The following is a 256,473-nucleotide window of genomic DNA, read 5'->3' as shown; positions in this document are numbered from 1 at the left end:
CTCCGCTAGTTCTAAGGGAATCGATCGTCGCAATTACCAAGGTAAAAAAATGTATTTTTTATTTTAATTTTAGGTCATTTTTTTGCAATGTAAATTTTTGGGAAAGTAGATACCGGTGTTCGTTGGGTGGGATTGGTGCCTAATACCTTCAAATCCAGTAACGTGATCTATGGACCCATTTTTTTCATAGATCAATACTTTTTTATTTGTTTTGAGTCATGTTTCGATTCCTAGATCGTAAAACTAGGTGGCGACTCCCAAATATCAAAAAAACAGATCTGCACACGCGGATCCAAGGCACTTTCAGACCCCTTGAGCAAGAAGTCCCCTGGCCCTGATGGCCACATCAGAAGGAATCAAGGTGGCGTCTTGATCCCCTGAGATAGAGTTTTTCTTCTACCTCTTGCTCTGTTGTACATAGCTAGTTTGGGTGATTTAGTCGGCCAGGTCACCATTCTTTGTGATGGAGGAAGGACGGGAAGGGGTAGGGATGGAAGAAGGGTCAATAGGGGAAAAAATGCATATAGAGGTCACGGTAGGTTCAACAAAGTCGATCGAGCGCTTGTAGACGAAAGGTTTTCAAGTGATTAGCTAGGAAGACATATCTTCCTCAGATTTGAAATCTAGAAAGATTGATGGAAGAAGAAGTAGTGGAAGAAAGTAGGTTGGTCTGGGAAGGATGGGAAGGGCTCTTTCCTAAACATAAGGTGGTAGTAGGGAAGAGAGTCGGAGAAAATGAGGTAAGCCTTTTTTCTAAATTGTTTGTCATTGAGAATGGACTCAAGGAAGGGAGTTAGAGACAGGTTCTTGTCCTTTATGCCTGCAAAATTAGTAAGAAATAAGTCAGTTTGGGTAACTAGAATAGAAAGTTTAGAATAAAAGAAGTAAGAGGGAGTTTTACTCGTCCAATTAAAGTAATGATTTTTTAGGGTAGGTGCAGACTACCCATCGGCATACTCTTAGGAGCCCGTAAGCCTAATAGGGTAGATGAACTACTCCTTGTCAATTTCAAGAAGTTGGAGTAACACCTCCTGACCCTGCAACTTCAGTAGATAAAAGAACCTGAGCCTTTTAGGGGTGTTGCAAAACTTGTATTATGCTTGGATGTCAACTAGATTGAGATTTTGACCCTCAGGGAATCAAGAGTTATCAACTCGATCATGAAAATCACACAAAAAAAGTTCCTCGTCATTTGCCAAAGTGATTTGTGGTAGAAGTTGAGGACCTCTCGGGTCAATGGGGAGAGCGGGACCTCTAAGGCCAACTTTGAACTGACTCTAAAGGGCGACGATTGTATCCCTATCCCAGGTCTCATCAAGAACAGGGGATTCGCACCATTCCAAAGCCATAAACTCTGGAGTAGAGCATGTAGCTCAAAACTCCTCCATTGAGGGCCTCATAAGGATGTAGGATTTTTTACTCGTGGATTTTAGGATTTTTAAAGTGGTCAAAATAGATGAAAAAAGACAAAAATAACAAATAGGGGCTAAAAAGAAGAAAAAGAAAAGATAGAAGGGGTACCTGAGATAAAGAAAATGTGAGGAGGAAGTGAACGGAGCTTTGATTGGAAAATCAAATAGAAAAGGAGCTTAAGTTCTTGAGAACAAAATGGAAGAGAGGAAAAAAACAATAACACTTCAATAGGGAAATGGAGAAAAATGAGAATGAGAGAGGAATGAAAGGTATTTATAGGGGAAACACTTGAGATGTGTGACCTATCCTATGACCAGAATCACCCGGAATAAAATGGCACATGATGGGTTGTCTTTGCCATCAATGCGCCCAAAAAATGAGGAAACTAAACACCACACCCCAAGCTAGGACAATAAGAAAGTGCCACACGGAAGAAACTAACTACTTAGGAGGTCAAACGAGGACATTAAGTGCGTTCTCATAAAGAAGTGACAACTTAATGCTGCAGAACAATCAAGGCAAGACACGTGGAATGACTATTTAATGCACGCATTGGGAACACGCAACTAACTTAACTCTTGTTGTTTCAAAAATTCAAAATCGAGAATTGTTCGCTCGAGGGTAAGATAGTATAATTTCTTTGAAGGCCAGGTTGCTTTCAACCTTTCGAGAGGGGACATTGTGGATGGATAAACTCTCTGACCTATGAAGCAACGACACATGTTACTAAAGAGTAGAATAATTCACTGAGAACATTCTTCTTGTAGATACATGATTTTTTATTTTCAAAGATTACTTCTACGAATGATTAGAGTCATCACCATTCATTTTGTAAAAGGGTGTGAATGGTCACCCGGGATGTATTTTTTGAAATAGTGTTGTTTTGGTATTTAGTGACTCTCGTTTGGATAAGGTACCAATTAACCTAAGATTGGGGTAAGCGGCTCGATTAGAGAAAATGGAAGGTGTTAGTGTAGACACCCCATTTTTGCACTCGCTCGCCTGATTAATCAATTCGTCAACCCAATCGCAATGGTTCCCAATGATGGATGTCTATTCCAATGCTTTATTTTGTTACCAGATATGTTTCAGAAATCCGGATGAGGTATCTCGAACTAACAAAACTTAGAAATTACGCAACGCTAGGAAAATATGACCCTAGAAAACATAGAAATCATCATCTTGTAGACCAAAAAGAAGCTTCACGATAAAAATCATTAAAAATGACCAAATTACCAAAATACCCCTAACATCAAAACAACCCTAGAGCCTACGTTACGATTAGGAAAACTCATTCAAACACATAAAATAACAAATCGAAACCAAATAAATCATTTCGCCAATTTTCACAAGATTCGACAAAATTATGAAAATGCCCCTCATAAAGTTCACGACCATTTCATACAAAAAAACTTCATAAATGACAAAAACCAACATTCCCATCGAATTCCTTACGAAAAAATGATTCCAAAACATCCTGGACCATTGAAAAACGACTTAAAACGTAAAAAATCCTCTCCGAGGGCAAAACGATAATTTTACAATTTTAATAATTAAAATTTTTGAATTAATAAATAAACCATTAAATAATGTAAAGTGAAACATTAATAAAATTAATTTAAAATTTAAATAAAAAAGTCGATCAATCAGGCTTTCAAGCAAAAGTGTTAATGGTTGCCAAGATATTTATTCAAAGACCCCTCCATCTAGGGGCCCAAAGAATTAAAGATATAATAAAAAGGGGGCTCTCCAAAAATTAAAGTCAATCAAGTAAGACTAAAGTCAAGATATTAAAAGCCAACCAAGAAAGACTAAAGTCAAAGTATTAAAGTCAATCTCATAAGATTAAAGTCAAAATCCTAAATCAAAACCCTAATCTAAACTAATAAAGTCAATCTCATAAGACTAAAGTCAAAACCCTAAATCAAAACCCTAATCTAAAATAATTAAGTCAATCTCATAAGACTAAAGTCAAAATCCTAAATTAAAACTCTAAAGACTAAGTCCATCTCATAAGACCAAAGTCAAAATCCTAATTAAAACTCTAAAAAAAACCCTAATCAAACCCTAATGCTTATAAAAAACTTTATAAATAGGAGCCTCCACACCCTATTTTCGTATATAAAAAAAACCCTAGAAAAAGTAGGTGAAGAAGCCTCCACAACCTCTCAAAAATCCTAATTTTGGAGTCCCAACTCCTTACCTAACACCCCTACTTCAATTTTAGCCTAAAAAATACCCAGAAACCTTTCAAAAACACCCCAAAATCCACAACAAATTCGAAGCACCCAGATCCAAGAAGGAGATACCTTGCCTCGGAGATCAGAAATCAGATCCGGAGATAGAACAAAGTAAGGAGTACGGTACAAAAAGCAGTTCCACCAAATCTGAGGGAATAGAACATTTGCAGATCGAATGTAAGATTTTTATTATTCTTTTATCTAGGTTTTGTCATTAGTGATGTAGTCTTATTTGGGATAAGTAGAGACCGACATTGGCCGGGCGGGGTTGGTGCCTAACACCTTCCAATCCCGTAATATGATCTCCGGATTCAGTTTATCTGTAGTATATTAGTTTTTTTTATCCGTTTTAGAGTCAGTTTGGTTCCTAGACCATAATAACTAAGTGGCGACTCCCAAACCTCAAGGGTCAAAAGCGGATCCGCGCACCCCGCGGATCGAGGGCGCTTTCAGTAGCGATTCCACTAGGGACATTGAGGATCAAACTTGAAAAACCCCAAGTATGGGAGTATCGCTAAAATAACCTAGATTTTTTTTATTTGTTCTTTGTTTATTTGTTTATTCATTATTTGCATCTTTGTTTTTCTGCTACTTTTTATTTTATTTTATTTTATTTTTTCGATTATTGAGCATGTGTTTTGATTTTAAATATTTGGCTTCGACATACTATTCTTGTGAGTCAATCAAGGGTTATCGAACGTGATCCTAAATAATGAAGGGTTTCAGAATGGTTGGTTTTATTGAAGATAGTATGATGATTGGTGGATCATGACGCTTGATTTTTTTTACGTGTATAGATTTTCTTTTTCTTTTTCTTTTTATTTTTTTAGAGTGTAAGCGATTGATCATTGGACAGCGTTTTATTTTCTTAGTTTTATTTTTTTAATTTTTAAAGAAAAAAGAGTATGTAATTAACAGCAAGAAAGTAGTGCTGTTAATTGAATTTATTTTTTCTAAAAGTAGTGCTGTCCATTGACAACAAGAAAGAATAAAAAAAAAATTCAAAAACAAAAAAAGGAGTTTCTTCTAGGTTCTGTCAACAGCACAAAGTGCTGGAATTTTGGGTGCCCCTAGTACTTTTTTTTTATTTTTTTTTCACACCCGTTAACAGCATTGACGTGTTGGTGTGCGATAAGTAAAAATCATGATTTTCTATCCCCACATCGTCTTCTCAAAAGAAAATGTTGGTTCATATAGAAATCGATTCGGTCTCTCTGTTCAGCCGATTGAAATCAGCGAAGATCAACAAAGAAAAATCGATTTTTTTAACCACATCATCTTCTTACAACGCTGGTTCATATGGTCTCTTCGTTATTAACAAAGATCAATTCAGTCTCTCTGTTCAGCCGATTGAAATCAGCGAAAATCAACAAAGAAAAATCGATTTTTTTTAACCACATCATCTTCTTACAACGCTGGTTTATATGATTTCTTCGTTATTAACGGAAATCGATTCGGTCTCTCTGTTCAGCCGATTGAAATCAGCGAAGATCAATATCAAAAATTGATTTTTTTTAAACCCACATCATCTTCTTACAACGCTGGTTCATATGGTTTCATCGTTACAAACCGATTTTTTCTATGTTCGTTTGTATCTAGTTCGACCGAATCACCAAATCGTTTGATTTAAATTGGTGATCATTGTTTCGGTTTGAGTTTTCTATGAATTTTCTTCCCCAAACTGAACCTGCTGATTTTTTTTGTGTATTCATCGATGTGTATAAAGTTTTTAGGATCTGGATTTCATTGACGATTTGGATTGAATTACGAAGGTGTTGTTTGCAAAGTTGGAACCATCCGATGAAGTTGCCATTCTAATTTACAGGATTTAAATGTGGAGACATCTTTGGGTTTTGAAAAAAAATCAAAATAATACGTGTTTTGATCTTGGCCATTCTTTAACTTAGTAGTAAAAAATTGTGGGTGTTGATTTTTGTTTTATTTTATTTTTTAACCTGAAATTAGTCCACTAAAATACATTTCACAGAATTCTTAAACATGCACTCCAAATCCTATTGAACACGTGGAATCTTTATTCCATCATCGGCACTAATTAGAACGCGTGTTCGATCAAACATGAAAATAAAAAATGGGGATTTTTGCAATCAAAGTTTAAAATTGGATTTTCTACACCATTTGTTGATTTTTAATTAAGAAATTTCCATGTGAAAGTCGCTTTGGGGTGTGTTGGTTTTTTTTTTTTTTTCTCTCTCTTTAATAAAAAAACCGGTTTATAGGCTGGATTTTTGGCCATTTTAAATTGGGATTTTTTTTTTTCTTTTGTTTTAAATTTTTTTTTTTCAATTGGTCGAGTCTTGTAAAATCACTATGTGTTCCAACAATTACCATTCTATCCTTAATTCGATATTCTCTTAAATCTCAATTTATTTGAGGTCACTCAGGTAATCCTTGATTGAAACACATAACGAAATATGTCGGATTAAATGTTTGCTTCTAACATGGATATATGCTTGATATGCTTCTCTTTAATCACGTGATTAGAATGTTGTTGATCTTGATTAAATATCTATGTGATTAGAATGGTGTGGGTCTTGATTAAATATTCATGTGATTCATGGTATAATGATTGGTTTGATTGGACCCATGGGCCCATTTGTTTGAAAAAGGCCCCGGGCACACCCCACCTTGTTTTGCACACACCACATGCACGTTTACTGTTTTACTCACTTACACATCCCATATAGCCAACGTGGCACTAATGCGTGGCCCGGTCTCTTCGGAGATGCGACGTCATTCATGAAAACCACAACTCCAGTCATGTACCTTAGGGTAAATCAAACTGGGGCATCAATACCATCTGATCAGGTGATTCTGAGAGGTATATTGATGCACCCAGGCTGGAGCGACCTGAGCCTTTTACCTTTTGTGAGCCACACAGTCACATGTCTCGATTGCCAACATAGTACTAGTACGTGGTCGGTCCCCTCGTAGGATGCCAAACCATTTATGAAAGCTACAACTCTTGACTCGTACCCGTAGGTATAAAAGATAATCTAAGTATATCAATTGCACTTCTTGGTCAAAATCGGTGCCTAAGCGAGATCTTGCCCCGCTGTACCCTACTGTACGAGGGGGATAGACTACGTCTATTCTAGACGAGAGGTATTTAAGTGGGCCCTTACTCAGTATTGTGCGCCACCTCTCAACTGGAGATCAAACTGGCTGTTTTTGGCTTCAGAGAAGTGAATTGAGATTTTAGATTATCACCTATACGGTATATCAAACCAAGTCACCACGTATCGAGAGGTATATAGGTATGCTTGAGCAAGGGTGGCCAGATAAAAATGTATTGCACGTAGTAAGCTTAGAGTCTAGAAACCTTCCCTATAGGTCACGACTCGAACTTATCGTGGGTGTTCCCAGGTTGTTTATTGAAAGGAATGTTATGAGACTTTGTGATTGATGTGAATGATGTGGATGATGAATCGAAATGTATGACGGCCCTCAAGGATTAAAGTTTTTTTTAACTGATTAAAATGGGTGCACCAACCCAGTAAAGAATCCACTCTTTTATAATAATGACCCAGTCCATCCCAATCCAACAATCATGATGGACCAGGTCATTTAAATCTAAATCGAATTCAAATTTTCAAAGAAAAAATAGTTTATAGAAAGAAAATATTTTCCAGAGAATAATGTTTTCCAAAAGAAGTGTTCTTTGGAAAAAATATTTTCCAAAAATGTTTTCCATAAGAACAAGGTTTTCTGAAAGGAAAATATTTTCTAAAAGAAAATAAGGAGAAAATTGATATTTTACATGGACCTTGGAAGAGTACTAAAATACCATTTTGTGTCAAACCAGGATGCTAGTCGCAGGCGATAACCCAATCGATCAGTTAGTCAAAACAACCGTTATAGGGATGCACCCTGTAGAGAAGATCAATTTTGGGAGATTCATGTTGAGGAGTGCTCTCTACTTCCACGAGTTTGAGATAGACTGGAACCTCTTACGCCCTATGGCTAAGCGATGGAACCCCCATTTTCATATATTCCATATAGGGTATATGCATTTGTGCCCCACTCACGAGGATTATTGTGACATCATGGGGATATCCACTTCAGGACCTCTAGTCAGGCCCTCATTGAAGACCGGATATTCTGGTGACCTCGCCACAGGACTGAACATTTCCAAGGAAGGAGCTAAGGCCTTAGTTCATAACGGAAGATTGGACTTAGTACCTTTACTGGGCCCGTATCGCTCTCGCAGTCACCCTATCAATGTAAAACCCGAAGCCTGACGAGCTACTAGAGATTATCGATTGTGCCTAGGAATCCTAGTCCAATACATACTGACCTCCAATAGTGATGGCCAAACTATCCCTGAGTCCTTCATAGATATAGCCTCTCAACTCTCAAGGAAAGCCAACCCGGTACCTCTCATCCTAGCTGAAACTTTCTCAGGTTTAGATGCCATAAAAAATGGTAAGCGGAAAAACTTCAAAGAAAGCCCCTACTTACTCTATATGTGACTTTGTGATCGTCTCAAAATCGTAGATGTTCCCTCAAACCTCGAATATGGGCCAGAACATTTTTTCAAAAGAAACCTGTTAGTGCGTCACAACTTAGTCAAAGCTTGGAGCAAATGGTTAGACTATCGCCTTGCCTGTCATATAGGTTTTAAGTGCCCTTGGTGGATGACTGATTCCCCTGTTCTAGGAACCAAAGGATCCTACTATGTCCGTCTGATCGATTTAGAAGAAACATCTTTTTACCATCCTAATCTGATCCCAGAACAATACAATGTACCCATAGAGTTATATTTACCTCAACACAAAGCTTTCTTTCCCCCTGAGCCTTTGACTGAAAGGTTAGTACACCTCACGAGAAAGCTTGGAACAAGCACACCTTAGGGTATCCAGACTGACCAGCAGAATTCAAAGAGTCAGTTGTTAGAGCCAAGAGGGTCAAACCTTACAACAATCCTGATGACCATCAAAACAAAGTCAAGCGTCCATGTAAAATAGTTCTAGTCAAATTTGTTGAAAGTTGTTTGTCAATCATTTTCAATAAAGCTATTTTTCTTTCAAATAAATATTAATTTCTTCTTTGAATATTCATTATGTTAATGGATTAATTAATGGATTGGTGCACAAACCTCAATGAAATGATTCTTTAAAATGTTATCAAGAGGGTAATACTGAAATTGACTAAATTTACCTTTGGTGGGGTCATATAGGATTATCATTGCGTCCAAACTAAAGCATCCACCTCCTAGTTGGAATCGTAAGTCCAGTCGGTTAGAACGAGCTATAGTACCAAGTCAACAAGCAGAGATGGCTTCAAAATCTGAACTTACAGAGATCCGTAAGATTTTGGCAGCCTTTGCCAATGATATCAACAATATAAAAGGCAAAGTGGAAGTGTTAGAACAGACCTCGAAATCAACGGGCAATCCCCTAAATGATCTAAAAGGAAAGAAGGTAGAAGAGAGACGTCCACGTGAAGTCTTCGAACTCGACGGAGATGAAGAATATGTTGATGAAAATCCGATGTTAGCTAACAGAATGTCTCAATTAGAGTCGGCTATGAAAAGTATAAAAGGCATCGATGAAATTGCAGCAGGTATTGAAGCTCTGAACCGCATCCCTAGAATTCATTTGCTTGAGAAGTTTGTGATGCCGGAAATGGACAAGTTTAGTGGTATAGGGTGTGCAAAAACACATCTTAAGGTGTATGTTACTAACATACGCACGATGGGGCTCAACGACGAACATATGACGTTGTTGTTTCAAAGAACTTTATCAGGATCAGCACTATGCTGGCTAATGTCTCAAGATCCAGTTACTGTGGGCACCTAGGAGAGCATGTCAAAGGCCTTTTGGCATCAGTATAAGTACAGTACCGAGATTGAGAATTCAAGAAGAGATTTGGAGGCAACTAAGCAGAAAAATGGGGAGACATTTACTGATTTCATTAGCCGTTGGAGGGCCAATGCTACCCAAATGTGAGATAGACCTTCAGAGAAGGAACAAGTAGCGATTATCCTAAAGAACCTCTCACAAGGATATGCTCAACACTTAGTGGCCCAATATCTCCCTACTTTTGAGTCTTTGTTACAAGCCGAAAGCCAATTTGAGGACGCTTTTGCCTCTGAGATTCTCTCTAACCCCTCGGATAAAAAGCTTAAGAAGCCCTATGTTTCTAAACCTAGCACCAATCATGTCTATATAGCCAACACGTCAGCTATCCCAGCTCAACCCCCAGTCCAATCTAATAACCAGGCTCACCCAAGTCACCCTCGAACTCCGCATCAATTTACCAATCTAGGGATGAGTCTCACTGTAGCTTTCCACAAATTGGTGAAAAAAAGACTTCTTACCCCTATCCAACCCCGACCTCTACCTAATCCCTTGCCAGCTAGACACAATTCTAACTTGTTCTACGAGTTCCATCAAACTGGCCATCACACGGATCGATGTTTCACCTTACGCCATGCCATTCAAAACCTTATTGACAATAAAAAGGTCACAATCCCTAGCCCACCAAATGTCACCACTAATCCCCTACCCACCTATCAACCTCCACCAACCCTGAACATAGTTTCTCACATACCATTGTCATTCGACCCTGTCTCTCTTATCCATCTCATCCAAGTCAAACCGCCTAGTTACCCCCTTGTCGGGATAGCCTTCACTGATGAGGTTTTCACCACAAACTATGAACCATTTGATTTAACCTCAGATGATACTTATTGTTTATCCTCATCTCGATACAGTAGCCCTGCATTCACTAGTTACTTGTTGGCTCAAATGAACTTGAAAAGTCATGTATCTTTGACAGATGAAGATCCATACTTGCTAACTGAAGAAGATGAGCCCTACTCTCTCTCCTGTGATGAAGTTAGACATATGACTCGAGGGGGAAGAGTTTTTAAGCCACAAGAACTATGTGTTGATAATCCGGCAGTCCTAGCAAGAAAAGAAAGAGAAGATCCTATCAAAGAAAATATTGAAGAAGATAACTCCGTGATCAAACAATTGAAGAAATCAGGAGCTAATATCTCGGTTTGGGGTTTACTTATGGCTTCCACTGCCCATAGGGAGGCTGTTCTAAAAGCATTAAGTACAGCCCAAGTCTCCCTTGATACTTCTTCAGATCAACTGGCCAACATAGTAGGGGCGACTTATGTGAAAAATATCTTATCCTTCTCAGACTCAGATCTCCCAAAAGAATGAGCAAGCCACACTAAGCCATTGCACATCACAGTTGACTGTAACGAGATGAGGGTACCTCTGGTATTGATCGATAATGGGAGTGCATTGAATGTTTGCCCTTTGAAGACCGTCACTTGCCTTGGGTTTAAAACTGAAGATCTCAAGTCCACTAATCAAGGGGTTAGGGCCTATGATAACACCAAAAGGGATGTATTGGGAATTTTGTACCTTCGACTGTCCACAGGCATAACTGAATTTCCTGTGGAATTTCAGGTTATCGATATCCAGTCCTCTTTTAATCTGTTATTAGGAAGACCGTGGCTACACCAGATCAAAGCTATCCCTTCCACACTGCACCAGAAGGTCAAGTTTATCAAGGATGGGCTAGTGATTACTCTCCACGGAGATGCTAAAATTGTAGGGATTATAAACAGTACTGAAACTAAGGATGAGCCGTTGCTTGAGATTCAACCAGAACAACAAGGAGTAGAGCTCAGTGGGTTCGAGTTCGAAAAGATATGCTCAGTTCAATGGGATCAAGCCATGAAAGAATATTTTCCAATGGAAAATACTTCTAATTGCTACATGACCAATATATTCAAGAAAATGAGATTTTTCCCTGATATGGGCTTAGGTCGCAAGCAGCAAGGTATTAAAGAGGCACCAGTGATTAAAGAAGTCATCGGCACATTCGGACTAAGATATAAGCCTACTAATGAAGATTGGGCCCAATACTGGAAAACAAAGCGGGACAAGGCAATTACGAAAAGGCAAAGACGCACCACGGATCTCATCAAAATGAAGTCCTATCGTAAGACCCTTAATAGTTATTTTGTGAAGGAAGGAGAAGATTTCCGTTACTGTGGGTTCCTAGAGTCATTCATTGACCACATCACAGGTACTCGTATGTCGGGGTTTGAGATCTTTTTTGGTATGGATTGGCCTGAAAAGGAAGCAAGCACAGAAGCTGAAGAGAAGAAAATTGAAGACTGGCAGCTCAATCTAGACTCCCTCAACATTGATCAGTTATTCATTGAAGATCACAGTGTCTTAGTGTTGTCAACTGAGAAGGGGATCCCAAATCCTCAGTCTGCAATCAAACCCGCTGTAGGGTGTCTCTCTAGCTATCATGTAATTAGTCATGTGTTGCATGTCAAGACTGGGTCTGTCAGTCCCCTTAGTCTTGTTCAGTCTGACATGCTAGATGAGTCATTCGTTTTTGCTGAGTCAAGTAAGTCCATTATTTTTGCTAAGTTAAGTGAGTCGGTCAAGTCGGTAATGAGTCCTGTTACCCCATCTCCTTTTAATGAAATGAAAGAAATTTTTTATTACTCCGAGCGCAATAATAATTTAACTAATAATCTGACTTCGGAGGGAGAATCTTCTGACGAAGAACCTCCCCCTGAAATAATCAAATTACTTGAACAAGAAAATGAATGTCAGGCTCAACCTCTAATGGAAGAAGTAGAGGTTATCAATATTGAAACAAAAGAAAGTCCTCAAGAGATTCAGATTGGGATCACATTATCCTCCGATGAACACAAAGGGATAGTAGACTTGCTCAGAAAGTTCAAAGACGTGTTCGCGTGGTCTTACGAGGATATGCCGAAAATAAGCACATACATTGTTCAACATCAAATTCCGTTATATCCGGATGCTCGACCCATTAAACAGAAACTTCGACGTATGAAGCCGGAATGAAATTTGAAAATTAAAGAAGAAGTTACGAAGTAGATTAACGCTGGATTTTTGGAAGTAGTAGAATACCCTGAGTGGATTGCCAATGTCGTCCCGGTGCCGACAAAAGGATGGAAAAGTCAGAATGTGTGTGGACTTTAGAGATCTAAACAAAGCAAGCCCAAAGGATAGTTTTCCTTTACCACACATAGATGTTCTAGTAGATAGTACAGCAGGGCACGCTTTATTGTCCTTCATGGACGGTTTTTCGAGGTACTGTAGACACGTGATTTCGTCATTACGATGACCACATCTACAATGGTTTGGAGTCGCCACCATTCATATTATAAGTGGGTGTGAATGATCACCCAATGTGCATTTTTTGAAAAAGTGACATTTTTGACGTTTTAGTGACTCTCGATGGATAGGAACTAATCAAACAATGAGATTCGGGGTAAGTGGCTCGATTGGAGAAAAGGGAAGGTGTTAGGCACCCTTTTCTCCCACTAAAGAGTGGTAACCTCAACTCAACTCGGTCATTTTTTATTTAAAAATGTGTGAAAGACAACGTACCACGTGGGTGCATTTGTACCCTAGATAGGGGTTCATTTTCGGCTTGATCATAGGGTCATTCCATTGATGGAAATGACCCTTATAGACCTTTAGCCTTGGGGTCCATTCATCCTAAAAATAAAATGAAGGGGAGAGGGATGATAGAAGAGGGAGGAGGAGAGGGTGTAGAAGAGAGAGGGGGGGTTGCCTTGAACCCACCTTGTATCTTCTTTCTTCTTTTCTTCTTCTTCTTTGAGTCTTCTTGAGTCCTTAGTATTTTAAGCAAATACAACTCTTTTTTGGTTGAAGGAGTAGAGAAGAGATGATGAGAGAGATGAATGTAGTATGTGATTTTTTTTATGAGACTTGGGGAGGATTAGTGTGAGGGAATTGATGAGATTTTTCTTAGTGAGTGGGGTGATAGTTGTTAGTAGAGAGAGAGTTGGGGAGAAATTTTGTAGTGAAAGTTGGGGGCCCTTTTTGGAAGAGGAGGAGGGTATTTATAGATGTTGAGGAGTTTTTTTTTTAGGGATATAATGGGGTGAAGTAAAGAAAAAGGATAGAATGGTTATGAGTTTGAAAGAGAAGTGGGTGTAATTTAGAGGAGATTGGAGGGTATTTAGGTAAGGGGGGTTAAATGGGTGAGTTTTTGACCCAAATAATTTGGATCCTACCCAACCCATTTGGGTGGATGTTTGGTGAGGTGAGTTTAAGATAGTGGTTGTGATTAAATGGTATTTGATTTAAGAGAATGGAGGATTTAAAGAGGTGGTTGATGATATTTTGGGAGGATGAGGGAGATGATGCCATGTGTCAAAGTGGGTGGAAATGAAGGGTTGAGATAGGTTGATAGGAGAGGTTGAGTGTTTGACTTGAGAGGATGGTGTAGGTTTAGGTTGTAGATGTGGGTTTTGTAGGGAATGATGAGGGTAGATTATGGGAGGTATAGGTTAGGGGTGTGGGTAGATGTGTTTGATTTGAGAGAAAAGGTGACGAATTGATGTGTGGGTAGATGGGATTTAAAGCAAATTAATGGGGTAGGTAGTTGGGTGAGGGAGGTGAGATGGGTGATGAAATGTGTCATCTTTGATTATCAAGATGGTGATTGGTTGATGTGGGTAGTGGTTGATGGGTTAGGGTTGTGGGTTGGATATGAATTGGATATGGATTTGGGCTTAGGGACTTTGGAGTGTTTTGGACTTGGGTTATGAAATGGTTTTGGATTTTAGGAATTGGTTTGGGGGTATTTTAGAATGAATTTTGAGGGTGTAGGTTGGTTTTAGATTTTAGGTGATATGGGATTGATTTTAGGTTAGGGGTAAGGTGAGAATTGATTTAGGAAAGTGGTGAGGGCTTGTGGGCCTTAGGTGGGTTTAGATTTTTTTGGATTCGGAGATGGAGCGGTGGAAGGTATAGGAGGTGGTAGGCATCCCAAGTCTCGTTTTTTTAGTTTTATTTATTTTTTTGAGATTTTTGAAATCATTGGTTTGATCGAGATGCCACGTGTTGGCAAATCGGGCATTTTAGGCCCGTTGGAAAATTTCATCGAACATTCGGGTATTCTTAGATACAAAGGCGGAGCGGTGATGGTTTAGACAAAATAGAGAATAGGTCAAACCCTTTGGTGGGTCCTTTAGACCATTGAGAGGTCTCAGGGGCCTCGGTTTAATTAAAACATCACTTTTTAGTGATTTGGGCTTTTGAAGCCCGTTGGCCAATTTTGTCGAAAATCGATGTTTTGAGTGGAGCGGGGTAGATGGGAGCATGCCAAATCTTTTTGGTAGACCTATTAACCCATTGAGAGGTGTTAGAGGTTTCGATTTGGTCAAAATGTCACTTTTCAATGACTTGGGCCCTTAAAGCCCGTTGGCCCATTTATTTGGAAAATCGATATTTTTGGGCCCTTTCGAGTAGTAGCCCGGTTCAAATTGGGGTGTCTACAGCTGCCCTTCTTTGCAGGAATTACTTGCAAAGAACTGCAAAGAATAGACTAAACCCCTATTTGCACGAAAAATACGACTACACTGAATTTCAGATTAAATTGATGAATTTTGTGAAAAATTGTGCCTCAAGCACGGGGTCTAACAGAGTTCTGCCTTATTAATTCCTTGATCTCGATGGCGTGATGCTCGTGTGAGATCTTGGATTTGATGAAAATTTGATGAGTTTTGAAATCTGACTATTTCTTCGATCGTGTTTTGACAAATCAGAGTTGAGTGCAACTCGAAAGATTTTTGAAATTCTTTTGATTTTTTTTTTTTGCCTTCTTTTGTTGATCTTGCTCTGTTTCTATCATAAGCTAACCCTCTCAATTCATGCATTGTTTCCTTTGATCCTTTCAACGGTGCAAGCACTGAGGTTGTTAGTAGTCGCCACAAATCCAAGAGAGAGTTTTGCTGTTTAGAGCACAAGCAATATGGTTGTTAACTGTTGTCACTGATCCAAGAGAGAGTTTTGCTGTTTAGAGCACAAGCAATATGGTTGTTAACAGCTGTCACTGATCCAAGAGAGAGTTTTGTTGTTTAGAGCACTCGCAATATGGTTGGTAACAGCTGTCACAGATCCAAGAGAGAGTTTTGCAGTTGGAACTGAATCGACCAAGTCATGTTGCATCGGTGCTACTCTCTTGCAGTATCAACATACTATTCCGCACTTCTTGATTCATTATCACACTAATATCTCTAGCTGGCATGTCACTTGCCAGGCGTTTGCACTGTCAATCTAAAGTAGCAACCCATCACTTTGTTCCTAATCCAAGGTCAGAGTTAATCAGCATTCTATATGTACTGTGAACTGCTTTGTCATCAACTTTTATATGTTCGACCCATATGACCTCGGAGTGACCATTTGACATTTCTTGGATTAACCACCCTGATGGCCTTCTTCGACACCTTGATATCGGGCTAGGATACAATGATCCAAGGAAACATCGACCACCATTCAACCCCCCTCGGCATGTTGTTTACAATACCTACAAAGAAATTTTCTCTCAAATCAGAACCAGAGGTGAAGGGACTTGAAATTCTGCTGTCATCACTTGAAGGGCTCCATTGTAGTTTTCTGCTACGCTTGTTGATACGACCTCAAGAAGTCATCGCTCTTGAAACAATGCTAGAAAGTACGGTGGACTACTGACTCACATCCATAAGGATCTCAACAAGGTTAATGTGATTCATGATAACAACGGTCGTTTCTCGAGAAGCTTCTGACTTCAATCCAAATGGTTTTAGTCCAATTTCCCTCGGAATGTTTGCATGTACTCATCTTCACTTAGAATCTCATAAGCATGATCAAGACTATGCACTCACAATGATTTCCTTAGTTGGACCATTCTTATAACTCTTTTTTTTGCTGCAACTACGAATTCGATGATCAATGGTTTATCTACCTCAGTCAGCCCGGAGAGTAATCTTAGAAGGGGCTCGCTCGGGGTCCCTGCTTCGATGCCCTTTGCGTCTTGTCTAGTGAGTCATGATACTTCGAACGCTGAAAAATTGATGATGAGTCGGACTGCCCGGATCCATGTTTTGTAGGAATGCCTTGACTCTTTTTTTTCATGATGTTTGATTGATTGCGTTGTATTAACTCTTTTTGTATTTTCTTTTCATTACAAAATGTTGAAAGATTAATGCAAAGAAAATAGGTTTTGTACTTACTTGGCCTCAGGTGTATCTAATGCTTTGAAAACTTGAAGTTTGAATAAGTCCTAGAATCTTCATCATCGGTCAAAATAGTAGTTCTCTTTTTTGAAATTTTATGAAATATCTTTATCAAATGAGTACGATAAATTCAAAGTTTGTAAAACCTTTGGTTGCGACGATCTTGGTGTTTTTGCCAATCACAGAAGATATAAACGTCAATTACTCTTTTGATTCCTTTAGAGTCATTCCCAGTGCCATGGTATTGGAAGACTATTTTGGGTCTTGGGATTTTGAAAAGATTTTGTCGTTCACAGTTTATACTCTTGCGGGCCAGGAGTTTTTTTTTTTTTTTTTTTTTTACCCTTTATTGCCCCTGATGCCGATTACGATTTTCATCATACCCGGTTTCCACATTTTTACGCATCGACGTCCTTTTTGGTATTTTCATCGTGCTGGTGGCTTTGATCTTGCCATAGTCTGATTCTTTTACTCATAGCGCCCTTTCAGGTTTTCACTATGCCCTTTCAGACTATGCTTGTATTTTTCTAGATTTTTCATTGCAATTCTGCTCGGAGTCTCCGTGTCTTTGTGGCTTGGTGACTCAAGTTGAGCTGCAAGATCGACGACTATACTCTTGTAGTGGTACTCTTTCTTAAGTAATAGATCTAGATTCCCCTCTCAAGCTTGCTGACGATTATTCGTGGTTCGACAACTCAAGTTGAGCCGCGAGATCGACTACTCTACACTTCGAGTACTCTTTTTTTTCGAATATCCTATCTGGATTTCCCTCTCAAGTCTTCAACGACTGACAAGACTTTGAGGTCCGGACCAAGTTGCAAGATCATTGGTGCTGCCACTGTCGTTATGTTGCCCTAGAATATTTCCTGATCAAAAGGACTTTAAGTAGGACGAACGTTGGCTTAGGCTTATGGTAGTGGAAGGTTACAAAAAGGTTAAGGTCTGGGTTTTAGTTTATAAACATGGGGTTCGTTTATTTTTGTTTCGGAAAAGTGATCTATGTCTCCTCCCAGCGTCTCTCGAACTTGTTTAGGCGGAGAGGATTGATCGAGCCAAGATCAAGTGTTCGAGTATTTGACTTTCTTGATTTTTTTGTATTTTTTTAGCCATTCACAGTTTATCCTCATGCGGGCCAGAAGTACTTTGATGCTTTTGATTTTTTTTTTTTTTTTTTTTTTTGTAGTTGTTGACTTGCCCCAGTCTTAGGTTAAGAAATGAAAGTGATGGCTCAAAAGGGTTGACTAGGGTGTGATGGTTTGTTTGTGATAATAAAAATGGCCTTTCGTCATCTCAGGATCAGGTCTTAAGCGTAATATTTCTTAACAGTGTCAGCATTGATCGATTGCGGGAAGACTTGTCCGTCTATTTCTGTGAGAATCAGAGCTCCTCCCGTCATTACCTTTTGTACGATGAATGGTCCCTCATAGTTTGGTCAGAACTTTCCTCTAGCATCTTCTTGAATTGGCAGAATCTTCTTTAAGACCAGGTCTCCTGACGAGAAATCCCTAGGCTTAACTTTCTTGTTATAGGCACGAGCTATTCGTTGTTGATAGATCTGTCCATGGCAAATGGCTGCAAGGCATTTCTCTTCAATTAGATTCAACTGATCAAACCGAGCTTGAATCCATTCAGTCTCATCTAACTCTGCTTCTTTTAAGATTCGGAGGGAGGGAATCTCAACCTCTACGGGTAAGACTGCTTCCATTCCGTAGACCAATGAATACGGAGTTGCCCCAGTCGAAGTTCTGAACGAGGTTCGGTAGGTATGTAGTGCAAAGGGCAACATGTCATGCCAATCTTTGTATGTAACAGCCATCTTCTCGATTATTTTCTTGATGTTCTTGTTGGTTGCCTCGACTGCTCCATTCATCTTAGGTCTGTAGGGTACAGAGTTGTGATGGGTGATCTGGAAATCTTCGCACATTTTGATCATATCTTTGTTCTTGAAGTTCTTAGCATTGTCAGTTACCAATCCGCTTGGAAGTCCATACCGACAAATGATGTTGTTCTTGACAAACTTCATGACGTTGCTCTTAGCGACATTGGCGTATGAAGCCACTTCTACCCACTTGGTGAAGTAATCGATAGCAACATGGATGAAACGATGCCCATTTGCAGCTTTTGGCGAGATCTGCCCATTGACGTCCATGCCCCAGAGTGAGAAGGGCCAAGGAGTAGTCATATTATGTAGTTATGAAGGTGGGGCATTGATCTTGTTGGCATATATTTGGCATAGATGGCATTTGCGGACATGTTGATAGCAGTCACTCTCCATTGTCGACCAATAATATCCCATCCTCATGATCTTCTTAGCAAGCATATGACCATTCATGTGAGGTCCGCAGACTCCTCCATGTACAGTCTCAATTAGTCGTTTTGCTTCTGTTTCTGCCACACACCTAAGTAAGATCTCATGGTGCGACTTTTTGTACAGAATACCGTTGCTCAAGAAAAATTGTCCTGCTAACTTCTGAATGGTCCTTCTATCATTTGGCGTTGCGTCTGAGGGGAGTGTTCAATCTTCAAGGTATGCCTTGATGTCAAAATACCATAGCTTTTCTTCGGATTCTTCTACTTCGACAGGTAAGCAATAGGCTGGCTCATCTTGAATTCCAATCTCAATAGGGTCGATGATTAGGTCTTCCGAGATGTTGATCATAGATGCAAGTGTAGCTAATGCATCTGCAAACTGATTCTTAGCTCTCGGCATGTACGTGAATGAAATCCTATCAAAGTACGAGCTTAGTTCTTCTAGATACTCGTGGTAAGGGACCAGTCTCTGCTCTCGGGTCTTCCATTCTCCAGTCGTCTGATAGACTACTAAGCTTGAATCTCCGAAAACATCGATTTCATCTACCTCGAGATCCAGTGCTGCCTTCAACTCTGCTATGCATGCTTCGTATTCAGCCTCATTGTTGGAACATTGAAATTTTAGTCTGATTGCGATTGGCACGTGGGATCCATCTGGCTTGATCAGAACTGCCCCTATTCCGTTTCCTTCTGATGGGCTGCTCCGTCGAAGTACATTTTCCAGCCTGGTTCATCATTATCGTCTTCAACCTCAGTGATCAGTATGGCTTCATCAGGAAAGTTTGTTTTTAATGGCTCGTAGTCAGGCAACGGGTGCTCGGCTAGGTGGTCGGCGATTGCTGTCCTTTGATGACTTTTTGAGTGATATAGGTGATGTCAAACTCAGATAACAATAGTTGCCATTTTGCAGTGCGACCTGTTAATGCTGGTTTTCTCGAATAGGTATTTCAGGGGGTCCATCCTTGCTATTAGCATAGTCGAGTAACTCAGCAAATAGTGACGTAGTCGTTGAGATGCCCAGACTAATGCGCAGCAAGTCTTCTCAAGCGTTGAATATTTGCTTCGTACTCGGTAAATTTCTTGCTGAGATAGTAGATGATGCCTGTTCTTTCCGTCCCGATTCATCGTGTTGCCCTAGCACACACCCCATTGACGTTTCTTGCACCGAGATGTACATCAGCAAAGGTCGCCCTAAGTAGGAGGGACTAGTACTGGTGGATTGAGCAGATATTGCTTAATCTTGTCGAACGCTTCCTGACAGTCTTTGTTCCACTTCTTTGGCGTGTCTTTCCTTAGTAGCTTGAAGACTGGCTCACAGATAGGCGTAAGCTGAGCAATGAAACGGCTAATATACTGTATCCTCCCCAAGAATGCCCGAACATCTCTCTCTGAAATGGGTGCTTTCATCTCGAGGATATACTTGGTTTTTGTCGGATCTATCTCGATGCCTCTTCTATACTAACGATGAAACCCAGTAGTTTGCCCGATGTTGCCCCGAATACACATTTTGCAGGATTTAACCTTAAACTGTATTTCCTCAACCTGTCGAACAACTTCTTTAAATTTACCAGATGATCTTCTTCAATGCCAGATTTAGCAATCATGTCGTCTACGTAGACCTCCATTTCCTTGTGGATCATATCGTGGAATAGTGCGGTCATTGCCCGTTGGTAAGTCGCCCCTGCGTTCTTCAGTCCGAATGACATGACTTTATAGTGAAAAGTACCCCATGGTGTGATAAATACAGTCTTTTCCTGGTCTTCTTCCTCCATTTTTATCTGGTTATAGCCTGAAAAGCCGTCCATGAACGAGAACATGCCATGCCTGCCGTACTATCGACTAGAGTGTCAATGTGTGGAAGTGGGAAATCATCCTTAGGACTGGCCTTGTTCAGGTCCCGATAGTCAACACACATGCGTACCTTCCCATCTTTCTTGGGTACTGGGACGACATTAACCAACCACTCAGGGTACGTAGAGACTGCAGGAAATCCGGCTTCGAACTGTTTCATGACTTCGTCCTTGACCTTGAGGGTCCATTCTGACTTCAATCTTCTCAATTTCTGCTTGATTGGCTTACTTCCGAAGGCAATTGGTAACTTGTGCACAACAAGATCTGTGTCCAATCCCGGCATATCCCTGTACGACCATGCGAAACGTCCTGATAATTTCGTAAGAGCGACCATTTCTTCTTTCTGTTGCGACGTTAATAAGGCTCCGATCTTGACAATTCGTGGGTCCTCTTCGGTACCAAGATTGATTGAATCTGTATCCTCAATGTTTGGCTGAACACCTTTCTCGTGACGTTCTACCATGTTTTTGATTTCTTTAGGCGGTACGGTACTCCATTTCGTCCTCAGACTCTTCTTCGATCCCCATGAGGTCAAAGTCGAGTTCAAGATCGAAATCATACTCATCCCTTTCAAATTCTGTTTTATCTGGGTACTCATTTGATTGAGACATATCCCTTGAAAACTTTTTTTTTGACTTTTGAAAAATATCTATTTTTTTGCAACTTTGAAAGCTTTTTGATTTTTTTTGACTTTTGAGAAATTTTTGATTTTTTGCTTTTTGAGGAATATTTATTTTTTTGTTATTTTTCGAATACCTGAAATAAGAAGAACAATCATGCGAATTCATTAATAAAGATAGGGAGCCCTCAAAACAGTCTTTACCCGAGGACGAGGGCTCGTTATGATCCTCGGGCAAACTAGATTCGTTTAACGGCGTTTTTTTTTGGAGGCCTCAACAGCCTCAAGGGTCAATGGGAATTCCTCCCAATTTTCAGAACTTCACCTTCTCTGAGGGGGCGGATGAGATGTGAAAGTTATGTGTTGGGTGATTTGGTTGGTGGTTCGGAGATAACCATGATCTCCGATTGATTTTTGTCAGATGGGGGCATAGTCCCTCCCAAACTCGGTGGGATGACGACTGATGCCCAGTCAATGCCCGTTGGAAAGGGTGATTTGTTCCCTTGGCTAGTAGTGATTTCCACTTTAGTTGATTCTGGAGTCGTTTCTGATAGACTTTCGTCAGAATCCCCATTGAATAAGACATCAATGCCTTCTATGAAGGATGATTGGGACTCAACGACTAAGTCTTCTTGACTGTGCACGGGTTTGAAATTTATCTTTTTTGGTCTTTTTGCTGGTAGTGGTTCCGATAGGCTGTCGGGTCTAGTATGAGATTTCGGGAAGCTAATGCTGATATGCGGAACTCTGCCCAGATTCCAGATATTTGGTTCACGGTTTTGCTTTCTCGCTAGTCGAAGCTCTTTTTTCTTTTCATTCATTTCTGCAATATCCCTTTTTGTGGGCCTGAACCCGAGACCAAAATAAGGAGTATGCTTTTTGGCTTCAACCGGTGTAGCTCTTCATCTTCCTCCTGGTCCCAACCCTTACTTGGGTCGATAACCTGCCCTTTTCATGATTAGACCAACCATCAGATTTGGTCTTGATAGTTTTGCTTTTACCTTCCCTTGCCCCTTTTCAATATGATTGACAGCGACGAATTGATAAGAGTGATAGAGTGTTTTGTCCTTCGTCATCTCAATGTCGATAAATGGCACATCCGGAACTCTTCCAGCCGGGATAAGATTTTCTGCCAGCACTGATATCATTCTCTGCCCCATGATGAACTTGACCCTTTGGTGTAGAGAGGACGGTACTGCCCGGGCAATATGGATCCATGGCCTACCCAGCAGTAAGTTGAAGGTCGTCGGTATTTCCATGACTTCAAACGTTACTTCGAATGTACATGGGCCTATTGTAACAGGTAGATCCACTTCTCCTAAATAATCCCTTCTCGAACTATCAAAACCTCGGATGACCTTATTGTTGGGCTTGACATGTGACCAATCAGCGTTAAGCTTTCGGAAGGTCTCAAGCGGACAAACATTAAGCGCTGAGCCGTTATCAATTAGCACCCTAGCAACCATCATGCCCTTGCATATGACCATGATGTTTAGTGGCTCGACGTGTCCCGTTCCTCCAGGCATAAATTCATCTTCAGTGAAGATAATGGGATTGGGGGCCATTATCTGGCCATTGTTTGTTCTAGTTGCGCGCGGGTGAGGTAGTTGCAGGTACATGCGATTTTCCCAAAACTCTCAGTAATGCCTCTTGGTATTCTTCTGATTTTTGCATCAGACCCAGGATACTGATTTGAGCTGGCTGTTTGTTCAATCTGTCCACTATATTATGCTCACTCTTGAGAATGAGCTTAATGAAGTCTGCAGCTTCCTTATCCGTCACTTTCGCCTTCTCTTCTTTCTGTTCACTCTCATTTCATTTTGTCCTTTCCTTTTACTTTTCTTTTCTCTTCATCCGTCATGCCTTTTTTTGTTTCTTCAGTCTCTTCCTGATGCTTACCCCCTTTTTTAATATTTTTTGTATCGCCCTGCCCTTGTCATATGCCCAATGTCGACCACCATTGCTTTCTTCATGGTTTCAACCCCGGAGGTTGTAGTGATGGTTGTCTCGTATACTCCAGGGAATGCCTTGGATAGAGTTATAGGGGAATGGTTTGGGTGAGTGTATGGTCATGGGAGGCGGCTCGGGTTTTACATTGATTGAATAAGGGGTGGTGGCGATGATTTGGATGAAACGGTAGTAGGAGTAGTTGATGGAGTGTATGGGAGGATGAGTGGTGGACGTGAAGATGCGGTGTATGGTATGTGAAGGGGGTCGAGTCATATACTGAGAACCTTGCAATGCATATGGTATAATGAAAGGCGGTCGAGTAGCAGTATTGGGAGTTTGAGGAGTGGGATTGATGGTGAGGTCTGACAATCTGAGAGGTGGTAGTGAATTTTGGGATGAGTTTGTCGTGTGGTGGTCGACTGTGTTAACCGTAGGTGCTTTTGGTTCCTTTGTTAAGTAGACTCTGATTTTTGCTCCGATAGGCGCTATTAACTCTGAGGGATTGAAGTCAAGTTCTCCATAGAGAACATTTACCCTGTGCCCACTCCCCTCTCCATTGTGAGTAGGTAGGGGGTTTTGATTGATATTCTGTTGTTGGGGCGGGTTGGCGGGTCCATCCAGGATGAGGGCCTTTTTATCGATCAGGTTCTGTACTTGATGCTTGAGCTGCCAGCATTGATCTATGGAGTGCCCTGGTGCACTCATGTGGAATTCACAAAACAGGTTAAGGTTGTACCCTGGTCCTTTTGCAGCCTCAGGATTTGGTGGACGTTTTACCAGATATTCGCCTCTGAGTAAGAGTGGCAGTAATTCTGATAGTGTCATGGGCAATCTGGTAAATACTCTATTTACCCTGTTAGGTCATGCCTGCTGGTTTTGCCCATACTGTGGTGCTGGTTGTGCTTGCAGAGGAACTGTCTGAAAGGGATTCTGCGGTGCTGGAGCCCAAGCAGCTCGAGGTACTGGCACCCAAGGGACTTGTGGTGCCTACGGCCTCTGAACTGGTGCCTGAATGAAAAGAGGTTGGCTGGGTTGTATATTGTTAACTTGGGTTTCCTCTTTCTTTTTGACAAAAGGCACGAACTTCTTCTGTGCCGATGTCCCTGCCCCTGCCGCTGTACTTAGGGCTGTGAAGTCAAATATTAAACCAGTCCGGATCCCGTCCTCGACCCGGTCTGCCATTTGAACTAAATTTGAGAAGGTGCCTGTGGTGTGTCCAACCAGATGAGTATAAAAGGCATGCCCTAGTGTTGAGATGAACGTGGTGTTCATCTCTTGTTCAGTCATTGCAGGCTTACTTGCGAAGCAGACTCCCGCCATCTCTGGGCGTACTCTTTTACTGTTTCCCTTTGCTTTTTATTCATCTTGGCCATATCATTTCGATCCAAACCTACATCTGTGTTGAACCGATAATTATGCCAGAACATTTCAGCCAAGTCTTGCCAACTTTTGATAAGCGTATGGTCCAATCCGAAAAATCATTTGAGTGCTGGTCCTGTCAAGCTTCTTTGAAACAACTGCACCAGTAACCTATCATCTTCGCCGTATTGGCACATGGATCCACAGTATAGTTTTAGATGTGACAGAGGACACCCCACCCCACTGTACTTCTCAAACTCCGGACATTTGAACTTCGCCGGCAACTGTGCATTAGGATAAAAGCAAAGGTCCCTGAATCTTGTCCCTCCTAAAGTATTTGTACCCTTCATCCGTCTCATTTCTTCTTGGAGAGACTCTATCTACTACTGGGCCATTTTGTTATCAGTGGCATTTTTGGCCTCAGGCACCCTGAAGTCACACTCATCATCTGGGATTACCACCGGAGGTGGTTGATTCTGTGGGATGTAAAGTGGAGGGCCCTGATACACTGGCACCGTAGGAGGTGAGGTGGTCTGTTGATCTGGTCGTGTCTGTTCAAGGGGTTCCGAATTTGATCTAGATGCTTGGTGCTGAGCGGCTTGCGCTTGTAGGAAGTTAGTATTACTAAAAATAGCCATCAACATTTGTTCTTGTCTTTTTGTTGTTTCTACTAGCTTCGCTATCATTGCATTAGCTTCGGCAAGTTCACTTGTCGCGGGTTGTGGGTCCTCTGAGTTGCTCATAGTTGATGTAGATCGAAGGAAATACGGAGGCTTCTCAGGGTGTTTGTACTTCTTTCGTTTGGCCACCTTTGGGTACAGAAGACCAAGCACTACTATCTTGTTTACAAAAAGAAAAATGCCTGACATTTTATTAAGTAGGGTAAAGTTATTTATTTTAAAGCGAACGAGTTTTAAAGAAAGAGTTCTTTGGTTCGGAGCCGACATTAACGCATAGTTGGCATCAACACGGGACTGGAAAAATATTTTGAAAAAAAATTACATCAGCACGGAGCTGGCATCGACACGGAGTCGGTAAAATTAAAAACGATTTCATCAGCACGGAGCTGGCATCGACACAGAGTCGGTAAAATTTAAAAGCGATTTCATCAGCACGGAGCTGGCATCGACACGGAATCGGTAAAATTAAAAATGATTACATTAGCACGGAGCTGGCATCGACACGGAGTCGGTAAAATTAAAAAGATTTCATCAACACGGAGCTGGCATCGACACGGAATCGGTAAAATTTAAAAACGATTACATCAGCATGGAGCTGGCATCGACACGGAGCCGATAAAATTAACAGTGATTACATCAGCATGGAGCTGGCATCGACACGGAGTCGATAAAATTAAAAGTGATTACATCAGCACGGAGCTGGCATCGACACGGAGTCGGTTCAAATTAAAAAAATGATTTCATCAGCACGGAGCTGGCATCAACACGGAGTCGGTAAAATTTTAAAAACGATTTCATCAGCACGGGGCTGGCATCGACACGGAGTCGGTAAAATTTAAAAATGATTACATCAGCACGGAGCTGGCATCGACACGGAGTCGGTAAACTTAAAAAGATTTCATCAGCACGGGGCTGGCATCGACACGGAGTCGGTAAAATTAAAAAAATGATTACATCAGCACGGAGCTGGCATCGACACGGAGTCGGTAAACTTAAAAAGACTTCATCAGCACGGAGCTGGCATCGACACGGAGTCGGTAAAATTAAAAGACGATTTCATCAGCACGGAGCTGGCATCGACACGGAGTCGGTAAGAAGGACTTTAAAAAAGAAATTTCATTTTGAATTTTGTACACCAACCCATTAAACAATTCATTTATGCCATGATTATCCACAAATAAACAGAAAGAAATTTCATTGATCTATTGAAAATTTGTTTGACAAATAGGATTTTCATTGAATAACAACTTTCAATAACTCTAACTTAGACTTTTTTACATGGACGCTTGGATTTGTTTTGATCGTCATCAGGATTGCTGGGACAATTAGGCTTGCTTCTTTCGGTTCTAACGACTGACTCTTTGAACTCTGCTGGTCCATCTGGATACCCTAAGGTGCGCTTGTTCCAAGCCTTCTCAATGAGATGCACTAACTTTTCAATCAATGGTTCGGGAGAAAAGAATTGTTTGTGTTGAGGTAGCGAAAACTCTATAGGTACTCCATATTGTTTTGGGATCAAAGCAGGTTGATAAAAAGATGTCTCATCCAATCCGATCAAACGAACATAATAGGATCCTTTAGTACCTAAAACAGGGTAGTCCGTCATCTACCAAGGGCATCTCAAACCAATATGCCGGGCAAGGTGAGAATCCAACCATTTGCTCCAAGCCTTAACTGAGTTGTGACGCACTAACATGTTTCTATTGGAAAAGTGTTCTGGCCTATACTCGAGGGTTGAAGGAATGTCCACAATTTTAAGACGATCGCAAAGTCACATATAAAGTAGGTGAGGGCTTCCTTTGAAATCCTTTCCCTTACCATTTTTTATGGCATCCAAACCTGAGAAGGTTTCAGCTAGAATGAGAGGTACAGGGTTGACTTTTCTAGAGAGTTGGGAAGCTATGTCTATGAAAGACTCAGGAACAGTTTGACCCTCACTTTTGAAAGTCAGTATGTATTGGGCTAAGATTCCTAAACACAATCGATAGTCTCTAGTAGCTCTCCAAGCTTCTGGTTTTACATTGATGGGATGACTACGAGAGTGGTATGGACTCAATAAGGGTACTAAATCCAATTTTCCGTTACGGACTAAGGCCTTGGCTTCCTCCTTTGAAATGTTTAGGCCTGTGGCGAGGTCACCCGAATATTCTGTCTTCAATGAAGGCCTGACTAGAGGACCTGAAGTAGATATCCCCATGATGCCACAATAGTCTTCATGGGTAGGACACAAGTGCATATGCCCAATGTGGAAGATGTGAAGATAAGGGTTCCAACGCTTAGCTATAGCGCGCAAAAGATTCCAATCTATCTCAAACTCGTGAAAGTACAGGGCGCATTTCAACATGAATTTTGCAAAGTTGAATTTCTCTACGGTGTGCATCCCCGTGATGGTTGTTTTGACCAATTGGTCGATTGGGTTATTGCCTGCAGCCAGCATCCTGAGTTGACATAAGAGAATAGTTCAGTACATTTCCAAGGTCTATGTAAAATTACTTTTCTTTTGAAAATCTTTGTTCTTATGGAAAACACTTTCTTAAAAACACTTTTTTTAAAACATTTTTTTTCTAGAGAACACCTCTTTTGGAAAACCTACTTTCTGAAAAATATTTTTCTTTTGTAAATCACTTTTCTTTTTTGAAAATTTGATTTTCATTTTGATTTAAATGGCCCGACCTATCATGATCATTGGATCGAGATGGACTGGGTCATTATTAAATTTTTGCAAGAAATGGATTCTTTATTGGGTCGGTGCACCCATGTTAATTTCTGAAAACAAAATTTTGATCCTTGAGGACAATCATAAACTCTGATCTCATCATTCACATCATTCACATACATCAATCATCAGGTTCCATTCAACAACCCGGGAACACCCGCGACAAGTTCGAGTCGTGACTTACAGGGAAGGTTTCTAGACTTTAAGCTTACTACGTGCAATGCATTTTTATTTGGCCACTCTTGTCCAAGCACACCTATATACCTCTCAAGCGTACTCAATCAGACGGTACGTGGTGACTTGGTTTGATATACCGTATAGGTGATAATCTAAAACTTCAATTCACTTCTCTAAAGTAAAAAACAGCCAGTTTGATCCCCAGTTGAGAGGTGGCGCACGATGCTGAGCAAGGGCCCACTTAAGTACCTCTCGTCTAGAATAGACGTAGTCTATCCCCCTCGTACAATAGGGTACAGCGGGGCACGATCTTGCTTAGGCACTGGTTTTGACCAAGAAGTGCAATTGATGTACTTGGATTATCTTTTATATACCTACGGGTACGAGTCAAGAGTTGTAGCTTTCATAAATGATTTTCGCATCCCGCGAGGGGACCGACCACGTACTAGTACTACGTTGGCAATCGGGACATGTGACCGTGCGGCTTACAATAGGACAAAGGCTCAGGTCGCTCCAACATGGGTGTATCAATATACCTTTCAGAATCACCTGATCAAACGGTATTGATGCCCCAGTTTTATATACCTTACGGTACGTGATTGGAGTTGTGGCTTTCATGAATAACATCGCATCTCCGAGGAGACCAGGCCATGCACTAGTGCCACGTTGGCTATTAGGGACATGCAAGCGTGCAATACAGTAAAGTAACGTGCTAGTGGTGTGTGCAAATAGGATAGGGTGTGCCCGGGGCATTTTCCAGATGAGTGGGCCCGTTGGCCAGATCATAGCCTTTTAGATAATTAGTCCATAAGGGTTGCACATTCATAGTTAAGCATCAACCAATCGATTTTTTTTTCATCATTTTTTTTCAATTTTACGAATGAACTAATCATAAAAGGACTTCTCTTTTTATTTTTATTTTTTATAGTCCAACCGATGATCACTTTGAATTTTCATTTTGATTAATCAAAAGTGGTGAGCGGTACGCCCTGAGTTTAAAAAAGATGATCCGTTTGATCTTTTGAAGCTTTAAAACTTAAAATAAAAATAAATCCCAAGAGGAAAATTTCCAAGACTGATGTAAGGAACAAGTTGAGCAAAATTTTTTTTTTTTTTTATTTTAATTATTATTTTTTAATTATTTTTTTTTGTGCTCATTTTGAGGCACATTGCCTCTGGTTTTTGGCTTGGTCCAAATTTTTTTTCTTTTTTTTATGCTCTTTTTCCCTACTCATTTTGTATCGCGATGAGACGTCAAACGGAAATGATAGCGTAAACGATAGTAAATGAGCTCAAAAATCGATTCTAACTTGTCAAAATGTTGCTGATTGTATCACATTTGGTAGAAAATTTTGTTCTACCCCCAATCGATATGCACTAAGCTAATCGGAGATCGGACGAGAAAGTTACGATCAGTTTAAGTTCGACTGTCCATTCGGCCAAAAATGAAGAAAAATGATTTTTTTTTATTTTTTTATTTTTTTATACCCATTTTGAGGCACATTGCCTCTGGTTTTTGACTCGGGCCAAAAAAGAAATTTTTTTTTTTCATTTGTTTGATGATATGCATGCTTAAAAGGACATAATCGGATAAATAAAGTAAAAATCGGATTTTTTTTTTTCAAGTGAGTAAATAAATAAAAGAAACCTACCTAAAAAATAAATACAACAAACACAACAAGTATTGTTAGCTTGCAAAATAAAAAAAATATTGAAACCTTTCTTTTTTGTTCCAAAATAACCGAGTTGACACGAGGGTAGAGCCTTTACTCCCCAGTGGAGTCGCCAAGCTGTAGACACGTGATTTCGTCATTACGATGACCACGTCTACAATGGTTTGGAGTCGCCACCATTCATATTATAAGTGGGTGTGAATGATCACCCGATGTGCATTTTTTGAAAAAGTGACATTTTTGACGTTTTAGTGACTCTCGATGGATAGGAACTAATCAAACAATGATATTCGGGGTAAGTGGCTCGATTGGAGAAAATGGAAGGTGTTAGGCACCATTTTCTCCCCACTAAAGAGTGGTAACCTCAACTCAACTCGATCATTTTTTATTTAAAAAGGTATGAAAGACAACGTGCCACGTGGGTGCATTTGTACCCTAGATAGGGGTCATTTTCGGCTTGATCATAGGGTCATTCCATTGATGGAAATGACCCTTATAGACCTTTAGCCTTGGGGTCCATTCATCCTAAAAATAAAATGAAGGGGAGAGGGATGATAGAAGAGGGAGAGAGCGGGGGTGTAGAAGAGAGAGGGGGGTTGCCTTGAACCCACCTTGTATCTTCTTTATTCTTTTCTTCTTCTTCTTTGAGTCTTCTTGAGTCCTTAGTATTTTAAGCAAATACAACTCTTTTTGGTTGAAGGAGTAGAGAAGAGATGATGAGAGAGATGAGTGTAGTATGTGATTTTTTTTTATGAGACTTGGGGAGGATTAGTGTGAGGGAATTGATGAGATTTTTCTTAGTGAGAGGGGTGATAGTTGTTAGTAGAGAAAGAGTGGGGGAGAAATTTTGTAGTGAAAGTTGGGGGCCCTTTTTGGGAAGAGGAGGAGGGTATTTATAGATGTTGAGGAGTTTTTTTTAGGGATATAATGGGGTGTGAAGTAAAGAAAAAAGATAGAATGGTTATGAGTTTGAAAGGAGAAGTGGGTGTAATTTAGAGGAGATTGGAGGGTATTTAGGTAAGGGGGGTTAAATGGGTGAGTTTTGACCCAAATAATTTGGATCCTACCCAACCCATTTGGGTGGAGTGTTTGTGAGGTGAGTTTAAGATAGTGGTTGTGATTAAATGGTATTTGATTTAAGAGAATGGAGGATTTAAAGAGGTGGTTGATGATATTTTGGGAGGATGAGGGAGATGATGCCATGTGTCAAAGTGGGTGGAAATGAAGGGTTGAGATAGGTTGATAGGAGAGGTTGAGTGTTTGACTTGAGAGGATGGTGTAGGTTTAGGTTGTAGATGTGGTTTTGTAGGGAATGATGAGGGTAGATTATGGGAGGTATAGGTTAGGGGTGTGGGTAGATGTGTTTGATTTGAGAGAAAAGGTGACGAATTGATGTGTGGGTAGATGGGATTTAAAGCAAATTATGGGGGGTAGGTAGTGGGTGAGGGAGGTGAGATGGGTGATGAAATGTGTCATCTTTGATATCAAGATGGTGATTGGTTGATGTGGGTAGTGGTTGATGGGTTAGGGTTGTGGGTTGGATATGAATTGGATATGGATTTGGGCTTAGGGACTTTGGAGTGTTTTGGACTTGGGTTATGAAATGGTTTTGGATTTTAGGAATTGGTTGGGGGTTATTTTAGAATGAATTTTGAGGGTGTAGGTTGGTTTTAGATTTTAGGTGATATGGGATTGATTTTAGGTTAGGGGTAAGGTGAGAAATTGATTTAGGAAAGTGTTGAGGGCTTGTGGGCCTAGGTGGGTTTAGATTTTTTTGGATTCGGAGATGGAGCGGTGTGGAGGTATAGGAGGTGGTAGGCATCCCAAGTCTCGTTTTTTTAGTTTTATTTATTTTTTTGAGATTTTTGAAATCATTGGTTTGATCGAGATGCCACGTGTTGGCAAATCGGGCATTTTAGGCCCGTTGGAAAATTTCATCGAACATTCGGGTATTCTTAGATACAAAGGCGGAGCGGTGATGGTTTAGACAAAATAGAGAATAGGTCAAACCCTTTGGTGGGTCCTTTAGACCATTGAGAGGTCTCAGGGGCCTCGGTTTAATTAAAACATCACTTTTTAGTGATTTGGGCTTTTGAAGCCCGTTGGCCAATTTTGTCGAAAAATCGATGTTTTGAGTGGAGCGGGGTAGATGGGAGCATGCCAAATCTTTTTGGTAGACCTATTAACCCATTGAGAGGTGTTAGAGGCTTCGATTTGGTCAAAATGTCACTTTTCAATGACTTGGGCCCTTAAAGCCCGTTGGCCCATTTATTTGGAAAATCGATATTTTTGGGCCCTTTCGAGTAGTAGCTCGTTCAAATTGGGGTGTCTACAAGTACAATCAGATAAAAATGGATCATCGGGATATGTAAAAGACGTCGTTCATCACACAGTGGGAAACCTTTTGCTACAAGGTTATGCCTTTCGGTTTGAAGAATGCCGGAGCCACCTATCAAAGAGCAGCCACGACTCTACTACATGACATGATACACAAAGAAGTTGAAGTCTATGTAGATGATATGATTGTCAAATCTAAAAAACAACTAGGGCACGTTGCTGCTTTAGAAAAATTTCTCACAAGGATTCAAAATTATAAACTTCGCCTCAACCCACAGAAATGTGTATTTGGAGTAACTTCTGAAAAATTATTGGGATTTGTGGTCAGTCAAAGAGGGATTGAAGTAGACCCTGTGAAGATTAAAGCTATCCAAGAGATGACACCGTCGAAAACTGAAAAGCAAATTCAAGGTTTTTTAGGCAGAATCCAGTATGTCAGCAAATTCATCGCTCAACTCACCAATGTCCGCGAACCTATTTTCAAGCTTCTCAAGAAGAATGAACGAACAGTTTAGAATGAGCACTGTCAAAAGGCCTTCGACCAAGTCAAGGAATATCTCTTGAACCCGCCTATTTTGGTTCCACCCATATCGAGTGAACCACTTCTTCTTTATCTGTCAGTCACAGAAGAAACTATGGGATGCATGCTTGCACAATATGACAAAGATACTCGCAAAGAAAGGGCTATCTACTATATCAGTAAGAAGATGTTAAAGTATGAATGAAAGTATTCAGCCCTGGAAAAAACTTGCTTGGCGCTAGTATGGGCTATTCAGAGACTTCGACACTATATGCTATCTCATTCAATTATCTTGTTATCTCGGATGGATCCTCTCAAGTATCTTTTCGAGAAATCGACACTGACAGGGAGAACCGCACGATGGTTATTGTTGTTATCAGAGTTTGACATCACGCACGTTACATAGAAATCCATCAATGGGAGAGCTGTAGCAGAATACTTGGCAGATCACCCGGTAGCAGAAGGAATAAGGCCTGTTGATCAGTTCCTAGATGAGAACATCTTGCATGTTGAAGAAGAGCCTCAGAACCAAACATGGCAGTTGTATTTTGATAGAACCGCCAATCAAAATGGGTATGGAATAGGGGCAGTCCTGTTTTCTCCGGAAGGATGCCACATTCCGATCGCTATTAAGTTAGCATTCTCTAACACCAATAACACAGCCGAATATGAGGCATGCATCGTTGGACTTGAAGCTGCTTTGAATCTAGGCATTACAGAAATTGAAGTTTTTGGGGACTCAGCCTTGGTCATACACCAGTCATTGGAAGAATGGAAGACTAGGGACGAAAAGTTGAAGCCTTATCATGAGTATTTGTTAAACCTAGTGAGTAAGTTTAAAGTAATTCTGTTCCAACACGTTTCAAGGGAAGATAATAGATTTGCTGACTCGTTAGCCACTCTATCTTCAATGATCCATTTGCCCCCTAGCATGGAATTAAGGCCAATCACTGTCGAAGTCAAATACAAACTTGCATATTGCTGTCAGATCAATATTGCTACTCGACTACCTGATGGAAAGTCATGGTACACAGAGATTAAAAAGGTGTTGAAAAAACAAGAATTCCCAGAAAAAGCATCGAGGAAGGAACGACAAGCCTTACTAAGATTAGCATCTCAATTCATCCTGTGCGCAGGAAGTTTATACAAAAGGTCTTATGATGGGATTCATTTGTCATGCGTCGATGAAGATCAAGCTGAACAGATAATGGTTGAACTACATTCTGGAGAATGCGGCCCTCGCATGAGTGGGAAAATGCTAGCTAAGAAAATTATGAGACAAGGGTACTACTGGCCTACGATGGAAACAGATTGTCATCACATGGTTAAGACCTGCCACAAATGCCAAATACATGCAAATCTCATACATGTGCCACCTTCTCGATTAGTTGGTCTGACTTCACTATGGTCATTCTCAGTTTGGGGAATTGACATTATTGGTAAAATATCACCTAAAGCATCAAACGGGCATGAATACATGTAGTTGCTATCGATTATTTTACTAAATGGGTCGAAGCTGCCTCTTATGAAGTCCTCACTGCTTCTCGAGTTGCAAAGTTTATCCAAACGAACATCATCAGCCGGTACAGGATACCTTCGGAACTAATTTCTGATAACGGGTCACATTCCAAAGCTGAGGTTATTACTTTGTGTTCAAAGTTTAAAATCTCACACCACAAATCATCTCCTTACCGCCCTTAGACTAATGGAGCAGTCGAAACAGCTAATAAGAATCTTAAGACTATCATCAGGAAAATGTGTCAATCACATTGAGATTGGTCTGAAAAATTGCCATTTGCACTATGGGCATATCGAACTTCAATTTGATCCTCTACTAGAGCTACTCCCTACTCCTTAGTGTATGGCATGGAAGCGGTCTTGCCAGTTGAAATGGAAATTCCATCTCTAAGGGTCTTGTTGGAAAGTCAGTTGTCAGAAACAGATTGGGTTCGCCAGCGGTATGAAGAATTGAATTTGATCGAAGAAAAACGACTGAGAGCTTTGTATCACGTGCAAGCTTATCAAAGAAGAGTCGCCCGTGCATTTGACAAAAAGATCAATGCCCGTCACTTACAAGTCGGGGATTTAGTACTCAAAGATAATCGGGCACCTACCTTTGACCCTAGAGGGAAGTTCAAACCAAATTGGGAAGGTCCGTACATCATCAAGGAAATATTACTAAGAAAAGCTGTCAGGCTTCAAGATCATGATGGAATCGAGTTACCAGAACCAACCAACCTTGACCAAATCAAACGGTACTACATTTAAGGAGGCCATTTTTGGCCGAATCAATTTTCCTACTACCTAGTTCATTATCTCCTTTCTCAACCCCTTTGCAGCCTGTTCAAAAAGAGAAAAAATACGCCTTTTATTTTTTAGCCTGATTACCTAACCCAGGGGAGGGAAAAATTTGAACTACATTTTGGTCTGATCCCAAAATTCTGGGGTACGTAGGCAACCTGAGAAGTTACATTAGGACCGACCACATAAAAAAAATATATTCCTTGAAAAAATCTAGAAAGAGTTCAAAAGGAAAAAATATCTTCAAAAAGAAAAGAAAATTCAAGAAAAAAATGTTAAATGAAATGCCACACAAGGGGCATTTGGGTTTTTGAGCCTCAAAATTCATTTCTTTTTATATCCAGTCCTAAGCTCACCTATAAAAGTCCTCCTAAGTACCGTACAAAAAGTCAAGGAAGATAGCAAAGCATGACCAGACAGTAACTCTAGAAGTTCAGAGGAGAAGAAAAAGATTAAAAAAAATGATGAAGCCTGCTAAGTTGAAAATCCGAAAAGGGCGACTTAGGCAAAAATTAAGGCAAGCTCGCAAAGTTGAAAATCTGAAAGGACAACTTTGGCAACAATCAGAGCCAAGAAAAAAAGAAAAAGCTCGCTAGATCGAAAACCTGAAAAGGTGATCTAGGCAAAAGTTAGAGCAAGCTCGATAGATTGAAAACCTGAAAAGGCGATCTAGGCAAAAGTTAGAGCAACAAAAAAAAACAGAAGAAAATCCCAAGCTGAGAGCGATCCGAGCTGAAACATCAGAAGTCCGAATAATCAAGTTCAATACTTAGCTTAAACTAGGCATAGATTCAGAAGCCACAAGTATCTTGTCTACGATCGATCTGAAAATTCTTAATGGAGAGAAGGGTGAATTCTATGATGAGTCTCAAAAGGAAATATTTTGTTCTCTTGAGCCTGACTCAAAATCTTCAATAAAATTAATCAAAATTAAAAGTTGGATCTTTATTGCGCTTGTGGTAATCAAATATTTCAAACCTTCATACAAGGGGCATTTTTTTTCCTCTAAATATGTAATTTCCCCCCTTATACCAGGGACATTTTTTAATGATGCGTTTAATTATCTTCAATGCCATGTTTATGTCAAACTAGGGACATTTTGTTTTTGAGCAATGTTAATCCTAAAAGATTATGGGAACCCCAAACTTAAGGTTACCCTCTGGATAACAGTTTTTCGAAAAACTCTTGAGGTTCAAAAGAAATAAAAACTCAGGTTTTAAATTCATAAAACTTTTGGATAAATCATTGAGGTTCAAACAAAAGCATTTTAGATCTCACATAGGAGATAGGGCATTCATTCTGTCCCAGATCTATTCATTCCCAGATTCAACCCCTCTTTTCCAGAATAATTTTCAATCGTTCTTTCCCAGATTTATTCCTTCATTCTCAGTTTTACTCAACCAGATGCCACCGAGGCTTTTCTCGAAATTATGCTCAGTTGCCACCGAGGCCTTTCTCGAAACTATGCTTAGATGCCGTCGAGGGTTTTCTCGGAACTATGCTCAGATGCCGCCAAGGGTTTTCTTGGAATTATGCTCAGATGCCACCGAGGGTTTTCTCGGAACTATGCTCAGATGCCACCGAGGGTTTTCTCGGAACTATGCTCAGATGCTGCCAAGGGTTTTCTTGGAATTATGCTCAGATGCCGCCAAAGGTTTTCTTGGAATTATGCTCAGATGCCGTCGAGGGTTTTCTCGGAACTATGCTCAGATGCCGCCAAGGGTTTTCTTGGAATTATGCTCAGATGCCGCCGAGGGTTTTCTCGGAACTATGCTCAGTTACCGCCGAGGGTTTTCTCAAAATTATGCTCAGATGCCACCAAGGGTTTTCTTGGAATTATGCTCAGATGCCGCCAAGGGTTTTCTCGGAACTATGCTCAGATACCGCCAATGGTTTTCTTGGAATTATGCTCAGATGCCGCCAAGGGTTTTCTTGTAATTATGCTCATATGTCGCCGAGGGTTTCTCGGAATTATGCTCAGTTACCGCCGAGGGTTTTCTCGGAACTATGCTCAGATGCCGCCAAGGGTTTTCTCGGAACTATGCTCAAATGTCGCCGAGGGTTTTCTCGGAATTATGCTCAGTTACCGTCGAGGGTCTTCTCGGAATTATGCTCAGATGCCGCCGAGGGTTTTCTCAGAATTATGCTCAGTTACCGTCGAGGGTTTTCTCGGAATTATGCTTAGATGCCGTCGAGGGTTTTCTCGGAATTATGCTCAGATGCCGCCAAGGGTTTTCTCGGAACTATGCTCAGATACCGCCGAGGGTTTCTCAGAATTATGCTCAGTTTAGCTAAATTTATATTCATTTTGCGCTCAGATTTTACTCAAACTCTTTGAAATCTATCTCAGATTTTGAGTCCACACACTTGCACAGTTGTTACATCAGTCAAGAAGAATTTTCTAAAATTCAAGGATCTAACACTGCCGGTGAGAGCTCGCGCTCAAGGACCTGACATTTTTCTAGTTCGGGGAGAGTTTTACCCTCAAGGATCCGAACACCCCGACGAATTGCTAAATCAGGCTGCAAAATGAACTGTCACTAGCTTTGGCATTCGGATACCGCACTATCTACCAAAATAGATTTGCTATCTAGTTTGCTTCAACCCTCTGCCAAAGAGGGGCATCTGTAGACACCCCATTTTTGCACTCGCCTGATTAATCAATTCGTCAACCCAATCGCAATGGTTCCCAATGATGGATGTCTATTCCAATACTTTATTTTGTTACCAGATATGTTTTAGAAATCCGGATGAGGTATCTCGAACTAACAAAACTTAGAAATCACGCTACGCTAGGAAAATACGACCCCCAAAAAATAGAAATCATCATCTTGCAGACCAAAAAGAAGTTTCACGATAAAAATCACTAAAAATGACCAAATTACCAAAATACCCCTAACATCAAAATAACCCTATAGCCTACGTTACGATTATGAAAACTCATTCAAACACATAAAATAACAAATCGAAATCAAATAAATCATTTCGCCAATTTTCACAGGATTCGACAAAATTACGAAAATGCCCCTCATAAAGTTCACGACCATTTCATAGAAAAAAACTTCATAAATGACAAAAACCAACATTCCTATCGAATTCCTTACGAAAAATTGATTCCAAAACATCTTGGAACATTGAAAAACGACTTAAAACTTAAAAAATCCTCTCCGTGGGCAAAACGGTAATTTTACAATTTTAATAATTAAAAATTTTAAAATTAATAAATAAACCATTAAATAATGTAATGTGAAATATTAATAAAATTAATTTAAAATTTTGAACCAAAAAATCAATCAATCAGGCTTTCAAGCAAAAGTGTTAATGGTTGCCAAGATATTTATTCAAGGACCCCTCCATCTGGGGGCCCAAAAAATTAAAGATATAATAAAAAGGGGGTCTCCAAAAATTAAAGTCAATCAAGTAAGACTAAAGTCAACCTTAAAGTCAATCAAGTAAGACTAAAGTCAAGATATTAAAAGCTAACCAAGAAAGACTAAAGTCAAAGTATTAAAGTCAATCTCATATGACTAAAGTCAAAATCCTAAATCAAAACCCTAATCTAAACTAATCAAGTCAATCTCATAAGACTAAAGTCAAAATCCTAAATCAAAACCCTAATATAAACTAATCAAGTCAATCTCATAAGACTAAAGTCAAAATCCTAAAGACTAAGTCCATCTCATTAGACCAAAGTCAAAACCCTAATTAAAACTCTAAAAGAAACCCTAACCAAATCCTAATGCTTATAAAAATTTTTATAAATAGGAGCCTCCACACTCTATTTCGTATCAAAGAAAAAATCCTAGAAAAAGTAGGTGAAGAAGCCTCTACAACCTCTCCAGAACCCTAATTTTGGAGCCCCAACTCCTTACTCAACACCCCTACTTTGATTTTAGCCTAAAAAATACCCATAAACCTTTCAAAAACACCCCAAAATCCACAATAAATTTGAAGCACCCAGATCCAAGAAGGAGATACCTTGCCTCAGAGATCAGAAATCAGATTCGGAGACAGAACAAAGTAAGGAGTACGGTACAAGGAGCAGTTCCACCAGATGTGAGGGAATAGAACCTTTGCAGATTGAAGGTAAGATTTTTGTTATTCCTTTATCTAGGTTTTGTCATTAGCGATGTAGTCTTATTTAGAATAAGTAGATACCGGGATTGGTCGGGCGGGATTGGTGCCTAACACCTTCCAACCCCGTAATATGATCTCCGGATTCAGTTTATCTGTAGTAGATTAGTTTTTTATCCGTTTTAGAGTCAGTTTGGTTCCTAGACCATAATAACTAGGTGGCGACTCCCAAACCTCAAGGGTCAAAAGCGGATCCGCGCACCCCGCGGAGCTAGAGCGCTTTCAGTTAGGCACCATTTTCTCTCCACCAAGTGGTGGTAACCTCAAAATAATTTGGTCATTTTGGATAAAATGCAAATAAAATTAAAATGCCAGGTATTGACGAATTGTTCCCTAAATAGGGATTTGCTATCGACTTAACTTATAAGGATCATCTCATTAAAGGAGATGATCCCTATAAACAATTAGCCTTGGGAACTACATGTATTTTTTGAATAGTATTGGCTATGGTTATGGGTCCATTCTTTTGAGTTGAGAAGGACTTGAATACCGATTGCCTCAAAATTATTTGAAAGGTTTAAAATCGATTTTATTTTGAAAGTGGTTACAACTCCTATATTTTCAACCGAATAGAAGTTCAATCTACCGGAGATAAGGGAGCGGGAGAATCATATCTTAAGTCTTTCTAAAAGAAAAATTAAAGAAGTGAGAGGGGGGGGTAGAAGAGGAAAATAGAGAAGAGGGAGAAAGGGAGTACAATACTTCCTTTGTCCCACCTTGAGGCCTTAACTCGATCATTCTTTCATTTCTTTTTCTTCTTCTATGCTTTCTCCTTCTAAGAGTCTTTAGTGAAATATAATAGTGTATTTTTAGAAGATAATATGAGAATATAAAATAGAATAGAAGAGAGTTGAGAGAAGATTTTTTAGTCTAAGACTTGGGTGCCATTTTAGAAGGTAAGGGGGGTATTTATAGGTGTTGAGGATTGATTTTGAAGGTATAATAGGGTGAAAAAATAGAAGAGTAGAGAATGATATGGGGTTAGAGAAAGGGTATTTGTAAATTAAGAGTAGTTGAATGGCATTTGTATAAGGTAGTTTAAGTAGGTCATTTGTGACCCAAATGAGTTGGATCCTTCAACCCATTTGGATTGAGTGTTATGTGAGGTAAATAGGAGTGGTGTTTGATTTAAGAGAATGAGAGTATAAGAGAGTGATTTGTTGATGGAGTGTTAGGTAGATTGAAGGGGAGTGGTGTTTAGGTTAGGAGAATGGATTGTGTAAATGATTGGTTGATTGAATTTTGGAAGGGTGAAAGAGGTGGTGACATGTGTCACAAATGAATAGAGATTAGATGTTTAGATGAGTTGATTGGAGAAAATGAATGTTTGATTGGAAGTGAAAGGTGTGAGTTTGATTTGTGAAGGTAGATTTGTAAGAAATGATGGGGGTATATGATTTTTTAAAGAAAGGTGATGTGGGTAGGTTAAGGAAGGGTATGAGTTGAAATGTGGGTAAATGATTTTTTAGAGAAAGGTGATAGAGGTAGGTAATTGGATGAAGGAGGTGAGTTAGGGTGATGATATATGTCCTATTTGATGATCAAAGGGTGATTTGTTGATATAGATAATGGTTTGTGAGTTAGGATTATGGACGTAGATGTGGGTTTGAATTGGTTTGGGCTTTAGTGTGTTGGACTTGGGTATGAAAATGTTTTAGGTTATTTGGGATTGGTTAGGATATATTTTAGAATGAGCTTTTGAGGGTTGGTGTGTTTTAGGGTTTAGGTGATGTGGGATTAAGTCTAGGTTAGGTTGGATAAGGTGAGAAATGATTTTTAGAGAGTTGAGGGTTTGTGGGTCCTAAACGGGCTTGGGATATTTTTTATTTTAAGGGTGAAGCGGTGAAAGGTAGGGAAGGTGGTGGGTATCCCAAGTCTCATTTTAAATTCATTAATCCTTTTACGGGTCTTAGGAATTCTCGGGTTAACCAAAATGTCACGTTTTGATGAATTAGGCTTTTTAGGTCCGTTGACGAATTTTATTGAAAAATCTATTTTTTTGTCCTTTCAAGTGGGGGCCTGTTCAAATTGGGGTGTTTACACTTCTGACCGTAAGTGAGCAATCGTTCGGTAATTCACTAAGAATGTAGGGCTTGGATATGGTTCGGGAAAACAAAAGTCCGTAAAAGGAAATGACTCCTATCCCTAGGATTTTAGGATTTAGGTAAATGAATTAGAAATGACTCTTGGGAAGAAGATCCTACACGATTCTTATCCCAAAATAGCAAGAGATAAGGTTGGAAGTGCAAAATAAAAATTCCTACTCTATAAATAAATGAGGACCACTACATCTAAGGTACACAAAATTTTCTACACTAAAACTCTGTTACAATTTCATTAGGATTAACTTCGGCATCGGGGGCTCTGCGAAATAAGGAGCAGGGACGATCTCGAGGAGCTGCAAGTCATCCGATCAAAGAAAGAAAGATCTCGAGATAATCTCAAAAATCAACTTTATAATTAATAAAAAATTATTTATAAGAGTATTTTGATCAATGTAAAATTACTTACTGTAGCATTTAACCTTATTGTGAATATTACTTTAAAAAATGATCCATTTTTGCAATTATGTTATTTTTGTGGAATGGTTAGTTGTTGGTGGGCTGAAGATGAGGGCATATAGATTATTTTATATTAATAAGGGCAATAAGCGATGCAACTCAAGGTTGAATTTGTCGCAGAAGTCCTTGACTTCCTGTCAAGAGTTTGAAAACATAGGGAAGGGGTATCACTAATAGTAATACAGGTGGCGTAGAGCAAAATTGGGTAAAACGATAGTCATTCCTCGTTAGTTGAACTATCGGGTCTGTAATAGACCTAGACGAGGGTTAAATATTTAAAGAGAATCAAAATTTGAGAGAGAGAGAGAGCAGAGCACCTCTTCGTTCATCTTTGCATCTGCTCATGCGATGATGATGATTATGATGATGACTACGACGACGATGATGATGGGTATGGGTATGGGTATGGATATAGAGGAAGTGCAGCATCAGCAGCAGATATCTCCAGCAAATCTAAATCCGAATCCTTCAGGAGGGAGTGGGAGTGGAAAGGAACAACAAGCAGCAGGAGTTGGCATACTTCTACAGATCATGATGTTGGTCCTCTCCTTCGTCCTCGGTCATGTTCTTAGGCGTCACAAAATCTACTATCTTCCTGAAGCCAGCGCTTCTCTTTTGATTGGTACCAATTAATTTTCTTCTCTTCAATTCAACAATCGATTCTCTCTCTCTCTCTGTTGATTTTTAATTGCCATCTATCCATCTATCTTTGTTATTTTATTGAATTGGGTTGACAGGTTTGATTGTTGGTGGACTTGCTAACATATCAAATACAGAAGCAAGCATCAGGTGTCCACTTGTCTTTGTGCTTCAATTCTTCATTCGTTCCATGTGGAATTCTTATTGATGATGTTGCCTTTCTTCTTGATGATGATGATGATGCAGGCCTTGGTTCAACTTCCATGAGGAATTCTTCTTCCTCTTCTTGTTACCACCAATCATATTATATCCAAACAAACTTTAATTCTAACTTCCCAATTCTTTTATTTGTTAGTTGTTTCGAGATAAATCATCATTTTTCTTGATCTAGATATTTGTTTCTCTTGACATTTGCTTGCTTGCTTACTCAGTCAGGTTTCAGCTTATCACCAGTAAGTACCCACACTTTTTCTTCTTAACTTCATAAATATTCTAAAATAAAATAAAAGAATGCTGGAATTTACTTCTTTCATATTTGATTGATGACTGACATGTGGATGATCACATATTTGTCTGCACATTGCAGAAACCCTTCTTCTCCAACTTTGGAGCCATTGTCACATTTGCAATTGTAGGGACGTTTATTGCTTCAGTAGTCACTGGAGTTTTAGTGTAAGTATTCATATTTTTTTTTCACCACGACCACCCTCCTTTTTAAAAGATAAAAAAGATAATAATAATTATGGTTTACTTTCTTCTATGGCTTCATTTTCATTTACAGTTACCTTGGTGGTGTGACGTTCCTCATGTACAAACTTCCGTTTGTTGAATGTCTGATGTTTGGTGCTCTCATCTCCGCAACTGATCCTGTCACTGTATTATCCATATTTCAGGTGCCTTATTTGCTTTAAGTTTTCCATTAAACCATATTAGTACCAAGAAACTGCCAATCAAATGAAAGGTCATTGAAATCAAGAACTGGCATCCGACATCAAATGATGAATGATCCCTATTGCCTCTTTTTGTTTTTTTTTTTTTTCGTGCGAGAATTTAATAAAATTACAATCCCCTATAATGTACAGATACGATAACCCCATTAGCTAGTTGCATCATCTAGTTCTTCACATAATTGGGATGCCAGACATATTTATTAGCCCCTAAAGACCTATGAAATCCCATAGGGATTGTTCTTCCTCCCCATTTCTCTGGATTTAGATGGAAAAAGGCTCCTACTAACATTTTACCCAAATGTCCACTGGCTAAGTTTGGGTCATGGTTGGTTTAATGTGCTCGATAATACTGTGACCTTGGCTCGGCTTGACAGGGCCGGTACAAGCATAGTTATAGAGGTCCATATCCTTCAATCTGGGGTCCACATGATCCAAATAAATTGTGTCACTAATGGACCTTTATGGAAAGCTTAATTGGATGAGTTCAATGTTGACAGTTTGTGAATCGAAGTTTTGTGCACGATGGACAGATGTTTCATTATTGAGATGCCCCAAAACCTTAGCATCCACTTTAATGAGGGGTGCTTGCCCACCCCCTCCCCATGACCATTCTCTTGGCCATTCTTGGACATTTCCTTGCACAGCCCCAGTTGACTCAGGTTGATCCTGGAGGGCATCATCCTGAGTTCCCAAGGGAACATGACATATCTTGGGATGGTATCACATGTGGGGATGCTAAACTAGCATCCATGATTTTTTATTTTATTTTATTTTATGAGCTTCGTACATTTATGTGATTTTCGGTAAGGATGTCTCGTACCATTGAGCCTCCAACAACCACTACCTTCGTTGAACCTGTCACCATGAAAGTGATAGGTTTCATGGCTTAGGTACACCATTTGCTTAACGAGTGTTCTATTTGCAGGAACTTGGCACAGACACTAACCTTTATGCCTTGGTGTTTGGGGAATCTGTTTTAAACGATGCAGTATGTCCTTTGGATTTCTTATCTTTGGAACTCCATTATTCTTTAATATATTGGTTAACAACTGACGTATTCATTGCTCAACTTTTTCTTGCTTGCATGGGAAATCTCAAGATGGCAATTTCTTTATACAGGTTTGATTTAGTGGCTTGAAGTTTGTCATAACTATCTGAATATGAGCAGATTTTGGAATCTTTATCGGACTCAATAGTGCATTTCTATGCAGGACAATGTCATCAGTAAAAAGTCATGTTTCATCCGGGCAAAACTTCTTTCTGGTTATCTTCAGGTTTCTTGAGACATTTGTCGGCTCAATGTCAGCAGGTAAAACCCAATTTCTTTTTGTTTTTACAACCTTACTGTTCCTAATCAATTAGAAGCACAATATCATCATCCTGTTTTAAAAAAGGTGAGCATTAGCCCAAAATTAAAGATGTTGTCTGGGTTGGTTTGTAACCCCTCCAAAAAAAAAAGGAAAAAAAAAAGATTGAAAAAGAAAAGAGTTGTAAACAAACTCCAACTTTATTGGGAATTCTTATCTTGATTTAGCCAATAGTTAACTCTCTTGTTTCTCTTTGCTTCTTTTGGTTCTTTTGTATTTAGAGAGTCATTCTCTTCCATGTAATCTCATTCATTTCAATGAGAAAGGTGTTGAGTTTTGGTTTCCATGTTTATTTCAGTTTTTCTGGAAATGGAAATATTTCTATTGGTATAGAAATTTATCCAATTATCATGGAAATACTGAAGGATGGAAATAATAAGGATTTTTTTCATTAAAACTCCAGGAAATTATAAAACAGACATGAGATCACAATGTGTTTGGCAAAACATAAACTAAAGGCTGACATGCAGACAGATCTCTTACACCGTTACACGTGTTGCACTAACAATATTTTAGTCTTTTTAAATCAGAAGTTCAAAAAAAAATGTGGAAAGAAAATCAAGAAGTTTCTTTACAGCGGAGAGCTATTCAGTGCCTTTATAAATATAAGCAGGTTCATAAGAATTGAAGAGCATCAAACTACTACAGTAGTATTTTCACTACTAAGTAAAGTATCGTATAGAGGATGGTAAAAGTCCTAAAACTGTTGTATAGTCACATAGGTTGTGTGAAGCAAAACATAATTCCTTTCTGCTAGTTCTGTGCTTATGAAAAATGGTTCAACTAAGCCACATGATTAACTGCAGTTTAGTTTTGTTTGAGATGTTCAATTTTTGTTTCTTTAGAAGTGTCTTATCCCTAATATATATATTTTAGATTTTTGTTTTTCTTACTCCTCAATCTCATTGACACTTACACTTTGTACAGGGGTTGGAGTTGGGTTTACTTCTGCTTTGATATCCTTTTGAATTTTCTTTTGCTCATTGACATCAACAAACCTAGGTTTAGTGCTTGACTGGTAAATGTGTTGGAGACCTTAACCGCTCAGAACCTTTTTAAGTATGCAGGTTTAGATATTGACAAGTGAGTAATTGCGGTTATTTTTTTTTCCTTTTACATTGTCAATTTGTGGTTCACAATTAACCAAACAATGTTTTGACGATGTTTTTCATACCATCGCACTGCAGTCTTCAGAACTTGGAATGCTGTCTGTTTGTTCTTTTTCCTTATTTTTCGTAAGTGATCTACTTGGCTGTAATCTTTCTTGTTCTCTGGAGTTGTTTTTAGTTGTCCCTTGGAATTGTAATACGTTTAATGTAATACCATCCTACCTTTAGGTACATGCTAGCGGAAGGCCTTGGCCTTTCTGGTATCGTCTCGATATTGTTCACAGGAATAGTAAGTGTGTTTCTGGTAACATGGCAGCATAATAATGTCTCCTTGGGTGATGCAGTATTAAGGCACTATCGTTGGTACTCTTTTTCAGGTCATGAAGCACTACTCATTCTCAAATTTGTCGGAAAAATCACAACAATTTGTTTCTTCTTTTTTCCATTTGATTTCATCATTGGCGGAAACATTTGTGTAAGTGAGCTAGTCACTATGGTTGCTTAATTTCTGTCATGTGCTTAATATTATCGTCTGTAACTCTATATAACATCGCAGTATGTCTTGACTTGGTCACGTTTATCTGCAGATTTATATACATGGGCTTCGATATAGCTATGGAACAGCATAGCTGGTCGCATGTTGGGTTCATCTTTTTCTCAATTGTATCCTTGTAGTCTGAGTATTCAGAGGGGTTCATTATATATTTATATTGAGATTTTCTACTTGATCTTACCCTCTTCTGTTCCTTAACTTTGCTCCTTCATGATTACTCCAGCTATTTATTTGCGTTGCAAGGTGTGTTTATAAGCTAGCAGACCTTTTAAATTGATTTGACATATTTATTAATTTAAAATATTTTTTGTGCAAGGATGTCACTTAGATGAGTTTCACTTCTAGTGCCATTGCAGATTTATTTTAGTAATATATTTGATTCATTTCCGATTACCCTGTAATCTGAAGATCAGTAATTTTATTTAACTTTTACAACTAGCACACTGAAAAGCAAAAAAAAAGTATAGTTGTCAGTACTCCAAAAGAAAGGAGACAATCCTTTTCTCAGTTGTGTTTGTTTCCTTACTTTCATTTAATCTTTTTCTTACTTTTGGAGTACTCGCAACTATACTCTTGTGCCTCTCTTTTTCCTTTTTTCTTTTTTTCTTTTCTCAGTTGTGTTTATTTCCTTACTTTCATTTAATATTTTTCTTACTTTTGTTTTTAAAATAAAATATTATGGGTCATACACCTGAGTGTATTTATCTGCTTGCCTCTTCTTACTAAAAGAAAAGCATATTTTGCTTTTCATCTTCAGAACCAATTTGCTTCAATTTATAATGTAATATCTCGCATAAAAAACTATTAACCAGTTTGGGTAATCTTTTCCTGAAGGGCGGCAAATGTTTTTTCCTGTGGATACTTGGTCAACTTGGTTCGACCTGCAAACCGACAAATACCTTTGAAACATCAAAAAGCACTTTGGTATAGTGGTGAGAGTATAAGCTTTTGTCAAATATTTGCTGGAATTATTCATTTGGGTTCTTTCTAATTAGGAACATTTACGTAAGTGAGCAGGACTTAGAGGGGCTATGGCTTTTGCCCTTGCTCTGCAATCAGTTCATGATCTCCCAGAAGGACATGGCCAGACGATATTAACTGCAACAACTGCAATAGTGGTTCTGACAGTAAGCAGTCTTACATATGATCTTGATTGTTTGATTTCCAAACCCACTTAGAAATATGTAGTGTGTCAAGTACTTAAGATACATATTTTCCCTCATACACCTTCATGGATGCATTTTCTTGGTAATAAGATGCTTCTTAATTCAGAAATTAGTCGCTTTATCAATATGTCAGGTTTTATTCTTATAAAGAGAAATATTTGATTATCTCAATCACCTTTACAGAAATAATGTTTCTGATTATAATTCTTCTGATCTCTCTTTTATGCCTATATAAGGCCATAGATGGATGTTACATACTTACGGAATAAAAAAAATGCCCGCTGTTAGAGAACGTAGCTTTAGCCTACAACAAAGGTGCTTAAGCTGTAAATATGCTCCTTAGAAGAGCTAGCCTAGGAAATGATAAAATGCAACCATGACATTCTCACATTAGCTACCAACATTCTAAATGGTGCAAAATGTGTGGACTTACTGTTCTCTGATTCAACCTGACTGTTTCCTCATCACACCATTGACATTTCTCACTTTAGCTACCGTTGCAACGTTACCGGGTAATTCCTCTAAGGATTCTGTTAATACATACTATGTGTAGATTCTTCCCGGCTTCTCAAAATTCCTCTGTATTTATGTTCCTTTTATTTGTCATTTGTTATCATGAGTATATGTATTATTCTTCAGTGCAAATCCTAAAGAACAAGTGATAAATGCTTTTGATCAAGCTTTTAGGCAGCTGATGGATTTCTTATTTTGAGCATATGAAGATTTGCACTTATTTTTCTTTGTATTTTTTCTTTTGCTGTTTTATTGTTTTGTCACTTTTCCTGTTTTCACTGTGGCTTATGACTGTGTTTCAAATATCACCTGATATTCACTTGTTTTGTGTTTTATTTTTTATGGAACTGATGCAGGTCTTATTGATTGGAGGTTCAACTGGTACTATGTTGGAAGCTCTTCAAGTTGTAGGAGATGGTCATGATGGTCCCTTGGGTGAAGTAAGTTCATAGAAAGTTGATTGAATTTGAATCTATTGTCTAAGAAGTTCCATGATTATTTCTAGAACTCCTTTGGCATCCATACCAGAGGTGAAATCCACATTGCTCAGCCCCGCCCCTACTCGGCTATAAATCCTTTTTCTTGCAGATTTCCGTTTTTGTCAACTCAAGAAAGTTAGTGAAAGCCACAGATGATTATGATGATTAATCCTTCTTCAGTAGTAGCTTAGTTATACTGTTTTCATTATGAGGATACTTTCTATCTAGCTTGGAATATCATCATCTTATAACATACTTAACTTAAGGTCCTATTGTACATAGTCTTTATTTTGGCTTTATAAAATTTCTTATCAATAAAAAAATAATAATATTAGCTTCTACTTTTCATAAAAGCTGATTTTGTTGCTTATCTATTCAAATATATGCATGTTGACTCTACTGCAGATCACCTTGGTTAAAGACCCTTTCAACTTTTGATAAGTTATTTGACTGCAATGTGAATGTTTTTTTTTTTTTTTGTTGTTGAAGATTTTGTGTTTGGATGTCATGGAATTTTACTTTAAGTGGGGAGGGGTAAGTATGGGGTATTCCTTGGACTTTACAATATCTAGGTTGATGTTGAGGAGTTTCATAGGGAGTGGTTCTTAGATTATCTGTCCAACTGGACTTTTGTGGCATTAATTCCTAAAAGACTAAGGCATAGAAGATATTTGATCTAAGGCCAATTTGTTCGGTGGGTGCGACGTATACAATCATCTCTAAAATGCTTGCTTCCAGGATAAAGTGCTTCAAGTGATTATTGGTCCAACCCAGGATGCTTTTGTTGGCAGATAGTAGATGGGGTTCTTATTGCCAATGAGTGCATTGATTCCAAAATAAAATCAGGAAGGTAGGGTGGTGTGCATGTTTGATTTAGAGAAATCCTTTGATCATGCAAGTTTGGGCTTCTTACGGTACTTGGTGGTGTGTATGGGTTTTGACCTAGGTGGATTCAGTTGGTTGTGATGTGTCTCCTCCCCATCCTTCTCTGTCTTAGTTAATGGATTGGGTTTGAGGCAAGGGGATTCTTTGTCTCCATTTCTCTTCATTGTGGTAGCCAAAGCTTTAGGGAGGATGTTGGCAAAAAGGGGTCGTAATGGTGATTTATATGACTTTGCAGTTGGCTCATCGAGTCCTATGGTATCTCACCAACAATTTGCAAACAACTTTAGTGTTACTTGAGGCATATCCAAGGCAACTGTGATCATAGACACCAAGTCAGGATTCGGTAATAAGTCGGCAAGGGGAAAATTTGGTAAAATTGGGAAACATCGGAAAAAAAGTCGGGAAAAAATCGAGTTAGGTTAGGGCTATGTAATTGTTCCTACTAGCAAGTGTTTTCATGTTATATCATCAAGTTCCATATTAAACTAGAATGATAAATCAAGAATTCACACGTTGATGTCATTTATGCATCCACAACAAGTAACCACAGATTCACAACATATTCAAGGTTTATACAATTCAAGATATAAAAAAGACCATAATCATGAGTCCGAATTCGGATTCATTAACTGATCAAAAACATCAAATCAATGTCATTCTCATTTGCATCCTCATTATTTTTCACATTATTCGTGATTTAATCACGAAGTTTGTAAAAGTCGTGTATTATTAGAAAGGTCGTGATTGAATCAGTGATAGAAAAAGTCAAGATTTAATTGAGACTTTTTCAATAAGTTGGAGACTTTGGTGACTATGATTGTGATAAATTGGAGGGATCTTGTGTTGTTTCAGGGCCATCTTGGGATTACCTGTGAATTTTAGAAAGAGCAAAGTCTTCGCTTTTGGGTGTGTGACACGTGGATTTGTTAGTGGTTTCTTTGGGGGCCAGGTTGGCCAATTGCCATCTTCTTATCATGGTCTACCATTGAAAGCGGCTTGTAATGGCGATTTGGGATCCGGTGTTGGAAAGGGGTAAGTAGGAGATTGAGCTCTTAGTAAACAAGATTCCTTTATAAAGGCAGTGAGCTAATTTTAATTAAGAGCGTGTTATTTAGTACCCCAGTCTGCTTCCTTTCCCTTTTTTTTGATTCCTAGAAGTGTAGCATTAAAATGAGATAAATTATTTCCTGATTTTCCTTGGAACGATAAATAGGGGTAAAAGAAGTTTCATTTGGTATATTGGAGGTGCATTTGTATTCTAGAAGCTGGGGAGGGGGACTTGGGTTTAGAAGGCTAGACTTGTTGAATTTAACTTTTTTGAGGAAGTGGATTTTGAGGTTTGGGGTGGAGGAGAGTTTATTGCAGAAAGTTATAGATGCAAAATTTAGGATGGATTATTTCGGTTGGATAGAGTGGAAAAGCTCAGTCATCTTACAGATGTAGGTTTTGAAAGGTATTTTAAAGGTTCATTTTTTTTCATAGAAGAGTTTGTTTCAGAATTGGAAAAGAGGAATAAGGTCTGCTTTTGGAAGGATCATAGGTGCAGGGATATGCCTTACAAAGATCAGTTTCTTTGTCATATGAGTTCTCTCTAAAAAAGGGATTTTCAATATCTAACTTCATTTTCAGTTATTGAGGGGAGTTGTCTTGGGAGTTTGGGTTTTAGAGGCTCTTCAATGATTGCGAGGTGGATGAGGTCGTGAGGTTGATTGCTTCTATCACTGAAAATTCTGAGGATTTTGAGAAGAGATTATAGAATAGTAACCGGGATGGTCGATTTTCTATGAAATGCTTCAATCTTTCCTTGACTAGAGTGGGACCTTTGTCATTTCCGGAGGTGGCAATTTGGGGGGTCCAAGATTTCCATTGAAGGTTGCTTTCTTTATTTTGACTGCAATTTGTGGTTCTAACACAAATGCTATCTATACCTATCCAAAGGAAAAAAAAAAAAGCGTTTCATTTTTAATTGTTCAAATTCCGAAATATCTCCACCAAAACATTCCGAAATGAAATGAAATTTTGAGCCATGCTTATTAGTTACTTTTATTGTTCGTTTTTTCTTTTATTGGTATTTATTGATGCTACTATTAGAAATAGGAAAAAAAGCAAGGGTGGAGAGGAAAGAGGGAACTAAAGATACAAACATTTAAATTTAGGGAAAATTACAAAAAGGAACCTGGCGGAGGGACTTTTTTCTAAGTAGTCTCTAAGTTTTGGGCGGTCTCTTAGTAGTCCATTTAGTAAACTTTTCTTTTCTTAACAGTCCATGGACCTCATCTCCCACATTTCTCACGATTGAATGCCCTAACCATTCAAACTCATCGTTTTCATCCAAAAAAATTAGATTTTTGGCATCGCAATCAGGTTTCGAAGACTCCATTCCGTCAGAAAGGATTTAAGAAGGAAGAAGAAGTTATTTTCAAACATTTTGAAGATGTATGTAAAAAACTATGGGTTTTTCACTTTTTTTTCTTAGTTTTTGGATGAAAATTGAACAAGAATGGCTCTTTTGGGTTGAAATCATCTAAACAAGTCGTTATCTCAAGTTTTTAGTCAATCTTTCCATGTATTTTAGTTGAAAAAACTCGAAAATTGAAAATGGGTGGGTTTTACTAGTGTCAAGTTCGACAGTAAATAAAAAGTGTTGAACTCGACAGTAAATAGTCGTGAGTTCGACAGAAAAAATTGTGAACTTCGAAGTCGACACTAAATAAAAAAGCATCAAGTTCGACAATAAATAAAAAGTGGTGAACTCGACAGTAAATAAAAAAAGCAGTGAGTTCGCCAATAATGAGGGAACATTAAGAAATAAACAGTTTACTGAATGTCCTATCAAGCTACCACGCAAAACTTAGGGACTATTTAGAAATAAATCCCTCTGCCAGGGTCCTTTTAAGTAATTTTCCCTTAAATTTATAGGAAGAGGGGACTGGGATGGTCATAGCGGAGGCTAGGTTCCACATCTCTGATTGTATGTGCAAAGTCACCAAGGAGTTCCTTCTTTGTCAGAACGTGTTACCTTAGTCATCTTCTACAACTTTCGCAGTTCAAAATTTTTATGGACCTTACTTCTACTTCCAAAATCTTTCTATTCCTCTCTTAACCAAAGACCCCATTTAAGACCTGGAAGCTTTTCTTCCAATAAACATGACCACAACAGAAAAATTGTGTATATTGCATTGTGCTTTAGTTTTTATTGTGCATGATCAGGTGATACAAGTTACATGCAAGGGTTTATAACCCTGTAAAGTATTTCCTGTTATCTTGTTTGGATATTTTCTTTTTTATTTGCTGAACCCAACCTTTGGCATAAGGCACGGATTGAAGGTGATGATTTCTATTTTTGTACATTTATTTATTTATTTGCTAATCTTTGCTGTTAAATCTAATGCTCCTTGTAAACTGCTATTGTCATAGGAGTGTTCCTTTGTAAGTTTACGAAGAACATATGAACTCTCAGTAGTGCTAATTTTTGAAGAATGGAATTCCGGGTGACATCTTTGTTTTCTAAGGTTTTATGCCCAAGTGGTCGCCTTTAACATGGAGATGTAGAAATTCTCCATCTAGTTTAGCTGTCTTATCATCAGGTTTCATGCAGTCACTTATATACTTGTGCATCCCCAATTATATGGCTTGGTATTTGATGTTTCTCCTAACATGCCCAGAAACTAGTGATGGTTGACTGACTTGCATTGCCTTTTGTCTTCTTCTTCTCCCAAATCAAGAAATGTTTCAGTGTCGGTAGTTTTGTGTGGTAGCACTACAGCACATTGTTGTTTGCATTAAACTGTGATGTTTCTTCTAACATTGTTGGACAATGTTTCATTCTATTTAATATATTTCTAGGCTGCATTTCACGCTGGCCAGTCTCTCTAGTTGAATTGTCTGGAAATTTCTTTAAATTTTCCACAATTTCAGATCTATAGAGTTTATTGCTTTCCCAAGTTTTAACATTTATCCTATCTGGTTCCAGAGCTTTGAAGGGAATAATGGCTACGTTGCACCTTACGATGATGAGGGAGCTTCATCAGGAAACAGACTGAAGATGAGACTCAAAGAGTTCCACAAGAGGTATCATTTGGAGTTTACCACTATTTCTGTAATAACCTAATCCTTTTTTTTTCTCATTTATGTATAACTGATCCAATTCTAAATTCATGCTGCAGCACTGCATCTTTCACTGCATTAGATAGAAATTACCTCACCCCGTTCTTTACGACTCAAAATGGAGAGGAAGAGGACGATCGTGGTAAGATAAAGACATAGTAATCACTCTTTTGTTCTTTCTCACACTGGAGAATGGTTTATAAGGTTTCTGCCCTCAGTAAACTGAATGACAATACACACACTAGTTTCATCCTCAATGTTCTTGAGGAAAAATTTTAAGCGTGCACCACATTTACGTACATATGCCATCATTGGAAAGAAAAGAAAAGAAAAACTTCTGAAGCATGGTTTAAAGCGAACTGTTATAACGGTGTAACGGATAGGTGTTTTATCATTATGGTGGTTCCACTACAGATAATATTGAAACATTTTTTTACTGCTTTGCTTATCAAGTTTTGATAAGTTCATCTTCTCTTTCTTCTTGTCCATGTCAACAGTTCCGTGCTCTGTTTGATGTACTATTATGTTAATTTCCTATCTGTTCTTTAGTGCGAGTATTTTAAAGAAAATGGAGTATGATTCTTGTTGAGGTCTAAAAGATAATCATTCAAGGGAAATGGTATTGATTCAAAGAAGTCTAGACCTTCAATTCCAAGTTTAAAATAACAAAAATATCAGGGTTTGGGCGATGAAACCCAAAAATCTGAGTCGCACTGCTCACCTCCTGCTGTCATGGCTATAAAATTTTGATCTTTATTCTTTGATAGTTGCTTACGATTCTTTTTTTTTTCTTTCCCTTTGATGCTAAACAGATGAGACGGCACCCAATTCTAGAAGAGGCAGAGGATTCCGTGGCCAGGGTTAATTGTTGGGGTGAATAACTGATTAAAGGAGCTCTGACAATGGAAATATACATATAGGTGAAAAGATGAAGAACCAATAGAGTTGCTGGGTTGACCAGTAGATAGAAACTTATCACCACAGATTCTGATAACCTCGCTACATAACCAAATCTTGTTACACCATTATAGAAGTGTTACAAAGGAGAATGGATTATTGGTGGCAGCATGAACTGCGGCTATTGAAGTGTAGTACCACACTTGTACATAATTTTTATGGGACATTGTCATTGAATAAATAGTAAACTCCCCCTCCAAATCAATCTCTTATATCTGAATTACACTTTAGATATGATGTTTGTCACCGAATTCCCCATATTTCCTAAACTCACGTGAGACCTGAAATGCAATAGAAATGTATTTGAATTTATTTTAGATATGGTGTGCTTGAGTTTTTTCTTTCTTTTGGGTGGAATTCTGAATTTATAGAAGGTTTGCATAATTAGCAATATTTGTATTCCTTACTGGGGACTTCCTCCCTATCGAGGGAGTCTTTTGGTTAATCATTGGTCTTCATAGAGTTATTCCGCTAGTGTAGAGCTCAAACATGCCCTGGGCGACATTGGCTTATCTTTGAATTTAATACCTGTCATTGCTAGACTCAATTTTGATGTTTCGTGTTAGAATATAACGCAACCATCCACCAATGTATAAGATTTTTCCGAGATCATACATTCAACATGTTGGCATACATCAATCTTGATCATGAGAGCCCAATAAGATTCCATAGGAGCGCATCCCATTGAGACAAGATTGTTTATGGTTTATGGTTTATAACAATTAACCTTGGAGGGATTATGTGATGTGGTGGAAGCATGTGAATCAATAGATTCGATAGATTATGTTCAATAGAACACTTTAAATCAATTTGAATAAATAAATTCAATTGATAAATAAGTAATAACTTAAAAGAAAATATAGCATAAAGATAAAAGTAATTAAAAGAGAAAAGATAATTGAAGTGATTATTGATTATTTAATTTTTAGATTTGGAGTTCATTATATAGATAACTCCATCATAACAACTTGTAATCCACTAAAATATTAAAAATTAATAATTTTAATTTATTTATAACATAATATTAATTTTCTAATCCTATTAAAACTCAAATTGAATACTTCTAAGCATTTCTAATTATAATTTAAATAATAAAAACGAATTTAAAATAAATTAGAAACTAACAAGAAATTGTATTCTTAACATAATTATGAAATATAAATCATACTAGAAGTATAAATAGAAATCCTACTAAAAATAGAAATAAAAATAAAAATAGAAATAAAAATAAAAATAGAAATCTTAATAAAACTTAACTAGGATTGTAGATGTCCTACATCACTATAGATCTTTCCAAATGGTAATCAAAAGATATTTGTTCTCATAAGTATACCTCTCATCGTTCTGTTCTTGAAGAAGAATAATTCTGACACTAGATCCATCATAAGCCAATATACCCTCCCACATGGCTATAAAATATCATGCTGCTATGAAAGAAGAATTGTCAAGTTAGAATGATATAATGATACCATAGTAGGTCACTGCGTTGGTTATCTTGCTCGATTATTTAATTTACTCTCAAGAAAATGACTTTAAGCATACCATATGAGAATCTCTAAAAAGTGCTAGCATTAACACCACCCCCACCCAAAAAAAAAAGAGAAAATTACTTTAAGGACCCTGATGGAGGGATTTCTTTCTAAATAGTCCCCCAATGTTAGGCCTAGCATGATAGTTCATTTAGTAAACATTTTATTTCTTAATGGTCCCTCATTATTGTCGAGCTCACCACTTATTATTTATTGTCAAAGTCAACATTTTATGGTCGAGCTCTATGTTATCCGATTCGTTGCTACTAAGTCCAAACCATGAATCAGTATGAAGCATACAAGTTCATGGTACTATTTGTAAAATCAAGCAAAGCACAAGCCTAATGAATTTAGTTTCTATTCGGTGGCTCAAAACATTTGGTTTGGTAAACCGAATCATTTTTTAATTAATTTAGTGAACCAAACCAATTTATTATATATTTTCATTGTTAATATTTAAATTTTGAATTATTTTATTAATTTATTTCTTTCTAACTTAAATTTTTTTAAAATTTTCATTGTATTTATAACTTGTATATACTTAATTAATATATATATATATATATATATATGGGCCAGGATCCCTAAACATATAAAACTACTCATAAAGCTACAATGTGTTTTCTCTTATATGGGCAAAAAGATTTGGAATGGGCTTATTTTTTTATGCGGATGATCTCTATGATGAGGGAATCATTCTCATAAAAAATCAGCCTATTCCAAAACTTATAATCCCATAAAAAGTGGTTTACAAAAAAATGGATGGTCAAGAATTCAACTTGTAAACATGGGACTAAAAGTTTTAGATTGAGCTGATTTTGGGTGAGGATGATCTCCTCACCATAGAGATCATCCTCACAAAAAATCAGCTGATTCCGAACCTTTTTGCCCATATAAGATAAAACACGTTGTAGCTTTATGTGTCTACAGATCTTGACCCTATATATGTATGTGCACAAGTGAACGAATTATCTCTACCTACCCTTACAAACCGGGTTCATTCTAAAGTGGCGAACCCTGAATAGAATTCAAATCGAGCGAACTTGTAGACACCCCAATTTGCACGAATCCATTAGGAGAATCCAAATTTCCTCGAATTGATTTCGATTTAGAAATCAAGATTTTCGACAGACCTGCATTGCCACTTGTCATCATTTTTCATGCATACATGCATATATGCATCAGACCACATAATTTTGCATATTCAACCTTGTCCCTAACTCGGTCTAAATCCGCTCCACCTCTATACTCTAATCCGGATCTGTAACCGTTCTCCATTCACCGCCCCATTACCTATACCACAACCAAGGTCCATTTCCTAAACCAACCTAAACCCAAGACAAAGCCTACCTTCTAACCCAAATTCAAGTCCATTTTTTTAGCCCACCCTTAAAGTCCATAGTCCATAACCCAAGTCCATTACCTTAGTCCAATACCAAGTCCATTCCAAGCCCATTCTTTCACACCCCCTCAAAAGATGACACATGTTGATCTCCCATAAGCCCTAAATACCAAATGCATCATTTAATTGGAGAGTCAACTCTTCCTTGTGAAAATTCAAGAATGTCCTTCCCAAAAAGATTGGTCAAACCAAAAAGGTTCTTGGGTCTTTGGTAATAATTTATAAAGTTGAGAGAATTTCCAATCATGCCCTTAAAAGGTGGGAATCTTCAAGTACATACATGGAGTTCTCCCATTAATCCATTTCAAAATTATACTTCCACCCCTTGCTTTATGTGTTATTTACAAATGAACCAAGGTCTACTTTTCACCTACCACTTTACCTTTACACATGTCATTCTCCTACTCACCCTCCCAAAAGTACTTTTGTTCTCCCATTGGTCCATTTCAAAAATATACTTCCACTCTTGCTTTATGTGTTCTTTACAAATGAACCAAGGTCTACTTTTTACCTACCACTCCACCTTTACATATGTCACTCCCTTATTTACCCTCCAAAAAGTACTTTTGTTCTCTCACCTCTATTTACCAAAAAACCAAAGATCAAATAATGCTTTTAGAATTTCTTCACAAATGTTATCTTTTCCCTCATACAAATGAAAAATCAAAAAAGAAATAATCTAAATCTCATGTCCATTTTCTTTATTTTTAGGGTTGGACTACTTTATTCCCAAAAGTTCTCCAAAAACTATATAAATACCATCATTTTCTAAGAACAATTCATGCTCTCAAGCCCCCATCTTTCTACCTAAAACTCTACCAAAATCTCTATTCATCTCTCAACCTTCAACTTTCTCAACCCTCAACTATATCCTTCAACTCTCAAGTTCATTTCTCAAGCTCAAGTTCATTCAAGATCTCCAAGGGGACAAGGTGGGTATAGTAGTTATTATTTATTTATTTTTAACTTGCATCTTCTTCTTCTATCCCTCTATTTTTTCTTTTTAGAAACCTTTAGGATGTGATGGAAAACCCTCCTTCATTTTAAGTAGATTGAATCTCAACCTTGGGTATAGAATGTTTTAGGCGATTTGGTCGAAATGATGGAAGTTGAAGCCCTTCTTTACCCACTTTTATCTCATGCATCATAGTGTACACCATTCACACACACCACACATGCTTGGCAATGACGAAGAATTGTGTAGCTCTCTTGATGGGGCTAAAACACTAAGTTTCTAGCTAAGCATGCATGCATTAAGGTTGTGGATCTAAAGGGAACTCCATTCATGGAACTTCTCCAAAATCCTAAACCAACATTCCAATTCATGTAAAAATGTGATGACTTTATGGGATATCCTCTTCTATAGGATATTCTTCATGTCTACACAAACATTAAATCCTCTTTCAAAAGGGGTACATACACACTATGTGCACCCACCCACTTCATGCATCCCATGCATTTTATTTGTTATGCTAATCTATTTTCAAAAATGGCCAAATCTAAAGGTAACCACCTTAGGTGGAGAGAATGGGGTGCCTAACACCTTCCCTATTCTCTAACCGAATCCCCTTACCTAGATCTTAGATAGACCATATCTTTTCCATGATTGAGAGTCACTACAATGCCATGAAAAAATGATTTTCAAAAGAATCGATTCGGGTGCCCATTCACACCCATTTCCAAAAAAGAATGGTGGCGACTCCAAACAACGTAGCATTGAGGTTCAAGGATGAACATTCTCATGTCTACAGAACTGACGAACGAGGTAGCATAGGTGGAGCTCACCACTTTTTATTGTTGTATTCAACAATTTTTAAAAATGTCAAACTCAACAATAAAAAGTGATGAACTTGACTTGATATAACGACTTGTGTAGATGATTTCAATCCAAAAGAACCATCCTCGATCAATTTTCATCCAAAAATGAAGCATAAAAAATTGGAAAAAAAAAGTCCTAATTTTTTTTACGTACATCTTCAAAATGTTGAAAGAGCCCTTAAAAATAGATTCTTTCTTCCTTCTCAAATCCTTTACATTAGAATGGAGTCCAAAACTATATTGGGATGTGAAAAATCCAAATTCTTAGATGAAAATGATGAGTTGAAAAGGTTAGGGCACATTTCACGTTTCTATTGTGAGAAATGTTGGGAGCAAGGTTACCCATATCGTTAAAAGGGAATCGAACTAATTAGTAGTAGGGGTGCAACTTGGTTCGGGTTGGTTCGGTTTAGAGCATAATCAGAACCGAACTGACCAAGGTCGGTTCCATTATATAGGAACCAGAATCGAACCAACCCAAACCGACCTTAATTTGGTTTGGTTTGGTTTGGTTCAGTTCGGTTCCATGGGTTGAGAAAAAAAACACTCATCTACTTTCCTTTGGAGAAGAAGAGCTTTTGGAGCTAGATTCAAGGTGAAATCGGTTTGAAAGTTTATCACCACCACCTGTTGTAGATGAAAAATTTAACACACCTATGGAACAATAGCCTGGATCTGATCCACAAAAGATCGGAGAGGCAGAAAGTGCTGTAAAACCAACAGAAACACCACCAGAATCTGACACAAAGGGAACTAGTAGTGGATCAGAAGATGCCGGAAAATCTGACACTCTGGCCATACCTTTAGTCGAAGCTAATCCGTTAGATCCTGCGGAACTAGCAGTCGGCAGCCTCACGCCGTGAGTGAGAGAGAGAGGGAACAAGAAGCCGGTGGCACTATGGCCGTCGGTGACAGTCTGTGGTTGCAAGTTGCAGCTATAGAGACGAGAGAGAAATGAGAGACGAGTAGAAGAGGGTTATGTTTATATATATAAAAAAATGATTTTGGTTCGATTATTTATAAATCCTGAACCAAAAATCGAATCGAACTTATCGGTTCTTATTTTGTTTAACTCAAAATCCAATCGTTTTTAATTAAAACCAAACCAACCCAATCCAAAATTCACGGATTGGTTCGGTTTGAACCGAATTAACTTGCACCCCTAATTAGTAGTACGGTTAGTGAAAAGTAGCGAATTAGAAGAATTCCATTTCACCACTCACATGTTAATAATATTTCAGATATCCCCCCAAAATTTCAAACTATCACGTACGCCTTTGACCATCGTCTTTTCTAAGACTAATGAAAAATGATCAAATACCCTCATGCCTATAAATAATTAAAAAAAAAATTGATTTATTCTTCCCAAAATCTGTCATTTTGAATCTCGTTTTTACTCTATACTTTTCTTACTTCAACCTTCAAATCCCCTAATCTCTGTCTACTCCAACGAACCGGGTTCATTTGTGTGTGGGGGAACCAACCACGAACACGAATTCGAACTAAGTGAAAATGGACTATTAAGAGAAGTCCTGCTACAACTTAAGAGTAGGGGTGTCAATGGATAGTCGAAATCCGAATCCGAATTCGAATTCGAAAATCGGATATTATCCGAAATTTTCAGATATCGGATTCGGATTCGGATGTTATTTTAACATTTGAATGATTTTCGGATACGAATTCGGATATTACTAAATCCGATTCGATAATATCTGCTCCGATTATAAATACATGTGTTACGTATTCATGTAACACAACAAAACTTATTTCTATCTATATATTCTCTCATGTATTCAAGTTTCACAACGAAATATAACTTAAAATGTTTATCTTCTCAACCAAAGACGCAGAACCAGTGGGTTTCGACGGTACAAATTCCCCGTAGCCACCTTCTTCCCTGGCCGGCGAACACCGAAGTAGGTATTTCCTCTCTCTCTCTCTCAACCAAAGATGTAGAACCAAGTGGGTTTCGACTTTCGACCGTGGGTTTCGACTGTACAAATTCCCCATAGCCACCCTCTTCCCCGGCCGACGAACACCAAAGTAGGTATTTCCTCTCTCTCTCTCTCACTGTAAAACCTTATATTTTATTCGAATTTTTCATTTTTTTTTTCAAAAATCAAAGTTTTTTTGATTTTAAAATTTTCAAAAATCAAAGCGTATTTGATTTTAAAACTGAAATACGTTGAAAATTGTAATTTTTGAAATTAAAAAAATTAGGAAAATCGATTTGATTTTTGCTGATTGAAGAGGTTGGTGTACATCGAATCTAATTTTGTTAGGGTTTTTATCGAATCGGATATTCGATATACTTTTCGAATACGAATTCGAATGTTGGTTAACGATATCTGATCGGATTCGAATTCGAATTCGGATATCAATATTTTTTTTTCGGATTCGAATTCGGATATAGCATTATCCGATCGGATAGCTATCCGTTGACAGCCCTACCAAAGAGAATAGGTCGAAAGAAATCCATCTGTCAGGTCCTTAAAGTAATTTTCCCTTTGTTCATGTTATGTATAAAATGGTATCTCAAAATCGACCGAGAGGGACTTGGCCGAGTCAAATCGCTAATAAGAGTGGTGAGAGAGAGAGAGACCCAAGCAACTCGTTCAACACTCGGAAGGGTATTGGACAGCAGAGCAGAGAGATGAAGAAAGAAGAGTTAGTTACGGTTGGTATGGAAAGAGCAATAACCGATTAATAGATCCATCGATCGATCGATTTCAGTGGTTAATAGTCCCTAACGCAGCAGATATGATCGAGAACGAGAGCGAGAAAAGAAGAATGTTAGCGGGGGCATCGTCTACTTGTTTATTTTTAGGGTTGGCAGTTTCTATCGCGTTCGTTGCTCTCCTTGTCCATCAATTTTCACTTAAGCAGCAGCAGCTTCAATCGGTTAGTAATAGTTTCTGGTTTAGATTATTCTATCTTTCTTTGAGTTTGATTAAAGATATTTGTTTCTTAATGTGTTTAGAGGGTGTGGAGCACAGAAGAGCTGTCTATGCACAATGGGACTGATGATAATTTGCCCATCCTCTTAGGAATTCTCGGGTCTTTTTTTTTTTTTTTCTCTGTATTATTAAAATATAATACATCTTGTTTCATCAATGTCAGTTAAAAATGATTCTTGTTTTTGAGTTCAGCTCTGTGTTTGATGTAACAAAAGGAAGATCCCATTACGGCCCAGGAGGTGGTTACAATCATTTCGCTGGCAGGTTTGTCTTTTCATTACTAATTTATTTATATCATATATTTGCATCCCATCCCATCCACTTGTATTTACTGATACTTGTTTGCCTCAAAATTTCAGAGACGCTTCACGTGCATTTGTTTCTGGAAACTTTACGGGTAAATTATGTTAATGTTATCCTAATTCTTACCAATTTTCCATGGATTTTTCAAGCACTCTCAAATCAAATGATATCTTGTTCAGTGGACAAACGACTACAGTTTGGTTGTAGTACCATTTCCTTTCTACCACATTATGATAAAAATAATACAATAGTTGATAATCAAAATTGATTTCAAGGTCCTCCTCAGGTTGAAAAAAGGAACCTTTTCTGTTCCCTGAATTTGGTTCTACTTAGAAGCTTTGAATTTGTATTTGGGAAAAAGGCTTGAGCCAAACCCTTGTTTCCTTGAGGGATCGGATAGAAGAGAGGCAATGAGAATATCTGTTATCCATAGAACAGGTGCAGCAAGCACAACCAATATAGGAAGGACCCCAAAAAAATTGTCAAAAGACCTAGCAACAAGTCCTGTCCTGTCCTGTCCTTTAAACATTCCAATTCCATGTGAGGGTTTCGGAAAGTGGAGAAGAGCAATAGTCTGTGAGATTTCAGGTGGAAATGAAGTGTGAAAGGAGGCTCAAGAAGCACTAAGATTTATTACTGCTCACCCATGACAGAAGGTTGTTTATGGTGCTGAATCACAATGTTTTCTCTTTCTTTTCTGATCTTAAACTGACATCAGTCTGGGATTCCAAATTTTTGTTCAACGTTGGTTGAGAGGGAAATATAGATAGAGCTGACTGGGCTACCTTTCAAAATTCAATACTATGCTCCTATATTGTTGGCTGTAGAAGAATTTTACAATAGTGTCGCTTCTTTGTTGGCATTTTATTTCCCAGTTGGACGAGTCTTGTCCTTAGTTGACGGTGTGATTCCTTCACTCTTATATCAAGTTTTGAAATCTTGTCTCAAGGAAAAATCTCAGTCGATAAAATCAAGACCATCCAACCGAAACAACCCAAAACATTCAATATTTTGGGTTCCATGTTTCATTCCAATCTCAGCCAAAAATGGAATACCCCCTTGGCTGAAATGGTACAAAACTTTAAACTATGATGATAAGTTCAATGCACGTCATCCCCCTCCCTTCTTTTTCTAACTTTGTTCCACGTTCTGTTGCATATATTTTTTTTTTCCAAATTGTCTATGCTTCCATCTAGCAACATATAACCGTGTTTTTCGTTTTTCATGATACAGGAGATGGCCTTACAGACTCATTGCATGGTTTATCCAGCGTTGAGGTAGTAATTAAGCTTTTACTTGTTCCTCGTACTTGTTAAAGTCAGATGATTTATGGCTTAAATACTCAACTCAAAAAATTTATAATCAAGGAATTGGATTCTTATGTCTAAATCCCATTTGATGAAAACACTTCGATTTCCATGTGAATCTTATGATTCAAATGTGGTACACCATTCAAAACTTAAGAGTCTCTCTAATTTTATGACTTAGAGAAACATATCCACATTTTTGGGTGAAAACCATGAATCATGTTAATGTTTTATGTTTTTTCCTATAAACTTTAAACAGTACAAAAAAGAAGTGGTGTTTCTTACTAACTACCTAACAGCACCTGACATAGATAACAAGAAATGCATCTCCTTGCACACAATTTAAAATATTAATTATTGATGAAGGAAACTTTATATATATATATGATGGAAACTTATTTTAATTTGGCGTTGAAATGACGATACATAATTTTGATGGTACACTACTTAAATTTGTATGACAATAATGCATAGTAGGTTTGTTAGGTGAATTACTTGTCAAGCTTTTATTGTTTGTATGAAACTGTCATTATAAGATGGTTTATTTATGGTGAACTTAAGCCTTATTATATATATTTTTATGTAATTTGAATGTTATTTCATAGATTATTGTCTCTTAAAAAAGACAATATTTTATGATTCTTATTGTCCAACAATTTGAATCATACTATGAATTCATTATTATTCAGTTCTATCAACATTTTAAAAAATGTAGACAGAAAAGTTGATATACATGAAAATCATATGAATGATATATAGATAAAAAATATGTGGATTAATTTAGATTTGTTAAAAAATATGATGGTTTGTTTTCCACAAATGAGTATGACATGATATTTGACACAAAATTTTTAGAAAATTTTTTTGTCCTTGTTGCATAAGGTTTATTATCTTATTTTTTATTTGCTTGTTTCTCAGATGAAGAGTATTGTTGACTGGCGGGATTTCTATGTCAAAAACTACATGTGAGTTTCATATTTGTCTCTTTTCTTGTATCCAAAGATTAATTTTCTAGTAAAAAGATGCCATGTCTAAGTTTGTGATTACAATAAGGGAAAAAATATTTACAAAACTAGCTCAAGTTAGTCTTGCTTTTCTCTAAAAATTCTAGTTTGGGGAAAAATTAATTGTTTTGTTGGTTGATTTTTTTTTTTATGGTTGAATTTTGGAGGAAAGAAGAGAGGATTTGAGAATTATTTTCCCTTGAGAGACTTTGGGTAATTAAGTTGGGACTTGCTCCCCAGCCCAACCTTCATTTCACTAGCGTGATTTTGTTCCGCTTTGTATCCGTTAACATGGACAATGCAAAATGTCTCAAGTGGTATGAGAGTGCCTTCATTCTTTGTGTCACAACATTCCCTCTCAAAGAGATAAAGACCTATGTTAGGCAAGTTTCTTTTTCAAGAAACCATTAATTTGAAATCGAAAATCTCACAATGCTAGTTGAAATTCTTATGCTGCTAGCATCAAAACTACGTTAAAAAAAAAAAATACAATTCTTAAATTCCAGACAATCCTTAAACATTGAACAATCGTTCAAATGATGGTTCACTCCCGTCATTTGGCAGATTGTGCCACAACGAAGAAGATATAGTTGTTGATGGGCCAAAATTCCATGGATAATTAAATCCAGAGGAATTCTTGGATTGGGTGAATGGTTTGAGATGAGGAATTCTCGATAGTTAGAGCAGCCAGGTTGTATGAAGTTGAATGTTTACTAGTCATATAATATGTGTTTGTTAAATGAGCATAGCTGAGATGGATTAGTGATGAGAGGTGAACTTGGTAATTAATGGATATTTGGATAGCCCCAATAGGAAATACAGTAACGAAGGTTGATTTAACTGGTTTGGGCATTTACAATGAAATGAATGACAACACATTGAGGACCGTTTTGGTGCAAGTCAAAGGCTCTAAACAAGCAAGATATAGCTAAAATTGACATGGATGGAGATGGTAAGAAATGATATGAAACCCGTGTATTAACTGCTGATATTGCTCTAGATAGAATTCAATAGTGAAAGAGTTCACTATAATGTATAGATGATGAAAGGATTATATTTGCATGCTAATAATCTTAAGAAGTGTAGCATATGCATGATGTATTATTGTATGATTTTTTTCTACTTCTAATTAAAAATAATTTTTGTAGTTGTGAAATTTGATGGTATGTTTACTCAGATGGGATCTTGTTTGTAATTTAGGAGATTAGTTGCTCTTTCTTTTTGGTTCTTGTGTTTGTTTTTCTTTCGTTTTTTTCTGTTTTTTGGGACTTTTCGTCCCAGCCGTTTCTAATAAAATTTCAACTTATAAAAAAAAAAAAAAAAAAAAAGCAAAAATGCTTGTTTTGGTCATTCTGGAAATGGAAATATTTCGGTCAATGTGGAATTAATATAGTTTTGTTGAAATGATGGAAGTGTTGTTGACATGGAAAGCTTGAAATTTTTTTCTTGAAATTGTAGAAAATGATAAAATGGATATGAAAATACACTGGTAAGTCATCAAACTACAATAAACAACCATGTAGAGTGGAAATGAAGATCAATAGCTCTTGTTGAGGCAGGTATTTGAGATCTTGGTTATCTAAAACAACTATATTTTATTTGGAAATGAGAATAATAATGTGACATAAGCTACATATACCTTACTCTGCTGACACTTACTTAAATGTCGATACTATTAAGAACTATATTAACTCATTTTACTATAATACCAAAATATCCAACTAATTAGAACATGAATGCTTATGTGTATGAGCTTTTATGTACATGTTTATATGCTTAAAATACAGCCTTTTGTGATTAGCATGCTCATATACATTATATTAGATGATATATTGATACTTAACTAATCATAATTCATTTACATTAACGATTGAATTTTATTTGTAATTTACAAGTCCTTTGTGTAAGTAATTTATATATACTTTTTATTTTTATATAAAATTTATCATTTTGTTGGAAATAATTTTTCACAAAAAGAAAAGAAAATGTGGAATCTTCAATCTGAGTAGAATGCCTGATACTTCTTTAATCTTGTCCACATGTCAGATTTGTTGGTAAATTAGTCAGTCGGTACTACGATAACTTAGGAAACCCTACAAAGTATTTGAAAGGAGTTGAAGCAAAGGCTGCTAGAGGTGCCCAACTTTTGGAGAAACAGAAGAACGAAGAGGCTAAACTACCTAGTTGCAATTCAAGGTGGAGTCAGCAAGAAGGTGGTGAGGTAAAGATATCCCTCTACTTGAATTGATGAGTTCTCATTCTCATTCTCATTTTTATGATGATTCATCTAATGACATTGAGTTCATCCCGCCTCGAATATTCTCTTTTTTCACGAATCAGGTGATCATAGCCATACAATCTATTGTAATTTCTGAAGGGATCATCTCTAACATTTAACATGGCATTACTCATAATCTAATTCCAAAACCTACATAGGAGCACATACCTTCACTGTTCATTTGAACTCATATTATCCTTGTTGTGGTCAGGTTTGGTGCGATGTAGGCTACCCAAGATTAGTTCAGAGACCGCTAGAAATTGCCTTGACGGGGAAAATGAGCAGACGCTGTGCGTGCTTTAAAGAAGAGGAGCTTAGCAAGCCAGGCTTGGAGGTCTACGAGGGTTGTGATTACCTATCGAATGTTTGCGTTGTTTAAATTAAGGACAATGATTTCATGACCCCACACTCCCCAATAATCCTTGGACTCATACTGACCTCGTGAAATGGAACCACACACCAACCAAAAATCTTTAGTCAGGTAAAATTATTGTCCCCTAGGGGAGGGATATGTGTAGATCATACTTATGTTGATCTCATGAAAATTTATACGAAATTAATGGCTTAATTAAAACAATTTTTTTTCAAGTTTAATTATAGCAGTTGGGCTTTGTAAAATTTCACATCGACCTCTGATGATGGATGTCAGTTCAGGAAACATTACTACATGTTTGAAATAGGAAGCAAATGTGAAAGCAAGGCAGAGGCTACAGACAGGTGAAAGTTCTAGAAAAATTGAACGGGAGTGGAGTACCATAATTAATTGACCTAATATCACCTAAGGGGGGTTTGCTTCCCAGGCCGGTTCTTTGAATCTCAACATGCCTCTCCATAGAAATGTGACTATTTAAATGCCGTAACATGTGACATGGTGTTGGTGTTGGATGGTGTGTGTGGCCCTCTATGCAGATTAATCTCACCAAAGGTGGGGATACTCCCTGAGCTACCCAAAATAAAAAAAAATTGACCTAATATCAGAGATCCAAGGAAAGAGTAGAGCCATGGATCAAATGAACTTCCAGCTGTTAAATAACAGGAGTTTGATAATTGAAAAACTGTTATTCTAAATCATAAAACAATTATAAGTTGTTAACACAATGAATATTTTCTAAAAGAATTCTCCAAACCACTTTTATTATAAAGTTCGAAATATACATTTGAGAGAAATGAAATTTAATATTGATTTATATATATGATTATGATCTCTATACACATAAAACTACTAATAAAATTACAATATTTTTGTCTTATATGGGCAAAAAGGTTCAGAATAGTCTGATTTTTTGCGAGGATGATCTCTATGGTGAGGAGATCATTCTCACAAAAAATCAGCCCATTTTGAAATTTCTAACCTTATGTTTACAAGTTGAAGAACTATGGACCGTCCATTTTTTATAAATTATTTTTGATGGGGTTAGAAATTTTGGAATGGGCTGATTTTTTGCAAGAATGATCCCCTCACGTAGAGATCATCCTCATAAAAAAAATTCAGCTAATTCCAAACCGTTTTGCCCATACAAGACAAAACACGTAGCTTTACGTGTCTACAGATTGTGACCTATATATATATGTCTTCGGAATACTTTTCACATTTTGGTGAAAATTTTAGATGTCCCATATGTTTTAAAACTAATGGCATGCCCCTTGACCTTGATCTTTTCATATTGAATAATATAAAATGACCTAAATACCCTTACCTTCAACCTCTAAAAAATAAAAAAATAAAAAATCTTCAATTGTTATTTTAGTATATAACATTTTAACTCTTATGGTTTGATGTAATTCTATCTTGACTTCCTAACATTTTAACAATTGCGCCTACATCCCCTATCACAAAAGATGTTACCATTCAACAATTCAATCTAGATTACAAAATACCAGAATGATCAACTTAGATTACATCACATCAACTCCCATTTAAATAGCAAATCCTTGAAGAAAATTACCTTCCATTCCTTAAAGGCACTAGTCACATAGAATAAAAATCCTAGGATTGAGATGAAATCTTGAGTGGAGAGTTTCGTATCAATCAAATACATGAGTTTCTTTCATTCTCCACACCCTAACCCATAAAAGACTCCTCAAAGTCTTTTCTTCCATTCTATTGCTATTGTCTACTAACCTTTAAAGAGATGTCCGTCTATCCGATTAAAATTAAATAGGATTAGTTAATGTAAGATTGAAGACCATGTATTTTGAAGAGATTAAAAATAATTTAATGTAGATTGAGATTGATGAAGCTGGATTTTTGGAAGAAAAATCAAGGAATTTTTATTTTATTTTGGAGAAAGGAGATTGAAGTAAGGGTATTTAAGTCATTTATAATTATTATAAACTGTAGCAAGTTGGGTTACATAATTATTATTAATTTTAAGTTTTTTGAAAGGGAAAAAAAAAAAAAAAAACTCCCTTTGGATTTGGACTTGGACAGGCGGCATTACATAAATTTGCTTTTTAATAAAGAAAAAAAAGGTTAAAAAAGAGACGAGTACAACTATCATCTGCTTTTTTTTTTTTTTTATATGCTAGAATTTGTTCTGTGGTGTGGTGTGGTGAGAGAAAGAGAGAAGAATGGATGCATCTCTTCCTGAAGGTGATACAGTGATGGGTGAGGCGGCGGTGGCGGCGGCTCCTCCTCCTCCAGCTCAACCTCAAGCTGGTGTTGGAATGGAGAGTATTCCAGCGATACCGAGTTATGGTGGACTGTTCATACAATACAACATATTCGGAAACATATTTGAGGTCACCTCCAAATACAAACCTCCAATCATGCCTATTGGAAAGGGTGCTTACGGTATCGTATGGTACGAACATCTCCCCTTTCCCCTTTTCTCCCATCTTTTTTATTTCATCATATTTTGTAATTAATTACTTTATTTTTTCATTTAAAAAAATAGTTCCGCTTTGAATTCGAAGACTAATGAGCAAGTGGCGATAAAGAAGATCGCCAATGCCTTCGACAACAAAATTGATGCTAAAAGGACTCTTCGTGAGATAAAACTCCTCCGCCACATGGACCATGAAAACGTCAGTGAGTGATAATTACTGGTTTTTTTTTTTTTTTTTCCCTCTTTTCAAAAATTGACTTTATGTTGGTGAATTCTTTAGACTAAGTTAATTCACTTTCAATTGATGCTTTTTAATTTCTATTGTATCCATGACATGAGTGAGAGTTATGACAAAAAGAAAAAAAAATACTGTTTCCTTGTGAAATTTGTGCATAACTGGAAATGGGTGGGTCTTATTAAAATCTTAGTTCTGTATTTTCCAATTTACATAATTACTGTAATGAAAATCTGGTGTTGATTGATGAACTTGTTTTGGTCGTGTATAGGTTGTGGCAATTAGAGATATAATACCACCACCTCAGAGAGAGGTTTTTAATGATGTTTATATTGCATATGAACTCATGGACACTGACCTTCATCAAATAATTCGGTCCAATCAAGCATTATCCGAGGAGCACTGTCAGGTTATACTTCCTATTTACATTTGTTCTTCACTTTTCATGTGGAATTTGTTCTTGGATAAACCTTCAGATCAAGGGATTCCTTCATATAATTTTTTTTTAATGACAAGTTGAGTCGAATTACAGTAACTGTAAACTCAAAAATTCAAAATTTAAGAGGCATTCAAAAGAAAGAAGGGTGGTTGAGATGAACATCAACGTCTTATTTATGTTTCCTTTTTTTTTTTTTTTAAGATAAACATTCCATTTCTATTTTAGTAATACTCTCACCACATTTTTCACTGTTAATCAATGATATTTTATTGGGATAGTTGTCTTTCTTTCCCCCTTGAAGTTAGGGAATACCACAAAGGGAAGAATGTACCGTCTTTGTCCCACTTATTTTATCTACTACGACATGCACTTCGTGAGTAAAAATGATTGTGGGCAGTACAACAAAGATACACTTGACTTTAGATAGAATTTAATGAAGGAACATAATTTGTGTTGTTGAACCCATGTATTCTGATAAGAATTATAATGTAGTATAACAGAAACATAAAAATTGGTTAAGCAGGTCTAAAATGTACTAGACATGTTTCATTTAATCATATGTAAAACCAACGTTGAGCAATGTTGTAAATAGCATATGCGAGTATGCAACCATGTGCGACCAGCATGTGCTGTTTGCATATGCGATTTCGCACATCGCATATGCTGCAAACAAAAAAATAAAAAATAAAATTCTGACCATTGGACAGTATGCCATCGGACTACAAGTTGCGTCTCATACAAAAATATGCCATCGCATGGTTGGCCGATATCATATTTTTGGATTTGCGATGGTAGCATATGCGATTTTGTTTTTCAAATAACATATGTGACCACATTTGACAACACTGACTTTGAGTTTACGATGTTGGAGGAAAAGTAGTTTGACATCACATTCTATGATAGATCTAAGTTTACAATTTCTTTGAAGTCAAAGTCACAGAATAAAAGAATTAATATTGGGAATCTTAGGCCAAGACTCAATTATGGGGTAAAATCACCTTTCGTTTATAACATATTTGGAGGAAATATAAATTACATGATATTCTTGTGTAGATCTAAGCTTTTCTAATAGAAGTGAATAAAATTACTTTTTTCAAAGTTTGAATATAATAATCAACTTAATGTGATAACAAGCTTTGCAATTGGTGCAATACTTGTGGAGCAGCAGTGATCCTAGGATGGAAAATCCACTTAAATAAAACCCTTAAAACTTGTATCATCTAAGGTGTTTCACAGAGTACGTACTTTATTTAGAAAAAATATTGGTTTATGTCGTATTGATAAACTACTATTGATGTAAGATGGTGGAGCCTAACCCAAACTGATGAATCTAAGACCAAGTTGACCACGAATAGCAATTCTAACATAAATCAAAAGCTCATGGAACCGTAAATCACTAAGAAAAAATAGTATGCAATTAAACTAGATCCTAGGGCTATTGCAATCCCACAATAAAAATCCTTCAAGTGTTTGAATCGATCGATGTTGCCATCCGCGAGATACTTGATAATGAAAATCCATTTACAACCAACAATTTGTTCCCCAGATGGAGGGGAACAAACTCCCAGGTATGATTCTTCTGCAAAACATCCATTTCAGCGGTCATGGCTCCAGTCTACTTAGGGTCATGCAAAACCTCTGATACAAATCGAGGAACTCGAATAGAGTCAGTGGCAGTAAGGTAGGCTTGATAAAAAGGAGAGAGTCTCTGATAGGAAACAAACTAGGCAATAGGATGATCAGTAACGTACCCCCGCTTACCTTTGCAAAGTGTTATAGGCAAGTGAGAGTCAGAAATAGAAGGAATAGGAGTAGGAGTAAAAGGTTGTATACCTGAGTCAAAGGAGGAAGTTGGCAAGGTTGGAAAAGGGCGAGGGCGACGAGAGTGGACCTTTAGAGGTGGCAAAGATGGAGATGGATCCTGCAAAGGAAAAGAGTTCTGTAAAGAAGATGAAGATGGGGAGAAAAACAGAGAGAGTAGCGCTGTAGGAGAGGAATCCTGCGAAGGAGAAGAGTCCTGCAAAGATGTACAAAAATTGGGAACATTTTAAAAAAAAGTGACATCCAAAGAATGAATTACACGATGAGAAAGGGGATCAAAACAACGATACCCCTTTGAAATTGAAGAATAACCAAAAAAACACAACGAATAGCTTTGTCATCTAATTTTGTGCAATGAGGAGTCTTGAACAAAACAAGTATACTCAAAAACTTTAGGTGTAATGGGGAAGAGAGTGCTATCAGGTCGAAAAACATGAAGATGCACTTGCCCCCCTAAGGTGCAACTCAGAACACGGTTAAGGAGAAAAATCGCATCGAGGACTACCATATTCTAATATAACTTGAGAACATACATCCTTTTAAAAAGACATCGGACAATGTTCATAAGATGATGATTCTTGCGTTTCGCCACCCCTTTCTGTTTAAGAGTGTAGGGACAAGTCAACTAGTGGAGCATTCCATGCTCATGAAGATGGGATTGAATCCTATCAGAAAGATATTCCCCTCCGTTATCAAACCTAAGATATTTAACAGTGATGTTGTATTGGGTCTGAATCATTTTAAGAAAATTAACAAAAATATGGAGTACTTTAGAACGAGAACACATCAAGTAAACCTAAGTACAACGAGAATAGTCATTAATAAATGTAATAGAATATCTATGACCATTAAAAGCAGTAACAGGGGAAGGTCCCCACACATTAGAATGGACTAAATCAAATATTGTATTTAATCGATGCATGCGAGGAATATAAGAAGTATGTGTATGTTTAGAAAGTTCACACATATAGCATTGAAACTTGTTTACACTATAAGAAGTTTTTAAAGCGGGAAATAAAGAATATAAGTGCTAAAAATTAGCATGTCGTAAGCTAGCATGTCATAAATCTAAAGTTTGAGAGGAAAAAGTATGGCTCCCAGATAGTGAAAACACAGACGCCGGAACAACAGTAGGTTGAGATCCAAATAGGTATAGTCCATCTCTCTCATACCCTTTATAAAAAATCCCCCTCGAAGTCCGGTCCTAAAAAGTACAGTGAGTAGGAAAAAAAGTTACGGAGCAATTTAAAGATTTGATACTACTCACTGACAAAAAGTTAAGAAATAGGTCAGGAACATGAAGCACAGAGCTAAGAAAAAAATCAGAGGATAAGGGGATGGTACCCTTGCTGTGGATAGGAGTAAGGGACCCATCAATAAGGCGAACTTCCTTATGAGTAGTAGGAAAAATGGAATATGTAAAATGGCTAGACTCACCGATCATGTGATCAGAGGCACCAGAATCAATTACCCAAGTTAGAGGAGCAAGGTCAGATTGAGTAACATGAAAATGCATAAGATGTACCTGGGGGCATGACAATTGAGGTCATAGTCAACGATGAGTGAGTCTGAGTATGGATCTGATTCCGCACAATAGCAGAAATCTGAGTTTGGAGTTGTTGCAATCAATAGTGCCAAAGGAAGCAGAAGAATCAATAAGAGGAACTAATGATGCCTCCACAACAGTAGCATGGGGAGCAGACTGTCCTAAAGAGGGAGTGGTAGAAGATCGCAACAAATGGGGATAGAGCTGAAAGCAGCAAGCCTTCTCATGGTGAATCTTCCCACAATGACTGCAAGTAAGACTACTCCCTTAACCACGACCACGACTCCCAAATCCTTGAGTACAAGAGTCAGAAAAATCCGAATTGGTTACTAGAGCCATTTGATCTATAGTTGGAGTAAAAATAATGCCAGGGCCTGAGTTTGAGAGGGAACTACACGGTGACGACACTATCATTATCATTGGTCGCAAATGTCTCAAATAAGGAGGGTAAGGGTGTGGTGTTAAGGATCTGTGTCCGAAGTGCCTCCAACCCAGGACGTAAACCCATGAGAAATTAGTATGTCTGGTGTCTAGCAATCCGTGTAACCACAAACCTAGTTGCCTCTGCAGACAGCTCAGCCATAGACTCATAATGAGAGAGCTCCTCCTAACGAGACTGAAGGAATCCAAAGTAGTCAGCTACACTCTAAGTCCCCTAGGTAACCTAGGCAATGTCTCGATAAAGCTCGTAAATTCCTCGAGTAATTCCAAGCATGCACATATGTTTGAGTGAGGGCTGACCATAACGAAGAGATAATCTCGTGATGCATGAACATGATGTAATGCGTTGTTCCATGAAGTTAAAAAGCCATCCAAGGATAGTGCAATTGTCAATCTCTCATTGTTCAATTTTGGGATTAGTAAGGGGTGGCTTATTAATAGTGCCTAAAAGCCATTAGATTTTCCTTTACCCCCCAAATAAAGTCCAACTGACTGAGATCAGGATTAAAAATTCCAACCATCTAATGGAGCATTAGTAATGCGTTGGGCTGGGAGGTTTGCTCCAAGAATGGTGTTGGAGTCCTTGGTCTCTTGATGTGATGTCATTGCTTAGTACGAACAAAGCAGTTGAAACTTTGGTTTGAAGGGAGAACACTGTGGTCCTAAACACAAAAATTGTTGTAGTCAAAAAATTACCAAGGAGCCAAGTCGAAATTACCACAAAGCAGCTCCCTTGATGTTGTCATGGGTCAGAAAAGGGGCCAAGTTGCTGTCATAGTCCCTTACACAACCCTAGTTGCTGTTGCAGATCACCAACTAGTACACCACCAAATAGCAGATTGAAGGACTCCACACAGCTCTAGTTGCTGTCGTAGGTCACCCAACAACACCTTACTGTTGTCATAGGCCACAAAACACCACCCTAGTGACTGCCGCAGATTACCCAACAGCACCCTGCTACTGTCGCAGGTCACAAAATTCCACCCTAGCTGCTGTTGCAGGGTTCAACACAGGCCTAGCTACTGTCGCAGATCACCCAACAAAACTATATTGCCGTCGCAGGTCACCCAACAACACTATATTGATGTCGCAAGGCTTCACACAGCCCAATAGTTCTGTCGCACCACCCAACAACACTCTCATATGGCAGCAGCAAGGGTAGAAACCCTATCAAAGGCACCCAACAATACTTTGACAAATTGATCTTAGATAGAAACCCTAGCGTAGGGCAGAAATCGAATCAAATAACCTATGAAAGGCAGAAAACCCTATCGTTGGGCAAGAACACGTCTCAAAAATCTATTGCAGCATGTGAAAAGACTAATAAAATTCCTATCACAACATGCAATTAAGGGAATAAGAATCAAAAGAAAAAATTCCCTTGAAGAGAAGACTTTCTAATCAAGTTGCTGTTAGGTTATTAGGTGTTAAGATCTAGAAGTGTTGGTGAAGGAAGAAGAGAGAAGAGAAGTTAGGAGAAGAGACTTCAAAATCCCAAAAACCGAAGAGGGGGTCCTCTAGGGCTTTGATACCAAGAAGAATTGTAGAAAAGTAATTGTCAAGTTTCATTATGAGAGTTTGGCATATATATATATATATATATTAATAAAAGATTAAATGGACGTAAATGCCCTTACATAGAAATAATAGAAGAGAAAAATAAAAAACGGTAAACATTATTATTTCCAATAGAGAGAAGAGGAGAGAAATGGAGAGAAACCTTTTTAAAATATTTTATAATTCCAACTCTGCCCCTAGATCTCTTTTAAGATATTTTAAAACTCCAAAGTTGTCCCAAGTTCTCTCCTATCAATCCAAAAATGGTGGAGAGAAATTGAGTTTCCCTTCTCTCCACTTCTCTCAATCCAAACATAGCCTAAAACAAAATAGAAAGCATGTAAAACTCCAATAAAACTGTCCCAAGGCCCCTCAAACAAACTAAAGAAACCAGAAAATTGGAATCTAGCTTAAATCTAAACAAATCTGGCCAGGTAGACCTATGATGTCCTCATCAACTATATGATGCCAAAAAGATAATAGAACAGTATCAAAACATGTTTACACGTATGTATTCTTTTGGCAACTGTTGATACCACGAAATACTAAGGTGTATGGAGCCAAGCTTTAAACCATGAATCTGATATGTTTATGTGGTATGCTCAGTCCTCATCAGATTTAAAGTTTTGTGAACATCTCAGAATGTCAAGGCCGACATGTCTCTGTTTCTAGCATGATCGGAGTGAAATGTTGATTCTCTCAGCTTTCTCAGAAAGTCTGTTTATTTTGATTGAGACAGTCCGAAATTTTTGTCACTACCAACAATCCATCAAGACAAGTTTAAACCTTGGTCCTCTAAATGGGATAAGAGATGCATCTTAGATTTTGATTTTGATTTGGGTTTGGGTTTCCTTAGAGATTCTATTTTTTCTGAATCAATAGGACCATTTAAAAATCTAATGGTCATTTTTTTGGTTGTGTCTGCAATTTTCTAATTCTTGATAGTGACAGATGATTTTTGTGGGATATTTTATTTTTTAACCTTTATCCTTCTGACTTCACAAGAACAATTCTTTTGGAATTAAAAATAACCTGTCTTTTTTTGTGCAGTATTTCCTTTATCAAATCCTCCGGGGATTGAAATACATACATTCTGCAAATGTTCTTCACAGGGACTTGAAGCCTAGCAATCTCCTCTTAAATGCCAATTGTGATTTAAAGATATGCGATTTCGGACTTGCTCGTATCACATCTGAAACTGATTTTATGACAGAGTATGTCGTTACGAGATGGTATAGGGCGCCAGAGCTGTTGTTGAATTCATCAGAATATACTGCAGCTATTGATGTATGGTCGGTAGGCTGCATTTTCATGGAATTGATGGACCGAAAACCTTTATTTCCCGGCAGGGATCATGTGCACCAGCTACGTTTACTATTGGAGGTGAAAGCACAAGCTTTTAAATCATTTTTCTTATGTTATTTTCTAGCATTTTGGTATGAGGAAAGTATTGTCTACTACGGGTTCTTTAATCTTTGACAGACTGAATGAGCACATGAACAACTTGGGCCACTTACGAGTTTTAGTGCATGAATTGAAAATAGTGCAGCCATATGCATGATTTGAAATCTCGTTTTGTCTCTGAATGTCTCGATGTCGGAGTTGACAAAAAGGACGAGAGATTTTTCTTGGTATTTCTTTGGTTGTCTCTTCATGACTAGTGCAAGATGTCTCATTTTTTCAACTGACCGAGATATAGACCAAGAACGAGACTTTAAACCACGGCGGTCTAGTATGTACGATCAATAAACATTTATTCAATATGTACTCATTAAGTAGCACCATAGTATTAAATTTCAACATATTTCCACGAAATGTACCAAGAAATATTTCCATTTCCAAAAGATCCAAAGCGAAATTTAACCGATAGTTTCTTTTTGTAAATATTTCGATGTAAATCGCTATTCATTTTGCAAAATATTTTGGTGAATGGTAACTTCGATTGAAATATTTTATTTTGAAAAAATATTTATAAAACTGAGTGAGGAGATATGACCATTTGAATTAACCATCACTTTTCTAGTTTATCAATTTTTTGAGTCTTGTGTAGAAATCATCATTTTTCTGTATGTTATGGAACTAATAATAAACTGCTAATAAAAAGGACTTGTAAATTACATGTAATAATAGTGTCTATGTTTTAAAAAATTGTACCTAATATTCATTAATTAATATAAATGAATTATGATTATTGAGTTATTTATATAACCTTTTTATTTATTTATTTTTTCTTTTCTGTATATTAGTACGATCATATAAGCATATACACAATCATCTATGTTTTAATTAGTTAGATACATTATTAATATGTTCATGCATATTAAAAAAAATTAGAAATATGATAGCACATGAAGGCTGTACTTAATAGTTTCTCCATTTAAGCAAGTGTTTTACATGGTATGTAGTTATTACGATACTATTGTCTTCATTTCCATGTATAGTACTATTACTTTTCCCCGTTGTGCTCTCAAATACTTCCACATATATTTAGCAGAACGTTGTTGATATTCATTTCAAAACTCCATGTGGTTATTTATTGTATTTTGCTGACTCAGTGAGTTTGTTTTAACCCCTATTTTATCATTCTCCGCAGTTTAAATGAAAAATTCCTCTATACATCATTTCCACAACATTTCCAGTAAATGTATTAATTTCCATATTTCCATATCCAAGATTACCGAAATAGACACCGAAATTGAAATTTAAAACCTTAAGTAGCATCATATTTTTTCGAGTATGTTAAATTCTTCACAATAATAACTAGTTAGATCTGTGTTGTTTTTATTTGACTATCATTCATTACAGAACAACATATGTACCCCCTCCCCCCCACACCCACACCCTCACACACACCTAAAACAAATACTAAGAGTGATGGAATAATAATTTATTAATAAAGATTACACAGATTGTTTCCCTAACCAATTGTTTTGTTCCGATGGAAGAAAGCTCAGGGTAAATAAATTTGAGGACTTGAGTTCCACTCACTATGATACCCGTTGTGGACATGATGCATACACTTAAACTGGAATTGTCAGATACAAAGACGACATCCATTTTGAATAATTTGGGTGTCAAGCCTCTTGTTAGTAATCTCTCATTTAATTCTTTAAAAATTCACGAAGTTTTCATTTTTTTCAATGAAAGTACAATTCTCCGGATTATTGGACTATTCTGAATAATTCACGTATTTTACAATTTTTACAAATTTTTATAAAACTCGGTTGGAAAAAAAATTGCTATTGTAAGTTTTTGTATGTTGCAAAGTGTAAACTTGTAAGTTGTGATGTGTATAACACAAGTCGACTTTGAAGCGGCATGCTTCAAAATTTTGGAGGACTCCATCTTTTTAGGTGACAAATGTCCCTTTTATCTTTGAAAAAATAATGACAATATTACCGAATTTTTTACTTTTGAATGTTTGAAATGAGACAAATAATACATGTATGAAGCATATGCTGCATATTTTCCATTTATCGAATTTTCAACCGGATTTTTGCAACCCACAATTGAATAGAACTTGAATTTTTCACATATCGAATTTTTTCCGTATTCTGAATTGCTAACAAGGGCAAGCCATTTCATGAAGAATGCTTAAAGGTGGTTACAAATATGTATGAAAAAAGAAAAAATAATCTAAAGAAAAAAAACACTAAATTCTGGTTTCCAAGAATTCTCAAACCTGTGCTGTCATGCTATAGGGTGGAAGTGAAATTCGTAATACTTGGGTTTAGAAGTCTTAAGACTTGAAACATTGGGTGTGATCGATGACAAGACGTGGAAATTCTGAAGTCTTGGTTGAGTTGCTTCTGAGTATGGCATTGGAATTTTGCTGAGTGTAATGGCTGATAAACCATTGGAAGGCCCTGAAATACATCCCCAAGCATTTTGCCTCATTCGTTCCTTTTTATTCTCATATATGAATACATTCGATTTATATTCGCGGTCTTACAAATCTTTGCAAGATGAGTGATATATGCATATTCATGCATGTTTATCCATACTTCCAGTCTGAGCAATTCGTGAAATACATGGCAGCTGATCGGCACCCCAACTGAGGCTGATTTGGGGTTTGTGAACGAAAATGCGAAGAGATACATACGACAACTTCCTCATTACCTTCGGCAATCATTTACTGAAAAGTTTCCACAAGTTCACCCTGCAGCCATAGATCTCGTTGAAAAGATGTTAACATTTGATCCTCGGCGGAGGATTACAGGTGAGGTTCTGTCCTGTCTTGTTCTATTTTGGCATTTTTTGTCAATTGGTATAAGGAAAATGCTATGGATGAAATATATTTATGCATGAAATAGGTGAAAAGAAACCCTCACTTTCCTATACACAACAAATAAATTAACAATTATTGTCCTTCAAACAATCAATTGACCAATATTTAAAATCTTGTCAAGGGAAATCGTGCATACTAAAAAGGTTACTTTTGATGGAACCTTTGTCAAGCGTTTCAATCACCACATATGGGCCTTGGTAGATTCACTCCAAAAGGTAGCACAATCTTGCAGTCATGGTTCAAAGTTTTGATCCGTTTCGGAATGTTTTGACTGAACATTCAGGATTTTTGACTTAATGGAGTGGACGTTCACTAATTTCAAAAGTATATCGATGTTTCGGAATGTTTCCCAATGTTTCTTAAAACACATCATATGTAATATTTCGATACTAAAATAACCATTAAACAAATTTGTAACTTCTAAGATTCATTTCATCAAATAAAAGAATGTTTACAACATTATACATGTATCAAATGCTTTCTTGATTCCTTTATTTGTTTTGGAATGTCTTTGAGCATTTCTAATGTTTATACATATGAAAAATATAAAACTTTCCAAATGCTCCAAAAGGCTTCAGTTCCATTTCATTCTATTTTTGGTGTGTTTTTTCATAGATATTCTATTTTAGTTTTTGGATAAACTGAAGCAACTGAAGGATACAAGATTTTAAACCTTGCTTGCAGTTGTTATATTTTGTCAAGTAATCCATGAACAAGATTTTACACCCTTCATCTTCTTCAAGCAAAGCCTATCCGCATGGTCTCAAACATCACAATTGCTCCACCTTTAAGTCACGTGGAAGGGCTAGAATAGTCAATCACATATGTAACAGGCAACCCTGTACCCAACCTTTGTAGAAATCGACAATGTTGCAAAAGTCCAGACTTGATTTGACTCTAGTTGTCTAGCAACTGAAGGATACAAGATTTTAAACCCTGCTTGCAGTTGTTATATTTTGTCGAGTAATCCATGAACAAGATTTTTCTCCCTTCATCTTCTTCAAGCAAAGCCTATCTGTATGGTCTCAAACATGACAATTGCTCCACCTTTAAAGTCACATGGAAGGGCTAGAATAGTCAATCACATATGTAATGGGCAACCCTGTGCCCTTTATAACCATTGTAGAAATCGACAATGTTGCAAAGTCCGAACTTAATTTGACTTTAGTCGTCAAGCATCTAGTTGGCTTGCACAACAATGATGCAAAAAAATCAGTCGAACAAACCTTTTTAGCTGATACTAATAAAAACTTGGTGCTTAATGTCCTCCAACATAGGTGATGCTCTATGCCCATTGCCTCGTTATTATTGTCTGAACATCACCACCTTAGTGATTTGGAACTCATCTTCACCTTTAGGGTAAAGCCTTGTTTTTTGTTCCTCCTTATTTGGTTTGTTGAAGAATAATAATTCATGAGTTTTGATTCGACAAATAACATAATTTCTTGCTGTTAGTCCACATAATTTCTCCTATGCTATGTTGATGATTGAGCCCACAATGGAGCCTGGACTTTAGCCACTATAAGACCCAAAAGAGGTCATGATGGAGCCTACATTTGAACCATTTTAAGGCCCAAAAGTGTCCAACTAATCTTGTCACATTTGAGTTGATTAAGCCACATGAATACAGAAGAATTTTAGAAGAGAAAAATCAAGTCTCATAATGAGAGCTTGATAAATATTTATAACCCATAAGAAGGGAATGGACATAAATGCCCTTACATAGAAAGAATAACATAAATAAAACCATATAAATCAAACTAGAACTAACAATCTATTCTAATATTTCCAATACTCCCCCTCAAGCTGGGGCAAATATATCAACTAGGCCCAGCTTGGCGAGATGAGAGTTTGTGACAGAAAGTCCAACAGACTTTGTAAGCATATCGGCTAGTTGATCTGAAGAAGAAACAAAGATTGTCTTAAGTACACCAAATCGAACTTTCTCCCTGAGAAATTAAACATCAACCTCAATGTGCTTAGTTCTTTCGTGAAGGACTGAGTCAGATGCAAGCATGATAGCAAACTTGTTGTCACAGAACAGTGAGGAGGAATCAACAGTAGGAAATCCCAACTCTGTTAGCAAAGATCTAAGCCAAAGAATCTCACATGTGCTAAAGGCCATAACACGATACTCAGTTTCAGAAGAGGAACGAGAAACCACACTTTGTTTCTTACTTTTCCACGAGATAAGATTACCGCCATAGAAAGTACAGAAATCAGATGTAGATCTCCTATCTGTAAGAGATCCCGCATAATCGACATCAGTGAAACATGACAGATGTGGCTGAGCAGTAGATGAATAAAATAAGTCTAGACCCGGACGAGACTTCAAGTAGCGAAGGATACAATATACGGCATCAAGATGAGAGGTACGCGGAGCATGCATAAACTGACAGACTATACTAACTGCGAAGGTCAAATCCGGTCTAGTGTTAGTCAGATAAATCAAACGGCCTACGAGTCTCTGGTAAGATGAGGGATCAGATAAAAGTTCCCCAGATTCAGTATGAAGGCGATGATTTTGATCCATTGGGGAAGAGGCAGGACGACAACTAAGCATACCAGTGTTTTGAAGAAGATCCAATGTGTATTTACGTTGAGATAACGAAATACCACGGCGTGAGCGCGCTATCTCTAATCCTAAAAAGTACTTGAGGGGACCTAAGTCCTTAACCTCAAAAGCACTACCCAACTACTTCTTAACCCTGTCAATCCACTGCGTATCATCTACAGTTACTATAATATCATCTACATAAACCAAGACAATGGTATTGTGGCCATCTACTCCTCGTCGAATAAAGCAAGTATGGTCAGAGTGGCATCTGAAAAATCCGATAGATAAAATGACCTCAGAGAAACACTGGAACCAGGCTCGCGGAGATTGCTTTAGGCCATACAGAGATTTAAAAAGGCAACATTCTTTCCCAAAATACTCCCCCTGAAGACGAAATCCAGGAGGGGGATCTATATAAATGACTTCTGTCAGATCACCATTTAGAAAGGCATTCTTCACATCAAGCTGGTGAAGATGCCATGAATGACAGGCAGCTAAAGAGATAAGTAAACGAATAGTAGACAGTTTGGCTACAGGGGCAAATGTGGCTTCAAAGTCCTTTCTTGGAGTCTGCGTAAATCCCTTAGCGACAAGTCGAGCCTTGTAGCGATCAACAATACCATCTGCGAGATACTTGACTGTGAAAACCCATTTACCACCAACAGTTCGCTCCCCAGAAGGAAGAGAAACAAGATCCCAGGTGTGATTCTTCTGCAATGCATCCATCTCAGTAGCCATAGCTCTAGTCCACATAGGATCACGTAAAGCCTCAGATACAGACCGAGGAACCTGAATAGAGTCTGTGGTGACAAGATAGGTGCGATAGGACGGAGAAAGACTTTGATAAAAAACAAACTGGGCGATAGGGTGATTAGTAATACACCCCCGCTTACCTTTGCGAAGTGTAATAGGTAAGTGAGAGTCAGAAATAGAAGGAACAGGCGTAAATGTATAAGGAGATATACCTGAATCCAAGGAAGAGGTGGGGGGAGGGCGACGAGAGTAAACTTGCAGCGGCGGCGGCGAAGATGAAGATGGAGAGAAAACTGGAGATGGTAGCACTATTGGAGAAGAATCTTGTAAAGGAGAAGAGTCCTACAAAGAAGATGAAGTACGAAAATATGGAACATTTTCAAAAAAAGTGACATCCAGGGAATGAATAATACGATGAGAGAGGGGATCATAGCACCGATACCCCTTTGACATAGAAGAGTAACCCAAGAAAATACAACGGGTAGCTTTGTTATCCAATTTGGTGCAATGAGGAATTCTATCCTGAACAAAGCAAGTACACCAAAAAACTTTAGGTGTAATAGGGAAGAGAGTGCTATCAGGTTGAAGAACATGAAAAGGCACCTGTCCTCCTAAAGTGTGGCTCGGAACACGATTCAGGAGGAAAGCAGCAGTAAGAGCTGCCATATTCCAATATGACTTGGGAACATGCATCCCTCGCAGAAGGCAACGAACGATGTTCATGAGATGGCAATTCTTACGTTCCGCCACCCCGTTTTGCTCAGGAGTGTAGGGACAAGTTAATTGATGAAGCATACTACGCTCATGGAGATGGGAGCAAATCCCATCAGAAATATATTCCCCGCCATTATCTGTTCGAAGAAATTTGACGGTAATGTTGTATTGAGTTTGAATCATTTTAAGGAAATTAACAAAAATAGGTAGTACCTCAGAGCGAGAAAGCATTAAATAAACCAAAGTACAACGAGAATAGTCATCAATAAATGTAACATAATATCTATGACCATTAAAAGCAGTAATAGGGGAAGGCCCCCACACATCAGAATGAACTAAATAAAAAATAGCATTAACTATATGCATGCGAGGAATATAAGAGGTACGTGTGTGTTTAGAAAGCTTACACACAGAGTACTGAAATTTGTGTTCACTACAAGATTGTTTTAAAGTAGGAAATAATGAACATAAGTGCTGAAAATTAGCATGTCCTAAGCGAGCATGCCATAAGTCTAAAGTTTGAAAAGAAAAAGTATGATTTCCAATGAGTGGGATCACGGAAGCTGGAGCAGCAATAGGTGGAACTTCAAATAGGTACAGCCCATCCCTCTCATATCCCTTGCCAAAAATTCTCCTCGAAGTCAGGTCCTGAAAGACACAGTGAGTGGGAAAAAATGTTACAGAACAATTAAACAATTTGGTAATACTACTCACAGACATAAGGTTAAGAGATAAGTGTGGAACATGGAGAACAGAATCAAGAGGAAAACCGGGGGTTGGAGATATAGTACTCTTACTGTGAACAGGGGTAAGAGACCCATCAGCAAGACGAACCTCCTTATGAGTAGTAGGTAAAATAAAAGAAATAAAATGATTGGACTCACCGGTCATGTGATCAAAGGCACCAGAATCAATGACCCAGGTCAGAGGAGCAGAACCAGACTGAGTGGCATGAAATGCAGAAGAGGTACCTGGAGGAGTGGTAACAGATGCGATTGTCGAGGATGAGGGAGTCTGAGCCTGGAGTTGATCTCGTACAATAGATGTAATCTGTGTCTGAAGGTATTGCAAATCAATAGTACCAAGAGAAGCATGATCAACAGAGGTTGATTCCACAACAGCGGCACGGGGCTGCCCCCCAGAAGATCTCAACAAGTGGGGATAAAGCTGAAAACAACGGGCCTTCTCATGGCCAATCTTCTCACAATGACTACATGTAAGACCACTTCCTTTACCACGCCCACAACTCCCACGGCCTCGATTCACGGATCCTTGAGTACGGGAATTAGAATAACTCGAATTGGCTGCAAGAGCCATCTGATCTGTATCTGGAGCGGAGATAGTGACAAAAGACTCAGTCTGAGAGGGAATGACAGGGCGACGACGCTCATCGCTATCAATAGTCGCAAATGTCTCAAATAATGAAGGTAGAGGAGTGGTATTAAGGATTTGGGTCCGCAGTGCCTCAAATTCAGGGCGTAAACCCATGAGGAACTGGTATGTTTGATGTCGAACAATCCTCTTGACCACATTCCCGGCTGCCTCTACAGATAACTCAACCATAGACTCGTAGTGTGAGAGCTCCTCCCAACGGGACTGAAGGAATCCAAAATAATCTGCAACACTCTGATTTCCTTGGGTAGCTTGAGCAATATCCTGGTAAAGTTCATAAATCCTGGAGTCATGCATATGTCTGAGTGAGAACTGACCACAAAGAGGAGACAGTCTCATGATACATAAACATAGTGTAGATGCGTTGCTCCATGGAATTGAATAACCAACCAAGGGCTGTTCAAAGCCTGTAGATCTGATCGCAGGGCTGTTAATCAATGGTGGTTGTTGTCGCAGGGCTGTTCGAGGCTTGGAGGCTGATCGTAGGGCTGTTCAAAGCCTGTAGGTTTGATCGCAGGGCTGTTAATCAATGGCTGCTACTGTCGCAGGTTTGTTCAAGGCTTGTAGGTTGATCGCAGGGCTGTTCCAAGCCTGTAGATCTGATCGAAAGGTTGTTTTAGGGCTATAGATATGATTACAAGACTCCTAATTGATGGTTGCTACTGTCGCTGGTCTATTCAAGGGTTGTAGGTTGATCGCAGGTCTGTTCCAAGCCTGTAGATCTGATCGGAGAGATGTCTAAGGGCACATAAACTGATTGTAAGTCTCCCGACCTATTTTTGTTGATGTTGCAGATCTGTTTAGGGTCTTTAGGTCTGATCGAAATATACACAACAACACGTTGTTGTTGGCTGCTGTTGTCGTAAGGCAGATCAGATCCAGTGGCTTTGATCGAAGTTTACCCAATAACAAAGGGTTTGATAGCAAAGAAAAAACCCCAACGTAGAGTAAAAAATCACAGTGCAAAACTCTATTGCAGCATGTGAAAAATTATGAAATCTCTATCGCAACATGTGATTAAGATAGTATAAATCAAAAAAGAAAAGAGCCCCTGAAGGGGAGAAACTCCAGATTAGGCTACTACTAGGTGAGTGTAATGAGATTAATAAAAAAAATTATGGAGAAACGAGGATGGAGAGTCAAAGGTTTTTTTCGGCTCTGATACCAAGAAGAATTTTAGAAGAGAAAAATCAAGTCTCATAATGAGAGCTTGATAAATATTTATAACCCATAAGAAGGGAATGGACATAAATGCCCTTACATAGAAAGAATAACATAAATAAAACCATATAAATCAAACTAGAACTAACTATCTATTCTAATATTTCCAATAAATACTAGCCAACTCTTCATCGATAATGAACATTTGGCAGTCTTCAACTTTTCATCAGTGACATCCTTCATAGGAGCTCACTTTCTTGGTGTCTTTATATTTCATCAAACCCATAGATTGTCGATCCCCTAGAGTTTTTTTTTTGGTCGCTGCTGGGGGGAGGTTTGATAACAAACGTACAGACATAAGATGCATTTTGTAAGTGTGAAATACACCTTGTCATTACCAATGTATCTTAGTTACAATGGAAAGTTTTAGTACAAGATCTGTCAGATGTAACATCAATTAGGGTAGTATAAAATCAATGATTTTAAGCACTAAAGCATGAGGCAAGTTTAGCCAAAAAATCCTTGAGTTGTAATCCAACCAGCATGCATTTTTAAATAGATTAATAATTAAAAATACAAATACATGAATAATAAAAATTCCAATAAGGAGAAATGTGAGGAAAACTCTAACAAAAGAAGTATGAGAATTCAAAATTCACATTCCAAAGTATAATATTGACATCCTTGAAGCTTTATCCCAAAGATTTGGGGGTCAATTAAAGACTTCTATTATTCCATTCTGCTATGCCTAGAACCACATGTAATATTCAAATAAAAATGCCAAACTATGTCAAAATTGATTGAAAATTAAACCACATCTATAGTTCCATATTTCAAAAATTCTAAGTTTTTAACCTTTTGAACAAAAAATAGCACCATAACAACAACTGCTCTAACGAATGTGCCACCTTGGAGAGATGGTATAGTTTGTGTGTTAAAGTATCGCTAACTTGGGATCTAAACCCCTCCTTCAAACTTACAACTAAAAAATGCAATTGCTCTAACAAAGAAAAAAAAACAAAAAATTCAACTCTAAGATTAAATAGGTTTGGCACTTTTGATCTCATCTCCATGCTTCCCAATTGGTCCGAGGTAAACCACCTTGTTTCTTCCACATAGATTTTGTGTTTTTTATTGATGCGGAAGTTCTAAACTTGAGGCTTGGTTAATGTTTTGTGGACCCTTTCATATGATTACTAACTATCTTGGTACCAACCCTGGGAATGATCATCGTTTGATCTTCAAGTTGGACTTCTTCCCTTGGAGCATAGATGCTTCACGGCATGGTGTGCAGAGGCAGAGCCAAGAAGGGTCCATGGGGGCAATTGCCCCACCCCCTTCAAAATTTCTCAAATTTTTTTTAAGATACCCTTTCACATTTTGATCAATATCAGAGATACCCTGTGTTTTCAAACTGAGGACATGCCCCCCCCTCCTTGACTAGGTTTCTATATTTTCTCATATTTTAGAATACCTTATTTGTTTCATACTGGTTAGATGCCCTCTTGACCTCAGTTTTGTCCGAGACTAACGTAAAATGAGCTAAATGACCTTTTATTAAACCTCTAGGCAAAATTCCATGATTTTTCTCCAAGAAAATACGTCATTTTCAAACTATTAACCTCTAATATAAGCTAATTTTAACCTCTTCAATCTCATATTTAATCCATTATATCCAATGTCTTGTAGAAAACCTTGATTTTTCTACCCATAAATCCATCATTCTACTTCCTCAAAAATCCTATGTTGTTCTTGAGATTTGAAGGTTGAAGGAGAGAGAATCTTAAGAGTGAAGATGAGCTTACCCTTGAAATCTTGAAATCCATGATCTTCAAGTTGTTAACCTCAAAGGTACATTATTTTTAACCTATTTGACCTCATATTCGACGTAACTCAACATGACCTCGACCTTGAATTCATCTTCAATGCCTTGTAAAAATCATTGATTTTTCTACCCCAAAATCCATCTACCCTCTTTGACCCTACAAGTTTGGTCCAAACTTTCTGCCGTTTTTGACCATTTCTTTATGAAATCACTTATCCTCCATTTCCTTGTTGGACCTCTTCCTTTTGAAATGTTTCTCCATGCCACAGTTTCCTAAGTCCTCACCCCCTATTAGGTATCTTATCTCATTGAATCTATTCTACTACTACCTGTGATTCCCCACTGACCACCTCCATCTGACATTGGTGTTTTACTGTCCTTTGTTCCCAAATCTCCCCCAATGATTTCTCAGGATAGTCATCTCTTTCCAATATGTACTTGTCTTCATCTTGGAAGCTTCCTAAACCCCATTGTCTACGCCCATATGAGCAACATCGAAGGATCTAAGGAGTTTAGTCTTTTTATCTATCTTCACAGTTCCTCCAAAGGGAATAAACAATCATGGAAAAGATTTCAAGAGTCCAAAAGTGGGGTGGCATATCTCCTATTTCCACGTACGTAGGTTCCTTCTTCTCTAGCGGTTTAACTAACCCAAAAGTTGTTCACCAATTCTTCCTGCTCACACAAACTGTCTTGTTATGATCAACTCCCATTCTATCACAAAATTTGCTGCCTTCTCATTTCTACGAGAACTCCTGCATTAGGTCCCAATGGCCCAATGGAAATAACCACATCTTTCTCACAACTAAAAAACATTAGAGCCTCCGCAAAATCCTCGAATTTCAACCCGTTTTGCTCAATTTCACCCTATACCAGATTCATTTCTTTTCCTTGAGTCTAAATTTTTTTTCTGCTTGACATTTTGGTGCTATGGGACCATAGGGATTTCAACACAATGGAAAAGAACCAAATCTGAATACGATGCTCAGATCTTGATTGTCGTAAAAATATTTTAGATCCAGAACCAGACTTGAAGGCTTCTTCTCCAAGTGGTCAATAAAACCAGAGAAATTAAAGTAGAGCTTTAAAGCAACAACTAGAAACCGAAAATAGAGGAAGATAAGGTAGAAGAACCTTGGAATCACAGGAAGGGGTTTTCTGAGGAATCGCTCTTAAGAAATCTATGAAGTCATACTGTAGAAGATGAAGAATCACCCTTCATGTAAGATAAAATGACTGCGATCTTCAATTGTATATCTGTTTTTTTTCTCCCTTTCAAGCACAACACTAAACCCTTTCTATAAGATAAAAAATTATAACCCTAGCTTTTTACATTCAAGTGTTTTCATCCCTCAGTTTTTACCCTCAATTGGAGGATAGTTGGACCTGGGTTGGCAATTCTTCAGGACTTTTTGGTGTGAAATCTTTCTACAATGTTCTTGACTCTGTGAGGAGATTTCATTCCCTGTTGCTTTGGTTTGGTCTTCAACTATTCCATCAAAAGTTTTTTTTTTCCTTTGGGTAGCAGCCTTGGATAAGCTTCTCATGATCGATCACCTTAGGTCGAGGGGTGTGGTCATTGCAAAATTCTGCTCTCTTGCAAACCTAATGGTGAGTCTGTTAATCACCTTTTTCTCCATTGTGGGAGAGCTCATTAGGTTTGGTCTTTCTTTTTCTCGTTGTTCAATTTCTATTGGTGGGCTGTCTTTTCGATTCTTAGCTTTCTCTTTAGTTGAGGTCCACAAACTTTGTTGGTAAGGAGAGGATTCTTTGGAATTTTATCCTCCCGGCTAACTATTGGGGTTTGTGGAAAGAAAGGAATGGGCGGATCTTTGAAGGGAAGGAGCATTTTCCACAGGAGATCATTTTTAGTATCCTGGGGTTTTTTTTTTTTTTTGTTTCATTGGTGCAAGCCGTTTCATGAGTTTAGGGTCTCTATCATTTTGAAGATTTCTTATTTAGATGGGAGCTTGTTAGCAGAGGGTGATGATTTTTGGTTTAGGTGGTGCTTGTCGTTTCTCTTGTTTTTAGATTCTACTTTTCCTTTGTTGTTGTTTCTGTTTTCTTTTGTTGTTCCCTTTGAGGACTTCTTGTCCTCTTCAAAGTTCGGTACGATGCAATTTTAATGCTTTAGAGTTGGTTCAAAGCCCTGTAGCATGACCATTATCTCCGGGATCAAGGAAACTCAAAGACGAACCTTAACCTTTTCTTTCAGTGTGGTTGTATTTATTCTATTAATTTACACTTGTGGTCGTTTTTATCATTTCTCTTGATTCTTCTAGTTGTTTCGGCTTTCAGTTGAAGATGCACTGGCACATCCCTACCTAGTGTCCCTGCATGACATCAGTGATGAGCCTGTCTGCTTGACTCCCTTCAATTTTGACTTCGAGCAGCACGCACTGTCTGAGGAACAGATGAAGGAGCTAATCTACCGGGAAGCCCTAGCGTTTAACCCTGAGTATCAGCGACAGTGAGGCCTCTCGTAATCCAGCTGTTATCCATGCTCCCCAACCACCCTTCCTATAAAAGATGAAGTCAGTGTGGTCATTCCGTCCAATATGTTTTTCTGATTGATTTCTTGATGTAAATATTTGCAATCAAATCTGGATATTTATTTGATAATTGACCTGGAGTTTAGATTTCAAAGAACTGTATGGTATTTGTATTGGTACACTTGCTTTTTTATGGTTATCGTGGTTTCAGATTTTCTCACTTATTTGTGTTGTATTGTATCATTTTGGTTTTTTTTTTTTCTTTGGGGATAGAAAATATTAATAATTAAAAATAAAGAAATAAAATCACCTTTTTTTGTGTGACCCTTTCGGTGTTAATCCAAGGACTATACTTCTACTTGTAATCTTTAATTTGGTTAAAGGGATGGCAATCTACTCTGGACCTTAGTAACATTCATGTTTTTCCTCGTAGTATTGACTTGCCAACCTGATTGTGGGGTTCAAGTTGGATTAATTTTTTATTTTGTTTTTTTGTTTTTTAAGGTGAGGTACATGATTTAATATTTGAAAAATAGACTATTGGATAACAGATGTGGGGAGGAAATCTTGTTTAACCACTCAACCAAATCACCTTATGCTCTGTGGTTCAAACTCCACACTAGAAGTAATAAATCCTAGATGAGAATTGAATGGATGCCTCAAGTTTTCTTCTTATATATTTTCATATTCATATTTTTAGTAACTTTCCAGGATTTTCCTTCATTTTTGAGAGCCAGAGTCCTTTGAAGCGTCTTTAAGGCACTTTCAACTCTCTATTAAAATATTTAGAGGGTACACCAGTGACTTCGTCATATTTGAGAAGCTACATATTAATTATATATACACATTTTCCTTTTCCCTTGTAAAAAAAAAAGGGTAAGCCTAATATACATTTATCACATGGGGAGACTTGGGCGCGAACAACTAATTATGTACTCAACCTGAGATTACTTTGATGCAAAACATGCATCCCGGAACCTCGTTCTGTTCCTTGTTCAATTGTCGACAATAAAATCACTAAGACATCCTCTGCATCTTCCTTGCTAGCAAATTCCATGCTCGTTTGGAAAAGTGGTAACATGGTCGAATGGCTCCATTGTTTTGTCCTTGAGCTGCCTCCCTTATGCTGATGCTGCTTCAATATGTTTTCTGGACTGCTTCCAACAATGTTCAACACTTCCTCTTCTCTATCAACATGAATTACACTCTCCAAGCTCATCTCAACTTCTATAACCCACTCTGGATCAGAAACAAAACGAAACTCTGGTGTACCGAATCCCACCAAACTCGAACACAAAAAAACCAAGACAAGCCTTTCGGTAATGATAACAAACTTTCCTGACTGTTTGAGTGCTTTGCACGTGACAAATATCTCATCCTTAAGCTTATTGTCATTGGCTTCCAGAAGCATTGATGTCCCAATGGCTTCTTCCCAGGAGTATTTCCGCAGGGGGAGTTCCTTGTCTAAAGGCCTTGGAAAACGGATCTGAAAACGACGGGGTCGGTGGAGGCTACTTCGGTTTCTAATGCTCTGTGCAGTTTTTCCGGTCACTTCAAGAATGCTAGCCACGGGTCTTGCCACAAGTCCTGCAGTTCCAAGTGCTATTCCTGCAGGAAATGAGAGAACCCAAATCTGTTATAATGATGTGGATGACAATGGTGGTTATAATGGACAACAACAACTGCATTTATTGTTACCTGAGAGGACTCCTGGAAGGCCATGTTTCTCGGCTCCCCGTATTGGAGATTGAAGGAATCCAGTGAGGCCCTGGAAAGGAAGAAAATTAAGGAAATTATGACATTAATCATATATTTCCAAACTTCATTTATCTCCAGAAAGAAGTTTACAGATAGACCTTGAGAGAACTTTGCAAATATGTCATAGTTTTAAGATTTATGTAACAATATGCATGGAGGAAAGCATGAATCCCCAACGCAGTAAGTAGACAAATTCTAGTTCTATTTGCAATGTGTCTTGTACAGTTATTTTTGTGCATCTATGTCTAAGCATGTAGTTTCTATAACAAGATTGTGAAATTGCGAAATGTCACTCTCCCATTGATTTACTCAGTTGTAAATTAGTATCCACACAACATGGATGGCCTTTGTACAAAACCACTGCTGAATTTAGTCAGAGTGGGGTCCCAACCCATTACCACAAATAATAAATACCCATTTTTTTTCATCTTCTCTATTTAGTTCCATTTGTTATCGTTTTTGTGGCTAAATCAGTTTTCGTCTCTAAAACTCAACAGGAGACTCTCTGACATCATTATTGTCATAACAACAGGGCTATGAAACCAACACATGCACCATGAGATGTGATTGAATCTTTTAAAATGTAAATTATTTTCAAATAGGATACACTTAGTCCAGGGGCAGAGCCAGGATTTTCTTGTAGTGGGGGCAAACTATGATTTGTTGCATAGTTGAAGAACTTGAATGGAGGGAGATGAGGGTGTGGGGGCAAAAATTGGAGGGAGATGAGGGTGTGGGGGCAAATGGGTAGAAAGGTGAGGGAGTGGGGACAAATGGGGCATGTAATTAGTTGAAAATATAAAGTTCTGTGGGGGCAATTGCCCCCAGCAGCTCCTTACTAGCTCCGCCCCTGACTTAGTCCATATCTTATCACTCAAATCTTTAAGTATGGTTTCCTCTTCATCCTTGTAATTTTCCCACAAGTTCTCTCAAGTAATTAAAATTACATACAAAGCATCAACAAATGAGATAAGATGCAGTTTCTAAAGAACATTAAAGATAACTTATATAAGGAGAAATGCTGCTGAAGAAATTAAGAGGTTTACCTCTAAGAATTCATTTAGTACACCTTTGCTGTGTGATGCTAGACCTTTCTGCTGTTTTTCCATTTTGGAAACGGCCTGTTCGTCAAATGTAAATGCAACGATGCTCTGCAAGCAAAGCAAAAACATCTTGGTCCCAAAAATGAAAAGCGTTTCATGGGGGGACAGGTCACTTACATTGGACATGTATGTCCCTATACCTTTTGTGCAGATTTACTGAACTGAGTTGTGGCATTGCTTATAGCATAGACTGTATTGCTAAGAAGGCTTGTGGTACCTTGTGCCATGCCTGTAATTAGTCCAGCAGGGCTCTGCAGAAACATAAGTTAATGTCCAATTTTGTAAGATATAGCTTTACTCTGATCCTGCTAAAAAGCTTTGAATAGTATGAAATGTTGCACACCTGCAAAATGCCTTTGGCAGGAACTGATAAAAAATCTTTGATGCCGAGCCCCAGATTTCTGGCAAATCCCATAGGATTACCTATTACACCAGCAGAACCAAATACCTGCAATTTAAATAGTAGCAGAAGAGGCATTATGAGAGCTAAAAGTAGGAAGTGAACATTAAATTATTGTAAAGGAGAATATGGTTGTTAACATTGAAAATTAAAAGAAATGGCTTTTAATCAAGGTTAATTTTTGATGTCAAGGTACATGTACCTCCTGGACACTGGAAAATTTTGGACATGAGGAAACATTGAGAAAATGATGGATTATTGAGATCAAACTTCAATTATAAAGTATAATAAAATAAAATAAAACTATGCAATCCATCAGGGAATTCCTATAATAATCCACAATGGCAGTCATCTTCCTTGTTATTTTGCTACACCTTTATTCTAAAGAAAAATCAAATGACGTTAAGATCTCCATCAGTAACTGAAGTTAATTCCCAGAGGTCCTAACATAATCAACTTCTTTCGAAAATTGATTTCTCACATTTCTATCTGTAGGGCTGTCCACTCCTCTTAACACCCAAGGATATTGTTCAAATGCACCACAAAATCGAATTAATACCAAGAAAGCACATGCCAGCTTGTCCTCCACTTCTAGAGATATCTTATCCCAAACCATTAGGATGTACTTTTGGAAGTATAAGCCAACCAAAACCTTTCTTCCCTGAGAGATCCACAACCACAACGTAATCCACTATTTCCATTTTAGTTTTCTGAAAGAATATTACATTAAACCCCATCTCTTAACTGTATTTTTAACTACCACCCTTTTATCACTCAAGTTTTAGTCCCTCACATTCTAGGACAAGATTTTGAGATTCATTTCTTCCTTTTACATCCTTTACTTTGTTCTCTAAGTCATCGAAATTGCAAATGTTCCACAAATTGTGGTGTATGTAGTTAAAATAACGTGATTATTCCCATTCAATATAAAATATAATTATTTTAGGCGGTCAAGTTCTTAGAAGAAGAATTATAAAAAGTGATTGTCACGTCTCATTGTGAGAGCTTGGCAGATATTTATATTAGATAATGTGTAAATAGACATAAATGCCCTTACATAGAAAATAAAAATAAATGGGGTAAATATATCAACTAAACCCAACTTGACAAGATGAGAATTAGTGACAAAAGGAACAACAGACTTTGTAAGCATGTCGGCAAACTGATTTGAAGAAGATACAAAGACTGTCTGAATGACACCAGATCGGACTTTCTCCCTGAGAAAGTGAGCATCAACCTTTATATACTTTGTTCTCTCATGAAAAACAGAATCTAAAACAAGCATAATAGCAAACTTGTTGTCACAAAACAAAGCGAAGGAACTAGAGACAGGGAACCCCAGCTCCATCAGTAAAGATTGAAGCCAAAGAAACTCACATGTGCCAAGGGCCATACCTTGATACTCAACTTTAGCAGAAATGCGGAAAACAACACTCAATTTCTTACTTTTTCAAGAGATCAAGTTACCACCATGGAAAGTGTAGAAACTGGAGGTAGATCTTCAGTCTAAAAGAAAATCAACATCAGTGAAATAGGACAAATAAGGTTGAGCAATGAACGAGTAGAAAAGTCCAAGACCAGGATGCAACTTCAAGTATCGAAGAATGCGATAAACGACCTCAAGATGAGAAGTGCGTGGAGCATGCATGAACTGATTGACTACATTAACCAATGTCAAATCTGATTTAGTGTTAGATAAATCAGACAGCCTACAAGTTTCTGATAAGAATGACCAAATAATAGATCCCTAGATTCGGCATGAAGGCGATGATTTTGATCCATAGGAGAGAAAGCAGGACGACAACCAAGCATATCAGTGTCCTGAAGAAAATCCAATATATATTTACGCTAAGATAACGAAATACCATGGCGAGAACATGCCACTTTTATCCCTGAGAAGTACTTGAGAGGACCTAAGTCCTTAACCTCAAAAACACGACTCAATAACATCTTTACCCTGTCAATCCACTAGATATCATCTCCAGTAAGAATAATATTATCCACATAAACCAGAACAATGACACAATGACCATCCTATCCTCGACGTATAAAGCACGTATGGCTTGAGTGGCATCTGGAAAACTCCATAGATAAGATGACTTCAGAAAAGCATTGAAGAGGCGACATACCTTCCCCGAATACTCCCCTTGAAGACGAAATCCATGAGGGGGGTCTATATAGATAATCTCAGTCAGATTATCATTTAAAAATGCATTTTTCACATCGAGTTGGTGAAGAGGCTATGGGTGACAGGCAGCAAGAGAGATAAAGAGACGAACAGTAGTAAGTTTAGCTATAAGGGAAAATGTAGTGCCAAAATCCTTTTAATAGGAGTCTGCGTAAATCCCTTAGCAACTAGGCATGCCTTGTAACGGTTGATGGTGCCATCTAGGAGATACTTGACACTAAAAACCTATTTACAACCAACAATCCACGCCCCAGAGGGAAGGGGGACAAAATCCCAGGTGTGATTTTTCTGTAAAGCATCCATCTCAACTAGGCCTGTCAATGGATATTCGAAAATCCAAATTCAAATTCGAATTCGATTTGAAAAATCGGATATTATTCAAAATTTTCGGATATCAAATTCGAATTTGGATGTTATTTTAAGGTTCGAATGAGTTTCGGATACAAATTTGGATGTAGCGAAATCCGATTCGATAATATCCGCTCTAATTTAAATATATATGTTATATATTCATGTTATACAATTATATATATAGTCTTGTGTATTCATGTTACACAACGAAATTTATCTTTTAAATCTTTATCTTCTCTCAACCTAAAACGCACGAACCAGTAAATTTTATTGTAAATAAGAGAACCCCAAGAGTCATGTTGCACAACATATGATCTCCTTTTCTCCTCTATCTCTTCTATCTTTTTTAATCTTACATTTCTACCACCAAAATTGGTATCGTAGTTCAGGATCCCCTTTTTTAGAACTAGAGCTGGAGTTTAAGGTAGCCAAATCATGGTATATTGTACATGTTAATATAATAGGCTCCAGATTCGAGTACATGAATACCCGAACAAAAACAGATCTGACTGACTTATATTATCATTTTTTGTTGTTTCATCCTGTTCTTTTATTTTTGTAAAGTGAGGTGCCCCTTTTCTTTTTACTACAACCGTACTTGCTAAAAATAATAAAAGTCTGCCTATTATGTAAGAATTAATAGGATGCAAAATATTTAAAAGAAGATGCTAGATGAATGGATCACATTATAGAAGCAGTATAAGATGGACAAACTGTGCTCAGGGCATAACAAACATAAGCTCACCTTGTACATTTCATGGAGGAGTTGACGAGTATAGTGTCTAATGAGGATCTCTTCGAAGGATTCCCAGCTACCCATATGATGTGCAATGGCCAATTGTCTAAGATAGACTGGTGCTCCCTCAACATCAGCAAGAGCCATAAGGCCTCTCTGAAAAGTGAGGTTATGAGTACTGGTCAGCTGTCAATCCTCAACACACATCCTGATACCAATTTTAAAACCTCTACTGGAAGAGTGAGAAATATATTTTATGGACATTTTGAGCTATGATGCAGACTACAAACAATTTGAGCTACATAAACATAAGACTCCTTCAAATGAGTTGGAAATTCTTATTCAAGCCTCTTATGACACTAGTACATTGGGACAGCAAAGCCAATAATTTGATTCTGCATTTTCTTGAGACGATGAAAACACAGGTTAATCAAACTTATCAAGAAAGAAAAACGACGAAAGAATACCATTATCAATAATTGTTCGTTGCAAGTGTGATTCCAAATAAGTTAAAATTCATATCCAAGATCTTAGAATCATGACATTATGTTTAGCCGATGGGGTGGGTTGTCCAGATGCCATCATAAGGTAATTTCAAGGGATTATTCTATTGAGTGAACGACGGGTGAGATTAATAGGGGGAGGTGATAAGGTGTTTATTACTTTATCAGACTAATATTCCTTCAGAAATTAAATATTATTTGTTATCAATATGTAATGAAGTCCCACACGAGCACTAACCTGAAAAGCACAATAACCCATTTTACCAGTCTTTCTTAGGGATAATTACAAGATAAAAAATGAAAATCTATTATAACGCATTAATAAAGAAGTCTGTACTTGCATTAAACCTCCACCATGCTAGCCGTATTAAATATCCTATATTTGAAACACTAGTTTGCTCTCCACTGCTCTTTTTTTCTTGATAATTTTAAACTTTCAAAGAAGAAAATTTTACAAGCAAGAAGACAACTTTGAGCTCTCTGTTGCATTAAGTACCAAACAATACCCAATTGGAATATACATCTCATCAACCAATCTGACCTGAAGCTAGAAGTACAATTTGATGTTAAAGAGAGTATATTTAATGAGCCATTTTGCTTCAAGTAGGAAACCATTTTGACTGAATTGTGCTAGAGACTTGCTGGATTCAAAAAAAGTTGATGCCCGTGTTAAGTTGCTCAGAGCTTCAATCCAAGTCAAACCCAAGGTTTATGCAGGACGATGAAATAATCTTCGCTTTCATGCAAAAACCTACGGTTATCGTGCAAATAAGAGGTACGGATTCTTTTGGAATCCTGGAATAATCTTTTTTGTATTTTGATATTCTCACCTGAAAACTGGTGCCACTGATATGACCAAGAGATTCTGCGGATGCAATACCTTCATTTCTGAGCATCCAAGGAGCACTGGAAAAGCTGTAGGATGAGAAGCATCATGCATACAACTTTATTAAAAAATGCAAAGATAATGCATTAATGTAAAGTTATCATGCAAAACAAGGTAGAACCAGTCCCAATATAAAAAAAAAATGATATATAAGGACTGACCTATGGAATTACTACTGGCTAGATCAAAATAAATAATAATATTCCAATTACATAGTTTAGGGCTTCAAGCTCATTGATTTATTCCTACACAGCAAGGATGAATGAGAAATCAGTAGACAATTAGAGGTTCACCTTAAAGTCAACTTGATAGGAGCCAAATCAAATATTTCAACATATATCTTTTTCTGCCTTCTTGCTAAGAGATAAATTTTTTGCCAAGGAGCTCCAATTGGAAGTACTGAAGGCAATGATGGACTGCTGCAAATTTCTAGAAATTTAGAACCATTCCTGGAATAACGTTCTCCTCTATTTATGTTCACTGACTCATAATCCCGAGCATGTGCAGAACATTCTTTTAGAGAAACTGTACTAAAGGCAAGAGGGCGCAATGATGAATCTAGACATGGCAAGGTTCTGCTCTGCAGTCTTGAGATCACAGTTCTAACAAAGTTGAAGAAGCTTAGAATTATTTCTTCCTCTAGCTCAACACGCAATGCAGCTAATCTGCAAACATTAAAGAAAATATAATTATCACTTAAGTATTTAACTAAACTTTACTAAGATAAAAAACTCATGCAGTAGTGAACACCTTAAGTTTATATATTCAAAGGAAACCAATGAGACTTCCTTATTTCTCCATTTTGAAGCAGCTAACCAGAATATAGGTTCACATGAGCTGTCGGAAGAAATGTGCCTCACGGTTCTATTCTTGATCTTTAGGCTATCATCCTTATTTATGATCTGGCCTGCTGAATTACCTCCATATTCATGGTCAAAAGATAAGATAACAGGGTATGTGGCATTGCGCAACTGATTATCAATTTGCAAAGATGAAATTTGAAACGAAAACCGTTGGCATTCCACACTCTGCAGAACATCAATGTTGATGTCGTTTGCAGATGCATAAAGCAATTCCTACACACGTTGAAAAAAAAAGTGAACACATTAATAAGGAACTCAGAGAAAAGATATATTGATGTGTTCTTATGTTTTTGTTTTTTCAGCTTTTTGGTGGGTGGAACATGCGCTCTTTACTAATAAAGTTTGTTATATTGAATTGAATATAACTGTAGAATGTAAGTCTTGTATACAAACTGAAATATTGTTTCTATACACCTGAGGATAGGAGTCAATCAAGGAAATTCCAAAAAATGAAATGTGAACTGAAATCCTTTCACTGTAATCAAGAAATGTCTCCTGCTTATGATCGAGTTTCTTTTTTTCTTTGAAGCCAGAGAAACCCGTTTCGCTCATATCTTTGAAAAGATGATAACTTGAATCAATTACACTAAGAACCTGTCACACAAAAGGAATCCATTACTCTATTAGGAAACATATGCAAAAGATTTGTACCCATAAAAGCCAAACCATCACCTTAACTGCCCCTTCAGCACGGATATAGAGAAATAATCTTCTTCCAGGCTTCTGAAGACAGCAACAACAATGTAAGTGGCAAGAACAAGCCATAAAGATTTTTAATCTTATTCAGCAGACTTACATGAAATAAAATCCTCTACAGAGTTTCAGTGGCAGAGCTCTATTGCAGAAATATTTAGTGCTAAAATATAATTTATCTTGCACATTGCCTTTACCATCCATTAAAGTATGAAGAATATGAACAAGCAAGTATTTACAGGGGCAGAATCAAGGAAGTATGCATAGTCATACAAACTAGGGTAACCAATTTTATAATATGGGCATCCTGGTGAATGCATGGTTCTATGCTCCAGAAATGCCATTACATATGACATTCAGATGCATGAGAGTAGCTATAACAGGTTTGACATGGGATCATGAGAATGCCACCATGGTTTCTAGAATTGCCAAAATGATTTAGTCATAAATTCAAGGAGGCCAATAGAGGGAAAAAAAACTGAAGTTCAATGAAAGACAAATTTCGAACTCCATGATTCCATGAACCATGTATACAAACACATTGGTGAAGCCAAAAAACAAACACAAACAAACCTTCCTTTTTATAAAGGAAATATCAATGTGGTCATAACAAAAAAGAAGTATTGGTGATATTCTGGGTCGATAATAATATTTTTTATAAATTGTTTTTGTTTGTGTATCGTTCCTTAAACATAACAAGGGACCATCCAACAAATGATCCATTGATCATTGACATCTTTCATATAGATAAACCAAGCTTCTTTCATTGCGATCATTGACATCTTTGATAAATGTTACAAATGAAGACAAGAGAGTTTAGAGATGGGACCCCAAAGAGAACTTTCATAGTGATCTTTCCATTCAACTATTCCCCACTTGGTGCACATAGCTTCCCAAGCTTCCTTGGTTTGGTTGTGTGGCAAGCTTTCTTTATCTTTAAAAGGGCTCAAAATTTTTTACTGGCTCATACAATCTGCATGAGGAAAAAAAATCACCAACATTCTTCTTGATGTGCAAATTTTGATCATCTGCTTCTTCATTATGAATTATACTATAGATTTGTGGAATTAGTTGGATGATCTAGAAGACTGTGTGCCAGCTTCTCTAAGACTGATCATCATCTGCCTTTGGTTCTTGTTGTGCTATTTTGTGGAGGTTTCTTCTGTTTGCTGTTAGAGAAAAGTTAGAATATTCAAAAGCAAAGTGGAGGCTTTTGATTCATGAATCCCAAGAGGCTAAAGCTGAACTTTGATTTATTAGTAGAATTCATTTTGCAAAGAGTGCAAAAGTATATGGTTTGAAGACTTGGTGTGTCGATGAGACAACATTGTTATTGGTGATAGATGGTATTTTGGTGATTAGTTTTAGTTTTGCTTCAAGTAGTTCAATGAGGTCCTCAATTTTTTTCCCTTTGCTTCTTTTGTACATCGGGTTTCTCCACTTTTTTTTCATTTCCTCAACAATTACCTACCAAAAAGAAGGAACAAGAGTTGTATGTTCCGTTATAACTGTATGTGGAATAAATCATAACCTCTATTGTTGAAGAAGACCAAACAAAATGTTGGTAGAGCACATCAAAGATTATACACAGAAGAATAAGTTGTATATTCGACATAACCCAAAAACAACATAAAAACTAAAACTGACTCCATAATCAAAACATAAATTCGAAGTAAATCTGAAGTGGATGGACATTAAAGGTAGTTTTTGCATGCAAATCATTTACCAATAAAAAAACTGACAACTTAAATGTGTTAGAATTCAACATAATGGATCAAGAACTAAGTCAAGTACCTCAGATGTTGAAGGTAAGTATACAGGTATCTGTTCATTTACATCATCGAGAGTGTATGATCCCAAAACACGTTCCCCAGGCAGCTATGTGTTCCCAAATAAGGTACATTAGCAACCATTATAGTGTCCAGTCTTCAAAATAGAGAAAGGGGTCAACATACCTCAACAACAAGACGATGAGGGTAGCAAGGTTCATCCCATGCATATGGGCAAGATGTGTAAGAATGAACAATTGTTTCAAAATTTTCACATTTTTGTTGGTATATCCGCAGCCTCTACAAAATAGCAAAAAGCACCATAAACATATTTTACACGAAATGTAAAATAGAACACATCATAAAGAGAACTTATAAGAAGGCCACTACTATGTTACAAATAGGTCACATGGAATTAAAACAAAAATAGACATCAAGTTAGAGAAGGCAGATCTTGATATTTGGTTATTGGGTGCTAAGTACATATCAACTAAGAGCAGAGTAGATCTAAACCAGATAGATAACTACTACACCTATGTTATAATACTTCAACATATATAAAATGAAACAGAGAACCAAGAAAGAGACCCCTAAGATGTTGTCAACTGAGTCATTGATGATATAGATTTTAGATTTAATTACAATAGTTTCAATTTCTGTGTGCGAAGGAAGTCATCTGCATTTTCTAGTAGGGCAGACTGGCACACTATAGCAAGCTTTCAACTTGTTTGACTACATAAAATTCTTTGAACCAAGAAATTCAAGCATATAATTTCTAAAACACCTCACATGCAAGTGCTATGTGACAAATGCACGTATATCAAACCAAATAAAAAATTATAGAGAGAAACAAGTCTGGCCATGCTTTATAAATGCAAATGTTGGGCAATGGGCCAGGCCAAAAATGGTCCAGAGATAATCCTAGCTTGAGCCCCACCCAGCCTCAAACCTACTGTATATTAGAGATTTAACTATAAAAAAATTATGATATAAGTTAATGGGCTGAGTTGCCCAACGAGCCTAGCTCCCAAGCCTGAGCTTGGCCATCAACATGAGTCAGACCTAGCCCATCCCAATAACTAAACGGGACAAGTAACACTACCAAAAACCAGTCCATGATGAGCTGGACTGGGCCAAAACCCAGCCCATTGACAGCCCTATTAGTAGCACTATTGAGATGGAGCTCACCCAGGTAGGTTGAAGTTTATGGAAAGGAGGGAAGGTCGAAATTGCATGAATCAAGGTAGTGAAAAAGGATTTGTAGGTCTATATGTAAAGGGAGGAAATGGCCTTCGATGGTTTTGTTGTGCAATGTAGACCATTGACTATGTTAGAATTCTGTTCATACAAAACAGCCCTAAAGCTGTTCTAGGTATTGTGCGACAGCCCCTAGGCAAGCTTTTTTGAATTTCGTAGTGGACATTTATGCAATGGGGCCCACCTTATGTTATGTATGTGGGCCCCACATACTTTATTAGTTAAATTTATTATGTAGAAAAGAGAGCTGAACCTTTTTAGTGTTGCTGTGTTCGGCTTTCTCTAATGTGGGTTGCAATCGATAATGAGAATTACTACAATTTTATTTTGCCAATGGTGAAATCTTCTCAATTGAGGAGAATTGATGGGGACATCAAATCTTGAAGAGTAGTTTTTAGTTTTTATTACGACTTTAATTCTATGTTTTTAGGGTTTATTTTCATGTTTTACTGGCACATGGTCTTAGTATAATATTTTAAGATAATTTAGCAACTTTACTTTGTCTTTTATTTAAGTTTATTAAGATTTGAAAATTAGGAGAGAAAAAGTTACAAAAATTAGGTATTTTAATTTTATTAGGATTCTTGGTTGATTTTCTTTATTTGTAGATTGTATTAGAGTTTATTTATGGAGAATGAATGAAATAAACAAGAAATTTCCGTTTTCTTTTGAATATTGGTGCATTCAACATGGTTGATGCCATGGAAATCATTGGGGTGATTCCAAAATAAATATCATTTTTTTCTTTCTTTAATTTTCTTCTTATCCCCTATCTCTTCTTCAATCTATCTTTTCTTAACTTATTATTATTTGTCAGAGATCAAGAAACCTTTAATCCTCTCAAGAACCCAACTCATAAATTTTGTTTTCTTGATTTTTCAAGAAATCTTGAATTCTTGATTCTTGATTCTTGAAACCTACAAACTTCAACCCTTAATCCTTCCCCACTTTCATTAACCCTTACTTCATCAATCTTCTAAACCAAATCTACCCTATACCCAAATATCTTAAATCCCCTATTTTACCTAAATCAAATTCTATTTTCTTATCTCTCCTATTGTCATCCAAATCCTTAACCCAATCCCCAACAAGATTTCCCTAAATCCCCTATTTTTTTCCAAAATCAAATTCCATTTTTCTTATCTCCCCTCATTGCCCTGCATCACACTCTCTCTCATCTTCTTCTTCTCTTTTCTTTCTCCCCTTCTATTACTTGCTCTAGGACTTGTTGGTTTCTTACTTGGTACCAGAGATTTTCTCTTCTACTCTTTTTATTCTTTTCTCTAATTATTTACCCTAATTTTCTGCAATTTTGAGGTAAAAAAAAGATTTTTAATCCCTAGTTATGTTACAAGTGAAACCCTAGATGTGTATCTAGGGCCTTGTTGGTGGTTGTGAGTGCTTGTGGTTGTTTTTTGGGGTTTTGGGAGCTTTACAAACAGATGTTTTGTGTTTGGTGGTGTTTACATCATTTTTTGGCCATTTTGGGGTTTTTTTTATTTTCTCAAAATCGCAACTCTAGGTTTGTCATCTACCATTGCCGCCCCTCTCATAGGTGTTTTCTAGACCTATTGTTATTACTTCGACGGGTTTTTTTTCCCTCCAATGTGTTACGTTTCTCGACTTGCCTTTTAGTGCACATCGATGGCCACTCTCATAGATGCTCGGGTTCCCATGGGTGGTCATCGTGGAGGCCATAGTGGTCCCACATGGTGGTCTCGTCGTAATACTGATAGATGTAGTTGGAAGTGCAACTATTGTGGAAAGATTGAGCATACAGAGGATTACACTTGGGACAAATGGGGACGTCCTGATTATGCCCACCAAGCATGTGTCGATATGTCTTTAGCCTTTGTTATGCAACCCTTTGCTCCCAAGACCATGGTTATTGATTCTAAGTCTCAGGACAACATCACTGCTTAGCTTAGTCAGATTCTCCAAAAGTTGTCAAGTCTACCCTCTCTTTCATATGTTCCCAACATAACCATGGCCAATATAGGTAAATCTGTTGTGTAGCTGCTCAATCCCCTTCATCTTGAGTTATTGATTCTGGAGCTAGCGCTCACATGTCTGGTATCTCCTCAATCTTTTCTAATTTTTGCTCATCTAAATCTCATATTGTCTTAGTTGATGGATCTTCTCTATCGGTGCTTGGACCTGGTGATCTTCATCCAACTAATTTCATGACACTAACTTTTGGCTTATTTGTTCCTGAGTTTCCATTCAATCTTCTTTCTATGAGTCAACTAACAAAATCATTGCACTGTTCTGTAACATTTTCTCCTATCTTTGGTGTTTTTCAGGACATTAGGACAAAGAAGGTGATTGGTTCGGGGCATGAGCGTAATGGGCTGTATTTTCTAAACCATGAAAAGTCAATTCCTTCTTTGAGTGCTACAGTCTCTCCTCTACATTGGCATTATCGCTTAGGTCACCTGTCATTGCAAAAGTTTAGTCAAGTTGTTTTTACGTTGAGTCTTCTTTCCGTTTTGGAATGTGAGGCTTGTCAATTAGGCAAGCATCAACGTAGTAGTTCCCCCCCAGTTTAGAGTGTCGTCAGTTGAGTCCTTTTGATGTAGTTCATTTAGACATTAGAGGTTCTAAAAGGATAAAGAGTACTTCTGATTTTTCTTATTTTGTCATTTTTGTAAATGATTATTCTCAAATGACTTGGCTTTTTTTAATGAAGGATCATCTGAACTACCAAAAATCTTTTTAGGATTTTATAATGAAATATTTGTTCAATTTGAACGACATGTTAAAATATTTCGTTCTAACAATGCCCTTGAGTATACCAAAAACTGTATATCTGATTTCTGTAGAGACCATGGTATTATTCATCAGACTACTTGTCCACACACTTCCCAACATAATGGTATTGCCAAGCGTAAGCTTCATCATATTTTGGATGTCACTCCCATGTTATTGTTTAACATGTACATTCACAAACCTTATTAAGCAGTTGTAGTTCTTACTGCTTGTTACCTTATTAATTAGGTTCCTACACCTGTCTTGGGTAGTCAGACTCATTTTTTCTTGTTATATTATAATGTCATGTCCTTCCCTATGGTTCCGTGTGTCTTTGGGTGTGTTTCTTTCGTCTACATTCTTGGGACTGGTCTTGATAAGTTGTCTCCTCGTGCTATTAAGTGTCTTCTTGGGTTACTCTAGAGCTCAAAAGGGCTATCGTTGTTATGATCCTGTAGAACATCGGTATTATACTAGTACTGATGTTACTTTGTTTGAGTCTACTCCCTTCTTCTCTACTACGGGTCGTTAGTTTGATTCTGATCTTGTAGCTTCTCTTTAGGGGAGTTAGTTTTGCCTACAGTTTCTCTTTCAATGTCCTCTCCTCCACATTTGCCGTTTTATCGACGCTCTTAACATTGTCCAATTGTATCATATGGTCTGGCCGTAGCCACACCAACACCTAAGGACCTTCTTGCACCATCACCTAACTCTATTGAGGACCTCCCACCATCTCCCACAGCTCTCTCATCCTCTAGGTAACCTAGCATTGTGGAAAGGTATTCGTTCTTTCGCTAAGCATCCTATATCAAATTTTGTGTCTTTCCATCGCCTTTCATCTACTTTTTGCCCATTTGCATTTTCGTTGACTACTGTTTCTGTCCCTAGTTCTTATCGCCAAGCTCTGACTTCTTCTGGACGGAAACTTGCGATGGATGACGAGATGCATGCATTTTATCATAATGAGACATGTGAACTCACTCCTCTTCCTTCTGGGAAAATAATTGTTAGTTGTCTTTAAGTGTACATAATAAAGCATCAACCAGATGGATCTATTGATCACCTTAAAGCTCGGTTGGTGCTAAAGGGTACACTCAAACTTATGGTGTGGATTATTGTGAGACTTTTTCACCTATTGCTGGACTCAACCCTATTAGAATTCTTATGTCTATTGCAGTAAGTTCTAACTAGCCACTATACCAACTCGACTTCAAAAATGCATTTTTGGATGGCGATTTACAAGAGAGTGTATATGGATCAGCCCCTATGTTATGTTGTTGAAAGGAAAGAACATATGGTGTGTAGGTTGAAGAAAACGTTGTATAGGTTGAAACAAATTCCGCATGCTTGGTTTGACAAATTTAACTATGTGGTGCTTCGGTATGGGTTCAAGCGTTCTACCTCTAATCATTCCGTACTTACTCATCATTCCACCTCGTGTACCATTATTCTCATTGTCTATGTGAATGACATCATTATCATTGGTAGTGACTTTATGGGTATTGCTTAGTTGAAGGCTCATTTGGTACTCAATTCCATACAAAGGACTTAGGCCTTCCTCGTTACTTCCTTGGGATTGAGGTTGCATATTCTAAGGAAGGTCTCATTCTATGCGAATGCAAGAATGTGTTGGACTTATTATCTGAGACGGGCACTTTGGGATTTCGTCCAATTGATACTCCCATGTATCCTTCTGTCAAACTTGATGTTGAATTAGGGGGAGATTTTAGGACACTGGGAGGTACAAACGGTTGGTTGGCAAGCTTATCTATCTTACAGTTACACGTCCTGACATTGTTTATGTTGTGAGAGTGGTCAATCAATTTATACATGCCCCTCGACAACCTCATTGGGAAATGTCTGTCGTATTCTACGTTATCTTAAAGGTGCTCCTGGAAAGGGTCTCTTGTAACGTCCTTCATCTTCTTGACTATTTCTAGATAGTCTGATGCTAACTGGGCTGGGAGCCGTTCTAATCACTGGTCCACCTCTGGTTATTGCACATTTGTTGGTGGAAATCTTGTTATTTAGCATAATAAGAAGCAAAACGTGGTGGCCCGCTCAAGTGCTAAAGCTGAGTATCGTGCAATGGCTCATACTGCTTCTAATATGTTGTGGGTTCATTCTCTTTATCGTGACATGGGTGTTGATGCTTCATTACCTATGTAGATGTTTTGTGACAATCAGGCTACCATATTTATTGCTAGCAACTCTGTCTTTCATGAGCGCACCTAACATATTAAAGTTGATTGTCACTTTGTTTGAAATTTACTCATGCGTAAGCAGATTGTCACACCCTATGTGAAGTCGAGTGATCAGTTGGGTGATTTCCTCACTAAGCCCTTATCTCGTTTACTTTTTTCTTCTTTATGTATCAAGCTAGGCATCTTTGATATGTATATTCTAGCTTGAGGGGGAGTGTTAGAATTCTATTCATACAGAACAACCATAGGGCTGTTCTGGGTATTATGCGACAGCCCCTGTTCTCGATTTTGTGCGACAGCCCATAGGAAGACTTTTCTGAATTTCGTGGCGGGCTTTTATGTAATGGGGCCCACCTTATGTTATGTATGTGGGCCCCACATACTTTATTAGTTAAATTTACTATGTAGAGAAAAGAGCCGAACCCTTTTAGTGCTGCTGTGTTTGGCTCTCTCTCTTTCTCTCATCTTCTTCTTCTCCTCTCTTTCTCCTCCTCTATTACTTGCTCTAGGATTTGTTGGTTTCTTACTGACTGCACCAGTGAGAACGAGTGCATTGGTGCAGGTAGAAGCTGTACAAAGATGGGAAGGCTGAAATTGACAAGGATCAAGGTCACGAGAAAGGATCTGAATGCCTAAGCATTAATGGAGGAAATGGAATTGATGGAGTAGAATGGTTAAACAAGAGTGCAAGTTGATCCCAGACAGTAGGGATGGCCTAATGTGCAAAAACCATTTTTATATGCAATACAAATGCAAGAATTCACATTACATATTATCATCATTGTCATCACTGACCTCTTCGACATCAAAGCTTTATCCCAAAACTTGCTCAATTCACACTATACAAGTATACTGCTACTAGAAATATAAAACAGGATGGGCGTATGACTACTCCATCAGTTTCCGTAACATAATCACTGGAACATAAAGAAGATTCTCTGACAACTACGTACCTCTTTCGAAAAATTGTCAATTCTGTATGGCATAAACCCAGTATTGTCGTCAGATAGCAGAATCAAGTGTGTCCCTGAATTTCCATGGGGGCTGCTAACAATCTTTTTGTCTCTAATGGAAACATCAGCATTCTGCACTTCAACCCGTATCATATTTAATGCACCACACACGTAATTTCGCATTTTGACCTGAGTATCTCCTAGATGATCAGGAAAGAAGCTACCTGACCATAGCCACCCAGGTTCACTAAATCGAAGGGAAACCAGCAACTCCCTACAACAATTGAGCCAATAATAAAAAGAGAGTTTATTGAATCACATTTTTCCATGTAAATGCATCAATCAAAACATGGAAACAAGTCTAAAATGTTCAAACTGTCACGTCTGTGTTTAAATGGAAGGGAAAAAGACATGTTGAGTGAAGATGATAATAAAGGACAAATAATACAGCTAGAACTCCAGAAAGTAGAATATTAGAAAGAACAGATATCCAGAATAATCAAATAGGCTCTGGCTGGATAACTAAAGCAGATCAACACCTTGTTGTGTCCACCCAATGAAGATGAGAATGTTGCCCGATACCCAAATGGAAAACTGAATCAGTTCCCTTTTGCTTGTAACATAAGTCCTTGCTGCATGCATTACTGATGACATATCTGAAGAAAATGAAAATACAAGGTTAAAACTAAATATTGGAACTAAATTAAAACACTATCAAGAGAATCATGCTCCCACTAAAGACAAACAGTCTACTACTATGTGCAGATACAGAAAGGATATGACTGATAAGTGTGGATATGACATGTTCACTTAAAATAGAAGTATCTGATAGGAATACACCACAGGTAAAATCTTCCATTTTTGAACTATGCACGTAACATAAAGCACAGTATTCAGCGTGCTAAAATAAGGTATTTAACATCATTGAAGAGACAATAAAGCACTTGACGCATTGGACTCTCTGTATACCATCAAGGTCATCCAATTACCTGGGTTGGAAAGTGATAGCCCTTGTCCGACCAGAAAATGGACCAGCGAGCTGACTCGATGTGACAGATAGAATGAATGCGCCGGATGTAAATGTTCGAGGAACCACCACGCTAGTTGAACCACTTGCTGGAACAAGAAAAAATGGGCTAGACCACACAAAACCTTTGTTATTTTCAGTAACACATTCAGGCAGGCATGTACTCAATTTCACCATAATTTCACTTGCAGAAGAACTAGGATGAGGAGAATACATAAATGCTTCAACCTTTCTGCACTCATTGTCTACAAGATCAGAACCATTCTCACCCTCTTCAGGCCATTCATATTGGCTGCTCATACTCGCTGTGTTCTCTAAATTGTTCAAAGAAGTTTGTCGAGTATCTAGATTATGCTTATCAGAGTTCTCAAGACAATGTGCAGAAGTATCTTTAGCAATCAAATGCCTGCTCAGAAACCTATGGGCATGTAGGTTGGCATTCTCCTGTAAGATGGTGTAGTTTTTTGAAAAAGAATTCCTCGTATCATCAATATTTTTTGGGGTAGCATATGAATCCTGCTTAGAAAATAGTAGGCCAAGGCCATGTTTTCTGGGTAGAAGTTGATCCTCCCCAGTCAAATGGTAACAGGAGGGAATAGTGCAGCCATCTCCTTTCATTTGATTGCCCGAATCTGCAACAGTAAGTGGCAAACCACTGCAATTATATAGCAGAAAAGGAACTGAGATGCAGAATTCCCGAGCACCACAGAATGTGTCCATAACTTTCTCCACAGTAACGTATATAGGACCTATAAAAATATTTCAAATGTTATTAGTAAACATTTGCATAAAACCTTGAGGCATAGAAAAGAATTTAAAAAACAAAGGAAAATGAATTACCACCGGATAACTCAGGATAGAAGGCCAATGTTTCAGATAAAGAATACTTGGTCTTGAGGAACCTAGCAACTGTAATAAATGTTTCTGCCCGTGGGAACTTTGCAACACAAGCTTTGAATCCATGAACATGAAACCCTATTTCCAGGTCGTGAGTAGAATCAATGTGGAAAATAGAAGCATTGTTGACCTGAAGACATTTGTGCAAAGTATAAGCTCTTAAATTGACACACTTCAGAACAACTAAAGAGGCTTAAATAGGATAAATTATATAAAATATATGATTGATGGCAGATCAAGTCAATGTAAACTCATTACAAACCTCTGAAAGGAGTACAGAACGAGTAATCCCACCACTTTCTATTTTCAATGACACTTCCCTTGGTAGATAGTTTTTCACCAATAAAGGAGTAGTTAGTGTTACATAATGGATGGATCTTTTTGACTGCTGAAGATTATGAACTTTTTGATCACTATTTTCAACTGAATGCCTCTCAGTCTCTTTGATATGGTGAGATGAACCTTTCTTTGGTCCACCAAATGAAGGAAGGCTGATATGTTGAACCGATATGCAACAGCGGAATGGATCACTACTGGGATGAGATGGATAACAAACAAAGGATCTCAAAAACCCAAGCCTATTTTCTTGTGAAAGAACATTTGAGAGCAGATGTGCTTCACTCCAGAGGAAACTATTACCAAGTGGACGCCACCTCATGCGACCAGCTTCGGCCAAATGCAAAGGCAGCGGAAACTCTTGACCAGGAAAGATTGGATCTAGTACCTAAAGAAGCCCACATGATTAGAAAATGCTATAAACATTCATCATGGCATGAAATGGAATTATAATACCTTTGGGGATACACCAAATGGAATATCAAACCGTAGCTCCAATGGAATTGAAGTTGCATTCAAGAGTATGACCTGAAATCATCAACTATAAGGAACAGCTAATAAAACATTAAAAGGAAGACCACCAAAATAACGATGAACTTATGCATACCGTTGAGTACAATCGTATTAACTTGCTGTAACGCTGTATTGAAACATCAAACACCACAGGAACAACATATGCACTATTTGGATCTGTTCTACATTTCTCTTCAATCTTTTGATTGTACTTTGAAGCATCCTCACTTTTTTCTACTTCTATTTTCTCTGATGATTTAGAAAAGTTAACTTCAAAGTAACTAAGACCTACAATGTCCATTGAAATAGGTATGGAAGGTCTAGATGTTCCATCAAGTTGGATGGAAATCATATGATGTACCACACCATTAGATTTCTTCTCATTAAGCTTGTCAGAGGACTGAGATGACCTATAGCGAAATACTTGATCCTCTGGAGTTTCATCAAGGTATATTGGAAGAGATGAGTCTGGTTGCACAATATTTCCTTCTGTCACTACCATGGTGTCCAAATCATCCGCATTAACTACTCCACGATATACCTGAAATAATAGAGGCAAGGAAGTTTCATTTTGTAGTATATAGGGAGCATATCTTCTGGTATATGCATTGTCAGTGGTTTGACAGCCGAAGAATCTCTGACTTTCAGGAAGATCATTCAACCCAACCTGATCCCTCACATCTTTAATCAGCTCATTTCCCCTGAAAATAACCTTCAAGAGCTAAATAAGTCAGTAATCTTGCTAACAATAATAATATGCACACAATTGATAAGCACATACTGCACACTAGGTAGACCAAACAAAAGGTTCTTGAAGTACATCCGATCATTCACCATCATAATAAAAAGGGAAGTTTGAATGCACCAAGCTTTGTAAAAATTAATTTCAGATACGACAAAATGAGTAAGGATACTGAATGTCTCAACCTTAAGCCATCATGGTGAATGTTTAATTCCTAAACTACTACTTAATTAAGGTTTCAAAATAATAATAATAATAATAAAATTAATGACCTTAGAAGAATATAGGACGATGTTTAGTTGCATACCTCGATAAGGGGCTCTGTAACATTCAAATTAAGTTGTGCTTCTGATTTCAGCTGGACATCTGTCACAACAGAGGTGTTCTGAAGAGCACTCTGCTTATTCTTTCTAATCATGTTCAACTGAAAACTCCATGGTTCTATAAAAGGCTCCCACATGACCTGAATTCATTGTGTACAACCATTAGAGAATCATTCATTTGCAGTATAGAAATCATGCTGTCACTACCGAAATGATGTACCTTGTTAATGTTATTGTAGTTCACCAGTAAGTCACCTGCAACTGAAGAATCCATGGTGCTTTCAGTTATGCTTGCGTATAAATGTGAATTCTTCAGAAGGATCTCCAGGAGAGGTCCATTACAACTCCACTACATGAACATAAAAGAAGAAATATAAGCACAAAAAGGAAACATTCTCCACACTCCAGGAAGGAAAATATAATGTAACACAATCAATCATCCACTATTAGACAAATCAGCACGAATATTTAATTAATTATAATAATGCTATGTGTACACAATTGAAAAATAAGAATAACACAAAGGAAGAGACTAGAAGATGAGCTTCAATATATATCGGACTGGAATAAGGGCATTGAGTAGGTTTTCCATGAATTATAAAAAAAACTCACTTTAAATAAAAATATTATAAAAAATATCTTTTTTGTAATTTGGCTCTAAAAATAACTATACTAATTTTAGGATTTTGTTAGCATGTGCCCTAAGGGCTCATGTTAAGATGCATTAAATACACTACAAGAAGGAAAAAAAAAAAGTAAAGTAGTCAAATATGTAAAATTCCCCTGTAATGCATTTAATAAGTCTGATGATGATACTTAACCAAAAAAAAATTCCGAAGATGTTACTTCCTTGGACTTAACCTACAAAGAAAATGGCATTGGATAGGTGCAACCAATAGCTAGCATACCCTTCCATCAGTTAGAAGCAGAGAAGCCTTCTTTAATTGCACGTCAACAACCAAGCTATTGAATGAAAATTGAGAAGACCCTGCTTCAGGAATTTTGAACCCAACATCATGCCAGAAGTATAATATTTGATGTGAAAACCACACATCCAAACTTTCAATGTGAATCTCAGTTGTGGCATGCTTCTCCTGCTGTTTGTCACATATCTCTGACAACAAATTAACTTGAACCAACTGGAAGAAAGGCCAAGAGAGAACTCTGTGGTCCTCAATGGTTTCAAGCATTCCTCTTATCTTTTCCACTTTAGATTTCAATTTTGCATGCTGGCCACAAATAACTAATTCAGTATCTCTACTATGCAGAACAATTGCAATATATTTACAGTGTTTTGCTTTAAGCATCGTTCTTTCTCCAAGAACATCAGAAGAAAAGTCCCATGGATTTTCCTCCTGAACTTCAGCTTCCCTACATTCATCAAATACTTGTTGTTTAACCAAAACAGGGAAATGAAATGATACGCCAATATTTTCTGATTTCACAATCAGCTGAACAGAATCTTGCATGCTGTTTTGAGATAAAGTAGAGCATGACAACATTGGAGATTCAGGGTCATTTTCAAAAACAGAAACTGAGACATTTCTTGTCTGTTCCACTGGATCTGGATTTAAATTCTCTGATGAAGCATTCATGAATGAAGTTTTAGCTAACTGTCTCACAAAGGTACCAAGAAGGTCAATGACTTCAGTCCAGTCTAACAAATGTAACCAAACATGAAGAGAAGGCAGACCAACTAGAAGCTCACTTTCACCTTGATCTGATTCGGAGAGGTGGATGACAAGACCAGAAGAAATTGAACCTTCAGAGGTGCACTTCAACAAGGTAACAGAAGTATGAAATGAATGTAGTGCTAGACCAGAGAAATCAACATCCAAGCATAAGGGTATCTCGTTTCTGAACAGTGCTGAAGAAGTAAGTTTCATATCTGCCTTAGCAATCAGTTCTGATGAAACAGCGTGTCTTCTCCTTGACCGATATAAATTTATTGACAATGAATTGACACAAAATCTAACTTCTGTCAAGGTTATACTTGATACATTAGGCACAACTAAATTGCCATCTTTTAGACTCCTCTTTAACTGCAGAAAGTGCAAGACATCAGACGTGAAACATTCAGATTCCCTACCAATTGATAACAGCTGATTTATGGCATTCAGAACTGCTTCAACTCCACAGAAAAAGAAATCATCTGTCAACATATAAGCCAACAAAAAGATTAATTTATAGTATCTATAGCCACACACACACACACACACACACACGCACACACACACACTATCCTACCTTCAGCAATAACTTGGCAGTTATGAATTCTCATCATGATGCATGTCGGAGAAGGAGGTGCACAGAAAGGCTTACTTTCACATGGTATTCTGATCCATAAATCAACGTCTAGTGGTGCAATTAAGGAGATGTTTCTGCGTCTCGTATCTTGATCAAGCTTTACAGAAACTTCTCCCTCCTCCTTGAGCAACACTAGTGACAAAGATATATCTCTTCCGAATACATTTACAAGATGGACAGTATCCACAACTTTATATGATGGAACCGTACATTCAGGAGGAATGTCCTTTAGAGCGCCTTCCGAATGATTCGCTGGCTTGAAACTGCAGTATAGTTGTCGAAGTTCAAGATGTAGAGAGTGATTGTTACAGCTTTCCACGGGTAAAATCAATGTTGAATCAAGTATCTCAAACTTGTGTATAATATCGTAATTGTCGTTTTCAGTATCCTCATACTTGTGGCTTCCAGCAACATGTTGCTCATTTCCATTTGAATTCCAATCAGGCAAAGAGAAATAACCAATTAATATGGAAAGAAATTCGGGAGATAAAACACAGCAAACATGCTGAATACTGATGCTAAATTCAATTTGGGGATTTAATGCTCCTCTGCTTTCTTTTCTCAAGCGAAAATTAAGAATAGGAGAAAGATCTGGCACAGAATAACCCCAAAGAAACTCATGGAAATCCCAGGTGGACCAAGATGAGGAGAGAAGTAATCCCTCAACAGAAAATAACAGATCCAAATACTCAGTGCCATGGACAGTCAGTAAAGATTTAGTGATTGGCAATGTAAGAGTTCCTAGAATGCAGGAAGAATCATGGAAGTGTGCTCTAATTCCATTGAGATTCAAATCAATAACAAATAGATCAACATCATAACAACTCCCGGATGGAGGAGATATATCAATATTGGATGGAGGTCTCATTGCCGGGTAATTAAACATTCTAGACCTCTTCCTCAAATTGAATTTTGGGCTTCTAACAAATTTCCTATCCCTCACATCCAGAATTCTCCTCCACTCACGAATGCCATGAATAAGGGACTGCTCAAGGCTACTGAGAGAACCTGAATTTTGAATCGTAACAAATGGAAAATGATCCAAGGGTATATTTGCCAATGGAGTTGATCCAGCTTCATAGAAGTTCGAAAATCCAAACTTTCGAAGGTCAAAACAAGATTTCAGTACAGCCTCTTTAATTTCCTTACTGGGATCAGAGGAGTTCTTGCCATTACTAGCTGCTGAAGAAATACCATATCCAGACAATCTATCATAAAATTTAAGCAGAGAACCAAAAATATTAGGGTACAAGTGAATATCAACATCATTCAAGCATACTGTGTACTTATGGTAAACTATGCCGACACTTCTTCGATCTTGATAATGCAAAAGAAAGCATCCGCCAGCTGATGCACTTCTCTCACCACAATCATCACTTGGAATGCCAATTCCTACACCCATGTCATGCTGATGTGAGGAGTTCACAGCAGACATATTTCTGGGTGAGCACAATACATGGCTATTAGTCTCACCACCCGAGGTACACATGCTGATCTCTAGAATCTTGATACCGACCCAGTACTCCATAAATTCCTGAAAAGCATACCTGCAATTCAGATTAGATACAGTGTCACGTACATGGATGCATTTCCAAAGGTGTAGGGAAAAAAGACTAGGCCGGTTACTGAATGATACAAACCCTTCTAAGAAGGGAACTTTCAGAAAACATCAAGAATAAATACAGTAGAACAAAAGAAATTATGAATGCTTGTGCAGTGATTAAAAAAACTATGAGATGGTGGTAGGTAAGTCTCCATCTTTCTCTTTTTCTTATTTCTTTTTTGATCGATAAGCCTGTTTTTAATGAGATCAATAACTCAGTGCTGGTAGCAATTGAACCCAGGTTTATGGTATCATCTCCCATAGAATTTACCAACTAAGCTAACTGGAATATGCGGGACCCTCCATCTTGTTTCTAGAAAATAATGGCCAATAACAGTAGTATTACCTTAATCAATCAAGACACTTTTTTTACAGTTGCCACTTTCTTAGAACAAATCAGCTACAAAAAGCCAATCCGTAAGGAGAAGAGGTTTTGGCTATCAAAAGAACCCTATCTTGTGCAGTATGTCTTTTTAGTGAAATGAGGGACAGAGGAGGAATATAGGCATTTCTTGAAGTAGATAATCATGAGGGATTTCTGAAGACTGGGCGATCAGGTAACAATGATAATAAGAAAGCGGGGAACTGAGGGTACATGTTTCAACAGAAAAGGAAATGACCCAGAACAACCCAGCAGAGTCTTCTCCTAAATTACAAAGCAAAACACAGGCAACTTTTTTCCCAAAATCTGTCGGGAAAAGTGCCCTTCCATTTTGTAGACAAGTTCCATGTGTCAAAGGCACGCTAATCCAGAGATGTTCTTGCATAGTTTTTGCTTCTAACAACTGATATTTTTCCAACGATAAAACTAATAACTACAGGATCACCCTGTCAGGCAACTGAAGGGACAGATTTATGTGTGAAGCTCACTTGACATGTTTCTACACCCAAGGTCTCATACATGCATGCATGCATGTGCTAACGCACACATGCACAAGAAGAAAGCAAATCAAAAGAACTAGCAAACATAAAAGTTTTCTACAGAACATACTGAATGTCCAAGTCTCCCAGTGCAAAAATGAGGACCAAACTATTTTCTGCATCATCTGCAAGTTTGACATGAAATCTAACACTCTTCAAATTAGCAGCGATAGAGAACCAATAAGAACTAGAACCCCTAGTCTTTCCTTGGATCACTGGTCCTGATTTTGATTTTGGGACCTCCAGGAATGCAATCAATCCCACAGCTGCACCATATATTGATTCTGAGAAATGCATAGAAAGAGATGACACAGAAAAATGGACCTGAAATGGAAAAAAGAAGAGAGCTGAGCAGCCAAATATTATCTTCTTGGTTTAAAAAATGCATATATAAATACGATAAAACAGAAATTGATAGGAGAAACCAGTATGAAAGTTGTTTTAACAATAAAAGAAGTTGCCCACGCAACCCTTATACATGTTTTGGATAGATTTGGCTAGCATATGCCAAACCTAATTGTCCTTGCCTAGATAGAAGTTGCAGTCCCTAAAATACAGAATCACAGTTAATCATGACAGAAACCTAAAGAAGAACGGGCATCCTCAACATACCAACATAATACATCATCAGGAAGATCAGTAATTCTACCTTGACGTTCAGTTGCGAGCACGATGAAGCAAAAACCCAAATAGAAGTATTTTGAATGTAGCTTATGGTAAGCAGATTTTGAAATGGAAGTGCTCTTGTCAAAAATCTATGACAGAAAAAGATGAAGATAAAATTTGAAGTATTCAAGAATGTAACCGAAAAGTTTCTATTTAATTTGAAAATTCATGAAGAAGTAAGAATCAGCATGAAAAATGCTTAGTGATTGATAATTACTCATTGCATTAAAAGACTAGAAGAAGTAAATTATCTGGACTGCTGATGAAATTGTGCAAGTTACAAACATGGAATGCAAATGAACACCCTATAACAAGCCTTAAAAAATTTCCCAGTCATCCATAATATCTCTGTATGATCCCAGTACATATCAATAAATAATACTTCAATATATAGGAACATACCCAACAAAAAGTTTCTTTTAGGGGTTAAATGGAACATATTTGCCATATTTTTAGTGTTGACTAAGCAAAAATAAAAATAAAAAAGCTAATTTCCAATGTAAGCATTTGGTCCTAAGTCCTAACAATGGTAAACAAAAAATGATATGATACTCACACAGAAATATATAGATCGGACCATAAATATTTTTATCATGCCAATCTACAAAGATCAGTACCTCCCACTGTTTCAACATCGATTCATCTACGATGATGCAAGATGCCAAGGTAATAGAAGCACTGAATCTCTCTAAAATAGATACCACTTGAGAACAATTAGGCACCATTAAATTCACCTGCAGGATATCAATTTCAATAAAACCATTTCAAGGTCGAAGAGCTCAACAGTTGAAATGCATATAAAAAAAACAGAAATCTAACCTCAATATCGGTTAATACAATCTCAAAGTGATCATACAGATCTGGAAGCTGGACACCCAATGACGTGTCATTGATAGATGTCAAGCATACAAAGTTTTTGAACAAAGAGTTATGTTGATCTGCATTTTCTGATGCAGTAGATTCTGCCTTAACCATAGATCTGAAAAGAAGAGAGCCCAATTCTAAAACCTGCAAGATATAGTGGTTTAGATATTAGACAAACTTCAGTAGACCAATGAGTCATTCTATATTAACACACAAGCCTATAAGTTGACTTACATCCCTGCGTGTATGCAGCAAAGAATGGACAGATCTGATGTAGGACATCTACAATTCTAGTTAGAGTTTTAGTAGGATTTCTATTTGTAGTTCTAGTAGGATTTCAATTTCATAGTTATATTAGGAGTACAATTCCTTGTTAGTTTATAATTTGTTTTAAAATTTGTTTTTATTATTTAGATTCTAATTAGAAGTGCTTAGAAGTATCTAAATTGAGTTGCAATAGGATTAGAAAGTTGCTATTATGTTATAGATAGGCTAGAAATGTTAATTTTTAATATTTTAGTAGGATTATAAGTTGTTATGATGGAGTTATCTATATAAGGAGTTCCAAATTTTTAAAAGATTTCAGATATTTTCCTCTTGTGGATTCTAGTAATCCTACCGATTGAAGACGGTGATCTTCTTCCTTGTTTATAATCGTGATTTACTTCACATTCCGTTATGTCAATTGGTATCAGAACGAGAATTCCTCGTTCCTATGGCAACTAAAGACGGATTAAGTTCGACAAATCTCATGGATGATGCTCTAGATCATCGAGTCATAACCATAGTAATCTTTGAATCCTTCCAACGGGAGACTCAACGGTCGTTGCAAACTATACATACCGTAATTGAGCAGTTGACTCAGGCTTTACATAAGAATCAGATCCAAGGTAACGAACGAATCATACCTAATGATAGAGATCAGCATGTTCAAGGACCAAGGGTTATGACCATTCGTAGACGAGCCCATGAAAGTGAGTCTAGTGATAAAGAAATTGATGCTATAGTACTTCAACATGGTGAATGAAGGGGTGTAATGCAAGATCGAGACTTCCGTATTGAGGTTGATGTTCCTTCTTTCAACGGTCAACTTCCTATAGAGGACTTTCTTGATTGGCTTTTGGAGGTAGGAACATTTTTTTGATTACATGGACATTGTAGAAAAAAAGAAAGTTAAGCTTATAGCTTACAAGCTTAAAGGAGGAGCTTCGGCTTGGGGAGAGCAGTTGCAATTGTCACGAACTCGACAAGCCAAAGCCCCAATCCGAACTTGGCAAAGAATGAAACAACTATAGAGGGCACGCTTCCTCCCTATGGACTATGATCAGGTACTATTCCAATAGTACCAAAATTGTCGCCAAGGAAATCACTCAATCCAGGACTATGCTGCTGAATTCTTTTGACTGCCAGTCCATAATGATCTTACTGAAACAGAATCACAACAAGTAGATAGGTTTTTGGGTGGATTGCGCGTGGCCATCCAAGAAAGGGTTTCGTTATAGCCTGTATACACTCTAAATGATGCAGTTTAGTTAGCAACAAGAGTTGAAACCCAATTGGATCGTCCAAGTTGGCGGAATCAGGCCTCTAGGAAGATTGTGACCACTACGACAATATGGAAATCGGAACTGAATCGAGGTAAAGCACTGTTTCGAATAAATACCCAAACGCATATTACAAATCGAGATTCGGGGAGTAGTCAAGCTAAGTCAATTGCAAAAGACAACACTAATCGGGGTTCATCTTCAAATACTTATGCCCACCAATCAACCAGGACATCGCTCTAACGAATGCCCACAACATCCAGCGGTCAATCTAACAACTCATGCTGAACTAGTAAATGATCGTAGACTAATGTATACACCAAGGCAATAAATCGATCCACAAAGACATAGCATCTTCAGGACTAGGTGTACAATCATCCAAAGGGTTTGTGATTTGATAATAGATGGTGGCAGCAGTGAAAACATTGTGTCTAAAACCATGGTTGACAAGCTATAGTTGAGGACCAAGAAGCATCCCGTCCCATACACAATTGGTTGGATCAAGAAGGTAGGTGAAACAAAGGTAACTAAAAGATGTCAAATTCCATTTTCAATTGGAAAAGTTTACAAGGATACGGTTGCTTGTGATATAGTTGATATGGATGCCTGCCACATGCTACTTAGTAGACCTTGGCAGTATGATGTAGATTCTACCCATAGAGGCAAGAAAAACACTTTCATGTTCTATAAGGATGGGATTAAAATTGTCCTTGCCCCTATGTAAGGAGAGAATCGTCCCAAAACTACTAAAGTGAAAAAGCAATCCTTTCTAATTGTTAGTAACATCTTACAAGAGTCCAAGGAAACAGGAGAGATGTATGCCTTGGTAGTAAAAAGTAAGGAAGATAAGGTTCTGGAAGTCCCTAAAAGGGTGAGACCTTTGCTGGTTGAATTTGAGAGGATTGTACCTGAAAACCTTTCAGATGAGCTTCCTCCTATAAGAGATATTCAACATTGTATTGATTCGGTTCCTGGTGCAAGCTTGCCTAATCTACCACATTATAAGATGAGCCCAAAAGAGTTTGATATCCTGTAGAGTCAAGTTGGAGAATTGATTCATAAGGAATTGATCAGGGAAAGTATGAGCCCATGTGTTATCCCAGTTTTGTTGACTACAAAAAATATGGGAGTTAGAGGATGTGCATAAATAGCAGAGCCATCAACAAAATAACCGTGAAGTACACATTCCCTATATCACGACTAGATGACATGCTTGATATGCTAAAAGGGTCTAAGGTATTTTCTAAAATAGATCTAAAGAGTGAGTACCACCAAAGGTTTTTTTAAAAAGGTTTCAGACCTTTTCCTCTTGTGGATTATAGTAATCCTACCAATTGAAGATGGTGATCATCTTCCTTGTTTATAATTGTGATTTATTTCATGCACCGCTACGTCAAGATCTGTCAGTGTCCAACAATAACAAAGTGTCCTACACTCTCACCCTAAGTTATGTGCCAACAGTCCCATAAAATCCACTCCATGTAGAGAGAATTTTTTTATAATAATTTTGTCCATGCCAAGTATGATGAACTTAATAAGCTAAATTTCTTTTTTTTTTATCAGTAAGCTTATGAGGCTGGGGGATCACATCCTTTCATTAAAGAAATGAGAAATTACAAGTGGATACAAGTATAAGATTTTGACTTTTTTCTAACAGTGAGAACAACACATTTTGAAATTGATTTGCATCATTCCATTCAATCACATTAGATGAATCTAATCCTAACCATTATGCGTAATCAACACCATGGTTCAAAGTTGCATGCCAACGTGGAATGTTTTGGCAGAACATTCTGGTTTCAGCAGAGACCAGAATAAAAAATTGATCCCGAAACATTGAATGTTCCAAGAATGTTTTGGTCGAAACCATCTTGGTTTTTTCAATTGTATCAAAATAAGATTTTAAACCTAGAACAACATAAAAATTTCCTTCTAGAAGAATCCATTTTGAGTAATACCACATGAAGAACAAGTGATCACTCATCAACTTCCAACCCACACAGTACACACCTCGATGGATCATAGAAGCCACTCTTAACTAGATTTTCAATAGTCATGATCTTCTTATTGATGGCCAGCCATGTAGAAAAGGGATGTTTGTTCACCCTATTCTTATGGCAAATCATACTAGCTCATTCCACCTTATTTTATTCTTTCAGCAGATAGCCAGCCATGCACTTGCTATCAATGGCGGAATCTATCCAAATGACTTGGTCCGATTTGTTATGTATTATAAGCATATTAATACGTTCATATAATCACCATCATCAATGTTTCAAATACTTGGATACATTAGTGATTTATTCATCAATATTTAAAAAAAGTAATACCATGTAATGTAGTACTTAATAGTTTCTTCATTTGAGCCAGTATTTTACATCTCAAGGTGTATGTAGCTAATGTGACCTTATTATTCTCATTTGCATGTAGAGTATTATTAATTTTCATTGTTGAGTTATCAAATACTTGCAAATATGTGTAACAGAACATTGTTGATCTTCATTTCCACTTCCTATGGTTGTTTATTGTACTTTGATAACTTATGAGTTTTGCTTTAATGCCTATTTTATCATTTCCCACACTTTTAATAAAAATTTCTGTTGAGTTTAGTCCCACATTGGACACAAATTGCCTTGTCTCTCTCCTTATAAGCTCCTGGGCCTCTCCACTCATAGCCAATTGGTTTTGAGTCAGACCCCCAACTTTATCATGGTATGTTGGAGATTTCGATGTTTTAGGAATAATAATTGTTATTTGAATTCAAAGTTGTTTGTTTCCGTATATTTAGGAATCTTATCACTTCAGAGTTTGAATTATTTTAAATTCTGGTTTGATAAGATTTGGTTCCTGTTTTTTAGGATAAGTTTGTTTTTCTGTTTGCTGATTTGTTTCCTGATTTGTCCATAAATTATCTTGTAAATTGTTCACTTTGGAATAACAATCAGAAGACTTTTTCTTCTTCATATTGCGTTCATGGTATCAGAGCAGGCATTTCTCTCCTCCACGTCACCCAGTTCATATCTCCACGTGCTTTGGCCAAGTCCGGCACACACGTGCGCACATTGAGCACAAATTGTCTTGTCTCTCTCCTTATAAGCTCCTGGGCCTCTCCACTCATTGCCAATTGGTTTTGAGTTGGACCCCCAAATTTATCAATTTCTCATAGCAAAATGGTGGTGATCTTCATTTTCATACTCTATATGGTTGTTTATTGTATTTTGATAACGTAAAAGTCTTTTCGTAATGCTTATTTATTTTATCATTTCCCACAAGTTCAATGAAAAGTTGCTCAATATTTTTTGTCATTTCCACAACATTTTCATCATTTTTGAAAACAGAATAAATTTCCACACTTATCGAAATATTTCCTTTCCCAGCTAACCAAAATAAACAATGAAATCAAAATTCTGTTCTTTGCCTCCAGCTATTACTTTCATTAGGCCACCTTCTACAATTCCACTCAAAGATGATGCCTTATGATTTTCTCCTCAGCATTCAGCCCCCATTCTCCTCTTTGGCGTCTAGAGCTTTGATGGCATTGAGAATTCCCATTTTCTTCCCACTAACCCTACCAAAACTTCCATTTCCCCAAGTACTTTTGCAATGGTTGGGTTATCTCGCCAACTACTTTCATTTCTTTTAATTCATAGAATATAAATTATACCTTTCAAAAAAAATGATTGTTGCAAAGGTAGGTTTGCAAAATAAATATATTATAAGGATTGCTAAATAATAATATGAAGCCTTATGTCTTTAGGAAATAGAATTCACACCTAAATGACAAGAAAATAACCAAGCACCACCTAATGGCGGCCTTGTTTCGACAGAAGGAATAATAGTAGTCAAAAAAAGCCATTACAACATGATCTGCTAACATGCAGTATTAAACAAAGAACTTACCATGATAAACGATTCGGAATCCTCAGTTTCCCAAGGAACTTTTATGATGATATTGCTGAAACTGATATCCCAGAATATTTTTGTATGATTTGACAGAATATATCTACAGAAAAAGGCATATAGCAATTCAGATATATTCGAAATAAATACCACTATTATCACTAATATTTGGGATAAAGCTAATCAAGGTATGCTATAATTTAAATGGTGATGGTGAAACTCACTCAGCTTTCGATAGTAATCTAGCATTTATGTCTTCAAACCCGTTAAGTGATGTGAGGACCTGGAGTTTGACAATAAGTAGTCAAATAAAAACGAAGATACAAAGATGAGAGTACTTTACAAGTCCATAGCAAACCCCAAATAGTTGGGATATGGCTTTGAGGACTATGATGATGAATTTATAAGTACTTTCTACAAGAATTTTTATTCTTTTTATTGTTTTTTATAAATTTTACCAATAATTTATAATTAATTTTTATGCAAGAATATTCCGGCTGAGTTATAATATTCGTCGAAAACTTTCCACCAAACAGTTATAATTTACTATTCATCAAAATATTTTGCAAAATCAATAGAGATTTCCACTGAAATATATACAAAAGGAAACTGGCTGTTAAATCTTATGTTGAGCCTGGATGAAATGAAAAATTTTAGGTATATTTAGTGGAAATATGTTGAAATTTAATACCATGTCCTTGACACGAGACAAATTAGACAAAGACCCAAGTCATCATCCAAAACATGGTTCTTATGATCCATAACCACATATTTATTATTCAATCCATAATTTAGGAATGCATTACAATCACAGTATTGCATTTCAACATATTTCAACAGAATATTTTCCTTTTCTTATGTTTAGACACAAAATCTAACCAACAATTTCTTTTTGTATAAATTTCAGTGGAAATCATATTTATTTCACAAAGTGTCTTGGTGAATAACAAGTTTCAACCCCAAAATAAGAAAATTTTAGATATAAAAATGCAAGATTTTGATGGAAATATTTAGGTGAGTTGACTGCAAAATCCCTTTTTTTTTAATGGGCAAGTTGGACTTGAACCCACGACCTCAAAGTTTCCTTGCAATGTGTCAAACCAACTGAGCTATGGGTCTAAGCCCACAAATTCCTTTTCAATACAAATATTTTAAAAATATCGATAAAAATACATAAATATAATAAAAATTATAAATTACTTGTAAAAAGGACTTATAGATTAAACATAATTGTTTTTTTTTATAGGTTATAGATTACACATAATGATAATATTCACAAATAAAAAATTGCACATAATATTCATTCATTAGTATAACTGACTTATGATTAGCTAGGTATCTAATATTTATAGCATCTTATTTTGTTGTATTTTAAGAATGTTAGTACTCTCATATAAGCACAAATATATCACTTATGTTATAATTAGTTGGATATATTTGTAATTTCATCGACATACTTAAGAATAAAAAAACATAATAACATGTTAATGCAATACTTAATAGTTCCTTCATTTGAACAAATGTTTTACATATTAAGGTTTATGTCGTTAGTGTGGCATAGTTATTTTCATTGCCATGCAAAATATGTTATTTTTCACAACAGAGCTTTCAAACACTTGTATGTGTACCAAAACATTGTTGATCTTCATTTCCACACTCCATATGGTTGATCATTGCATTTTGATGACTAAATGAATTTTTTTAGTTCCTATTTGATCATTTCCCAATGAAAATTTACTTAATATTTTTGTCAATTCCACAAAAATTATATTAATTTCACACTGATCGAAATATTTCAATTTCCAAGTTGTACAAAATATACACAAAAAGCAAAATTTAATGACCTTGATTATCATGAAGCTTTTTACTACTAATATCCAACATGCTTTAAAAATGTGGGTCTTATCCTTAACCAAGTTTCTGGTCAGCTCCCAAACCTTTTCTTCATCAAAAGGTCTTTCCGACAACTCCTATGATTGTTAGTATCAATTGGGAGATCATCGAATGTAGATCAAATAAATTCCTTAAGTCTTCCTCATCTAAATCTCTTCCTTCAACCTTTGACATAGATAGATAGTTTGATCTCTAACCAGTCACTACCAAATTGAAGAATTTTGTGTTGTCATCCCCTTCCTAGGTCATTTCACTTCAGGTTTTTTGCTTCCAACACGTTTCCTCCTTCTTGACCACAATTTTGGTTTCTCGTTTCTTCCCTTACGGACTTCCTAGTATTAAATTTGACCTATTTCCACGAATTGTATTGAAATAATTACATTTCACAAGGCTCAAGTTGAATATATTTTGGTGGAAATCATCATTTATTTGGCAAAATATTTTGAGTAACAAAAATTACGACCAAAATAATAAAATTTTAGGTATAAAAATCCAATATTTCGATGGAAATATTTTGTTAAACCGTGAAATTCAACTGAAATATTCTTTGTTGAAGAAATTATTTATAAAATTTATCAGATCCAAAAGTTATAAATTGCTAGTAGAAAGGACTTGTTATTTATACATAATAATAAAAAATTCACAAATAAATATATTACGGTATAAGCACACATGTATGCAAGCGCACACTAGAACTCTAACGTTGTAGAAACTTATTGATCATTCAATTAAAAATGGGAAACTTAAACTAAGAAGATCTTAATTACCAAACTCTAGCTGACCAAACGTGGGACTGGTTCAACCAACACTGAAATATCCTCTTTAAGATTATACTCTCCAATATGAGATGTTCGACCAGCTCAAGAAATCCTACGCGGGCTGAGCCTTGAGCCTTGGGCCTTGTTGGACTATTTAATGGACTTTCTAATTTCACATGAATTAAGGGCCTGATCAGGAGGTCCAGATGAACAAAACAAACTCTGAATTTCAGCCTCAATTCAGTGTATAGATCCGACATCACAACCCCAACAAATGTAGGAGGCCCAAATATGATCGCCGCACTGGTACTTAGAAAACAAACTTAGTCTCATCATCTGATTTGTCTATCGTTTTCACAACAAAACAGTTCCGCTTTCACCATGATCGAACATTATTGATTCAAGGAGTGGATTCAGAACAAAAGATATTTCCCCTTTTTACAATCTAGTGGGATTTATTTTCTTCCATTAGTCTGTATATTTTACTTCCTTTTCCCCCATGTTCTACTCTTAATTCTATAGAACAAAATGGGCAGTGCTGTACATGATGGTTTGACATGCTTTTCCATTCTTGTCTTTTTTGTTTGATCATACTTGACAATGTTGTACATGCAAAAAGGAGATAGAGCTGGAGTTGAGATCTCAGAAGATATATTAACTCGAGTTAAAACTGTACCACCAATCTTGAATGATACGAAAAATGGAAAAAAGAAACCCAATGTTCATAAAAGTACATGGAAACGGAAAGAGAAGAGTATAGGCACAGTAACTTACTCTTTCATGCTGAAACTGGAAGCAACCCAAAATATGATGAAAGTCCAAGAGATTCAGTAAGAATTGGGAATCATAAGTAACTTCAAACGGTTGAAGCACAACCTAAACATAGACATTATATCATATGAAGTTCAATTACAATATTGTCCTTTAGAAATACCAACTTTGAATAAGTGAAAAATTGAAAAGATGTGCTTCCAACACTTATTGAACATCATTTGCAATAGGGTTGGAAGCATAGTCACCAAAGTCGCCGACTTTTTCAAAAATTCACGTTTAAATTGCGATTTTGAAGACTGGCGATTAAATCCTGACTTTTTGAAAGAGTCGCAATTTAAACAAAAAAATATGTGGATTTTTTTTTTCTTTTGTTGAACAAGCTATTTTAAAAGGGTTTGTTCAAAGACCATTTATTCTTAAGTTTAAAATAGAATTTGATGATATAAATGATAACATCACTTAGTAGAAAAAAATATATTGTCTTAACACTACTTCGATTTTTTCCCGATTTTTTGTTTTTTTTTCGAGTTTTTCCCTTGCCGACTTTTTCCCGAACCCCGACTTGGTGACTATGGTTGGAAGGTAGTGAAGTACCTTCAGTGACAATTCAGAGTCATGATTTGTTGGTGCCATATCCACTTGGACAGTAATAGAAGGTTGCTCATTCTTCAATAAATTTTCCTCAGTGAAGGCCTGCATGATCAAATGAAATTAAGATAAGAAAGGAGGATATTTAGAATTTGTTTGGCACCATGTCAAGAAGGTGAAGCAGCATGCTTATCCACCGTTCAAAATTTCATGCTGTTCCATAATGCTTAAGCAGAACAATCCAGTTTCAGAAGAAACCAGAACCGAAACATTAAATGTTTCTTGTTTTCTCCATACTGAAACATTGCCTCGAAACGAAATTGTAAACCTTGAACCCCACTTTTTACTTGTAGAAATGATAGATAAGTTTAAAGAGGAGAAGAAGAATCTTCACTCTTTATAAACCTAGAGAAAGCTGACAATGGAATTCTCAAAGCCTCAAGGGATGATGATCTCTTGACAAAATGCCTAATTTGTAACAAAGAGGTATCCAAAAGGACCTGTATGTTGGTTCCATTTGGTTGACCAAATAGAGGAAAGATTAAGGATGATGTCGCCTATAGGAACAATCTAATTGCTAACGGGGAATCCAAAAAGACCAAATGCCCAATTAGTAATTTCCCCTTGAATGGCTCCTTTTACATTTTAACTAACCTGAAAAAGAATTTCACCTGTTTGAGTACGACTAGTAAGTCTTGAGAAGGAAGGAGGCCCAAATGGGCAAATATTGAAATCATTAAGGATGTACATTGATTTGGAGTTGGCAGGAAAAAAAAAAAACTAGGGGGCTGGGATATGACCTTGTTCTTAGAAAGTATGGTCATCCTTGAAAAGTGACCTTTTGAATTTATTATAAATGATTTAGATACCAATTCAAGAGGAAGACCCTTAGCCAACCACAAATTTTTGGGGTAAGATTATTTACACATTATAATGATGACTCAAGAGGACGACCTTTGATATGTGTAGTATTCAGAAAGCATAATATTATGTTGCTTGATGAGAGAGGGGGGCAAACTTGAACAATGGAGGGGGGCCTTGAACTCTTAAGGGCTTTACAAGAAACAGGACCAAGATGAACAAATGAGTAAAAATCTAGAAAAGGTGTGCATGGAGATTGGGTGTTAGTTAAGGTCAATCACCGGGTGATAACTAATAACCCAAAGGAACCATTTATGTAATTTCTATTTGATTAACCAAATAGAGGAAAGATTCAGGGGAATGTCGCCTACAGTAGTGGCTGAGACAGAAATCATGGTAGAAATCTATCTCAGGATATGTCATGGTTAATTGAAACATAAGATGTCATGAAAGAGACATACAAGACAAATCAAGTTCTTATGAGAGAATACAGACCTATAATATCTCATTCTAGACTCTGACTCAGATATCTTGGTCTAGAATCTAAAACATTCCAAGAAGAAACGAGATTTTAAACCAGGATGACCAGACATTTCAAAGAGGTGTCAGAGGTCATGATTTTGGGATTAGGGTATTGGATAGTCATGAAAAAGGAACAAATAATTAGGAAGAGAGACGAAATAAGAAATGAGGGCATTCAGGGGAGCCATGGTTTAGTCTCATTAGGCAATAAAACAAAAGAGAATTAAGTAGTTGACTGAGATGGTTTGCTTGTGTATAACAAAGGCCATTGAAGGCACAGATGAGTACCTTGTGGATGTTGAAGTCTCTTAATGACAAGGTCAACGCCAAAGAGAATGTGGATCAAGGGACAAGCCAACGGTTCAAAGAAACACTTATAATAGAAGGATGTGGACCTAGAAAGAATGGAATAGCAATTCTTGGAGCCACATAGCCACTAGAGACAGCTCTGATAACGATGATGAATCCATTGTGGTAGTGCTCACAATGATGAATGCATGAAATACATTAATAAGCATTACTAAAGTTCCCCACTACCAAAAATACTAGTGCCAAAGAGAAATACATACCTTTTTAGTAAGTAGAATGACTTTCTTGGTATATGGGTCAACCATCTCCACTGAGTTAACCAAAGAAAGAATGGACCACGATTCTTCCCAAAGATTACATTCAATAATTACTTCATCAAAATTTACCCGAACAGTTTCCTTGTTATATGTCCTGAAAATTAAAAATAATAATATATCAAGAATGCAATTAAAATTTGATTACCTATCAGGAAAAAAAATCAACTAACCTAAGTACCGATATATGGATACCAACATAGAAAATGTGGGCAAATGGCATACAATTCTATTTCCTTAAATCCAAGGCATGAATAAAAATATAGGCATCCAATCCAAGGTGTCGATGCCCTCCTTTCTAGCATTTTTCAATTCAGAATGATTCTTTTGAATTTATACTATGTATATACATCCAACATTTTGAAGGTGTTAGTTTGATAAGTTGTAAAAGCTTGTAGCAAGGTTCAAAATTTCATCTCAACTCAAGATCAAGGTACAAATAGAAAATTCAACGAGATGGAACGAAAAATTCCAAAACATTCCCAAGCTATAGTGACCTGAAAATTCAATACAAATCTCAAGGAAATTTGTAGTCAAAATTTTCAGATTTTGATAGAAAGAGCCTTTTGATTAATTGACTTCACCATTGGATTCAGGGGAAAGGAAAAGATCAAGAGGAAAGGAAATAAGAACAAAGGAAAGCTTAAGAAATGGGGAATTCTAAGGAAACTTGCAACAAAGGTAGAAAGCAAATCCCAAGGGGTTTGCTCAAATGACAATTTCAGACCGACAAGCGGTAAGTGCATGTAGCTCGTGAGTTCAATACCCAGTATGCGCATTAACTCCCCAGGCGTCACCAGCGAGAGTGCTCCCTCACTTACCTGGTGCGTGTGACGTGCGGGCGTTGCACATGCCCCAGGACTAGTCCACCCAGTTATTTAGAAAAAAGATAGAAAACAAGTTCAATGATTAGCTGTCAAAATTTCTCAAATTTATTGTTCAAAAAAATTGTGTTCATATTGATTATCTTATCAAAACCTCATGCATATATAATTGCATTGTGGTAGAATTGTGTTGTTTCCATTATTGATAAAAGTTTTTAATTGAAATAAAATGTTTTGGAAAAGTATGCAAATCTCAATATTGCCAACAATACCTATTTTAAAAATAAATTTAGACTGGTTCTAAAAATAGATTTCATATATATATATATATATATATAGATATATGCACACATATTTAATTGGCATTTATTTAGATTGGAATACAAGTATTTTAATTACAAATGATTGGGATTTTTGGAAGGAAAAAATAAATAAATATATATATATATATATTATATATATATATATATATATATATATATATCTATATATATATATATATATATATGGGGACGGTTCAGCAGCCCTAAAGTTTGCCAAGTTTGGTGCCAAACATTATTCAAAATATGGGTTAGAAGCTTTGGAATGAGCTGATTTTTTGTGAGGATGATCTCTATGATGAGGAGATCATCCTCACCAAAAATCAGCCTATTCCAAAACTTCTAACCCCATCAAAAGTGATTTACAAAAATTGGACGGTCCACGATTCTTCAACTTGTAAACTAGGGTTAGAAGTTTCAAAATGAGCTGATTTTTTGTGAGGATGATCTCTTCCCCGTAGAGATCATCCTCACAAAAAATCAGCCTATTCCAAAACTTCTAACCCCATCAAAAGTGATTTACAAAAAACGTTTGGCACCAAACTTGGCAAACTTTAGGGCTGCCGAACCGCTCCCTATATATATATATGAATTGTGCTTGGAATATGAGAATGAGTAGTTCTCCACTTATTGGATTATGAGAACAAGACCTTCTCTTCTATAATATTGAGTGACCCCAATGATATGATGTTTTATATTGGTTGAGATAAGGAAATGGAATTTTGAAAGAGGATGGAAAGAAAGAAAGAAAGAAAAAATAAGACAGGGGGCTCATTACATAATTGATTTGATAATGTTTTATTTGAAAAGAGTTTTCAAAGATATTTAAAAAGAAAATGTTATACACACACATATGTGATATTTGGGAGAATAGCATAATTTATGATATTCAAAAAATTCCAATCTTTTATGAAAACAGTTGTATCTAAAGACGGTCTTCGTATGGTATAGAGATGTTTGAGGTCCTCATTGTATTGCCTCATACGCTTAGCCATAGAGAGTTTCTCCTGGACTTGTTAGTGATCACTAAAAGTATGCAATCCCCAAACGATGGACTATGCATTTGGATCAATGACCAACCTGAGATGAATAAATAGTTACCCAAGTGGGGTACGCTAGAATGGCCACAAAATCAAGAAATAATGATGGAGATACACACCGAAGTTAAGTATCGGGACATCGATTTGCAATAGTCAAAGCGGTTATATCGACGTATTCATCAACGCTCTTATCGATTACACCGTCATGTTCGTACTATATAGCTCTTGTAATGTTTTTTCTATTTATTTCAAATGGATATTTATATAATTGATAGGTTGGTTGACTTTATTATTTTAGTATGTTCTCAGTGTAAACAAGTGTTTATTCAAAATCCTACATATTTTAAAATGTTTAGTAGGATTAACCACCCCCTTAGTTGAGTGGAAAAACTACAATAGAAAGAGATTGGATTGAGGAAAGAAGAAGAGAAGATGAGTAGAAAAGGAGAGAAGAAGAATAAGAGAAACTGGAGATCATGAATTAACTCTCATGACTCCTAGAATTCTTTTATTTATATTAATAGAATCTAGAAGGACTAAAATACCCCTACACATTAAAAGAAAAGACTTTCAACTAGATAAGAATAATAAAATGACTATTCTACCCTTTCAACACTCCCCCTCAAGTTGGTGCATAAATGTCTACCATGCCCAACTTGCATAGAAAACCATGAAGTTGAATATTGTTAACTCCCTTGGTGTAGATATCTACAAGTTGATTTTATATCTTTACAAATGGCATGCATATGACCCCAGATATAATATTTTCTCTAATAAAATGTCGATTAACTTATATATGCTTGGTTCTATCATGTTGACAGGATTGTGAGCAATACTGATCGCTGCTTTGTTATCACAGCATAACCTCATTCACAAGAAAGCCAAGTGCTTGAAGGAGAATCTTTAGTCACAACATTTCACATAATCCATGAGCCGTAGACTTGAATTCTGCCTGTGAACTTGCTCGCTTGTTTTTTTTTTTTTACTTCTCTATGTTACTAGGTTTCCACCCACAAAAGTACAATATCCTAATGTCGATCTTCTATCATCTAGAGATCTTGCCCAATCTGCATCAGTAAAAAACTATCCTCATATGCCCATTCTTCTTAAATAAGAGACTTTATTCTCAATGTATGATATGCAGCTTATAAGTGTTGGGTGTGAGGAGTGGCATATATTGACTAATAACACTAACTGCATATGCAATATCTGGACGAGTGAGGAAAAGATAAATCAATTGCCCAACAAGGCATTGAAACATACCAACATCCTATAGAGGCTCACCACCTTGTTTACCTAGCTTATGGTTGACCTTTATACTATACGATTATCGACTGATTTTGCCCCCAACTTTCCTATCTCCTAAAGAAGATCTAACACATATTTCCTCTAAGAAATAAATATTCCCTCACAAGATCTAGCCACTTCTATGCCTAGAAAATACTTCAATTGGCCCAAATTCTTGATTTCAAACTCACCAACCAAATGCTTCTTCAACCGCTCAATTTCTTCTTCATTATTCCCAGTCACAACAATATCATGTACATAGACAATAAGAACAGTGGTGTTGCCCCATGTATGTCTAACAAATAAAGTATAATGAGCCTAACTTTGAGCATACTTCAGATTCAGCATTGCTCCACTGAATCTTTCAAACTATGTCCTAGGAGATTGTTTCAAGCCATACAGAGATTTTCTTAACCTACACACTTTGTTTTCTTGATAGTCGAAATCTTCGTGAAGGCCTCATATACACTTCTTTTTCAAGTCTCCATGAAGGAATGCATTTCTTACGTCAAGCAGATATAGGGGACACCCCTGATTTGCTACTAAGGATGACAAAACTCTTATAGGATTTAATTTGGTTACATAAGCAAAAGTTTCCTCGTAATCAATACCAGAAGTCTAAGCATATCCTTAAGCAATTAATCAAGCATTATACCTTTCAACTACACCATCTAGCTTGTATTTCACAACATATACCCACGGGTACCTTCCCCTTTGGTAAATCAACTAGTTCCCATGTAGAGTTCTTTTTCAAGGCTCTCATTTCCTCAATCATAGCTTCCCTCCATTTTTAATAGTATTATCTAGAATATCAACGAATGGACGCATATCAAAGAAGAATATAGAAAGTAAATTGTCAAATCTATAATTAGAGCTTGGCAGATATTTATAATAATAAAAGAGTGAATGGACATAAATGCCCTTACATAGAAATAATAGAATTAGACTACCAAATAAACTACTATTTTCCAATACTCCCCCTCAAGCTAGAGCAAATATATCAACTGGGCCCAGCTTGACAAGATGAGAGTTAGAGATAGAACGACCAACAGACTTCGTAAGCATGTCGGCAAGTTCATCTGAAAAAGATACAAAGAATATCTGAGGAGCCCCAAATCGAACTTTCTCCCTGAGAAAGTGAACATCAACCTCTATATGCTTAGTTCGTTCATGAAGAACTGAGTCAGAAGCAAGCGCGATAGTAGACTTGTTGTTGCAGAACAACGAGGAAGAACCAGAAGTAGGAAATCCCAACTCTGTCAGCAAAGATCGAAACAAAAGAACCTCACACGTGCCAAGAGTCATAACACGATACTCAGCTTCGGCAAAAAAACAAGAAACCACTCTGTTTCTTACTTTTTTACGAGATAAGGTTACCACCATGGAAAGTACATAAATTAAAGGTAGATTTCCTGTCTGTAAGAAAACTCGTATAGTCAACATCAGTGAAACACGACAGATGTGGTTCAGCAGTGGATGAGTAGAAAAGCCCAAAGCCAAGACGTGACTTCAAGTAGTGAAGAAGACGGTGAACGGCATCAAGATGAAACGTATGCGGAGCAAGCATAAACTAACTGACTACACTAACCGCAAAGGTCAAATTTGATCTAGTGTGAGTAAAATAAATCAGACAACCTACAAATCTCTGATAAGAAGAAGGATCACCAGATTCGGTATGAAATCGACAATTCTGATCTATAGGAGAAAAGGCAAGACGACAACCAAGCATACCAGTGTACTAAAGAAGATCCAATGTGTATTTGCGTTGAGATAGCGAAATACCAAGTCGAGAACGAGCTACTATTATTCCTAAGAAGTACTTGAGAGGACCCAAGTCCTTAACTTCAAAAGCACAACCCAATATCATCTTCACCCTGTCAATCCACTGTGCATCATCTCCTGTCAAGATAATATCATCTACATACACTAGAACAATGGCCAAACGACCATCCAATCCTCGATGAACAAAGTAAGTATGATATGAGTGACATCTAGTGAACTTCATAGACAAAATAACATCTGAAAATCGTTGAAACCAGGCTCACAGGGACTGTTTCAAGTCATACAGAGATTTGAGAAGGCGACATACTTTCCTAGAATATTCCCCCTAAAGATGAAACCCAAGAAGGGGCATATAGAGGACCTCTGTCAAATCACCGTTCAGAAAAGCATTCTTCACATCAAGTGGGTGAAAGGGCCATGAGTGACAAGCAGTTAAAGAGATAAGAAGGTGAATAGTGGAAAGTTTGGCGACCAGGGAAAATGTGGCACCAAAATCTTTCCCTGGAGTCTGCGTAAATCCCTTAGCAACTAGACATGCTTTATACCGATCAACAGTGCTATCCGCGAGATATTTCACAGTAAAGACTCATTTCCACCCAACACTCTGCTCCCCAGATGGAAGGGTAATAAGTTCCCAGGTGTTATTTTCTACAAAGCATCCATCTCAACAGTCATAGCTCTAATCCACTGAGGATCTCGCAAAGCCTCTGACACAGACCGAAGAACTTCAATAAAAACAATGAGAGCAAGGTAAGCCTAATAAAAGGAAGAAAGACCTTGATAAGAAACAAACTGGGCAATGGGATAATCAAAGACACACCCCTGCTTACCTTTGCAAACAACAATAGACAAGTGAGAGTTAGAAACAAAAGGAATAAGCGTAGGTATAGGTGCAACGGTAGGAGACGATATACCTGAGTCCAAAGAGGAGGTTGGCAAGGGTGGAGAGGGATGAGGGCGATGAGTGTAAACCTAAAGCAACGGCAAAGGAAAGACTGGAAAAAGACAACACTATAGGAGATGAGTCCAGTGAAGAAAAAGGGTCCTACAAAGTATAATTGGTACGAAAGTATAGAACATTCTCAAATAATATAATATCAAGAGAATGTATGACACGATGAGAAATCGGATCATAACACCGATACCCCTTGGACATAGAGGACTAACCCAACAAGACGTACCGAATGACTTTATCATCTAATTTAATGCAATTGGGAGTCTTGTCCTGACCAAAGCATGTGCACCCAAAGACTCTAGGAGTAATGGAGAAGAAAGTGTTGTCAGGTTGAAGAACAGGAAAAAAACACGATGAGAAATCGGATCATAACACCGATACCCCTTGGACATAGAGGACTAACCCAACAAGACGTACCGAATGACTTTATCATCTAATTTAATGCAATTGGGAATCTTATCCTGACCAAAGCACGTGCACCCAAAGACTCTAGGAGTAATGGAGAAGAGAGTGTTGTCAGGTTGAAGAACAGGAAGAAGAGCCTTTAAAGGCTCAACTCTTTGTTTACTTCTCTCTCCCAAACAAAAAGAATCAACCTAGGATTTGAAGTGGAATCTAGGACTGGGAAGAAATCTGAATGACTTGTAAATGGAATCCGTGTCTAGGCTGATTGGTCTTCTAGCCAACTCCAGTCTCGCTCACACTTTGAAGGATAAGAAAGTTTGGAAAAATAATCATGACGGGAAGTTATCATTATGCTCTCTTATTCTATGCTCGACCACTATAACCCCTTGGGGTCCATCTTTCTCCTTGGTCCAAAGATTTAGGGATTATTGGTCCTTTTGACAGTGACTATCTTCACGTGGTAGGTTTATTCTGGACATAATATTAGCAATTGATCATCTCATTGCTCATCAAATACAATTGTTAACTTTTGCTACATGTGAAAGCAAGTGATGGAGTTGTGGATCACCTTCTTGTTCTTTGTATGCTTCAAGGGAAGTCCTCTGGAGCAAGCTTCCATTTGTTGTCTAATAGAGCATTTGGAAAGAGCACAAGAAAATATCCTAAGGGGTATGAGGTTACCTTTAACATATAGAGGTTACCTTTAACAATATGTCAGATGGTCAAAACCAATCTCTTCTTATTGTGTATTCTTCAACAAATCCGTTTTTGAACCAGAGTCAATGATCTTTGGGGGGACTTAGTGTTGTTTGTGATTCTTAGGTTGTTGGCAGGATGTATTTGGGGTTTGTTCACTGTCCTTTGTTTATGCTTCTATGCTCCTTGGCTCAGTTTCCTTAACCATTGAGGAGATAGAGTACTTGTATCTCATGCACTTTTCTTCATAACTGAATACTTTGCCTATCAAAGGAAAATAAAAGAAAAAGAAAAAAAGAAAAAAAGATGAAGATGCTATAATAGTAAAAAAATAGTTCATATTTATATCAAGATTAAGTGATCAATGAATAAAATATCGTGTATAAGCCATAATTAGACGTCATGAAACCAATATTCACATGAAAAACCATCAACAATTTAGAATCTCCACTCCTCAGACATAAGAAAACAAATACTCATGATCTTCATTAAAACCGTAAAAACTCCATAAACAACTAACCCAAAAAAAGGTTTTAAGAGAGGAATTTGTACTTGCTCCGAAGTGTTGCAATAATTTGATGAATGTTGAACTTGATTGAATATTTATATCAAGATCAAGTGATCAATGAATAAAATATTGTGTATAAGCAATAATTAACTGTCATGAAAGCAATCTCCACATAAAAAACAACCAAGAATTTAGAATATCCACCCCTCATGTAAGAAAACAAATACCCATGATCTTCATTAAAAGCTTTAAAAACTAATAGACAACTAACCCAAAAAAGTTTTTAAGAGAGAAATCCGTACTTGCTCTGAAGTGCTGCTGTAATTTGATGAATGTTAAACTTGATTGAAGATAAATGGATTCTATTTCTTGCAGAAGCACCCCGATCAAGTGAAGGTACTGGATGGAACTTTGTGGCCTCGTAGATATCCTGTCCAAGATGACAAATGAAGTGTTGCAGTAATTTGATTAGAACTTGATTGAACAAAAATGGATTCCACATCTTTGTCCCCATTGGGACTTTTGTCACCTAATAGAAATCCTGTTCATAAATTATGAAAGAAGTATACTTGAGTCTTGACAAGACAATTATAAGAATAGCAGCACCTTGACAATTTCATCTGAAACAGCACCAGAAAATTGGATAGAATCCTCTGTTCCTCCCGCACCAAGCATGCCAAGGGATAACCAATTAAGCCATCCACGAGATTTGAATGACAAACGATCATCATTTTGCTGTTTTTCTACACTAATATGGCCACCATTTGTTCCCACATTGGTAGATGTTGAGCTCAACAACAACTCCTGCAAATGCATTACAGAATCAAAACATACAAACTTGAACTAAAACATGAGTAAAGTTTATAATCAATAAATGAGCCTATTTAATGAACATCCGATCTAGTCATAAGCATGAAAACAGAATTGTTTTCATAGGACACCGCTATCCATACCTGTGACTCGCGTTCTGCAATAGACCTATAACTCAAGATATCATCCAAGTCTGATTCTTTCTCCATTTGTTCCAATTCTCGAAGAATATCATTATCAACAGGCTAACAATCACCGATAAACAAACACACAAAAAAAATCAGCCACTTTCCAGCAAAATAACTGATGTTTACTTCACAATTATAGTCTCACCCTGTTTAGAAAAAATAAAGTACCCATGATAAAAGTTGCAAAAAGGCAAAACTGAACATCCAAGCTTTCCAATTTGAGAAATATATCATAGCTATATCAAATGGAAAGCAAGCAGATAAAATCATAGTCACCAAAGTCTCTGACTAATCGAAAAAGTCACGATTAAAACATGACTTTGTTCTTCACCAATTTAATCACAATTTAAATGCGATTTTTTAATAAGACAACTTTTAATAACTTTGATATTAAATCAGAGAAAATAAAATATGACATTGATGCACTAGTAAGAGAATATGACCTTGATGAAAATGATGGTGACCATTTTACCAAAAAAACGTAAGATAATAATGACGTAAATGAGGATAATACTGATTTTGATGTTTTTGACCAACAGATGAATCTTAAATCGGACTTATGATTGTTATCTTTTTATATTTTGAACAATATAAATCTTGAATATATTGTGGCCCAGTGGTTACTTGTTGTACATGCATGGATCAAATCAATATGTGGTTTGGTACTTGATTATTATAGTTCAATATGGTATTTAATGATACAACATGAGAATACCACACAGTGGGAATCATTACACATTCCTAACCCTAAACTTTTTTTTTCGATTTTTCCTCTTACTGACTTATTCCTGAAATCAGACCTGGTGACTATGGATAAAATATCTTGATAAACAAATTGGGAGAAAAAAACATACAACACATTTGGAAGAGCCTACAAGAAGTAATTGCAGCAGAAGATGCAACATTGTCAATCCAAATTTGTTAAAATAGTCTAGAGAAATATATGAGCTATTTCTAAGTGATATCTTGATTGCGGAACCCAGACAACGTATACGTAACGAACACATGATGTGGCCCAAATTAATTTGTTTAGGATTAATTTCTAAGTGATACTTTTCAATTAAAAGCAGATTATCAAAGATCAAGAGTTTCCTAACACGGAGATGAACAGAAGAAAGGAAATGTCTAAGATCTTTAAATCCAGCTAGGCCTAGATAGTCATTTTCCACTAGGAATAACTTTTTTCTCAGATAACCAATTGGAGGGACACCGGATGTGTTGCAAAGCTTGTTCCAATATCATAACAGCTAATTACAGCTTTTTTCAAGATTTGAACGTTTTAGGCCTTAAGCTTATGTTGAAAATTCGAATATAATGGTAGGCTGCTAGCAATGACATAGGAATAGATTTAGCCCTTTTACTAAAAAACAAATCATATTTGTTTAGATTTTATGACATCATTGTAAAAGGGATTTTGATTATCGAATAAACATTTCCTTTAAAGTTTTTTTTTTAGTTTGGTCGTGAACTCTTTGGATTACTTAGATTAACACCTTCTAGGAGGTTTCCCCCAAATTTTCCCCTTTAAGAAATCCAGGCTTTGAAGGTGATCGAAGTTTTATATCATATTTTACTTACTATTCTTCTAGTTGCACAAATAGGGGTCCAATGTTCCCCATCATCAAATGGGATCTAAGTATGTCATTCCTTAAGAGCTTTTGAACGAATCTTAGAAGATGTAACCTTAGGACTTTTTTCCTGATAATTAAAAAGAATTTATTAAGGGGGTCGAGGAGACCAACCAACAAGGCCGACATCTTAGGTTGCTCATGATGCTGAGATAGATAAAAGGCTTGAGAATCTAGAACACCTGAAGTTTGAGACAACTAGTCCAATCGAAATGCTTTTATTTCCACAATGCTTTAAAAATGGAGATTCAGGATTACAATCAATGTTCGATGAATACACAGATGTCATAGATTGGGAACCACTACAAATCTTCGATAGGTATACAAAGATGAACAAGTCTTAGAACTAAGGAAGAAGAAAACCAAACAAACAAAAACAAAAACAAAAACAAAAAGAAGAAGAAATTAGTCAGAAAATATATTTGCTCAACCGGTAGATTTGAAATAGAATAGTTCTTTTGGCATATTTATAGACTAATCAACTTACATCGAACCATTTCTATGGAACTTTTCGAGGAAAAATCTTCAAATATGAAATATGTGATATTTGACAATATTTATAAGAGCTTCTGAGATTGGAAGGAGTTATTAGAAAACAAATGAATGAGAACTCATAGAGAAAGCGTTGTGGGCCCATCCAAAAACAGGTTCAATTAAAGACATGGCCTAATCTTATCCAACAAAGGGAGAACGAATGCAGCCCAAGTAATGGGATTCTAAATTAATGGCCAACAATCAAAGGTCAAGGATTCTGGGATGTTGCAAAGCTTTTAAATTTCGAGCAACTTTTTTCATTTATCTTCCACCTATTAATGCTAACAATCATATCAAGTAGTTTACGTATTTAAACCCTACCCAAAACAATCGTATAGTCTAAGCATATCCAGTCCTCATTCCTAATAAAAAGGAAAAGGTCTATTTGACTTCTATAATACATACAGTAATATTTAGCATTTGTTAACCTCTTTCTTTGAAACATGTATTTGCTAGTATTTTTTAAGAGTAAAAGATTTATTAAGAAAGCCGGTTGACATAACCAGCAAACGATACACAGAAAAGAAAAAAAGTACAAAGCCCCTCACTCCCCCCCCCCCCCCCCCCCCCCCCAAAAAAAAAAAAAGCACCCAACCCGTTCCTAACGAACCAGAAAATATGACATGGAAATTTAAGGATTGAAGCCTCCATATTATGTATTTCTCCAAACCATTGTCTTCCATGACCCTCTAATATAAATATTCTCACCAAATAGAATTTTCTATAATAAGTGAACAGCCGTTCTCCAAAACTATTTCTGAATACTCATTTAACTTAACATATGGGGTACATAAGCCCTAATTACATAAATTATTTCCTCCCTTAGATCGAAGTTTCAAAATATTGTATGAAGGGAATGCTATAGTCAAGGAAAAAATAGAAACATTCACCAAGATGAGTGAAACATATGGAATTGTTTAAAACATTCTGAAACATTCATCAAACTAAGTATTTTAATGATAAACATTGATAGAAAATGAACCTTACAATCATTTATGCTAAATTTATCACACTTCTTCATGTTGATATGCACCATTAAACGTTTATATGGTGAGAATATACTAAGTTAGATTGCATTATTAACTGACATCAACAAATGTTCGACAGTTCATGCATTATAAAAAAATTAATTGTTTGGTGTACCTTTAACTAGTGGTACTCATCATGCATTCCAAGTTATGTTAATTTTTATTGAGGTGCATATAGATATCTAATTCGTCTTGCAATCAACATGACTCCAATCAAATCAATTCAATCTACATCAATTCTTTCAACAATAAATTAAATTGCACTAAAGCATTCCACATTTAATTCATTTGATTTATTTTTATTTTTGTCTTTGATCAGTTTTTTTATGCTTTTCGAGAATCTACAGAAGAGATATGGACAAAAAAAAGGAATTTCTTAGGAGTGTCTTAGTTTGTCTTGGATTGTTTCAGCTAAAATGCTTTGCGACAAACAAACACATTTCGAAACATTTTGTTGTATAATTCTATTTCTATTAGGTTTTTTTAGTCTGTGTGTCCTCTTTAGTCTTTGCCTCTTCTCAGATTATGTAATCCTTTTAAAGCCTAATTAGGACTACTTAATCTAATTTAATTTTCTCTCTCAATTTTAACTTGGTATCAGAGCTAGGCTCTCTCTACCTCTATCGCCCTTCACTCCTTCTTTTGCTACAAACTCTATCGCCTTCCTCTTCCTTAAATCGACACTCCGCACCTCTCGTCTTCGATACATATCACTCTTACAAGGGTTCTTTTCCGCTCCACACCCTAATCGCATCATGCGATAGGGTCTTGAGGACTGTTTGAATATAGCCACCATAAAGGGCTGCAGCAATAGCAGGGTTGCTGGTTGGTGACTAATTAGCCTAACGATGGCATCTTGGACCTCCACAGAGGCTTGAGCTGACAGCAGCTTGGTGTTTTCCTGAAGACTAAGGCCTGCGACACTGTTTGGAGCCTGCAATCAGGTTGTACTAACAGCAGTGCTGCTGTTTGGGGCTGGCGATAACAGCAAAGTGCTGATTTGCTGAAAACTAAGGCCTGCGACAAAGTTTGGAGCCTGCGATCAGGCTGTACTCACAGCAGTGCTGCTGTTTGGGGCTGGCGATCACAACAAAGTGCTGGTTTGGAGTCTTCGATCACAGCAGGGATTGCTATTTGGGGTTGTTCTCACAGCAGTGTTGCTTCTTCGTGCCCTACGATTGCCGTAATGACTACTCAGGTCACCCACGACCGTGTTTGATTAGCTTTCACGCCTCTTACAATCTTGCATTGTCACCTTTAGGCTGCTGCAATCATTTTCTCCTTAAGAGTCGTCCTCTCGTCTTATTTGAACTCTCTTCAAACCAAAGTACATAGACTCTTTGATGGCCTTTGAAAAAGCCTCTTCCTCGATCCCCGATAATAGTGATGGATCGAGTGGTCTTCCTTCTCACTCAACCGACTTTCTAGAAATTCAATTACCACCATGAAATTAGATGGTCCAAATTATCTTCCTTGGGCACGATCGGTTGAAATGTTCATTAGTGGAAAAGGAAAGATTGGTTACCTCACAGGGGCGGACAAACAAACTGCATAAACCGATGCTTCTTACTCCCATCGGTTTGCTAATGATTCTATAGTCAATTATTGACTAGTTACATCTATTTAAAAACATTGCGGAAAGTTTTATATTCTCCTCAACAGCAAAACAGATATGGGATTCCGCAAAGAGCATTTACTCGTAATGTCAAAACAACGTCCGGATTTTTAACTTAAAGTGTGAGATTTCTCGTCTTTCGCAAGGTGATTCTTTAGTTATCACCTATATATCACAGCTACGTGTTCGGTGGGAAGAGTTGACCTTCTATTCCTCATCCTACGCCTGGATGGACCCTCTTGATGAGGCATTATATGCGTCAATTCTGGATAAAAATAGCGTTTTTCAGTTTCTAACTGGTCTACGGAATGAATTTGAGTATGCGAAAGTTCATTTATTGGATATGGATCATTTTTCGTCCCTACAGACTGCGTATTCTTATGTCTTAGGTGATGAGAGTCGTCGCGCAGCTGTCCTACCTCATTCTTCAGAAGACCACTATGCTATGCTTGCATGCCTACTTTCTCCACAGCCTCCCAGTGAATCTCTGCCTACCCGTCAATGACATAAGTGTGATCATTGTAGAAAGTTGGGTCATGTGAAGGCTCGATGTTATGCACTTCATGATCATCCTAATCAACAATGTCAACAGTCTCAATAATCTTCAACTCATGTAGTCTCTCAGCCGACTACTGATCCAGCACCTCCTTCAACTACTACCTCCTCCTCGGATTTAGTATCTCTATCTTAAGCTGAGCTTGACAAGTTTAGGAAAGTCTTCAATCAACCGGTCTCTATTTTTGCTCATTTAAGTACCTTTACATCTACACACAGTGTTTCCACCACTTCCTCACCATGGATCATTGATTTTGGTGCCTAAGATAACATGACCGATACGTCCTCCCTGTTCAAAATCTATAGTTTGTTCTGATCATCGCAAGGTTCGCCTGGTTGATGGTTATTTGTATTCTATAGCTAGTCAAGGTCATTTTCCTATTACATCTTCCTTATCCTTAACTAACATACTACATGTTTCTCAACTTACTACTAACCTTATGTTTGTTAGTAGCATTACCAAAAATTTGAATTATTGTGTAATTTTTATCCCTCTCATTGTGTCTTTCAAGATCTGGGGTCAAAGAGGACGATTGGCACTAGACGTGAAGTGAATGGCTTGTATCTCTTGGACGTACCCGATTCACTTAGCACCCATTATGTTTTTCAGCTTAGTAGTAGTAGTCAATCTAATAAGACTCTTGTAATGTGTTGGCACTTACGCTTAGGCCATATGTCCCTTGGATATTTGAAACGCATGTACCCTGTTTTATTTAATAATAACAATTTGTTTGATTTTTCTTGTGAAACTTGTCAATTAGCTAAACATGTACATTCTTCTTATCCTATTAGTACAAATACTATTGCACCTGCTATTTTTTACCTAATTCACTCTGATGTGTGGGTCCTTCTCCTGTCACATCAACTCTTGGTTTTCTCTATTGTCTTATTCATCTATGACCACTGTTGTACCACTTGGGTCTATCTTATGAAACACAAGAGTGAAGTATATGAGATCTTGAAGCAATTTCTTACTATGGTTCAAATCTAGTTTGGTCGTACCGTCAAAACCTTCCATTCTGATCTGGTATTGAGTACACCTATAATGAGATCTTGAAAATTTATTTAGAGTCTGACATTGAGCATCAAATGTCAATGTTAAGACCCCTCAGTAGAATGGTCGATTAAAACGAAAAAATCGCCATATTCTAAAGTTTACCCGTGCCCTCTCTATTAGCATGAACGTGCCACAATCCTATTGAGCCGATGCAGTTCTTACTGATATTTACCTTATTAATCGGACCCCCTCCCGAGTTATTCAGTTTGCCACACCTTTTTCTCAGCTCTATCCGGATCGTCATTTCTTTCCATTTTCTCCGCATGTATTTGGGTGCATCTGTTTTGTTCAAATTCTTGACCAAACTTGACCCTAAGGCTGTAAAATGTTTTTTTTTTTGTTATTCCTCTATCCAGAAAGGATACAATTATTACCATCCTCGTTCTCGACGGCGTTTCATGTCTCGGGATGTTTCGTTTTTTGAGCATACCCCATACTACAATGGGTCCGTTGGCATTCAATCTAAGTGGTTTCCCATAGATTCCCCAGATGATCCCTCCCATTTTTTATTTCCTCTTCCCATGCATGTTCCTCCTTTTCTACTCCTTGTCAGTACGTCACCTCCTCCATTGCAGGTTTTCTCTCGATGTCCACACGTGATACTACCATCACTCTTATGCCAGAGCAGCTCGCCTCCATCTCCACCTCCTTTTGTCCCCTGTGATGATCATCCTATTGCTACTCGTAAGGGTAAGCGCACTTGTACTTATCTCATTTCTAATTATATATCTGATTCTACCCTCTCACCCTCCTACTAGAATTTTCTTGCTTCTGTTTCCACTGTTTATCTTCCTATTACTGTTGAGATGCTATTACCCATCCTAAGTAGCGAGAAACTATGATTGATGAGTTGAATGCTCTTGAAAAGACTCAGACTTAGGAACTTGTTCCTCTTCCACCTGAAAGGAAGGCAGTGGGATGCACTAAGTTTTCAACCTTAAGCATAATCTTGATGATTTTATTGCTCGTTATAAGGCCCATCTGATGGCCAAGGGTTATGCTCAGACTTATGAGATTAATTATCAGGAGACATTTGTTCAAGTTGCTAAGATGACCACCATTTGCGTTCTCTTTTTTGTTGTCGCTATTAGAAGATGGTCTCTCTTTCAGTTAAATGTCAAGAATGCATTTCTCAATGGTGATCTTCAGGAAGAAGTCTATATGGTCCAACCTCCTGGGTTTCTCACATCTATTTCTCCTACACATGTCTGTCGTCTTCGTCGTTCTCTTTATGGATTGAAACAGTCTCCTCGCGTATGGTCTGAGCGCTTTACTAAGACCGTGCATCAGTTTAGTTTCCATTAGAGTTCTGCTGATCACACCCTTTTCTTGCGTCACTCCCAGGGAAAAATTGTCGCTCTGATTGTTTATATGGATGATCTGGAGATGATGATACTAGCATTACCGAGGTAAAAACTTACTTAAGGCGTCAATTTGAGATTAAGGACCTTGGGCATCTTCGCTATTTTCTGGGTATTAGGGTTGTGCAGTCCCATTCCGGTATATTTATTTCTCAACGTAAGTATGTCCTTGATTTACTTAATGACTCAGGTCAACTTGGTTCTCGTCCCGCTGATACTCCTATTGAGCAGAATCACAGGTTGGCTGATTCTGAAGGGAGGTGTTTGTCAGATATTGGCCAGTAGCAACGTCTTTTGGGAAAATTGATCTACTTGTCTATGACTCGCCCTGACATTGCCTATGTTGTTAGTGTTTTAAATCAGTTTATGCACTAGCCCCGAACATCTCATCTTACTATTATCTATCGTATTCTTAGATATCTTAAGGGATGTCCTGGTCGAGGTATTTTATTCAGTAATCATGGTCATCTTCACGTTGAGGCATGGAAAGATGTAGATTATGCTGGTTCAGTGACTAATAGACAATCCACTTCTGGGTACTGTATTAAAGTTGCTGGCAACTTGGTAACTTAACGCAAGTAGCAAGATGTGATTTCTTGGTCCAATGCTGGGTCAGAATACAAAGCTATGGCACTTGAAGTGTGTGAGTTGTTGTGGCTCAAGACCTTACTAGTTGATTTCTGTCTTCATGTAACAGCCCCTTTCTCGCTATATTGTGATAATAAATCAACTATTAACATGCTACAAACCTGGTTCAGCATGATAGAACAAAGCATAATGAAGTTGATCGTCATTTCATAAGAGAAAAGATTGTTTCTAGGCAGATTTGTACTCCCTTTGTTCCTACATCTCAATAACTCGCTGATATTCTTACTAAAGGTGTTAGCAAAACCGCCTTTGAAGGTGTCTTATCCAAGTTGGGCGTTGTTGATATCCACGCACCAACTTGAGGGGGAGTGTGGAATAATTATGTTTCTATAAGGTTTTTTAGTCTGTGTGTCCTTTTTAATCTTTTCCTCTTCTCAAACTATGTAATCTTTTTAAAGCCTAATTAGGGCTAATTAATCTAATTTAATTTTCTCTCTCAATTTTAACTCATTTAGTCAATGAATTTTTAATCTCGGAATGTTAAAATACAGGAATGTCACATCCAATACGGTGTGAGACGAAACAAAAGAAAATTTTGAATCATGCTCAAAACTAATTTAACTATCAAAAATAATGATAGAAGAACACCATTCACCTGTTCTTGTCGGAGAAAGTCCAGTTTTGTCTTGTATAAGCTCACATATTTCCGACGATAACTTCTGTAGTACAGAAAAGTAAAGTTAGGAGTTTGATCTCCAAAAGATAACAATATTTAGAATCAACATAGTCCTAGTATGAGAGAGGATATAAATGCCAAAGTTAACATTCAAAGCAATGCAGATTACATCGGCACAGGGACAGGAAAAATGAGAGTAGAAAATACAGAACGTGGTAGAGAATTGCCTAAGGTATAGAACAATCCTGAGTTGGAACCACAGATCCAACTTGGGCTCTCCCACAGCCACATTCTATAAAGTCGTCCCCAAAAGATCTAAATTGCTCTAGATTGTTCCATTCATACTTCTTGGAAAACAACCATCTCTCTCTCTCAATGAATATAAATAACAGTACAACATAACACAATTCGGGTTACCAGTACATAGTACAGCAACGATGTTTTAAACCATGTCCCCGCAAGACAAGTTCTTAGAAATTAATCTACAACCATCAACCACTATTGGAATTATAATGTATCTTAAAATGAAAGAGAAAAACTAATATGTGAAACCAGACCTCAGAAATTTCAAGAAATAGTCTAATAAGATGAATTGCTCTTTTAAAGGTACAGATTAAAAAACAAAAAGGTGCAGTTCTGAACATTTTATCATAACTGGAAAAAAAATGATGAAGAACAGTTTTAACTTACATTCGCCAACCAAGATACCTCCAAGAACTCTTCCTTAACTTTCTACGGATATCTGATAATACTGATTCTTGAGCATAGTGCCACCACATTCTTTGCCAGCCCTTGAGTTCTCTTGATAAAGAATTACACCCAGGGCGATAACGTCCATATCTGGTAAATTCAAGAGAACACAAAAGATTCAGCATTATCCATGGTTTTATCAATGCTTGAGTAAATCAATGATTGTAAAGACTTTTTCAGAAAATATGAGGGGGTTAGATGATAAGCAGAAGAAGACTATAGTTAAAGCTTTGATAATCTCAAAAGGACCATATAAAATGAGTTGCAAGAAAACAAGCTCGAATAGGTCGATGAGTCAATCATTTCTTCTATTTGGAGCATAAAAGATAAGAGTTGGTCTGTGTTGCCTGATATTGTTCCGTTCCGAGGTGTTCTAGTCATATGGGAGGTTCATGTAGGTGTCTGAAACTTTGGTGGGGGCTTTTTCCTTTGTGCTCATTAACAAATGTGTTGGCGAGGAGTTCGAGTGGGATTTCTCAAGTGTCCATAGGCCTTCATTAGATAGGGAGAGGGACCAATTTTAGGAGTTGGAAGATATGTTTTCTTATTGGAGCTCATTGTGGTGCATAGGAGGAGAGTTTGGGATTCAAAGCTAAATAAAAGCATGAGAGATTTTGATGCTCTTGTGAACCGTAATCTGTTATTGGATATTCCTATGAGGGGAGGATCATTCACCTATCAAATAACCAGGAGTTCTTAGCTATTTTAGACTTGAACAGATTCTTGATCCCGAATTCTTAGGAGGAACATTTTAAACAGTGTCTCAAGTTTCTCTTCCCAAACCTACTTCAGTCATCCTATCCCTTTCAGGTTCAAGAACATGTGGCTTCTACATGAAAACCCTAAGGATCTCCTTGTGGCTTGGTGTAGGTTTTTTCAATTTCAAGGCAGGCCAAGATAAAGTTTCAGATGTAAATAAAAGCTTTGAAGCAGAATCCAAAGGTGTAAAACATGGAGGTTTTAGGGAGAGTTGACTTGAAGAAAAAGGAGATGTTGGCAGCTATTGAGACCTTGGACAGTAAAGAGAGAATTGAAGATTTAGGTGCAAAGGTGAAAAAAAAAAAAAAAGCAAAATGGACAGAATTTAAAAGTGGAATTCCAGAAAATACCCCTTACGGATGAAATTAGTTGGAAGCAAAAAAATATAGGGTGAGATGAGATGCTAGTAAAGATTCATAGATAGGAAATACACCCAATCAAAAAAAATATAACTTCTTATAAGGGTTTTATTACGCATAAAAATAGAGAAATTGGTGAGCACATTACCCATAGAATTATTGATGAGTGACTAAATTGAGCATTCGCTTATGTTGTGTTTTATGACCACACTCACTAATCAAGCAAAAGGGAAAATTGTACAAGATAACAAAATGATAAGACGTGAATTATGGAGATGAATGTTGGGAAAATATGGAACATGTTCATAGAACAAGAGTAGTATGGACGCACATGTTGAGATAGATGAATGAAAAGATGACAAAAGATACTAAAATATCAGCACATTCGACAGAATCTATGAATAGACCCAATAGAAGATAAAATAAAGTTGAATTTCATCTGTTCACCTATAATCTTAAAAAAAGTTCAAAAGTTGAACATGATAGAAAACGTTCATCAGCAAACAAATATGATCATGATTCCATACCAAACCAAAGTTTAAATTCATTTTGATATTGAGCAAAATGTTCAAGCATGTGTACCAAGCCACATAATAAAATCTGTTAGCAAAAGGCCAAATAATGATAATGATGTTGTTGCTGAAGTTGAAGATGATGATGAGTTGATGATGAAAAGAAATCACAAATTATTGAGCATACTTTTCTCTCAATTGGCATGTGGTTAGATAATCCCAAAGAATCAAGATTTGTTGCATCTGAATCTCGTTCAACAGCATGACCTAAAGAAATTTCATGGTGAAATAAAATTAGCACCACACCAGTAAAACTATCTACAAAATAATACAAGTTCAAACAGTTGCAAAAGGACCAACCAAGGCAGTCAACTCTGCAATAATCAAATATTGTGGAACACCATTCTCAAGCTTGCCAGATCTGTTCACCTGCATGGAGGAAATGTCCTACTCTCTATGACACCAGAATATGACAAGTATGCAATATAGATATAGTGAAAATATCCGAAAAGACATACGTAGGAGACCATTTTCTGGAACGCCTAGAACTATCAATGTTCTTCTTCTTCTTACTAAAAACCACAACCCGGGACATTTAAATATTCAATATGCACCAAAAACTTAAAATTAATAAAAAAGTGAACATAAGCGAGCAAGGGAGTAGGAACCGTAAGTGTGATTTATAAAAGTGTCTATTTCCTATGGGAGAAAAATGATGTAGCAGATCATTTGTTCTTCCTCCTTTAAAAGCAACGCACAAGAAGCACAAATAGTGTGGTGGACATATACATAGAAGCCTATTGCATGTAGGAAATCATCTCCCTAATTATATGGTTTCTCTACATATTAATGCAATAGTTACTCATTATTAATAGAAGGATCGGAAAGTTAAGGCAAATTCTTGAAGCTTCAGCAATTTTCACTTTTTTATTAATTTTAAAAATGGTTACCCCTCCCTATTAACAATGGTGGAATGTAATAACGGTCGGAGGAGCACAATTTTGGTGGAACGTAAAACGTTCGAGCTTAAGGAAGTTTGGATTCGGAATTGCAAAGCTATAGAGGTGAAGGAAAAGGGCAAAAGGTTCGAGTCGGTTCTACATTTGAAGGAGGAGGAAGCAGTTTGGGTTTTGAAGAATGTAGATCTTGCTAGAGGTTCTTTGAACAACTACAGGACTAAGTATTCCAAGGACGACAAAATCTTTGTTATCCAGGGCGAGTAGAATAGCTACGGCAAATTCTTGAAGCTTCAACAATTTTTGGAAAGTTTTGGTTCGCGAGGAATTAGGTTTCCGGACGGTTCGGGAAGCAAGGGTTGGGGGGAAGTATACCTTGCTCTCAAGATGATGCTAAAACTAGATGAGAAGATGAAGACACCTGTGAAGGAGGATGGGTTGGCCAAATCATGGGCCGAGGTTGTTCGAAAACCTCAAGGCTCAAAGTTAGGGGCCACTGGTGTTTCGGGGTTGGAGGTGAGTTCTAGTCCTAGAGACAGTCAAGCATTTAACAAGGGTAAAGGCTTCGGAAACTGGAGACCCATTCATCTGTAAGACGAGCTCAATGGAGGCAGATTGGGAAGGATTCTTATCGGTTATTAGGCAGAGTTTAGTTCATCCGTTACCGATTAAATTACTAGCTTAGGAGGCATCTATTCAAATCTTAATGTTGGGGAGCAAATCAGAATTTTTTAAGATTAACACTAGGAGATTGATCTCAGTGGGAAACTCGTCCTTTAATTTACGTCCATGGTTTGCAGACTGTAATAGTTTAAAACCAGTTTGGAAGGAAGGAGGTTCTTGGATTTGAATCAACGGCTTGCCATTCCATTTATGGGGGAACTTTACATTTAGAAGGATCAAAGCTCAGTTGGGAGGTCTCATGGAGGTGGATGAGAATACTGCTCGTCGCTCCAGGTTAGACAACGTGAGATTGAAAGTTTGCAGTTCTCCACGGAAGATGCCCTGTGGCATCTATCGTTGGGTTGACGGGTTCAGATACAGGTTAGGGATAGAGGTGGCAAGTGTTCAAGGCGAGGGGCTGGATCTCTCTAAGAACTTGGGTAATAAAGTGAAAAGGGTCAATACCTCAATCGAGATAGGCATGCAGTGGACGAGAAGTGCTCGCAGAAGGAGGAAAGGGTAGAACAGCTGGCGATACCTGGCGTTAAAGTCTTGGTTGGGGAGTTATCAAACCCGGTAGAAGGTTTCGTACGCAACAAGCTTCTGAATTTGAAATTCAAACATCGTTATTACATTGGCACACGTGGTAAGTGCATTAATGGCTTGAAGACATGCCGATAGGATAAGGAGCAGGTTCGTGCAGTCAAGTTGCTAGCTAAAGTAGCTAAAAATTTAGAATATATGAGGTGGTTGCAAGTTAGTGGGGCAGTGGAATGTATCGAGCCCAAGAGTAATGGTGCTAGGCACATGGTTTCAGGGACCAGAGGTAATAGTGATAGGCTTAGTAATGAGGCTCATAACTTGGGGGGTATTGGGCCGGGTAATGAGGATGATCTGGGCAGGGCCGCAGTTTTAAGTAGTCTAAAGTTAGGTCTGTTTAGGGAGAGCAAATCCAAGACAGATCCTGGTTATGTTGGAGATAGGCTAGGTGGGCCCAACAAGGCGGCTGGGCTGAAGAATAAGAAGGTCGTGGGTATTCTGAATTGGTCTAAAGAGGTTAGAAGGAGGTCCAGTAATAGGTTTAAAGGGGACGAAGATTAGTTGTCGACCCATTCGATTTCAGAAGAAGCAAACTGTGTTTGCAAGGGTAACCGAAGGTACTGCGTACAGTGATAAGGAGCTAGAGTTTTGGAGGGGATCTGAAGTAGAAGGGACGCCAAGTCCAGTGGGAGTGGATCAAAGAAGCTCTAGGAAGGCGACAAGTGAGTTCGGAAAAACTCTTTTAGACGGAAGGAGCCTGGAGAGGAAAGATAAGACTGGTTTAGGTTCAGAAGTTGCGGTAACAGTCGTCTCACCGAAGGCATACTTGGAGAGATTACGACAGACGGAGAGTTGATTATTTCTATTTCCCACTCTATCCTTGCAAAAGTTAGCGATTACGAGGGAGTGGAATGCGAATGGGGAATTTAGGGTATGTTCACAAGCTGGCAGCTGGGACCAGGGTTTCAAGACAGAGGGTAGTTTCTTTTTCTCATTGTTGTGTGCTCCAAGAAAATCAATCTTAGTGCCAGTTATGGGTGGTAACAGGGAGGCAGTGAGGTTATGCAATCTGTTGTTAAGTAAAAGGGATAAAATTAGTGTTCAACCAACTATGAGGCGAGGAAATCAGCTAGGATAGGATAAAGTGTTCTATTGTGAGCCCGAGAAGGGGAGGGATGTGTCGAAAGCTCTACAGAGACAAGGGAGGCCTTCTGAAGAATCTATAGAGACCAGTTCATCGGAAAAACTGGGGAAGGATTGTATGGATTATCAGAATAATTTGGTGAATCTCACAGAGCAGGTTTTGGCCAATATGCTGGAATCGGGTCTGAAAGTGGGCATGTACGTCAGAAATGAAGGTAATATGTCTCAGTTATTGATCAATGTGGCCTTGAGGACTAGCAAGGGAGTGGCTTTATGTATGCAGAAGGCAGTGGGGCAGTGGCCTTTATCAAGGGGGTGTTCCTTTGACAGGGGAGTTGTGGAGATGTCACCAAAAAATCATTTTCATTTTGAATTTTCAAGGTTAAAGGTTACAAGACTTTTATCGCCTTGTGACAATATGGTTAAGGAGAGAAACAAAACACTGAAGAAGGAAATTGTTCGACTCAAGAGATCTGTGGAGGAATTTCCGCTCACAACCACAAAAGGGAAGAAAGTCGGAAGGAACTTAGTTGGTCTTAATGTCGCTTAAAATTTTCTCCTAAAACGTGAGGGGTTAGAATGCGGCCACGAAAAGAGCAGCAGTTAAAGTATTCTTACATCATCAGAAGCCCCATAATGTGGTTCTGTAGGAATCAAAGCTAGAAAAGGTAGATGAAAGGGTGATTAAGGAGATTTGGGGCATCCAATCCATAGGATAGTGCGAGCTTCCTTCTTGGGGGGCGTTGGGTAGAATCATCCTATTGTGGAACAGGAAGAAGGTGGTGGTGGAAGATAATCTCATAGGGGCTTTCTCAATTTCAATTTTATGCAAGAGGATTGGAGAAGAATTTACTTGGGTTTTTTCAGGGGTGTATGGCCCGATGATAGAGAGTGAGCGGAGTTAGTTATAGGAAGAATTAGATGACATCAGAGGACGTTGGGATAAACTGTGGGTTTTGGGGGGTGGTTTTAATGTTACTCGTTTCTCATTCGAGAAGAGCGGGGGCTCGAGACTTACTCCAAAAATGTGCAGATTCTTGGAGTTTGTTGATCGTAACAAATTGATTGATCTTCCGCTTGGTAGGGGTAGGTTTACGTAGTCAAATAATCAAGATAGCCCAATTCTTATAAGATTGGACCGTTTTCTTGTTTCTTTGGGTTGGGAGGAGCACTTTGAGAAGATCATCTAGGAAAAATGGCCGAACCCTATGTCAGATCACAGTCCTATTTCGCTGGTGGCGGGGATGCCAAGGAATCGTCTTATACCCTTTAGATTTGAAAAGATGTGGTTAGATCATCAAGACTTTGGGTAGTTGGTCCACACTTGGTGGAATGAGCTATCGTTTGAGGGTAGACTAGGGAAAGTGTTAGGTCTGAAACTGAAGGCTATCAAAGAAAAGTTGAAAATCTGAAACAATGAGACCTTTGGTTCGGTGACTGCAATGAAAAGCGTTGTGATGTTGGAATTACAAGAGCTAGAGGTTAAGGAATAGTGTGGATGCTTAGGCGAGGGGGAGAGATTGCGTCGAGTGAATCTTAAATTCAAATTTCAAAAACTAGCTACTAGGGAACAAACCTGTTGGAAACAAAAGTCGTGAATTCGTTGGCTAAAGGAAGGGGATAGAAATACTTCTTTCTTCCACCGTATTGCGAATTTTAATAGTCGGGTCAATTTTATTTCAAAGCTGAAAGTTAATGGTTCGTGGAAGGTGGGTGAGAAGGAGGTTTGTGAGGGAGTAGTGCAATTCTATAAGAGCCTTTACTCGAAGGAGCACGTGATTAGGCCTACATTAGATTCCCTTCATTTTGATAGCATTTCCCTATATCATAAAAGGTGGCTTGAGAGACCGTTCAAGGCAAATGAAGTGTGTGAAGTGGTCAGCGGTCTGGCTAGTGATAGGGCCCCGGGGCCAGATGGTTTATCTCTAGTCTTTGTTAAAGCTTGTTGGGGAACAATGAGAGATGATGTGATGGTGTCCATTGAAGACTTTTATAGGGAAGGCTTTTTAGACTTGGGTTCTAATTGCACTTTCATCGCTTTGATCCCTAAAGTGTCGGGTATAGAAGACATAACGGATCTTAGACCGATCAGTTTGGTGAGTTCAGTTTATAAAATTATCTCGAAGGTTTTGGCTTCTAGGCTTAATTTAGTGTTTAGAAATGTCATTGGTCCAGCTCAAGGAGCGTTTGTAGCAGGGAGATAAATTTTGAATGGGATTCTCATAGCAAATGAATGTATTGACTCACGTAGAAAAGCTAAAGTCCGGGGTTTAGTCTACAAGTGAATCTAGAGAAAGCCTATGATCATGTAAACTGGAATCTAGTGAAGTATCTGTTGCGGAGAATGGGGTTTGGTGAAAAGTGGGTCCGATGGGTCATGAAGTGCATTTCCACTCCCACTTTCTTAATCTTGGTTAATGGATCTCCAACGTGTTATTTCAAAAGCTCTAGGGGTCTTCGCCAAGGAGATCCATTATTGCCCTTTTTGTTTGTGATAGTTATGGAATCGTTGGAAAGGATGTTGTCCAAGGCAGTGGTCGAAGGGGAGCTTACTGGTTTTTCCACCAGAGTGGGAGGGCATATGATTTGTCACCTCCAGTTTGCAGATGATACCTTAATTTTTTTGGATCATTTGCTGAGACAATTGAGCTTTTAAGTGGTTTGCTAGGGTGTTTCAGGGCAATTTCTAAAATTTTGGTCAATCTTCGCAAGAGTAAGTTGTTTAGAGTAAGAGATGAGGAAGAGGTGGAGGTGGCGGCGGCTTGCTAGGATTCTAGATGGGTGTTCTGACATCCACGTACTTGGGGCTTCTTTTGGGTATGGATTACACTAGTAAGGAAATTTAGGAGTCGGTTCTTGAAAGGATGAGAAAGAAACTAAGCTCTTAGAAAGCCAAGTAAGCGTTTGGATAGGACTCCTTGGCTACTTCTGACTCTTGCGGGGAGTTAGAAGTCGTTTGGATGCGTTTGGATGAACAACTCCTTCGAAGAGTTACTCCACGCAAGAGCAAGAAATTACTCTTTGTGAAGAAGTCGAGAAAACCTATTTCTCAAAACTCATCTTGCGGGGAGTCAAAATCTAACGGTTCATTTTACCAAAATACCCTTAACTTTATTAATTTTCTATGAAAATATCCCTTATTCATTTGCTCTTAAATCAAACGAAAGAAACCTTTATTAATAATTTTTTTTTTTTTAATTTTGAGTATAATGGATTTAAACACATTATATTAATATTTAATATTTAAAATATTATATTAATATTGATTATATTATATTATATTAATATTTATAGTTAAACACATTATATTAATATTTATAGTTAAAATGTCAAAAACAATATAGTTTGAAGGCATATTATGACATTAAAAGACAGTCTGTCAATTTTTTTTTTTAATATTATGTCATATTATGTCAAAAATAGTCTGTCAATTTTTTTTTTAAATTTTGAGTATAATGGATTTAAACACATTATATTAATATTTACTACTTAAAATATTATATTATATTATATTAATATTTATTATATTATATTATATTAATATTTATAGTTAAAATGTCAAAAAGCAATATGGTTTGAAGGTATATTATGACACTAAAAGACAGTCTATCAATTTTTTTTTTTAAATTTTGAGTATAATGGATTTAAACATATTATATTAATATTTATAGTTAAAATGTCAAAAACAGTATAGTTTGAAGGCATATTATGACACTAAAAGACAAAAAACAGTAACTGGTATAATCTAAGGGCATTCTGGTCTTTTTTTTAGAAGTCATGAGAAGTCAGTATGGTTCCCAAACAGACTTCCAGTACAAAAGTACTTCTACCAGTAGTTCACAGAGTTGATTGCCAAACGTTCTTTTTGCACAGAATTACTTTTCCAGCTCCTCCACAGAGTACTTCAGCTCCTATTCTTTGCAAGAGTAGTTCTGTTCCTGGTATCCAAACAGGCCCCAAGCTTTTATCCAAAGGGGGGAAGATTACTCTCATTAAAAGTATTTTGGCTAGTATTCTCATTTACACTTTTTCGTTGTTTTCCCTGCCTTGGAATGTGGAAGTGCAATTAGATAGAATCTGCCAGGATTTTTTGTGGCACGGTAAAGAGGGCTTAAGAAAACATCATTGGGTGAGTTGGAAAAAGTTATGCTTTGCTAAGAGGAATGGGAGCCTGGGTTTTTGTAATTTTGGTTACATGAATTCGGCTCTGCTGGGAAAGTGGCTTTGGAGGTTTGGGGAGGAAGGAGAGAGTCCTTGGAGGAAAGTAATTGTGAATAAATATGAGGTGAATGAAAATGGGTGGGAGAGTGGTCTGGCTAAACAGGCGTCGGGGTGTGGGGTATGGAAAGGTATCCTTAGAAAACTTTCATATCCTAAGAAAAAAGTGAAATGCAAAGTGAGGAGGGGGAGTAAGGTGAAATTCTCGGAGGATTGGTGGTGTGAGAATGATCATTTTAAGGACCTCTTCCTGGATCTTTTTGCTTTGTCGCTGAAAAAGAATTAAATTATCTCGTGTTTCAAAAGTTTTGATAATGGGGTGACTAATTGGGATTTTAGGTTTAGAAGATCTTTTAATGATTGAGAGGTGGATAATCTTGGGACGTTAACTTTTTTGTTGGAAAACAGTAGCATGGAGAGCTCCTCGGAAGATTAGAGAGTGTGGGAAAGTACTAGGGATGGGAAATTTACAGTGAAGTCTATGTATGAGGGTATTGCTCCTAGTACAGTAACGTCTTTTCCTTACTCATTTGTTTGGGGTGGTAAGATTCCTCCAAAGATTTCAACTTTTATTTGGATGGGGACTTTAGGAAAACTTGCTACTATGGACCAGTTGATTAAAAGGGACTCTATTTTGTCAAATCAGTGTTGTATGTGCAGATCTCAGGCGGAAACGGTGGACGACTTACTTATTCATTGTCGGGTGGCTCACCACATTTGGTCACACTTTTTATCTTTGTTTGGTATCGCGGGTTGTTTTTCCAGATCAGTTAAATCACTCTGGAGTCTTGACTGTCATGGGAAGATCTTTCTCGTCTTCCAAACGGATTCTTTTGTTCTTGGTTCCTTTCGCCATTTAATGGGGAATTTGGAAACATCGCAATCAATGCATTTTTTAGGGGAAAGAGGCTATGATGGAAGGATTAGTTCATTCTATTTTGAAGCTCATGTTTTCTTGGAGTAAACTTTAGAAGGATTTTAAGGGGGCCTTCTTTGAAGATTTTGTTATGAGATGGGATAGGGTTTGTTCGTTGTCGTGAGAGTCTTTTGTTTGTTTTTCGTTGTTGTTTGCCTTTCTTTTATCTTGTTTCTTTTCTTTAATTTAGGTTGGTCATCTCGACCCCTCTCGTTTTCCTTCTCTTAATAAAATTATCTTTATTGATAAAAAAAATAAGAGAAAAATAAGAAGAAAACAAGATTAACATGGTAGCTTTCAAGCACGGCATAATTACTGTACAACATAAGCTTAATATTTCATGGATTATAAAAACGAATTTGTAAAAACTCAATTCTCATACAATATATTCATGAGCCATGCAACCAATAACAAAAACAAAAAAGTGAAATTGATTAAATGTTTCAAAATGTTGTTTTGCTTCAGGATGTTTCAACCGAGACCTCCTGGTATTGAGCTATTGGAAAAAACAATTAGTTCATTCTAAATAGGTTTAGGTTTCAATATGTTTCAGATTGTATCTGTTTGGCTTGCAATACATACCAATATAAATGGTACAATCAAAATTCATTCCATCACTCTTGTTTGTTAGAAAAAACCCACAAGATTGTGCACTACCCATGCCTATACCATGAAAAAAACATGCCCAAATATCGAATTCGTTTCAATGTGTTATACATGACATTAGCACAGCCCAACAAGGCCAAAATAAGCAGATTCAGTGGTTGACCTAGCCTACAAAAGTGGGTCCCACACGGCTAGGCAGTGACCGCAACTGGCAGCTCGTCAATCGAAGCTTTGTGAATGAAATAAATGCCCAGTATGATTGGCCTTCTGTTTTGATGTTCTCTTCTGAAATTCTCCAAAAGACTTATCATCCTTTTTAAGGAGGAGTGCTTGTACACCTCTCCTCATGGCCACCAATGCCATCTCATGGCACATCCTTGCTCAACCTAAGGCTAGCTCAAGGCATTCCTGGCTCAAGCTAAAACGAGACAATTGGCTTCGGATTGTGTCGATACTCAAAGTTCTACTGTTGACTTGGAACCTATTTGAATTATCTTTGAAAAAGAATCAAGTTATTTATGCTTTCAAGAGTTCTATTAATGACACGTTGAATTGGGACTTTGAGTTTAGAAGAACTTTCCACAACTGGAAGGTGTATACGCTAGGGAGGTTAATTTTTATGGTGGAAAATAACTATGTGCAGAATTCTTTGGAAGATAAGAAACTGTGGGGAGGCACTCATGATGGAAAGTTCACGGTTAAATCTCTGTATGTTGGTCTTGCCCCAAATAGTACATCGGTCTTCCCTCACTCATTCCTCTGGGGTGGTAAAATTCCTCCTAAGATATCGATTTTCCTTTGGTTGGCGACTTTAAGGAGACTAGTGACTTTGGACCAGTTAATCAGAAGAAGCTTCATCTCTCCAAATCAGTGTTATATGTGTAGATCCCAAGAAGAAACAGTGGATTACTTATTCATTCATTGCTAGGTGGCTCCTCACATATGGTCGCACTTCTTATCTTTGTTCGGGATAGCGGGTTGTTTTCCTTGCTTAGTCAAATCGGCTTTGAAATCTTGATTGGTGTGGGGAGGTTCTTTCTTGTCTTCTAAATGGATTCGTTGGTTCTTGACTCCATTTGCAATTTGTTGGGACATCTGGAAATAACGCAATCGCTGCATCTTTGAAGGAAAAATTTCTACGATGGAAAGATTAGATCTTTTTATTTTGGAGCTCATGTACTCTTGGAGTAAACTTTATAAAAAGTTCAAGGGGGTCTTCTTTAAAGACTTTGTTGTGCAGTGGAATAGGGTTTGTTCGTTGCTGAGAGAGTAACTTGTTGTTCGTGCTTTGTTGTTTTCTTTCCTTCTTTTGCTATGTCATTTTTTTTTATCTTGTTGGTCTCCTTTGTTCTGGGTTGGTCACCTCGACCCCCTCATTTTCTTTTTAATAAATTTATCTTTATCGATCAAAAAAAAAAAAGTTTCAAGCTGCTACTTACAGCAGTAATACATCAGTGCACTCTTATTGAAAGCAGGGGATATAAGATGTCAAAGGACCTGCAGAGGTACAAGTGAAGACTTTTTCGAAGGTGCACTAGGGAATGGCAAAGGACAAGACTTCTATGAAGGCATGTCAGGAGTCAACAAAGTGAACGCAATTCCTAGCAACAGAAGATTGTTGGATGCAGTAGTGTCTGCGGATGCTCATGTATGTGGGCAGCTATAAATGAGAACTAGGAATCAAGATTGCGAAATGTAGTTGGGCCTCGAATGATGGGTTCAGTGAAACGATAATGGTTGCTGGACATTTGGTGGGCTGTTCAAATGAGAACCAGGAGTTGGGGTCGCGAAACGTAGATGGACCTAAATGACAGGTTCAACAAAATGATGATGACCATTGGAGACTTGGTGTGAGACACCTCTACTGGAACTCAAGTCAATGTAACAAGCCTACAAAAGTCAGAATCATGGGTTTGGGATGAGACATTCTCAATAAACTGGCTTCATCCTAACTCGCCAATTTCAAAGGCCTAAGTGTAGTTGAGGTATAGGTCGAGGAATTATGTAATCTTGCAAGTTGTCTATTGTGATAGATGCCCTTGGTGCTCCCAAATGTGGGGCACCAAGATTGTGGTCCCAGGTGGATGTGGATCACGGGATCTCCATTTCGATACGTGAAAGGAGCTGCATCTTGCAAAGTTTCCCTAAGCCTAAGGGTAACCACCCTACAAGGCATGTGATAACAACCGTGTACATTGCTTCAACTAAGGGAGGAGGAACCTTGTACGTCCTCAAGAAAATGGGGCAGATTGCGTCAGAATTACACTCAAGTGGGGAGAAATTCCATGTAGCTCGCTCATTTCACCCAGTGCTCAAGAAAAATATGAGTTCTTGGTTAGACCATCGATGAGAAATTCAACTATGGGATGCAATGGAGTTGGTGTCATGGATTGCATGATGCAAACAAAAGAAACAGAACTAAATAGCCTTGGTGAAAGGGGAAAAATCATACAAATGCGAGAGAGCAAATACTAAGAAAGAAAAACAAGACAAAAAGAGAGCATGTGTAACGCCAAGAAAAGAAAAGTTCAAGAAAGGACCCTTTTGGTGTAGTCCATTGTTTCATTCCCAAGTTTAATGTGCAAGCCAAGTAAAGCGTATGCATGTCCAAGCTGATTCTGTGACAAACTGCGGAGTTTGGGTAGGCAATATTGTGAAGGCAATCAGAAGGTGGCATATGATCAAATGAGGCACGTGCATGAAGTTGGCATGATATCGGAATCAGTTTCGACATGGACCTCACCAAGTTGAGTGGGACAGTATCATGGTTGTTTTATCATTTTATACAAGACCACGACTTCAGCTCGTCCCAACAAAACCAAAGCAAAAAAAGATTCAATGGTGGGGGCCTACATAGCCTGTAAAAGTGGGTTTCATGATTTCATCCAGCAAGACAACTATATTCGAGAATGCATCTACGGAACCAATGTTGACACAAGTCCAATGCAAATAATGGATAGTCAATCGGACCTTTGAGAACAAACTAAAGACCTAGTATAATTGGCCTCCAGTTTTGAAGTTCCCTTCTAAAAACTTTAAAAAGACTTAATATCCTCTTTAAGGAAGGGTGGGCCCCAACCCCAACCCCAAGGCACCAAGGCCATCTCATGAGCACATCCTAGATTCACCCAGGGCGGACTCAAGAAAATTCTGAAGGGGGTCATCCAAAGTTCTCGTGGGAGCTTCGGAATGCCCTGGGAAGGTGTCAGACAGGAATTGACAGTAAGACAATCTTATGGGCCATGAGGTCTAGCACATGTGTGAATTATGCCTCCGATATGCAACTAGTGCAGGTCAAGGACATGCCTTCCCTTAGATGGTCAACATTGGTTATCCCAAACCATATGGGACAGGTATGCCTAGGTATAGGTTGCTCGATACGAAATGGTCGAGTAGTGACGTGTCACATGGCATTGTAACATTGTATGGGTGTCGTCCGTTGGTACACTGGAAACAGACTCAATATGGGGCGTTGACCATGTCATACGTCCCCTATGCATCATGCAACCCTTGTATTGCCTCGAGACACCTGGATTAGGGCCCCAAAATATAATTGTGCATATGGAGCCCTCGACACAATTAACATTCGTATATGTTGTTCAAAGAACCAAGGCATTGTCCCGTGTAAGGTACTCAAGGCTTTTGTTAGTTGGGCTATCTAGTGCGTCACACAGTCCCTCCACTATTGGACCTATAAGAGTGTGACACCCAGTCAGACATACTGTTAAATAACTTTTTTTTATTAGTTCTACAGATCTTTTGTCCTTTTTAGTCTTTTCACTTATTAGATCATATAATTCCCTTAAAGCCTAATTAGGGCTTAGTAATGAATACTTTTGATAGTTCTCTTAATTTTAACTTGGTATCAGAGCCAAGTTCCATCTCCTCTCCATCCTCCTTGCTACAATCCCATCGCACAACCCCTCTCGTAAATCTACCTCACAACCTTTCAGTTCAGTGCAAATAATCACTCCCTACGGGGGTTGTTTTACTCCATCCCTAATCACAACATGCGTTAGGGTCGTTAAAACTCATTGAAACTTTACGGTAACAGCAGGGTTGCTATTCTTAGGCCAACTGATGGCTCTAGAGGCTTACGGCAATAGTTTCTAGATTGTTTTGGAACTCACGATCACAACAGAGTTGTTGTTTACATCGTTTGGAACCCACGAACACAGCAAAGTTGCTGTTTCGAACTCACAAACACAGTATGTGCATCGTCTAGGGTCAGTAATCATCGTCTGTGGTCTGCGATTACTAAAGGTTGGTATTTGGAGTTAAGACTGGGGTTTGCGATCATCGTTTGGGGTCTGCGATCACCAAAGGGTGGTGTTTGGAGTCATCAATCACAGCAGAACCATCGTATGAAGCCTACGATTAGCCATAGGTTGGTGTTTTGAAGCCTGCGACCACTGCAAAGATATCATCTGCAGCCTACGATCAGCATAGAGGTTGTTTGAAGACTCGTCTGAGGTCGGCAATCAGCACAGAGGCTGTTTTGGAACCTGTAACCACTGCAGGATTATCGTCTGAGGCATACAACCAGCACTGGATCTGTTTGGAAGCTCGTCTACTACCTGCAATCAGCACAGGGTGCTTCTTGGATCTGTTTGGAGGGTTGTACTCACAGCAAGGGTGCTGTTGAGAGCCATCTTCTCGTCCTCTTTGAGTTCTCTTCAAACCAAAATGCGTAGAAATTTTTTTTTTTAAATGGCCTCTAAGACGTCCTCTTCCTCGATCACCAGTAATAGTAATGGCTCAAGTGGTTTTCCTTCTCACTCAACTGACTTTCCAGGAATTCAGATTACCACTGTGAAATTAGATGACCCTAATTATCTTCTTTGGACATGATCGGTTGAAATATTCATTGGTGGAAAAGGAAAAATCGAATACCTCACGGGAGCGGACAAACAACATGCACACACCGACACTTCTTACTCGCACTGGTTTGCTGATGATTATATGGTTCGTTCTTGGTTGGTTACGTCTATGCAACTACACATTGCAACTGGGTTTATGTTCTCATCAACAGCAAAACAGATATAGGACTCTGCAAAGAGCATTTACTCGCAATGTTAAAACAACGTTCGGATCTTTAACTTAGAGCATGAGATTTCTCGTCTTTCACAAGGTGATTCTTCAGTTACCACTTATATATCACAACTACGTGCTCGGTGGGAAGAGTTGACCTTATATTCCTCGTCCTACGCTTGGAAGAATCCTCTATATGAGACATTATATGCGTCGATTCTGAAAAAGAATCGAGTTTTTCAGTTTCTAACCGGTCTATGAGAGGAGTTTGAGTATGCGAGAGTTCATTTATTGGGTATGGATCCCTTTCCATCCCTACAGACTGCGTATTCTTATGTCTTAACTGATAAAAGTCATCGCGCAGCTATTCTACCACATTCTTCAAGAGACACCTTTGCCATGTTTGCTCGCCTACCTTCTCCACAACTTCCTAGTGGGTCTCTGCCTACCCGTCAGCGACATAAGTGTAATCATTGTGGGAAGTTGAGTCACGTGAAGGCTCGTTGTTATGCACTTCATGGTTGTCCTAATCAGCAGCGTCACCAATCTCAACAATCTTCAGCTCATGTAGTCTCTCAACCGACTACTGATTCAGCACCTCTTTTACCTACTACATCCTCTTCAGACTCAGTATCTCTATCCCAGGCTGAGCTTGACAAGTTCAGGAAATTTTTCAATCAGATGGAGACCTCATCTCAGCCGGTTTCTACCTTCACTCACTCAGGTACCTTTGCATCTGCACACAGTGTTTCCATCACTTCCTCACCATGGATCATTGATTTTGGTGCCTCAGATAACATGATCGGTACGTCCTCCCTATTTAAAACCTATAGTATTTGTTCTGGTCATCGCAAGGTTCGCCTGGCTGATGGTTCTTTGTCATCCATAGCTGGTCAAGGTCATTTACGCGTTACATCTTCTTTATCCTTAACTAACACACTACATGTTCCTCAACTTACTACTAACCTTGTCTTTGTTAGTAGTCTTACCGAAAATTTGAACTGTAGTGTAACATTTTATCCCTCTCATTGTGTCTTTCAAGATCTGGAATCAAAGAAGACGATTGGCACTAGACGTGAAGTGAATGGATTGTATCTCTTGGACGTTCCTGATTCACCTAACACCCATTCTGCTCTTCAGCTTAGTAGTAGTAGTAATCAGTCTAATAAGGCTCTTGTAATGCGTTGGCATTTACGCTTAGGTCATATTTCCTTTGGTTATTTGAAACACATATTCCCTACTTTATTTAATAATAACAATTTGCTTGATTTTTCTTATGAAACTTGTCAATTAGCTAAACGTGTGCGTTCTTCTTATCCTATTAGTATGAATACTACTACACCTGCTATGTTCTTCTTATCCTATTGGTTTTTGCTATTTTATCTTATTCATCGATGACCACAGTCGTACGACTTGGGTTTATTTTATGAAACACAAGTGTGAGGTTTATGAGATCTTCAAGCAATTTATTGCTATGGTTCACACCCAATTTGATCGTACCATCAAGACCTTCCGTTCTGATCATGGTACTGAGTACACCTATAATGAGGTCTTGAAACTTTGTTTAAAGTCTGGCATTGAGCACCAAATGTCCAATGTGAAGACCCCTCAGTAGAACGGTCGATCAGAACGAAAAAATCGCCATATTCTAGAATTAGCCCGTGTCATTTCTATTGGCATAAACATGCCCCAATCCTATTGGGCCGATGCAGTTCTTACTACTGTTTACCTAATTAATCGGATCCCCTCCAGTATTCTTCAGTTTGCCACACCCCTCTCTAAGCTCTCTCCAGATCGTCCCGTGTTTCCACTTCTTCCGCATTTTTTGTGTGTGTCTGCTTTGTTCAAATTATTGACCAAACTCATACTAAACTTGACCCTAAAGCCGTAAAATGTATTTTTCTAGGTTATTCCTCTATTCAGAAATGATACCATTGTTACCATCCTCCTTCTCGACGACATTTCATTTCTCGAGATGTTTCCTTTTTTGAGCATACTCCTTACTATAGTGGGTCCGTTTGCATTCAATCTACATGGTTTCCTCTAGATTCACCTGATGATCCCTTCCCTTCTTTAATCCCCTTCCCATGCATGTTCCTCCTTCTCCACCCCCTGTCAGTTCGTCCCCTCTTCCATTGCAGGTTTACTCTCGGCATCCACGTGATACTACCATCCCTCCTATGTCTGACCAGCTCGCCTACAGCTCTGCCTCCATCTATTCCCTGTGATGATCTTCCTATTGCCACTCGTGGGGGAAAGCATACTTGTACTTTTCCCATTTATAATTATATATCTGATTCTACCCTCTCACCCTCCTATCAGAATTTTCTTGCCTCTGTTTCTGCTGTTTCTCTTCCTACTACTATTGCAGATGCTATTACCCATCCTGAGTGACGAGCAGTTATGATTGATGAGTTGAATGCTCTTGAAAAAACTTAGACTTGGGAACTTGTACCTTTTTCCACCCAATAGGAAGGCTGTAGGATGTTGTTCGATTTTCACTCTTAAGCATAATCTGAATGGCTCAATTGCTCGTTATAAGGCCCGTCTGGTGGCCAAGGGTTATGCTCAGACTTATGAGCTAGATTACTAGGAGACATTTGCTCCGGTTGCCAAGATGACCACCATTCGTGTTCTTTTTTCTGTTGCAGCTATCAGAGGGTGGCCTCTTTTTCAGTTAGATATCAAGAATGCATTTCTCAATGGTGATCTTCAACAAGAAGTCTATATGGTCCAACCTCCTGGGTTCCTCACATCTACTTCTCCTACACATGTCTGTCTTCTTCGTCGTTCTCTTTATGGTTTAAAACAGTCTCCTCGCGCATGGTCTGAACGTTTTACTAAAGCCATGCATCAGTTTGGTTTCCATCAGAGTTCTACTGATCACATTCTCTTCTTGCATCACTCCCAGGGAAAAATTGTAGCTCTGATTGTTTATGTGGATGATTTTGTTCTTACTGGAGATGATGATGCTGGCATTGCCGAGCTTAAAACTTACTTAGGACGTCAATTTGAGATTAAGGACCTTAGGCATCTTTGCTATTTTCTAGGTATTGAGGTTGCGCGGTCTCAATCCGGTATATTTGTTTCTCAGCATAAATATATTCTTGATTTACTCAGCGACTCTGATCAGCTTGGTTCTCGTCCCGCTGATACTCCTATTGAGCAAAATCACAGGTTGACTGATTCTTAGGGGGAGTGTTTGGAAGATATTGGTTAGTATCAACGTCTTGAGGAAAAATTGATCTACTTGTCTATGACTCGCCCTGACATTGCCTATGCTATTAGTGTTGTAAGTCAGTTTATGCACTCGCCTCGAACATCTCATCTTACTGTTGTCTATCGTATTCTTAAATATCTTAAGGGATGTCCCGGTCAAGGTATTATGTTCAGTAATCATGGTCATCTTCGCATTGAGGCATGGACAGATACAGATTATGCGGGTTCAGTGATTGATAGACAGTCTACTTCTAGGTATTTAACTAAGGTTGGTGGCAACTTGGTAACTTGGCGCAGTAAGAAGCAGGATGTGGTTTCTTGGTCCAGTGCTAAGTCAGAATACCGAGCTATGGCACTTGGAATGTGTGCGTTGTGGCTCAAGACTTTGCTAGCTGATTTATGTCTTCTAGTGACAGCCCATTTTTCACTATATTGTGACAATAAGTCAACTATTAACATAACGGTAAATCCGGTTCAACATGACAGAACGAAGCATATTGAGGTTGACCGACATTTCATTAGAGAGAAAATTGTTTCTGGGCAAATATGTACTCCCTTTGTTCCTACATCTCAGCAACTTGCTGATACTCTTACTAAAGGTATCAGCAAAGCCGCCTTTGAAGGTGTCCTGTCCAAGTTGGGCATTGCCGACATCCACGCACCAACTTGATGGGGAGTGTTAAATAACTTTTTTTTATTAGTTGTACAGATCTTTTGTCATTTTTAGTCTTCTCACTTATTAGATCTTGTAATTCCCTTAAAGCCTAATTAGGGCTTAGTAATGAATATTTTTTATAGTTCTCTTAATTTTAACTCATACATTGGCCACAAGACACAAATAAGTCGTGCACAAACCATGATGAGGCTAGGTGTGCCGAGCAGTGACTTGGCTGGACTAAAAAAGGTCCTACCCTGTCATGGTCCAACAGCGTTGCACGCACCCCTAAATCAACCATGGCCATGATCACAATTAGCAATTCTGAGTATGGAAAAATTCAATACGAAGACTGTCTGGCTCTAATTCAGGTTCAACATTCAAAAAATCTATAAACAATTCATTGAAAACATGGGAAAATGGCACAAACATGATATTGAAATAGTTCGAGTATAATTCAGATTCACATTTGAAAAACAAGTTTGAAATTCGGATACATATAAAAATGCATGAATTTTTTTTTTAATAAGTATATAAAATGTATGAATAAGAATACGTTTTAATAGAATAAGAATAAGTATATAAAATACTTGTTTTAATAGAATTGGTATAATTGGGCATGTAATTATCTGAAGTAAAAAAATTCAAGACCATGTACTAAAACAAACAAATGAATACCGAAAAATTAAATTCAAGATAGAATACAAGAACATCTGAAACTTTAGCTGACGACATTCAAAAAATATCATGACTAAAATCACAACATTAAAAAAAAATGAAGAAGAAACCTCAAATCGGAAATTCCACAAAAGCAATTATCATTTTCCTCTTTATGGATCATACCCTAAGCACAAGAATTTAAAATTGTATTGGCACAAAAAGAAAGACATGCATTGATTTGTACATGATTTTGAAGGGTTGATAGGCTGATTGGTACATGGTTCATCATCAATATTATACAATGGATGGTAGATGACCTTAAGTTTTACTGAATGCGGTAGAAAGAGACAATGACAAAGATGTTCTTAATGGAGCGAGGATGGAGGACAGGATGACTGCATTATCGAAAACGACAATCAATGAAGTGATAAACAATGGATTATTCATTAATTTTCATCAATCGTGAATTTAGGAAATTGTTGAATTGAAAGGTTGAAGCTGACATTTTCATATTTTATTGATTCAATATGCGAACCATCAGAGAATTTGCTGTAGTTGTGACCAGTAGTGTTGTACCACGCAGTGACTAGGTCCTACAATGTATGCATAAAAAGCAATTTGTCAAAGAAAAAAATGAATGTCTTGCAATGTTTCAAAACATTTTTAATACTTCTATGTCTCAAATGTTCTGGTTTTGCCTTAATATTCCCATTGACCAAAACATCAAAATGGAATGAGATTTTTTATACTTGACTAAGCACATATACAAATAAAAATGACCAAAAACAACTAACTCACATATTATAGAATTTATTTTATTTTTTTATAACTACCTATTATATAAATGCCACATCAACATGTTTATCAACGTGATCAAAATAAAAATATAATCATAAAGGAAAGAGATTTTTGTCAGATTTGCATACCACAAGAGATATGGCTACATCAAATGGGGCTAGTATATAATCAAATATATCACTTTCGAGTCTTGCATCACTACACGATTGGGAATCATCTACATTTTCAATACCCATCAAATGCATAGTTCCTCGATATGTGTTGCAATAAATTCCCAAATGTGAAATTTCCACAATCTTGTTTACTTGACCACCTCTGAATTTCCCATTAGACGACCTGACATAATTGAAGAAGTTAAAAGCTATATTCCAAAAATATTCTACAAATAAATAACATATTCAACCCCAATAAACTTAAAATAATTTTATTGTATTCTTGAAAGGCTCAATTCATAATAACGCGATGAAAGCATGCAAATGAGGAGAAATGACATATACACCAATCCAATTTATAGGTATATACATATTCATAACATTCAATTGATAAATCATGAGAACAATGTAAGATTAAGGATGGGATGGAAATTGAAATGGCTTTTACTTTCATTGAAAAACTCAAGAAGAAGAATGGCATCTTACCCAACTACTTTAGGGCATTAAGCAAAGATACACTGAGACATGAGAAAAGGGGGGGAATTTGAAAAAAGAAGAATAAAAAAATCTTTAAAAAAAACATGGAGATGCACTAACTAACTTAATCAAGAAAAACTACAAAACAAGGTCAAAGGAACCAACCTAAAAGCAAAGCAATAAATAAGAAATAGCAACTAATCATCATTCCACCCAAAATAATATCCCCTCTGAAAGCAAAATCCTCATAAAAGAGACTTACACACGGTTTATAAGATGTAAATCATAAATGAATGAAAGACTCGATGCACAAGAAGATTTCATGCATATCCATATTAACTTCAAAAGCCAACTATTATTAATATGGAACGCAACCGATGATGAGCATTACTACAATTATTTCCCCACTGTCGAAATCTTCCCAGTCAAGGAGAATTGATGGAGACATCAAATCTTAAAGATTAGATTTTAGTTTTTTATATAGATTTCTGTTTTAGAACTTTATTTTAGTGTTTAGGATGGAGTATTTGGGGTTATTTTCATGTTATATAAGCCTATGGTGTTAGTATAAATGTTTAGGGGCAATTTGGTATCTTTCTATTGATTTTTTAATGAGTTTTCAAGGTTGAAAATTCAAGGGAAATAAAGTTACGGGATTAGGACATAGATGGTATTTCTGCTTTTGTTTTATTTAAATTATTTTAAGTTTATTACAACCATTGGATCTTTTTTTTTTAATTGAATAGTTAAGATTAGATTTAAGTTTAGAGAACATTATAAGTACTTGTTTCTTGCTGTAATTTTCTTCAATGATGAATAAAATTGAGATTGATGCTTTTAATAATTCCCATTAATGGTGTGGTGTGAGGCCATTTTAGAGTGAGTCCAATATCTCTTTTTTTTTCTAATATTTATTTTATTTTTATTTTTTTTCTTGATTTTCTTGAAATCTTAATTCTTGAAATCCCTTTCTTGATTCTTTATTCTTGAAACCTACAAACCCTATTTTGTTTTACCTTTTAATCCTTTCCCACTTACTTTAACCCTTACTTCATTAATCTCCTAAACCAAATCTACCCTACACCCAAATACCCATTTTTCATACCAAAATCAAATTCCATTTTCTTACCAAAATCAAATTCCATTTTTGGTCATACTTGCCTAAAATCCAAAAACCCTAAACCCTCCCCTAATCCAAATACCCTCAACCGGAAACGTTTTGCAATTGTCGCCAAAACCCTTAACCCAATCCCCAACTAGACTTTCATAAATCCCCTATTTTCCTAGATCAAATTCCATTTTCTTATCTCCCCTCATCATCCTACATCAGGGATGTACTTGATTTCTTACTTTTGTTATACCCAATGTACTACTCTTTGTTATCACTACAATATTTTATGTCACTGAACATCTTTATATGATAGTATCACCTACGTTTTAGATAAAATTCTTATGTTACAAGTTGTTAGCTTGTAAAATAATTAATTCTTTCAATCACTAAGTAATTTGAAATTTCTTTGGGTAGAAAGGTCTTTGAGTTACCTCAACTCTGGACCCATACCTTGAAAATCACAGGAGTCTCAGGGCGTGGTATCTAAACCAATAAATTTTAGGTGTTGGTGGATCTCTCTCTCGCATAGTATTGAGGTTTACGCTCAAGTTTCAGGTTTGGGGCGGGGTCGAGTATCCCTTAGTCATGTTGCCGAGTCGACGTATAGTCGGATTTGGGGAGTGACATGACATGAAAAGAATTTCGTTGAGTGAAAAAATTCTAAGACATTCCTCACCAATTACCTAGGTGCAACTTTTTCAAGGAAGTATCAGGCCAAATAAGTATTTATATCCAGTTAACCACAAAAGAAGAGAAAAGACTTCACAAATTCATCTAAATTACAAATATTGCTGAAAAAGAAAAGTCATAAGAATACCCAATAGGATTCTGCTTCATTATCGTCAGACTGGAAAATCTTAATCCAAATACAAACTGTGCCTGGAAAGCATTTCAGCAAAAGTAAACTACAACAGATCCAAAGAAAGATAGATTGTAAAGAAACTATCACAGCTTAAAATGCCAGTAAAGGAAAAGACCATCATTAAACTAGTAGAAATTGCCACATCCAAACACGAGGATAATAATTGTCTATTACATGGCCAAACTCTTCGAAAAGCAAAATTAAAAGAATTACAAGTAAATTTTCGGGAAAAAAAATTATCGAGCTAATTATACAACCCATTACAAAGAGTGAAATATGCATAGGCCCAAATAGACCAACTACAGCCTAAGTACAGGTAAAGCCATTCCTATGTAAACTGCGTACAGAGCTTATGTATTTACTAACAAAGGAGGGAATTTGCCTGCATGGATCTGATTTCCTTTGATTCTCAAGCATTGAACCCCTCAAATAGGATTCAGATATTTTGGATAAAATGTGATTGTGGGTCACAGTGGAAAAACAATAAAGTAGGAGTATACTAAGATATGGACAGCAATCCCAAGGTAACTCTTGTTGAGTTTAGTCCCACATCGGACACAAATTGCCTTGTCTCCCTCCTTATAAGCTCCTGGGCCTCTCCACTCATTGCCAATTGGTTTTGAGTCGGACCCCCAAATTTATCATGGTATTAGAGCGGGCCTTTCTCTCCTCCATGTCACCTAGTTCATATCTCCACATGCTTTGGCCAATTTCGGCCCACACGAGCGAGGGCATGTTGAGTTTAGTCCCACATCGGACACAAATTGCCTTGTCTCCCTCCTTATAAGCTCCTGGGCCTCTCCACTCATTGCCAATTGGTTTTGAGTAGGACCCCCAAATTTAGCAACTCTAGGAACGGACAACCATTAAGAGTTGATACTAAGGTTGGCAAATCGTTGAGTATGAGTAAGAGTGATGTTGTCAGGATTGGACAACAAGCAAAATCTGTTCCTACTACCCCTAATCAGTCTCATACAAATCGATTTGGGACTGGAAATGAGTTCCAAGACAGCAACTTCAAGTGCTACAAATGTAGTAAGCCCGGACACAAGTCTTCGGACTGTATGAAGGCAAACGGTCCTCACAAAAAGGTACTTTTATTGAACGAAATGGTGGAATCGGAACCAAATGAAGAGCTACCCATCTATGATCAACCTCCCAATGAGGACATTGGTGGAGATCTTGATGAAGAAAAGGGACTAACACACATGATGAAGAAGACTCTTCTTACTTCCAAGCATGAAAATGAAGAAGATTGGTAGAGAACCAATATCTTTTCTACTACCTATGATGTGTTTGATGAAATTATCGAACCGTATGAAGGTGAAAAAAGTGGAGAACAACAATGAACCAATTTATAATGAAGAAGCCTATGATGTGTATGCTGGAATTACCAAACCGGATGAAGGTGAAAGTCTTGTCATTCACAAGGTTTTGGCCACTCCCACTATCTATGATGACATTGCACATTTCCACCACATGTGCATTGTGTTTGCACACCTTGGCTTCAGAAATTATTGGGTTTGATGGCCTCAAGGATGTGTGTGAGAGGATGCCTACTTTGGCCCAATTGTGGAGAATTGCAAGATTGGGGTGTGTGGTGACTATGTATTGAATGATGAATCTTTTTTCAAAGGAACTCAACTATGTATTTTGGATTGCTCACTTTGGCAAGATATTATGGTGGAGCCTAATAATGGAGGACTTGGTGGTCACTTTGGGCAAAAATAAAGCAATGACCTTACTAAGAGGTAAAATGCCTTTGGCCAAAATTGCGGTGGGATGTAACACGGTATGTTGAGAGATGTCAAATTTGTCAAGTTTCAAGGGATCAAGCACAAAACATGAGACTTTACAAGCCATTACCGATTCCTAAACCTCTATGGGTCAATGTTGGCATGGACTTTGCATTGGGACTTTCAAAAATCAACGAGATTTTGTTCCTTTACAAAACTTGAGTAAAGCAAGCAAAGATGTGGAAGAAATAATGAAGAATATGCATGAAATCCACGAGCAAGATATAGCAGCATTTATAAAGAATCTTCATGCACAAATAAAATTCCAAATTGAGAGTTCAAACAACAAATATAAAGAAAATGCCGGTCTTCACAAGAAGAGAGTTGTGTACAATGTAGGCGACTTGGTTTGAGTGGTTTTAAGAAAAAATAGGCAGTCGGGTGGCTTATACACCAAACTTAAAGCTCGTAAAGTGGGATCTTACAAGATATTGGAGTGCATCAATGATAGTGAGCTTCCTCTGCATCTAAATACATCTAATGTGTTTAATGTACAATATTTGTTGCCTTATTATGTCACCTAACTCGTGGTCAAGTTCTTTTAAGGATGGGAGAATGATGCAGTCCAAGTTAGTTAGTTAGTTGTTGAAGTTAGTTAGTTAGTTGGTTGTTTGTTATTTTGGTTAGTAATCACCTGGAATAGTTGGTTGTTGGAGTTAGTTAGTTAGTTGTTGAATTTAGTAAGTATTGCTAGTTTCTCTATAATTTTCTTTTGTTACTTTAAGTGTTCATGTAAGGGTAATGTAGTCATTTCACTTGAGCTGTCATGTTTTTGTTTTGCCTATAAATAAGTCATCGAATGTAGTTGTAAATCAGTTTTTAGTTGAATGAAATAGATTCAAAACAGAGAGTTTTCTCTTCCAACTCAACTTCTCTTGAAGTTTCACACAAATTAGTCTAAATTTCCAGATTTAATTGCATCCACATGAATTTATTTCTCAATTCAACACTATCTTTAACATATCTTCAGTCAAGGTATGTGTCTTAATATCTTTTCCTACTGCCTCCATCCACATTATTTCCAGCCTTCCTCTTTCACCTATTAAGAACAAACAAATAAAATAACCACACATCATCTGCTAATCACCTGTTCATCCCGCATCAACCACTTGTGTTTCAGCTATTTGTGGACCTTTGCCCAGCGGTTGAGAACCTTGGGTTTGCTGCCAATGCATTGCCATGAATCTACATAACCGGACCTGTTCAAGGGATATGTACAGATCGTGGGCTTATGCTTACAGACTTGGAAAAAATTGTGGGCCATTCAGATGGTCATTGATTGTAGACTTTAAGGAATTGAAAAACTTTATTATCAACTCTTCCCTTCTATCATGTAGCACGTACAGGTGGTCCTCGGTTGAGATATAATATGGTTCTCCATTCCATATTCGTGGCTCCATCCTTAAGACTGCTAAGTGGATTTTATATTTGCCTAGTTTGTATCAACTTGGCAACTTCGATTAGGAATTCATTGTAGTAGCTAACAAAACATAGACATCTGAACAAAGTTTGCAAGCACTTAGCTGAGATTTAGACCTTTATGAGAAACTGTCACATACACACTCACAGCAGTTCCTAACAAGAAATTTATACACAAACTGAAAAATTAGATCTTCTCTCAAACCAAATGTGCCAAATCCTCAGTGACTAATAGCTTTTACCTTTCTTAAAAAACTTTATGTATTTGAAAATTTTATTTTATTTTCAGGTCAAATTTTATTCAATTTAAATTCTCTAGTCCTCAGATTACCTGAGTGCTGATTCCAACTCAACCAACATATATAGAGAGTTACAACACCCTCCAGTCAATATTGCAACCAATTAATGATGAAACAGTAACAAAATGAGCAGGCGTATCAAGCATAACATTGATCAATATGAAAGCTAGTAAAGCATATTTAAGTTCTCAAGAAGAAAGATCATCAGTGCTTATTTGACAGTGTTTCTCACATGGAACCCATCCCAATTTCCAATAGATATACAAGAAATTCAATGATAAATTAATTAAATGGTCAGCACCCCCATGAATGTAAATGTGGAAAACAGTACTAGGGAACTCACTGAATCACTCTGTTTGTCACTGTAAATAACATGAACATTTCTAATGGACACTTGGATGCCGTCAAGAATCTGAAAATAGAAACAAGAAAGCCAGATTAGTGACATTGTAGCAGATCCCAACAAATAATCAAACCACTCCTTCACTATCTCCAGATTGAACTGAGCCTCCAACAGAGCAACAACAATAAACTTGCTTTTATTAATAAACCCTACAAAGGTATTCTTACTATAATAAAAGCATTAATAAACTCTCTTTTAACTTGAACATATAACGTGAATTTCAACAAGCTACTGTCACCTTTGCAGTAATGTATGAAATAAATGACTGCCCACCCTGGCTATCTGCAGAAAGAGAGCATACAGTCAGTTTAAAGCAGCAAATGGCCTCAAAACAGATAAGAGAGGGTATTTAAATGAGACTAGTTCAAAGATTGAGCATGCACTATTTTATGTCATAAAAGATCACCAACCGCCATAAGCATCACATGTAAAAAAAAACTTTTTAATCAGAAATGATTTTATATGTAAAAGAAATGGCTGAGAAAGCATAAAAGAACATCTACAGATTACCACCCTCCCAACATACAAAATTATAAGCACACTTTAGAATTTTATTGGACCTTCCTTTGAGTACACCTTCACCTACCCTCTAAGAACCCAAATTCATGTAATAAATACACAGAGACTTCACAAATTTACCAAGCTAGTAATTTGGCAGAATTTATTCATAAATTCTTTACTACCAAGTTGTTATCTAGTGGCTTTAAAGGTGTAGGGACCACCCTCATACTCTCTTTTTTATTTCTTTTTTTGATAAGTAAGAAAATTTTATTAAGTGGAAAAGTGGCCAAGGTAGCCACCGAGCAAGATACAAGGAGACCAAACAAACAAACAAGAAAAACAGAACAAGGCAGCTAAAACAAAAGCTCTGGAAATCAGTTATCACACACAGAGTCCCAGTTCACCCAAAAAATCTTCAAAAAAGATTCCTTTAAACTCTTCATAGCTTTTGCTCCAATAAAGCAATAAACTCAGAATGGACAAGATCGTTTCATTCAAAGAATGCTCCTTTCCTTTGAAGACTCTGCTCATACTTAAGAGAAGAATGATTGTTAGTAAGTGTAGTCATTGCTTCCACATTAGCATATTTGGATCACCACTTCACGAGTACAATATTCTTCAGTATTTGTCAAAAGTAAATATTACCAACAAAAAAAAAATAGCTACACTAACGAAGCCTGAAAAGTGGCAATCAACAAACTCACCACATACACGTCTCGATAATTTAGCAAGCTCTGCTGCAGCAAGTTTGGCCTTTTTCCCAGCAAATTCTCTTCTTTCAACTGAATCAGAACTCCACTAGAAAGAAAAATAAACATGACAATTAGAATTTTTCCTCCTTTTTGTGAATAAATTTATTATAGAGCTTTAACTAGCTTTTGTGAAAAATTTGAAAAACTAGTCAACAATGTCAAGATCCTCATCATACAAGCAAAAACAATTGAGCTGCTAATTTATAAATAGAAACTATGGTGATAAGTACCTCATGGTCATCTCGCTGGGAAGCACATATGAAGACATCTTCTAAAACAATTATGATAGGGTCCCAACCAAGCTTTTTCCATGGAATTTTTATGCTTAACCTCCCAACCCGACCTATTAGATTAGCCTCAACTTAAGATAAACTTGATAAGAGCAAGAGAAAAGCATCTAAGGAATCTCAAAGACAGGTTATTAGAGGCAACATAAAATGAGAGAGAGAGAGAGATTATATTGCACCTACAGCATGGAATATAGCTCAACACATGAAGCTCATTCTGATTCAAGTTTCAACGATTCATCACGATTCTAGACCTTGTATGAGCATTCACATCAAGTGGCATTAAAATTCCGGTTACTGATGTTTAAGCTATGGTAGGTAGACCATGATTCCAGGAGAACAATATTTAATTATTCTTTGAACTCTTGTGGTTGCCTTCAACCAATTCCTTCTTGTTATTTTCTGCATTTAATCTTTCAATAGGAAATAAAAAGTAAAATACGTAACTATGGTACAAAAAATATATATTACTTTTGAAATTCCATAAAAATGCACCATGCACTAAAACAGGGCTTTCTTATTTTTTTCAAATTCTTTTGTAGGTATAATGCATTTCATAAACAAGAAGATACGAACACAAAAGCCTACCGAAGAGGTAAAGATGACCTAATGCGAAGGCTAATAAGAACCTAAAAACCAAATACAAATGCAAACCAACCCCAAAGACAACAGCAGCAACACCAATCAAGACCTACCAAACAAAGAATGGCTATCCTCACACATCATTGAGCCCCACCTAAATACTAAATCCAAAGTATATATATAGGATCATGTTCGGCACCCTACGTTTTGCCATACGTGTTTTGTCCTACATGGGTTAGAAGTCTTGGAATGGGCTGATTTTTTGTGAGGATGGTCTCTATGGGGAGGAGATCATCCTCACCAAAAATCAGCCCATTCCAAAACTTCTAACCCCATCAAAAGTGGTTTACAAAAAAATGGACATTCCACAATTATCCAACTTGTAAATATGGGGCTAGAAGTTTCCGAATGGGCTGAATTTTGGTGAGGATGATCTCCTCACCATAGAGATCTTCCTCGTCAAAAATCAGCCCATTCCAAAACTTCTAACCTATCTAAGACAAAACACATAGGGTACCGAGCATTTCCCACATATATACTGCTAAATTATTGTTATCTTTGAGCGCCATCATGATGTTTTGCAGGGTCTCTTCCATACCTTCAATCAATCAACAAACAAACCACTCTATCTATTACAAATAATACCTCATTGTTGCATTGAAACATATAAATATTGACTAATATGTCTAACATTGCACTTGGTAGTATGAAATGGTTGAAAATAATCTTTTGTTTCTTTCTTTCCACATGTTCTAACATACTACAAAAGGAAGCTTTCTCCAAACAATCCTACTTCTAGTATTAAAGGTTACTCTTTTTATCTCCCCTACCAATTTTAAAGGTTACTCTTTTTCGAAATTGTGGTAAGACTTGAAGAATTCCTTTCCAAACCCCACGCCCAAACTGCTACTCTTTAGCACTACCATTTTCCCACCCAAATCTATTTTCCCCAAATTTAGCCACAAGCACCTTACGCCACAAGCAATCCCTTTCCACCCCAAACCACCACAGCCATTTCCCCAGCAAAGCCCCATTTTCGAACCCAAGGTCCCCAACTTCCTTAGCCATGCATACATTTTTCCAACTCACCAAGTGATGCTTGCTTTATGATATTATGGCATATTATAATTTTGTCTAGCATTATGTTTGATGTATGAAATATACATTTTCGAATATTTTTTTTTATCTTCCCGACATTTTGTGGTAACCTAGCCATATGTGAAATAAAATCTTTATTTTATAAGTATGTTGAAATGTAATCTTTATTAAATCCAAACCTTAATTCTCCAACAAGCATTAAGATGAAATATTAGGGATCACTGATGGTGTCAAGTTTTTTCTCAAATAAAAAAGACAACTTGTACCAATAAACTAGTTTGTACGGGGAGATATGAAATCATGAAATTTATCCTATGAGCACCATAGAGGAGGAATTTTTGTTTATTTCAATGAAATGTCAAAACCAATATCCCTTCTCGCGAGTAATATGCATACAGTCAAGCATTCAATAATTACCAAAGAAAATCTTGATGACAAAGAATTCTCACATGGAAAAATATATGACATGTTCAAAATGTACGGGTTTGCTTTTCGAGGATTTAGTTTTTTGATGGGGTACGATCCTTAGAGGGGAGTTGTAATATTTTATATCTTAGCCTAGGCAGGTCAACTCCACCTCCTTGGCCTTTGTATTCAACTTTCTTCTTTCCTTATAAAGTCTTGCACGAATCAAAACAAAAAATGGTAAATAAAATACAAGTTGGAGGACAATACCTTGCTTTAGCGCTAAAGGTAACTGGAGGTAGTCAAATGCTTCAATAACTAGCTCTACATTTTCCATTAATACTTCTCCTGCATGAGAGAACCAACATGACTCAAAACCTCTACAACTAAAATTTTAGTTCATGCTTCTTCTCATGCCTGAAAAAAATACATATTATAATGACCAACAAGACATCAATGAGAATTATAAGACTTAGGTTATGTTTCTTTCCACGGTCGGGGCTTGGGATCGGTATTAGCACATATAGTAAAGAAGCCGTACAAAATCATTAAAAAATAAAAAAAGTTTCTCAAAGTATTTCTTCAAAATAACCTTGGACATATAGATAAAAATGCATCTCAATACACATGTTATTCCTATTTCATAGCCCAATGTCATGCAACTTGAACAAGAATGTACAAATGAGACTAACATGGCAAACCCAAAGCTCAGAACAAAGCCTCGGTACTCTTGACTAATGAACAAGTTAACTAGATGTGACTTGATCGAGATTCAATCAAGATATCTATTTGAAATATCACCTTTCCTACCAATTTAAAACTTTAAAAAGTAGAAAGTTTTGCTGACCATAATCACAAGCACTGAGCAGACAAGTAGCAAGTTTTGCAGACCATAATTCCGTAAAATGGATCTACAACACTAACAACTCACAATGCACTTTAAATTTGAGCAAGACATGTGTACTCTATACTATATATGTGCTCTTAACAACCAATTTAAGTTCTCAAATGATGTTTGTGTGATTTACAACTATTGGATTGAAAAAAAAATAATCTATAGACATATTTTATAGCAATTGGATGAAAAATTAGGTTCAAAAAAATCAACTTATTAAATCAGTTAAGAGAAGAACTGGAACTAAGATTGAATATTTTCTCCAGATACAAAAAAAATCTTATGGTGGAAGAGATGAATGAGGTTACCGTTCCATAATCCGATCTTGAGGTGCTCCTTTTGTATGTCTTTTACGTATCGGCCAAGATAATCAAGCAGCAGCTTTTGAACGAGGCCTTCGAACATCGCGAGAGAACGTTAGAGGTAGATGTCGGAAGAGGGCCTTTTCAATTGAAACCAAGTTCTATAACAAGGACAGCCATGTATGTATCAGAGAGGGAGGAAGAGAGAGATGCAGGGGTGTGGGTGTCTCATTTCGAGGTAGAGGAAGAACAGTTGACGATGATAAAACCCTAGAAGATATTGTAAAAGTTGAATCGAAATCTCTTGAATCTCAAATCGAATCTAACTCTTTCTTCACATAAGGCATGGAGTTAGAAGTGGGATTTTGCTGCGAATCGCTTCGTCCCCTTGCTGCTCCCTACTTCGTGAGGAAGTTAATAGGTCGAGTTCTTCCTCCTTCCTCTTCTTCTTGTTCACAGCAAACAGCAAACAGAGAAGGAGTAATATTGGGGAAGATGAAGAGATTACAGAGAGGTGACGCCTTCTGTGCTGAAAATCGATAAAACGAAAGTGTTATTTTGTAGGTATACATTTTCGTTGGAAATTCGAAAAAAGATTGAGGGTATTTCGATACTTTTACATAAGCCGTTTTTCGTTGATAGGCTCTGCGCAAATGCCCAACCGAGAAGCCTCCTTTTGACGGCTTTATTTAAGAGTTGTTTGTAGGCTTCTGTAGCTATTCGTGACGGCCAAAAAAGCACAAACTAACATAGTTCATCGGGCTCTTTTGGCTTTAGAGGCTAAAAGAGCAAAAAGAGCTGACTTATGAAACGCAAACGAATAGCCCCTAATAATCTATATGTGAGAATCGTATGTTACCTGATTCATGGGTTCATTCGGTTCGCCACTCTAGAATGAACCCGATTTGTGCGGGTAAATAGAGATGTAGGTTTTCAAAGTTGAAGATGGCTGATTTTGAAAATAAAAAAAGGTAGTGTTAAAGGCACTCCAATTATCATCAAGGGCACCCCCACACCATAGCCACTTTTTTGGTCTTATATGAGTTAAATTTTTAGGAATGAACTGATTTTTTACGCTTTACAAAAAAAAAAAATTGGATGATATTTTTTGTGAGGATGATAAGCTGTAGATACGTGATTTCGTAATTATGATGATCACATCTACTAAGGTTAGGAGTCGCCACCATTCATATTGTAAGTGGGTGTGAATGGTCACCCGATGTACATTTTTTGAAAAAGTGACTTTTTTTGCATTTAATGACTCTCAATGGATAAGAACTAATCGAACCTTGAGATTCGGGGTAAGTGGCTCGGTTGGAGAAAAGGGAAGGTGTTAGGCACCCCTTTTCTCCCCACTAAATAGTGGTAACCTCAACTCAACTCGGTCATTTTGATTTAAAAATTGCGAAAAATAAAGTGTCACGTGTTGTGCATTTGTACCCTAAATAGGGATTCACTTTTGGCTTGATTATATGATCATCCCATTGAAGGGGATGATCCTTATAAACATTTGCCTTGAGAAGAGAGGAGGAGATAATAGAAAAGGGGGGATTGCCTTGAACCCACCTTGAAGCTTCAAAGTTTTCTTTTCTTTTCTTTCCTTCCTTCTCCTTCTTTGAGTTTTCTTGAGTCCTTAGTAGAATATGAGAATGGGAAGAGGTGATTAGAGAGAGTAGGGATTTTTTTTTTTAATGAGACTTGGTGTGGAGTTAATAAGAGATGATTGGTAGATTTGGTGAGAATTGGTGATAGTTGTTAGTAGTGAGAGTTGGGGGCCTTTTTTGGGAAGAGGATGAGGGTATTTATAGATGTTGAGGGGTTATTTTAAGGATATAATGGGGTGAAATGAAGAGAAGTGGTAGAATGGTGTGGGGTTTAAGAGAAGGGTGGGGGTAAATTAGAGATGATTGAAGGGCATTTGTGTAAGAAGGGTAAATTGGTTGTTTTACAACCCAAATGGGCTGGATCTTTCAACCAATTTAAGTTGAGTATTAGATGGAATAAAATAAATGAGAATGGTTGAGAGGATGAGATTGTGTAAGAGAGTAATTAATTGGTGAAGTGAGTTGAGGGGATGTGATTTTAATTAAAAGAAGAGTTGTGTAAGAGGATGGTTGGTGATATTTTGGGAGGGTGTGGGAGATGATGCCATGTGTCAAAATGGGTGGAGATGAAGGGTTGAGATGGGTTGATGGGAGAGGTTGAGTGTTTAACTTGAGAGGATGGGTGTAGGTTTAGGTTGTAGATGTGGGTTTTGTAGGGAATGTTGAGGGTAGATTAGGGGGAGGTATAGGTTAGGGGTGTGGGAAGATTAGATTATTTTTAGAGAAAATGTGATGGGTTGATGTGGGTAGATTAGGGGAGGTATAGGTTAAGAGTGTGGGTAGATGTCTTTGATTTGAGAGAAAAGGTGATTGGTTGATGTGTGGGTAGATGAGGTTTAAAGAAAATTAATGGGATAGGTAATTGGATGAGGGAGGTGAGATGGGGTGATGACATGTGTCATATTTGATTATCAAGATGGTGATTGGTTGATGTAGGTAGTGATTTGTGGGTTAGGATTATGGGTTGGATAATGAATTGGGTATAGATAGTGGTTTGTGGGCTTTTAGTGTATTGGGCTTGGGTTTTAGGAAGGTTGTGAGTTATTTTGGCTTGAATAGGGTTTACTTTGGGTTGGATTTTCGATGGTAGGTTCATTTTAGGGTTTAGGTGAAATGGGATCGATTTTAGGTTAAGGGTAAAGTAAGAAATTAATTTGGGAAAGAGTTGAGGGCTTGTAGGCTTTGAATGGGCTTAAGGTATTCGTGGATTCGGAGGTGAAATAGTGGAAATAAAAGAGGGGTAGGCATCACAAGTCTTACATTTTTTAATTTTTTAATTTTTTTAAGATTTTTGACAATCATTGGTTTGATCAAAAAATGCCACGTGTTGGCAAATCGGGCTTTTTAGGCCCGTCGAAGAATTTTATCGAGCATTTGGGTATTCTTTAATACAAAGGCGGAGCAGTGAGGGTTGGACAAGTGGAGGATAGGTCAAACCCCTTTGGTGGGTCCTTTTGATCATTAGGAGGTCTTAGGGGCCTCGATTCGATTAAAACACCACTTTTTAGTAATTTGGGCTTTTGAAGCCTGTTAGTCAATTTTATCAAAAAATTGATGTTTTGAGTGGAGCGGGGTAGATGGGAGCATGCCGAGTCCTCTTGGCGGGCCTCCCAAACCATTAGGAGGTCTTAAGGGCCTTAGTTCGATCAAAATGTCACTTTTCAATGACTTGGGCCCTTGAGGCCCGTTGGCCTATATATTTGGAAAATCTGTATTTTTGGGCCCTTTCGAGTAGTGGCCCGTTCAAATTGAGGTGTCTACAATATGCATGGTGAGGAGAACATTCTTACCAAAAATCAGCACATTCCTAAACTTCTAACCTCATCAAATGTGATTTACGAACAAAATGAATGATTTATGGTCCTTTAACTTGTTTTAAGAGGGTCAAAAGTTTAAAAATAGACTAGTTTTTAGGATGATCTCCTCACCATAGAGATCATCCTCGCTAAAAATCAACTCATTCATAAACTTTTAACTCATAAAAGACAAAATAATTTGGCTATAGTGTGGGGTGCCTTTAACACTACCCAATAAAAAATCAAGGTTTTCTATTTATGGGTTGAAGATGAAAGGTATTTGATGGTTTTTCATTAGCCTATTAATAATGACCAATGTCAAAGGGGCATGCAATAAGCTCAAAGACTTTAAAACATAGAGGACTAGCTAAACATAAATTAAATTACCATTATTCCTTGGGTCCGCTATATTCCTAGTACGAACTATATCACGTATTGGTTCGATACGAACTGGTTCATGTCATGTACAACGAATTAGATATCCTAGTGTGAGATAGCATTACTTATTAGAACCAACACCCAAATGACCTTTGAAATCTAGATCGATAATTTGTTGAACAATTTAGTAAAATTGAAAATTGAATCTTTAAAATAAGATGGGTGATTAAACATAATTAAGATTGAGATGTGGCAAATTTAATGACGTACTTTCTACATTTATACTTTTGGCCTTACTTTTCAGAATTGGAAGCGTTCTTCTTCATTGTCAAAGACACTTTGAGAAGAGTCTAAAAATGATTAAGCCGCAACTAATCCTTCGGCGAACATTGAATCTTTGAGACTTTGAAGTTATTTTAAAAAATTTTGCATTTGCTTAATAGCCAGCACAAAATCTTAAGGAGAAACTATTACTGGTGATGACATCGGTGTTGCTGCATTTGATGTTATAGCTTGAATGTAGGACTTTGTTGATGTCTTGGGTAATTTTGGAAATTCTATTAAAGATAACTTCTTTTGAGGTGATTCAGTAATCACTTTATTTTGATCGTATTTTTCCCACCATTTCACGTAAGTATTAAAAAAAAAGTGGGGAATCAGTCCAGTAATTATTTATAATAGTGTCATTTGAGAATTCACGGACAACTTGTATGAACAAAATAAAGCATGTTTTAATAGTTCATATCTTCAACTTTAAACTTATTGTTATTAAGAAATTCTTCAAACTGTGGGATTTGTCCATTTGGAAGAATATAAAAAATGGCACCAAAATTTTGCCACCATTGATAATAGAATCAGTAAATAACTTAATTCTTGAATTTTTGACAGAATTATAGGAATTATGAATGTGACTGTTTGAGATTTTGGATGAAGAAAACAAACTCCCATGCATTTTGATAGTCCCAATAAGTATAAAGGACTTGTTAGACATTTTGAACGTTAATGTATTTAGAAACCTAAAAAGAGGCTCCCCATTCTTGTGATGAAATGATTTTTTGAATTCTTAATTTAGAATAGGCAATTTTGCCATCTTGAAAGAGATTGTATGATATGATTGCACTTTGATATTGATTTAGAATTGCTTCATAGAATTTTGAAGAAAGGTTTGTTTCTTGGGATTAAGGAGATTTTTTCTTGGAAATAGTTGACTTTGAATTTGAGGTATGATCATGGATTCAAATTATTTTTGAGATAAAGTGAATATAGCTTGGCTAATTTTATGAAGATATTCTGATTTTGGAGCAATTGGAGAAAATCGTGAAGAAAAAATTTGAATTTTTATTAGAATTGTTTCTTTATCTTTTGATTTATGTTGACTTTTGGAAGTATTCATTGGGATTTTTGAAGAAATTCTCTGATTAGATAATCAAGAAGATAATTTCAAAAATTAGGAGTAAATTCTATGTCAAATTCAAAAATTGAAAGTAATATTTGTCATCTGGCAAAAATTTATTTTGATGCAAGATTTTTGACAACTTATTCTAAAACATTTTTTATAGATTTGCAATCAATTCTACGTAAAAACTTTTGATTTAAACGTCACTTTAAAATTTTAAAATTGTTAGAACAATAGCTATTTTTTTTTTAATTGTTAAATAGTTTTGTTGACAAGGATTTCAAAATCTTTTGATATATATAATTATTTCTTCTTCATTTGTTAGTGTTTTTTAGATTAAGATTCCTTCATAATCTATTTCAGAGGTATCAGTTTGGATTATTTTTTATAATTTTGGATTTTGTATATATAAGCATGATAATATTTTGACAGCTTGTTTGATTTTTTGTACAATGAGACTATGATTTTGAGTCCATACCTTTTTTGTTTAATTTTTTTTTTTTTTTTTGACTTTTTGAGAAAATAAAAAAGAAGTGTGCATTCTTCTTTTAGATTTTTTACAAAATTGAATACATAGTTGAGACATCCTAAAAATATTTGTAATTGTTTTGTATCTGTTATTTCATTAGGAAATTTGTCAGCAAATTGTATTACACGATTTATTGGTGTATAAATTTTATTTTTCAAAAAAAAATCCTAGAAATTGAATTTTTGTTTGAAATAATTTGATTTTTCTTTGGAATAGAACAAGTCTATTTTTTAAGATTACTTTTTTAAATATGTAAAGATGCTTCCAGTGTGCATCTATATTTTGAGAGAAGATGAGAATATCGTCTATATATATACTAAGATGAATTTTGAGTAATCTAAAAGTATATTATTTATCATATTCTAAAATTCACTTTGAGCATTTTTTAATCCAAAGGGCATTGCATTGCATTCGTAATGTTCAAAAGACATAGTGAAGGCTATTTTGTATTTATCAAATTCTTGAATTTGAATTGGTCAGAATTTTGATTTCAAGTCAAATTTTGATAAAATATTTGCATTGGTAAGTCTATCAATAAGGTTATGTTTATTAGGAACATGACATCTTATTGATTGTAATACTTTATTGAAAGGTTTATAATTTTTTACGAGTCTTGAAGCTCATTTCTCTAAATCAATTACATTTTCAACATAAAAAGCTGCACAAGTCCAAGATGATTTAGATTTTCTAATTAATTTTTTGTTAAGAAGATCTTGAATTTCTTTTGGCATAATTCTAAATATCGAGAATTCATTTGAATTGATCGAGCTTTTGTAGAAATATATTTTTAATTAAAAAATAAGATATAAAGGAGAATAACTTGATGTGTTTTACCCACCCATGGGTTGCCTAAGTGGTAAGGGCGAGTACGTGAAATGTGGGTTAGGCGCACGTCACAAGTTCGATTCCCCTCTTGAGTTTTTCTCATGATTTAACTAGGGGACCATGGCGATGGGTTGCTGTAGCAGTCCTTCTCGAGATTAGTTGTGGTGCGCGCAAGCTGGCCCGGACACTCGGTTAGCAAAAAAAAAAAAACTTGATGTGTTTTCCTATGCCAGAATGCACTAGGAATATCTAAATAACAAAATTTTATTAATTGTTCTTCAATTTTTTTTTATCTTTATTTATAATTTTGAAGAATTTATATCTTATTTTATATTTTAAATTTATTTTTCTTGATCTACAAAATCAAGTTGTTTTTCTTTTGATTGGATCAAGTTTAATAAAATGTCAACTTATTCAAACGTTGGAGATATAAAGTTAAAGAAAGCTTCTTGGTCTCCTAGTTTGTAGAGGATTCCCTCTGGTATCATTACAAATGGTTAGTATGATTAAGAAAATGAGTTCCTAATATTACTTTTTGTTGTAAGGTAGGTACAACAAGAAAATGAACAAAGACGCAAATATTTTGTTTACAAACAAAAAAATCATTTAATTTGTATTTAATATAAATATTTTTACCATTGGTTACTGTTAAAGATATTTGTGTTGGTTCGTAATAAGAAAGAGATATTAAACATTCTCTTATACAATTATGTTTGTTCCATAATCAATAAGGGCAATAAAATTTTGGGAAAATATTTGAGTTTTTATTGTAATTGAAGTATATCATTTTTAATAAATTGAGTTTCAACATTAAGAAATTGATTTGTTAGTTCTTTAGTATCATAAAATTTATCTGAATCAACTTGAGGATTAGATGACATTTGTAATTTTATTACTTGTTCATTTAGGATTTTTATTTTTTTATTTTAATTGATTAATTTGTTATTGTACATTTGAAAGAGTTATAGAGGAAATTGTTTCTTTTGTGGAGATTTTATTTACTCTAGAGTAAACATCTTTTAGAGAATACGTTAGTGTAGAAATGAAAAGGGTAAGAACCCGATCTGTTGAAGATATATTTGGTTTTGATTTTTTTTTGTTGTCTAATATTTGCATTAAATGCTAATATGTTGTATTTGTCAGGAATTTCATGTCATATTTTTAACATAAGTTTTTTATTTTCTGTTAAAACGTTTAATTGAAACATATTTATTAAAAATGATTTTGAAGAAATTGAGTTTAAATGCCAAAGGCATTCATGAGTATCTTCTGAAGAAGAACGAGGTTCTTCAAGAGAAGATATTTGTAATTCATTAACTCTTTTTTTCAAAAATTTAGATAACATCTATTAGTTGTATGTCCAGGTTTTTCACATTTATAGCAAATAATTGGTTTGGATATATTTTTTTTATTTTACCTTAGGATCTAGATTGGTTTTTGTTTTGAAAAATTTCTTGTAAAATTTAGGGGAATGTAATTTGATATTTTTCTAAAATTTGTTGATTTTTTAGGTTTCTTATTGTTTTTGTAGAGAGTGCTCTAAACATTTCTTTTCCAAATTGGTAACAAAAGTTTTCTAACTCTTTTAACTAGTATGTTTCAACTGTAAATCGTATTGAAGAAATTTTTTTTGCTTTCTATCTCGTCATTAATTGATATTAAGTAACATGACATGACACTTTCTTAAACTACATTTCTGTTGCCGTGGAGTTTCAGCAAACTTAGTGTGATTTTTTAATGTTTTGAAGGCAACAACTGATGATGAAGGACGTGAAATGCATCTTGCTAAGGAACTTGATGATTTTGTGAAGTTGTTACATGCATGATCTCAGTTTTAAATGTTCTCTTTCTTGGTAGCTTCATACGTTACTAGACCTTAATGGTTCTTCGATTTGAAATCATTTCTGATTTTAATTTATCCCAAAATTTTGGGATAACGCTAAGATGATGAATAAATTTTTCTTGGCACTTATTTAAGAAAAAACATTTTGTTGAAACTTCAAATTTATTTACATTCGTGCTTCTTGGGGGTTTCTTAGTTGTTCAGTGATTGAATATGTGAGCCTCTTCTGGTTCCATATTACCCTTAGATGATAAAATTGAGTGTTATACAAATAATAGATCATTTTTTTCTTTATCAAACACAAGATCACGATCTTAATTCTTTTCAAAATTCTCCTGCATATAAATTTGCACATACTTGAGGGGATATAATTAAGGCCATTTTTTTATAAGTTGCTCCTATCCTTTACATTATGAATCATAAATGTCATTACCCATTAGATTAAAAGTTTACATTCTTATTTATTAACTTCATTTTGCAACCACCCTGACATTGTTTCATCATTGTGAGTAAATTTGAAGCATGGATACCATTTTCCAAGGTATATGTTTGCTGGTAAGAATTTGTATATATTTTTGTTCAAACAATTGTTTCAAATGAACAATCAGTGTTTATACTTTCAAGGATTTTAGAATTCTTAGTACTTGACAACTGGTTTTAACTACTAACAATTAGTTTCCATCTGTGCAGGTCAAGGGTTATTAGGAAGCAATGAGGAGTTCAAGTTGGAGAAGAAAACAAAAAATTTATTTATTTATTTACAGTCATATGGTATTTAGAAGTAGCCTTCATATGGGGTTCAATTGTTTTTGTGTATCAATCTCATTTTGTTGGTTAATGTTTATTTTACTTGGCATTGTAATTGGAACAAGAGAATATTTCTCTATTCAATTTAAATATTGGACATTTAGCATAAAAATTCCATAGGTTTATGACAATGGCAAAATAGGAGCACTTTTTTTAATACTCAAAATAGGACCATTTGCTATAATAACTCATATTTTTGGACAAAAATGCTCCATTTACAATTTCTTTAGTAAACCCTTGAAGAATATTCTTCTAAATTGTAATTTCCTCCCTCCCAACCTTTTATACCATTGAAAGAGAGAGAAAGATTTATACATTCTCTCTACCAAAACCCAGCAAATAGTCATTGGAGCTAACTAACGAGGCTCTAGTTTTGAGGAACGATATTGAACCTCGTTGATCTGTCCACTCTCAAGATCTATTGGAACTTTTTTCCAAATGTTATTAATATTTCTTCTCTTTCTTTCATATATTCCAATTCCTTTACATATTCTTATCAACCTGATAAGTAATGTTGAACCTCGATGCTATAATATATTCATTCCAACGTTGAGCTTCGACACTAAGTAAATTTTATGAATTATACCTTGAAAATTTTGCAAAATCATTAAGTTTTTTATTATCAATTTTCATTTATATAACTATGAAGGAAAAATACATCAAGGTTGATAAGAATATATAAATGGTTTTAAAATAAATGAAAGAAAAGATAAAGTGATAACATTTTGTAGAAAACTCCAACAAATTGTGAATCCTACATGAAAGTGGATAGATCTAAAAGATTCACTATCGTTCCTCAAAATTAGAATCTCGTTGGTGAGTTCCAATGGTTATTTGCTAGGTTTTGGTAGAGAGTATGAAGATATCTCTTTCTATTTTGATGGGAGGGAGGAAGTTACAATTTAAAAAATATATTTTTCAATGAATCACTAAAGAAATTGTAAGGTGGGGACATTTTTGTCAAAAGAGATCAGTTATTATAGCAAATGGTCCTATTTTGAGTATTTTTATAAATAAAAAAAAGTCATTTTTTGTCATTGCCATAAATCTATGGAATTTTTATACTGAAATTCCTTAGATAGCATTTTATTTCCAGGAAATACTTTATTGAGCTCTAGGTTTTGAAAATTCAAATTGGGTGGGAAATTAAAAAAAAAAATTAAAATCTATTAGCTATAGCGTTAAAAAAAAATGTTATTAAAATTGTTACAAGGGATTAAAGATCAACAATAGCCTTCTAATGACATTATAAGATAATAAATAATAGTATTTTTTGAATGCTCTTAACTCTAATGGCATTTTGGAAAACAACGCTATTAAGCAAGATAACACTGCATATTATATAGCATTAAAAAAAAACTCTATAATCCTATTTGTATAACATGTTGGTACAACGGACTATACTTTTTCACATTAGAGAGGGAGTGGAGATTTATATATGGTTCAATTTTTGTGCATTTTGATGTCTATATAAATTCAATTCCTAAAGAGGTCAAGGCACAATCCACCAGGCCCACGTTTGATGAATATTGGTCAAATAATAGAATTATGTATGTTTTACCATAGACTAATGATTATTGGGAGGTCAATTTTTTTTGGATGCAATAGCTGCATGTCCTACATTGCTGTTTTTTTTTTTAGTTAGTATCCCCTTTAATAAGTGGACCATATATTCAAACTCCAAGGGCAGCCCACGTGGCAAAAGATAGACTAGAGAGAGAGAGAGAGAGATTATTTAATTTCTTGAGTCTAATTTTTATATCACTGCGGTACAGAGCACATAAATATATGTGAAGGATAAGGGAAGAAAAAAAGCCTTGGATTTCACATGGCATTTCAAAGGAGGTAATTCAAAATTTTCTTGGAAAAGTAAGGGCCTGAAATAAATTCGAAACTTGTAAATTTGAAATTTAGGTCATAGTTTTAAGACTTTCTAAGTCGACCCAAAACTTGCTCAATTACACCCAACTTGATTGGATTTCGAGGTGATTTGGTTTCAAAATTCCATGGAACCGCAAAGTACTGAGTCAACTTGTTAATTTGGCCAAAAACTAAAAAAATACACAAAGTTAAAAAAAAATTTCAATTGAATTATATGATTATGAATAAAATTTATATGGAGAGAAAAAATAAATAATTTTAATTTATTTACTTTTAATTTTTTATGAATTTAATATATTTTTATTTCACTTGTTCCAATTGAATCTTGAATCGTTGATTTGACTTGATTTGGCTAGCAATCTAGTCGAGTCAAGTTTTTGAGTTTCAATACAATGATTTAGGAGCCCATATATATATATATTTTTCCCTTTACCAAATTATTTTTATTAACATATTAACTAGTGAAATTACATACAACTACACTAAATAAAAATGTAGCCATGTAAAAGAATTAAAATTACAAAAAATAAAATAAAAAGAAGAATGAGATAAGAACATGCACATGTCGAGACAATAGCCAACCTTCATTTTCTTCTTAGTACATTCTCATATAAAACAATAACTTGAATTTAAAGAGCTCTTCCCACATTAGTCTATAGATGTTAAGCTCAAACAACTGTTATAAGAAAACATAAAAATTGAAAATGAAGTTTTCAAACTTTTAATTGGAGGGAATAAATTCAAACATGGCTTGGAATATCCATTCAAAATTTTGTTAAATCAATAGTTGAATTAAATCAAAATAAAATAAAAATCCCTAAATAGAGAAATTTATGAATGTTTTTTGCATTATAAACTTTTTTTTTTGTAGTAGTTCAGGAGTAACACCTGCGTATGCATCATTCAAAAATAATATGAAAACAGTAAATGAATTACTAACTCCATAATTCATGGTTTATTCCGAATCTTTATTTGGATTCGGCAAATATATATTGACAACACTACTAAGTATCACCTCTAACTTGTGATTTACAACAATATCACTAAATCAAACCTCCAATTTGTATTTGTTTAATAACCGGTGTGGTACTTGTAAAAAAAACTCTAATGCCAAAATTAGACTCAAAACAATAATTTTCTTGGAATCAATTCACCTCAAACAAATAAATTTATCTTTTATTTATAATACCTATGGATTTTCCTTCTTTTTTGAGTATCTTTCCTTCGTGTTTTTCTTCGATTTTTTTTAAATTAGGACTCAATCGTGACTTTTTCTTTCCTTGTTGGCTCAATTATAATTTCTATCCCTTTTGGAAGAAATAACAATATCTCTTCTTGAAGATACGCACATCCCCTCGAAGATCAGATGATTGTTCCTCAATACAAGATTATACCCATACATATATAAATCTTTTTTAAAATAAATCTAAAATTCATATATAATATACATATTGTAACCTCTAACTTATCATTTAGAGTTATTCGAATTACATCTCGTTTAGCAAATTGACCACAATAAATGTACACTTATTACTTGATAATACATGTTGAAGAATTTGAGAATAATTGTATCAAGTCTCTTTGTGAGAGCTTGACAAGAATTTATATTAACTACAAAGGTCAAATTACAGAAAGGTCCTTATAAATAAGAATTAAATAAAAGATTATCATTACTAAGTAATTAAGACTAGAAAATAACTATAGGAACAAACTAAATTATTTCCAATACTCCCCTTCAAGTTGGAGAGAATATATCAACTAAACCCAGCTTGACAATGTGAGAATTAGTGATAGATGGACCAACAGACTTCGTAAGCATATCGACAACCTGATCTGAAGAAGGAACGAAGACTATCTGAAGGTCACCAGATCGAACTTTTTTCATGAGAAAGTGAATATCAACCTCAATGTGTTTAGTTTTTTCATGAAGAACAAAATTAAAAGCAAGCATAATAGCAAATTTGTTATCACAGAGCATAGTAAAAGAACCAGAAATAGGAAAATCTAACTTTGTCAACAAAAATCGAAGTCAAGTTATTTCACATGTACCAAGGACCATAACACGATACTCAGTTTCAACAGAAAAATGAGATACTACATTTTATTTTTTTACTTTTCCACAAGATAAGATTACTACCATAAAAGGTACAAAAACTAGAGGTAGATCTCATATCTGTAAGAGAGCCAACATAATTAGTATCTGTAAAAATAGACAAATGCGGTTAAGCAGTGGAAGAGTAGAAAAGGCCAAGACCAGGACGTGACTTCAAGTAGCGAAGAATGCGAAAGACTGCATCAAGATGAGATGTGTGTGGAGTATGTATGAACTGACTGACCACACTGACCGCAAATGACAGATTCGGTTTAGTGTTAGTTAGATAAATTAGACAATCTATAAGTTTCTGATAAGATGAGGGATCTGATAAAAGATCACCAGAATCAGCATGAAGATGATGATTATGATCCATAGGAAATGAAACAGGACGACAACCAAGCATCACAGTGTCTTGAAAAAGATCCAATGTGTATTTATGCTGAGATAATGATATACTACTACTAGAACGAGTCACTTCTATTCCCAAGAAGTAGTTGAATAGACCTAAGTCTTTAACCTAAAAAACATAACCTAATAGCATCTTAACCTTATCAATCCATTTTGCATCATCTCCAGTCACAATGATATCATCCACATAGACCAAAATAATGGTGTAACGACCATCTGCTCCTCGACGAACAAAGCAAGTATGATCTAAGTGACATCTAGAAAATTTCATAGAAAGAATAACTTCAGAAAAATGCTGAAATCAAGCTCGCGGGGACTGCTTCAAGCCATACAAAGACTTAAGAAGACGACATACCTTCCTAGAATACTCCCCCTGAAGACGAAATCTTGGACGAGGGTCCATATAAATAACCTCAGTCAAATCACCATTCAGAAAGGCATTTTTACATCAAGTTGATAAAGTGGCCAGGAGTTACACGCAACTAAAGAGATAAGAACGAGAATAGTGGAGAGTTTTGTGACAAGAACGAATGTGGCACCAAAATCTTTCCCAGGGGTCTGTGTAAATCCCTTAGCAACAAGTCGTGCATTATACGATCAACAATACTATTTGCGAAATATTGCATTGTGAAGATGCATTTACAACCAACAGTTCGTGCCCCAGATGAAAGAAAAATAAGTTCTCAAGTATTATTGGTTTGCAAATCATCCATTTCAGCAATCATAGCTTTTGTCCACTGAGAGTCACGTAATGCCTCTGAGACAAATCGAAAAATTTGAATAGAGTCAATTGCGGCAAGGTAAGCCTAATAAGAGGAAAAAAGATCCTGATAGGAAATAAACTGGGCAATAGGATGATCAATAACACACATTCGCTTACCTTGGCAAAGGACAATAGGTAAGTGAGAGCAAAACATAGATAGAATAAGAACAGGTTTATGTGTGGAGGGAGAAGAGGGTATACCTGAATCCAATGAGGAGATTGGAAAGGGTGTAGAGGGTTGAGTGCGACGAGTATAGACCTGAAGTGGCGGCGAAGACGAAAGAAAAACTAGAGAATGGAACACAATAGGAGATGAGTCCTGCAAAATAAAAATGGCATGATAGAATGGAACATTTTCAAAAAACGTAACATCAAGAATGTGGATGATACGGTGAGAAACTGGATCATAACACCAATAACCATTAGACATAGAAGAGTAACCCAAAAAAATGCATCGAATGGCTTTGTCATCCAATTTCGTATAATTGAGGGTTTTGTCCTGAATGAAACACGTGCACCCAAAGACACGAGGTGTAATTGGGAAAAGAATGCTATCAGGTTGAAGGACATGAAGGAGTACTTGCTCTCCTAAGGTGCGACTTGGAAAACGATTAAGAAGAAAAAATGTAGTAAGGACTGCCATATTTTAAAATGACTTTGAAACATGCATTCCGCGAAGAAGACAATGGACAATGTTCATGAGGTGGTGATTTTTACGTTCCGCCACCTTGTTCTATTCAGGAGTATAAGGACAAGTCAACTCGTGAAGCATACCAATCTAATAAAAATGAGAGCGAATACTATCCGATATATATTTTCCCCATTATCAGATCTAAGGGATTTAATAGTGATATTGTATTGAGTCTGAATCATTTTAAGAAAATTAACAAAAATTGGGAGCACCTTAGAATGTGAACGCATCAGATAAACCCAAGTGCAATTAAAATAGTCATTTATAAATGTAACATAATAACGATGACTATTAAAAACAATAACAGGGAAAGGTCCCCATATATTAGAATGAATTAAATCAAATATTGCATTAACTCGATACATACGAGGAATATAAGAAGTACGTGTGTGTTTAGAAAGTTCACACAAAGAGCATTGAAATTTATGTCCATTACAAGCAATTTTTAAAATAGGAAATAAAGAACACAAGTGTTAGAAATTGGCATGTCCTAAGCGAGCATGCCATAAATCTAGAATTTGTGATATAAAGCTGTGACTGCCAGATGATGGAAGTACGGAAGTCGGAGCAGTAGTAGGTTGAGATCCAAACACGTACAGCCCATCCCTCTCATACCCCTTGTTAAAAATCATCTTCGAAGTCAGATCCTAAAAAATGCAGTGAGTAGGAAAAAATGTAACTGAGCAATTATGAGATTTAGTAATACTGTTAACAGACAAAAGATTAAGAGATATGTGAGGGACATGAAGTATAGAATCTAGAGAAATCCCAGAAGATAAAGAGATGATTCCTTTGCTGTGGATAAGTGTAAGAGATCCGTCAGCAAGGCGAACTTCCCTATGGGTGGTGAAAAAAGTAGAAGAAGTAAAGTGGCTAGACTCACCGGTTATGTGACTAGAGGCACCAGAATCAATAACTCATGTCAGAGGAGTAGAGCTAGGCTGAGTGACATTGAATACAGAGGATGTACTTAGAGGCGTAATACTTGAGGCCGCAGTCGAAGAGGTTTTAGTATGAGCTTGAATATGATCCCGGACTATAATGGCAATTTGAGTCTGTAGTTGTGCAAGTCAATCGTGTTACGTGAAGGAGGATCAATAGATGAGGATTCTACTATAACAACATGATGAGCAGAATGTCTCAAAGATGAAGTGGAGGAAGATCGTGGTATCAGATGAGGATAAAGCTGAAAGCAGCAAGCCTTCTCATGACCAGGCTTCTCACAATGACTACAAGGAAAATCATTCTCTTTACCACGACCTCGACTACCACGACCACGAGTCCTTGATCCAGGGGTACGAAGGTCAGAAAATTTTGAGTTGACAGCTAAGGCCATCTGATCTGTAGTTAGAGCAGAAAGAATGTTAGGGACCTGAGTCTGAGGAAGAGAAATACGGCGATGACACTCATCACTGTCAATGGTCACAAATATCTCAAATAAAGAAGGTAAATGAGTGGTGTTGAGAATCTGTGTTCAAAGTGCCTCAAATTCTGAATGTAGACCCATAAGAAACTGGTAGGTTTGATGTCGAGCAATTCGCTTGACAACATAATCTGTTGTCTCTGAAGACAATTCAGCTATAGACTCATGGTGAGAAAGTTCTTCCCAACGTGATTATAGGTATCCAAAGTAATCGACTACACTCTGTGTCCCTTGGGTAGCCTGGGCAATGTCTCGATAAAGTTCATAAATCCTTTAGTCATTCTTGGAACGTGCGTATGTTTGAGTAAGTGCTGACCATAAAGCTGGAACTGTCTCATGATACATGAACATGGTATAAATGCGCTGCTCCATGGAATAAATAGCCACCCAAGGATAGTGCAGTTGTCAATCTCCCATGATTCAAATTTAGGATCAGTTAGGGGTGGTTTAGTAACAGTCCCAGAGAGCCATCCAGATTTTCCTCTACTCCCTAGAAAGAGACGCACAGACCGGGACTATGACTAAAAGTTTTGACCATCAAGAAGAGTAGTGGTAATACATTGAATTGAGGAGTTAGACCCAAATACTGTAGCGAAAGTTGTAATTCCTTGTTCCGAAGACATTGCTTTGGTTTGAAGGGAAATCTGAAGGAGTAATTATTTAAAAATTTCTTAAAGAAGAGTCCAAAGCCTTCTCTTGAATTTAAAGACTCAAAGACCATCAAAAAAGGGCCAAAACAAGATATCCTCTATAGTCACCAGGTTTCAGTGAGGATGCAAGGACCTAAGAAGAGTCCAACTAGTGTCGTACTCGCTCAACGAGGTCTAACAGACCAATCATAGGGAAATCTGACCAAAAAATGAAGTTAAAGCACAACCACTAACCAAAAACGAAGCCAAAAAAAATGTTGTGAAGTCGTAGGTCCAAACCGATGCCAAAACTACTGTCGCCTGACCAAAATGACACCCAATCAATAGTTGCCTGACCAAAACGAAACAAAAAAATCCTTGCTTTGAAGTCGTAGGTCCAAACTGAAGCCAAAACTACTGTCGTTTGACCAAAACGACACCAAATTAACAGTCGCCTAACCAAAACGAAATGATTACGGCTGTAGGATTGTCGTAGAACCAAGACGAAGTAGTTGTGATTGTTGTAGAGCCATATTGAAGGTGTTAGGACTGTCGTAAGGCCAAAATGAAGCTCTTAGGACTGTCTTAGAGTTAATCAGAGGAAGCTATGACTATTGTAGAACCAAAACGACATAACAACTACAGTCATAGAACCAAAATAGAGTTATTAAGGCTGTAGAGCTGTCGTAAAACCAAGACGAAACAACTACGATTGTCGTAGAACTGAATCGAAGGTGATAGGGCTGTTGTAGGACCAAAAAATGAAGCTCCTAGCACTGTCGTAGAGTTATCAGGACAAAAATGAAGTAGTAACTTCTGTTCCAAGTTATCGCATGATTCGATAGCGATGGCTATAGCACAAAAAAAATATTTCTATTATGAAGAGACAAACCCTAACATAGGGTAGAAATACAATACATCATTGCAACATGTGATAAAACGAAAAAAAAAAAATGAAAGACCCCCGAATAAAAGAATATCGAATGAGATTAACTCTATTTTAAAGTTTAACGAGTAAAAAGAAGAAAGAAAGGAATGAGAGAAAATTCTTTGGCTCTGATACCAAGAAGAATTTGAGAATAATTGTGTCAAGTCTCTTTGTGAGAGCTTGGAGAAAATTTATATTAACTACAAAGGTCAAATTACAGAAATGTCCTTATAAATAAGAATTAAATAAAAGACTATCATCACTAAGTAATCAAGACTAAGAAATAACTATAGCAACAAACTAAATTATTTTCAATGCAAGTCACTACAACAAACATCATTTTTTCCCACAAATCTCAATTTTGTTGCAATTTTTGCAACGAACTTTTCAATTCGTTGCTAAATATGTATTTTACAATATTTTTTGCTACAAAATATGTAGTCGTCACAAAAAGTAGTTGTTAAAACTTTGGTGCCAAATTTTCCTTCTCCCGCCATTTGGTGGGAACTAGTATATGCGACAACATTTTAACCATGAACTTCATTTCATCGTAAAAAGGCTATTTTTTACTACAAATTTTGTAATTCGTCGTTAAAGATGTGTTCTAAATTTTTTGCCACGAATCTCATTTCGTTACTAAATATGTAGTATAATCTTGAAAAAAAATTGAACAAGCATAATGGTAATATTTTTTGCAACAAACTTAGTTTAGTCACAAAAGGCTACTTTTTGCTACAGTGGTTGTGATCGTTTTTCTATAAAACCTTGGATAAGTTCAATTTTTAAAAAATATTTTTTAAATGAGTCATTTAGAATGATTGTGATGGATACTACGTTTATTACATATACGCACACTTAAATAGTATATTACATTGAAAAAATCAAGTGTTTTACAAGTTCTATTGCAAAACTAAGACAGAGAAAAAAAAACTTACAACTTCTTTTTTATTACACTTTATACATGTCTTATTTACACCTATTTTTCAAGTTTTGTTTGATGATGATTGGGGGCCGTTCAATCTAAATTATCTCTAAAAAGGGAAGAAAATGGGGATAGGAAAACTTCTTCATGAAAAAATAATCTTCGGCACAGTTCATTTTTGTTTCAGGAAAATGAATCTATGCTTTGCTCTTGTGGCCTATGTTACTAATATTATAATTGTATTGACAATTACTTTTAAGTTTTTGTAGTTCTTGTACTGGTGATTATATTTTCTACTATTTCAACATGAAAAATTAGGACCTTGTCTAGGTTTTAGTGGATTATCCCTATGATGCTTCTTAAAGTAGCCATGTTGAATCAAATGGTATATCTGTCTTACGAGGCCTTTAGCTTGTTTAGACTATGTAACTAATACTTAGGTTTCATTCATCTAACTAATTCTTGAGGATTCATATTCTTTGTAAATTTCTTCAATTCTAGTTGGATGATACATTTTTAATAAATTTTGTGAGTAATTACTGATGTAATTATAGATTTGTAATTGAGAAATGTTACAGGTCTAATTACATTTTTTTTTTGGTATATAAAATTAGATAGGTTTTAAATTTTATTTATTGGAAAGAGTTATGACCATGCTCCTTAGTTGGAAGATGGTGCTAGCATTCTTCTAAATTGTATTTTGTGAAAAATAAGTTTATGATATGTTTTGTAAATTTTCAATAGTCTAATGAGTATATGATATTCTGTTGTATTTTTTTTTTTTTTTTAGGATTATTGAATTTGGTCATATATATATATTGGTCCCATTCAATGGCCAACAGTTTGGCAAACATTTTGGCAAACACTTTTTCAAAACATGGGTTAGAGCTCTTGGAATGGGCTAATTTTTGGTGAGGATGATCTCTACAGTGAGGAGATCATCCTCACCAAAAATCAGCTCATTCCAAAACTTCAAGCCCCAGTTTACAAGTTAAAAAATCGTGAACCGTCCATTTTTTGTAATCCATTTTTGATGGGGTTAGAAGTTTTGGAATGGGCTGATTTTTGGTGATGATGATCTCCTCACCATAGAGATCATCCTCACCAAAAATCAGCCCATTCCAAGACCTCTAACCCATGTTTTGAAAAATGTTTTTGCCAAAATGTTTGCCAAACTGTTGGCCATTGAACGCTACCCTATATATATATATAGGGGGCGGTTCAAGGGCCATACGAGAAAACAAATGAAAAAACTTTCGTTTTTCAAAATAAGAGTTAGAGGTTTTGGATTGAGCTGATTTTTTGCAAGGATGGTCACTATGATGAAAAGATCATCCTCACAAAAAATCAGCTCAATCCAAAATTTCTAACCCATATTTTAAAATTTTATTAAAAACGAAAGTTTTTACATATGTTTTCTCATATGGCCCTTGAACCTGACCCATATATATATATATATATAGATGAATTATATGACATATATAACAACGACTTCCCTAATTTCTACAATTTTCATTATCTTAATATTTATATAATTTGTTAATTATATTTATTTTTATTTTATTTTGTAGGTTGAGAAGGGGGTTTTGCTCAGTGGAGTTTTTTTTTTCTGATCGGTAAACTGAGGCTATAAAGGGCCTCACCTTGATATATTAAAAGAGGCTATTGTCGAAAGTAACAAGAAGATTGGTCCTCAAGGAGGATTTGATACAATTCAGATGGAAAATTAGATAAAGAAAAATTGATAAAATTTTCAATATTACTTACTCCCCTTCGAGCCAGCCAATCAGTAGCTTTATTCGTTTTATGCCAAGTAAACTTCAACTCAATAGATTCAAAACTTCATATAGTACGTGCTTCAAATCTCCTGAATAAGATTCATAAACTTCCAAGGCAAATTTCAGTTATCCAGGATACCTAGAATCGCAAGCATGGAGTTGGAATTCATGATAATACTAGAGACTTCATTATCTCTAAGAAATATCAAGTTTCTTAAGATAACTTCAAACTCTAGATAGCCGTAATATTAGAATGATGAGCTATCCCAAACCTGCTGAGATTAGCTCACCTTTATGGTTCCTAGCAATTAAATCATCTCTGTCAGACAAATCCATCAGTGTTAAGTTTAATAAAACCTATAGGAGGAGGTTTCTTTTGAAGAACTAGCTCATTCTTAAATTGGAAAAAAAATATATTTGTTGCAAAGAGTTATCATTTAGTAATGCTTAATTATTCATGACTAAATGTATTTTTTAGCAACAATTTTATGGAGTTCGTGGCTAAAAATATTTAGTCATGCTTTTCTTGCAACGAGGTAATGGTGAAAATATTTTTGTCTAAAAAAAATTTGCGACAAATATTTTACTTTTAACGACAAAATAATTTGTGGCAAAAAGTCTTATTTGTTACAGTGTGTATGTAATGCTCTTGTTATATCCTTTAAACCCAATTATCAAATTTAGTTAATACTTCACTATAACTGGGGTAGATATGTGAGGTTCAAGGGATTTGACCTCAAATTTAGGAGTCGCCACCATTCAAAGAGTTTAAGGTGTGAATGAACACCATAAAATAGAGTTTTGAAATTCTATTTTTCAAGAAATTAGTTACTCAAATCTGGTATTCACCTAGAGGTAAAGGATAAAGAAATTTGATTGTGAGTCAAGGAAAGTATTAGACATCTTATCTCACTCACAAAGTTGGTGGTTACCAAATATTGGCCAAGAGCGGAGTATGAATTTTTTTTTTTTTTTGTTAGTTTTTGAAGTTAAAGGAAATAATAGAGAAGCTAAGAATTGAATGGATTATAGTTAAAAATTAAATGGATTATAGTTCAACCTGAAAATACTATAAAAAAAAAGTCAATGAGCAAACTAAAGAAATAAAGTTGTGTTTTTGAACTTTTTTGTGTGCTTGAGGTTTTGGTGAAAATCTAAGTAGATTGCACCTCAAGCATAATTGATTGTATATATACTCCTTTTAGAGTGTATTTTAGTTGGTGGAACTCTAAAGACATATCCATGAGTTGAAAAAATCATTTATGTATGGAAATATGTCATTCTAGAGATTGTTTTTGTTGGTTTAAAGTTTAAGAATAAATCTAGGTAGATTTACACTTTTTACTCACAACCATTTTGGAAAATAGAAGAGATGCATGTGAATGAGTGTATACATGCAAATATTCTATTGGAACTTATTCAATAAATTAGAAAATGGTGATTGCTTCACATGGTGAAGACTTACTCTCTTCTCCTTAAGTCATTTGTAAGAAAAAAACTTAACTATAAATTTAAAGTAATTGAAAATTAAATGAAATTGAAACAACTACTACTTGAAACTAAATGCTCTCTAAAGAACTTATTATGGACTTAGAAAAGGGAGATTGTTTCACGTGGTAAATACTTACTCTCTCATTCCTATGCCATTTGCAAGAAAGAAACTAAACTACATTGCTAGAAATTAGAAGTACTTGAAATGAAAGAAATGGATGAGATAGAACTGGGATTTAATAGTGATTATTACATTAAAATAGCAAAATAAATCCTACCCCCCACGTTTGTCTTGTTTCTTTCTCTTATCTTCTTCTTCTTGCTCTAGGCTTCTAGGATGAATGAGAAAACAAATGGACATAATTTTAACTCTTTAAAAGGTTTTGAGAAAAACATTTGATAGAATTTTGGAATTTTAAACTTGTTTTCTTTTTTTCTTGGAAGGGTGTCTATTTATAGACTCAAGGGAGACTCTTGGGGATGTAAGTGTCTAATTTCCTTAATTTTCAAATATTTCCAAGAATACATCAATTAATGATTTCAAATATTCTTCATCAATTTGTCCTTGATTGTCTTTTCACCTCTTAAAATAGTATCAATCATGATCATCAAAGGAAATGACGTCAAAACACTCAAAATTCGAGAAAATTCTATTTGAGGGATAGGAATGTCAAAATTTCTTAAATTTGATCAAACTCTAGAGAACCTAGTAGCAATGACATATAATTTTGCAATAAGAATTTGGACTTCTAGATAATAGTACTAGCTAGACTACTGACAACTTGATGATAGAAGTGTAAAAGGCTTAAAAGTTCTAGAAACTTCTTGTGAGTGGACAAAAGGGTAAAAGACCTTTGAATTTAGTCAATTTATAAGAAATTTAGGAAATTAGACTGTAGACACCCAAATTTAAGCGGGCCCTCGACGCAAAATGCCTAAAAAATCAAAAAAATTGGAATGGGCTCCGAAGTCCAAACCTACAAAAATCCAATGAATTTTGTCATTCATTTTTCAATAAATGGTCCAAGACTTCTTACGTGGCCCATAGACTAAAAACTTACCCACTCTTTTATATCCCTTAACCCATTCTTATTCTACCAATTACCCAAGCCCATTCAATTCAACCTAAACCCATTCTTATTCTACCCATTATCCAAGCCTATTCAATCCAATCCAAATCCATTCCTATTCAACAAAATAACCTAAACCCAATTCTCTACCCAAGCCCAACATCACAACCAATCACCCAATATGACATGTCATTACCCCATCTCACCTCCTTCATCCAACCACTAACTCCCATCACCTTAACTATCCCATTATGTTTTTCTAAATATCATCTACCCACACTTACAACCTACACCCCCCTAACCTATCCTATCTATTCATTCAAATCAAACACTTACAACCTACACCCTCCCTAACCTATCCTATCCATTCTCTCAAATCAAACACTTATAACCTACATCTTCCCCTAATCTACCCCCATCATTTCCTACAAAATCCATCTCTACAATCTACACCTACACCCATCCTCTCAAATCAAACATTCATCATTTCCCATCAACTCATCTCAACCCTTCATTCCCACCCACTTTGACACATGGCATCATCTCCCTTACCATCCCAAAACATTATCAACCACCCCCTTAAATCCTCCATTCTCTTAAATCAAATACCATTTAATCACAACTACCATCTTAAACTCACCTCACCAAACACTCCACCCAAATGGGTTGGGTAGGATCCAAACCATTTGGGTCAAAACTCACCCATTTAACCTTCTTACACAAATATCCTTCAAACCCCATCATTTTACATACACCATCTCTTAAATCCCACACCATTCTATCATTTTTCTTCATTGTTACCAAACTTTGCCCCTCAAAACAACTCTCAAACTCTATAAAACCCCCCTCATTCTCAACTTTCAATCACTAATGAAAAGTCCAATATCCAAACTAATGAAAAATTAAAAAAAAAACACCTCCTAAAACTACAACTCTCTCAACTCCCTACTTCTACTCTACTCCCTAACCACTATCAACTCTCAACTTATCTCAACCTTCACTCCTCAACTTCAATCAAACAAATCAAGAAAGGGGAAAAGAAGACTCAAAGGGGGACATCTTTGAAGATCAAAGAAGATCAAGATTGGGTCAAGGTGGGTTTGAAAAAGGCACACTCCCCAACTTCCCTCTTCTACTCTCCCCTTCTCTACACATTTGCACACACCACCATGGTTTAAATCACCAAAGGCCCATTTTTCAATAAGGGTGCCTTTAATGATTTGAACCAATATCAAAAGCCCCTCACACTTGAGGGTACACATCGACTTTTTTTCGATTTATCTTTTCTGTTTTATTTCAAAAGACCGAATCCGAGGTTACCACCTATGGTGGATGGAGTAGGGTGCCTAACACCTTCCCTACTCCATAAATGGACCCCTTTACCTTGAATCAAGGTTGGACCATGCACCTTATCCTACGAGAGTCATCAAAAAATGTCAAAATGACATGTTTTTTTCAAAAATACCAATTCGGGTGACCATTCACACCCATTTCCGAAAATGAATGGTGACGACTCCAAAATACCCCAAAGTGGAAGGATGTTTCAAAAATAATGTAAATCCCATGTCCACAACTTGGCGACTCCGTTGGAGAGGCATACTAGAAGGTCTGACCCTCTTCTTTGATTTGGTCATTGCCAAAAAAAAAATGTTTGCTTTTCTTTCCTTTTTGTTTATCTACTAACGTTTGCTTTGTTTTTTATTTTTTTATTTTGTTATTTTTGCAAGTTTCACATGGGAATGGTTGTAATATTTATTTACATATGCTCTTTGTTTTATTTTTATTTTGGGACAATGAATGTAAGGATGGATACGTTTCAAAAAAATATACGCACATGCACATGCGATTCATAGCCCAATGCATAAGCTACCCCCCTCATCTTTGAATTTCTAACCCCGGATGCCGGTACTCTCAAGCCCCCGAGATCGCTATTTTGGGTGGCTGGGAGGAGAACATCTACCCCATTCACCAACCTAAGACATGCACACTTCGGTGTACATCGAGGTTTGAAGAATGGGTAGCCGAGAAACTACCTACAAATCGCATGCTTCGAAGAGTAATTAATAGACAAAGGACACTAAGACTTTCAAATCAATTCCGTATCCATCCCATGCTCATATGTGATGTAATATTTTTTTTTTCTTTTTTTAAGCCCATGATAGCAAGTTGTATAGATGTTAGGAGGTTTCCCCTTCTATGTGTTGTTTCATGTCCCCCTAGGTAAAGGGGGAAGTCGCTTTTTGTTTAGGTTTGCATCATAAAAAAAAGTGACATTTTTGTGGCCCAAGCCAAAAAATAGAGGCTATGTGCTTCAAAACCTAGAAATTCCGGGCCAAAATGGGATGAAGACCAAAAACAGAATAAGTCTAGAGAGCCAGAAAAGGTTCTGGTCCATGTTTGAAGCACGGACTCAAGAAAAAGATTATGGTCCGTGTTTGAAGCACGGACTCAAGAAAATGGTAAAGTCCGTGTTTGAAGCACGGACCAGTATAAAAAAAAAATTGATGTTCTGGTCCGTATTTGAAGCACGGACCAACAAAAAAATGTCAGGTCCGTACTTGAAAAATGGACCCAAAAATTTTTTTTGATGTTCTGGTCCGTATTTGAAACACGGACCAGCCAAAAAATGTTAGGTCCGTACTTGAAAAACAGACCTAAAAAAAAGGATTTTTTTTTGCTCATTTTGTTCCTTATGTCAATCCTGACAACTTTTCTTCTTGGAGTTTTTTTTATTTTTAGTTTTAAAGCTTGAAAATGGTTGAACGAATTGCTTTACTGTAAAACTCAGGGCCAACCACTTAGAATCGATCCCGCTCAAAATGGATTTTTCCCAACGTGACTCACTATCGATCTTGGTCATAATCAAATTCGTCTTTCACTGAGTATTCACTTCAAAATGGGTCAACGACCCATATTCATGTCAATTGGGTCCACGACCCAAACCCAAGTAAACTGGGTCCACGACCCAGATCCATGTCAACTGGGTCCACGACCCAGATCTAATCAAAATGGGTCCGCGACCTAGATATATGTCAACTGGGTCCGCGACCCAGATCCAATCAAACTGGGTCCACGACCCAGATCTATGTCAACTGGGTCTATGACCCAGATCTAATAAAAAAGGGTCCACAACCCAGATCCAATCAAACTGGGTCCACTACCCAGATCCATTTCAATTGGGTCCACGACCCAGATCCATGTCAACTGGATCCACGACATAGATCCAATTAAATTGGGTCCACGACCCAGATCCATGTCAACGGGGTCCATGACCCAAATCCAATCAAACTGGGTCCACGACCAAATCCATGTCAACTGGGCACGACCTATATCCACTTCAACTGGGTCCACGACCCAGATCCATTTCGTTTGGGTCTCCGACCCAGACCCACTTCAAACTGGGCCATGACCCAGATCCATGTCAACTGGGCACGACCCAGATTCACTTCAACTGGGTCCACGACCCAGATCCATTTCGTGTGGGTCTTCGACCTAGACCCACTTCAAACTGGGTCCACGACCCAAATCCATTTCGTTTGGGTCTCCGACCTAGACCCACTTCAAACTGGGTCCACGACCCAGATCCATGTCAACTGGGCACGACTCAGATCCACTTCAACTGGGTCCACGACACAAATCCATTTCGTTTGGGTCTCCGACCCAGACCCACTTCAACTAGGTCCACGACCCAGATCCATTTCAACTAGGTCCAACCTTTGATCCATTTCAACCGAATCCACTTCAACTGGGTCCCTGACCCAGATCCATTTCAACCGGATCCACGACCCATATCGAATCAAGTCCATGATCCATCTATGATCTAACAAAGATAACAACCGATGAATCGACTCAAATGCATTCAACTTTTTCAAAAAAAAAAAAAACGATTTCAAAAAGTACCAATTGCAGTCCTTGATCAAAGTTGGTGCCTAGAAAGATCTTGCCCTGTTGATACGAGGGGGATAGACTACGTCTATTCAGGGAACAAGGTGATTTAAGAGTGCCATTGTGAGCCGCCTCTTCCTTGGAGATCCGCCTTGTCGACTGTGATTTCAGAGAATTGAATTGGAGGTTACCAAAAATATGAGTTATTTCAACTCGATTTATCTCAGAAAACTACTCTTTTAAAATATTTTCCCGAGTCCGTGTTGATGCCAGCTCCACGTTGATGAAACTACATTTTCAAAATATTTTACCGACTCTGTGTCGATGCCAACTCCGTGCTGATGTAATTTCTTTTAAAAATGTTCTACCGACTCTGTGTCGATGCCAGCTCCGTGCTGATGTAATTTCTTTTTAAAATGTTCTACCGATTCCGTGTCGATGCCAACTCCGTGCTGATGTAACTTCTTTTTCAAAATGCTTTACCGACTCCATGTTGATGCCAGCTCCGTGCTGATGTAATCTCTTTTCAAAATGTTTTACCGACTCCGTGTCGATACCAGCTCCGTGCTGATGTAATTTTTTTTTCAAAATGTTTTACCGACTCCGTGTCGATGCCAGCTCCGTGCTGATGTAATTTCTTTTTTAAAATGCTCTATGCCAGCTCTATGCTGATGTAATCTCTTTTCAAAATGTTCTACCGACTCCGTGTCGATGCCAGCTTCGTGCTGATGTAATTTCTTTTCAAAATGCTTTACCGACTCCGTGTCGGTGCTAGCTCCGTGTTGATGTAACTTCTTTTCAAAATGCTTTATCGACTCCGTGTCGATGCCAGCTTCGTACTGATGTAATTTCTTTTTAAAATATTTTATCGACTCCGTGTCGATGCCAGCTCCGGCTGATGTAATTCTTTTTTAAAAAATATTTTACCGACTTCGTGTCGATGCCAGCTCCGTGCTGATGTAATTTCTTTTCAAAATGTTTTACCGACTCCGTGTCAATTCCAGTTCCGTGCTGATGTAACTTCTTTTCAAAATGCTTTATCGACTCCGTGTCGATGCCAGCTCCATGCTGATGTAATTTCTTTTCAAAATGTTCTACTGACTCCGTGTCGATGCCAGCTCCGTGCTGATGTAATTTTTTTTTCAAAACGCTTTACCGACTCCATGTCGATGCCAGCTCCGTGCTGATGTAATTTCTTTTTCTAAAATATTTTATCGACTCCGTATCGATGCCAGCTCTGGCTGATGTAATTCTTTTTTTTTCCCAAACGATCCAGCTCCGCGCTGACAAACCACATTTTTAAGTTCACCTAACTAAATTTCTCTTTTGAGTATCATCCCTAATAATTACCGGACTTAATAAAACATCATACATTTTCCTTTTTTTAAGTAAGATGGTAGTGCTTGGTCTTCTGTACCCACAAGTAGCCAAACGAAAAAAGTACAAGCACCCTGAGAAACCTTCGTATTTCCTTCGATCTTCATCAAGTATGAGTAACTCAGAAGACCCACAACCTGCCATGAATGAACTAGCTGAGGCTAACACGATGATAGCAAAGCTGTTAGAAACAACGAAAAGGTAGGAACAAATCTTGACGGCCGTTTTGAGTAGCACTAATTTTCTGCAAGCACAGGCAACTCAGCACCAAGCATCCAGGTCAAACCCCAAACTCCCTGAACAAACACGACCAGATTAACAGACCACCCCACCTCCTGCTGTACCAGTATACTAGGGCCTTCCACTCTATATCCCGTAAAATCAACCACCTCCGATGGTGATCCTAGACGATGAGTGTAACTTCAGGGTTCCCGAAGCCAAAAGTTCTACCGATGACAAAATGGCCCAACAAATCGAGTCTCTCTAAGAATAAATGAGACGAATGAAGGGTATAAATACTTTAGGAGGGACAAGATTTAGGGACTTTTGCTTTTACCCTAACGCACAGTTGCCGACTAAGTTCAAGTGTCCAGAATTTGAAAAATACAACGGGATTGGGTGTCCTTTGTCACACCTCAAATTGTATTATGGATCGATGTGTCAGTATGGCGAGGACGACAGATTGTTGGTACAGTTATTTCAGAGAAGTTTAACAGGGCCGGCACTCAAATGGTTCTCGGGATTGGACCACTCACTTATCAAGAACTGGCAGGACTTGGCTGAAATGTTCTGGCACAACTACAGGTTTAATATGGATGTTGGTTTGGATATAAATGACATGGCACGAATGATGAGGAAACAAAGGGAAACAGTGAAGGAATACGCCCAAAGGTGGTGAGAATCAGCTTCCCAAGTACGGCCAGTCATGACAAAATAAGAGATGAACACCACGTTTATATCTACAATGGGGCATTCATTCTACACCCATCTGGTAGGGCATATCACGGGCACTTTTTCCAATTTGGTTCAAGTGACAGATCTGGTTGAGGACGGGATCTGAACCGGTCTAATATTTGACTTCACAGCCCTAAGCGCAGCAGCAGGGACATCGGCATTGAAGAAACTAGTGCCATTAGTCAAGAAAAAAGATGAGCCTCAAGTCAACAATGTACAACCTAGCCAACCTCTCTTTATTCCCTTGGACGCCAGCACCTCAAGCCGCCTAGGCTCCGGCGCCGCAAAATCCATTCCGGATGGTTCCTCCACAAGCCATGCCAGCATAGCCAGCGCAACAGTATGGGCAGAATCAACAAGCAAGACCGAACATGGTTAATAGAGTGTTCACCAAGTTACCGATGACGTTGTCAGAACTACTTCCCACATTATTACAGGGAGAGTATCTTACTAAGAGACCACCGAAACCAGAAGCTTCTAAAGGAGTGGGGTACAATCCCAACTTCTTCTGTGAGTTTTATATGGGTGCACCAGGGCACTCCACTGATCAGTGTTGGCAGCTCAAGCACCAAGTGCATAATCTAATTGATCAAAAAGCCATCATATCGGATGGTACAGTAAGCCAAGCTCCACAACAAAATATCAATCAGAACCCTCTGCTTACTCATAACAGAGGAGGAAATGGACCTACAATGAACATGGTTATGAGAGAGGAATCCGATTTCAACACTTCCGTGTTGATAGCTCCCATAGGGTCGAAAGTCAGAGTCCACTTGACCAAGAAGCCGGCAGTACCAACAGTCAACGCTCTCCCTCGATATACTGACAACCCCACCTTATTACCACTACAGATGTCTAGCATGACCCTCTATCCCAATAACCAATCTACAAGTTCCATTGTTCGACCTCCGCTCATCATTCCATACACATCTCCCGACCCTCAAAACTCATCTTCTCGCCCACCTCTTCACATACCATATGCTTCATCTTTGCGACCTCCACTAGTCATTCCTTATACCCATTCAAATCCTACTCAAACTATTACCACACCTTCATCAAAACCGTTACCCCTCATCCTCTATGTAAAACCTGAACCACCCCCAATCACAATACACTTTCCCAAACCCTTCCCATATAGTTCCAATCAGGCGGTCCCATGGAGTTATGAAACGAGTATTGTTACCTCAAAAGGGGTAGAAACAATAAAAAAGGCTATGGTAGCAGACATTGGTCACATGACCAAGACTGGGGCATGCCACAAGACACTGGGAAGGATAGTGAGGGTCGAGAAAAAAAAGGGAAGAAGTGGTAGAAGAGGATGCAGAAAAGAGGAAAGCAAAGGGAAAAGACAAAATGATTAAGGAAGACAGGTCAGGATAAGGAAAAAAACCTAAAATGACAGACAAAGAGGCTGTAGACTTCATCAAACTCATCCACAAAAATGAGTTCAATACAGTGGAACAGCTAAACAAGACCCTAGCACAGATTAGTATCTTGGGTCTCCTGCAAAATTCGGAGGAACATCAGCAGGCACTGTTGAAAGTCGTGGGCGAGTCACACGTACCGGCAACCATTTCACCTGCACAATTAGAACAGACAGTGGGACAAATCATGGCTCCCAACCAGATTGTCTTCACGGAAAGTGAACTTATCCAAGAAGGATGCGGACACATCGAGCCACTGACCATTATGGTTATGTGCAAAGGCATGATGGTTGCCAGGGTACTAATTGATAATGGCTCGGCCCTCAATGTCTGTCCTTTATAGACCTTGCACAAGCTGAATGCAGATTGGTCTCATGTCAAGCCCAACAACAAAGTAGTTCGAGGATTCGATAGCTCAAGAAGACTCTCTTGGAGAAATTGATTTGCCGGTCACTATTGGCCCTTGTACTTTTGAGGTCACCTTTGAGGCCATGGACATACCAGCAACGTTCAATCTTCTACTAGGAAGGCCATGGATTCATATTGCAGGTGCAGTACCGTCTTCTTTACACCAAAGGGTCAAGTTCATAATGGGACAAAACATGATATCAGTTCTAGCAGAGAACTTAATCCCAGCGGGCTGAACTCCAGATGTGCCTTTCATAGACATAGAGATGACAAAGGACAAAGCAATGTACCACTCGTACCAATTCACGGCCGTCAACCAAGTCAAAAAGGGAAAAGAGAAAGCAAAGGTAGAGTTGTCAAAGAAAAACTTGATGATTGGAGGGGTAATGAAGGAAACTGGCTACCGACCTAGGCAGGGTTTAGAGCCGGGTGGAAAAGGCAGAACCACTCTAATTATCTTAAGCAAGCTTACTCCTTACTTCGGTCTCGGTTTCAGGCCTACAAAAAAGGATATTGTCGATATGAACGACAAAAAGAAGGAACTCCGATTAGCAAGACGAAAAAATCAAGAGCCAAATATCTGGAATTTGGGTAATGTTCCCCACATCAGTGTCAATTTTCCTAGGTCGCAAGCCAGACCCAACAGTCTATCAGAACCACTGCCAACTGATGAGTGTCTCCAAACACTCAATTATACGCACATTTTCTGGATATTTATCTTGATTTTTGTACCTATTTCTCTATATTAAGATAATAATAATGATAAGCCTCAAACCACCACGTTGCATGTTAATTAGACTTAATTATATATAAATAAATTCATTTACTAGATAAATCTAGTTACGTGTGTTTCTTGTGCAGAAAATCAACAATTTGGAATCAAAATCTCAAGGCAAAAGCATTTAGGCCCACTTTGGAATGCCCTAACACTTTGGAATGCTCTAATCCTTTGGAATGCCCTAATCCTTAACTCATATTCTCCTCTTTTGTCTTTTTATGCAAAGAAAAGTGGAGGCTACTTTTAGACTCTTCTACACACATTTTTCTCTATAAATAGAGCCTTCATTTCTAGAGAAAGGGTCCCATCTTGATTCTCTTATCTAAGACTCCTTTAATCTAAGGCTCTTAGCTTATTCTCTTATTTTTTGTATTTTCATTTTCTAGTTATTTTCTTTTGGTTAAATAGTCTTGTAAGAAGTAGAAGAAAAAGAAGTTGTAATTTTCTCCATGAAATAAAGAAAAGTTCTTTCATCTCTTATCTTCCCTCTCTTGCAATGACATTAGGCTAAGTTCCCCTCCATTGGAGAGTGGAAAAGCCTAAAGCAAGTTCTTGTGTTATTTCTAATTTCATGCCTTTCTTTTATTTAAAATGCTTATGAATTCTCTTTAAGTTTCTTGCACATTTTATTCTTAATATAGATACTTTATACTTAGATTAGATCAATATAAAGTATGCTTAAACTAGATAATTGGTAGTAGGAAGTTTTCAAAGAATTCTACTTTGTTTATGTTCCTTTATTTCATTTCATTTGTAAAACTTTCCGATCTAAGGAGCTAACACCAAGTCCTTACGATTGAGTTATAAAAAGGCTAGAAACTAGGAATTGCTCATCAAAATATTTTAAGTTGATCCACCTCCAATGGTGTTTTAATTTCATAAGTTTACTTGCTTTTAATTTCATTTACTTTAGTTTATTTTCTAACAATTTTACATTTTCTTATAAGTTCAAAAATACAAAGAAAAACAGTTTTAATTCCTTTTAGTTAATTTGAATTTTATCTTCTTAGCTTAACTCTATTCCTCCTTTCTCTTGGGTTCGATCCCCTACTTGCCCCACAAGTAAAGTAAAAATAAGATTATTATTAACTCCGGTGAGAAGAACAACGATAGTCTCATCAAAATTTTGGCGTCGCTGCCGGGAAAAGGTAAAGGTAGTAGTGGTAAGTTTTGATTTAAAATTTATTTCTTTCATTTTTATTTTATTTTATTTTATTTTTTAATTTCTTTCTATAAGTTCAAGTGTTCTTGAGGTTTTAAGAGAGAAGAAAGAAGAAAAAACATTGAAAAAAAAAGTCATTCCCGTTTTCTTTTTTACCCTTGACAGTAGAACTTAAACTGATTGTAACTTTCTACTCCGATCTTCGATTATCTATTAGTGTATATATATTTGGGGTAGAACAAAATTTTCTATAAAATATGACAAAGTCAGCAAGATTGTGGTAAGTCAGATTCTATTTTTGAGTCCATTTACTATCATTTCTGCTAACATTTCTGTTTTGCTCCTTGTAGGTGAACATTTTTTTCTTCTTTTCTTTCAATTTCCTTTAATCTTTAGTTAGGTTTATTTTTCTGTTTTAGAAACTCTTGTATAAGATTTCTTGTAATTTTTTTAATTATCCAAGAAGGCTTGGATTGTAATAGACTAAGGAATGACGATGGGTGGGCAATACCGTCACGGCTCCTTAGGTTCGCACACCAAAATTGGAGTTGGTGGCCTAAGTCAACTCAAACCGTCTTCACCCCGTCTAGCACGGGAGGTAATCTTGAAACACTCATGCCTCTCTTTACTAGTGGATTACTCCTTGTCTTTGTATGTTATTTTTCCAATTTGCACATACTTGGAATAATTAATTAAGTAGTAAAGAGCATCCCTCTCTTAGGGATGGCATGATAAGATAAGGATTGGAAGTCATTAGCAATTCCTTACTCTAATTAGGATAATCAACTCACTAGTCATCCAATCAAATTAATTAAAATCAATTAGACTTGATTATATGGCCTACGAGCTCAATAGGAGAAATTTCGCTTCAAGTTGTGCCAATTGCGCTTCTTGGTCATCTTTTGTATCTAGTAAGATCTTGCCCTTTGAGGAGATAGACTCAGTCTATTCAAGAAAGGAAGGTATTTAAGCGTGCCCTTGCTTATGCATTGTGCGCCTCCTCCGATCTGGAGATCCGAATGATTCAAACTTGACTTCATAGAACCGAGTTGGAAGGCTAGTTGCGCTATTTCTACCCAGTTAGGAGCTGTCTAGCTTTAGGCAACCTATCTAGGTCCAGTCTTTTCTTTTTGTGATTGTTTGATCGACTTTGTGATTTGCATGCTTGGTAGACGTTCACAAAACGTGTTAGAACCATTTGATCCTGAGATCGAACGTACCATCAGTAGGATACACAAGACACCATCAGTAGTTATGATGGGTGATCGAGAACGAACTCTCAATGAGCTCTTCGCTCCAGCTTCCGCATCTCCTCCTACGTGCATTGTTTTACCATTAAACAATGCACCTCAGTTTGAAATTAGGGCTGCCACTATTAATATGCTCCCTAAGTTCTACGGTTTAGAACGTGAACAACCTTACACCCATCTTAATCGATTCTTGACTATATGTCAAACTTTTAGAAATCAGAATCTAGATGAGGAGAGTATCAAGCTTATTCTGTTCCCGTTATCCCTTGAAAATCACGCAGCTGCATGGTTGAACTCCCTAACTCCCAATTTCATATCTACCTGGGATGTTCTATCCAAGAAATTTATGGTCAAATTCTACCCCGTGACCAAAATTGAGAAAATGAAGGACTCTATTAAAAATTTTAGAGCCATCCTGATGATGAATTTTCCCAAACTTGGGAAAGATTCAATGATTTATTGGTTAAGTGTCCACACCATGGCATTGACAAAGCACAGTTGGTGCAAAGTTTTTATAGAGGATTAATAATGAATCAACGTACCTTAGTCGAGTCTATGCATAAGGGTCAGTTCATGAACTAGACTCCCAACCAAGCGTACGATTTCCTCGTAGAGTTAGCTGAGAGTGTTCAAAATTGGAGTACTAATCAGGAAGATTTTGATAGAGACGATCCAGTTTGGAAGACAGGCATGTATGAGATGAAGGCAGACCCTGATCTCAAAAATGTCATGTCTAGTCTAGTGAGTGGGATGAATAATCTTACGAAGAAATTAGATGCCTTTACCATCTCAGCATCCAAACCTCACCTAGACCCTCGTACAATTTCGCAAGTGATTGTCGAACCGAGTTCTTTGTACGTCATATGCGACGGCAACCACCATTTGGTCGAGTGTTGTCCCACTTTGCCTCAAATCAAAGCTGAACAAGCAAATGCGATTAATGGCTATAGTACTTTTAGGAGGCCAACTCCAAACTCTTTTAGCCAAACGTATCACCCAGATAATAGGTTCCATCCTAATTTCTCATACAGACAGAACGAACCTATTCAATCTAGTGGTCTGTCAAATTACAATAAGAGTTTTCCTAGGCAATCTGGTTTTTCCACAAACCAAGCCATTGTTCCTCAAGTCCCTTATCAATCCCAACAATCTACAGATTGCAGAGTCATCATACCAGATCCCAAGACCAATTACCAACAGCCTGCCCAACAATAGTCGTCCTTAGAATCTAAGATTGCCGAGTTGATGAGGTAGCAACAACAATTCATCCAAACTCAACAACAAACCCATCAAAATCAAACTCAGATTAACCAGGTCACTGCGCAATCTATAGCTAAGATGGAAGTTCAGTTGGGACAGTTAGCTCTCTCCTTGAGTGGGAGAGAGAAAGGTCAATTTCCTAGTCAGACAATCCCTAATCCTAGAGGTCAACCTTTGATTCCAAACGGATCAAAAGGTCAATACGAAGTAGGAAGCCATTTTGGAGCTCCACAAGACTCAGTCCAGGCTATCCACACCTTGCGTTCGGGAAAGAAGGTGGACAACAAGGTCCAACCTATTGACACGGGAGAAAAAGTCCTAGAAAAGAACAAAGTTCAAAAAGAAGCCATAGAGTCTCCAACAGAGAAGGAGAAAGATTTGGAAAACCGTCCTATCATTTTGCCAATTCCAAAAGCTCAATTTCCCCATCACCTTAGAGATTCTAAAAAAAGTAAGCAGTTTGAGGGTGTCTTAGAAGTCTTCCAAAATGTGCATATCAATATCCCATTCCTAGATGCCATTAAGCATATACCTTCTTATGCGAAATTCCTAAAGAATTTGACCACAGTTAAAAGGAAAACACCGTTTCCTCGGGAAGCTATCATGGCAGCCCAAGCTTCGTCGCTCATCCAACAAACGATTGCATCAAAATTTAAGGATCCTGGATGTCCGACAATTTCTATTCATATTGGAAATCAAGTGGTCGAAAAATGTCTCTTAGACTTAGGGGCCAGTGTGAACTTTTTACCATATTCGATTTATAAACAATTAGGTTTGGGGGTTTTGAAACCCACAGATATCACGTTGAGTCTAGCCGATAGGTCCATAAAAATTCCAAAGGGTATAGTTAAGGACGTGATAGTTAAAGTCAAAGATTTTTATTTCCCTGTTGACTTTGTTGTCTTAGACACAGAGCCAGTCATCAATTCGAATAGTCATATTCCTATCATCTTAGGACGTCCATTCTTAGCCACGTCTGATGTAGTCATTCGTTGTAGAAACGAAATTATGACTTTAGCATTTGGGGATATGAAAGTGAAACTGAACGTCTTCCACAATTTTCAAGGAATTGATGTAGATGATGGTATGGAAGAAGTGAACATGATAGATACGCTAGTCAATCAAACGTATCAAGAATTAGGGTACTCTGATCCCCTAACAAAATGTTTGGCTCACTTTGGCCTTGACTTGGACGTAGAAGAGTCTATAAGAAAAGTCAATGCTTTGCTTGAATCCGTTCCACTCTTAGATTCTGTGCGGTGGCACGTAAAAGCTGAAAGTCTTCCTATGCACACATCCAATCTTGTTCCTTCTCATGTCGAGCCTTCAAAATTGGAACTCAAGTCTCTTCTAGAAACCTTGAGATATGCATTTCTTGGCAAGAATCAAACCTTGCCCGTGATCATTTCCTCTCACCTCAATAAAGTGCAAGAGGAAAAGTTGTTAGGATTATTAAGGGAACATCAAGAAGTTATTAGTTAGAGCATAGCTGACATCAAGGGAATTAGTCCATCTGTGGTGATGCACCACATTCGTTTAGAGGATTTTGCTAAACCTTCCTTAGAACTTCAGAGACGACTAAATCCTATCATGAAAGACGTGGTTCGGATGAAAGTGATGAAATTGCTAGATGCGGGTATTATCTATCCTATCTCTGACAGTCGTTAGGTGAGTCCTATACAAGTAGTTCCTAAAAAATCTGGTATCACTGTGGTAGTGAACCAAGACAACGAATTAATCCCCACTCGAGTCCAAAATGGATGGAGAATGTGTATCGATTATAGGAAACTCAATTCGAAGACTCCTAAGGATCATTTCCCCTTACCTTTTACTGATCAAATGTTAGAGTGTCTAGAAGGACATTCTTACTATTGCTTCTTAGATGGTTATTCTGGGTACAACCAGATACCTGTTGCTCCAACCGATTAAGAGAAAACAACTTTCACCTGTCCCTTTGGAACTTTTGCGTATCGTCGCATGCCTTTTAGATTGTGCAATGCACCCACTACTTTTCAACGATGCATGATGAGTATATTTTTCGACATGCTAGAAAGATATCTCGAAGTGTTCATGGACGATTTTTCAATTTTCGGACCAAGTTTTGAGAAATGTCTCCATGACTTGACTTTAGTCCTTCAACGTTGTAAAGAGGTCAATTTAGTCCTCAATTGGGAAAAATACCATTTCATGGTAACATCGGAGATTGTGCTAGGGCACATTATTTCTGCTAAGGGAATTAAGGTAGATAAGGCAAAGGTAGGTCTAATTGAAAAATTACCACCTCCTAAAACGGTCAAAGAAATTAGGTAATTCCTAGGCCCTGCGGGTTTTTATCGTAGATTCATTAAAGATTTCGAGAAAATCTCGAAGCCTTTATGTGAGCTATTGGGAAAGGATGTTCCTTTCAACTTTTCAGAGTCATGTCTTTTTGCGTTCAACAAGCTCAAGTCCGAGTTAACCTCGGTACCCATTATTCCACCTTCAAACTGGGGCATTCCATTCGAAGTTATGTGTGACGCTTCAGATTATGCAATAGGAGCTGTTTTGAGTCAGTGAATTGAAAAACAACCTCATGTTATCCAATATACTAGTAAAACCCTTAATGATGCTCAACTTAACTACTCTACAACAGTGAAGGAAATGCTAGCAGTGGTATATGCCGTTGAAAAATTTTGCCCCTACCTCATAGGATCTAAATTTGTGATCTACACAGACCACACAGCATTGAAGTACCTTCTATCAAAGAAAGATGCTAAAGCAAGGTTAATCCGTTGGATTCTACTTCTACAAGAGTTTGATCTTGAGATCCGAGACAAAAAGGGGCAGAAAATGTCGTAGCTGATCACTTGTCTAGGATAGTTAATAAGCCATCCGAGGAATCCTTACCCATCTCTGAATCCTTTTCCGATGAGCAACTTATGCAAATCTCTCAAGCCAATGCTCCATGGTATGCGGACATTGTCAACTACCTATTTACAGGTCAATTCCCAATCGAAATGACTAGTTAAGAGAAACTTCGACTTCTGTCAAAAATAAAATGGTATTTCTGGGATGAGCCATACTTATTTAAGTATTGTCTCGATCAAATCATTAGACGTTGTATTCCAACCTGCGAGCAAGTCAGTATCCTAGAGTTTTGTCATAATCATGCCTGCGGAGGGCACTTTAGTGGTAAGAAGACCGCCATGAAAATCTTACAATGCGGTTTTTTCTGGCCTAGTATTTTTCGTGATGCCCACGAGTTTAGCAAATCTTGTGATAGATGTCAGAGATTAGGAAAAATCTCTAAGAGAAATGAAATGCCTCAAAATCCTATCTTGATCATCGAAATTTTTGACGTGTGGGGTATAGACTTCATGGGACCCTTTCCTATCTCCCAGGGTTACTAATACATCCTAGTTACCATTGACTATGTGTCAAAATGGGTCGAAGCTGTGGCATGTAGAACTAACGATCACAAGGTTGTGATAAAATTCATCAAGGAGACGATTTTTTCAAGATTTGGTACTCCACGAACTATCATAAGTGATGGTGGCTCACATTTTTACAACAAGATATTTGCTGCGTTGATGAAGAAATACCCCAATCTGACAAAAATCAATCGGAAATCATCACCAACCAAATTGCCCAACAAATCACTTTCACATCTCATCCGCCCCCTTAGAGAAGGGGAGATTCTGAACAATTGGGAGGAATTCCCTTTAACCCTTGAGGCTACCATAGCCTAAAAAAAAAACGCCGTTAGGCAACATCAATTTGCCCAAGGATCATAACGAGCCATCGTCTTCGGGTAAATACTGTTTTGAGGGCTCCTTATCTTTACTAATGCATGATTATTCTTCTTATTTCAGATGTCCGGAAAATAGTACTCAAAAATTAAAAAAATAAAAAATTCTTCAAAAATCAAAAAAAATAAAAAAGTCTTTAAAAAATAAAAAAATCAAAAAGCTTTCAAAATCTCAAAAAAATAGATATATTTCAAAAATAAAAAAAATGAGTTTTCTCAGAATTTAAGGGATTTGTCTCAATCGAATAGATCTTTGGACATAACAGAATGTGAAAAGGATGAGTATGACTTCGATCTCAAACTTGACTTCGATCTCATGGGAATTGAGGAAGAGTCCGAGAACGAAGTGGGATACCCTCCTAAAGAAATCAAAGACCTTCTAGAACGACATGAAAAAGGTGTTCAGCCAAATATTGAGGATACAGACTCAGTTAATCTCGGCACTGAAGATGACCCGCGTGTTGTAAAAATCAGAGCCTTGTTAACCCCTCAACAAAAGAAAAAAATGATTGAACTACTGTGTAACTATCAAGACATTTTTGCCTGATCCTACAAAGATATGCCTGGTTTAGACACAGACCTTGTTGTTCATAAGCTGCCAATCGCTCCTAGGAGCAAGTCGATCAAGCAAAAGTTAAGAAGACTAAAGCCAGAATAGACACTCAAAGTCAAGAACGAAGTGATGAAACAGTTCCAAGCAGGATTTCTCGCAGTCTCCACATATCCCGAATGGCTAGCCAATGTCGTTCTGGTTCCAAAGAAGGACGGGAAAGTACGAATGTGTGTCGACTATTGGGATTTGAATAAAGCTAGTCCTAAGGACGATTTTCCATTACCTCATATCGACACTCTAGTCGATAGCACAGCAGGACACGGCATGTTCTCATTCATGGATGGTTTCTCCGGGTACAATCAGATAAAAATGACAGAAGAGGACCAAGAAAAGACAGCATTCATCACACCCTGGGGCACTTTTCATTACAAAGTTATGCCGTTCGGGCTTAAAAACGCAGGGGCAACCTATCAACGTGCAATGACGACTTTATTCCACGACATGATCCAAAAGGAAATGAAAGTCTATGTAGATGACATGATCACTAAATCAGGCATAGAAGAAGATCATCTGGTAAATCTCAAGAAACTGTTCGACAGACTAAGGAAATAAAGCTTAAGGCTCAACCCGGTTAAGTGTGTATTCGGGGCAACGTCAGGCAAACTGCTGGGCTTTATCGTCAGTAGAAGATGCATTGAGATAGATCCAGCAAAGACCAAGTACATTCTTGAAATGAAAGCACCGGTATTAGAAAAGGATGTCCGAGCATTTCTGGGTAGAATACAGTATATCAACAGATTTATCGCACAACTCACGCCTATCTGTGAACCAATATTTAAGCTGCTCAGAAAAGATATGCCAAAAGCATGGAACCAGGATTGTCAAGAAGCCTTTGACAAGATAAAGAAATATTTGCTTAATCCGTCGGTCTTGATTCCTCTTACGCCAGGACGACCCTTACTGATGTACATCTCGGTGCAAAAAACGTCTATGGCTGTGTACTGGGACAACACGATGAGTCAGGTAGAAAAGAACAAGCCATTTACTATCTCAGCAAGAAATTAACTGATTATGAGGTAAAATATTCGGCATTCGAGAAGACTTGTTGCGCACTGGTCTGAGCATCTCAACGACTACGCCACTACCTCCTCAGCTACTCGACCAAGCTCATCGCTCGAATGGACCCTCTCAAGTATCTCTTTGAAAAGCCAGCACTAACGGGTCGTATTGCGAAATGATAATTACTATTATCTGAGTTTTACATCACTATGTCACTCAAAAGGCCATCAAGGGGCAAGTTATTGCCGACCATTTAGCCGAGCATCCATTGCTTGATTTCGAACCATTGAAGACAAACTTTCCTGACGAAGTCATTTTGCTTACTGAAATTGAGGATGATGACGAAGAACCAGGCTGGAAAATGTACTTTGACGGAGCAGCAAATCAAAAAGGGAACGGAATAGGGGCAGTCTTGATCAAACCAGATGGGTCCCACGTACCAATTGCAATCAGACTGAAGTTCCAATGTTCTAACAACGATGCTGAATACGAAGCATGCATAGCAGGGTTGAAAGCAACATTAGATCTCGAGGTAGATGAGATCGATGTTTTTAGAGACTCAAGCTTAGTAGTCTATCAGAAACTGGAGAATGGAAGACCCGAGAGCAGAGATTGATTCCTTACCACGAGTACCTCGAAGAATTAAGTTCAAGCTTGATCAGGATTTCATTCACATATATGCCGAAGGCTAAGAATCAGTTTGCAGATGCACTAGCTACGCTTGCTTTTATGATCAGTATTTCAGAAGACTTAGTCATTGACCCTATTGAGATTGGACTTCAAGATGAGCCAGCTTACTGCCTACCCGTCGAAGTAGAAGAATCTGAAAAAAAGCCATGGTATTCAGACATCAAAGTCTATCTCGAAGATCGAACTCTCCCATCGGACGCAACGTCAAATGATCGAAGGACTATTCAAAAGCTAACAGGCCAATTCTTCCTAAGCAATGACATTCTGTACAAGAAATCACATCATGAAGTCTTACTCCGATGTATGGCAGAAATAGAAGCAAAACAACTGATTGAAACCGTACATGGTGGAGTCTGCGGACCTCACATGAATGGTCACATGCTTGCTAAGAAGATAATGAGAATGGGATATTACTGGACTACAATGAAAAGTGATTGTTATCAACACGTTCGTAAATGCCATCTCTACCAGATCTATGCCAACAAGATCAATGCGCCACCTTCAGAATTGCATAATATGACTACTCCTTGGCCCTTCTCACTCTGGGGTATGGACGTTATTGGACAGATTTCGCCAAAAACTTCAAATGGGCATCGCTTTATCTTAGTCGCTATCGATTACTTTACGAAATGGGTAGAAGCAGCTTCTTATGCCAATGTAACAAAGAGCAGCGTTTTGAAGTTTGTCAAGAACAATATTATTGCAGATATGGGCTTTCCAGCGGGTTAGTGACGGACAACGCTAAGAACTTCAAAAATAAGGATATGATCAAGATGTGTGAAGACTTCCAGATCACTCATCACAACTCTGTACCTTATAGACCAAAAATGAATGAAGCAGTCGAAGCCGCCAACAAGAACATCGAGAAAATGGCAGTCACTTACAATGATTGGCACGACATGTTGCCTTTCGCCCTTCATGCTTATCGGACTTCATTTCGAACCTCAACTGGGGTAACTCCGTATTCATTGGTCTATGGGATGGAAGCAGTCTTACCCGTTGAGGTTGAGATTCCCTCCCTCCGAAAATTTAAAAGAAGCAGAATTAGATGAAACAAAATGGGTTCAAGCTCGATTTGATCAACTAAATCTGATTGAAGAGAAGCGCCTTGCAGCTATTTGCCACGGACAGATTTATCAGAGACGAATAGCTCAGGCCTACAACAAGAAAGTCAAACCCTGGAATTTTTCACCAGGAGATCTTGTCTTGAAAAAGATTTTACCGATATAAGAAGATGCTAGGGGAAACTTTCGACCAAACTACGAGGGACCATTCATTGTGCAGAAGGTGATAACGGGATGAGCTTTGATCCTCACAGAGATGGACGGACAAGTTTTTCCTCAACCGATCAATGCTGACACTGTCAAAAAAACTATGCCTAAGATCTGATTCTGAGATGACGAAAGGCCATCTTTGCTATCCTAAAAACAACTATCTAACCCTACTCAACCCTTTGAGCCATCATGTTCATTTCTCAACCTAAGACTAGGACAAGTCAACGTTACAAAAAAATAAAAATAAAAAAATATAAAAAAAAAAGAGACAAAAGAAAAGAAAATCAGAAAGTCAAAGCATCAAGTTACTCCTGGCCCGCATGAGGATAAACTGTGAACGGCTAAAATACAAAAAAATAAAAATAAAAAAATTCAAAAACTCGGATACTTGATCTGAGCTCGACCTAAATCTCCAACCTAAACAAGTTCAAGAGACGCTGGGAAGAGACATAGATCACATTTTCGAAACAAAAACAGACGAACCCCATGTTTAGCCCACTTCAGATAAACTTAGACCTTAACCTCTTTGTACCTTTCCACTACATTCAACCTTAGCCAACATTTCGTCCCATCAAAAGTCCTTTCAGATAAGAGAATGTTCTAAGGCATCATAATGGTGGTTGTAGCATCAATGATCTTGTAACTTGATCCGGACCTCAAGTCTTACTAGTCGTTGAAAGATTCGAGAGGGGAGTCCAGGTCGGATATTCGAAAAAAAAGAGTACTCGAAGTGTAGAGTAATCGATCTCGCGTCTCAACTTGAGTTAGCGAGCCACGAACAGTTGTCAGCAAACTCGAGAGGGGAATCTAGATCTATTACCCGAGAAAGAGTGCCACTACAAGAGTAGAGTCGCCGATCTCGCAGTTCAACTTGAGTCACCAAGCCACAAAGATACAGAGGCTCCAAACAAGATTTGTAATGTAAAAATCTAAAAAATACAAGCATAGTCTGAAAGGACATAGTGAAAACTCGAAAGGGCGCTATGAGTAAAAAAATCGGACTATGGAAAGATCAAATCCATCGGCATGATGAAAACCCAAAAAGGCGTCGATGCGCAAAAATGTGGAAATCGGGTCTGGTGAAAACCGTAACTAGCACCAGGGGCAAAAAAAAAAAACTCTTGGCCCGAATGAGTATAAACTGTGAATGGTGAAAATTTCACAAAATCTTAAGTCCTATTGCTCAATCGACATCTACCCAGTATTGGGGTACTGGGGATGACTCTAAAAAAGAGCCTAAGTACTACTGACATCTATATCCTCAGTAGTTGGCAAAAACACAAATATCATCGAGATAACAAAGGTTTTTTTTTAAGTCTTCATATTTGGATTTACAATATTTATTCGACAAAAATAAATCACCAAAAATTCAAATGTTTTCAAAACTACTATTTTGGCCAGTGATGAAAAATCTAGGACTTAACTCAAACTTCATGTTTTTCAAAGCAATAGATACATCTGAGGTCAAGTACCTATTTTCCTAAAAAAAAAAACAAAAAACAAAAAACAAAAAACAAAAAACAAAAAACAAAAAACAAAAAACAAAAAACAAAAATCAAATCTCTTCCAAGGAACGGATTCGGGCAACTTGTCCCATCACCACCACCTCAGTGTCCGAAACATCATGACTCACCAGGTAAGACGCGAAGGCATAAGAGCAGGGACCCTAAGCAAGCTTCTCCTAAGATCACTCTCCAGGCCTACTGAGGGGAACCATTGTGGGTACATAACCTTGATCATGCTTATGAGATTCTATGTGAAGATGAGTACATGCAAACATTCTCGAGGGGAATTGGGCAAAAACCATTTGGATTGAAGTCATAAGCTTCTCGAGAAATCGCCGTTGTTATCCTTATAGATGTGAATCAGTGACCCACCGTATTTTCTAACATCGTTTCAAGAGCAATGATTCTTGAGGTCGTATCAACAGGCTAATAGAAAATTATAATGGAGCCCTTCAAGTGATGATAGCAGAATTTCAAGTCCCTCCACCTCTGGTGTCGACTTGAGAAAATTTTCTTTGTAAGGTATTGTAAACAACATACCGAGGGGATTAACTCGTGGTCCAACAGCAAAACTCTCTCTTGGACCAGTGACAGCTGTTAACAACCATATTGCTTGCACCGTTGAAAGGATCAAATACGCCATTACAAGGAACGATGCATGAATTGAGGGGATTAACTCGTGATTCAACTGCAAAACTCTCTCTTGGATTAGTGACAGCTGTTAACAACCATATTGCATGTGGTCCAACAACAAAACTCTCTCTTGGATCAGTGACAGCTGTTAACAACCATATTGCTTGTGCTCTAACAGCAAAACTCTCTCTTGGATCTGCGGTAATTGTTAAACAACCATATTGCTTGCACCGTTGAAAGGATCGAAGGCGCCAGTACAAAAAAAATGACAAAAAAAAAAAAGAAAACAAAAAATAAAAACAAAAAGAAATTTTTTTTTCTCGATAAAATAGCATTTTTGCAAAAGTGAAATTCAAATTTGTTCAAGACTCGTTAAAAAACTCTCGTTTCAAAGTTTTTCTCCAAACTATCACAAATCCAAGACCTCACACGAGCTCCGCACCATGAGGTCAAGGAAATAAGGCTCACCCTGTTAGACCCCGTGCTTGGGTAGCCACTTCTTATCATCAAATTTGTCAAACCAAATCAGTGTTTTCAAAACTTATCTGAGCAAAATCCTCGGACCCGCACAAATCAGGGTTTCGTCTATTCTTTACAGTTCTTTGCACGCAATTCCTGCAAAGAGGGGCAGCTGTAGACACCCAAATTTAAGCGGGCCCTCGACGCAAAATGCCTAAAAAATCAAAAAAATTGGAATGGGCTCCGAAGTCCAAACCTACAAAAATCCAATGAATTTTGTCATTCATTTTTCAATAAATGGTCCAAGACTTCTTACGTGGCCCACAGACTAAAAACTTACCCACTCTTTTATATCCCTTAACCCATTCTTATTCTACCAATTACCCAAGCCCATTCAATTCAACCTAAACCCATTCTTATTCTACCCATTATCCAAGCCTATTCAATCCAATCCAAATCCATTCCTATTCAACAAATAACCTAAACCCAATTCTCTACCAAGCCCAACATCACAACCAATCACCCAATATGACATGTCATTACCCCATCTCACCTCCTTCAGCCAACCACTAACTCCCATCACCTTAACTATCCCATTATGTTTTTCTAAATATCATCTACCCACACTTACAACCTACACCCCCCTAACTTATCCTATCTATTCATTCAAATCAAACACACTTACAACTACACCCTCCCTAACCTATCCTATCCATTCTCTCAAATCAAACACTTATAACCTACATCTTCCCCTAATCTACCCCCATCATTTCCTACAAAATCCATCTCTACAATCTACACCTACACCCATCCTCTCAAATCAAACACTCATCATTTCCCATCAACTCATCTCAACCCTTCATTCCCACCCACTTTGACACATGGCATCATCTCCCTTACCATCCCAAAACATCATCAACCACCCCCTTAAATCCTCCATTCTCTTAAATCAAATACCATTTAATCACAACTACCATCTTAAACTCACCTCACCAACACTCCACCCAAATGGGTTTGGGTGGATCCAACCATTTGGGTCCCCCTCCCCCCTTTCCCCTTCTTCCCCCCCAATATCCTTCCAAACCCCATCATTTTACATACACCATCTCTTAAATCCCACACCATTCTATCCTTTTTCTTCATTTTCACCAAACTTTGCCCCTTAAAACAACTCTCAAACTCTATAAAACCCCTCTCATTCTCAACTCTCAATCACTAATGAAAAGTTCAATATTCAAACTAATGAAAAATTAAAAAAAAATACCTCCTAAAACTACAACTCTCTCAACTCTCTACTCCTACTCTACTCCCTAACCACTATCAACTCTCAATTTATCTCAACCTTCAATCCTCAACTTCAATCAAACAAATCAAGAAAGGGGAAAAGAAGACTCAAAGGAGGACATCTTTGAAGATCAAAGAAGATCAAGATTGGGTCAAGGTGGGTTTGAAAAAGGCACACCCCCCAACTTCCCTCTTCTACTCTCCCCTTCTCTACACATTTGCACACACCACCATGGTTTAAATCACCAAATGACCCTTTTTTTAATAAGGGTACCCTTAATGATTTGAACCAATATCAAAAGCCCCTCACACTTGAGGGCACACATCGATTTTTTTCCTATTTTTCTTTTCTTTTTTATTTCAAAAGATCGAATCCGAGGTTACCACCTATAGTGGATGGAGTAGGGTGCCTAACACCTTCCCTACTCCATAAATGGACCCCCTTACCTTGAATCAAGGTTGGACCATGCACCTTATCCTACGAGAGTCATCAAAAAATGTCAAAATGACATGTTTTTTTCAAAAATTCCAATTCGGGTGACCATTCACACCCATTTTCGAAAATGAATGGTGGCGACTCCAAGATACCCCAAAGTGGAGGGATGTTTCAAAAATGATGCAAATCTCATGTCCACATAGACCTTGAATTAAAGATGAGAATGAGGACAAAAGGGTAATTAACTATTTGTGGGGACTAAAAGTCAAGATTAAAAGAACTATGTAATTTTTAGAAAACCAAGGTTGCCAAATTAGGGAAGGTTTTAATGCATTGTTAAAATTGAAATTTTATTGGACTTTCTTGAGGAATAAGCCATTAAGAGAGGGGTTTAATAAGTAATTTCCTTAAGCACTCAAGCGTACAAATCCCCATTAAATCAGTGTAACCGAATGGTCTTTGGGTGAGGAGTGGACTAAGCAAAAATGTGAGCCAAGAATCGGGCCAAAAATGGATTGGTTTGTGGGTTATCCATGGCCTGGCTGAAATCTATAATTAAATGGCCCTTTGAATAGGGCTGTCAACGGATAGTGCTATATCCGAATTCGAATATGAAAATAAATAATACTATCCGAATTTCAAATTCAAATCCAATCGGATATCCCTAACAAACATTCGAATTCGAAAAATATATCGGATATCCGATAATATCCGATCCGATAAAAAATCCTACAAAATACCATCATCCTCAATCTGTCGGAGTTCGCATAGTCGAAACTCGAAACTCACAGATTTCATCCGAAAAATCACTCCGACAGGTTCAGATCGGAGAGAGAGAGTGAGTGAGTGAGTGAGAGAGGGAGAAAATATGTACCTGGATGCTCACCGGGCGGAGAAGACGTGTTGGAGTTCGCACAGTCGAAACCCACATATTTTCTCTGAAAAATCACTCCACTGGTTCAGATCGGAGAGAAAAAGAGAGAGATAGAATATGTACCTGATGCTCATCGGCTGGAGAAGACGGTGGTTACGGAGTTCGATTGAAACCCACAGTTATGATGTCTAGTTATTCACAGTTTTAGCCTATAAGGTGGGTTGAGAGAAGATGAAGTTTTAAAAATAAAATTTTGGTTGTATGACACAAATACATAGCAACATAAATATATACATATATATATATATAAGGGGGCGGTTCGACGGACGTCTTGAAAACCAGATGAGAAACTGATGTTTCTCGACTGTTGGATCAACGGAAATCAACGGCGCATATGCTTTCTCACGTCACGTCAATTGTTAAAAACGGAGTTATCAAAATTTCAAACAAATCCCTCGAATTTTACAATTTTTCAACTAACTCCCCTTCTCTCTTTTCTTCCCGACTGAACTCTCGTTCTCTCTTTTCGTCTCGACAGAACGACTGAGAGCCATCGAAAACCTCAACTGCTCGCTCGCTCGCTCTCTCTCTCGCGTCGATCTAAAAGATGAGCAGCACTCTGCACATTGGCATCTGAGTCTGCTGAGAGCTTACAGAGTGCATCAAAGATCTGATTAAAGAATATAATGAAATCTCTTTTTACAACCTGCATAGTAGCTAGGGAGAAGGGATGAAGCCCAATATAACATTCAAAATAAATTTACTAAAAGAATATACTAATAATAGAAGAAAATTGATCTAACCTCACCTTTGCAATGTTATAAAGTGCTTCACAAGCATAATAACGAACTCTGCTATCTTGGTCAGAAAAGGAATTAAGAACGGGTGGTACAATTTGCTGGCAAGTTCCACCCAAAAGTTAAGTTATGATAGAATTCCCAGTGAAGCAAAGAAAAAAAGAAAATACCAAACAAAGATAAACTTTTGAACATTAAGAATAGAGCCAAGTGTTGTAATGGTGTTCTACTTTTCATATTATACCTTGCATGGAAATGGATTTGTAATGTATACTTTATTTGCAAAAAGGATGGAGCGAGAGAGAGAGAGCGAGCAGTCGAGGTATTTCGATGGAGACGAAAACAGAGCTGAAGTCTCAGTCGTTCTGTCGGGAAGAAAAGAGAGAAGGAGACTTAGTTGAAAAATTGTAAAATTCGAGGGATCTGTTTGAAATTTTGATAACTCCGTTTTTAACAATTGAAGTGACGTGAGAAAACATATGCGTCGTTGATTTCCGTCGATCCAACGTCCGAGAAACATCAGTTTCTCATCTAGTTTTCAAGCCATCCGTCGAACCGCCCTATATATATATATATATATATATAAAAGTTTTGTTATAAAACATAAATACATAATATATATATTATTATCGGAATGGATATTATCGAATCGGATATCGTAATATCCGAATTCGTATCCGAAACTCATTCGAATGTTAAAATGACATCTGAATCCAAATCCAATATTCAAAAATTTCGAAAAATATCCTATTTTTCGAATTCAAATTCGGATTTCGGCTATACATTGACACCCCTACCTTTGAAGCCTTTGACTATCCTGATGATGCGTTTTGAGGCCCTTTTAAAAAATCCTTTGGGTCAAGCCTATTTTTGAAAGGTTTAATGCTCTCGGGCTCAGCTTAGACAAAATAGGGTGTCTATAGCTAGCTAGCTCCAAAAATTTACTAGCCCGTGATGCTCTCGTAGGGGTCCATACTTCAAAATTTGTGCTATGAATAGGGAGTCTTTTGGTAATCTTTTTTAACGTTTTGTATTCATCAAATTCTACAGGATTGTCTTATAAATTCTAGTTTAACCGTACAAATTTTTTAGAAAATCAACAAAACTTTGCTATATCTAGGTTCTTATAAAAGTACACCCTCTTTTTTTCTTCATTCTTTATTCTTTTATTGCATATTTGTCGTCAATTCTCATAAGTTATATTAAAGGACCATGCCCTACATCTTTTTTGCTAAATAAGAAAATATATTATTAAAAGAAAAGGGGAGATACAAAGTAGGGGTGTCAATGGGTCAGGTTTGGGTTGGTTCCATGTACACACTACGTCACAAACAAGTAAAAATGACTAAATAATACGGAAAAAACGACAGACTAAAGTTGTTGTTTATATACGACGGATTTTATTAGTTGTTTAACCCTTAACGATGTCTATAATTGTCGATTATAAACAACTAATTTAATCCGTCATTAAATAATTAAACGAGTCACTATTGCCGCACCCACTTTTACTAATGCTACACCGATTGGTGTGGTGTTAAAAAAAATAGGTGGTTGTATTATTTATATCGATTAAAATTCAGATTCGAAGCTTAACAGTTGATTCGAATGTTCTCTCTAAAAAACCCTTGAATCTCAAATCTCAGACTCAATACGATTTCTTCTCTCACGATTCTAGGGTTTTGATTTTCGATCTCTGCTCACAATTTCTTCTTTCGTGATTTATAGTTTCGGACTGACAATCTTTTCTCTCGATCCCAACCGAGAGTCTTCAGTAAGTTTTCGTTCTCATCCTACGAAACCAGGCGAGGTCGCACCATCTTCTCCAGCACGAACTTTCCAGGTAGTTTTCTATATCTCTCTCTCCACGTTGTTGTAATTGTAACCCTAGGAAGAAAAAGAGATGATGGGGCTGGTTGGGATTCACTGAATATGGAATTTTTTCAAGTCGATCTGATCTAACAAGATCTGTTTCAAGTTGAGACGAATGACATTGAGAATAATTTTAGGTTGCTAGAGACGATTGGCTTCATCTAAGATCTGATCTAATAAGATTTATTTCAAGTTGAGACATTCCATCTCTCTCTTTCTTGGTGAAAAATCAGGGTTTGGGCGTGAGGTAGTAGGTGCATTTAATTATTGACATTATGTAACGGTGGCGTAAAGGTATAACAAAGTGAATGTTTCAGTTTGAAAGGGATCGCCTTCTGTTCTAGATGGTCATCTTTTTCTAATTGCAAAGTTTTGTTACAGAATGTTGAGGCTTCTGATTGGAAAATCTTAAATGGATGGTGGGGCGAATTTTGTAGAAGGTTCCATATAAATGTCCAAACCTTCAATCTGCAGTAATGTCCAAAAGCTCATTTGCAATTTGAGCAATGGGTTTGTGTCTGCTTGTTACAATTATGACATGGTTAGAGATTTCCTTCATATCTGTTGTGATTATTACCTATGGTCGAACTTCAGGGCATGTTCTAGAATCTAGTAATTTGAGTTAGCAGGGTTCACACTTGTTGGTTCAGAACTTCAGATTTTAAATGTCTTCCAAAACAAAAATTTTGAACCAGAAAGTGGGTGCTAAAGACCCAAAAAAAAGAAGAAATAGAGCCAATACATGGGCTCCACATTTCCAAACTGGCCAAGTGGCAGTACTTAAATCAACCCTGGGGGCCCCACTTTTCAAATTCCCAAACATTGCTTTAGGGTTAAGGTGTAAGTAATTTAAGTCCTCCAGACACCTAGTTTGATAAAATCCTATTTTTTATTGTTCTATCATAACACCTTGTTTCACATTTTGTGATCTGCTATGCTATGTTGATGTTTATTGTTTTTATCATCCCCAAAACCTTATTTAAAAAATATCCAAGCTTTATGCTAATGAAAATTTGGCTTTTGTATTAACTCTTTTTTCCTTTCTCTAGATTACTATGATTTTGATTGTCAGTTACACTATTCTCTTCATATCACTTAAATAATTTTATATCATAAGGTTTTGTTTCTATCTAAAGTGCTGCATGTATTAAGCTGGAGGAGTTTCAGACTGCCAAGGCAGCCTTTGAAGCAGGTGCTTCCTTGGCACCTAGTGATTCAAGATTCACCAATTTTATTAGAGAATGTGATGAACGCATTGCAGGTTCGTATTTTCTTGTAATATAAATTCATCACTTCAGTTATTGGATAAGAATTATTGTCACATTCAGATCACAATATGCTCCACATGTTTTAGAAGTAAGCTGGATCTTGTGCCATTTATATTCTTTGTGGTTTGTCTATGACATGTAGCACACCAATACTGTTAAATCCTTTCACTTGTAATTGATGAACCGATACTCTATCATGATGCTTTATTAGACCTGGTTACTTATTATGGCTGCATATTGTTGTCTTTGCCTTATCAATGTTGGTTGTTAGAGATAAATGATGTTGATTAGATTTCTAGAGGCCATGTCCTCCGTGCGCATGGAAGAAAAAAACACCCAAATGTTGTTTTATACTCCATACAAATGTTAGCCCTAATTTATGCTAAATTCATGAAGTTTTCTTCATGGTGATCATTGGTTCTGGTAACCAGTCCTTTAATTCAGGGGAAACTGCTGATCTACCAGAACAATTGATGCACAACACCCCACCAACTTCTGAATCCCTTCCATCTTATTCATCAAATTTAACTGATAGAACTGTAACAAATGGTAAGTTGACAAATGATATATCCCATCACCTACAATGTCAACTTTGCCTAAACCAAAATACAGGTAGTTTGCCTTTTCCCATCTCAGTATTTCAAAATTGGGGGGCAAAAGCCATAACATTTGAATGGTTTCCAATCATATCGGTTGCTCAGAGTCTTTACATTTGTGATGTCCATGATGGTCACACATGCATGAATACTACCAGAAGCCGGAGGAAGTAGTTGTGACGATATTTGCGAAGGGCATACCAGCTAAAATGTGACTATTGACTTTGGTGAACAGAGAGTATGTTTCTCCCTCGAAACAATTCGTATTATGCTTTATTAATTTGCACTCGTTGATTTTGCAACTCGATCTCAAGATTATTATTGGGCTAATAAGCTTATGCGATTGCCTTGCAGATAAGTGTTACAATTGATATCCCAGGTGAAGATGCTTATCATTTTCAACCTCGCTTATTTGGAAAGGTACTATTGGTCTTGGGCATTCATTTTGAATAGGCAATTTTGTAATCCATGCATCGAGGGATTTTTCATGTTTGACGCACAATTGATTTATTAGCATTTTCTACCTATACCTCTGTTTTTATCTTAAATATTTTTTTATTCTAGTATAGTAGTATTTCTTACCAACTCTTCTAGAAAGCAAAGGACAACTGACATTACATTTCAAAAGCTATCATTACATGTGTATTTAATCTTTAATGTCAAAAGTATTCTTCTCTTTAGGTTGTGTAATGTGTCTCCTGCATTTTTCTCTTCTTTACCACTCCAACTTCCTTAGTGGTTTATGAGCATATATTCTTTATGGCACTTATTTTGGTTGTAATTTGGATGGCTTAATCATTTTGCTTTTGGTGTTCGGTTTTGTGAAAAGCAGATAAAACCTGAAAATAGCAGATACGAAGTTATGTCTACCAAAATTGAAGTTCACCTTGTGAAAATTGAAGCTATCAACTGGACATCTCTAGAATTTTCTAGTGAAAATACAGTTCCACAGAAGATAAGCATATCATCACTAGGTAGGCAATTCTTGTTTAATTTATGTGCTCTCTTGATAGGGTCAATTGTTACAAGTTTAATGTGTGATCATGTTTTGTGGTGCCCAACCTTAGTCGGTGCAAGCATGTGAATGTGCACCTCTGCACTTGATTTATGCTCTGAAATTTCACTTTGATTCAGCTATGCTTTTGTATATATAACATTATGGTTTCATGTTTTGTTTCCTTCGATTTTAAATGTCACCATCTTTATTCTCATTGATAGTAGTTGCTTAAACTGATTTATGTTTAAGTTCCCACTCAAAATGCAAGAAATATATCTTGCATTTGATCATCACATAAAATAATTGTTAAACTATGGTTTACTTGTTACTTGATATGGTATGGTCCCTAAATCCATTTGCTGAGTTGACTTCATTCCATGAATTTCAGTCACCACCCTCTTCAAAGCCTTGTCCCAAAGATTCGGGGTCAGCTGAACAAATCGTTCCTTCATTCCACTCTGTCCAGAGCCACATCTTCTTTCTTTATTAATATATCTTTTAAGTTTTGCATTTCAGAAAAAAATATTGTGAGCATGTGTGTGTTAAGCTGAAAGTCTATTCTTGGTTTTTAAAATCAATATTGTGGTTATCTAGCTCCCAATATGGTTATGTGATAACTCAAACATGTTGATTTTTAGTTTAGTAGATCTAAAGGGATCTTGATCATTCATTTTTTGTTTTTAATATTTTAGCTATGATCCTCATTACACGAAAAAGACATCTCATTGTTTCTCATGTTGGAGAACTAAAGTTTTTGAAAGGTAGTTTATCATCATTAGAGGCGGTGCTGGTGGTGTTGACATGTTGTTGAGTTGGTAGACGTTTTGAAATAATACAGTAAAAGGAGGTCTTAGATGTTGGTTTTCAATTTTTCTAATATGTAATCTTTCTTTAAGGTCGTAATTTGATTTTTTTTGTACCTCATTTTCTTGAGAGGTGGACTAGATCCAGATGTTCCAGTTGTAATGAATCCATATTAATTTATAACCCAGTTATTGTTTTAGTAATGAACTTTGATTTTAGTTGTAATTATTTGGATCAAAATCAACATCATGAAAACGGAGTATTATTTTGTCCAATGCAATTTTTCATTTTTCACGTGAAAAATATAAAAAACGACAAACAACAGTTATTGTTAAAAAAAGTCGTCAAAAAGACGGATAATAATCGTCGTTTATAAGCTGTATGTTAAAGTTTGAAATTGACATAAAAAACGACGGTCTTCACCCGTCGTTTATTGCTACAGAGAAAAATTGTCGTTTTTAACGACATTTTGTTAATAGATGATATCCATCATTTTGGAAAAACAAATTCGTTTTTTACAATTGCCCTTGCGACGGTGAGGACCGTCGTTTTTCTATAAAAACGACGGCTTTGGGCCAAGTCTATCACTTCATGCCCTACTTGTTTGAATTTCAATCAATTAAATTGTGTGCAATAGTTATTGTATTTTGAGTGATTTAAACAATCATTCCTACTATGATTCGAGTCATAATTTTATTAGAGATTCAACTTTTCCTTTACACACTTATATTTTCAATGTCCGGAATTCCTTCAATAAGAGAGGCAGGTCTTGGTCCCATCTTTGCACCAACTATAGAGTTGTGTCATTACTAATCGGACATGTCCTATGACCTGAGATATGAATATAAGGGATTTCGACGTGATATGTATTTGTTGGAAATTGCATATACTATTGTACTCTATATATTAAATGTTTGTAACCATTAATGTAATTGTTTGAATACTTTTAGAATGTATGTTATAAGAGTAGAGTGCCTTATAAAAATAAAAAAAGTTTCCATCTGTCAAAATGATTTCGATAGTTCACGTTGGCATAAAATTTGTCTAGAGGATTGTCTTCATGGATCTACAAAGTTCAAATAGACAACTTAAGCCTTCACTTTCCTATTTTTTAAGCATCTTTATGCACTAATTAAATGATTTTCATAACCACCTTGTGAAAAGTTTGCAACTATTGTAGGGTGACTCCCATCGCTACCTGACAACAATCAATACATGATCGGGACACTCTTGAACATCCAGTCAAGCAATTAGGAAATTAAAATGATGGTCGTTGCACACACTCTGAACAACCTGTAAATATTGATGTGAGCCTGTAAGCACTTGAACCTTATTATTCTATCATAATAATAATCACTGATTTGATGGTTAAAGTATGATTACAAAGTTTTTAGGAAAATAATTGAAAGAAGTCTCGTAGTTGTAGTCATCATTAATATGTTAAAAAAACAAATTAGGATTAATATCTATGGTACATTTAAGTGTAGGAACTTAATGAATTAACCTCATAATAGTAGTATAGTCTCACGTACGCATACACGTTACAATATGTGTATGAAAATGCACGTGCCATCCGCTGTTAAAAAGGATGCAATACATGCAACAGTACTACTCCACATTTAATTAATTAATTAATTAATTAATTTGTAGTGTTCGTAAAGGCAACGGCGTCATTCCTTCAAATATATTACTAATTACTTAAGCACATCACATGTGTCTCACTGCATAATTGGGAAAGTTATAATCTCATCTCCGTGTTTGACCAGGTTGAGGAGCATTAGAAGAAGAGGATCGATTGCGTGGGAATCCCTTCGGTCAGAAATAATGGCCTGGCCTCTCTCTCTCTCTCTCTCTATATGCCTCGAAGGGCGTGCCAGCGTAGGATCAGCACGTGTACAAGTCACGGATATTGAGGAGCTTGTTTTCAACAAACTACTCTCACGTGTAAAATCTCTCATTTTGATATCAAAATGCTGCATAAAGTTGGGGCATATTATTTGTCTTTTTAACGGATAAATGTATGATATTTTAGTAGAAAAGGTGGGGCCATTGATTCAAGGATCTAAATCAACGAACAGGTGGGCCGTGTCAAGGAATTATCTCAACGACATAACAACTTGGTGGGCTCACATCAAAAGTTCTACGACACTTTTTTTTTTTTTTTTTGGATGGAAACTGTTACAAACTAGTTTTTAAATTCATCAGCCATAGTCGACTTGACAATGAAATTTCATGGAAATTATTTGTCTAGTTTAAATTATGTATCAAATTGTAAATTTGACTAAACTAGGAAAAAAATGTATATACTAAAAGAACTCAAATAATAATAGTGCAAATCGTTGTCATCATTATCATTATAGAGTAAAAATTTCAACTTCACCTCAAGATTTACAACACTACCATATTAAACCTCTAAGGATTGCCTATTTAAGCACCAGTGTTGTACTTGCCATAGAAATTTCGATGTAAAAAATTATATTCACATTAGTAATTGAATTAATGTCAATTAACCTTAACATAAATATATTTATAAGTATTTAGACATGTGGGTTTTCCTTTTATTTTAGGGCATTTTTTCCTTTTTGTTTATTTGAATTTCTTTTCTTGAGGACTCTCTTGTAAACTTTCATTTTTTTCGTACGAATTTTATGACAATTTCTTCCCATTTGATGAGATAACAATCAACTCTTAGATTTTCTCCTTTATTTTCGGGATCTGAGTTTATCTGACATGGATCCGAAGCACTTCTCCGAAGGAAGGATACCTTGCTCGTTTTTACCCATCAGTGGAGACTCTATAGTACTGATTAGGAAGCCACCCATGGCTTCCAAGGCCTTAGCTTTGGGATTACTCTATGGAGATCCAGAGAAAATCTCTTGAGATTGTCACTAGTATGTTCTATTTCTTTGACACAAGCATCTCTAGAATAATCAAACGATTTGCACTAGTTGCTAGATTATGCCCACAAAATCATCATCATCAAAGCCTGATACGATCAATGAGGATTTATAGTCGACTAAACAAATCTATTCTCCATTCCATTCTATTTAGAGCTAGATACATTTTTAATTATGTTCTTGTGGTTCTTTCTTGTGCTCTTTTAAAATCTTCAACTCAAATATTACTTCTAATAGGGAATATAGCAATTAGATAACAATTGCTTTTTGGGGTCGAAACAAAATGACATGCTAGCATATGCAATATGGTCTAGTTTTGAAACCAATGCTTGAGGTTAGAAAACTCCTTGCATAAAATGATCCCTCGGAAATGTAGTACTTGTCCTCACATCTCACTCGTATGTAAATTGAAGAGATTAGAAAAATCCTAAATAAACTAAAAAGTTGAAAGAATTGAGCGTGCTTATAATGAATTTTTCTAAACAAAAAATATTTTAAACTCAAACAATGTTTGGTGCCCAACATAAGACATAAAGTTGAAATGAAAGGAAAAAAGGCAGGTTCATTAAGGATCAATACACTAAGTGAAAACTGAAATATCCGATAAGAAAATTTTACAAGCCAAGGTCCACAAATTTTAGAAATGGAATTTCGATAGCCCAAGGCCGTTGAAATATTTGATGTTCCTCAGATTCAATGGCTTAGAGCCCGGCCTTGGGCCGTCAAATATGAGCTTTTTTTTCACGTTGCGATACATGTCTATAAGGGATAGGTTTCATTTGGACATCGTTAGGGATCATCATCCTTCCAGCTCAGCAGCTCGTTTGATGGAGAGCCTCAACTCTTGTTTGGATTGTTCTAATAAATGGAATAAGATTTCCAGGAAACTTGTACCAATCTTTCGTGCAAGCTTGTGTCTCAGCCGTTTTAATTGAATTACTAAACTAACATCAAACCTAGTTTGTCTAAAAGTCCCTTGAAAAAGGGTAGGGTCATTGTAAGTTTTTAAATTGAAGGGCTAATAAGGTCAAGACTAAACACTATTATGGTCCTGGTGCATTGTCAATCAGTCTGGACTTTTGGGATGATGTTTGTACATTATGATTATAATTTAATTTCCTTGAATAAAATAAGGGTCAAAACTATATTCTAGCTATTAGAAAAAGGAAAAAGAGATTAGGAGAAGAAGAATATGAAAAAGAAAAAGAGGTAGGAGGTGATCTTCAAAGCTAAAATTCCTTCATTCCTCTGACTCTGACTGTGCATGATTGAACTTTTCTAAGAGAGAGAGAGAGAAAAAAAAAATTAGTTTTATACGGCCTTTGACAGCTATGCATAATTTCTTCATTTAAATGAGGCGATATTTTGGGTAGGTCTCTTATTCAACGGACATCTCCTAATCTTCCAATGCTCATACTCATAGCCCATGCTAGCTCACATCCATCCGAGAGAGAGAGAGAGAGAGAGAGCTTCCTCATATTATATTTTATAATATTAAGAATATCATAGAAGTCCAGGAAGGATATGGGATATATCCCACCATCCCATCCTTCTCAGTCTAATTTTATATTAATTTTTCTTTATTTCTGTTCCCCATCTCTCCCTAGGCCAAATATTAACTCGTAAGACTTTATACCTTCTTCTCTCTCCTCTCCTCTCTTTAAAGTTGAAACCCTACTTCATTCCTTCCCAACAACCGAAAGGAAATTTGGCTTTCCTCAGTCTTCTCTCTCTTGTGGGTAAGTTCTTCATTTATGCCAACAACTGATTCCTAAGTGATCTTCAGATATGCATGCTTGTCTTTTTTTTTTTTTTTTTTTTTTTTAAATTCGGTCTTGTTTTGATGAGTTCAAAAGAAGAGAAGGGTTTTGTTTTTCTAATGAAAAAGTTGTGAACTTTACTAGAATTTGGAGTTGTCTTGTCTTGGATTAAATTAGTTGGGGTGGGGATCAAAATAAGAGAACTTTAGTTCTCTTTTCCTTTTCACTTTTTTGTTTCTTGTTTTTTTTACTGTTAAAGATTTGAGATTTCCCCTTCTTGTTTTCAAGGAACTAAAGATGATAAAATAAGTGGGTACTTGATCTGGATGTACAGTGCAATTTAATGGAATTTTTAGCTTTTTATTTTATTTTACTTGGGTATTTTAAGGTGACAATCTGCTTTAAGGAAAGAAAAAGGGTTATGTTTCCTCTAATGATTGCTGTCTTAGAGTTTTTGTTTTTAGGATAGACAGGATAGATAGATGCTCACCAACTTCATCTATTAGTTTCCTTTCTAGTTTTGATTGGGCTTCAACCCCCAGTTACAAAACCAATCAAAGAAAAAACCCTCAGTTGCAAATGTGAAAGATTTATCTTTCCAATTTTTTACAGAAACGAACTCCTGTCTATACAAAAACTGTAGAAAGAGTACAAGCTATTTTGTTTCTCCATTTGTCACTCACCCTCATTAGCAAGGTGTTTCATCCCTCAAAATTTCAAAAAAAAAAAAAATGACATTTTCTCTTGTATGGTTATATACCATTTGTTCCCAAACTAGCTAGTTAATTTATCTCTTGTATGGTTATATATGAAATAGTCAAATTAACCCTTGGATATTTATATATATTATCATGTATTTTTAATTAACCTTTTTCTTAAATTTTCTTTTCCTGTTTCCAGGATATATATACCAGCCCAGTTTTAAGGATGATGGCAGGAAATGGACAAGCCGTGTCGGTTCCTCCTGGTTTTCGATTTCATCCCACAGAGGAGGAGCTTCTCTACTATTATTTAAGGAAGAAGGTAGCTTATGAAGTCATCGACCTCGATGTTATCAGAGATGTCGATCTCAACAAACTCGAACCTTGGGATCTCAAAGGTTATAATTAAGACATCTAGCTTGTACACTTGTTCTCACTGATCTCCTTCTACATTTACTACAGACGATGTATGGTAGTGTCATCATGAAAGACCTAGCCATGCATGTTCTTAGTTCCTCCCTCTATATATATTATGTTCATCACATTCAAAAGTATTAATAACTGTTAATGACACGTGTGTAAGATCTGCATGAAAAGGACGTCCTTTGATTTCAGTCAAAGTTTGACTATGACTGAAAGATGACAAACATGGTGGGTACACATGTAATCCCATCACCTGAAGTGTGGGGTTCTTCTTCCTCTCCTACCAAGGAAATCTACTAAGATCAAACAAATTTTAAAAGAAAAAAGAACCCAAAACTAGATAATTAATCCAGGCCACCAGATCTACAACAATATTTTCTAAAAGTGATCAATGTGGATCAGATTGTAAAACCCATTGAGTGGTGTGATTTTAAAGGACATTCAATTAAATTAACTATTTTGATCATAAAATATTTACTGTATTTTCCCTAGCTAACAAATTTGATGACATGCAGATAAATGTAGAATTGGATCAGGACCACAGAATGAATGGTATTTCTTCAGCCACAAAGACAAGAAATATCCAACTGGTACCAGAACAAATCGAGCAACAACTGCAGGCTTTTGGAAAGCCACAGGAAGGGACAAGGCCATTCACCTCAGCATTAATTCCAAGAGAATTGGGATGAGGAAAACCCTAGTTTTCTACACAGGAAGGGCTCCTCATGGCCAGAAAACTGACTGGATCATGCATGAGTATCGTCTTGATGACGACAATGCTGAGTTTCAGGTAATTAATACTACCTCACTAGAGCTCCTCCACACTTCCAATATAATAGAGCATGTGAAGTAATGTAATACAATGTATGAGATACACCATTAATGAATCATAAATGGCAGATTATGAAAAAATTATCTATATATAATTAGTAGTACTATCGGTTAGTATTTTCTAATGATCAATTGAACAACTGAAACCTTCTCATCTCTCATCGATCCTTGGATGTAGAGGCCTAGCCGAACCACATAAATCTTTTGTTTCTTGATTGTTGATCATCACATAGATCGCTCTAGATCTAGGGATCAGTGCTCACAAGGTTATTCCATACGAATTCCAAAGTGAAATGTGGATCACTAGGAAATATGCACTGATCCCTAGGAAACCAATTTTTTTCCTCTCATTAAGGTTTCTTGTATTTGCATCCATTTTTCAACAAATCTATTCTTTAGAAATTAATATCCAGTACCTCTTTTTTAGTTATTTATTTTTGGTCTACTACTTAAACTAGTATACATTTATTACATACTTATGCTTCATTATCAGTATTGTTTAATGGGACTAGACTAGCTAGAGTGTCTCACTACTCTTCTTTTTGTTGGTATGTATAGCAGGAAGATGGGTGGGTTGTTTGTAGGGTATTCAAGAAGAAAAACCATCAAAGGGGGTTCCAGCCAGAAGTGGATCAAGAAGTACATTTCAATCAAATGAAGGCAAGTCATGAATCGATTCCATTACAGCCAAAATATAATTTCCTACTGCAAAGCGAGTTCACCTTCGATGGGTCTATGCATCTCCCACAATTGCTGAGTCCAGAGTCATCTGTTGCACCATCTTTCATATCGCCACTTTCATTGAACAATATGGACATTGAATGCTCTCACAACTTGATGAAATTAACGTCGAGCAATGGTGGTGGACTTGTTCAACAAGATCAGAGGTTTCATAATGATTGGTCTTTCTTGGACAAACTCCTTGCCTCTCAACAAAGCTTGGATCATCTCTGCCAAAATAAAGGCAACCTTTCTTTGCAAAATGTTGAAGCGGGACCTTCGGTTCAGAGATTTCCATTTCAGTATCTCGGTTGTGAATCAGATCTTTTGAAATTTTCCAAGTAGGAATGAAGGTTTTTTTTCATGTTTGGGTAGGTTTTTATTTGTCTTTGCTACTTTAAAGTTCAGAGGTGATTGTTGAATTGTATATAAGTATGCTTGCACTATTAAGGAGCAATTATTCTCAATATCTTTAAGAAGACAATTTTGGATTTTCTGAGGTTATGATGTTTTTGCTTTAATTTTGCTTAAACTAATTTTTTCCTGTATCTGTTAGATTTCAAGCATTCATAAAATCCTAGAACATAACTTTAATATACTTTGATTTTTCTCAATAGTATCTAATCTATTACATATCTCAAACACACTATTCATTTAATGTAAAACGAGTAGGGTACTTACCTTGTGCCATTGTGAAATCGTTTATTTAAAATGTTAGAGGTGTGCCTTTCTATCCACGTGTTCTTCGAAGCTTTTGAAACCCTAATCAAATTGATCATTTCTTTTAGACTCACCTTCCCCCTTATCTCAATATGGATCAACTAGGTATTAGTGATTGATGGATATCATTTTTATGAACTCTTTACTTTATGCATTTTCTACATATTTGTTATTTCAATTTGTACATACCAATATGGGGTCGTCGATCCCTTTTTATAAATGAAGATTGAGGGCCTAATGTTATTCTTTTACTATGTTTCTTATCCATCAAGGTCTCTTACTACCTTTAAAGAATATTCATAATTTTAAGGATATTGGGATTATTTAAATATCGATATCTATAATGTTTATAGAATCCTTGTGCAACTAAAACAAAAAAACTGTGAGGTCATTTGGGCTACATAACATAGAATTCTAACATTCTCCCACTTGGCCCATCAGACCAATTGTGCTAATAGTGAATTTTAAAATATTTTGAAAATGATTCAACTTTAACATTCTATAACCAAAACCATTTTATACGTGATCATGAATTTTTTAAAATTATCAATATTTTCAATTAGATTATTTAATGTCATATTTCGATTATATATTAATGTGGGTCATGGCGGTTGTATGTCATCTATGTCATACGTCTTTCTATGTACCACACCATCAGTACATTTTCTGATATAGTCTTTAATTGTGCCAATTTCATTTATTTTGTCAAGACATTTTCTGTATTACTTAAATCCAAACAAAAGATGCATAATATAAATATAAATATAAAATAAGAAGAAACAAACTTTATTTAGTACTAATTTTAATGTCAATTAGATAACCACTTCAAAGTAATCTATTCTAAATACATAAAAGATTTTCTCAAAAATCCTATCCTAATAACATGTTCTCTGTAAGCTTTTGGTGATAATCATTTTATCAATATGTAGACATGAGATTTTCGTTTGTAAATATCTTTCACACTTTGGGGTTTGGAGTTGCCATCATTCTTTTTGGAAAATGGTGTAAATGGTCATCCGGGTTACATGTTCTTTCAAAACGTGTTGTTTTGGCATTTAGTGATTCTCGTACTGATAGGGCTCATTGATCTATATTAGGGAGTAAGGAAGGTATTAGGCACCCTACTCCCTCCACTATTAGTGGTAACCTCGGATTCGATCCTTTTGAAAAAAAAAAAAAAAAAAAGAAAAGTCGAAAAGATCCGATATGTACTCTCGAGTGCGAGAGACTTTGATGTTGGTTTAAACCATTGAGGGCCTCCTTATTGAGAAATGGACCCTTTGATGGCTCAAACCATTTGTGGTGTACTCATAAGTGTAGAAAAAGGAGAAAGAAAGTTAAAGGGAAGATAAGGGGAAGAAGGAGAGTGTTTCTCTTTTGTCTAAAACCCATATTGATTTTATGTTGATATTCTTTGATCTTCAAAGGATGTGCTTCTTTGATTTTTCTTGATTTACTTGAGAAAGAGTAGAGAGTTGAGAGAGTGGTGAGTTGAGAGTAGAGGGAGTTGTAGTTTAAGAGGGAGTGATTTTTTAAGTCTTGGGAGTTCAAGCATGAGGAAGGGATTGTGTTAAGAATGGAATGATTTTATAGGATTTGAAGGGTAATTTTTAAGGGTAGAATTGGGTGAAATGATGAGAAAGGGTAGAATGGTGTGAGGTTTGTGAGAATGGGTATGTGTTAATTGAGAATGATGGAAAGGCCTTTGTGGAAGAGGGTTTAAATAAGTTATTTATGACCCAAATGGGTTGGATCTTTCAACTCATTTGGATTGAGTGTTAGGTGAAGTGAAATAAGTGGTATTTGATTGAGAGAATGAAGGTATAAGGGAGTGGTTTGTTGGTTAAGTATTTGGTGAGTTGAGTAGAATGGGTTTTGTAAGGGATTAGTTGATTAGGTTTTAGGAGGGTGAATGAGGTGGTGACATGTGTCAAAAAGGGGAGAGTAGAGATGGAGTGTTAGATGAGTTGATTTGAGAGAAGAGGTGTAGGTTTGACTTGTGAAGATGAGTTTGTAGGGAATGATGATGAGTAGGTTAGAGAAAGGTGATGTGGGTAGATGATTTTTAAGAAAAATGTGATAGGGGTAAGTAGTTAAATGAGGGAGATGAGTTGAGGTGGTGACATGTCCAATGTGCTTAGGTGGTAGGTTGGGTTTGGGTATAGTAATTGGTTGAATTGAATTAGATTAGGATTGGGATATGTTAAGAAGTGTAGAGTGGTAAGGTAGGTTTTGGCCCATAGGCCATGGGAAGGGTCTTAGGCCATTTATTGAAAAAAGTAGAGATGTTTTTAAGGTTTGACCTTTGGGGCCAGTTCCAACTTTCATTAATTTTAGGGCACTTTGCATCAAGGGCCCGTTCAAATTTGAGTGTCTACACAATGGATTAACTATCATTTGAATGATACTAATATTTTTTAATGGCACTAACTGTTTCTAGATTCTTTCTCTAACCACCAAGTATTTGACCTACATGTGTTTTGCACAATTCGAGTACTTTCCATTCTTAGAAAATAACACAACTACGATATTGTTACAATATATCTTCAACAGCTTGACTATAGAGTTGATAACCTGAAGTCCTGAGATAAAATTTAGCAACCATAGAATATGACTCGTGGCCTCAAAGTATGCCATGAATTTAACATCTATAGTAGATGAAACAGTAATGTTCTGCTTCACGTTCCTCCCTGAGATAACTCCTTCTAATAGCAAATATATAAAATTCGATGTAGATTTTTTACTATCGGAATATCTGGCAAAATCTGAATTTGAGTATTCGATCACTTCTATATGATCTGGTCTCTTGTAAGTGAGCATATAGTCCTTCGTTCTTTGTAGATATCTCATAACCTTCTTTACAACTTTCCAATGATCTATTACCGGGTTATTTTGATATCTTTCTAACATTCCAACTATAAAACTAATATTCGATTTGATACACGTAAATCAAACTCTCAATAGCTGAAGTGTATGGAATATCCTTTATCTATTTCATTTCTAAATCATTTTGCAGACATTGCATCTAATTGAACTTGTCTTCTTTTCTGATAGGCGCATCACCAATAGAATAATATTGCATATTATATCTTTCTAAGATTCTATTGATATAACATTTCTGAGCCAATCCTAATAATCCTTGAGATCGATTCCTAAAGATTTATATGCCAAGGACATATGTTGTATCTCCCATATCAACCACTTAAAGTTCTTAGTGAGATAATCATTAGTTTCGTTTAATAAATCAAGATTACTACTAACAAGCATTATATCATACACATACATGACCAATATAATAAACTTACTCCCACTGATCTTCAAATATATTCACTGGTCGATAGTATTTTCCTTAAATCTTTAGAAGGTAATGGTATCGTTAAACTTTATGTACTATTGCCTTGAAACTTATTTAAGTCCCTTAAATGGATTTCTTAAGTCTATAGGTTAACTTTTCTTTTTCTTTTTTTGTGAATCCTTCAGGCTGTTTCATGTAGATTTATTCATCTAGACTCCTATTTAAGAGAGTCGTGCTCACATCCATCTAGTGTAACTTCAAATCATAATGAGCCACCAATGTCATTATGATTCTAAGTGAGTCTTTCTTTGAATCTAAAGAGAAAGTCTTAGTGTAATTGATACCTTCCTTCTGAGTAAAACCTTTGGCCACAAGTCTGGTTTTAAATCGTTCGACATTGCCTTTTGTGTCGCGCTTAATCTTGAAAACCCATTTACAATCGATTTTCTTACTTTTAGGAGGTAATTCGACGAGATTCCAAACACAATTTTGGTTCATAGATTTTAACTCTTCTTTCATGGCATCCATCCACTTGATAGAATCATCACTTTCCATTGCTTCTGAAAATGTAACTAGATCTTTATTTATCTCTAAATAACAAAGTTAGATTCCTTTAGATACATCACGTAATCATCTAAAATGACATGTCTTCTTACTTTGAAAGATCTTCTCAGAACTACTGGAAGTGAATCTTCAATTACAATTGTTGAGTCTTGATAGAATGGTGAACCAATTTATTTTAATTGTTATCCATTCTCTTTAAATTATACTACTTTATTCAGAGTTTAATTAGTTAAATGAAATCCTTCTTTGGGTTAATCTCATTTACCTGATTGAGTTTGCAATTGTAAATATTATTGTTTTTTAATATCACCCTAATGACCAAATTTAATACAATTAGATATTTCATAATTTTTACTAATTAAGATCACTTTAACGGCTACAAAATTAACATAATTTATACTCCTCTATATTGTTCAATAATATTTACGCAATCCTTAGGTTATTTTTTAATGTTCCAATAACATGATATGAGATAACATGAAAATAACCAAAAATAGTAAAAAAAAGACTTAAGAATGAAAATAGATACTACTTAATTGTAGAAGTAAGGTAGAATCGACGGTTTGTGATTCTAACCTCTATAACTAAGGTTATTGATAAAACAAAACTTTTCTAAAATAATAAAAACATCTAAAAAAAGAGGTAAACAAAAAGGATCATGCCTAAAAATGTAAAGTTCCAGCTATGTTTCCATTCAAGAATGGATCTTTGCAGATGATTCTTACTCCATCGCCCATCTTGGTCCATGTGCCCACATGCCATGAATTTCCTTGCAACTTGTCTTAGATCAGGTAAATAAGCAAGAGTCATGTTGGACTGACTTTGAAATTCACTTTGTTTCACATGTTGCTGCGCATAGAGCCATAAATGTTTTTCCCTTGAATCTTGATGAAAAACATCTATGGTTCTATATATACATCCATGTTAGCAAAGTGTGAAATATAGTGAATTTCAAAGTCACTCCAACATTTTTCAGTAAGTAAATAACAAATGTGATTGTACAAGATATAGCAATTTCCGTTACAAAAAAATAATTTCAAATTTTGAGTATATGGCCATTTTCCAACATTAAAAAGTATTTTTGGTTTAGTAAATTTTGCAAATTAGTTAGACTGTTTTTGTAGAACACCCTCAAAAGAAAGTGTGAGTGTATTTTTTCACTCTTTTGAACTACTTAATTACCGTTTTTCTTAGAGATCTTTTTATTTTTTTTCCAACTTTCTCCAACTATGCTGGATTTTTTTATTCATAATTTTGTTTGGAGAGAACGATGGATCCAATGGAAAGCTATTGGTCCTAGTGGGCATCTACTATTTTCGTCAAATTTATAACTATAATTTTCTTTTATCAAAAATTGTTGTACTCTTAGGATACCCCATTTATTACAAACTGAATCAACCCACAGACAGATGGATTGGATCCAATTCCTTTTGTTAGGACATCACTTGTGAGATTTTAGGTTCTTGTCAAACTTTTACCTAGTAATTGGGTCTGCTTTTTATGTGTTGCATATGACTCATGTTCTTTTAGCTAGTATACATCGATTCTCATGAACGCTTTATGCTGTGTTTGGATTGGGGGAAATGGAAAGAAAAGAAACTCTATTTCTCTTCACTCTGCTTGGTTTAATATAAAAAAAAAAATAAGTTTGGAAAGAAAAAAAAAAAAGGTAGAGTTGTAATTTTTATTGCTCTTTTTAGTCATGAACATTTCCTTTCTCTCCGATTTGGAGAGAAAAAAGAGAGGAAAAACTGACCCATTTTTCTCTTCACTACTTTTCTTTTCTCTTCTCATTTGACAATCCAAACAAGAAAAATGGAGAGAAACTCACAATTTTTCTTTTCTTTCCATTTCTCCCAATATTAATCCATGCACAACATTAGTTTTTTTTTTATAATTTCATAAACACATGTTCTTTTTCACAAATTCAAGGTTGTAGAAAAATAGGCATGAGAAATGATGATAAACATCAAAATAAAATGCGAATCAAAAGTAAAGAGAAAATGACATAGAATTCACGTGATTTGGAAATATTGCTTAGGTCCATAGCCAATGATGAGATCCTTTAAACCTAGGTGTTACAATCTCACGTCCTCTAAGAAAAAGTGAAAATTCCTCGTGAAAACCCTAAAATGAACTTAATAGAAATATATAAGCTATACAAATATGAAATTTCTCTAAGGTAATATGTCTGAAATTGAGAGAAAAAAAATCAACCCAAATTAAAATTTTGGGCCTAGTCCATTCTATTGATATAATCAAACGAATAATCCATTTTACAAATAATCCCTTATGCTATACCAATAACAAATCTTGTGATCTCTCTCCTTAGTGATACACAGTCCATTCTACCAATATATATAATAAAACACAACTGAGTTGAAACAAATGTGTGTGACTCAAACGTCCAATCAACTATAGTGTTGTGAGTTAAACCTCCATCAAGATATAGTATCATATGACCTACTTTATTTCCTTTATTCTTCATCTTCTCTAATTTTACTATATTTTCTCTTCTATCCTTTTAATTCTCTTTATTATTATTTTTTTGTCTTTTATCATTTTAATATCAATTTTTTTAATAATACCTCTCAAACTCTATTATTTCCTATTTTTACCCCCTTAACCCGAAAGAGGATGCCCCTATCTAACTTTACTATATTTTTTTTTATCCCTTTAATCCACTTTATTATTTTCGTCTCTTACCCCTTTAATATCAAGTTTTTGAATAATACGCCTCCCCTTAAGTTATAGTTTATTAGGACACAATTTATTTCATTTATTCTTCACCTCCCCTAACTTTACTATATTTCCTTTTTTACCACTTTAATCGAGTTTATTATTTTTCATCTTTCGCCTCTTTAATCTTAAATTTTTTATAACAATTTTTTAGGTTAAACCTCACAACAAGCTATAGTTTCATGGGACCCACTTTATTTTCTTTATTCTTTATCTCCTCTAATTTTACTATATTTTCTTTTCTACTCTTTTAATCCACTTTATTATTTTTCATATTTTACCCTTTTAATCTCAATTTTTTTAATAATATCCCTCCAAATCTATTTTTTTCTACTTTTACCCCCTTAACCTGAAAAAAGATGTCCCATTATCTAATTTCACTATATTTTTTCATTTATCACTTTATTATTTTTCATCTCTTTTTAATCTCAATTTTTTTTATAATGCCCTTTCTATCGAGTTATAGTTTTTTTGGGGCTCATTTTATTTTATTTATTCTTCTCTTCCCCTAACTTTACTATATTTTCTCTTTTACCCTTTTTATCCACTTTATTATTTTTCATCATTTACTCTTTTAATATCAATTTTTTGTACAATAATACACTTCCAACTTTAATTTTTTCCCTTTTACCCCCTTAACCCGAGAGAGGATGCCCGTGCCGTAGGCACAAGTGAACTATACTCTATAAGATAAAACACAACGAAGTTCCTACAGTTTTGTATTTTTGAGTTGGGAATTAATGTCCTTTTATCTATAATTTTGTGGTTGGACAAATGTTTCATCTACTTACACAGTTTTTTATTTTTCATCTTCACCTCCTCTATCTTTTTTATATCTCATCTTTAACCTATTTTATTGTTTTTTATTTTTATTTTTTACCTCTTAACCTTAATTTTTTTTAATAACAGTAGGTTCCACTATTGTGAGAGACAAATCCAACTATAATAAACCTCTCATCAACTACAATTTTACCCCTTTAATCTGAGAGAGGATGTTTGTACCATAGGCATGGACGAATTCTAGTCTATATTGTATATATGTAAGCTTCGAAACTTTGGATTTTAAGCTTATCTACATGGGTTTAGGAATTACTACCATTCAATTAAGGTGTGAATGGACACTATAAAAAATGCTTTAAAATCTATTTTTTTTTCTTTGGCTTATAATAATTTTCATATCCAAAAGATAGGAAAAATGTCTTTCTAGAGATTTTATGGTAAATGAGTTCGGTTGAGGGACAAGGAGGGTGTTAGGCATTTTATCCCTCTCATCTTAAGATGGTTACCAATAATTGATCAAATGTGAGATTAGAAACTCATGTTTTTGGATTTTAAAGATAGATGAAGTAATAGAAAATTTTAGGAAAATTGACTATAGTTTATTTTGAAAACAAGTAAAAGAAGATGATAAGCAAGCCACTTCTAGAAGTAGGTGTTTTCTGGATTTTTTTTTGTGAGCTTGAGACTTTCATGGAAATCCACATTGATTTTATCATTTGAGATCTCAAAGCTTCAAAACAAGTTTATGTTCTCCCTTGGGAAACTTTATTTGTTAGTTTGGTCTTTAAGTGATGTTCATGAATTGAACAAAACTATATTGGAACCAAACATTATGCATGAAATTTTTGTCCATTTTTGGACTGTTTTTATTGACTCTAAAAGTTGAATATAAGCCCATAAGGACTTAGACTCTTTCTTGTAGCCATTTTAGAGGTGAATATGTGTAAAGTATATGCATAAGATGGACTCATTAATAGAAGATTACCTCCTAAGAGGGTTTACTTTCTAGCTTTATTACCATCAAAGAAGATATAAAAAAAACTATCTTGCTAGGAAACTTAAAGTGCAAGAAAAAGTAAAGAAATTAAAACATCTATACTATGAAATTTAAATTATATGGAAATAAATAATGTAAAACAGCAAATGTAATACTCTTAAGGAGCTTATTGAGGACTTATTGGGAGAGATTACCTCAAAGAGGGATTAATTTCTTTCCCCTAAGCTTCTAACTAAGGAAATGTAAATCTATATTAAAAATCATGAAAGTAGACTAAAATAAAGAAAAGTGCTTAAAAAAAAATGGGGGAGTAAGCAATGAGAAATTAGAGGGAGAGAAAGGAGGGATTAACCCCACCTTAGTCTTCTTCTTCTTATTATTTTCGATTTTTTTCTATGAATTTTAGGAGAGGTTTGAGAGATTAATGAGGGATTTGGGCAAAATTTTGGATCACCAAATGAACTCCTCATTTTTGCCTTGGAAGGGTCTCTTATTTATATGATTTTGAGAGACTCTTGGGGATAAATTGATCATAGATCTTCAAGTTCTCAATAATTTCATTAAAATCTCCATGAAAAATTCAAATTACTCATCTTCTCATTGACATTGATGATCTTTCACTCACCTATTGGTTTCACCAATCATGACCATCAATGGGTAAAATGGTAAAAACTTAAAAGTTCTAAAGAATTCTTTGGAGGGGGGGGGGGGGTAGAGTAGTCTTAAACCTTTAGTTTTAAGTCAATTGTGATGGATCTAAGTCCAATGACATATAATTAGATGATAAGTTTTTGACCTCTTTGGTTACTGCACTTGATAGAATTTCCAACAAATTAGGGATGCAAGGGTCAATTGGCAAAAATTCTAAAAAATTCTTTATGGAGGACAAAGTAGCCATATAGGCTTTGAAAATTGGTCAAATTACATTGAATACCATGAGAGCCATATGAATTTTGAAGAAGATTAGAAGGGTAAAAGTGAGAATCCACTCTAATGAGTCCTAACAAACTTTGGTTAGGTAGGTAATTATCCTTGAGTAGGGACCAAACGAGACTTATAGTCTTTTTAGAAGATCTTGAAAAATTACCTTAAAATCAAGGTGGGGAAATTATTAGAGAATTAATGCAAGGATAAAATAATAAAATAGTGGATTTCTTGAGAGAAAGGTTATTAAGGAGAGGGATAAGGGGGCATTTTCCATATAAAAAAAACGAGCTCACATGGGTCTTAACTATCCAATAGAATTAGCTGAATCAAAGGTTCAGCCAAGCTAAATTTAACCAAAATTCAACCCTGGCCAAATCTAAGGTTCAATCATATCAAAAATTGTCTTTGGTGTGGGTGAGATTATTCTAGGATTAAATATGGCTTGGCTGAAAGTAAGGTTCGGCCAAGCTTAAAATTTCCTTTAAAAATGAACTTCAGGCCATCTGATTTCTCAAAAGTTGGGTTTTAAAATTTTTTGAAAAATTCTTTTGGTTAAGCCCATTTTTGAAAGGTTCTTGATGTTCTTGAGATCGGCCTAGGAAAAAATGGGGTGTCTATATATATAATAAAACATAATGGTGGATCCCACTCTTTTGTCTCAAGGCTTATACCCCATAAACAATGGATCTCCAAGACAATTGTCCCTCGTCCTTTATCTTCTCTTTTTTCCCCTTCCCAAGAACACTCAACTTTATTGTCTCTTCTATATCCCTTTCCACAAACACCCCTACAACTTTCTATATTGCTTTTCCTATTTGCCCCTTTTCCATTCATATCCTTCGAAATTTATTGTTTTTTCTCTCTCACCCCTTTAAACCCAAATGAGGATGCCTGTGCCTAACTCTAGTATAATCGAACGAACATAATAGAAAGGCACATACATGACAATGGTCACTAGTAACATAGATGAGCGCCAGTACTAGCCAAGCTATCTAATCTTGAAATGAGATATATTCTATGATTTGTACAACATCAAGGTTGGCTAGTTGGATTAACTAGATTTATTGAGTATTCTTGGATGAATATTACATGAATCCTAATATGATATTTATAAGGATTACATCAACCAAGATAAGGAAACTAACCTAACATAAATATTCTACTTTATTAGAACTTCCTAATGTAGAATATCTTAATTGATATTGCTACATATATTATTCTCCAGCAACATTATTGCTTGACCTGATCCATCGTGGGGTGTTACGGTCAATTGGTTGTCCAAAAATGAGCAGGCTAACCAATCTAGATTTCGATTAGGAACACATAAATGTTAACCATAGCTTTAACTTGGCTCTGCATCATTTCATGGGCTCATGGCCCGTGAGTGCCATCCTAGTCTGAATATGAGCTGTAAATGGACCTGTGGTCCAGCCCATTTACAGCTCTGAGCTCTGCTATCATGACCTATATTACATATGAAAATTTTATATTAGGCCCATCCCCACAATTAGATAACCTACCAAAAGTATACCTTTGAATAGAGTTTGTAACAAAAAGAACAATTGAAACCTTTAGGTTGAACAGCTTTTGCGAATGAAGTCCTTTTTCCTTCAGAGGCATTTAGAGAGACCCCTCCAGGTCTTGGTAAATATTTGAGATATCTCCTGCAATTTTCAAACTAGTCACATATCCCATGACTCTGGTCTTTTATGAGAGATTAATCAAAAATGACCAAATTACCACCCTCTTCAAACCTAATTGCAACAAATCTTTTCTCCTCTCTACCCCGTCCCACCTTCTAAAAAAAAGAACAAATCCATCATCTTCAATCTCTAGGGTTGAAACCTTTATTTATTTGGCAACGCTTGTTCACACCCAGGGGCATAGCCAGGATTTTGCTCATGTGGGGGCAGTCAAGAGTAGAAAAAATTTTGTGGGGGCAATTAAGAGTGGACATATTTTTTGTGAGGGCAATGGTGACAGATTTCTTTATCCGCCGCTAAAACCTGTTGCAATAGCACATTAATCTATAGAATTTGAAGCCCCCACTCTAAATCTGCCCCTGTTCACACCCCTCGAGCACTCTAATTTTTTCTCCAAAGTTCCATTGTAATAAACCCTTTGATTATTTGGCAAATTAAGTTAT

At 36.8% G+C, this 256,473-nt stretch overlaps 5 protein-coding genes across 10 annotated transcripts; 4 read left to right on the top strand and 1 right to left on the bottom strand.

The window, feature by feature from the left end:
- Positions 1–42,021: 42,021 nt before the first annotated feature.
- LOC147388382 (sodium/hydrogen exchanger 6-like) lies at positions 42,022–54,946 on the top strand. 2 transcript variants are annotated; one of them, XM_086420462.1, is made up of 22 exons: positions 42,028–42,526; positions 42,642–42,693; positions 42,790–42,849; positions 42,971–42,995; positions 43,130–43,215; positions 43,325–43,436; positions 44,419–44,481; positions 44,593–44,612; positions 44,705–44,802; positions 45,788–45,816; positions 45,912–45,943; positions 46,048–46,095; positions 46,198–46,258; positions 46,347–46,444; positions 46,557–46,632; positions 46,746–46,765; positions 47,357–47,454; positions 47,540–47,649; positions 48,558–48,641; positions 53,539–53,636; positions 53,732–53,814; positions 54,485–54,946. In XM_086420462.1, exons 1-22 carry the CDS (start codon positions 42,253–42,255, stop codon positions 54,535–54,537), a joined length of 1,680 nt encoding a protein of 559 aa, XP_086276588.1. In that variant the 5' UTR covers positions 42,028–42,252; the 3' UTR covers positions 54,538–54,946. The 2 variants fall into 2 exon arrangements, with proteins under 2 accessions (XP_086276589.1, XP_086276588.1); XM_086420463.1 differs by lacking the exons at positions 53,539–53,636; positions 53,732–53,814; positions 54,485–54,946 and adding an exon at positions 50,418–50,597 and having other exon boundaries at positions 42,022–42,526.
- Positions 54,947–61,919: 6,973 nt separating this feature from the next.
- Positions 61,920–67,821, top strand: MAPR4 (membrane-associated progesterone binding protein 4). Its single transcript, XM_086421295.1, has 8 exons — positions 61,920–62,279; positions 62,359–62,435; positions 62,528–62,599; positions 62,695–62,732; positions 63,872–63,915; positions 64,864–64,910; positions 66,996–67,170; positions 67,439–67,821. Exons 1-8 carry the CDS (start codon positions 62,139–62,141, stop codon positions 67,604–67,606), a joined length of 762 nt encoding a protein of 253 aa, XP_086277421.1. The 5' UTR covers positions 61,920–62,138; the 3' UTR covers positions 67,607–67,821.
- A 1,930-nt stretch (positions 67,822–69,751) lies between these two features.
- On the top strand, positions 69,752–91,496 carry LOC147388380 (mitogen-activated protein kinase homolog MMK1). Its single transcript, XM_086420417.1, has 6 exons — positions 69,752–70,031; positions 70,125–70,254; positions 70,562–70,699; positions 77,145–77,477; positions 80,133–80,313; positions 91,083–91,496. The coding sequence occupies exons 1-6, from the start codon at positions 69,799–69,801 to the stop codon at positions 91,256–91,258; spliced, it is 1,191 nt and encodes a 396-aa protein (XP_086276543.1). The 5' UTR covers positions 69,752–69,798; the 3' UTR covers positions 91,259–91,496.
- A 522-nt stretch (positions 91,497–92,018) lies between these two features.
- On the bottom strand, positions 92,019–183,092 carry LOC147388379 (vacuolar protein sorting-associated protein, putative (DUF1162)). 4 transcript variants are annotated; one of them, XM_086420414.1, is made up of 48 exons: positions 182,948–183,092; positions 182,340–182,862; positions 181,407–181,484; positions 178,995–179,107; positions 178,717–178,810; positions 177,750–177,793; positions 177,452–177,520; positions 173,550–173,611; positions 171,121–171,328; positions 151,948–152,016; positions 151,775–151,854; positions 149,898–150,047; positions 149,187–149,250; positions 140,121–140,222; positions 139,774–139,971; positions 139,470–139,597; positions 131,297–131,447; positions 129,351–129,449; positions 128,757–128,858; positions 125,556–125,614; positions 125,332–125,434; positions 119,843–120,031; positions 119,641–119,757; positions 118,428–118,681; positions 115,774–117,380; positions 114,435–115,678; positions 113,747–113,875; positions 113,511–113,666; positions 112,556–113,173; positions 112,405–112,476; positions 111,875–112,336; positions 111,556–111,742; positions 110,678–111,464; positions 110,228–110,344; positions 109,689–109,962; positions 102,713–102,826; positions 102,552–102,635; positions 100,737–100,787; positions 100,479–100,658; positions 99,952–100,277; positions 99,495–99,866; positions 99,146–99,230; positions 97,822–97,968; positions 94,481–94,585; positions 94,278–94,388; positions 94,081–94,185; positions 92,975–93,044; positions 92,019–92,884 (listed from the first exon to the last, which is right to left on the bottom strand). In XM_086420414.1, exons 2-48 carry the CDS (start codon positions 182,434–182,436, stop codon positions 92,205–92,207), a joined length of 10,713 nt encoding a protein of 3,570 aa, XP_086276540.1. In that variant the 5' UTR covers positions 182,437–182,862; positions 182,948–183,092; the 3' UTR covers positions 92,019–92,204. The 4 variants fall into 4 exon arrangements, with proteins under 4 accessions (XP_086276540.1, XP_086276541.1, XP_086276539.1 ...); XM_086420415.1 differs by having other exon boundaries at positions 111,559–111,742; positions 182,340–183,003; XM_086420413.1 differs by having other exon boundaries at positions 182,340–183,002.
- Positions 183,093–241,509: 58,417 nt separating this feature from the next.
- LOC147388378 (protein SOMBRERO-like) lies at positions 241,510–244,754 on the top strand. Of its 2 annotated transcripts, none has more exons than XM_086421352.1 (4): positions 241,510–241,609; positions 242,531–242,729; positions 243,270–243,544; positions 244,147–244,754. In XM_086421352.1, the coding sequence occupies exons 2-4, from the start codon at positions 242,558–242,560 to the stop codon at positions 244,648–244,650; spliced, it is 951 nt and encodes a 316-aa protein (XP_086277478.1). In that variant the 5' UTR covers positions 241,510–241,609; positions 242,531–242,557; the 3' UTR covers positions 244,651–244,754. The 2 variants fall into 2 exon arrangements, with proteins under 2 accessions (XP_086277478.1, XP_086277477.1); XM_086421351.1 differs by having other exon boundaries at positions 244,144–244,754.
- The last annotated feature ends 11,719 nt before the right edge of the window (positions 244,755–256,473 follow it).

This window comes from Akebia trifoliata, chromosome 13, assembly GCF_017979445.1.
Source record: "Akebia trifoliata isolate Shusen 1 chromosome 13, ASM1797944v1, whole genome shotgun sequence".
Classification (NCBI taxonomy): Eukaryota; Viridiplantae; Streptophyta; class Magnoliopsida; order Ranunculales; family Lardizabalaceae; genus Akebia; species Akebia trifoliata.
This window is presented reverse-complemented; position numbering and strand designations above follow the sequence as displayed.

Excerpts from the sequence above, each read along its gene's own strand:
- LOC147388378 (XM_086421351.1), top strand. The coding sequence starts at position 242,558 with ATGATGGCAGGAAATGGACAAGCCGTGTCGGTTCCTCCTGGTTTTCGA. Across the intron at positions 242,730-243,269 it reads CGAACCTTGGGATCTCAAAG|ATAAATGTAGAATTGGATCA; the intron begins GTTATAATTAAG and ends GATGACATGCAG. Across the intron at positions 243,545-244,143 it reads ACGACAATGCTGAGTTTCAG|CAGGAAGATGGGTGGGTTGT; the intron begins GTAATTAATACT and ends TGGTATGTATAG.
- LOC147388382 (XM_086420462.1), top strand. The coding sequence starts at position 42,253 with ATGATGATGATTATGATGATGACTACGACGACGATGATGATGGGTATG. Across the intron at positions 46,259-46,346 it reads CGATATTGTTCACAGGAATA|GTCATGAAGCACTACTCATT; the intron begins GTAAGTGTGTTT and ends ACTCTTTTTCAG. Across the intron at positions 53,815-54,484 it reads AGAGGAAGAGGACGATCGTG|ATGAGACGGCACCCAATTCT; the intron begins GTAAGATAAAGA and ends GATGCTAAACAG.
- MAPR4 (XM_086421295.1), top strand. The coding sequence starts at position 62,139 with ATGATCGAGAACGAGAGCGAGAAAAGAAGAATGTTAGCGGGGGCATCG. Across the intron at positions 62,600-62,694 it reads TACAATCATTTCGCTGGCAG|AGACGCTTCACGTGCATTTG; the intron begins GTTTGTCTTTTC and ends TCAAAATTTCAG. Across the intron at positions 67,171-67,438 it reads GTCAGCAAGAAGGTGGTGAG|GTTTGGTGCGATGTAGGCTA; the intron begins GTAAAGATATCC and ends TGTTGTGGTCAG.
- LOC147388379 (XM_086420414.1), bottom strand. The coding sequence starts at position 182,436 with ATGTTCGAAGGCCTCGTTCAAAAGCTGCTGCTTGATTATCTTGGCCGA. Across the intron at positions 129,450-131,296 it reads TCATTCTACTTACTAAAAAG|GCCTTCACTGAGGAAAATTT; the intron begins GTATGTATTTCT and ends TTGATCATGCAG. Across the intron at positions 112,477-112,555 it reads TAATACGATTGTACTCAACG|GTCATACTCTTGAATGCAAC; the intron begins GTATGCATAAGT and ends TGATGATTTCAG.
- LOC147388380 (XM_086420417.1), top strand. The coding sequence starts at position 69,799 with ATGGATGCATCTCTTCCTGAAGGTGATACAGTGATGGGTGAGGCGGCG. Across the intron at positions 70,700-77,144 it reads TATCCGAGGAGCACTGTCAG|TATTTCCTTTATCAAATCCT; the intron begins GTTATACTTCCT and ends TTTTTTGTGCAG. Across the intron at positions 77,478-80,132 it reads AGCTACGTTTACTATTGGAG|CTGATCGGCACCCCAACTGA; the intron begins GTGAAAGCACAA and ends AATACATGGCAG.